This window comes from Oppia nitens, unplaced genomic scaffold, assembly GCF_028296485.1.
Source record: "Oppia nitens isolate AA-2021 unplaced genomic scaffold, nextdenovo-longstitch-racon4-pilon3 scaffold18_pilon_pilon_pilon, whole genome shotgun sequence".
Taxonomy (NCBI): domain Eukaryota; kingdom Metazoa; phylum Arthropoda; class Arachnida; order Sarcoptiformes; family Oppiidae; genus Oppia; species Oppia nitens.
Window position 1 is genome coordinate 1,076,681 of NW_026533197.1, and position 231,984 is coordinate 1,308,664.

At 25.2% G+C, this 231,984-nt stretch overlaps 25 protein-coding genes across 27 annotated transcripts; 14 read left to right on the plus strand and 11 right to left on the minus strand.

The window, feature by feature from the left end:
- Window positions 1-2,107: 2,107 nt before the first annotated feature.
- LOC128965822 (potassium voltage-gated channel subfamily H member 7-like) lies at window positions 2,108-23,974 on the plus strand. Its single transcript, XM_054312598.1, has 21 exons — window positions 2,108-2,149; window positions 7,226-7,742; window positions 17,937-18,207; window positions 19,276-19,389; window positions 19,602-19,651; window positions 19,715-19,828; window positions 19,902-20,030; window positions 20,123-20,148; window positions 20,330-20,357; window positions 20,431-20,491; window positions 20,590-20,680; window positions 20,926-20,987; window positions 21,053-21,252; window positions 21,337-21,424; window positions 21,708-21,745; window positions 21,819-21,945; window positions 22,006-22,302; window positions 22,365-22,634; window positions 22,686-22,730; window positions 22,802-23,078; window positions 23,216-23,974. Exons 2-21 carry the CDS (start codon window positions 7,290-7,292, stop codon window positions 23,949-23,951), a joined length of 3,477 nt encoding a protein of 1,158 aa, XP_054168573.1. The 5' UTR covers window positions 2,108-2,149; window positions 7,226-7,289; the 3' UTR covers window positions 23,952-23,974.
- A 2,844-nt stretch (window positions 23,975-26,818) lies between these two features.
- Window positions 26,819-30,568, minus strand: LOC128965858 (transient receptor potential cation channel subfamily V member 1-like). Its single transcript, XM_054312636.1, has 15 exons — window positions 30,531-30,568; window positions 30,102-30,318; window positions 29,840-30,011; window positions 29,204-29,356; window positions 28,978-29,132; window positions 28,768-28,911; window positions 28,613-28,697; window positions 28,434-28,549; window positions 28,242-28,361; window positions 27,978-28,085; window positions 27,762-27,913; window positions 27,595-27,704; window positions 27,406-27,515; window positions 26,971-27,321; window positions 26,819-26,890 (listed from the first exon to the last, which is right to left on the minus strand). The coding sequence occupies exons 1-15, from the start codon at window positions 30,566-30,568 to the stop codon at window positions 26,819-26,821; spliced, it is 2,103 nt and encodes a 700-aa protein (XP_054168611.1).
- Window positions 30,569-30,899: 331 nt separating this feature from the next.
- LOC128965859 (zinc finger protein 436-like) lies at window positions 30,900-32,549 on the minus strand. Its single transcript, XM_054312637.1, has one exon. The coding sequence runs from the start codon at window positions 32,433-32,435 to the stop codon at window positions 30,900-30,902; it is 1,536 nt and encodes a 511-aa protein (XP_054168612.1). The 5' UTR covers window positions 32,436-32,549.
- A 1,387-nt stretch (window positions 32,550-33,936) lies between these two features.
- Window positions 33,937-41,184, plus strand: LOC128965860 (voltage-dependent calcium channel subunit alpha-2/delta-3-like). The gene is made up of 12 exons (XM_054312638.1): window positions 33,937-34,503; window positions 34,562-34,891; window positions 36,126-36,207; window positions 36,272-37,980; window positions 38,050-38,146; window positions 38,883-39,023; window positions 39,176-39,342; window positions 39,412-39,861; window positions 40,175-40,304; window positions 40,394-40,589; window positions 40,659-40,717; window positions 41,166-41,184. Exons 1-12 carry the CDS (start codon window positions 34,164-34,166, stop codon window positions 41,182-41,184), a joined length of 3,720 nt encoding a protein of 1,239 aa, XP_054168613.1. The 5' UTR covers window positions 33,937-34,163.
- A 2,096-nt stretch (window positions 41,185-43,280) lies between these two features.
- Window positions 43,281-49,055, plus strand: LOC128965932 (mediator of RNA polymerase II transcription subunit 14-like). Its single transcript, XM_054312713.1, has 9 exons — window positions 43,281-45,763; window positions 45,834-46,141; window positions 46,202-47,351; window positions 47,413-47,505; window positions 47,585-47,677; window positions 47,752-47,859; window positions 47,934-48,056; window positions 48,604-48,796; window positions 48,860-49,055. The coding sequence occupies exons 1-9, from the start codon at window positions 43,379-43,381 to the stop codon at window positions 48,919-48,921; spliced, it is 4,515 nt and encodes a 1,504-aa protein (XP_054168688.1). The 5' UTR covers window positions 43,281-43,378; the 3' UTR covers window positions 48,922-49,055.
- A 986-nt stretch (window positions 49,056-50,041) lies between these two features.
- Window positions 50,042-52,817, plus strand: LOC128965985 (serine/threonine-protein kinase 26-like). Its single transcript, XM_054312780.1, has 9 exons — window positions 50,042-50,439; window positions 50,525-50,749; window positions 50,852-51,017; window positions 51,071-51,228; window positions 51,284-51,469; window positions 51,523-51,668; window positions 51,721-52,030; window positions 52,093-52,353; window positions 52,418-52,817. Exons 1-9 carry the CDS (start codon window positions 50,425-50,427, stop codon window positions 52,724-52,726), a joined length of 1,776 nt encoding a protein of 591 aa, XP_054168755.1. The 5' UTR covers window positions 50,042-50,424; the 3' UTR covers window positions 52,727-52,817.
- Window positions 52,818-53,299: 482 nt separating this feature from the next.
- Window positions 53,300-55,215, minus strand: LOC128965986 (methanethiol oxidase-like). Its single transcript, XM_054312781.1, has 3 exons — window positions 54,731-55,215; window positions 53,871-54,672; window positions 53,300-53,497 (listed from the first exon to the last, which is right to left on the minus strand). Exons 1-3 carry the CDS (start codon window positions 55,205-55,207, stop codon window positions 53,346-53,348), a joined length of 1,431 nt encoding a protein of 476 aa, XP_054168756.1. The 5' UTR covers window positions 55,208-55,215; the 3' UTR covers window positions 53,300-53,345.
- A 3,215-nt stretch (window positions 55,216-58,430) lies between these two features.
- On the plus strand, window positions 58,431-61,475 carry LOC128965861 (5-aminolevulinate synthase, erythroid-specific, mitochondrial-like). Its single transcript, XM_054312639.1, has 8 exons — window positions 58,431-58,672; window positions 58,841-59,037; window positions 59,102-59,218; window positions 59,284-59,494; window positions 59,841-60,025; window positions 60,104-60,283; window positions 60,648-60,952; window positions 61,023-61,475. The coding sequence occupies exons 2-8, from the start codon at window positions 58,851-58,853 to the stop codon at window positions 61,473-61,475; spliced, it is 1,638 nt and encodes a 545-aa protein (XP_054168614.1). The 5' UTR covers window positions 58,431-58,672; window positions 58,841-58,850.
- A 79-nt stretch (window positions 61,476-61,554) lies between these two features.
- LOC128965783 (inactive selenide, water dikinase-like protein) lies at window positions 61,555-66,356 on the minus strand. The gene is made up of 8 exons (XM_054312553.1): window positions 66,280-66,356; window positions 65,584-65,938; window positions 65,425-65,528; window positions 64,490-64,639; window positions 64,319-64,431; window positions 63,846-64,036; window positions 63,578-63,790; window positions 61,555-61,859 (listed from the first exon to the last, which is right to left on the minus strand). Exons 2-8 carry the CDS (start codon window positions 65,918-65,920, stop codon window positions 61,675-61,677), a joined length of 1,293 nt encoding a protein of 430 aa, XP_054168528.1. The 5' UTR covers window positions 65,921-65,938; window positions 66,280-66,356; the 3' UTR covers window positions 61,555-61,674.
- A 90-nt stretch (window positions 66,357-66,446) lies between these two features.
- Window positions 66,447-79,208, plus strand: LOC128965862 (histone demethylase UTY-like). The gene is given in 26 exon segments (XM_054312640.1): window positions 66,447-66,767; window positions 68,062-68,255; window positions 68,321-68,435; window positions 68,495-68,621; window positions 68,685-68,993; window positions 69,057-69,302; window positions 69,650-69,811; window positions 69,881-70,088; window positions 70,151-70,405; window positions 71,564-71,616; window positions 71,690-71,808; window positions 71,870-71,936; window positions 71,990-72,170; window positions 73,058-73,107; window positions 73,431-73,489; window positions 74,983-75,103; window positions 75,167-75,221; window positions 75,285-75,639; window positions 75,708-75,962; window positions 76,023-76,260; window positions 76,322-77,146; window positions 77,218-77,317; window positions 77,374-77,650; window positions 77,719-78,060; window positions 78,113-78,629; window positions 78,696-79,208. Coding segments are annotated over 25 exon segments (5,382 nt in total). The 5' UTR covers window positions 66,447-66,767; window positions 68,062-68,098; the 3' UTR covers window positions 78,885-79,208.
- Window positions 79,209-80,795: 1,587 nt separating this feature from the next.
- LOC128965746 (mitochondrial tRNA-specific 2-thiouridylase 1-like) lies at window positions 80,796-82,501 on the plus strand. 2 transcript variants are annotated; one of them, XM_054312504.1, is made up of 7 exons: window positions 80,796-80,931; window positions 80,988-81,153; window positions 81,216-81,573; window positions 81,720-81,840; window positions 81,931-82,031; window positions 82,099-82,320; window positions 82,381-82,501. In XM_054312504.1, exons 1-7 carry the CDS (start codon window positions 80,862-80,864, stop codon window positions 82,441-82,443), a joined length of 1,101 nt encoding a protein of 366 aa, XP_054168479.1. In that variant the 5' UTR covers window positions 80,796-80,861; the 3' UTR covers window positions 82,444-82,501. The 2 variants fall into 2 exon arrangements, with proteins under 2 accessions (XP_054168479.1, XP_054168480.1); XM_054312505.1 differs by having other exon boundaries at window positions 81,003-81,153.
- Window positions 82,502-82,621: 120 nt separating this feature from the next.
- On the plus strand, window positions 82,622-84,955 carry LOC128965863 (DNA polymerase kappa-like). Its single transcript, XM_054312641.1, has 2 exons — window positions 82,622-83,222; window positions 83,293-84,955. The coding sequence occupies exons 1-2, from the start codon at window positions 82,744-82,746 to the stop codon at window positions 84,953-84,955; spliced, it is 2,142 nt and encodes a 713-aa protein (XP_054168616.1). The 5' UTR covers window positions 82,622-82,743.
- Window positions 84,956-85,879: 924 nt separating this feature from the next.
- On the plus strand, window positions 85,880-94,862 carry LOC128965994 (cAMP-dependent protein kinase type II regulatory subunit-like). The gene is made up of 12 exons (XM_054312793.1): window positions 85,880-86,308; window positions 87,318-87,356; window positions 87,422-87,474; window positions 87,540-87,623; window positions 87,705-87,746; window positions 93,100-93,164; window positions 93,228-93,384; window positions 93,462-93,563; window positions 94,050-94,124; window positions 94,266-94,331; window positions 94,426-94,549; window positions 94,620-94,862. Exons 1-12 carry the CDS (start codon window positions 86,065-86,067, stop codon window positions 94,748-94,750), a joined length of 1,182 nt encoding a protein of 393 aa, XP_054168768.1. The 5' UTR covers window positions 85,880-86,064; the 3' UTR covers window positions 94,751-94,862.
- A 3,102-nt stretch (window positions 94,863-97,964) lies between these two features.
- On the plus strand, window positions 97,965-98,927 carry LOC128965679 (profilin-A-like). The gene is made up of 3 exons (XM_054312422.1): window positions 97,965-98,292; window positions 98,361-98,535; window positions 98,605-98,927. Exons 1-3 carry the CDS (start codon window positions 98,170-98,172, stop codon window positions 98,700-98,702), a joined length of 396 nt encoding a protein of 131 aa, XP_054168397.1. The 5' UTR covers window positions 97,965-98,169; the 3' UTR covers window positions 98,703-98,927.
- A 1,530-nt stretch (window positions 98,928-100,457) lies between these two features.
- Window positions 100,458-103,240, plus strand: LOC128965677 (myotubularin-related protein 14-like). The gene has a single exon (XM_054312419.1). The coding sequence runs from the start codon at window positions 100,659-100,661 to the stop codon at window positions 102,870-102,872; it is 2,214 nt and encodes a 737-aa protein (XP_054168394.1). The 5' UTR covers window positions 100,458-100,658; the 3' UTR covers window positions 102,873-103,240.
- A 720-nt stretch (window positions 103,241-103,960) lies between these two features.
- Window positions 103,961-112,434, plus strand: LOC128965670 (filamin-C-like). The gene is made up of 26 exons (XM_054312410.1): window positions 103,961-104,365; window positions 104,423-104,644; window positions 104,741-105,304; window positions 105,386-105,553; window positions 105,613-106,299; window positions 106,362-106,448; window positions 106,515-106,655; window positions 106,740-106,907; window positions 106,992-107,360; window positions 107,457-107,630; window positions 107,702-107,848; window positions 108,312-108,392; window positions 108,477-108,614; window positions 108,672-108,845; window positions 108,907-109,086; window positions 109,164-109,385; window positions 109,455-109,865; window positions 109,928-110,071; window positions 110,138-110,584; window positions 110,649-110,795; window positions 110,864-110,971; window positions 111,052-111,342; window positions 111,405-111,581; window positions 111,647-111,796; window positions 111,896-112,063; window positions 112,121-112,434. The coding sequence occupies exons 1-26, from the start codon at window positions 104,170-104,172 to the stop codon at window positions 112,432-112,434; spliced, it is 6,075 nt and encodes a 2,024-aa protein (XP_054168385.1). The 5' UTR covers window positions 103,961-104,169.
- Window positions 112,435-112,674: 240 nt separating this feature from the next.
- LOC128965865 (protein O-mannosyl-transferase TMTC4-like) lies at window positions 112,675-116,103 on the minus strand (the record flags this gene model as incomplete). Its single annotated transcript, XM_054312642.1, has 9 exons — window positions 115,483-116,103; window positions 115,318-115,423; window positions 115,164-115,255; window positions 114,692-115,098; window positions 114,453-114,630; window positions 113,718-113,777; window positions 113,420-113,651; window positions 113,241-113,350; window positions 112,675-113,067 (listed from the first exon to the last, which is right to left on the minus strand). Coding segments are annotated over exons 1-9 (2,046 nt in total), but the record flags the coding sequence as incomplete, so codon positions are not given.
- A 430-nt stretch (window positions 116,104-116,533) lies between these two features.
- LOC128965788 (eukaryotic initiation factor 4A-I-like) lies at window positions 116,534-119,212 on the plus strand. The gene is made up of 8 exons (XM_054312557.1): window positions 116,534-116,669; window positions 117,146-117,329; window positions 117,398-117,530; window positions 117,584-117,889; window positions 117,944-118,053; window positions 118,105-118,386; window positions 118,640-118,809; window positions 118,875-119,212. Exons 1-8 carry the CDS (start codon window positions 116,635-116,637, stop codon window positions 119,017-119,019), a joined length of 1,365 nt encoding a protein of 454 aa, XP_054168532.1. The 5' UTR covers window positions 116,534-116,634; the 3' UTR covers window positions 119,020-119,212.
- Window positions 119,213-120,563: 1,351 nt separating this feature from the next.
- On the minus strand, window positions 120,564-132,016 carry LOC128965773 (myosin-VIIa-like). Of its 2 annotated transcripts, XM_054312541.1 has the most exons (30): window positions 131,896-132,016; window positions 131,300-131,768; window positions 130,799-130,878; window positions 130,625-130,738; window positions 130,424-130,570; window positions 130,055-130,361; window positions 129,580-129,990; window positions 128,825-129,508; window positions 128,649-128,755; window positions 128,433-128,570; window positions 128,120-128,368; window positions 127,850-128,029; window positions 126,971-127,714; window positions 126,752-126,829; window positions 126,573-126,671; window positions 126,285-126,508; window positions 125,150-125,267; window positions 124,044-124,748; window positions 122,786-123,677; window positions 122,504-122,595; window positions 122,387-122,448; window positions 122,169-122,321; window positions 121,985-122,090; window positions 121,713-121,914; window positions 121,500-121,606; window positions 121,324-121,442; window positions 121,190-121,256; window positions 120,992-121,108; window positions 120,722-120,925; window positions 120,564-120,656 (listed from the first exon to the last, which is right to left on the minus strand). In XM_054312541.1, the coding sequence occupies exons 3-30, from the start codon at window positions 130,814-130,816 to the stop codon at window positions 120,564-120,566; spliced, it is 6,537 nt and encodes a 2,178-aa protein (XP_054168516.1). In that variant the 5' UTR covers window positions 130,817-130,878; window positions 131,300-131,768; window positions 131,896-132,016. The 2 variants fall into 2 exon arrangements, with proteins under 2 accessions (XP_054168516.1, XP_054168517.1); XM_054312542.1 differs by lacking the exons at window positions 131,300-131,768; window positions 131,896-132,016 and adding an exon at window positions 130,956-130,986.
- An 810-nt stretch (window positions 132,017-132,826) lies between these two features.
- LOC128965774 (WD repeat and FYVE domain-containing protein 2-like) lies at window positions 132,827-135,094 on the minus strand. Its single transcript, XM_054312543.1, has 10 exons — window positions 134,889-135,094; window positions 134,545-134,741; window positions 134,429-134,496; window positions 134,086-134,365; window positions 133,782-134,021; window positions 133,595-133,700; window positions 133,416-133,517; window positions 133,217-133,347; window positions 133,046-133,154; window positions 132,827-132,977 (listed from the first exon to the last, which is right to left on the minus strand). Exons 2-10 carry the CDS (start codon window positions 134,691-134,693, stop codon window positions 132,942-132,944), a joined length of 1,221 nt encoding a protein of 406 aa, XP_054168518.1. The 5' UTR covers window positions 134,694-134,741; window positions 134,889-135,094; the 3' UTR covers window positions 132,827-132,941.
- Window positions 135,095-140,441: 5,347 nt separating this feature from the next.
- LOC128965866 (calcium-dependent secretion activator 1-like) lies at window positions 140,442-149,418 on the minus strand. Its single transcript, XM_054312643.1, has 21 exons — window positions 148,352-149,418; window positions 148,204-148,284; window positions 147,955-148,124; window positions 147,755-147,778; window positions 147,107-147,201; window positions 146,930-147,050; window positions 146,244-146,863; window positions 145,849-146,173; window positions 145,541-145,582; window positions 145,254-145,355; window positions 144,984-145,171; window positions 144,795-144,904; window positions 143,529-143,685; window positions 143,284-143,425; window positions 142,189-142,504; window positions 142,039-142,113; window positions 141,310-141,393; window positions 141,096-141,221; window positions 140,937-141,041; window positions 140,725-140,870; window positions 140,442-140,652 (listed from the first exon to the last, which is right to left on the minus strand). Exons 1-21 carry the CDS (start codon window positions 149,408-149,410, stop codon window positions 140,442-140,444), a joined length of 4,299 nt encoding a protein of 1,432 aa, XP_054168618.1. The 5' UTR covers window positions 149,411-149,418.
- A 6,986-nt stretch (window positions 149,419-156,404) lies between these two features.
- LOC128965947 (GPALPP motifs-containing protein 1-like) lies at window positions 156,405-157,581 on the plus strand. Its single transcript, XM_054312734.1, has 3 exons — window positions 156,405-157,112; window positions 157,173-157,229; window positions 157,345-157,581. Exons 1-3 carry the CDS (start codon window positions 156,453-156,455, stop codon window positions 157,507-157,509), a joined length of 882 nt encoding a protein of 293 aa, XP_054168709.1. The 5' UTR covers window positions 156,405-156,452; the 3' UTR covers window positions 157,510-157,581.
- A 270-nt stretch (window positions 157,582-157,851) lies between these two features.
- LOC128965946 (GTPase-activating protein-like) lies at window positions 157,852-163,885 on the minus strand. Its single transcript, XM_054312733.1, has 15 exons — window positions 163,379-163,885; window positions 162,448-162,577; window positions 161,751-162,192; window positions 161,585-161,673; window positions 161,313-161,414; window positions 161,097-161,256; window positions 160,886-161,034; window positions 160,108-160,222; window positions 159,630-159,935; window positions 159,462-159,539; window positions 159,248-159,331; window positions 159,101-159,177; window positions 158,686-158,884; window positions 158,466-158,626; window positions 157,852-158,404 (listed from the first exon to the last, which is right to left on the minus strand). Exons 1-15 carry the CDS (start codon window positions 163,452-163,454, stop codon window positions 157,972-157,974), a joined length of 2,601 nt encoding a protein of 866 aa, XP_054168708.1. The 5' UTR covers window positions 163,455-163,885; the 3' UTR covers window positions 157,852-157,971.
- A 9,645-nt stretch (window positions 163,886-173,530) lies between these two features.
- LOC128965867 (tyrosine-protein kinase transmembrane receptor Ror-like) lies at window positions 173,531-180,689 on the minus strand (the record flags this gene model as incomplete). The annotated part of the gene is made up of 9 exons (XM_054312644.1): window positions 180,628-180,689; window positions 178,657-178,766; window positions 177,418-177,719; window positions 177,307-177,343; window positions 177,108-177,244; window positions 176,006-176,047; window positions 174,754-174,797; window positions 173,808-173,880; window positions 173,531-173,671 (listed from the first exon to the last, which is right to left on the minus strand). Coding segments are annotated over exons 1-9 (948 nt in total), but the record flags the coding sequence as incomplete, so codon positions are not given.
- Window positions 180,690-202,339: 21,650 nt separating this feature from the next.
- Window positions 202,340-220,713, minus strand: LOC128965868 (dachshund homolog 2-like). The gene is made up of 10 exons (XM_054312647.1): window positions 220,596-220,713; window positions 220,084-220,370; window positions 218,995-219,140; window positions 209,196-209,344; window positions 208,831-209,041; window positions 205,148-205,421; window positions 204,934-205,078; window positions 204,655-204,867; window positions 202,678-202,773; window positions 202,340-202,536 (listed from the first exon to the last, which is right to left on the minus strand). The coding sequence occupies exons 1-10, from the start codon at window positions 220,711-220,713 to the stop codon at window positions 202,340-202,342; spliced, it is 1,836 nt and encodes a 611-aa protein (XP_054168622.1).
- Between the last annotated feature and the right edge of the window lie 11,271 nt (window positions 220,714-231,984).

The window sequence follows — 231,984 nt, forward strand, 5'->3', positions numbered from 1 at the left end:
TGATGATACCGATCAAGTCATCGCATTTGGTTATTGTAATGTTTGATCCCTTTCCAAATCAACAACATTTATCGGATTGTCATAAATGTAAGCATAAAACTATATATTGAATATATTCAGAGTTAAGTAAAGGGTAGGGATATGGCGAAAATACCGCCTAAGATTGAGATTTTGGGATATGACCCCGCACACTTTTTGACCAAACCGGAAAAAATTTCGCTTAAAAACAAGAAATTAACCCCTTCTAAAATTTCGGAGCCGATTTTTTTTAATTTATAAAAATTAAAATTTTAACTAAAATTTATCACTTAAATGTTTTTAGGTTTTAAAAACATATTAAAATTGAATTATTTAATAAAAATTAGTAAAATAGTTTAAACTACGTTGAAATTGAGCCAAAAATAACATAATTTTACTAAAATTATGTAATTAAAGACTTAAAAATAAATTGCTTGTTCAATAAAGTAATAATTTTACAATTAGGATATTATTTTAAGATGATTAAAATAATTCTAATTATATATATATTATTATAATGTTTTTTATAAATTAATTTTATTTCTTTACATTTTAAATGTAAAATAATTATATTTATAGCTTTTTGAAATTTTAATCAAAATAAATTAATTATTTACATTTTAAGAATTAGTCGAGTTTAAAATTAAAAGAAAAAAATAGTATTAAGTTAATACTACAATATATTTATCTAAATATAACATTATTGTAATAAAAAAATGTTTAACAAAAAACTTAAAAAATGATTTATTTGTACAAAAAAAAGTAATTGAATTACAATTAAAATAATATTTAAGATAATTAAGATGATAATAATAATAAATTATACCATAATATTTAGTAATTTTGTTACTTTAAATTTTGCATTTTAAAGGCAAAATTATTTTTTTATTTATATAATTTTAATTAAAATTTAATTTTTTATTAATATTATGAAAATTTAAGGAATTTATGTGAAATATATTCTTACTTTCCTGGGAATTTACTCCCATTTAAATGGGAATTTCGAGAATTTGGGGAATTTTTAAGGAATTATTTTTTGATCTTCCCTGTATTTTAAAATTTTTAATAAATTGTCGTTTAAAAATGCAATAAAAAGGACCCTATACCCCAAGATTTTTCGAAATTTTTTCGATTTTAACCCACTTATACCCCCTTAAATCCAAAATCTCGCTTAACATTGATAATATATATATTGTTTTATTATTTATAAAAACAAACAATTTAGTACACTAAGTTACTACAGTATATTTTTAGTTATAATATAATAACTTTAAATACTGTACATTTCAATGTACAACTATGTATACAAATAATGTTATACACTATTTATATTTAATATTATAGATTTGTAAAGCATTATTGTTAATGAGAAATATAATTTAATAATTCAAAACATATAGTATTTTCAATTAATTAATAATTGATTAATAGGGCAATCAATCGATAATATATTAAAGAGTATATATTCAAGTAAAGCATTGTGTGATCCCATTGAAAGAAGTCAATCATTGGATATAAATGAAACTGTTATTCAAATGACAAGACATGAAAATATTGAAAAGACGGCAAAAATGGCCAAAATTATACCAAACAAACATCTCGTGTCAACTAATTGTGTTTTACAGACTAAACTAAAAGCGAGTAAGAAATTATTATATCGTTTATTATAATTGTTTGAATTTTATTGGTAATTGTAATTAAGTTATAAAATCAATATCTGAATAAATTGTAACATTGCAACAATCATTTTTCAAATATATATTTTCATAAATTATAGCATTTCATTAATACATTTATTATATGTTTATTGAGTTTGCGTTTTATTCAGATTTACTACACATAAGCTCTGATATAGTAATATAAAAAATAATTACTTTCTTAGAAAATTTAAATACCGTATAAACTTTATAAGAAATGTATTAATATAATTGAAAACTAAATATTACTTAAATTATATTATTATATAATAGTATCAATGGTTGACGTATCTAAAGATTGTGAACTCAAATCACTTAAATGTGATTTAAAGGGAAACCACAGAGTTTTAAGAGTACATCAAAAACCTAATACTAAACTTATATTAAAGGAAATATCAAAACCTCATCACAACGTTGGAGAGAAAGTGGCTCAGGTATGCTATTATTATTATTACCATTACTATAGTACTGTATACTGTATTTAATACTATTACTCATAATAATAGCAATAATATAGATTTATTTTTACGTGATCTGCAATTTGTATGAATTTATATCATTTTTACATTCTATGAGACCATCAAAGTCTAAATTTTTAAAAATAGTAAATGTGTTTGTAATCTAATTTACTTAAAATATAATACAGTGTTAGTGTTTGGTCTAATAAAATAAAGATTATTTATTAATTATCATAGAAATTGTATTTGAAAATAATATTTTAAAATACACCAAAAAATACAATTTAAATTTTATTATTTATTATAGTAATAAATTAATTAGTATTTTAAAATAAAGATTTCAATGCCTTTATGTGACCTTTCCGGGGGCCCAATGCTACTAATCAATGCTCGTATATATCGATATCAGTGTCTCGGAAGCATTTACACGATCTTCAGGTAACTTATCCGTGTAAACAAAATTATGCGACACTTTATTACGCTTACGCTTACACTTACTGTTCAAATAATGCGAATAATAAATAGATATAAAATAAATAGACTTATTATACGTTAGGCATATTAAACCAGATCAAGGGTACGGCTAGAAAAGTCAATTGTCTGGATTGTTGAATATAATGCATGGGTTTAGACTCTAAGTAACTTAGTTAAGTAACATTGTTAAAGTATGAGAGTTAATCCCTTAAATAAACAAAAGTATTAATACAAACAAATACAAATCTTATAACAAATAAGTGAACTAATTTTTCTATAGAGCCATTAGTTATAAAAATCATATTATACATCACATTTATTATTGAATATTTTAATAAGTGATAGATAATAGATTAAATATTGTTGACAGGAATCAATGGATTTGTTAGACACAACAATTATATATTTTTAGTACTACTAGAGTATTAAAATTTAATGTAAACTTAGTTATTTTATAAGTGTATATTTTATAATAATATTTTTTTATATAACTTTTCCTATTTCTACCATGTACATAATACATAAGTACAGTATAATACTCTATATTATAGCTTATAATAATAATTAAACATCTGTAAAAACTATTTACTATTAACATTATACTACACATATACACATATTAATTATAAAAGCTTATAAAATACTTTAATCAGATATTAATATAAAAAGATAATTAAACATAAAACAGTACAATTGAAGTAAGGTAAATTATTATAATTAATAAATATGATAGATTGAATAAATACTGTATAGTAAATTTGTCTTTAAACATATAAACCATTTAGTATGTATTTCATCACAATATTATTATATAATAAATTGATGCAATTTCTATTAAAAAATAATATAGAGAAATAAACTATTCTTGTTTTTATTATATTATTTGTTACTTTATTTAAATCAATTTAAAGAATAAAAATTATCTATTAGTACTTATTAACTTATCAATCATATTTTAAATAATATATTAGTTTAATAAGTTAGTAGTGTAAAATAAATAGTTTGTTTTTCAACAATTATTATACAATACAGTCGCACCCAATTTGAAATTTACTTTCAAATAATTTGATAGAAAGGGGTTTGGGTGGGGTTAGGGTTACCTGTAGACCAAATGTTTAGTAGTCATTTGATTTTTTTTGCCAAAAACGCCATTTAGACTTAAATAATATATTTTTATTATTTTTAAATATAAAATATTCTGCATTATAAATAGTTATTTTAAATAATAATAGATTTTAATATAATAAAACGACAATGATAACAAATGATATATACTAAGTTATAATTTAATTTATAATTAATAAACTAAATTTTATAACAAAAAAAAGCTAAATTATAGTGCAGAATATTTCTACTTGTACATTTTTAGTGGTAAATTATTTTATTTATTTATTTAATTAATTGAAAACATTTTAATATATTTTATTTATCTCATTATCTTCTCTATTAACTCCTCAATTGATATTATAATTTATTATATTTTATTTTAATAACAAAAATTGCATATACAAATATATTGATAATAAAATAACATTATATAACATTAGAGTGCAGTAAAACTATTAGTTATTTATAGCAAAGTTATAAAGAATGCAATTGTTTTGAGATATAATAAATGAGCAAAAAATAATATATTTACATATATTATATATACATAATATTAAATATGTAATTAAATTGTATGTAATAATGTAAAAATCAAAACAAAATATAATATCATTGCAATAATAGTATATAAAGAACTCTAAATAACATTCATTTTATGTTTTTTTGCAAACAATATATTTTAGTGAATAAACTTATTATTCTGGTATTGCTTTAATTAAACTAAAAATTCAAAATAATAAGTATTTTAATTATTAAAAAATTATAATATAAATTATTTTTAATGATTATTAATGCATTATATATTAAATACTATACTGTTTGCTTTGAAACGTTTACTATTAAAATAGTTATCTTGACTTTAAAATAATTAAATTTGTTATTGAAATGAGATTGTTCAATTGAAATATATATATATATATATATATATTGAGGATTCTATAATTTAAATACATTAATTTAAAATTAAATGGTTAAACACTGTTTAATATTAAATATTAAACTGGATTTAAAAGTGATAGCCAATAGATAGACTCATAAATAACACCCATTTAATCGCTTTTTTATAAATATATAAATAACAATATAATATAAAATACATAATATGTCCCCAAATAGCGTTATTACTATTACTACTCTCATTATTACAATCGCCAACTTTTATAAACTTAATTAATATATGTAAACAATTTTGGTTACAATATGTATCTAATAAACATTGTCTACAATGTATTGTCGATAATATGTTAACATATTTTTAATATTGTTATAATCAGTAGTAGTATTAGTGTTACTCACAATCAGTATTATACGACATTCTGTAAGTTAAACATTAATAAACTTAAATTTAATTTTAACAACACTTAATTATTTTATTATTCATTTTATAACTTTTCTATTTTTGAAGAAAATTTTTTTAAATAAAATTTTAATAAAGAAATGATTATATAATATCAAAATTTTGAAAAATATTGTGGAAATGTATTGTGTTATTTATAACACATATCAAAATATTTCTAAAATTTTTAAAATTATATACATTGAAAAATATCTTGAATAATTTTAAGTTAAATTGAATTAATTTAAAATAAAATTATTGCAAACATTTGTTTTATTATGTTTAGAGGATAACAACGTATTCGGAAAAATTGAAAAAATTAAATCCAATTCTATTCAAAATAACATTATTTTAATCACATTTAAAGGTTTATATTGATATAAAATATAGTGTAACGGGAAGTGATATATTGCACAAAATGTAAATTTATATAACTTTTGAATAATACATATTAGAAAATTGTTTTCAGATAAATATTGATAATATATTTTTAATGTATTGATATTGAGTTTACAAAAGTTTTATTAACTATTATAAAATAGTATAAACAAATGTATATAAATCAATCCAAAAAAATTGTAAACTCAATGCCAATACATTAAAAATTGACATTAAATGTATTTTTATGAAATTTTTCTTTGAAAATAATTTTCTAATGAATATAATCAGCATTCATATTAAGAATCTTTGTTTTATCTATATTTATCTGAAAATAATTTTATAAAATTTTATTCAAAAGTGATATCAATTTAAAATAAATTTACATTTGCTTATAAAATTTCCATTCAAACCTATAATGGGGACATTCCTACTCCTAATGGGCTTTTTTAGATTAAAGGTTTAACATAAAAAATAATTTACAAAAGTGTAATGCAATGGTTTACTTATTAACGTATTATCAACTAAATAACACATGAAATACTCAATGTTTATTTGCAAATAAAGATTATAACTTTATTTTAAAAACAAAGATTTAAAAATAGTGGTATTTTGAATTATTTTGAATAATAAGTTTTGATTTTTTAATGATATTTTAATGATTAAGTTATTGTTTCAGTATTAGAATTTTAATAATATTTTAATAATTTATTATAAATGACTGAAATATTAAATACTGTTAATCTTAACCAATCATTATTATTAATAATATACAAACACTGAACTTAACGGACTGTTTTTATTATTGTTTTATATAGTATTTAATAAGTATAATAATAAGATTTAATATTTTTTGCGAAAAAATTATTTAAAGATAATATTAAATAATTGCATAAATTTATGTTTTTTTCTAATAAACTAGATATAGATTACAATTTCTTATAAATTATCAAGGTAAACGATACCATTAAGCACTTTAAAACTTTAAAAAACCTAAAGCATGTATAATGCAAATAAAAATTTTATAATAAAGTCCAAGATTTGGTCAAAACATATTTAAGTTTATGCACTGTATTTTGTTGTATGTTTTTCTATAATTTTTTAAAAACTGCGTTAGATTTTTTAGTGTATATCCTGTAAATTGTCAACTGTATTTTTTTTGTTGGTTTATTGTATTTAAATAATTTTAGTATTTCATAGTATTTTAATTCATACATGATTTACATAATTATAATTTTGTTTGATATACAATAAATTGTTTTAATGTAGACTTTTATTTATTTACAGAAAGATATGAAAAATATAAATAATTAGTTTTTAAGCAAACATTTGATTTGATTTAAATTGAGTAAAAATGAATGTTTTACCGTAAAATTCATGTCTAGTTATGAGCGCCTGCTCTGAAACAATATATGGCCCGTTATGTGAATCAATAGCTGTGAGCATTGCCTCCTTTGACGCACAGCTTTTAGTCTCAAGTTTTTCATATGAATTATAGACATATTATAGACATTATAGATATCAAGATTTATGTGAAGTTATTTTAACTATAAGTCATATTTCTGTGATTTAAGTGAACTTTTTTTCATAACATATACATTGCCTTTATTTATATTAATACTAATGAATATGCAATTACTTGCCTAATAAAAGCCAAAATGTAATAATTATATATTATTATAATTTTTGGTGATTTTTAATATATAATGAATTTGTCTAACTTTACACTAAATTAATAAAAAAAATATTATGTAAAGACATTGCCTTCAAGTTAAAGTTGCCTTTAATTTGAATTACAAGATTTTATAAGAAATATAAGAAATGTCACCACAAATCTCGAATTTACACGAAGAGTACCAAAGATGTATTGGTAATAACAGAAGTGATGAAATTGCAATCAGTATCCGAGTTCCGTACCAACAGCACAATCAAAGACATCTTCTCAAGAGTTCACCTCATATGAGGCAGAACTCGACGCCTCAGATGAGACGTCAACAGGCCTTTGATGTGCCGACCACTCAAACACCACTGACCCGTACAGCTATGTCCACCGTTTGGCTCTCACCTAACAATTCATTTGAGTCAAACACTACAACATCTCATTCAATGCAAAAGTTAAGACAACAGCAGTGGACTAAACAACAGTCTAGTGTTAACTCTTCCAACCATTCAAACGGTGATATCCGTAGTCATCCAACAAATAATAGGTCCCGAAAAAGCTCTATATTTGAACTCAAAGAAAATGCCAGAAGAAAATTCAGTTTAATTCCTCAAGTGAGTCAACTTTACATACCTGTCCTCTCATACATTCATTAAACAAATACAAATAGTCATAAGAGTTATGCAAGTTTTATACCGTATATCTAATTAATCATATAATAAATTTCAAATAAATTATTTATTTATTGTAAGTCTTATTCTTATATTTTTATATGCATTTATATATTATACTTTGTAATTGCATTTTAAGTAACATTTAGACTTTTATAGTAATTCTAAGTAAGAAAATTATATTTTTTATTAAAATTTTAAAAATCAAAAGCAATTTTAATTAATTTTTTGAATGCTATTTAATATTACATTAATTATTTCTTAATCTGTTTGAGATAAAATTATTGAGAAAAATTTTAAATTAAATAAAAATAAATATTATTTAGTAAACTTAATATTTTTTACTTAGAAATTATAGTAAGTGTAATAAATTCTTATTGTTAAAAATGTCTAGAAATGATATTTTTATGTCATATGAATTGATATTTTAAGTGGAAGTTATACCCTATTGTTTTGCAATAAATAATAAATTTTAATATGAATTAAAATAAGAAAAGATTTGATCTCAAGATTTAATAAAGAGTTTGATATGAATACACACCTGCTTTTGACATACCTTTTCTCTTAATGTTTATATAATCCTATTGTTTCTATAGAAACGTTCCCTTTATTTAATGCCAAAGGTTTAAACAATAAATTTAAAATTGAAGTATTTATCACCTATTTTGTTGATTTATATACAGTATATATAAATATATATAAAAATTATTTGTTTTGTTTAATTACTTTATTTTATATATAAAAATATCAATCAATTTTTTCTACTAAAATTTATATTATTGAATATTTAATTAATACATAATACCGGTTAATATATATTAATGAATGAATATGAACAGTACGAATATATTAATACTACTGTATTTTATTATAATAAATACCATATATATCACTAAAACTATTTGATAACAATAAATTGTATTAATTTTTGAGATTACCTATTATTTCATCATTAAAATAATTAAAAAATAATTTGTATAAATAGACATACTTACTATTAGTATTATGATATCTGTAAAAATAAATAAATACTGTAATACTTATTTTGCACAAAAAGTTATTAATTTAACTTTTTACTTAAAATGTAATTTTTTAATTTTTGTTGTCAATTTGATAAACTTTTCGACACTAATCAGTATTTAATATATAATATATAAACTTACTATAACTTAAAAAATTGGTTGTAATTGATCCCAAGGACAGGCGTTTTTCTTCAGTCAAATTATCAAATTATAAGTAAATTTGATTTATTTGAATAACTTTTATAATTTATGTCAAATTAATTTGTTTTAAGTTAAATTAAAATCGGAGAACTTTTGCAAAGTATATAAAAACTTTTTTGTTTGTCAATAACAACTAATTACAAAATGTTATACATTTGCAAAAATATAAATAATTCTTTAAATGAGAGAAATATTAACTTTTTGAACAACAAATAAATTTTTTTAGTGATTATGGCTTTTAAATTAATTAGTTTTATAATTTTTTTACTTATTTTATAGTATAAATATAAATTTATTAAATATTTGAATTTTTAGATTATTAATTTTTATAAATATAGAATTTTGAAAACTATATACTAATACTAATAATTATATACGGTTAGAAATGGGCAAATAAAAAGTTTCTAGAAAATTTCTCATGAATAAATTTCTATAGAAATTTAACTTTTTTGTTATACTATGGGATCCCCATATCTATCTATAAATATATTAAAGAGACAATACTGTAAATTAAAATGTAATAAACTATTATATAAATGGGATACCTATATAAATAATTATAATTATTTAATAATTATCAGTTTTGTAAAATTTTATTCATATTTTTATTAATTAATAATTAAAAAACTAATAATAATATTTAATTATTACTTGTAAAAAATGTTACAAGATAATAAATATTAAGAGAACAAAATTAACCATGGAGATCCCATAGATAGAAATTTCTTTTAGAAACTTTCTAGAAATTTCTTTTAGAAACTTTCTATAAAATTCTTTTAGAAACTTTCTAGAAATTTCTTTTAGAAACTTTCTAGAAATTTCTTTTAGAAACTTTCTAGAAATTTCTCTTTTTTGCCAACACTATATACGGTATATATATTAATGGTTAATTAGTTAGCCAATTAATTAGTCAATTTTTTATTTGTTGATTTGAAAACAATGAATTAAATTTCAGTATTTAAAACTAAATACAATGTGTATTAATATTAATTTATGTAAAACCTGATAATTTTATAGAAATGTTTCGTTATTTATTCATTAAACCAATTTGTTTTGAATATTTAAAAAATTATTTTTTATTTAAGAGTTTTTTGTTAACAAACAATTTACTATTTAATAAAAATGAATTTAGCAATATACATTTTATTATTTACAAATGTTCAATTATTAACAGGTTATTAAAGTATAATTAATTACTGTTAGAATGCAAAAGTATTTTCGTTTTTTGGTATTCTTAAAAGTAACTAAGTTTTTCTGTGACTTATTGCTATATTTAAAAAATAATTTTTTGCCTATTATAAACTTTGATATCTAGTCTTAAAATGTATAATTAAATATTTGTTATATATGTTCAAATGTATCAGTAATAATGCCTGACATCACATGACATCACAGTAACTATTATAAAGTGTCAGTAAAATACTGTATAATTAAATATTTATTATTATTTCGAATATTTGAATTGTTTTTATCTTTTTATTAATGTAATCGATGTAATATCCTATAAATGGTATTTTAATTATAATTATTATAAATACATTTATAAAAAAATTATATGTAAATAATATTCAAAAGATTCGGTTTATGTCTATCATAGAGACCCAACGTTTTTACTTTGTATTACTATTGTTATGTATTAATAAATTCATATATGATTCAAAAAACATTTAAATATTTATATTTCTGTTGTTTATATTTTGTTAATTAAATCATGCATTTGTCGTGTATTACTGTATACCATATTAGACATTATATTGTTTTTCAAAAAATTCAATCACATTCTTATTATTGATTTACAATTTCTTTGTGTATAAACATAATTCTGTACATTATATTAAAAGATTTGAATTATTTAAAAAATCATATGAATGTAATTCATGTCTAAAATCTGATTCATTTAATTATATTGTTTCGTTTCAAACACACTGTACTGTATTATACCTGTTATGATTATATAACTATTGAATATATTAAATAATTTTAAGTAAAAACCTATTTTATTTGTAAAACAATTTGAAATTACAAAATGCTAGTAAATTAGTTTATAATATCAATACTGTACTCAATAACTACAAAATGATCAATAAATCTAATTATTATATTAATAAATTTATATACAGTATATTTAGCTAATGAATATTATTTGTTTAAATATAATTAATTTATGAGAAGCTATATAATTTGTTTAATAAATAGATATATAATTTATATTTAAATAATTGAAAAAAATATTGAAATAGATTACACAAGTAATATAAGAATATGTCATTTTTTATTTTATGTATTGAATGCCAAAATACTTTAAGATCTGTGATATATAAGTAAACTAAACTTATTTTAAGACTTTATATATCTTATATACTTTAGTACATTAATATACTGTAAACTTTATATAGATTATTAATATTTAACAATTGTAATACTGTATCATAAGTAAACTATTCAAATAAAAATCAAGCAAAATATTTAATGTAGATAAAATATTTGCAATGTGTTTATAAAATATAATAAGAAATTTTTTAAATTAGTGTAACAAATATTTCTGTGTAATTTATATTGAATAACAGATTATTAAATTTTTATTATGTTTTTATTTAGTCATTAGTATTGAATAACAAATAAAGTTTTTATCTCTCCTGCAATTTGAGAATTTTTCCTGAAATTTTCAACTCTACATAACTTACTTAAAATACTTATTTTGATTGTCGTTCAAACATTTTTAACAAATATTTTAAGTCAAAATTTGAATAAACAAATTTTATCAAAAATATTATAAATGACAAATAAAATTTAACTATTATATTTTATTTAATAATTTTTTTGAGTATTTTTTCACAATACATAATATTATAGATGTGTGCTATAAAAATATTTTTATTGGATTTTTTGTTAATATAATTATAAACTATCAAATATTTTTTAAAAATTGCATCATAATCTTAATGTAAAAATAGTAATAAAATTTACAAAACATACTCAATCATTGAATGTTTTTATTAGATTTACTTAAAAAATTAAAATCACGTATAATATAAATATTTTCTAAATAAAATCCTTATTATATAAAATATTGTACAAAGAGATATCTCTGTCTAAAATATCATTTTTTATTAATATATTTTATTATACATTAATAATTTTTTTTAATTAATTTATTACATAAACATTTTTAATTAATTCATTTTTAATAAAAGTAAAACAATTTTTGTAAAAATATGTATTTTTAATTTTAAAACAAATAGTTATTATTTGTATAAATCTGGGGTTTTTAATACTTAAAGCGTTTAAAGAATACAGTAATAAACTAAATATTGTTAAACATTTACATATTGTTTATATTGATAAAAAAACTCAATGAATAAATTCACGGCTAATAAATTGCCAAATATTTTCATTTGTTTAATTTAAAAATATTTCTTAAATATCAATTAATAAATGTATTTTTGAAAGTCAATTATTAATATACTGTACATTAATATATACTGTATATGCAATTGTGTGAAACTGTGTGTAATACATAAATTTATATAATATTACATATATTTTGTATACAGTATGTGTGCAATGCATCCATTGATGAATCAAGTTTTTGGTTATACACCTGTATTACTGTTACAATACATTGTAAGCTATGACATGTCTGCATAAAACGTCAATTATACATGTATTATATACTTTTACCGTATGATAATGTTATTTTTCATATTTTTATCATTTTCATATGGACTAAAATGCAAGAATATACGGTATTGTATACAGTGTATAGTAATTTATGTAAAATACTATATTTTTACTGTGGGGAGCGCTATAGGGATACAAACCTTTCTCCGATTATAATATAATAATTTTATTTATTAGAAATATTTAAAATCAAAAGTATTTATTTTTATTTATTTACTTACAGTCTTTTAACATAAATAACTAATACTATTAATAGATAGTCTATGTATTTATATAATAAAAGGTAAATACAATATATCTTTAAAGCATTTTGTAAATTTAATTATAATTTATTATGGCATTTATATAAATTAGTTAAAACAATTTATTTTAAATAATTTTTTGCAATCTTACCAAATAAGGATAAATAGTTTTAACATTTGTAAAAATATAAGATTTGATTATTAAAATATTAGTTAATATTACTGACATTTCAATGCGTGAACATCATTGGAAAAGTCAATCAAAATCAGTAAATATAACAAACAAATAGCTATTCATAATTGCATATAACTATTGTATTGGAAATGTCAATTTGAAAAGTTTTTATTGATTTTTTTTCAAAACAAAATGTTTAATATTATTATTAGTAGTAATGTATTATTAAAGCAATTGTTTATATTGATTATATTTCATTGATTAATATGTAGTCGATTATATTTAATCAAATTTTCTTTACATTAAATATTGTATAAATTGTATCGTTATTTAAATCATATACTTTTATGACTCAAATATCATTGCAAAAGATTATTGATATTTGTTTACTATTGTATTTTTATTGTAAAACTACTTTTATATTACTTATTTTTCCAATGATTTTTATAATAACAATTTATTAATATACACAACATTAGTCAATAATATGATATATTTAGTTTCGCTAATATTAGTTAATAATGTAACTGAAGTTTATCTAATATTAAGTTACAACTATTAATTTATTAAAATTGATATATTTTTTTATTAATTTAACTTTACTATTTTTAGATAATTTTAGATTTATAAATATGAAAAAATGATAAAATATTATTTAGAATTTTTACATAATTAATTCTTGTCATTATTATATAACATTTTACTGTATTGACGTCATCCAGATAAGGCGTCCAAATAAGTTGGGGAGGGGTTAATGGAATTTGGACATGCATGTAATTAATATTTCGAAAATTGTGTATACATATTATTAAAAATAAAAAAATAAACAATACTTTTAATTTAGTTAATAATATATATATATTAAATTTAAAAATTAAATATTTTGTTTCCAAACTACTGGCCATTAATATAATATACTAAATACTGTATTATACTTCGATTGCGCTATTTTTTTAGACCTTAGGCGGAAAATCTCATCAGTAGATACCGCCGAACATAGATTTTAGTACTGTATTTGTTAGGAAATTTTTTACAGTTACAGTAAAACAAATTATATTATTTTAATTAAAATCTAGTGGTTTCATAATTTTTATTTCTATCTAATAATAATAATAATAAAAAGTAAATTATCAAATATGATACAACAATATAAGTTATCAATTAATAACTTAATTTAAATAAATTCATATATTTTGCTAAAATTACAGTCAAGTTTATTAGCAGTTTTTTATTTGCTTTGTCAGCAAATTTTATGTTAAAATTATAATTACATAATTTAAAAATAAGATTATATTATTATATAAAAGTATTAATACTTTTTTTTGTAATTTATATTAATCAGATATTAGTATAGGATATATCAAATTGTTGATAATATTATTGTAACCAATTTTTATATACCATACTTTTATATTGTTTACTAAACGTGTATATTATATAAATAAAAGAAATCTTGATTAAACGTATGAGAAAATATATACAAAATAAAACAATGATATTATAATATAAATAAAAGTCATTAGTGTTGAAATAAATGCTTATTTGTTATGTCATGCAATCACTGGACGTGACATCAAATATGAAACCTTTTTTCTATTGATTGCGTGTTTATATAAATATAATATAACGTCCAGTCATTCATTATCTTATGGCAAACACTGAGAGTTATGAAAATATTACACATCTCTTATAAAATAATATAACTTTTATTAATATAATTTGACTATAAGTTACTAATGTTATATTTACAGTAATACTAAAGACAAATTTATAAATATAAAACCAGTTGAGAATGCTAGAAAGCATTTCCACACGAATTCCTAATCATAATTAAAAATTAAATTCACTATGATAAAATAAAATCAACTTTAGTTATGTAGGTTATCAAACGATTTAGTATGACAAAATAAACAACTACAGTCATTTGGAGTATCAAATGATTCAGTATTACAAAATAAACTACTATTTTCCTAAAAAATAAACTTAAAAACGAAAAAAATCAAAAAATATTCAAAAAATATTCAAAAAAATCAAAAAAAATTCAAAAAAATCAAAAAATATTCAAAATTTTTTTAATTAATTTTTGGACACCATTTTCTTCAATTTCCTAAAAAATAAACTTAAATAAGAAAAAAAGCAAAAAAAAAATTCAAAAAAAAAATTTGTAGCTGATAGTGGATTCGAACCTATGTCCTCGTGGGACAGACAGACCGACAGACAGACAGACCGACAGACAGACAGACCGACAGACAGACAGACTTATAGAATGCATATACGTATTCCTTTCAGGAATTCGTGAATATATTTATTTATATTTGGTTTAATTAATTATATTTACTATAATTTCTAATTATTGAAATACATTATTTTAATGTAAATTTTTAAATCAAAACAAAATGTTTGATATATTAGACAATTTATAAAATGAATAACGAAGCCAACTATAAATAGACAATTCTATATGCAATTGATAAACACTTATACATTAATTAATATTTAAATTAGATGTTATGACAATTTAATTATTTGTTTATAATTAATGTATTAAACATTTTTGGCAATGCTTTTAATATACGTCAATATTATATAATATGTTACTTTGAATTAATTTATATGTAATGTTATATACTGTATATATCTGTATATATATACTGTATATATCTGTATATATATACTGTATATATCTGTATATATATATACTGTATATATCTGTATATATATACTGTATATATCTGTATATATATACTGTATATATCTGTATATATATATACTGTATATATCTGTATATATATACTGTATATATCTGTAAATATATATATATACTGTATATATCTGTATATATATACTGTATATATCTGTAAATTATATATATACTGTATATATCTGTATATATATACTGTATATATCTGTAAATTATATATATACTGTATATATCTGTATATATATACTGTATATATCTGTATATATATATATATACTGTATATATATCTGTATATATCTGTATATATATACTGTATATATCTGTATATATATACTGTATATATCTGTATATATATATACTGTATATATCTGTATATATATACTGTATATATCTGTATATATATACTGTATATATCTGTATATATATACTGTATATATCTGTATATATATACTGTATATATTAAATTTATAATTATATTTGTTCTAATAAATATAGCTTTTATAGTGTTTAATATTAACTCATAAAAGATTTAAATCATAAACATTAATAATGTGTGGATATGTTGTCTATAATAAGGTGTGTATTTAGGGTAATGGTTTCACTTTAGGGTTCACTTCATTTTTAGTAGATTTGAAAATCACAGATTTTATCAAACTTTTGTCATATACTGTATATTATGAATATATAATGTAAAGGATGTGACCAAACGGTACTTATATTTAGTAACTTATTATCTAAAACAAAGATATTTATATTTAAAAAATAGGATTTTGTCTATTGAATTGATATATTAATTTTATTATCTTAATTTTTGGTAACTTGTATTAATATAATTATATTGCTAATTATTAAATATTATTTTTAATATTTTATTAATATTTAAAGTTAACAAAATTATTACATTTTATAATATATTTATTTTATTTAAAAAATTATTTTTAAGATTCGAAAATAATTAAATTATAAATATTATTTTTTTTTAAATTTAAGTTTAATTTAGAATAACAATAATTTATATTAATTGTTCCCAATTGTGTATTAATTAATACTAATAAGTAATGTATTGATTAATACCTATTTATATTGTATCAAATAGATGTTATAATAGTTGCTAAAAAGCCATATAGTTATTTAAATAGTTATGTATTAAAAAAATATTTACAAATAATTACATTAATTTTGATTATATTGAATAATAAAATAATATTTGATTTTTTCTCATACGTTCTTTACTTAAAATATTTCTAAATTTAGAAAAACTTCCCAATAGTTGTATATTAGTTACCAAAATAAATCAAATAGCTATTGAAATATTTATTTATTTTTTAATATTTGCAAATAATATGTGATTCACTTATTTTCAGTATATTTACAAGAATGATGTACAGTATTATAAATATACTAATTATTTCTATTGTTCACAAAAAATATAAATTAAAAACATTTTACAGTTTTTATATAATTTTTATTATTAATATTTTGTATTTTTACATATATTTGTGCAATATTTTACAGTTTAATGCTTATATTTTTCAAAATTATTAGAAATCAAAAGTTATTTATAAGTTATTATAGTTGCTAACTCACCAAATAGTTATTTATAGTTATAATGAAATTTTCGGGAATAGCGTCCACTGGTTAGTTCGGTTGACATATTATGTATCAGATATAAGCGTTAAACTCAGAAAATAGTTTTTTAGTTGCAAATCAAGACACTTTAATAATAAATTTAAAAAATATATATTTATTTTTCAGAGTAAGTTTCTAAAAATATTTTTAGGGAAATTTATTAGAAATTTCTATTTGTTGACTAATTATTATAATAAACTTTTTTTTAAAGTTAAAAAAATTAATAATTAAAAATTATTTTGATATTACTATTGTATATACTGTATAATAGAGTATATTAAGAATTATTGTCTATTGTATCTAATAGTCTTGTTTTTATAATAATTGAAAAATATCTTCACATAAAAATATGTTATAAGATTAACATAGAGATTATAGTTTATGATTTATAAACTATTAATTAATATTAACAATAATAGGATCTCAGATTATTAATATTATTTTTGAAAATGTTTTTATTACTATTAAATGTTTATTACTGTTTAGGTACTATCATTGGGTGCCGATATATTACCAGATTATAAGTTTGAATCGGGAGACGCATCACCAACTATTGGCCATCATTTGAACGGTCAAAATGTGTTATCTCAGCAAAAGTGGACAATTTTACATTACTCTCCCTTTAAGGCCATATGGGACTGGGTCATTTTAYTACTTGTCATATATACAGCTATATTTACTCCATATTCAGCCGCATTTCTCTTAAATAATAAGACTGTTGTTACTGATAACAGAATCATTAATAATCAAAATTCAGGTCAGTTTATACTATTATTGTTTATCAAATTTAATGCAATATATTGACTCTTAAATTCTTAGAAATTTTTTATATAATCCAACACAAAAAAAATTAGAATAATTAAATGAAATTTATTGCAAACTATTAATATATACTAAAATAACAAAATGGAAATAAATGACACAATAATTATGGAGATTAGAAACACCTATATATTGCTAAATAAATGAGTTTTAAATGACTCTACATTTACATCAACTAAAAGTAGTTATTAAACATAAAATACAAAAAAAATCATTTGGATATATAATTAAAGAGATATTTATTGAAATCACCGGATATTTAGGCAATTTTAAATTTTTTAAATAATCAGAAAAAATATTTTTGATATATAATGTATAATTTATAGCAAACTGATTTAAAGTTTGTTAATATAAGTTTTACAATCAATATAGGTGTGTCCTAAATGGGCATTGCCCTATATATTGTCAGATTAGTTGATAACTCAAAATTAGACGATTTTAATGGTTATATTTATTATAATATAAAATCATTTTGTTAAATAATAATTTTATTTATACTCTCACTACTGATTCATTTGATCTAATATTTAGTTTTTTGTTTATTTTGAATTACAAGAGTTTTTATTTTAATATTTTTGTTATTAAATACATATATTGAAAATACGGTATTTTTAATTATATCAATTATAAATATACAGTTTTATTAATTATATCAATTATAAATATATATGTATACAGTATATTGATATGATTCTAATAATAATATCACTTATAATTGCAAAAATTAATTATACATTTATATTTATTTAAAATTGTTTATATAGTATCAATATTAATAATATACAATATATTATTATATTTAATTACATAATTTATTGTTATTATTTTATGTAACATAAACAATCTTAAAATAATAATAAATTTTAAATATATAAAAATATAAAACAAAAATTATATATATATTTATGTAATAATTTATTTTTGAAAGAATGTTTGGCAATTTTAAATAAAAAAAATGATAATAAATTTTAAATATTTATAAATATTTTAATAATTATAACAGTTAAGGACCAAAACAATAGTAATAAAGAGGAAACCTTTTGGGTTAAGGAGGATAAGCAATACGGCGACGACCCTCTTATGGTTGTCGACCTCCTCGTCGATGTAATGTTTATTGGTTCGCATACTTTCACTTAATATCGTTTTACAATATTTTTGATTTTCTTTATTTATATTACTTTATTTTGTTTATTTGTCTTTTAATAAATTATTACTATTTAAAAGAATAAACTATAATATAATATATAAGTTAATTTTAAAAATTATTTTATTTACTAACCTATTAACAACTGAAATATAAAAATTAAAATTGACTAAAAATTTTTTTAGTTGACATTCTCATCAATTTTAGGACAACTTTTGTTAATAAAAATGATGAGGTAATCAAATGAAAAATTAAATTGAATTATAATAATTGTATTGAAATTGTATTGTATATATAGATTGTGTCACATCCAGGAAAGATAGCATTGAATTATCTGAAGGGATGGTTCCTCATAGATGTTGTCGCTGCCATTCCCTTTGATCTTTTGCTCTTTGGTTCTCAAAACGATGAGGTAATTCATTAATTATAAAAGATGTCAAACAAACACTTAGTAAAATATCAAACAATTAAAAAATATATTATAGACCACAACATTGATAGGTTTGCTCAAAACGGCGCGTTTATTGCGTTTGGTTCGTGTGGCCCGAAAAATAGATAGATATTCTGAATACGGGGCAGCGGTTCTCATATTACTTGTCGCTGCTTTTGCATTGGTATCACATTATTTATAATTTAATTATTTAATAGTTATTATTTGTATTAATTATTACTAATTATATATCTAATTAATGTTTGATTCTTTTAGGTAGCGCATTGGTTAGCTTGCATTTGGTATGTATTATAAAACATTTTATTTATATTAATTTAATTAAATGAAATTAATTAGATTGGTATACTAAGTTTTGAGTTATTTTTATATATTTTATTATTTTTTAAGTAAAATTAATTAGTGATTTTGATAATTAATTAATTGATTGTTATTCAATTTAAAATCAAACTTTTTATTTTATAGGTATGCAATAGGAAATGCTGAGAGACCGGTATATTTGATTATATAATTATAATTTTGATTATTACAATATTACAATTTACCGTTTTTTATGTTAAACTTAGGTATTAGATTCAAAGATAGGTTGGTTGGATCACTTAGCAAACTCAACATATCAATACTACAGTATGTTTATATAAATTGTTTTTTAAAAATTCATAAAACAACCATTAATTAATTTTTTATTTAAATAATAAATTTGTTGTGTATTAATATATCAATAGATTCAGATGGTTCTGGAGGACCAACAATAAAATCTCGATACATAACAGCCTTATATTTTACATTTTCGTCGCTCACTTCTGTAGGATTTGGGTAACAATAAATTGATATAATAAGTAAACAATTAATGAATGCATTTTTCATATTTTTATAAAAGAAATCAATTTTTAATTATTGTATTTATTTTAAAAATACTAAATTTGAATTGAATTTGTAAATTTTCAAAATTATTACTCTTTCATATAATAAAAAGTATAATAATTGCATATTAATTCACTATTTATTAGTAATTTATTTTTAAAAATAAAACTTTTCACTAAATTATTGATTATGTTTAGAAATGTGTCGCCGACGACAAACACTGAAAAGATATTTTGTATATTAGTTATGTTAACCGGATGTGAGTTTACAAACATTTAAATATTTATGTAAATAATTTTATTTATTGAAGTCATTTATCAAAAGCTTTAATGTATGCATCAATATTTGGAAACGTGTCGGCAATAATCCAAAGACTATATTCAGGGACAGCAAGATATCACACACAACTACTACGGGTTCGGGAATTCATACGTTTTCATCAAATCCCGGATCCTTTAAGACAACGACTTGAAGAATACTTTCAACACGCGTGGGCTTACAGTAATGGCATTGACATGAATATGGTTATCATTTTTATTTATATATTAATAACTTATATATATATATACTTATATTATATACTTATTAAATGTCGTTTTTTACATTAGGTGTTAAAAGGATTTCCTGAATGTCTTCAGGCAGACATCTGTTTGCATTTGAATAGAAATCTATTGGAAAATTGTTCGGCTTTTAAAGGTTTTTAAATTTTTATTTATAACATAATATATTAAATTTTAATAATTCAGATGGTTTTATGATTATAACAATTGTTTCAGTGATAATACTGTGTAAATATAAGATTTGTTGGTTGTCTTAATATTAAATTTATAGTATAGTATATAATTGCACATAAATTTATTGAGACAATTGTTGTGAAGTGTATGTTAAACATGTAATTATATAATGTATTTAGTGCTCTCATAACAACATAGACTTCAATCATAAAACTAATAAATATTATAAATTTTGTATATAACAGACGCATCTCAGGGATGTTTAAGAGCTCTATCAATGAAAGTTAGTTAAAATATTTATAAACATTTATATTGAAGTCTTTTTTAAATAAACATCAAAATTAAATAATTGATAGTTTAAAACAACTCACGCGCCTCCGGGGGATACTCTCGTTCATAAAGGAGATGTTTTGGTCTCTTTATATTTCATAGCTCGGGGAACAATTGAAATATTAAATGGAGATAATGTGGTAGCAATTTTAGGTATATTTTGCATTATTAATAGAAAACAGTTTATCAATAAAAACTGGTAAATATTTATAGGAAAAGATGATATATTTGGTGAAAACCCATTAGAGAACCCGACAATCGGTAAATCAATGGCCAATGTTAGGGCACTGACATATTGTGATCTCCATAAGATAACGCGATCCGATTTACTTCATGTACTGGAAATGTATCCCGAATTCATTGCTTCATTTAATGGTAATTTAGTTTTGACATTCAATTTAAGAGATGAGAACCAACAGGGATTGCCAGACATCTCAATCAAGAAGCCATCGAAACGCAAATTTCAGGACTGCTTCTCATCGCCGCCTAATGAAGAACTTTCTGAAGAAGGTTTGTCTCATAATAACAAATATAAGCATTTGTTACTAATATTTATTTTAATTATAATTTAGTTTCGGCACAAACTGATGACAATAGATTAGGTCAGTCATCATTTGTGACTCCACTGGTGTTTAATTCATTTGACGGCGACGATGATGATGACGATTGCGCCCAACTTTACTACAAAAATATTAAAGAAAATAATTGTAAGCGAAGATATTCAGGAACTGGTATTCTTGAGTTTTCACCACAAAAAGCAGGACTCGATGTGACGCCCGCTAACTATGACTTCTTGACTAAACCAGTCAGAGCCAGAAGCGAGACATTAAATTCATTGTCAGGTATTGTTTAAAAAAGATATCAATTAATTTTAATATATTATTTAATTTAAGGAGTGGTCGATCAATTAAAAAGAAGTTTTACTGATTTAACATTTGGTATTTGCTTTTTAATTTTGAATTATAACTCATAATAAAATCAAATAACTATATGTGTGGTCAATGTTCAGGTGCTTTGTCAACGATATCATCGAAACAAAACAAAATCAGTTCATCACATGAAAGACTTCGTCGAAACCGAAATCCTTTGAAACATCAATATTGCAGTCAAATCAACGATCCGTTGGAAACAATGGATACGAGTATTTCGGAAACAGTTCTTCAAAATACTGTCTATAAAATGGAGTCAATTAATGAATTGGTCAGAGAGTCTGCAAATACAGATAATAACTCCAATGATATAAATAATGATAATTCAATCGATAAGAAGATCGATAACTTATCAAAGTATGTCTTTATATACATATATATATATATATATATAATGCAACTAAAATAGTAAATTATTATAAGAATACTGTATATATAATGTAATAATAATTATAATTAGTTAAAATATAATTGCAATTATTTAATCGTTTCAGACGTATTGATATATTTGAAGAGAGATTAAATCATTGTCTAAATGAAGTAATGGATTGTATGAAAGTCATAACAATTCAAAGTCAAATGAGTGCTAAACGTGCGGATCAAATGACATCAAAGAGTTGTTGCGACGAATATTTGTGTTTATGCTGTGATAATAACTCAAAGTCAGACAAAGACAAATGCAATCAAAACTTTGTCTCTCCTTTGAGTCGAACCCAAAGTCTTCAGTCGACAACATTTCCGATACCTATTAATAGAACTCTTTTAAGAAATACCAAAAGCCTTATGGAAACCATGTATGAAGTGTCCGGTCCTAACATTATCATTGATACTAATGTCGACACATTTGATAATTCAGTTGATTTTGATAATACATTAGAATATGTGTCAAGTCTTGAAAACACACTTGATGTCGACCAAGACATTGATCCATCGCAAGTGATTTGCAGCAATCAGTCAGAACCGGTACAACCATTACAACAGCCACTACAACCCCAACTAAATCGTGCTCTTAGTCTTCAAAATTGTTTGACTCTTACTAAAGTAAACATATGTAGCGATACTTACGAGTCGTGTTCATCGGCACCACTTCACGACATCAATCCTTATATCGATTCAAATACATTACAAACTACACACAAATCGTTTCCTAATCTCAAGCAAAGTAATACAAATAAAGATAAACAGCGATCCTCTCAAAGTGATAACAATATTGTTTGGATGCAATCATAAACCAAAACTCATTCACTCAAATAACCACTAAATAGATTATAACTATTGCTATTATTCTCCATAATATTTATTTTAAAATTATTTATTTATACTTATTTATATTTATTTCTTCATTTAAATAACCATTTATGCAAAGTTCATAATACGACTAATTTAAACAAACACTTCAGATAACTATAAATATATAAATTCATGAGCTTTTAACATAAAATATATAATATATCAATCAAATAATATTATTATATAAAATAATGATATTCTATAATACATTTATATACAATTTTTAATATTTTAAATAGTAAATTTTATTTTTGTTGATCAAATCCCATAAACTAAATAGGTTAGTTTTAAAATAAGTGCCTAAAATATTATATTTATCATTTCATATTAATCACAAATTAATAATTTTTAAAATTTTTACACAAAATATATTAATCTAAATCGGATAATTGATTCATCTTTTAAAATAGTGTCTTAATTTAAAAATCACACATTGATATTTTAAATAATGCACAAATTTTTTACATATTTACATTTTACACAATAAATAATTTCTAAAATACTTATTTTAATAACATTTCAATAGTATTAATAAAATCATTTTTATTAGTTAATTAATATAATTTAGCTATCAATACAGTATTTTTATTATAATAGTAATTTTGTAGAAATATCTATTTATTAGAGATATTTCATCTCAAAATCAATATTTTATAAATTAAATATACAAAATACCGGTATATTTATAACTTATAGGATTAATTATAGTTCAGATAATTCAGGAATTCCCAAATATTTAGTTATTTTTATTTTGTCAAAAAATTTAACAGTAAAAATATTATGCAAACTATTATAAATTTAATAGTATTTAAAGTGTTTTTCCCCATTTTTTTATTTTCATTGTTTTTTTAATTTCCGAAAACAGAAAATAATTGCATAAAAATATATATTTGCTTAGTTTAAGCAATTTATACATAACTGAATAACTTAATTATGTTTACATCACTATTATATAGCAAATAAATAAAAATTTTCTATTGATTTAGACCATCATAACTCACTATTATCTGATCTATAGTTTATATTTTATAATTTCTAAACAAACAAATCATTTTGTGCTAAAAACTTTGAGTACTATTGAATACATTATTCACATTTATATTCAAATATATCAGTAAAACTCATTTTAATAAAATGTAATTTATTTAAATGTAAAATATTGTTTCCAAAGAAATATTAAATTTATTAATACAATAATATATTTGACCAAAATAAATAATAAGTATTAACTAAATTGACTTAAATTATACGATTTAACATATTTATATATTATTATATTAATATATTGTATAAAAAATGAAATGTTGTTATTTATTGTTAAATAATAATATTATTGAAAATATTTCTACATCTATTAAAATATAATTTATAATGTATTCATTTGTTACAAATGTTTAACTTTAACAAACTTTAAGATAATTTTTTCCATATTAATTAATTTTAACGATTTTAATCAGTTGTCTAAAAAATCACAAATATTTTTAACAAAATGTTCAATTAATTTTTAATTTTTACTAAAATTGTTATGTGATAATTTTAATTTAAGCGGAGAAATACATATGTTTAGACATTAAAAATGATTTTATGCAATATTTTGGTAAAAATGGAATATATAATTAATTATTAAACTAATGTTATATTTAATAAACATTTTAAAATTTTTATTAATCTATGCAATAATTATTTATATCAATAACAAAGTATTGTTTTAATACTTACATAATTGTTAAACTTATTCATAATATATCTATTAAAACTTATTTATAAAAATAATACTCATGATGTGATATCATTAAATTAATTTTTAAAAATCTTATTTACAGTATGAAAATGTTTTTTTTTTAATTTTAATATATAATAAAGTTTAAATTAATTTAACAATTTTTTAAATTAAATTAAAATGTGTAAATTATGTTTTTAAATTATTTAAATAAAATAAAACTATAGTATATTGTAGTAAATATTGTACATTAATATAATATCTATTGAAAAAATCATAAATTACTGTATATTAAATAATTATTGTCATTTAATATAACAAATTTTTTGAAGATTGAGATCAATTATACTAAAAAAACATAATTTATAATTTTTGTTTTATTATTTTATAATTAATATAAATAAGGGTAAAACAGAGTGTAAGGAGGGGGTAAATAATTTCACCTCCACATTTTACCTTCAATTTGTTTACCCAAACCTTTTTAGAAAATAAAATAAAATTCAAAATAAATTAACCCCCTCTTCAAAATTGGCTGCTGAAGTCCTGGTATAGATATACATAAAACCAATCTCTAATATAACATTATATATTAATTATTACAATTACTTGTTATACAATTTGTATTAATTTGATGTATATGTGACTTATTACTAATGAAATTTTTAAAAATTAATATTAACATCAATTGTGCATTTGTGTAAAAAACTGTTCTCAATAATCACTACTTATTATTATTCATTGCAATTAAATTATAAGTTATTCTTATAACAATATCCAACATACTTAAGTGTATACAGTATTATAAATATTAATTAAATAAAAATTTACTAAAAAACATTTAGATTATAAACTATATATACAATACAAACAAAAAATTATATTAATTATATACATGTTTTGTAAAAATTTAATTATTAACATTCAGATATAATTTTAAAATTTATTAATATTCATATATTCAATAAATCAATTTTATACGATATAAGTTTATATTCGATAATATATCTATATCTATATTATTAATCATAAATATATATTTATTATAAGTAAATGAATATTTTCACAAACAATAAGTGGTTATTTGATATCAATTGTTGATAACTTGCAAATCGTTGATATCTTTATTACAAAATAGTATTTTAACTTTTCTGTTTAATCTCTGGCAAATTAATAAATATTGAATATATAATGACAAATAAAATAATATAATATAAAATATATAATAATAATAATAAATACCTTCCAGTTATCAATGGCTTGTTTTCTCTTTTTTGCCTTAGAAATAGACATTTTTTTGATAACCATTAAAGCAGTTATCGGATCATCAGTTTGTGATTTAGCAGCAATTGTAAGAGTGTATTGACTCAAAAATAGTTTCGATTCATTAAAAGAAAGTGCTTTTTCTAATTCAAGCAAAATCTTTGCCCATTGCATAGTCCACTCCCTCTCAGATTCAGATATTACTAATGAATATGTGTTACCCATCATTGCTATTAACATATTTAGCAATAAAATTGGCATTAATATCATAAATAACACAAAAAACAATTGAGTCAACCATTGATAATATGAATTTCGCAATTCTTCATACTGTAAATCAATAAATTAATATATTATTAATTGAAAAAATAAAGTAATTATTAAATTAAATAAGAAATCTATCAAATTGTTAACCTCATGGGCACCTAAAGTCATACGAAACAGTTCCATCCAAGAGCTGTAATAAAAACTATGGTGTGATTGTCTCCACGTCTTTGTTGGAGATTTTAATAAAAAGTGAAATGCTTTAAAAAAAATATTAATTCAATTATTTGTTTATGAAATCAGTTTTGTTAATCAATATGTAATATAAATACTAAATACTTTGTGAAAATCCATAAAGAAATACTAAATAAATTATACTAAATTGACGCATGTCTTCAATTATCATAAACCTGACCATTGCTACAAAAGGACCGGTTATACGTACAGCACTAAAGTATTGATAATCATTTAATAATAGATTTAAATATAAATCATATATGACTTACGCGGCAAAAAACATTAGAAAAAACCAGGAAGAAGGCAATGCTATTATTAGTAAAACTTCTTCAATATATAAAATACCAAACAATCGACAAAACATACAACAAGTTATAAGAATATTTGATATCAAAAATATTATTTGAGGTAATGTTGAGTTCTATTAATTATAAACATTAAATCAATTATTTTACTTATATAATGAAAAAATTTGTAAATATTACCAAATTTTTTAAAATGTTTAGCTTTTTCTTATTAGAAAATTCTTTAATTTGAAAAAATACATATCGACCACAACTTAATATTGAAGATATTTCCGCAATTATTCTAAACTTTTTTTTTAAAAAATTATTAAAACAGTTTAAAATTTTAACAATAGATAAGTTCATATATTAATTTAAATAAAGTATTAAGTTATTAATAAAACTGAGTAACATATAAATAGTTAATAAGTAAAAGTTATTTTTGATTTAAATTAATAAACTCACAATTTTATTAACTTGTGGTTCACAGATAGACAACTCTTTGTTTGATTGTCTCAAATAAATAGCAACACTAAGAATGACTAAATGAAATAATGTCTGAAAAATCCTTTTCATAAATAGACGCTAAATAAGTTAAAATTATATTATTATATAAATAATTAATGGATTTATAAAAAAAAATCAAATGTCATTTACGTGTCCAAAAGTTTTCCACTTTTCTTCTAATAGTTTTTGAATGACCCCTCCCTGTAACATATCCAAGTGCTCACTATTATTACCTTCAAGTATAATATTAAGAGCAGATCGACTGTCTAATTGATATTTTTAAGATTATTTTATTTAAATAATTTAAATAATAATTATTTTTTATAAACCTGTTTCTTTATTTTCAATTTGCATTGAGTCGACAACATTCAATGGATATCCACAACAGGTGACTATATTGTATGTCCAAAATTCCTAAAATGTTATATTAACTGATATTATAATATAATTTATATTTATGTTATAATAATGGATGAGTACTTACCTGACAACTTAATTCAATTATTTCTCTAAAAATGATAGATTTTCCTAAAACACAGGCCAATGCTAATGGAGTTAAACCATAATTGTTGGTCATATCGTTATGAGCCGGTCTTTCTGAATGTCTTAATACAAATCCAAAGATATTCTTTAAATAACAAATATTTTATTTTAATTAATTGACACTTTTTGTTAGCAGTAGAAGATATGTTACTAATTTTTCTCGGGCAACAATCACATGTAAAACCATATTTCCAAACGTGTCCATTAAATTAGGATCAGCTCCATAGCTTATCAATGAATTGTATATTATTTTATTGTCAATACTTGCGGCCCATGAAAGAGGATATTCACCAAAATATAGTTCTTCTAAAAAATGATTGATTAAACACTTAATTTAATAAATACATTATATATATAAATGATAATATATTTGAAACCATTGAAAGCGGGTATTTTCTTAGAGTTGTTATACTGTTTGGGAACAAAAAAGTTGCCCAAAGCTCGTACATTCACATCACACCCACTTTCCAATAAAATATTAACTAATGATTCATTTCCATAGATTATTGCTAAATGAAGAGCTGATACACCTATTAATTTTACAATTAATCAAAATATTAATCAACTTTTGTATTATAAATTATACAATATTAATATTGTTATAATAGCATATACAGTATATTATATTATAGATAGTATAATAATTTATAATATAAAATCGGTTACAAATTAAATTAAATAAAAATAATTATATTTCCAGCTATGAATTTTTGTGACCAATTTATTGAATTTATTAATTTTAATTTATATGGTCACTGATATGTTAGTTAAATGAGATATAATATCATAAACTATATAATTAAAAATACCAATGTATTCAATTATACAGTATTTAATATAAATTAAATAATATGACATTTTTCAGTATTAGTCAAAACCCCATAATTGCAAATAATATTTTTTCTTTAATTTCATTACAAAGTTATAGTTGAAAAAAGAGTCATGAATTTTGCATATAATTTTAAATTTACAGTAAAATAATTATTAAATAATAATAATCATAAAATAATTACCAAAATAGTCGAGTTCTTCAAACACATCATTAACTAAATTAGGATATAAAAGAAGCATTTGTTTGGCAATAATAGTATGTATTTTTGTATTGTTTATAATAAGAATATGTATTAATGATTCTCCATATAATCCTCGTATATGTAATTTCCAACAAACTTTTCGCATATTTTGCTTCAATTTAGTTATAAATAAGAAACAATTAAAATTGTTTTCAGTAAATAATTAAAAATGTTTAATAATTAATGGTTTATTGAAACTGACCTGGTTTAATTTTGGATCAAAATTATCAGATAATTGACACAAAATATTAGATGACTTGGAAGTATCAAATTCTTTGCCCAAACCATTTTGATACATATTATTCCTAAATTCTTGACTATTAAAAACATCAATCAATGCCGACATCCCTTCCCTATTATATATATTAATGAGAAGACCTCCACTTTCGTAATTAACTAACGAATAGATATATAAATTTCTGAAAAAATAATTATCATTTTGTGACAGAATATTCATATTTAAAGCCATATTTGATAATTTTAATTCATTATATTAATGATATTATTGATTGCATAAGATTTTGACCGGAATTGTAGATATTTTTATTTATTTATATCATTTGATAAACAAATCTTTAAACGTATTTCTCTTTACAACATAATTGAAGTCCTGTTAACACAAATATAATACTTCTTGAGAAGACATTGACAAACACCTGTCGTTGCCATAGATTCACTAATAAAATAATTATTGATCTGTTTTAACATACAATTCATTCAACTAATTAATAAAAATATTATACTCTATTTACTGAAATTATCATATATTTTCTATTTACCGTAATATAGAAATACATTAAACATATTGTTTGATAATTATAGAATAACTTAAAATTTTTAATAATTTAATTTATTTTAATTTAAAACTTTTTTAATAAATGTTTTGACAATATATATATATATATACCATATGTAAAATAAATGGTATTAAATAAAAATATAATTGAGAGCATCAATCAATTTAGAAAGTATTATGACATTTGATAAAATGTATAATTTATTAGAAAAGAGCCATAAAAGCACTGAGACCTCCAATTTCTGATGAATTATTGTTTGAGTTGGCGTTAGGACTGCCTTTGCTCTGATCTGTTACAATACAATTAGATGAAGGAATAGATTGGATAACAACACGAGTCGGAGAGTTATTATTTTGTTTCTGGTGTTCAACTATAAGATCCACAACTGATTGATCCACTGATTCATAGGTTACGGTTGGTATTCCTGATTGTATGACAACTCTGGCGGGAGAAACAGTCAATTCACCGGAAGAATTGTATTCATATATAAGACTGGTTGTTGCGGCACATAATTCTTGTTCAGACAATTGTGATTGAGTTATCTGTATTTCTTGTGGCGAACCAACAATTACTTGTGATTGTGAGTCATCTTGAGATTGGAAAGTAATAATAGTGTCTTCTTGTGATTCGTCGACAGTGTCGTTGGCGTTAATGGTTTGTCGCCGCGATTTACGCGGTCTATAAGTGTTTTTTATCGGTTGGTCTCCGCTGTGATGTTTAATAATGTGTTCTTTAAGTTTATCTCTTCGAGTACTTCCATATTCGCATTGTTGACATTTAAAAGGTTTTTCATCCAAATGGATCCTTTCATGTCTTATTAAATGGCTTTTCTCGATGAAAGCTCTGCCACATGTTGAGCATATATGCGACCGAATGGAGAGATGGCTTCTGATATGTGCGGCTAACTGTGACCTCCGTGGAGATGAATACGTACAGTTGGGCTCTTCACAGTGAAACACATTCCCTGTGTGAATGCGTTTATGTGATAATAGATGTGATTGATATTTGGTGGTAAATCCACAACTATCACACAGAAAAGGTCGGTCCTCCTTATGAGTGGCCAAATGCTGGTCTAAAGTATTCTTCATAGCAAAAGCACGTCCACAGAGATCACAACTGAAAGGTTTCTCTCCGGTATGTATTCTCATGTGAACTATAAGATTACCTTTTGTTCGTGTCTTAAACGGACACAATTCACACTCAAACGGTCGTTCATCTGTATGTCTCATACGATGTGATAAAATGAATTGAATCCGATCACAGCTATACTCACAGTCTGAACACTTATAGGGCGGACCAGAAAAATGTGATTTCATGTGTTTATAATACTCGCGATTCCAATGGCAGACAAAAGAGCACAATTGACACGAATAGGTCGTGTCCTCCACTTTTACTCTCAACTTCTTTCTGTGCACTCCTTTCTTGCGATTTATTGATTTAGTCGTCTTTCTGGTCGATCGACGTCTCGGAGTGTTTTTAATGTCTTCGACTTCATTGTCATTGTTATCACTGATATTATCTTCATTGATATCCTCATTATCTTCATCAGCATTGGAGTCATTGTTGATGTCTAAGAGTCCGTTACGTGACTTAAACTCTTGGATAAGTTGAGTGCAGTTGAGTTGATCCTCTGCCTCCCAGGTCTGCGCCCAACGAACCAAATACTCTCTTTTATTATCCTTTGTTCGCGAATCGAGAATCTCTTCGACTTCTTTGGTGTCTTTGATTGACATCTTCATTGCATTTGATAATCAAATGATTTGTTTACAAAACGAGTCAATCGATCACTGATTCAAACCATTCATCAAATGTTTCTTTTGCTGAAACAGAGTCACAAAAGAGACATCAATGACGACAATAATGTCAGATGTAATACAAACACAACAAATGACGTTCTTTTCATAAAATTTAATATTATATGATATCTCAAGATTTGATGACCAAATCTCAAGATTTAATGACCAAATCTGAGGATTCAATGGTTGTATTCATTGATTATTAATATGTTTCCGCCGTTTATGACATGAAAATCACTTTTTAATAAATATTTTTGTCATTTATTTAATACATTTCTCACACTTTTTATATTAAACTACAGTTATATAACCAGTCGTTTGATTTATAATTTAATAATTATTTAACATTTCTGTCAAATTTAATCAAACTATTTAAATAAAAAATTTTATTAAAAATATATATAGGATTCAAATACAAACAACTAATTTTAAATTTTACATCAAATATTAAATGCACTTTTAAGTCCATTTAACCTAATGTTAAAACATGTAATTTTTATGAGCGATTTGTTTCGGGTAATTAATCTCTGATTAATCAGGATTTATGATTGATTAGGGAATCAAATCTATTGTTTCCAATTCAACATATGGGACATGGCTTAAGAGCCTCAAAACAAATGTAACATATATTAAAATTACCATGAACATTTTAAATTAACTGTTAACAATTGTTAAAAATTGACCAGTGTTAATTATTATTTATATATTCATAACATACTAGTATTAAATATTCCTAAATAAATAAGTTGTCTTAAAATTTATAATATTAATATAGATACAAGAGTAATTATAGATTAATTATAAGATAATTATAATTAAATTATAGATTTTATAATAATTATATTATATACATACAAAATATGTAAAATATGCATAAAAGATTGATATTATCATATCATATAATAATAATAATACTGTTTATGCAATTATAAATTATTTTAGCTAAGATTATATTAATACTACAATTTTTAGCCCATGTCTAACTGGTATTTAACAGCATATACTGTATTAGAATTTTAACATACGATTAATCAATAGCCCGATTATGTCTATACTATTCTAAAAATTAGTATTAAATTTCAAATAAAATTTTTAATTTTTACTTATAATGTTTATGTGTTTTGAAAAGGACTACTATTTGCAATTTTTAACGTATACCGTAAATACAGTAGTTTACTATACTTACTATATAACTATAGTTACTATAGCATAGTATGTACCATATAGTGTACTGACTGTAAATTTATAGCTACATTACTGTAGTACTGTAGTACAGTATAACTATATATATATTATTTTATACTACTGTATATACTATACTCTCTATATAGAAGCTTAATATTCTTGAATACACAGAATCCCTGTACAGTAGTGAGCAATGCTTTTGATTACATTTTCACTAATATATTACTATTGTATATAATAGTATAAATTGCATTAAAATTTATTAAATATTTTGATTATTTGTATTTAAAATAAGTAATGAGAATATGGATTATAAAATATATGCTGATTGTAGTATAAATTGATGAGTGAAGCTTATATAGTCATTTAGATTATCTATTATTAACACATTTGCGTTAACAGTGTTTTTCATGTGAGACTCGGTATTGACTTTTGGATCGATATATGAGAGGATTGACAAAAACGTTACTAAATTGAGAGCAAAAGATGGCTGCAATCAATATATGGCCACTAATTGCTTTAATTATAACATCGGCATTGGTTCCCGTCTTAAATCAATCGACATTCATAACCGTAGATCCATATGAAGTACGGAATCTTGCGCTCAGATTCGGCAAAGATATCTATGAGGGCAGCTCTGAGTCGACGTGTGTCCGAAAAATTACACAAAATTTCAAAGATATGAACGCAAAAGTCATTTGGTTTGACTCAAACAAAATGATGGAAGATATGAGAAACGATGTCATCAATACACTTAACTGGAAGAAACAGGCCGTCGATAGGATAGCCAATGAAAGCCAAAGATTGGCTGCTAATCACACTTATGGTTAGTTTTATATCAATTGATATTTCAATTATATACCAATTGTTTATTAATTAAATAGACAAAAATGTTTTGGTTGAGTATTTAAATATGAAGAGATTATATAATGAGAGAGAAGGAGAGCCACCGTCACATCATAATGAGGATCAGGACGTTGAGTGGAAAGCCGTCAAATTGAGTCTTCATCCAAACTTCGAGACCTCTAACGTCAATCTGGACTTAAGTGCCGTTCACGTGCCTATCAATGTCTATGAGAAGGCACCCGATATTTTAAATGATATCAAATGGTCCGATGCATTGACCCCTTACTTCAAGAACAACCTGGCCTTTGATCCCGGCCTTTCGTGGCAATTCTTCGGCTCGAGTAAAGGCTTCCTTAGATTATATCCAGGTTTGCCATTCATTTATTATCTTATAATATAACAATTGTCATAATTTGTCATAATTTGACATAATTTGACATAATTTGACATAATTATATCATAAATTTAATTTAATATATATTTAAATTAGTTGTATTTTTATAATTTTATTTTTAGATATATTTATAAAATTTATTATTTACCTTAAATTCATGTTTAAATTACTGCCAGTAAAAATTTACATTATAATTTTGTTGAGTTATTATAGCTTTCTATTTATTTATTTAGTCAAAATTTTGTTATTTAAATATCTTAATGTCTAAATAAAACAATATTTATCTTATTTTAATATTATTTTTAATAATTTCAAAAGTAATAAGCAATGTAGTAATAGTAATGTATGAATTTAGACTTTTTTGTTTGTCTCTAAAACTAATTAAATTCATTAGATTCAGAGTTAAATCAAATTCTCGCTATTTTATAATAATTATAAATAATTAATTTAATAATTTTCTAAAAAGTTATGTTATCACAGTTTAACCTTTGCATTAAATATGATAAATAAGATATAAAAATATCATTTGGAAACTACTATATAATACCGGTATTGATATACTACTGAATATGCGTTGAAACAATTTATATGCAATAAATATTTGATTCAATAGTTAGAATATTTTTAAAATACTGTTTCATTGATAAAACTTTTATTGAAATGTGTTTTTCTAAATTAAATAATTTTTATATAACATTAAATTGATTAGTTTTAAAATTAATTAATATATTATAATCATCTAATTAGATTAGTCAGATAAGTCAATTTAGAAAACTGAAATTTAATAACATTTATTTAAAAGTATTCATTTATTATAATTAAAAGTTAATACAGTAGTATTACAGTATGATTTACTATAGATTACTACTAAAATTATTAATTTAAAAGTAATTAATTAGTATTTCTCATTAATTACATAATTTATATAAACAACATTTTAACTTTAAAATAAAGTACCGTAAATATTAATGCTTTATTTTATTAAGATATTTCATTAATTAATATTATAAATACTATTTATGATAGAATAACACTTACTTTAACTGTTTTGAATTTATAAAATATATTATAAAATTTTATATAAGTTAATATCATATAAAAATATCATACAATAGAAATATATTATTTTTATATTTATTGTTAAAAATGTGTTAAATAAAAATCAAAGATAATTTTATATGAAAATACTGTTAAACATTTGCGTTCAGCCACTCAATGGAAAACAGATGTGGATTTTCTTGGTTGGGAAACACCTCCACCAGATCTATATGATTGTCGAATGAGACCTTGGTACTATTTTTAATATTATTAACCACTAAATTATTAAGACATTAATAATTGTATTGATAAACAGGTACATCCAAGGAGCCGCTTCACCTAAAGATATAGTCATTCTTCTCGATACCAGCGGATCAATGACTGGATTGCGAAATAAAATTGCAAAGAATGTCGTTTCAACCATTTTGGACACACTTACCGATGATGACTACGTGGCTATTCTTAAGTTTTCAGATAACGTCACATTTATAAACAACTGCTTTGATAACTTGGTTTTGGCTAATGAAAAGAATGTGAGACAACTTAAAGATGATGTCGACAAAGTCAGACCAACAGAAGTGGCAAACTTTACGTCTGCACTCATGAAGGCCTTTGATTTATTACAGGTCTTAAATCGTACGAAAATGGGCTGTCAGTGTAATCAAGCAATTATGTTGATAACTGACGGTGCTCCTCTAACATTTGAAGTAGTCTTTAAAACATATAATTGGCCAAATATACCGGTTCGGGTATTTACATATCTTATTGGACGTGAAGTAACCGATAGTCAAGAAGTCTATTGGATGGCTTGTCATAACAGAGGTTATTATACACATGTGGCTAATTTGGCCGAAGTTAGAGAACAGGTTCAACAATATATACCAGTTATGAGTCGTCCCATTGTATTATCGGGAGAAAGAATATTCTCGTGGACTCCAGTTTATGCACACGTGTCGGAAGTGCCTCTCAGTGATTGGGTTTGGGAAGAAAAAGAAAAACAAATAAAATATAAAATATTACAACAACAACAACAACAACAAAATAAACAAGAAATGGTTAGCGATAGTCAAACCAAAGAAGATTTTGAAGATTCAGATTTAAATAATAATAAAGATATAGAAGAAGGTAGCACTGAAACGGATGGTTTTCTACCCATTCCTACTATTATTGATAATGAGGACACTCCTATTAATACGGAATCTGAATTTCCAAAAAAATCTACAAAACCTAAAAGAAATTTACAATTAATGACAACATTATCAACTCCTGTATTTGATACTCGAAACTATACGAATATTACGCGAAAAATTCTCGTCAAAAATGTCTATCAAGACTCTGAACCGGAGACCATCAGAATCGCCAACTTATTAGGTGTGGCCGGAGTTGATGTTCCCATTAAAGAGATTGTCAAACTAACGCCAGCATTTAAGTTGGGCGTCAATGGCTATTCATTTATGATAACTAATAATGGCTATCTTTTATATCACCCGGATCTTCGTCCATTATATCAAGAAATGCTTAAACCTTATTACAGTTCTGTTGATATATCCGAAGTAGAGTTGGCTGACACTGATTCCCGTTCTCGAGAAATGGATGAAAATATAAATGAAATTAGAGGTAATATGATTAATAGGACAGTTGGGTGGAAAAAAGTTAAAGTTAAAATACATTTGGATTCAATGAAACGTGTTGTAACTCGTGTTAATCATTATATATACGGCAAAATCGATTTCACACCATTTAGTTTAGCTATAGTATTGCCAGAACCGTACGGTTCTTATAGAGTCGAGGGTCAGATTGAAGTGAAAGTCAGACGAGAAGAAAACTTTACGCATTATTTCCGCGAAAACAATTGGAAAGTCCATCCGGATTGGGTTTACTGCGAATCTCCGCATAAAATGTCTGCTATTTTACCCGAAAATGCTGAAGAAGCTATCACTCAATTTCTTAAAACTGTAGTAAATGGACATAACTTTAGATGGAAGACAAGTAGTACAAGACCTCAAGTTTATGAAACCATTTCATGTATTTATTGTCATAATCTTAATATTTGTTTATTTTTTAAATATATTATTACTTACGACTTATAAATAGGTGACAAATACTTAACACAAAGTTTAGTGTTTGATGCAAAAGCCACTGATATCGATACGTCTAAATGTGGAACCAACTCATACTCTACCAAAATTGAGTATGGTCATTTACTTTTAATTATATTATATATTATATTATAATATACAGTATTAAAATTGCGTTATATTATTAATATATTACTTTTATACAGTAATTTTATAGTATTATAGTTTTATAGTATTATAATATTATGCTCATTATATTTCACTAAAAATATTATATTTTTAGTAGAATTGTTAAATTATTAATTAATATATGATTATATATTATAATTGATGTCAGAAAAAATTTGCACAAACTAACTTAAATTTTAGTTATAATTTTAATCAATATTATTCAGTAAAAGTTAACAATTACGGTAAGTAATATACTGTATCTACTTGTAATGTTAATAAAGTTTATATCGATGATTTTATTAGATAACGTATAATAATATTTAAGTGATCAAATTTAAAAGTAAATTATCTTTATTTATAATATTATATAAAAATTTGATGCTTATGTTAGCCCACTGGCACTATTGTTGGCATTATATCCGAGGTAATGTTTGTTACAAATAGCACAAAGTTGAGGTCGAGCGGGTCTAACAGTTAGGCCCTTACAGTACATTGTAGTACTGTTATAACGGTGGTAGCAAACGGACTAACAGGTGTCCGGACACCCTGTGCTCCCTTACTGTGAACTATAATTTTATTTATCAAATTATATAGTATTGAATTATTTTGCAATTGTTGTAATTGTAATTTAATAAAAAGCATTTATTTTAATCGATATTTTGATAATTTACAAAACAGAGATCAAAAACTAAAAATGTTTGGAATAGTGACAACATTTGTGGCCACACGTAGTGGACTCACGCGCTTTGAAGACCATCGAAGTAAAGAAGAAAAGAAAAATAATACATTTGAACGACCATTCTTTGATCAGTTCACTCGGTATTGATTTTAAGTCAAGTTTTATGATTAAAGTTATTATATATATATATATATATATATATATATATATATATATATATATATATATATATATATATATATATATATATATATATATATCTTATAATTATTTTTTTCTTTTTAAAAATCAGAGCAACTGAAGAGTTATATTATAGACGTGCCGTAGATTTTCATGCTATCAATGACTCTGCGTTTGTATTTTCTGTACCCTTTGACTCTCATCAGATGAATAGGGATGAAGTATTGGTTACTGGAAGTCATGCTATATTTTTAGGGACCGGGAAGTCAAGTGCTCCGGGTAATTATTGTTGAAATTTTAAAAATACGATAAGATTTAATTTGATTTTTATTATAATTTATAAATTAGTTGCTGTCGTTGGACTTCAATTCAAACATTCAGTATTTGTCGAGCGATTCCTTAACATAACTAACAAATATTCTAAGTCTTTATGTTCTTCCGATGAGATCGACTGCTATTTATTAGATAACAACGCTTTCATTATATATAGTAAAGAATTTAGTCATACGGGGAAGTTCTTCGGCGAAATTGATAACAATATTCTGGAGAAATTGGTGGACAAAAGCATATACCGAAAAGTCCATATGTATGACTATCAGGCCATTTGTTTCAAAATTATTACACCTCCCAGTCCCGCATCAATACTATTGACTCCATTCAATCATTTGAAAAGTTTACTTCTCTGGACGTGGTCTCACATTTTAAGTCTTTATATTAACATTTGGTATAATTCATGGGTAATCAGCTCTCAAAGTGATTATGATTATGGATCGGATTCTGATGATTATAATGATAAAAGTAAGTTGTTTTTAAATATTTATATATTTTTTAGTTAATTATAAATTTTAAATAAATCTACTGTAATATTGAATACTATTTTATATTATATAATACGTTTTTTAAAAGTCCAATAATTGTTTTTTATATTAATGAATTATTAATTTTCTGATATAAAATTATTTTAATTAATAATAATAATAAAATATTTACTTTTTTAATGTAAAAATTATTATATAAACTTAGTTAAATGCAAACAACATTAGTTTAGACATATAATAATCTGATTGATAACTAATATTGAAATTGAAAATATATTGTTAATTTGATCTAGGTGATAATCAACCTGGTAATAAGAGCCTACCCTACCCTTGTGATAAAGAGTTTGACTTATATGAAATTGTAAGTCCATTGTCTGAAGAACCCATTCAAGGCGATGATAATTGTGGACAAAACTGTGGCCGGTATGTCATTATACTTATAATATTTAGTAATTACTATATTAACATTAATTAAATATAAAATTAACAAAATTTATTTGAATGTAAAATAGTCAATACACTGTACAATGGATTCCTTATACAAATATGATAATGGTTGTCATACATAAAACTTGTAACTGCGATCCCATATCAACCATCAAATTTGAACTCAAAGAAGTTGTATATAATGTTAGTTATAGTTGTCATCTATTGAAGACAGAGTTGCCTCGTAAAAGACCCGTCAGTTGTCATAACTATCACCCACAGGTCTCATACAAAACTAATTTTTATTTATTTAATTTAATTTTAAAATTTATTAATTAATTAATTATTTAGGAAAAAGAAATCAAGCAATGCGGCAAAGGATCACATTTATATCCATCGTTTATATTTATGTTAATAATGTTTTTATCAAAAATATTAGTTAATCATAAATTGTAGTTTAAAGTTTTTTTTAACTAAATTTTACTTTCATTTTTATAAGTGATTAACTTGAAAATTGCCTAAAATTTATATCTATTTTTCTGAAATTTTTTATTGAAAAATGTTATTAATTTTTTCTATTATCACATTTCATCTATAAATATTGTTTATAATTAAAGCTAAATGTTTTAAGTGACATTAATGGATATTATTAATATTAAGGCCTGAAATGTTGCTGTAAATTTAAAGCAATAAAAATATGAATTCAATTGTTATAATAATAATAGTAGAAAAGTTATCAACTGTTATGATGAAAAATCATATCATATAGAATACACAGTATATAAATTGTATTATATAATAATGTATAGTAGAAAAACTAAATTACATCAAATACTATACATTTATTACATATGACAGATATAGGAGTGATTTATAGGAATAAAATTCACTAAATGTTTATATCATTTGAATTATAAATTTAAAGATTATTAGAAAATGTTTTTGATTTGGATCCGAACAAAGGGTTTTGTTTGTATTATTTATAATTAAATTTTTCATATGAAATAAATGAAAATAAAAGTATTGTAAATATTATACAATGCTATGCATTGATATTTAACTAATTTTTGTAAATATAATGTAATATAATGTTTTATTGAATAAATTATGATTTTTCTCATTAATTCTGTTTAAACAGTGTATATGTTTAATTTTATGAGCAAATTTATTTAAATGGTTATAAATAAAAATTGATTATTATTTAATGTTATGGCTAATAGTGTGGGTAAGTGTGGGTATTGCTAAAATATCAAATTTCACAATTAATTTGAGACAATAAATTGTTTTAACACCTGATTTTCATTGATTGGTTGGTTTTGCAAATAAAATTATAAGGAAATAACTTGTTGTCTCAGTTATATAAGTATAGCTATAACTTAAATACTCGTCTATTATTATATTATTCTTTGAGTAACATATTAAGCCAAAACAATTTTGATACAATTAACTCTAAACATGTAAGTATTTGATTATTTTTTAATTAATTAAATTATATTAAACAAACTAAGCATAACTTTAAAAATTATTAAATATTTTAAGACTATTTTATACAGTATTATACAGTTTATCTTACACAACTTTTAAATACTGTATAAACTACAGTATACTGTAAACTAAAAATTTGGAAATAATTTTATAATTAATTTATAGGTATACAAGCAATCGTAGTGTTTATAAGTTAATAGTATGTATTGCTTTGGTTTTAATATCAAACATAACATTTGCTGATTTGTTATGTTATCAAAATAACTGCGATATCCATTCAAATGAGGAACAAATAACACAAAGAAATAAAGAAAAGTATTAATTACTTCTAATATATTTTAAGATAAATATATTTTATTATAAATTATATCATTAATTAATATGAAATTAGACGCGAAACACCTGAAGTGATGCCATTAATAGACATTATACCGACAAATACACAAATGAAAGTTTCGGGAATTTTTAGGGAATTAACACAAAATCCGTTTGAATCCGATTTTGGAGACAATTCTCAAATACAATCAAATTCTGAATTCAACATTAATTCTATGCCTTTTCCGCCAATTTTTGAAAAAATGTCTAAAAATGCAAAACATAAATGGATTCAAACTTATAGAGATTTTAAGCGAACCGAACCCAACAGGAACTTCCAAACACAGGGATGGAAATGATTGATTCAAATGAATTTAAGTCACATATATTTCCATTAATTATTACCACTATATTTAATTCAAATACAGTATATTGCTATTTATGATTTAGTTAATTTAAATTAATTTTCAGTCAAGACTATAGTATTAAGACTATATATAGTTTTATCATTTATAGCAATTTTGGTTGTAATATAAAAATTGTTAAATTAAATAGATATAAAATTTTATATTTAAAATATATAGTTAAAAAATAAACTTGTAAAAATCAATTTTTAATTTATGTAAACTATAAGCTTTAATAATAAATTATTAAAAAAATAATACTCCTATAAAATATTTACCATGTTGATTTTTAATTTATATGTACGATACTAATAATCTGGATAAATTCTAATTATWAATTCTACATATTTACCCTATATATACAAATTTATGCTATATTTTATTTTTATTTTATTTCAAAATATGGTTATTTTTAAAAATATATTTAACAAATTCATTTGTTTCATTTATTAATTATACTAATTAATTAAATAATTAATTATAACATATAATACCGTACAGTACTGTATAATATCCCATATAAAGCATCGTATAATACGGTATACCAAACAAACTATACTCTTGTTATAACTTATAGTCATATAAATTGGTTTTATTTGACTTTAATTTTGATAATTGACTTAAATATGAGTTTTACAGACAATTAAAAATAGATTTTGTTATTATTATAGAAATATAATATTTTAATTTAATTAATTTAATGATAAAAATTCAATTTAATAATAATTTAAATGATATTAATATTATAATCAAAGTGTGAGTGAGTATAGTATTGGTCGCCATCTGACGGTTTGATCAATTGATGGTATGTTTGGATGAATTGATTGCAAGAGTTGATCGTTGAATGTGTTATGTGTTATGTGAACGATGGCAGCAATGAATGCAATGTCAATGACTTCATCGGCGGTCACACCGATGAATGGCTTTCAATCGACACCAACGGTGTCAATGAGCCGACTCATAGAGTTTGCCATTCAGAAGACTTACCACGAATTGACAGTTTTGGCCGATTTGTTACCGCGAAAGACAGATATGGAGAGAAAGATAGAGATCGTTCAGTTTGCGAGTCGGACGCGACAACTATTTGTCCGATTGCTAGCTCTGGTCAAATGGGCCGGTAGTGCGTCCAAAGTAGACAAGTGCGCCAATATTGTCCAATTTCTCGATAGACAATCGGATCTGTTTATAGAGACGGCTGACATACTGGCAAAGGCGTCGCGGGAAACGTTAGTTTCTGCACGACTTCCGAGCTTTCAGTTGCCGTCAGCCGTAGAAGTGCTTACTTTAGGTACGTATTCACGATTGCCGGCCATTATTCGTGACCGCATAGTACCGCCGGACCCCATCTCAAATGTCGATAGAAAGACAACTTTACTTCGTTTGAATCATATTATTCAACAAAGACTTGTGTCGACAGCACTTCCATTACAAATGAAGAGTTTTAAGATAGAGTTTGGAAGAGTAGTCTTTCATGTCGATCATGAATTTGAACTCTCGATCACACTTATGGGTGATATACCATCTCTTCCGTGGAGAGTATTGAATATAAAGATATTGGTTGAAGACAAGGAAACCGGTGGAGGCAAAGATCTGGTTCACCCAATGCAAGTCATGTATTTACTTCATTTGGTTCAATCAAGACTTACTGACAACTCAAATCCATTAGTTGACGCCTACAATACATTACATTCATTTTGTCTAAGTCTTCAACTGGAAGTGCTTCACGCACAGGCTATACGATTATGTTTTGAAAGATTAGATGACTTCATCCGTATTGAAGGATATTCTCCGGGAAATTGTTTAGTACTATCCTATTGGAGGGAACATAAAGATGATAAAGGATTCAAATTGTGTGTCCAAATCGATTCAATACATCCATCACGACCTCTTCAAGTGATTCATTGTCCCGAATTAGAAATGAAAGACGAAAGTTTAAAATCGGATTATTTTTCAATTGAGAAGAAATTGCTTCAAACAACTTATGAGAGATCAAAACAAAAGTTGTCTCAATTGAGGAAAGAGTTGGATGAACTAAATGTGGGAAAATCGGTGATTTCAGGCGCACCCGCTGTTCTTCATATTTCATTTCTTCAGCCGTGTATGATATCAGAACGTCTCTTAATATCAGTTGATTCGCTGACCGGATATTATTTGGTACACATTCCTCAGTTTGAAGACTGTAGTATTGTTGAAGAAATCCAAACTGTTATCAACAAAAATATTGCAAAAGTTGTGCCACTTTTTCGCCAATTAAAGATTTGGTTGACTCGTGAAAGATGTAAGAAAACAGTTGAATCACTTCCTGTTTATGTAATGGAAAATCTTCCGTTTCATCCAACATATTCTCATCCATTTTTGGCAATAAAATCGCAAAAATTGTTTTATCGATTTGGAAAAAATTACAACAATTGTTTGGTTACTGTTTTTAATGAAAATGAATCAAATGATGAAATTGAAATCTATTATTATTTATTATATTTATCACAAACAACAGGAACTGGTAGTGATTCAAACAATCAGTTTGATATTGAAATTCCCAAATTATATGTCCAAATAAACAAAGCACTAAAATTGGATATTTCTAATATATTAAGAGAAACATTTTCATCTGAAGACAATTGTGACAAAAATGGTAAAAGAAAGTTATGTACAAACAATCTGTGCGAACCCAATAAGACTGTCCGGACAGCCACTACTGGCTATTATATACCACAGTTGGCACATGTGGTCAGCTTTTGCGAAGAGAAATTAGCCTATAGTTTACTATCTCTTGAACTACAGAAGCGATCAATATGTCATCAGGTGTTACAAGATTCTGATGGTTACACCCATTATATAGATATCGTCAAGTTTTCACCCGCTAACCAACAAAACAATTCCGATAATTATTTCGATAAATTACAGACGGATACTCTAAGTGCTATAATAAGACTTCATGGAAAGGGATCTAAAATGTGGAATATTCTGTTGGCATTTTGTAATCCACCCGTTCAGACATTATCAGCTAAAGAACAGGGTTCCAGACGTATTCTTACTCTTCCTTACGATTACAACAGTGGTTCTCAGACTCAGATTACCAAAATGGTTGACGAATTGTTAAATGATTGGACAGCTATTGCAAGACTTTATGATATTATTAAAAAGTTTGCCACATCTTTACAAACAACTAATCAATTGACCACTTCTTTTGATATTAAATCGTTTACATATAAGAAAATAATAATTGGTTACGGAATTTATAAGACATATATAGTAAATATATTTTGATTTATTTCGTATATATTTTATATATAAATAATATTAATATTTTGCTAATATTTAGGTTACAATATATTGGAAAACAACTGAAAAGCGATTTCAGTTATTTTTTGGGTGTATAGGTTCTGCACCGTCCGATTCAAACCCACACGTTATCATTAGCTCTCAATTGCAACATGAGTTCAATCAACACCTATCCATAATTCAATTGATTCAAATTCTTAATTATACTATAAATCCATTGCTAACAATACAATCGTTGAGTGGAATACCTTTACTTGGAGTTATTAATAGCAGACCTCAACTACCTGTTCAATCATTTTGTGCGATACCTCAATCATCGACTCATATCCGCATTGTCTATAGAAATATGTAATTATTCTTAAATAACATATTATTTTGAATTAACATTAATTTTTCATTTATATTTAGATATTGTTTGGATATTACAATAAACTCAGACAACACTATTGCCATACGTGACGGTGCTCTCAGTTTATTTGATAAAATGAAAGTTATGGAAGAACTGATTCCAATTCAAGGATTAAAAGCATTTTTAAGCAAATTTGTTGATAAAACAACACAAATGAGACGTTTGTCACAAACAGAGGATGACAACCCACCGTCACCTATAGAATCTGTTGAATCTTATTTATATTCTACCACTCAAATAAAAGCGTCTAACTCGCCCTCGAAGAATATCAATGATGGTAACCTTAACACTTCAGCCCGACAGTTATCGCACACTATTGCCTCTTCAGCTCATGGCTCTAATCCACACACGCCTTCATCACCGCATACTTCGATACTTTCTCAATCAGCATATGTTTCATCTCCTGGTGCTTTCCCTATGACTTCCCCTCCATCTCATGGTATTCAAACACATGGGATTCAAACTTTATCATCTAATCAAGTGGTCCCTTCACCATCAATGCCTGTTCCCGATCAATCGCCAGCTAATATATTTAATGTAAACTCGCCAATGAATCCATTGCACGCACCGTCGCCTTCATTTCTTGCGGCTCCGTCTCCATCCGCATCGAATCAATTTCATTCTCAATCACCTGTTTCTCAATATCATGCAACTAATACCCCACAAACAGGAATTGAAAATTCTATTGGTTCTCCATTTACTACACCAAATATGCCCGCATCTAATATATCGATGCCTTCTCCGGCACCTAATGTATGGCCTGGAAGTCCATCACTTCCTCGTCCATCTCCGCGATCAATTGGTCCATCGCAAAGTCCTGGTATAAGTCAAGTTTATCATATGTCTAACATTGCTAGCCCTCAAAGTATTGGAGGGCCTCAACATTTAAATACGATGCACAGCAATATTACTTCAGCACTGATTCCTTCTAATCGGATGTTACCACAGAGGCCGTGGGCCGCAGCCATTCCCACTTTACTAACTCATCAGGGATTTGATATAATGTGTAAACCTAATGCAAACATGGATAATATGTCAATGCCTGCAATTAACAATAATGTTTATTATTTGTTATCACAACTCGAAAGATTTCTTGGATGTGTTTATGTCAGGCGTAATATTCAAAGGGCCGTTACTCAGGATGAGAAGGTATTACATGTTTTGTAAGTATTATTGTCTTCAATTAAACCTATTTTACTATTTTTTTTAGTTTAATTTTATTATGACACCTGAACCCGGAGTTATTCAATTTAAAAACGACACTATGGTATTCAAATTAAGTTTAGACACCATTTCAATGCAGGTAAATGATAATATATAAATTGATTAAATTATTTTAAAATAGTTTGAAACTAATATATTATGCAAATTACGGGTAATAGTCGTTACATCTAAAGATCGCTCCTTTATCTGATGTAAGCCATACCTGGTCTCGCGATGATCTGGAAATTTTACAACAATTCTTTGAAAACAAAGTAATGATTTGATTGTTATATTATAAACGTTAAATATTTAAATAATAATTATTATTATCATTAATCACTTATAGGTAGTGTGCGCTCCCTTTAAACCCAATGCTTTTCTTACTTATAGTCGTATACTTAACGCTCCAATGAAAATATTAAAAGATTGCATTCAATTGATGCGATTAGAATTGGTATTATTTATTTATTTATAATTTTTTAAATGAATTTTCAAAACTGATTATATGAATGAATTGAAATGAATTAGTCACCCGACCGATCACTTAAATGGACACTTCATTGGTGTTTGACTATACCTCCCGCGTCCGCTACTATAGGATTGCCAGGGATGTCAGCGTGTCTTATGGTTAAAAATAAAATGCTTATATTTGTAAGTATAGGTTAATAATTCAAATAGTTATAGCTTTTGTCACCGTCAGTACGCGCATATAGCCCCCCTGGCCATCAGGATCTATATACAAAACTATGGGGCTATATGTTAGTTACAGCCCATACCAAAAGTTTGATTTAATGAATTCACAAATAGCCCCACTATTGAAATTATTGAAGTTTTTTTAATGTCTATAATTACCCCCCCCCTATAAAAAAAATTCTCCAGTGGGCTATATGCGCATACATACGGTATTTGTGTAAAGAATAGTCTAACTTTGAAAACTGATCCATTCAAATATATTACAAACCTTTTTTTAATTACCGGTATATAATTTTAGAAATAAAAGTATTGATAATTTATAGATTAATATACAGTACATATTGTAAAGACTAGTTTTGTTAATATGATGTTTAGAATTATTACTTAAAATCTAGTTTTTTTTTGTAAATTTTTAAACAAAAAACTATTGAAAAATTTTATACATTTATAAATACATTTTTAATGCATGATTTGAACAAATATTAATACTATTGTAAATTAATAGATACAATTGACTCGTATACCAATGGCCGGTCATAACCTGAATGCCGAACCATTTTCCATAATCGTTCCGTTTGTTTACGATATAAACACTCACTCTATACAAGTGGCAGGTTTTGGTCGCGACTCTCAATACTCGCAATCATCGGTACTTAATGTTATCAATAATATGTTGAAACGATTTGCTGACTACGGAGGTATATTCATTAATATAAATATATAAAGTTTTTAAAAATAAAGCTTTAAATTTGCTTTTGTAGCCACTGACGGATTATTATATTTGGCAATTAAAGACATTATGGCTAATTTGAATGTCCCGTAATTTATAAACTTAATTTAAATTACATGAGAGTTAATTATTTAAAATGTTTATACTATATATAATTGCACTGTATAATTATCTTATTTAAAACTGCAAATATTTAAATATTAATTTAATAGCGTATGAAATATATTGCCGGTAAGTTTTTATAATGAATAAATTAAATTTGTTATAATAATGTAACGTTATTAATATTATGTGATTTATGTTTAATAAACTTACTTTATTAATAATGTATTGTAAGCTATATTTAAAATAAATATTAAAATCATGATTTCATAAGGTTTCAAGTCATGGGTCGGTATATAAGGCAATAGAGTTCAGGTCATTGAACTAAATGTTGAAATACTGTTTATGTATAGAAAATTAATGCAATGATATAACTATAACTATAACTTAAAATTAATAATACTATAATAACTTAATAACTTAATATATACCGGTATAGTAATATTTATATACATGTAGTATATGAAATATTTACTAAAATTTTAATTATAATCTTAAAATAATGATTTTATTAACCTTTTAAATTTAGATTAATTAATAATTAAATTAAAATTACTTAATAAACTAAATAAAAATGTGTAAAAGTTTATAAATACTGTAGTAATAAATATAATGGTAATATAGAGTATATAAGAGTAATAAAGTATAGTATTTGATATATTTATTAATAAAAATAATAATTTAAAAAATATATAATCAAATATTTTTTAAATTATCACTAAATTGTTTCAAATAAATACAAAAAATAAAAACAAGTCAATTAACAATCAAGTTGTCATTTTATGTATTATTTATACAAACATTTTATACAGTATTACATTATAAACACTAGAATATTATTGTATTTGATATTTAAACGTTTGTATCGCTATATATTGTACACTATGTACTGTACAGTATATATAGTATAGTATAGTATTATAGTATTTAAAGGGCAACTCATTGTATTATATTATTTACGGTAAGAAAATATGTATTATATTATATGGTATTAAATAATAAAATTTATGTTGAAATGTGTGGTTGAGACCTATGGAGAGCACTACAGTATTTGCCAACAGTATTAAAGTCATGTCATAAATAAATATTAAAGGTTTATATTTAAGTGAAAATCATAATAAAATAATTACAGTATTTAATGAATGCTATTGTGAGGCGTTATTAAGCAATAGGTTATGAATTTGTTAATGAAATCAATGAATGTATGACTCGAAAGACACTTATGATTGCATTGAATACTGTATTCAATATTATAGTCAATTGAATGACATTTCAATACAAACTCTATTTATTTGGTTTATAATATTGTTGTAAATATATGTCAAATCAATGCAATCAATGAGTTAATACATAAGACATCTAAATATATATTGATTTAATGCATTTAATTATGATTTGTCAATAATCACTACATTTATAATACTAAACATTAAGACAAACCACTTGTTATACCATTAAGTGATTAATTGATTGATTTGTCATCACTTATAAACAATGGCTTACAATGAGGTATGTCTTGTGTCTCATATTGTTGTTGATATCGATGGCCAATATTGTTGATAATTGATAACAATTATTGATTTTTCTTTACCAGAGAGTGGATCCCGAATTGATATTTACAAAACAAGAGCGCATAGGAAAAGGATCTTTTGGTGAAGTGTTTAAAGGAGTGGACAATCGGACACAACAAGTGGTGGCCATTAAGATAATAGATTTAGAAGAAGCCGAGGATGAAATAGAAGACATTCAACAAGAAATAATGGTTTTGTCACAATGTGACAGTCTTTATGTCACCAAATACTTTGGATCTTATCTTAAGGTATGCCATAATATCAATGATTAACACCATATCATATGATAAGTTAAGCTAATCTTGAAAATTAATTTTAAAATAATGTTTTCTTGTATTTGATTATAATAGGGAACTAAACTATGGATAATAATGGAATATTTGGGCGGCGGATCAGCTCTGGATCTGATGAAAGCCGGACACTTCGAGGAAATGCATATTGCAGTCATTCTTCGAGAAGTACTTAAAGGATTGGATTATTTACACTCCGAACGCAAACTTCATCGAGACATCAAAGGTTTGACTGAATTATTATTAGTATTATTAATACCAACGATAAATCATAATTAGCTGCCAATGTGTTGTTGTCTGAAATGGGTGATGTGAAGTTAGCTGACTTTGGAGTGGCCGGTCAACTAACCAATACAACCAGCAAAAGAAGTACTTTTGTAGGAACACCCTTCTGGATGGCCCCCGAAGTCATCAAACAGTCAGCTTATGATTCAAAGGTTATTGTTTGATAATTGCATCAATGATTGCTAATAATCTTGTTGTCAATATTAGGCCGATATTTGGTCACTCGGAATAACAGCCATTGAGTTGGCCAAAGGAGAGCCTCCAAACTCTGATTTACATCCAATGCGTGTCTTATTTTTAATACCGAAGAATAATCCGCCACAACTTACAGGCAATTATAGCAAACAATTCAAAGAATTTGTTGAATCGTGTCTTAACAAAGATCCTGAAAATGTAAGTTATTTTTTATAATAGTATTAATATTAATGAAAATTTGTATTTATTAGCGACCGTCGGCTAAGGAGTTATTAAAATTTCCTTTTATTCGGAAGGCAAAGAAAAATTCATATTTAGTTGATTTAATTGAGAGATATAAACGTTGGAAAGCAGCCGGTGGTGGACACAGTGATAGTGACTCTGAAGCTTCAGATTCGTAAGTTATATTAATTTAATATTTAATTATCTAATTTGTATTATTTTTTAAGTGATGAGTCAAAAGGGACGTCTAGTGTTGATAGTTTAATATGGGATTTAACGATTAGACCACAACATAATCCACAGGCTCTCAACAAATTATATGGAGAACCAAATGCTGATAATAAACCCAAACAAAGTGATGAAATTGTGTTAACATGTGATACAAACAAATTGTCTACAATTCCTAAAAAAACAGGTCATACTAACGGTGATTATAAGATTGTATCAGACGTGACAACATCTAAAACATCCCAATTGAAAGGTTCGGGAGATAAACAAATGAACAATGAATCGAAAACTTCAAAAACTTCATATAATGTAAGATATATACCATATATTAAGATATATAAGATATACTCTATAAAACATATATTTCTTAGAATAATAATCGTCCGGAAAATGATAGTTTAGAAAGCAATCAGATTAACGATTACAAGAGTAAAACAAATTCCTCTGAATTAAGAGATCGTGACATAAGGTTATCGAGTCATACGAATAATTCTGCAAATGCTTCTCGAATACCGAAGAGTCGTAACAATAGTGATAAAGAAAGTTCAATCAGTAGTACCGGTAAATCGGTTCCCAATTCAATGCCAAACTCACACTTAACTCAAAGCACTATTATTCCGGTTCTTAATGAGGTATCATTTGATTTATATTTGTTTATAATATACTACTAAATACTAATTAACAATAAATTAAAAGATTGCTCAGCGCTATAAGCGAAAGAGTGTCGATTATCACAACTCACGAGTTAATGCCATTGAAGATGTAAAGCATGCGTTTGAGAGCGCAGAGAGTTTGTGTCCCGGAATCAGCGACTATTTCATCAAAGAGATTGTGGTTAACCTGACTGGTCGGTCACTGGTGAGTCAAGTGCCTCAACAGCATCATCATCATCACCATCACTATCAGCAACATTCACAACACTCATCACATTATCACCAAAGCCAGAACCAGAGGAATAGCGCGAATCCTGTATTTACTCGTCACACGCGACACCCAATTGAGTGAATAATAATTTTAGAAAAACTGATTGATTTACTTCTAATTAATGATTAAATATATGGCAACTATTTTTGATGAATTTGTTTGCCGCTATTTCTTATGTCGCCTTTAATATTATACTATATATTATAATTAAGTATATATTTTAAAAGAGACTTAAATTTATTTTAATTATTAAAACGTTATTTTAATATAACGTCAGATTTATAAATTAGTTATATATTTGTTTTGTATTTTTATGAAGAATAACACATATAACAAAATATTAGTAATATTTATTTCATTTATTTAAAAATTTAAAATTATTATAAATATAGTTTTTATTAAATTACTAAATTTACCACTAATGGTTTAAGGGTTTAATAAAAATACACTATTTTGAGATGTTAAATATATTTGTATTTATTGATAATATTAGTTAAATTTTATAACTATATTTTAATAAAAAATACAGTATTAAACTACATGTACTTATGAAAAATTTGACCACAAAAATAACAACAAATACTGTACATATAATAATTGTTATACAGATATATTGTAGTGTAACTTATTATTTATGAACATTTGAAAATATCATATAATAAATATTTATTATTATTAATTGTTATTATAATTAGTTAATTTAGATCCAAATATCTGAAGTACAGTCACCTCCTGGGTATCGCATTTCATGTGCCAAAACTGGTCCAAACTCTTCTTTACCAAAATCAACCAAAAAATTTTTGTTCAAATTTAAACCTCCCTTTTGTGTGTCGACATCAATCATAAGCATTGCTATATATTTGAATTATAAATACAAAATTTATTTAAAGTTTTAGTAATATATATCACAATCAATTGACATGAAGTATGAAAATCTATTAAAAATTCTTCAAATGAATATAAATTGTATTAATACTGTACGACATAGTAGTCATCAATTATATTATGTCTAACTATCACTACTTATTCTCAACTCAACTAATGTTGTCCTTTGCTTGTCTTTTGCATTAATTTGAAATACAATATATCAGTATTTTTATATTAATAAACTTATTTTTTAAAAATATTTATAAGATTTATGAGATATCATATATATATACAAATTAACATATTTCTCTATATATTAAAATGATATACAATATATTTCTAAGATATGATTATCTACCTGATCCTTGATCAACCATATCGGGATAAAATTGTTTGTCCCAAACACTATATAAAGAGTTTGTTATATAAAGTCGATGTCCATCGAGACTCAACTGAAGCATTTGTGGTCCGCCTTTGATTACTTTATTTTTAACTAAAACCCTTTCCCTTTGACCATTGGGTTCTACTTCTGGTTCTTGACTATTGATGACAAAAACTAGTCCATCATTACATAAACTGCCACCAAATAGACATTTTCCTACTAAAACAGGTTTAGATGTCACAGATATATCATATTGTCTGACTTCACCAAAAAGCCATAAACTTATGTATAGATAGCGATCATCCAATGACACCAATATATCTGTGATAAGGGCCGGCATCTCAGGTAATAACCAATTATTTACTTTCTTAGTGGCTATACTTATAACTTTTTGTGTCAGCCATTTGTCATTTGACTTAAAAAATCTAAATACTGTTGAACTAAGAGCACAGCCAACAAATCCCTCACAAGATATGGGATTATGTAAAAAGCGGATTTCCAAAGGCATCACTCCATCGCTTCCCAAATCAATGGTTTGAATACATTGTTTGGTAGTCCAGTTCCACACATGAATTGAATGTCCATAAAGATTATTACTTACATCTTCTAATTTAAATCCTTTATTGAAAGTATTAGGTGATCCCCATTCACTACTAATCATCACATTATGTCTGGTCTGATACCAAAAATCATAACCAAATTGTGAACTATTATTATCCCCTAAATTCCAGTTTCCTTTTATATTAAATGAATTTCCATCCAATAATATAAACGATCCCTATTTCAACAATTGATTAATTAGTATTAAATATTTAGCAATTTGTTAATAATATTACTTTATTATTGCGTTTCTCATCTCCCATACAACTGATCATAATTTCATTTGAAGGCAAACAATGAGATGTATGTCCAGAACTAACTCTATTTCTATGCATTTCTTGTGATTGAATAACTTTAAAAAGTTTTGGTTGTTTAAGTGATGTCATATCAAATACATAGATGCGATCACTATTAAGAGTGGCACATATCAGACGATTTCTGCATTTAGTCATATCATTGAAACAACTGCTACAAGAATTCCAACCCGAATGGTGTAACTCATCACCAAAATAGGGAACAAGTGTTCTGCATATCACTTGACAGAACTGTGAAGAGTTCGGGTCGACATCAATGGTGGCCAAGTAATCACTTTTACAATCGCGGGTACCGTTAGGTTGAATGCAAGTTACATACATCAGCGTTTCTCGCGGCCCTCTCATAGCATCAAATGGACTCCTATATCCTGGACCTGTCTCACGGCAACTCATTTTCATAAATTTTTAAAGTAATTTAATGTTTAATTGTAATGTATTTTTAATTTATATTATATTTACTAATTTATATTGATATTAATATCATATAACACAACCGTATAAATACTAAAATTTCTAAATTATACAAACATTATGTAATACACAATAACAACAACACGACTGACAAAGACTTGTTTTATTTATTAAATTTTTATTAAAAATCATTAAAATATAAACTCTATGACAGAATCTATATGTTATAAATTGTTATCTCTGAAAATTAGGTGAATCTATAGATAAAAAGTTTAAAAATTAATTGCTTTTAATTAATTATTACTCTTAAATGACTATAAAATAGGTCTATATATAAAAACTATATATAAAAACAAATAATTATATAATTATATCTAAATTAAATTATTCTTATTATTATTTAGTTGTATTTTATTTTGTTAGACAGACAGTATATATTTATGGTTAATGTTAATACAGTGTTAATGTTAATACAGTGTTAATGTTAATACAGTGTTAATGTTAATACAGTGTTAATGTTAATACAGTGTTAATGTTAATACAGTGTTAATGTTAATACAGTGTTAATGTTAATAGAGTAAAATAAACATTTCAACAATAAATTTTCATATAATTTTGTTTAATAATTATTATGAACTGCTATTCACATAACTATATATTTTTACTGTTACATTGAGTCTATGTTATGATTAATTAAATATAGGATTTAGATTTAAGTCATTTTTATAAATTTAACAAAAACTCTGAAATATTATTAATCATTAAAACTTTTTTAATATACAGTATCATTGATAAGTATTTACAACAATGTAAAAAACATTTTACTACTGTATACTAATGATAAGCATAATATTAATGTCATATTAACATAAAGTTTTAACAAAATTATTAAAATTTTTATTATTAATATAAATAATCAAACGTATTAATATATTCGTCTAAAAATATAATTTAAAAATAATTTATAATTATTATAATTTTAATTTTCTATAATAATTTTAAATAATTTATTATATAAATAATGTTTTACATTTTTATATGTAATTAGTTTTAGTTAGCATTTCTAAATACTGTACATTTATGTTTAATTTTTATAAACTATTTCTGCAATGTAATAGTAATACAATGCAGTAAATTATATATATAATTATGATTATAATTGATAAAGATTAACATTTGTATATTTTCATTTATCATATTGATTTATTATTAAAAAATAATATTTTTATATACTAAACATTTGTCGTCCAAAATAATTTATAATTATTTTAAAGTTATTGTACATTAAAATGAGATATTAGTGAGTTATCAATGATTGTAAAACATTGTATTTTAAATAATTTGCAAAAATTAAAAAAAATAGAACACTTTTAATATTTTTTATCAAATAGTGTTTATATATAATTACAACATAATTACTGTTAATTTTAGTACAATTAGGATATATTTTTATAATAATAATAACAAAATTTAGTACAAATTAGTAAATTGAGTACAATTTGTACGTAAAGTCCTTGGGATTGTTCATGTAATCGAAAATTATATTTTAAATATTAATTTATTCAAAACATTTGACCGAAACTAATAACATATAAATTCAGTTGTTCTATAAATCAATTCCTATTTATTACAATTAATTTATTTTGGGAAATCATATTAATACAAATTATATAATAAATTAAATATCATGAAAAAATCTTTTATATATTATTTATATAAACATTTGGATGTTATTTTTCAATTACATTTAAAAAAATAAATATTACTTTTATTTTTAATACTTTGTAAATAAAATAATTTTAAATTAAAAAATAATTTTTATAAAAAATTAAGTTTTATGTTATTGAAAATTTGAATTTCAAAATGAGTTTAAATTAAGTTATTGGCTGAAATGAATAAACATATTTTTGATAAAATGATTTTAGACTAAATAAGTTGTATTTTTATAAATTATATGATATATAATTTCGATCCAAAGTACTTAAAATGTTGTCCTATATTGTAGTTAAAGTACTGATACAAAAAGTTTCTGTTTTTAATCAAAAACGATATTTTTTTGTACCAATTTATCGGTGCTATTATAAGAGTTAGTAAAAACATTAATCAATCATTAAATATGATAACTAAATAATAAATTATGCAATTATATATTATTATTATTATTATTATTAAGATACTAAAAGAGTTTGAAATGTTTGTTATGTATTTATATTATATGTGCTTTTTTATATTTTAAGTTAATTTATTTTTAAAAACTTTATATTGATTTTATTTTTATAAAATATAAGTCAAATTACTGTATTTTAAAATTATTAAAATAACAAAAAATTTATTTAGTAATCTGTATGTATGTGTGTGTATGTCTGTGTGTGTGACTATAATTTATAAATTACTTAATACTAAAAATCCACTTATATTTAGATACTCTGTTACTCATTCGCATACATACCCACTTCTACCCACTTCTACCCACTTCTACCCACTTCTACCCACTTCTACCCACTTCTACCCACTTCTACCCACTTCTACCCACTTCTACCCACTTCTACCCACTTCTACCCACTTCTACCCACTTCTACCCACTACTACCCACTTCTACCCACTTCGACCCACTTCTACCCACTTCTACCCACTTCTACCCACTTCTACCCACTTCTACCCACTTCTACCCACTTCTACCCACTTCTACCCACTTCTACCAACTTCTACCCACTTCTACCCACTTTCACTTCACATACATATTTAATATAGTATTATTTATAACCAGATTTTAACCAAATTAGACAACTACTTTAATTTTAATAATTTAATGCCAATATATTAATATATTGAATATTATTACGTAATCTTTTTTTTTGTAATATTAGATAAGCTTTATATTAAGTTTTAATCATTTTTTCCAAATGTATGCTATTTGATATTAATGGTATAAAAATAATCAATTACAAATTATAATTTACAAGCAAATAATCAATAAATTAAACATATGTTTTATTAAGAGTTTCTTTATTGTAGTCTACAATATAATGTAAAAAACAGTTATTAAATGTAATAATGAATTTTAATTATTATTTTTTTATAAACCACAAGTTATGACATCAATATAAATATTTGAAAAATTGTTTAAAAGTGTTTGTCATTAGCTTACGTGGCAATTAAGCCAATATTAATGAAAATAACATAAAATAAAATTAGTTATTTATTGGCAATTAGTTATCTATCATTTGTGAAACCATTAACAGATAAATGCAATCATAGCTTAAGGGCTGTTTTACAGAGACATACTGTGATAGTGTAGTACACTGTAGGCAATACTGTCGTCAAAACCAGCTTTTATTAATCTGCAATTGAGTTGCACTTAGTTTTAGCATTACTTACGATACCTTAGATCAGTGAGGACTCAAATATTTTAATAAGTATTTTATTATTATTATTGATTAACCTGTCATTTGGGTCAGTATTGTCTTATTTAAAATAATTCTCAATAATATTTTGTTAATTGACTGAAGTTAAATAAAAGTCAATTATTGTATTACTTATTGTTAAACTTTTTTACACTTTTAAAAAAACTATTGATTAATAGTTAAAAATTATAAAAAATATCAATATTTTGTATAATAGTATATTGAAGATGCCGTGTCCTTTCATAAGTCAATTGTCGACACCATTTCTATTAAGGAATTCCGCAACATTGGTGCGGACATACCTACCCGTATGCCCCGTAATGTCTAACATATCAACAAACTTTACGCGAAAATATTCAGACTTTACTATAAATTCAACTGAAAATATTGAGAGTGAATTGATATCCAATACGAGTAAGTTTCATATGATTAGTATTTTTATAAATTTATAATTTAAAAATTATAACACTTTCTATAGTAAACAACAATTATAATTCAGTTGAATCAACTAATTGTCCATTTTTGGAGGCAATTAAACCCACTTTAAAAGAAGCCGATCCTGAAGTAGTCAGAGATATCATCGATGAGAGCAAAAGTTTGTTAAATTTATGATATTATTATACAAGTAATACAATATATTAATGAATTTTGTTTAATTAGATAATGGTTTCAAATACGAACAATTCTTTCGTCATTTGATCCATAAGAAGAAGTCTGACCACAGCTATAGAATCTTTAAGAAAGTTTTGCGTTTTGCTGATAGAGTTCCCTTCGCTAATGAGTTTACCAATGGTTGCAAACCTATAACAGTTTGGTGTAGTAATGACTACTTAGGAATGACATCTCATCCGGCGGTTAAACAATCCGTAATGTAATTATTGAATTGTTTTACTATTTTATTAATATTTTCAAAACTTTATTTATTAAAAATGATAATTATATCGTAAATAATATACAGTGTATAGTATTGTTAGACTAGCAATGTCAATTATGCAAATTGACTAAAGAAGCTATCATTAAGTTTATAATATTTAAACCACTTATTTGTTGATGTTTCCCTAATTCTGTAAAAATAATTATAAATTTTAAAATTAACAAATTTTTAACTTTATATTTATATTAAAATTAAATATAGATTTTATTATATTATTTCAAATTGTGTGTGTGTTTGTGGTTATTAAATGATTTATTGTAATGATTTTATAATAAATAATTAGAGAAGCGGTTGAAAAACATGGTTCAGGAAGTGGTGGCACTCGTAATATATCAGGCAATACACCACTTCATGAGGAATTAGAGAAAGAATTAGCAGAACTTCATCTCAAAGAATCTGCACTTTTGTTTACTTCTTGTTTTGTGGCAAACGATTCCACATTATATACATTGGCTAAAGCATTGCCCGGTAAACATATACTGGATTTAGTATTATTATAATTATAATTATGATAAACAGTTAAAAATAAAATTATAATTTAAACAGATTGTCATATATTCTCTGACGCCGGTAATCACGCGTCTATGATTCAGGGGATCCGTAACAGTCAAGTGCCTAAACATATCTTTAGGACATGTGATGCACAACATCTCAGAAGTCTATTACAATCAGTTGACTATTCTTTGCCTAAGATTGTTGCGTTTGAAACGGTCCACTCTATGACAGGTATTTATATAACATTTTATTCAATTTTATTATCGTTGTAATAATAATAATAATTCTCAAATATAAATGTTTTATTTTGTGGAAATAATATATATTTAAATTTTTACATGAAATTTATAATTGTTATCCTCTCTTACTTTACCAACTGATGAGTACTAAATAGGAGACAAAATAGATCTTTCTATGTATTAGTGGTTTAGCAGTTTGTGACCCACTTGTCAAACAAATTTTATAATTTGCAATAATATATAGGATATTGTATTGTTATTATATTAATAAAATAATTAAAATAGAATTTCATTTATTTAATTATATTTTACTTTGAAGACAAATTTAAAGTGAAAACAAAATGTATATATTTTAGGTGCCATTAGTCCTATTGAAGAGTTATGTGATATCGCACACGAATATAATGCCATCACATTTGTGGATGAAGTTCATGCAGTGGGTCTCTATGGAAAAAATGGAGCGGGAATTGGACAGAGAGATAATGTGATGGATAAAATTGATATTGTGTCCGGCACTTTGGGAAAGGCATTTGGCAATGTTGGCGGTTATATAGCAGCAAATGCATCACTAGTTGATATGATCCGTAGTTATGCCGCCGGCTTTATATTTACCACATCATTGCCTCCAATTGTATTATCCGGTGCTCTCACATCTGTGCGGGTAATTGCTTGATATATACGGTGTTTGCAATTTATAACTTTAATATTAATATATTAATAATTATTAAAAGATATTGAAAGGATTGGAAGGAAAGAAATTGCGGGATAAACACCAGGAAAATGTCAGTTATATGAAGAAAACTCTTTCTAAGGCAGGTCTGCCACAGATGTCGAGTCCAAGTCATATAATTCCAATACTTGTTAGAAACCCGTGGATGTGCTCCTGGATTAGCAATGAAATGCTCTCCAAATATGGTCATTATGTTCAAGCAATTAACTATCCGACAGTTGCTAAGGGACAGGAAAGACTGCGTATAGCGCCGACACCTTTTCACGAGAAGCATATGATTGATAAGTTTGTCGATGATATGCTTCATGTCTGGAAAGATACAGGTCTTCCCTTAAATCAAGATTTATGTGATTCCAAAAATTGTTTCTATTGTAATAAACCGCTTGACATCTCTTTTGATGGACTTCCTTGTGGTGCACAACAAGGATGTCCTCAATTGGCCGTCAATGCATAATATCAAATAAATTGTTTGTTTAATATATATTGAAATATTTATTATAAAAATAAGTACAATTGATATAAACTCGATTCTAACTGTTTCATCATTCTAAGTGAACCTCTAAAGAGGGCTATCACTTAAAAATCATATTTTAAAACGATATTTAATATCAATTTTCATGAAATTATGAAATGATGTGATAATAAAACAAATGCTACCAAAGGTCGCCTTCTTTGTCTTTTGCCGGCACTTCTATAACTCGTGGTTTGTCTATAATCCTTGCGGTTCGGTTGCCTTTCTCGACAATACCAATAATCCAGGCCTGATATCCCTCTTGTTTCTCAATATCTTTACAAAAGGCAGCGGCTTGTTCTCGAGGCAGACATATCAGTAAACCACCTGTTGATTACATTATTTATATAAACTAATTAATTAAATTATAGTTAGAGCTCATTACTAAAGTATGCAAATTAAATAACTATCTGTCCCAATATCGGACAATAAGTTTAATTATAATTATTGGCTCAAAACAATCATAAAATATCAAATATAAATTACTAATTTATTTACAATAAAACAAATAAATAACTTTTTGTCTATCAATAAATTGTAATTTCAAGTTATAAATATAATTTTAATTGTCAACTCAAAAAACAAAAGTATAGCATTAAAAGCAATGCTATCTCAATAATCTTTTGTTAATTTAATAATAATTAAACCCCAAAAGTTACTGAACCGCATATAATATAACAAATACTGAACATTGAAATATTAAACATAATAATAATAATAAATGTTTGCTTATTTTTATTGATTTATTCTACACTATGTATTTATATTAGAAATTAGATATAAAATTATTTAAAGTATAAAATATAATTAAATATATTAAAAAACAAATAAATTCATCAGAAATGTCTTTGAAAGAAAAGATTTATTGTTATTAATAAATGTTAAATTCTTAATTACCTAATATAACAATAAACTTTAAATTATACTTTATATTAAAATAAAATTATTAGTGTATTATAACTACTTTATTATAATTTATTATATAGTAATTCATTCAAATCACTTAAATAAAAAAGTAAAAATTCATTTATTTTTACTTATACTGATTATAAATATTTGTAAATTAATTTGCACAAATTATATCAATTGATAAAAAATCAAATATATAAACTAATATTATATTTTTACTATTAATATATGAATAATAAAAATTCATTAAAAATTTTAATTTAATTATAAAATTATTTTATTTACTATTTTATAATTAAATTATTTTTTGTAATAATTGCAATTTCCTCTATTTTTTGTTGATGATATTTACAGTATACTGCATAACTTCAAAAAATTTTTGGGACAGAGTATTGAATCATGTTTTAAAATTTTTGAAGTTAAATATCTAATTAGTAAAATAAATAAAAATCATAAACGCATAGCTCTCTCTCTCTCTATCTCTCTCTCTCTCTCTCTCTCTCTCTCTCTCGTCATATAGTATTGAGATTACAGTAATCTCATCAATAAGTAGTTATAGGTTAAGTGTTTTCCATTTTATTATAACCCGCAGTACTTTCTAACGTAACAATAGACAAAATAGCGCTATCAATGCTATAAATTGTGTTTCATTTTGTGACCAAATGTTGCAAAAGTTTGCCGCTTAGACAACAAACAAATAGAGGAAATTACAATCATTAGTAAAATTTTATAATTAAATTTGATTCCTCTAACTAAATCATTATATACAGTAATATAATTTACGATAATTATTTTGTGTTTACATTCGATATCCAAAGTTTTTATTTAAACAAATTTATTTAACACTAAAATTGTTAAATTAAAGATAAAACTAAATAAGAAATAAAATGATAAAAATTCAACTAGTTCGTTTTTTAAATATTTATATTAAAAGTAATTTATTAGTTAATCATTATTTAAATTTGAATATGAATTTAATTTATGATAACTATCTGATACCAAATTTATAAATTTAGAACAATGTTATAATACAACACAATTATAACATATTAAACTATTATTTAAAAAATAAAAAGGAATTTTAATAGTTATAGATTTAAGCAAATTATGAATCAAAACAAACAAAAGTAAATTACCTGAAGTTTCGGGAGAGTGTCCCTGAAGTAGTTGAAACATATTACCACAAGCTTTAGCCACGGCTGCCATCTTGGAAATGACGGGAAGATTGTGTATAACAAAAGAGACTTCATTTTTCTGAACTGTGGCTAAGTTGTGTGCGTGACCTAATAGGCCAAATCCGGTCACATCAGTGGCTCCGTGAGCGTTGTACTTATGCATCAAACGCGATGCTAACAAGTGTTACATTATTAAAAATTCAAAAGTAAAGTAACTGACATAACATACCGACACGATTTAAACGACTCATACTATCCATACCTCGTAGGTATGCTTTACGGACATCATCTTCGGTAACGACTAATTTAACTCTAGCCCATCTGTCGGGCTGTTCCAGCCATTGATATGCAATACACGAAACTTGTGTTCCCAATGGTTTTGTCAATACAAGTACATCTCCAACCACTGCGTTGTCAGGACTTTATAATACAAAATAAATTATTATAAATATCCACTAAAACTGTACATTTAGTTAACAAAAATAAAATAAAAACTAAAACATGCAATTTGTAAATTATATTTTCATTTATAGATTTTGCTACTAATTATTGTTTCTGTATTTTTTTGTAATCATAAATATTATAATGAATGCAATCATTTAATTAACATATTTGTATTGTCTTTTGTTGTTTAGATAAATTACTGTTTAAGTATATAATACTGCGGCAAATATATCATTAATAATAATAATAAAATATTACATAATGTATTCAGTTGGCTGACAAATACTGGTGGCGACACCACCTATAGTAAGCCATGGATTTTGAATGGTTTGTCCGCCAGTAATTTGAGTACCGGCTTCAAAGGCACAGTCCTATAAATAGTAGAAATCAATGTAAAGTGTGATTAAATACATTGTCACTATTGGGTACCCGAAAGCCTTTGATGATAATGGGAACGACAACATCCCTTTCCTTGTCAGTCATCTTCTGGCTCACAGCTAATATCATTAACATATTATCACAATCCGTGACTCCCATTGCATACAAATCACTCAATACATTAGCGCACGTTATTTTACCCTTTAATTAAATCAAATGCATTTTAATAACAATAATCTTTAATTAATTACTCAATTCTATGTTTATTACTGTCTTACTAATGACTGTAATTATTTTACTAATTTTTAAATACTAACTTTAAATTTGGATAGAATTTGATAAAATACAATTCAATTATATTATGGTAGTATTTCTAGAAGTTCGTTCTGGTAATGCTATCTAGCATTGTTAACTTAGTTTAATGTAAATTTTTAATACAACATTTTGGCAAATACTGGTAAAATCATAAACTAATTCTAATATTGTATATATTATACCTTTAGTATTTCTAACCAATTTTACATTTATTTGATTTACTTTAGATATCAGTTATTATTTTTATAATGTACTGTATTTAAAATTTATTTATTTAACTTAACTACTAAATACTTAGTTTTTAATGATTTTATATTACCGGTAATTTAATATTATAATTTGAATTATTTGATCTCATAACAAATTATATATTACTTACTGGTAATCAATTTATCTTAACTTTCATTATAAACACATAGTATACAATATATAGTTGTATTAAAGTTAAATAAATTAAAATTTTAAACTCAAATTAGTAAATTATACTATTGATTAAATATGTAACTAAAAAATGAATATATGATATGTTTATAGCAAACTTATATTATAATTATTAATTTGTAAGAATTTAAACAGATTTAAATGTAAAATACAAATAAATTATTACCGATACTACTAATTACTGATAGATTCAATATATTACTGATTAACATAAATATTATGTCAAATACCATAAGATATGGGTCATCGACGAGTGGATAAAAGTAATCAACAGTTTGAATGAGTACAAGTCCTCCGTGTCGTATCGGTATTACCGCACAGTCCATACCAATGCCTAAAAATATTAATTATTAAACAATTAAAGCAATAAAATATGTCTTTTATTAGACCAATCTTCGGAAGTCCCATCTCTTGATGAAAGTATGAAGGAATATGTGAATCATTAGATGAATGGTTTATATTATTATGATGTTGTTGTAAGTGCTGGTGTCCGTCATGACCACTATTGGCCGCTTTAAGTCCCTCTAAGAGCCGACTGAGCAGGTCTTGAGGGACTTTACACCCTCATCCTCTAAGTTCGGCAAATGTGGTCAATCGGAACCCGGCATCCAAGTCATGTTCTATTGGATCAAATGGTCGATGCATTGTCACTGAATGTCCACTCGGTCCACACACTTCCAGTTGAACCGATTCAAGAGCTGCTGAAGATTGTGACGACGTCTCCATTGACCACAAGTTATATCTCTATTATATGTCAACAAATGTGTCAATCATTACAACTAATTGCTATCAAATCAAACAAAATGGCGACAAATGAGAGGCGGAGTTATTAGCTTTCAATTAATCAATTGGTTAACCAATCATTCAATGTTTGATTCAATTGATTATTGCTTTCATTGACTATTGATTAACACTAAAACATATGACATAACATATGATATACTCGACAACTATTAGCATATATTAGGCCATCAATGATAACATCACTTTGACATCACTTGACTTGATTTAAGTCACCATTTCATCCAATTATTAATTATAATCAAAACAATAGCAAAATTAGTTATAATTATATAAATACTAACCGATAAACAAACTGTTATTCAATGTATATAATGATTGATATATTAATAAAGGCATCAATTGTTTGGCCGAAAGTTTGAATGTATTGTTGCAATGGTTTAACATTGAAAGCAATACATCGTAAACAACCAATCAGTGAACACATTGATTGGATTGACAGTTATGATGACAGTTGTCATGACTACATGTTAGATGTGTTACGGTATTAATGGTATTAATATTTAGTTTGAAATGTGTTTTGTATGACATTTGTATAACATTTAAATAACAGTACAATTGGTTTGTCTTTAAGTTAACCACTCATATGGTGTCAGATATGTTATTACAGTAACTGATGGTCGCATTGATCCACACTTTCGGGTAATAGTATTATAGTGTTAAGTGAAGGCAATGCCCTCTACTGGTGCCCAATATCTCAGTGATCGTCCATTTTGTTGATTGACGTATTGGTGGTATAGTAGTGATAGTGATGTTGTTCAGCAAATGACAGGTAAGACCAGATTTGTTGGTTTTAATTGTTTTGGATGTGATTTAGTGATAATTTGGGTTTAATTATATGTGAGTAGTGGTAGTGAGTAGTCGTCAAATGACAGTTAGTTTGAATTTGGTTTGTCGTCATTAGCGCAGTCTCCACACGGCATGTGCTATGTCTGGGCCTGTGCTCATCAACCACTATCACAGCACATATGCCCAACCAAACAGCCCAACCATACAACCCAACCATACATCCCAACCGATACCAACATATAATCAGTATTTATTACACCTGATCGACACAGTTAGCCGCTAACCATAGCTTGTCTTTGATGGTAACATGAAAGGCGTAGGCCATCACTTGCTGCACAACCATACCATCCATAGCTTAGCTCTCTATCACTCACTCACTCACTCACTGCTAATTCAAATCCCTATAAAAACATTTAAATCTTGATAATACATATCATATCCTTAAATATATGTGTTTTAAATTATTATTATATATATGTTAACAAATTGATGATTGTATGCATGCATTTGTATTAATGTTAAATCAATTGTCTTAACGTATCAATCAATGGATATAATGTTTTCTAATGTTTGGTGTATTAATAGGAAATACATTTGCAGTCAATCGATATCTAATGACATTACTTGAGACCGATCTCCACCCCAAACATTATCACAATATAATAAATACTCTTTAAATCTATTTTATCATTGATTTTATACAAATCATGAATTACTATTAATATAATGACTTTAGAAAATAGTAATTTTTAATAAAAGTAAATTCATTACATAACATTAAATTTATTATTTAAGTCAATTTTTTCTATATGTTTATGACATACATATACAGTAAAGTAATAAACTAAACAATTCATTTCTATTACTTTTATAATATACATATGATATATATATCATATAAAAAACACAATTAAAAATTATTATATAATTAGCAATTTAATATTTTCATATTTTAGGGTTAGTGTCAGTGTTAATATAATTAATATTAAAACTATATTTAAATAATTATTGTTGAGCCAAATAATATATCTGCCATATTATCATTTGGACTATACTTAAGAAATGATGTCTAATATGATTAATAGAGATTTGGTAAAATATAAGTTAATATAGTATATCATATACATATCATACATACCGTATATATATATATAAATAAAAATAATAATTAAATGTCTGTACAAAATATATGGTTATGTTTGTGTGCGACCAACAAATTAAAAGTATTACTCCAATCGTGTATCCAAAAAGACTTTATTTATTATTTTATTTAATAGACCATTGATGTGGTAATCGACATTACGAGTGGTTTTAATGAAACCCAAAGAGGAGGCGATGAATCATTCAGATGGCGGTGATGTCGATGATCTCAGTGACGACCCTTCATCTCCCGAAAGTGCATCCTTTGACGACGCAGACCTCCTTTCAGGTGATGGACACGACGATATCACAGCACAGTTGGCTGCTGCAGGTAATATAATATTATTATTGTCGGCTATTATGTCTTAATAATTGTGATATAATGTCAAACATTAGGTCCAATCGGTGTTGCGGCTGCCGCTGCTATCGCCACTGCAAAAAAACGAAAGAGACCTCATTCTTTTGAAACCAACCCATCCATTAGAAAACGACAACAAACACGACTTCTCAGGTTTGACTTATTATAAATTTATAGATTTGTATTGATATTGAAATATTGTTGATATACAGAAAGCTAAAAGCGACAATAGATGAATATACAACACGTGTTGGACAACAAGCAGTTGTCCTAATAGTCACTCCCGGGAAACCTCAGAATAATTTCAAAGTGTTCGGTGCGCGACCTCTTGAAAATGTGGTACGTATTAGCTATATATTAATAATAGAGAAAAATTAATAAATGTTTTAAATGTTATTTTAGGTGAGACATTGTCGGTCACTGATAATGCAGGAGTTGGAGACAGCACTGGCACAACAGGCACCCCCTCAAGTGAAAGAGGACCCCTCTTTGCATGAATTGCCTCCTCTAGTCGTTGATGGAATCCCAACGCCGGTCGAGAAGATGACTCAGGCACAGCTCAGGGCTTTCATTCCTTTAATGTTAAAGTACTCAACCGGTAGAGGTAAACCTGGATGGGGTAAAGAGTCAACACGACCCCCCTGGTGGCCTAAAGACCTTCCCTGGGCTAATGTTAGAAGTGATGCTCGAACTGAGGAAGACAAACAAAAAGTATTGACTTATCGGCAGATTTTTATATAACTTTTACTAAATTATAATAATTTATTTGAATAGGTTTCGTGGACTCATGCGTTGCGACAGATTGTCATTAATTGTTATAAATTTCACGGAAGGGAAGACTTATTGCCAACATTTAGTGAAGACGACGACAAGTCTGGAAATCATACCAAAGAGAAGGTGAAAAATCGAAGCACCCATAGCAGCATCAATGTAACCAATGTTACCAACGCTAGCGGTGTGGCCACTGTTTCCACATTAACCGCTGACAATACCCTCGCAGCGGCCGCTCAGGGGGTCAACGTATGTCTGATAATAGTTTCCCATTCAAAACCAATTGGATTTTGAACTAAAATTGCATTAAATGCATGATTTTAATCATGCAATCCTTATTTATTTATTTTTTAACATTGAAAAGATTGCATAATGTGATTATATGATGATTTATTTGCTGTTTTGTAAAAGTTTTGTTTACCCAAATTTTATTATTTTGCATTTTAATTATTATTTTGACATATTGTTCATTTGAGTTACGTTTGATGCTATGGTTTTGCTTTGCATTATATTTGTTTGCTGTTTAATTGAATATCAAAATTGTTTTATTATATATTTATGCAATTATTAATGCAATAATATTATTGTGATGATAGGCTCTTTATGCGCAACCAATAGCACATTACGCGCCAACAATGTTACAAACAATTAGTAATCCCGACGGAACCGTATCTATCATTCATATGGATCCCAACAGTGCTGTCGTTACACTACCTGATGGAACTCAAGCACAAGTTCGAGCAGTTAGTGCTTTAAGGGTAAGATTTATACAATTTATAATATAATATAACAATATTTGAAATTAATTTTTCATATCTATATTATAGATACAAAACACTGGTAGTGAAGCCACACAAGCTGTACAAACATTAGCAGACATAGCTACTGGTCAGGAACATGACAGAGTCACTCAAATTGGAACTGTTAATGTAGATCTCAGCGGTGATGGTACCACACAAACAGTATCACTTGCCGAGGCTACCATCAGTCCCGATGGTCAGATCATCTTAACTGGAGAGGATGGAACTCAAAGCAGTATGAAATGAATTATTTATAGTATAGTATTGTTATCAAATGATTATATCTATTTTTAACAGCATTTCCAGTCTCTGGAATGGTTACAATTCCGGTGTCAATGTATCAAACTGTTGTAACAAATATTCAGAATCTAACTGAAGCTGGTCTACCATTGACTATGAGTGCTATAACAGGTTCGGCACAAATCGCTGAATTGACTGATTGTTCAGATGAGATGAATGACCCGAACGCTACAACAGCCGTTTCCATATCAGAAGACGTCAAGACTGTTCTCAATGGAACACAAACTTCAGTTGTTGTCACTGAAGAAGAAAGTTAATTAATTGTAAATTATAAACCAATGAATTTATTCATTTGAAACGCCAGTATTGGTATTATCTCAATCTACAGATTTGCCAATTAGTCTCAAGTGGTGTCATATTTAGTTCATTACCGCAATCACTACTTTCCAGGATTAGAGTCATCCCAACAATGCTTGTTATTTGAATTAGTGAATTGATTTCCTTCTAGTGTTTGTTATTTTTATTTACACAACAATTAATTTTGTTTTAATTTAAATGTTAACGATTAAGACTTGTGTACTTTTGTGTACTTAAATATCACGGTTACCCCTATATCTGGAAAATCGTTGAAAACCCCGAAAACAGACGCACTAATGATGTAATCATTATTCATATATTAAGTTATAACATAAATTTATGTACTATATATAAATTATACAGTATATATATATATATAAATATTTGAAGTGATATATTATTATTATTATTAAGCTTTTAATAAGTTTCCTTGATTTTGCAATTTAGTGTATTGCATGTGCTATATATATCAAAAAATAATATATATATATATATATAACTTATTATATATAAATTGTATATTATTTAGTATTTTCAGTTATGATTCTATTTAACTAATGTTTGACAAATCGTGAGATTTTAGATTTTCAAATTATCCATCAATTTATTAGATTTTGTTGATATTAATTTTGGCTATTAGTCTTTAAAAATTATTGATTTATATATATTATGAGTTTTTAGATTTTTTTTCAATTTGTATTAAAATATCAATTATTATTGTATTTAAGTATAATGTATTGTATTGTTTGCCAAATCTCTGACGAGTCTTAATGTAAAACATATTTAATATTTGTTTGTCTTTTGAACAAAAATTAATATTTATTCAAAAAATGATTGATAGAAGAGCACACATATAATAATTATAATGTAATTTTAAAATGATTTGTGTCTCATATTTGGACCATATTTTTAAAAGCTCTCATTCAAACAAATTCTTTATATCTCATATTAACTTAATTACATATTTATTGATATTGTTATCAATAAATTAATAAAAATAATCATTGATTAAAATAATTTATTAAAATAAATGACTATCATTTACTATAATTATGATATCAAATAAAATTATATGTTTAATATGTTTATAATTTAATATTTTTCATAACATAGTATATGTGGCGTTAGTGTCGATAAATAATGTGAATGTTTTGAACGCCATTAAAGTTTGAAAAGTATTTGAAATAAATGATTGAATTAAATGATTGAAATGATGTCATACTTATTGATAATATTATTATTGATTACTTGTATCAACTAATCGCTAAACAAATGGTTACTTCAGAGGAACCGTCGTCTGGCAATAGTTGGCCACTTTTGACATCACAAGAGTTGCTACAACTCGCAGATATCGATAGGTATGTTGTGTTACAGATAGTCATCGACGGTATCTCATTATTGTCATACTCTTTGAATCAGTCGCTTGTTTGGAGTGCTTCGTCTCGAAGATCCCGTCAACAATCAAACCAAGTCATTGATTGTTAAGGTATTGACCATTAATTGCTTCAACAGTTAATTAATGATATGTTGAATGATTAGGCCATCAAAGCTTTGGAGACATCGTTACTTCAAAGACATCTCTTGCTTGAAAAGCACAACAAAAATGGCAATCAAGTCAATGATGACAAGGCTTTAAGTGAACTCAAGTGTAAACCAATTGATCCTAAGATTTATTGCAAAATCGGTGACTTTAACTTATTATTAGGCAATTATGCTAAAGGTTTGTCATAAAAGATACACTACTTTGCAATATTACCCTCTATTTTGTGCATTAATATCGTGATTGGCATCAAAACACATCAAATTTGTTTTCAAATTATTTAAAATTACAGATTTAATCAAAAATTTTAATAATAACTATTAGTTTTTAGTTAAAACAAATTTCTGGTAATATTAAAAATAAATTATTACAATAATTACATTTATTAATCAGTAATTAGAAAACAACTTTGATATCATTTGATGAATTCATTTACCAAATATTAACACACAAAGAGTTTTGTAAAGTATTGTAAATTTTTAATTAATAGTAATTTTTAATATAAAAATTGAAAACTATGTGATATTATGACATATACTTAATATTTCGATAACTATTGATCAAATTTCATGTCATTTGTTTTAAATGATAAATATTTAACAAATTGTTTGTTTTAATAAAATAGATAAAATCACTTGTGGTAAGTAATAACCATAATATACTGATAAAATTTAGTAAATATGTGGTTTTCAGTATTAAGTTGAATTGAATAAAAATAAATATCAATTATAATATTATACTTAACGATAATTATTATACTGTATTTTAATTTTGTAATATTTATGAATCAATAATTTTTTCTAACCACTATATAATTTATTATAATTAGAGTTAATTAATAAAGACAACATAATTTTTTATTTAATCAATTAACACAAATACTTTTAAAATACAAATTGTGTATAAAATAATTGTTACGGTAATAATTTATCTATCAATTGGAGTTTATATAAAATTTAAAATAATTGGCATATAATTGGATTAAATGTTATCGATATATATTATATATTATCTGTTTTATAATTTTGAAACCAATAAATTTAGTTTGTTTTCAATTGTTATAATAGCACTGTCAGCCTATCAACGATTTATTGCATTAAGTGAAGAACACTGGAAAGTGAGTTATTATAACATTTACTAACTATTTGTCATAAATACCTTTCTTCACATATTTTCATAAAACTACAAATATATTACTAAATATAAATTAATATATGATTAATGATTAATGATTTATTTGATTATTTTATTTACGAAAGTTTAATATTTAAATACAGTTACTATAGTTAGAAAATATAGATAGTTTTTATAAATATTAGTATTCAATATTATTTGAAATGTGTTAAAAGGTATTTAATTATAATATAACTAATTATATATTAATATTTATATATACTTTATATTATGTTATATATTAATTGAATGGATATAATGGTAAAGGATGTGCCCTTCGTCTTCAGTCTTGGTCTCGTATACTTTCACTTCAATGCCTATCATTGGTAAGTGATTTAGTAATTTGTAAAATAAAAATGAAATGAAATGACTTCCTGAAGAGTAAGTCACAAGTGATGCTAATAATGAAGTTGATGTCAGTGTTAACCATTTGGTGCCAACTTTTTAAAAGTCAAAAATACAATCACTGAGTCAGACAGTCAGTGAAATTATAGTTTAAATTTAGGGAAAGCCTGTTATGTGTTTGCAAACAGAGATCTCTTTTATCGGTTAGTGATTTGACTGTCAGTGCACTCACTCTTGTACTGAGTTTGTGTCTATGAGTTGCTTAGAGGGGAACGGCAACTATAGGGCGGCGTTAAGGGCAATGGTTTGCTTATTGTATTGTAGGATCTGATAGTAGGCACTGGTATGAGGCACTGGTATGAGCTGCTGTTCTCACTCTTTGTGTTTATACAGTATATGATAGTTTGTATTAAAGAGAAAGAGAGCACTAGTAGTGTTGTGAACGAGCAAAGGATGTGGTGTTTGTGTTGAATGTATACGTGATTTGATCCCATCTCATGTCGTGTCTGTCTCTGGCCTTAATCTATATGTTTGTTGTGATCACCATTTTTATCCAAATTTGACACAATATTTAAACTGATATTAAAGGTAAAGACATTAATTGATACAATGTTTTATTCAAGTGATTATAAGTGCTGTGTTAGGGGTGACTGCTGTGACTGACTTGTAGTTAGTGAGAGGTTAGTCGCCTTAACCAATATATAAGTTATACAGTATATACAGTGTATATAATATATCTTAAGGCTCTTTAATGCCCTTCAATTGTCATATCATGGTATCAACTGAGCTAACTGTGCTCTTATACTGTATATACCAACACATGTAATGATGACAAGACATCTGCCAAGTGGTCAATATATAGCCGACAAATATTTTTAATAAATTAATATTATTATTATTTGATATAATTAGCGCATTAATTATATACTGTGTGATGAAAATGAGCTTTTAATGAGATTTCTATACTTTTATGGGACAACTATAGCCTTAAACAGCAGTTTTGAGTCACGTATGCCTTCATACTGTATGAAGGAGTGTTAGGATAGGGCAGACCTGTCATAAAGACATCTGCAGCTGCTATCAAATAAAGAGACCAACAAAAGCAAAGGGTCTGAATTGTGGGCCCTGTCCTCACTGTCCCCACTGTCCTCTCTCTCTCTCTCTCTCTCTCTCTACTTATGATTTTTATTGAGAAAGTGTTCACATTTGCACTGTTTGTCTGCAAAGTTATTTTGAAAACAAGTGCCATATATTTAATATATTATACCTTATGGGCCACACTTGTCATTGTTTAACAAATATATTATCTCTACAATTGATGGCTTTCTCTTAGTGCCAAAACATGTCCTTTACTGCCCTAAAGCTAACATTAGACGTAAATATATGGCATTTTGAGTTGTTTTTAGCTTTTATTGCCAGTTATTGTCTATTAGTTGATATATGTTTTATAATGTATTAAATAATTGTATTTTAGGTCGATTTGTGCATTTCGTCAGGTCTTATACTTGGATCCATCCTTTGCACGTGCAAATGAAGCTCACGTGAGACTCGCACTCATATTTAAAGTGCTTAATGATTACAACTTATCACTAAAGGTAAGCAAACTAATGAAATATATGATGAATTGATTAAACAATATTTTGTTGTATATCTTATAGCACTTTCACTTAGCACTAAACGACTCTAATGTTTGCTCGATATCTAAATTAGAGAGTGAGTTATCATATGATATAATATTAAATAAATTAATGATTTAATATATAATTAAAATGATAGTTCACTTCCATATCGCACACCTGTTTGAGATTCAGGACAAACACAAGTTGGCCAAAGAAGCCTACGAGAAGTTACTTCAAGAGAAAGATCTTTCAGTCAAGTTAAGGGCAGACATATATAAGCACTTGGGTTGGATGCACCACATCGTTGACTCTTTAGGTGATAAACAGCACAGACAAACTCAAGCCTTGAATTACTTGAAGAGCTCTATAGAAGCAGATCCTGATTCTGGTCAGAGCTTGTATTTCTTGGGCCGATTTTATGCAAGTTTAACCAAAGTTCACGATGCCTTCATTTCTTATCGAAATTCTGTGGACAAAGCAGAGGCTAACGCAGACACCTGGTGTTCAATAGGGTTAGTCATTATTATAACTTAAATGATTTAATTTTTATTTAATTATAATTTGATTTATACTTTGATAGTGTATTGTATCAGCAGCAAAACCAGCCTATGGACGCACTTCAAGCTTATATATGTTCAGTTCAGTTAGACAAGAGTCACTGCGCCGCGTGGACTAATCTGGGAATACTTTATGAGAATTGCAATCAACCTCAAGACGCTTTAAAGTGCTATTTGAACGCATCCCGAGGCAAACCAACTCAAAGCAGTGGTCTTTCAGAAAGAGTTAAATTCTTGCAAAGCCAACTCTCAACTGCTCCTCATAATAGCTCTCAGAGGTATTGATTGTCTGTTTAATTGATTTAATAAATAAATTAATTTGAAAGTGTATCCAAAAGCAGTAAGACGTTGCCGTGTATAGAGGATGCCTGGAATTTTCCCATCTCTCAAGAGATGGCTTCCCGACAAAATGCATTCCAACGACAAAACGATGACACCGTCGGTGGTGGCGTTAAACGTCAAAAAACGGAGGGCCCGTCCAGATTACCCGTTCATATGAACAGTTCGGCCCCACAATCCCCTCACTACCTCAACCAACAACAGATGCAAATTATGAATTATTTGCATCAAAATCAGGTATTTATTAAAGCAATATATTAAGTATAAGACATTTATTACCGCTAATTATACTCTTTAGGCAAATTTGACTTCTCAGCAAAAGAGTCTTCTTCAGCAACAATGTCGTTATTTGGGACAACAAAAGCAAATGTCTTTATTAAAGCAACAGGCAATGCAAGGCCAGACAACAGCAGGCTGTCCTACAACACCACCTTTTTTATCGGATATATCTATAAAGTCTGATTCAATTGGTGCACAATTTAGATCACCAATTAGTCAAAGCATTCCTCACTTACAGTCGTCTGCAAAAATGTCACCACAAAGTGTTCAGCAAAAATTGGGTCCGTCCAGCACTAGTAGCGACTCAAACAATGTCTTATTGAACGACCAGGACTTACAATCATTACTTTCAAACAAACAGTTAAATACATCGACTGAAGACCTTGTGTTCAACTTTGAGTCGGACTCTAATATAACTCAAACAACTCAATCAACTAATTCTAGTCATAATGACATCACTGCCAACTCCAGTAGTGCCCAAAACAGTGCTGTTAATAGTATTAGTTATAAAAGTAATAATAATAATAATACTAATAATATTAATAATGAACAAACAATAACTCAAATGATGTGTTCAGATAATTCAAAGCTTTTACAATTAAAATCTATTGATAACTCGTTGACTACAATGACATCGCTTTTATCGACTTCTAGTCTCAATCAACCGCAGCTCAATATTAAGATGACGGCAAAAGAGATTATCAATTCTTGTAAAAAACTGCCAAAAAATACACGTATAGTATCGAGTCTTATCTCGGATGAGGGTCGACCACCTGTACCACCCGATCCACCATATCCTCCACTTTCTAATGATAAACTACATCCAGCAGCACCCAGTGTTTTTGTGAGTTTGTTTTTTGTTAGTAATATTAATTATTGTTTATTGAATAATCATTTATTTATTTGTAATAATAGCTTGAAAACAAAAAGGAGGCCTTTTCTGCACAATTACATGAATTTTGTTTAGCACATCCTATTGCTGTTATTAGAGGGTTAGCCAGTGTTCTCAAACTAGGTTTGTAATACTTATAAAATATTATAATTTCAACAAAATGCTAATTAAAAGTTTAGATTTAGGATTATTTTCAACCAAAACTCTTGTTGAGGCAAATCCTGAACACTTAATTGAGGTCAGGACACAATTACTTCAACCTTCAGATGAAAATTGGGATCCCGAGAGAAGACAACAAGTGTGGAGATGTGAGAGCCATCGGTCACATACGACAATCGCACGATATGCTCATTATCAGGCCTCCTCTTTCCAAGAATCTCTTAGAGAGGAACAGGACAAAGCTTTAGGCTTATCCAGAGATTCAGATACTGACTCTAATTCTTCTGCTCCGTCCAAGTATAATGAATTGAGTGTTTATTATTCATAAAAAAATATTTATATATTATATGATTATATTATAATAGAGGAAAGAAAACTAAAAGGAACGGTACCTTTAAAACTGTAAAGTTTGGTACAAACGTTGATCTATCAGATGAAAAGAAATGGAAAACACAGTTACAAGAGTTAACAAAATTGCCATCTTTTGCACGGGTAGTGTCAGCCGGTAATATGTTGAGTCATGTGGGACATGTTATTTTGGGTATGAATACAGTTCAGCTATACATGAAAGTACCCGGTTGTCGAACTCCTGGTCATCAAGAAAACAACAATTACTGTTCAGTTAATATAAATATAGGACCGGGAGATTGTGAATGGTTTGGTGTTCCCGATGAATATTGGGGAGTCATTCAGAGAATGTGTGAAAAGTATGTTAACAATGATTTAGTAAACAAGTATTAAGAGTTGTTTTTTAATTAGGAATAATATAAATTATTTGCACGGCTCGTGGTGGCCAACTCTCGATGATTTAATAGCCGACAATATACCGGTTTATAGATTTTTGCAGCGACCGGGAGATCTAGTATGGGTTAATGCCGGTACAGTTCATTGGGTTCAGGCTGTTGGCTGGTGTAATAACATTGCTTGGAATGTCGGTCCTCTCACTGCCAAACAATATATATTAGCTGTTGATAGATATGAATGGAATAAATTAGAGAATTTCAAATCAATTGTTCCGTTAAAGCACTTGACCTGGAATTTGGCCCGAAATATAAAAGTATCGGAACCGCAACTCTTCAATATGATTAAGTATGTTTTCAAACACTTTAATTTTAATTATAGTATTTAATATTTATTTTATTAATAAAGACATTCATTGATGAGAAGCTTAAAATTATGTCAAATGACACTACAATACATTGAGAGTGTTGGTCGCGAAACTCGATGGCACGGCCGCGGAAAGAATGAGGCCGCACACTATTGCGTCAATTGTGAAGTATTGCATTTCATTTACTCATATTTATATCGATAATGATTAATGAAATTTTTTTATTATTATTAGTTGGAAGTGTTTAATATGCTTTTTGTTAAAGAAGTGGACAAAAAACATGTCGTCCATTGTTTAGACTGCGCTCGTAAAGCAAGTGCACAGTTAGAGGAATTTGTAATACTTGAAGAATATACTATGGATGAGCTGATGGAAGTATACGACAATTTCACACTCCATGCCATCAGTTCTTCCTTCACGTGATTTTAACATTTTTGAGATATATTTACAATAGTTTTGAATAATATTTATTATGAATTATTTACTTAAAATTTAATATTAAAATAAATTGTAAACTGAAGAGAACTTTTTGTGATAGAAATACTATTCTAAAGACTAGTGGTCTTCAGTTAAATGTATTGACGACTGAATCCAAAGTACAATATTTAGCGATCGTTTAGTGCTTATTATACAATGTCGACAATACTAACTATTATTGTATTATAATCTGAGGTAAAGGTTTACAAAATAGTTAATTATTGCGTTATATTTATATAACCAATTATATTATACTTAATATATATAATATACAGTATATTTATATATATATATAAAGTATATTTATGAATCGGTATAAAGATATGTTAAATATATTATTAACAAAGTTTTCTTTGTTCTCAAAATACAAATTATATGTCACTCTCATCGCTAACAACTACTGCCATGTAATATACAAGTTATACAATTTTATAGTTAATTTATTTATACAATTTTGTCATTGTATTTAAATTACATAACATCAATGCACTAACTATTAATTTTTTTAAATAATTTTTCTATTTGTCAAATCTTAATTAAATATTATAGTTAATGGTTATAATTATTATTTAAATTTATTATTTATATTCATTAATAAATACATTATATGATTATATAATATAATTATAAAATTTTATGTTGATCTCAAATAGATTTTATTTGTTTCTATAAATCTTATAATCATTTTTTTTTTAAATCATGACTGTAATTAATCTTGTATTTACGATTATAAATAGTGTATTATTTATATGATATAAAATTGTTTTAAATATTACATGTATGAAAATTTATTTCTAATTATTTGTTATATATATAATTATTAATTATCGGTACTTTTAAATTACGGTTACTAAAAACTTACGTAAGTAAATATTATATGAATTGATTATATTTAATTAAATATTGCAATTTACAAATAAATATAAATTGCGGTACAATTATCCGTAGTTTTTGATATATTGCAAAAATGGATAAAATTTCAATTTTAATTGTTTGGTTTATTATTGCAAATTCAATATACAATAAAAGAATTTATTGATCCACTGACTGAAATATTTCGTATAACTGTTTTGTGTGTAAATTATAATAATTATTGTTATGTTATTCTCGTATAAATCATAAAAATTTAAAAATCCAAAGTTTATAAATTATTTGAATTGAATATTTGAAAAATTTTTAGCATAAATTTTTGTTAAAAATATTGATTTCTAGTTTTTAATTCAAAATTCTAATAGAAATTTCAATTAATTCATAGTAAATGAGACTTTAATAATATTTGTTGATTATATCATTTAGAGTTCAAATAATGTTTAATGTTTTTATTGGAAAAGTTTTGTTGTATTCATGTATTCAATGTTAAGCAATGGTTTAGATTATTAGAAGATTGAATAAAATGGCATAAAATTTAAGGAAATTCCTATAAAAATAATAAATTTACTATTATTTCGAAAACTATTTTCTTAAATTAATATAAAATATTTATTGTTTACTAAAATTTAAAAACTATAGTAACTAAAAAATTAAAATCTAAAATATTCAATATTCAATTATTGAATCATTAAATTTATACATTGTTTAACATTTATCTTTAAGTCGATCATATGTCCAGTATTTCCTTTATAACCTAATAATTGGTGTTAGTTTGCGAATACTACCAGTGCTCGACTTAATGAAAAACAAATGTAATTTTTTAACTTTAATTCAATAAAAACACAATTAAATTAGTTTTTCGGTCAAAAAATTAAATCCAAAATTGATAGTTAATATAGTATTGTACTTGAATTGTAGGGCAAAACTGGACTTTTATCAACTCTACTGCACATAAATTATATGTTTTATTGTATAGACTATACAATCTGTACAGTAATTGAAGTATAAGTTAGTGTAATGTTGTGTTTGTTTAAGTCATATGAATGATAAGCCATGAGAGTGGCGGTCGCCCTCTCGGGAGGCGTTGACAGCGCTGTCACTGCACTTCTGCTTCAAAGAAGAGGTCATTTCAATTGATTTCATATTTTTCAATATTTATTGACTTTATTTTGATTAAAGGTTTTAATATAATAGGTATTTATATGAATAATTGGATTGAAGATAACTATCACACCATTTGTCCCAATGATGACCACAAAGAGTCAGCTCAAGAAGTCTGTTATAAACTTAATATTGAATTCAAAGAAATTAGTTTTGCTAAGACTTATTGGCACAAAGTGTTTAGGTTTGATGACAGTATCACTAATAGACTAACTTATTAAGAAATTATCACTTATTATACTGTAGTTATCTTGTGGACAGTTATATATCAGGAAAGACACCAAATCCAGATGTTTTATGTAATAAATTTGTCAAATTTGGGTCATTTCTTAACTATTGCGTCGATAAGTTGGAAATGGATGCCATCGCAACCGGTCATTACGCGGGAACCAGTTATGGTAACTTCTGGCAACACTATAATTGCCACAATGCTGTCCGTCTCTTAAGACCAACCGATAAAGTCAAAGATCAAACACTATTTTTGGCACAAATCAGTCAAATGGCACTCAAGAAAGTTATGTTTCCGTTACAACATTTGCTTAAATCAGAAGTTAAGTCAATCGCCAAACGAAATGGTTTGCAAAGAATCGCTAACAAACCAGAAGTATTTCTACTAATTATCATAATTTTTATTATATTATTTTATTGCTATTTACATGACTTAAATGTCAATTAAGTGTTCAATTAAATTAATTTAGCAAAAAAAAAAATTTTAAACTCTTTTATTTTAACATTGATTTCTATTATTAGAGTCAAGGAATCTGTTTTATTGGTAAAAGAAATTTTAATAAATTTATTGAACAATATATCGAACCAAAAGTGGGCTCTTTTGTTGACATTCACACCAAACAAGTTGTGGGAAGTCATAAAGGTTTGTCCCATTTTAGGTATATCCTAATCAGTTGACATTTTCATCACATCATATATATTATTATTATTATTATTACTGGTATTTGTATAGGAATTCATTATTGGACTTTAGGACAGAATTGTCGCATCGGAGGAATGAAACACAAGTACTTTGTCGTTAAAAAGGATCCGCAAAACAATATTATATATGTTGTATGAAATGTCATATTCAATATAATATATTGATTGCAATTATTTATTAAATTTTTGTTTTTATTAGACCAATCATACAAATGATATCTCACTTTATAGCAATCAAATGTTAGTAAAAGACATAAATTGGATCACTTGTCAACCGAAATCCCTGTCACATCGCTTACCATTTGAATGTGAAATGAAGTGTCAGCACAAGGATCAGCCACAACAGTGTCGTCTCATTAAAACTGATGATCATTACAGTGTTCACTTAAATTTACCGATACGTGCCTTAACTGAAGGGCAGGTATGTTAATGTCATTATAAGTTGATGTAATGATTGACTTTAATTTATTTAATCAAATAGTTTGTAGTCTTTTATCAAAACGATGAATGTCTTGGAAGCGCTCCAATTGTTAATGTAATCTAATTGTCATTACATTATATACTTTATTTTACTTTTATATAAAAATTATTATAATATTGTAATACATATTACAGTAATATATAAGAAATATTGAATAAATAAATATAGTTTTAATCGTACTTTAGTTTGATTTAAATTTTACATTCAATTATAAATTACAATAAAACTCGTAATTAATGGCATTTCAAGTGATGAATGGATCACATGTTTTGTCTGAATGTTTGGCAAACGTTTGAAACAATCAGTGATTGAATTAATTTATTGAATATTTTTAGCAATGATTTAAATAATTAAAGAAAACAAATGGATAATAATAATAGACAAGAGATTGAGACCAATTTAGGTGACAATGGGGTGCAAATTAGTGGTAGTGATGGCGTACCAACCATTATGAATATAAATGACAATAAGGCGGGAATGACAGGTCTGGACACGGATCGGATCAATAAGATTATACACGAGTGGAGCAATGGATCCCATTTTCACTCATTTCAAACACGAAGACAACAACGTATCGATGGCCACATCAATGATATGAAAAAACATTTGTCAACAATAACTGTATGGCAACGACAACAATGTCTTAAAGAAGCAGACGTTTATGTGAAGAATATTGAATCTGAACGAGACATGAGTCGTATCATTGGTCTCATAGATTTGGATATGTTTTTCGCCGCCGTTGAGATCAAATACAATCCACTTCTCAAAGATAAACCCATTGCTGTGGGAAGTGAACAGATGTTGGGAACCAGTAATTACATCGCAAGAAAATATGGCATTAGGTTTGAGAAATATGATAATAACTACAGTATTATATCATAAGATTTATAAAATTTGTGTCCATTGTTTCAGACCTGGAATGCCCGGAGCTCTTGCTAAGCGTTTGTGTCCACAATTGATAATAATTAAAGGCAACTATTCATCGTATTCTGTGGAAAGCAAAGCAGTGATGAAAATAATCAGTGAATTTGATCCAAATTATATGAAAATGAGTTTAGATGAGGCATACATTGATTTAACTGAATATGTGATTGATATTTACTGTCAACAAAATGTAAACTTTGATAGATATTGTTTGAAAGACTGTCGCCAATTACCAGATGACATATGGGATACGGCATCTCTAGTGATGTCAAAAATTAGACAAAGAATCTTAGATGAAACACAATTGAGTGCCAGCGCTGGTATTGCTTGCAATAAAATGATTGCCAAAGTTTGTTCTGATATTAACAAACCTAATGGACAGCATATGGTTCGCGGCAATAGACAAGAAATTGAAGAGTTCTTAGTCGACACTCCTATTAGAAAAGTTTGTGGTATCGGACCAGTTAGTGGACAATATTTGACAGCACTTGATATCAAAACTTGCAAAGACTTGTATCACAAACGAGATATTATACGGTTTGCTTTAAGTCAACATAACTCTGATTATTACTTGAGAGTCGGTTTAGGAATTGGCAGTCATATAATCAGTGGCGACAATGAACCTCAAAAAAGTATGAGTTGTGAGCGCACTGTACGAGAGATTAGCTCTTTTGATGCCATATCTGATTTGATGAAAGAGTTGAGTGAAGATTTGGCGTCAGATCTCATTAAGCGAAATCAGAGCTGTAAAACAATTACTATTAAATTAAAGAAAATTACTTTTGAAGTAACACTTAAATCACATACACTTCCTTATTATACATGTGATTCAGAAACTATTCTTAATGTGGCAAAGAATCTGTTGGAAACAGAACTGAGTAATACTTCAGCAAATTGTCGCAAATATAGACTAATTGGACTCAAAGTGTCAAATCTTAAGTCAGATGATTGCGACAAAAGATCCACATCTCAGATGACTTTATCACAAATTTTTAAAGCTTTAAAAAGCAATAAAAACACAGAAACAAAAGTGATTAATTCAAATGAAACCACCGGTGATAATGAATTAACATTCAATGACATAAATGGTGATAATGAAGACATTTATACAAATGGATTAGATAATGATTTAAATTGTATTTCAAATGTATTTGAGTGTTCCGTTTGTTTTCAAGAATTTCATGATAAAGAAAATCTTGAAATGCATGAAAACGATTGTATCGATAAAATACTTAACATTACAATTGATAAATCAAATGTAAGTGAGACTCAAAATGATGAAAAAGATGACAAAAATGATAACAACGATGTCGAAGAATTGTGGCCAACGCTCAACATTGATAACAATGACAGCAATAAGTCTTACTTATGTCCCATATGTGCGAATCAATTGTCATTTAAAGATAACGTTGAGCTCAATGCACACATTGATGTTTGTCTTAACAAAAATATGTGTTTAGAGTTAACTAAAGTACCCACTCGTGCCTCCACTTCTAATTCAACGCCCAAACCGGTTAAGACAACTAAACGGATGCACAGCTCGGATACAAAACTGAACACAAAAAATAGTCGAAATTCTGAGTCAAACAATAAGAAAGTAGAGTCAAAAAAGTTGCAAAAAACTATCGATTATTTCTTTCATTCGCAATAATTAATTTTATACTTAATTGTTTCCAATTATAATAATTATTGTTGTTTCTGATTACATAATTTTATAAACTTCTTTAAAAATCTCCTTATAAACATTGTTAATATATTTTATATATATATATATATATATATATATATATATATATATGTATATAACTAAATTATTAAATCATAAAATATTAATAACATAATTTGCATTCAAAATGAATATTTATTATTTTTTAATTATGAAAATGTGTTACAAAAATAAATTGTTTAAAATATATAACAAGTGTTTAATTTAGTTGTTTAACAATGAGATATAAAATCGATTTGTATTTTACTTTGCATTATATATGATATGATGGGCGCAGTCGTCGATCACATCAATGGTTAATACAAAACATGAGTCACTTTAACACAGAAGTGGAGCCAACAGTTGTGCGAATCGTTTCAATCAATAGACAATCTATTCTTCGCAACGCATCCCCGGACTTCTCTCTCTCTCTCTCTCTCTCTCTCTCTCTCTCTCTCTCTCTCTCTCTCTCTCTTTCATTCAGTCTCACTCTCACTCACTACTCATATACAGTATGTTTTCATCTCTTGGTTTTTAATTTGTCTGATTCTGTACTCTAGTTTCTCTTCTATAGCCACGACTAGTAAGAGAAGCAATGATTTATATTTTGAGTGATTCTTTGTTTTATAATTAATGCATTCAATAATTATATTGATATAATATTTTTGAAATCAATTATTTGATAATTAATAAGATATGGTTTTATAGAAATTAAGATATAATAGTCAAACAGTGATAGACTATCTAAAATGAATGTGTGACCAAATAGGTGTGAGAGTAGATAAATATATATATTGTATATATTTCTAACTAAAAGTAATAGATTTTCAAACTCATATATAGCAAGTGTTGATGTGATCTCACGGATGATATCTGTTTTGATTATCTCACGTATGCTTAGAATATAGCGATAGAGAGGAAGTCTAACTCTATTTGATTTCAAGTGTCTGTCTCTCTCTCTCTCTCTTTCTCTCTCTCTTTCTATCTCTATCTCTAAGTGACGTTTCGCTTACCAGCGACTTGTGCTCAACACTAATGGTATTGTCTTAAGACATATGGTGGACATGAGTTTAAACCGAAGCAGATATGAAGTACCGGCAGAACTCACTAATCTTCTGCTAGACTTTACTGTAAGTGTTTTAGTGAACAAACCAACGGATCTCTTGGAATACGCGACCATTTATTTCAATCGACTTCTTGACGAAAGACAACATTCTGCACATCACTTGACTAATGTTAACGACAATGAAAACAACCATTTGATAGACGACGACAACGATTCCACTTCAAGTGATATTAGTATGAAATTTAGTATTTTTCATTTATTTAACAAATAATATGATATAAATTATAATTTAATTTAATTTAATTAATTAAAATAATTCTGTGTTTTTAATATAACAATTAATAAATGATTATAACTAATGTTAATAATATAAGTTATTAATTATAATTTAAATTTATTTTCATCGACTAAAGTTTCAACTAAAATTTGATTTAAAACTGCAATCAATTTACAAAATATACATTTATAAAATGTTATTTAATATTAGTTATAACAAATTATCTAAATTTTGATATTTTCATTTTATTTAATAGATATAAATTAAAATAAATTGAATTAATGATGTTTTTTTGTTTAAATAATTTATTGAATTAAGTAAAATTAATTTACTGTAAACATATCGTATATATATATATATATATATTAATATAGTTTAAACAATAATATAAATAAATATAATAATTATTATTGATAATATTAAATATACAATCTTACGAAAAAGATTAAAACAAATAAATATATCAATATATATACTGTATATTATGTTACAATAGGTATATTTATTATTGAAAACTATTACATTTCTATTTTTTTTAATTTTCAATTTTTAGTCATTTCTATTAACATTAAATTAGTTCATTAATTGAAATAATTTTATGTGCAGTAATTTGCAATATAAAAGTTTTAATTAGATTTTAAATAAAATATCACAAGTAGACTTTGAAATTGTATCATTAAATTTTAGTTAGAAATTAAGTTTTAAATAATATTTAACATATTTAAATGGTGCCATTTGTTATAAATAGAAAAAACAAATTTTACAATAGTTTATCTATATTTAATTTTTTATTTTAAAATAATAATAAATTTTTATATTTTGTTAATATATTTGGGAATTAAAATGTGTCCTAGACTTTTTCTAATTATTAATTAAAAACATAATATTAATTATTATAAGTTTTATAAATTATTAAGTACTGGTAAAATAATAATTTAAAAATTTAATTTATTTAAATATTTTAGAGCCACCGGTCAGACTGTCGTTTACACGAAGAAAGTCGGGTATAATGTTATAAATTAAAAAATATTATGCATTTAAATAATAATTAAAAATTAATTATATTTAGTATTTGCCGAACACTACGATCCGGAAGAGGACGAAGACGATGACAATGAAAAAGTCTTATAATTTAAATTGATTTAAACAATAATTAAAATTATAAAACATTTTTATTCATTTTACAGATTATTTATCCTAAAAGTGATGAACAGCGCCAACGATTAGGAGAAGCCGTTAAAAATATACTCCTTTTTCGTTCATTAGATCCGGTTAGTGATGAACTCAATAATTATTACTAATTATTAACTTTTTAATCATTTGTTTTATTTTCATTTATTTATGTCTTACAGTTAGAAATGTCTGAAGTAATCGATGCTATGTTTGAAAAGAAAGTAAGATTTGTTTAATTAAATTATATTTTTATGTAATAACTAATTAATATTAATAACGATTATTTGTATTAAAAATTCCAACAAAATTATATTTTTTATAAATATGTATTTGTGATAATATTATAATTTTACAATAGTATAATGTTATAATAATATTCAAAAACAGTTTTGATGGTCTATATAAAAAATATATATTTTAAATATATATTATTAATATATGGATTAATCTACAGTATATTTTACAAAAGTAATTATATACTCTATTAGATATATAATTAATAATATTGTATATAAAACTTTTTAAAAACATTTTGTTGATTTCAGAGCTCATACTTATAATTTTAAAAAATAATTTTATAATTAATATGAGTTATCACATGAAATCAAGTCTAAAGAAATATAAGTGTTTTACATTCAAATCTTATACAAGTTTTTTAGTCTATTCTTTGATCATAATATTATTCTTTTAAGAAGACCTAAAATATTAAAGAATTTATATTATATATAGGGTTTGTAATGATTCCCAAGTGAGGGAAGTTCCCTAATAAAATCCCTCCAATTTTTACGGAAAATAATTAAAATATTTAAGTTAGGCTAATAATTATATTTGTATATATTTTAAATACCTGTTATATTTTTTTAGATCTATACTAATGATACTGTATTAGAATTATTTATATAAACATTACATTACGAGATATTCAACAGGTTTTTAAATTTTTAAAATTTTATAAATCTTAAATTTATAAATCTTCTATAATATATAAATCTGTTAAATTGACTTCAGATTCGGATAAACCATAAAATATAAGATTAAGTGATGAATGTGTATACAAAATAACTCATCTCTTCGACAACAATAACAAAATATCAGTGATGAACAAAATATTAGAAAAATCGAGTTATAATTATGTATTTGATTGCATTTATTTGTGTTTTGTAATATAAAGTTTATAAAAATGAACATTTCAGACAATTATAAGTTTGTTTTGGCAATGCTATGCACTCTCAACTCGTTTATAATTGTTAGTTTATGTAATTTGAAATCATATAATATAAAATTATTTTTAAAAAATAAAATAATTGATGAAAAGTATAGTTTAAAATGTAGTTTTGTCTATTAAATGAAATAATCCTTAGAAACACTTTATTGAATCATTTCATTATAAATTAATTATTTATTTCTACAATAATTAAACCATTAAATTAATTTTATTTAACTTTTATTGATATTGGAGAATGAGTTAAAATAAAATAATATGAAAGCAGACATTTGGTATAATTTTATTTTAAAAATTATAAAAAATTATTTTAAAGATAAAGAAATGAATAAATATTGTAATAAATTATGTTATTTTGTGATAAAACAAGTTATAACTTTACTTTTACTCATAAATAAAATTTATATTTACTGTTAATAAACATATTAACTCATTTTCCTATTATCCGATAATATCGACTCTGATATAAATTATTATCAATTGTTTTTATATAATTTAGACAAATTATTAATTTAATAATTAATAAAAATCTTATAATTTATTAATTCATAATAGACTATTTAATGCTATTTTAACAATTGACTGCAATTTCTAAAAAACAATTCCTATCAAACTATTAAATTTATTGAACTTAATACAAAAAAATTATAATATTTTGAAATGTATTTTTATACATATACTGCATACAGATTGTATGTAATATACATATACAGGTATAAAGTAGTTTCAAAAGTTTATTCAATAAGAACTTGTCTTAAGGATACATCAAATAAAATATTTATATTTATTAATACCGAAATGAGTTTTTATTAAAAATTTATTATAAAAATCTAAACTTAATATTTATATTAGTAAAATTATAATAAAATATAGATTTTTATGAAACAAATTATATAGAAATATTTGTGTTATTGGTTACAAACTTTAATTTAATAAAAACAACAATAAATATTAATTAATGTGCACTAAATGTCGAGACACATATTAAGAGTTAATACAATTGTAGTCGCGTTAATATAAAACTTAATTTTATACGGCTATTAAAAATTTTTATTATTTTTGTTAAAAATTAAATATAAGTTATTTGATAAATTATAAAATATCAAAAATTTTCTTTATATTTACTTCATATTATATTTAATCTATTATATATATATATATATATATATATATATATTCGTAATTCTACAGTATTAGGAATTACTTATTTTTATTAAAATTACGAATATTCATTACAAAATAAAACGTATTATAATAATTAAGGCATTTTAATATTTATTATGAAATTTTTTTTAATTAGTATATTTTTTAAATTATTTCTTATAATTTAATTTTTAAAATGTTTATTTAATTATTATATACAATTGGTACATATTAAGATTTATATATTTATAAGTTATTATAATTTATTTATAATAATATTATTGTATTATACATTTAATTTACTGATATAAATATAAATTTATTAAATAATTAATTTTGGTATACATTGAATGAGAAAAATGACATGAGATTTATTTGAATCAATCATTTTTCGATTTGAATTATATAATAAAACAAATACTTTATTCAATAATTTTCATTTTATTTAATCGTTTATATTTATAATATTTTTGCCAATTTTCTGTTTTATGTTTTAAAGTAAAGTCATGCTAAATGAGATTTCATGGAATAATATATATAATAATACATTAGTAATAATCATGTTTTGAATTAATAACTTTTTAATATATAAATTGTTTAATTTAATGGTTTTTTGGTTTTTGGTTTAAACTCTATATAATAAAATTTTAAAAATATTTTTTAATTACAACTATGGTTTTCTATCACCAATACAATGAGTTTACTATTTCAATTCTATTTGGGCACCGGTATGCTAGCTCAGGGAGGGTACGATATCAGAAACTAAAGGAGATTTAAAAATTTTGTGAATTCTAAATAAGACTTAATAATAAATAATTAGACACGTCTTTTAGCATTTTTAGTTATAATATATAGTTTTTAAGAAAAATAAGCTTGATAATTAAAAAAGTAAAATTTAAATTTTAAATAACTTGTGAAAACATTGTATATCATCATGCACTTTTTTCTAATTAATACTATATTAGTAATAGAATATTTTACCAATTTAGTTTAATTAGCTAGCTCATGTAGTTTTGAGATATTTACAAAAGTAATATTTTCCATTATAATTGTTTATTAGATAAAATTGAATATTTATTAATTGAGATATTAATTATTGGTAATAATTTTAATGGGAAATACAGGTATTACTTTTGTAATTATATCAAAAACTACATGAGTTAGCTAATTAAACTAAATTTGTATAATATTCTATTACTAATTTAGTATTTATTAGAAAAAATTGCATGATGATATACAATGTGGTCCACAAGTAGTGTTGGCAAAAAAGAGAAATTTATAAAATAATAGAGAAATTTCTAGAAAGTTTCTAAAAGAAATTTCTATCTATGGGATCCCCATTTTAATTTTGTTATCTCGATATTTGCTATCATATAACAATACATTACCGTAAATATTATTATTAGTATTTTAATTATTAATTAGAGTAAAAAATTAATTAATTAAACTACAGTATGATATATATAATAAAATGATGAATACAATTTTACAAAATTAATTAATTAAATGTTTAAATAATTAAATTAATCACATTTGTATAGTACTGTACTATACTGTATAGTATAATATTATATCTATAATATTACAATAACTATAAATATGGGGATCCCATAGTATAACAGTAAAGTAAAATTTCTATAGAAATTTATTCCTGAGAAATTTTCTAGAAACTTTCTATTTGCTCATCTCTATCCACAAGTTATTTAAAGTTGAAATTTTAGTTTATTTACCAGAGCTATAATGCATAGAAAGATAATGAATTATATTATTATTTTAATGATACCTTAAATAGAGTTAAATTTATTTTTATTTATATCAAATTTTATGAAAATTATTTAAGATAAAGTTGTTCACAATCTTGTATATTACTGCTATAATATACTGTATATAATTTTAACACAAGAATTAGTAACTATTATAAATAATTTTTATATTATTAAATAAATATATAAAATAAGAAAATGTTTAAATTAATGTTTAGTAAACATTATCTAAAATCAATTTTACAAATCATATTATAATTTAATACAATTATAGACTTGTAATGAAAAAGTATTTATTCTTTATTTTTCAGGTGTTTTTCTGATATTCATTTAACTTATTAGTTGTACTTTTATTACATATATAATTAAATTTAAACTTAAATTGAAAAATATCATATTTCCTAAACTATATAAAATTTGGTATACATTCTTATTTAACATTAAAACAAAAATTAAGTTCTAAATACTGATTATTATTTATATAAAAAAACCTTGTTTTTAGTTATAAATTTTATTTTATAAATGTATAAAACGATAATGACTTGTGACTCACATTTACACTCACAAGTTGTGAGTAAATACAAAAATATATTAATAACCAGTTGAGAATGCTAGAAAGCATTTTCAGACGAACTCCAGGCGGACATAATAAACAACATTAATCATCTAACAACAACATAATTAAACACTAATTATCAAATTACTAAGTATGACATAATAAAGTCAACTTTTGTCATGTAAGATATCAAATGACAATATGACAAAAATAAACTAAACAATAAGCACTTAAGGTAACATATGATTTAGTATAACAAAAACTTTTTTATTCAATATGTTTTTATAATAATCATAATGAAAAATCCATATTAAGTATAATCATATGGGTGTCATAATTTAAAATAACGCCAATATAAATAATAATTGTTGTCTATTTTAATTTTTCAATATTCTTAATTATATTTTGATAATTATTTGCAAATCAAGTTTTAATTTTTTGACTGCTATTTTGCTTTTAAGGTATAGTTAAAAAAAACTTTTATAACAACATTCAATATTTACAACATTAAGATGTTTTATCCAAATCTAAACTTTGTCCGCCATATTCTTTATGTTCCTTAAGAAATAAGACAATTTCAATGCTGATCCCATATAACTTATTTTTGATGCTTTATCCAAATCTGAAGTCAAAACTTAAAAATTTTAAAAATCTGATAAAAGGATAAAAATATAGAATTTAGATTCTGTATTCATTTCAGTAGTTTATGACAATAGATAATGAAGTATTTGTAGTTTTATTTTGATATTTTGATATTTTATTTAAATTGAGTATTAAATGTCGTTTATAATACTTGAATCTATATAATAATAATAATGTAATGAAACTAATTATTATATACTGTACTGTAAATTAAGTTATATTATATTAATGTTATTTTTTATTTATAGGTAAAGGAGGGAGAGATTGTGATCCGACAGGGAGACGATGGCGACTACTTTTATGTCATATCAGAGTATATTATTTATTACTTTAAATGTTATATAAATTTAAATCATTGTTAATATCGATAAATTAGCGGTACATTCAAAATTGTGGTCACAACTGATGATGGAAATGAGCGAGAAGTGGGACAATACACCGATTCTGGAAGTTTTGGCGAATTGGCGCTCATGTATAACATGCCCCGAGCGGCCACTGTTAAAGCCATGACTTCAGGCTCACTCTGGGCAATGGTATAACATATATATATATATATATATTTATTTATTTATTTTGAAATCATTTCATAGAAATTTAATATATTGTTTAGAGTCGACATATATTCCGAAAAATAGTTCTCAAAAGAGCTTTTAAGAAGAGAAAAGAGTACGAGTCGTTAATAGAAAAAGTGGACATGCTCAGGTCACTAGAGGTTAGACCTACAAAACACCCACCTATCTATCTACCTATCTATCTACCTATCTATCTACCTATCTATCTACCTATCTATCTACCTATCTATCTACCTATCTATCTACCTATCTATCTACCTATCTATCTACCTATCTATCTACCTATCTATCTACCTATCTATCTACCTATCTATCTACCTATCTATCTACCTATCTATCTACCTATCTATCTACCTATCTATCTACCTATCTATCTATCTACCTATCTATCTACCTATCTATCTATCTACCTATCTATCTACCTATCTATCTATCTACCTATCTATCTACCTATCTATCTACCTATCTATCTACCTATCTATCTACCTATCTATCTACCTATCTATCTACCTATCTATCTATCTACCTATCTATCTACCTATCTATCTACCTATCTATCTACCTATCTATCTACATACCTATATATCTACATACCTGTTCTAACTATTTATTCATTCAATCTCTAGCACTACGAAAAAATGTCTTTAAGTGATGCTTTATTGCCGCGTAGATATATCGCCGGAGACCTCATTATAAAACAAGTGATTATAAAATAAATCTTAATTTATTTTATTTATATTTAATTATAATAATTAATTGATTGATTTATATATAGTAAATATACAAATATTATTATAGATAAAAATATTTATAATTATAGATAAATATATTATTGTTTATAGGATGATAAGGCAGACGGTATGTATTTCGTTCAGGAGGGTATCGTTAGGATTACCAGAATCACAGAAGTATATTAATTTATTTAATATTTTTAATTAACATTTTATAAATAATGAAATCAAATGAAAGATATAGTAATACTTATAAAATATGATCTGAAAGGAGGGTCACGAACAAGAATTGTCACGACTTGAAAAGGGCGGTTATTTCGGTGAATTAGCACTCATTACTCACCGACCACGAGCTGCATCTGCATATGCCCTGAGCCCGGAAGTCAAGTTGGCCTGTATTGTCATTATGTCATTATGTGATAATTACATTGATTTAATATAATTGTAATATTGATTGTATTATAGTTCTGGATGTACACGCATTTGAGCGTCTATTAGGTCCTTGTATGGACATAATGAAGCGCAACTTTAACCACTATGAGGACCAATTGGTCAAAATATTTGGCTCCAAATCAAATGTCGGAGACTTGCGATGACTGCCATCAAAAAGTTGTTGAGTTTAAGGACAAACAGCTTTAGGGCTGAATTATTGCACAATTAAATTGAATTCTTCTCCCAATTTCTGAATTTCCAGTTAACGGTGTTTTGCAGTCTAAACAATCCTTTTTATATTTCGTAAAAATATCAAATTGTATGGACAAACATATTAGTCATTGTTTTATATTCAAATAAATGTTATATCATTTTAATAAACAATTAGACAAAATATCAATTTTTAATTAGGTATTATTTTAATTGATTTTTTAATAGACAAATAATTTTTGCAATAGTCATCGGAGCTTTTTAATTAAAAATATTTATATTAATAACAAACAATATATTAATTAACTTAATTATAAATTTAATAAGTTTGTAGAAAATAGATAAAAAATTGTGTTCCCATTAATATAAATAAGTTTAGTTTTGGATTAACAAATTAAAATAATATAGAAAAAATATTTTCAATTTCCAAAACACCAGTAATTGTCTAAAAATAAATATTAAGTAATAAATAAAATACAATTCAAAGCAATATTAAATAATATCTAAAAAAATAATTGACAACAAATTAATTATTAAATGTAAAATTAAATGAATAAAACAAATTGTTTTTAGAGCAAAACATATTCATAATGAAAGACTCGTTAAAAAACAAATTCATGTGTCGGTCATATTTAAAACATAAATCCATTTGTTAAATATTAATACAGTATTTGTATCAAATTAATGAAATTAATGTGTATTTCAAATTAATAAACCCATTAGTAAATTAATAAAATCAATTTTCAAAGTTTTTACAAATGTCTTTAAATAATTATTGATATATTAAATATATAAATTACATATATAACTATAAAATATATTTTAATATTAAATATGTAATTAAATTTCATAATTATTTATACTGTATTTGATATTATGTTAATAGGAAATTGAGATGATTTATTTATTTGCAAATGTTTAAATGTGGTAAATAAATATATAAATTAAATAATAAATATAGTGTAACATATCGTACAAAAAGTTTGTGTAACAAAAATGTTGACAAAAATACAAACACGGATTCAAAATTAAAGACACATTTCATATAAGCGATGTTCAAAAATAGGTCGTCTTTCAAAAAAAAAATCAAATATAGTTTAAAGAATATTTGATAAATATTTCACATAACTAACTATATTTTGCAACACAACTATGATTTCTATTTTTCCTAAAATAACATTTTTTGTGAATTTTAAAACTTTCTTAATTATAAGTATACCGTATTTCAATCACTTTTAACACATTTTAACACCAAATTTAAAATTCTTAAACATAAGTAACTTATTTATTCTTTTAAAAATTTAAAACCAATTATTTTAATTTAAATTATATTCAATCAATACTTAAAACTAATATCATTAGAATAATAATTATTAAAAATATTATTTTTCTGAACATATTTTTTTATTATATGACATTTTATTTATTCTTTTAATTAATTATATTTTTTATATAAATGATTTTAATTAGTGTTAGAAATTAATAAATTAAAACATTTATTTAAATAAATAAAACATAATAGAATATAATATAATGCATACTTGTATACTAAACAAGATTTTTTTGCTTTTTTTGCAAAAAATATAAAAGTAGTTGTCATCATAAAAACAATTGCAGCAAAAAATATTTACATTAAAATTTTTAAAAACATTTAAAAAAAAAGATTTGGTCTTAAAAATTTTGTATACAAAAAATCATATTTTATATTTAGAAAATATTATTTGTCAATGAATTCAATAATATTATAATTAAGAATATAATTATTATAGTTTAGATTTAAATACTTTTTTTAATGAAATAAATTATATTTTAATTTCAATAAAATATTTTGCATTACTTTCTCACAAAACTTGAAAACTAAATCATTCACAAAATATTATTTTTTTGTAATGTTTCAAGAAATTCAATTTTTAGTTAAAAATTTTGTTAATAATACTATTAACATAAATATTCCAAATTTTTAAAATTAAAATTATATATACATTAATATATCATAAATTACTATAAATTACATTAATAATTGTTATATTAAGAAATTTATTAAATCGTTACAATTCATAAAAACATCGGACAATCAATATATAAACTTACATACAGTACACAAAAATAATTGATTGAGATATTAATTACATTTGTCTTATTATGACAACTACTTAATTTAAATATAATTAAGTAATTAGTAAACCCTAGTTATACTTAAACTTACAGTTAGTTTATAGTCCAAAATATGTTATAATAACTGTAAACACATTTTTGTATCATAACGTCAATAGAAAGCACTAATAAATACGTGAGTAATGAATGATTCAATCATATGATTAATAAATTTATTTATTTATTGAATTTTTACTATTGTTTAACAACTATTAACACAATCAATAAGTTATTAAACTTTACAATAAATATAATTAAATAAATAATAAAATTTATGTTTGAATTTATTTAATAATTTTTTAATGTTTTTCAAAATTGAAAATTCAAACAATTTTTCAAATTTAATATTATTTATTACAACTCCCGATGTAATGAAGTTTATGAATGATTTCTACCGGTGTTCACACCAGTCTATTAGCATAACATTACCGAATGTCAAGTAATATACTGTAGATTCTAATTACAAACTATTAATTTAGGAATAACTTTGTTATCTGTGTAATCGATTTTTGCTTAATTTCACGCAATATTCAAATAATAGATTATTACAAATTTTATCACACCTTTCCTAACCCACATCACCCAATCTAACCAATTAATATACAGTAGATATAAAGTAATGAAAAAAATTTGATGCTACAGATAACCAAAGTATATGTTAATTTAATTTTATCATTTTTAAGATTATACAATCAAAATTAATTATTATTCATTAAAACTTATTAGTATTTACTATTATCATTTTTTATTTTCATTTTATTGAATATTATTTATATTTATTTTAAACAAATTTATTAAAACCAAGCTTTATATAGATCTAATATATTATATAGTTTAAACAGATATGAGAATTTATCTAAAGTAAAAATTGAAATGAATTTGATTTAATAAATTTTGATATTAATAATAATTATTAGTCAATTACAGTATATATATATAAATGTGTTGGTAATGCTATAATATGGTTGTATAGACTATAGACTGTATAGTGTTTGAGCCAATGTGTGATCGGTAGCCATATTTGGGTGTTGTGTGTGATTAGTGTGTGTTTAGTGTGTCGTCAATGCCGTCAAAGTGTTGTAGTGTTGTATGTGTTGTAAGTGTTGTTCAATCAGTCAATGCATTGCTTTGTCTGAGTTGTGGTTACGTCTGAATCACTGAATCACTGAATTGAGTATCGATTGAGTGATTGATTGAATTGTATTAAATAGTGCTGAAGATGTCGTGGCAGACATATGTGGACAATCAGATCTGTGCTCAGGTGTCGTGTAAATTAGCGGTGATCGCAGGTCTGGCCGACGGTCAGATTTGGGCCAAATTCGAGAAGGATGTCTCACAACCGGTTTGTCACCAATACTAACCACTTTTTATTTGATTGGATTCACTTCTTGATTATAATTGTCACAACAGGTATCACAACAAGAACTGAAAGCAATAGCCGACGCTTTGAAAGATAATCCCAATTCATTTCAAGAACACGGCATACATTTGGCCGGAGAGAAGTACTTCTGTCTTCAAGCGGACAATACTTTAATTCGCGGCCGAAAGGGTAGTTCGGCGCTGTGTATTGTGGCCACCAATACATGTATGTATTATATGATGACTTATGGGTGTGTCTGTCATACAAATGTTTACATTTATATTGAAATGACAGGTCTATTATGTGCGGCCACTACCGATGGCTTCCCGCCGGGACAACTGAATACAGTGGTCGAGAAATTAGGAGATTATTTGCGGGCAAACAACTACTGATTGATTAATTAATTAATGCATTGTTTTATTAAAATTTTATTAAAAAAGCGATTTTCAAATAATGTAAATTTTCGTCGTTTGGATCCAAATATTACTCTTTTTATGTTTTAATTAATTAAATGAGTCATAAATTATTGCTTTTTATTGTAAAACAGTCGGTCGGACTCACAATTATGTAAAAGTTTTGAAGATATGTTGGATTAAAGTTTTATTCATTAATTAATTTTATATTAATTGAATAACTTATTGTGTAATAATTTTTAGTAAATTTATATCTAAGTAATTATTTATTGCTTTAAATAATTATTTATTTACTACTATTAGTTTATTTAAGTCAATGGTCTACATATAAAGTAAAGCGACAAAAATAGCGACAAATATGAGAGACCGGCATATTATAACACCGACAAACTTATTGACGACAATTATATGAGATATACATTACATACAATTGCAATGAGATATGAAATACCAGTTATATTATTATCATTTAATTCATTTAATCTATAATTGATTGACAATTGTAATGATATGAGTACTGGTAAGGGATATGATCTGTATTTTGTAAATCATGTTAACCACTAATTTTATAATATGCACATCACTACATATAATTTATATGGATATTTTTAGGCATTCCTCGGCTAACAAATCATAAGTAATAAAATATATGATTATTATTTATAAAATACTTCAAATGTTAACTCAAGGATTTCAATGCTATTCATAAAAATAAGTGATTTGTTAGACAAGAATACTAAATATTAATAGTAAAATATAGTATAACTTATTTTAATATTATAGTTATTATATAAACTATAAAGTTAATACTGTACTTCATTTTAAAATTATTATTTAAAATAAGTGGCTATTGTATAAAAATTGTGATAAAAAGTTTCAAAAATATCAAAATGATAATTTACATATTATTATTATTATTATATAATTTAACTGATCATTGGTTGCTGTCATTGTTATCATTATTTTTCATGTTTTTATCTAATATTTTTTCAATGAATTTCTGTCAAAATTAACACCCTTTTAATATAATGAACTTCAACTGCAGTTAAATGTAAATTACAGTAACTTTTAAACAAATAATTTGATAAGCAATACAATTGAAATACAATTTTTAATGTTTTATTATTAGATACTAATTTACAGTATATTATAATTTTTTAAAAACTTTACTGTTATGTGCATTAATTGATACACTTTTGAATTTATCAAATAATGTATTGAGTTTATAATTAATGTCAATTTTATTTAATAATCGGTATAATTAAATTGAAAATTTATTATTTGGTTGAATGACTAAATAAAACATTAATGGATAATTTATCAAATTTATTTGATCATTAATTATAAATTTTTGATAAGTTTTAGCAAATAACACATAAAACACAAAATAGATTTAACTAATAGTTGTGTTATAATTAATAGCAATTATAATAATCAAATCAATGAATATATAATGACATTAATTATTAAATTGTATCATTTATTGTAATATTTATGAGTAAATTAGGGAAAATATTAAATATATTAAAAATTTAATATTATAATACAGTATAATAATATAAATTACAACAAATACTGTATAAATTTATTAAACTAATATTATATTAAATAGCGTTATATTAAATAGCGTTATATTAATGGATAGTATGACAGTGTAGTAGTCATACAAATACAGTATTACAGTATAATGTAATGTAAACTACAGTACAATATAGTGTATAATACACTACAGTATATGATATGACTATTAATTGATTCGTTTATTTAGTATTTGTCGCCAAAAATGGAGTCAATGTGTGATTGAATTGATGTTAATATTTATGTTAAGCTATGAGTTGTAAATCAATTAATATTATTAATAATATTAATAACACTTTGATTACAATCAATGCAATGATTATTTGATTAGACATCACATGTGTTGACACCGCAGTCATGGATGGACTCAAAGACATTGAGTTGACCTCAGATGACTTGCGACGACTTCTCGATTTATTCTCCATTTGTCACTATAAGACCAAAGATAGTGATAAAAGAAGTGATTTTATTGAAACCATTTGTGTAAAACTGTTTGCTAAAGACTATGACGATCTCGAGATCATCAACAATGATAACGGAGAGTTGGCCTCAAGTTATCCGTCAAAGATTATTATACCACACATCTATGACATGAACAATGCTAACAGTGATAATTGGGATGAAGTGGATTCACACGTATCACCCATCAAGAGATGCAATACTTTGACTAATGATACTAATGGTCACACAATTGCTATGCCATCGAGTAATGGCACAAATGGCACATCACATGCCAACAGACGATTAGATGTTAATAAATTAAAAGACTTGATTAGTAGGGCTCGAGTGGCCCGATGTAGGGCTCGATTCCCGATTCCAGTTATACTTTGTAACAATAAGTATATTTGCCGATCGGCCACATTGTCCGGCGGACCAGAAATATATGGGCGATCAGGTCTTGACTTTTTATTTAGTGATTACCGAAATAATAGTGATGTGGACAGTGATGTGACACATAATTTGAAAACTCATTTATCTGATGTCGAAACTACTTCCACATCAAATGCCGGCTTATCTTTAAATATCAGTGATAGCAGTCATCTGTTCTCTAAAGTCAGAAACAGAGATATTGAACTTCTTAAATATCTGTCAGTTGGATATATCTGTGATCTAATGGTGGAGAAGAAAAAAGTAAAGTTTGGGATGAATGTGACTTCCAGTGAAAAGGCCGATAAAGAGAGTCGATATCAAGAGTTCACTATAATGTCTTTGCCATACCCTGGATGTGAATTCTTCAAAGACTATCGTGACAATGGATATTCAGCTGAAGGTTTAATATACGACTGGAAACAGCATTTTGTTGACGCAAATCTCATTGTTCCCAACAATGACGGCATATGTGAAGGTCTTAACATTGATTGGAATCAATACCGTAATTGGGATGTCATTAAACTGACACAAAACTATTTAAAACTTTTGTTATTATATTTCAATTTAAGTGACTCTTCAATACTGATCCACTGTATCTCTGGTTGGGACAGAACTCCATTGTTTACTTCATTATTACGACTATCCTTATGGGCCGATGGAAAGATTCATCAAAATCTTAGTCCAATAGAGATGACATTTTTAACCATTTCTTATGACTGGTTTTTATTTGGCCATAACCTCAATGACAGACTCAATAAGGGCGAAGAAATTCTATTCTTTTGTTTCTATTTTCTTAAATATATAATAAGTGAAGAATTTTCTATTGATTTTCTTACTAATAATTGTTGTAAAGAACGCAAACATAGTGTCGACCATTTGGTTAATACCGATGTCTCACAAATACTTCTCGATGGACATAATAATTGTGGTAATTATAGAGGAAGTTCGACCAGTTTGAACAGCAACTGTAGTTCAACCAGCACTAGGAGTCAAGATAACTGTCCGCCTTTATATTTTCCTATTTGTAATACTGAAGATGCGTTTCTCATCAAATCAGACAGAGATAATGGTTACGGAAAAACACCACCGACTTTGACTAATAGTGAAGAAGGATATGCTATGTTTGCCACTCCTGTTAATTCAATTATAAATAAATTGGATGAATCAATGCTTAAGAAGAGTACTTCAAGTACTAATAGTACTGTTACTTCATCCGGATATAACACTAATATAACACAACCCGTTGCTATTCCTGCAAATGCTTCTCATAAATCACATAAAATAGATAATGACTTATCATCTTTAAGTCGGAGTGACAGTTGGCAACTGGTCTCCGATACGGGTAGTATTCGTGAGACATCATTGCGTTATTCATCTCCCGATTCATTATCATCACCCAAAACAAATGGCAATTCAATAGATACGTCTTCGAGTAGTAATTCAGATAATTGTGATTTTAAAAATTCATTTTTAAACAATAATAAAAAGGATCGCATAAATAGTAATAATGGTAAAGACTTGTCTAAGACAACTCAGAGACGAGAGAGACTTCAAGCAGTCCGAAGTATTTTCTATAACTCATATTCTTCGGCCATTGGATTCAAATTCAAAAACGGATTGAACGACAATTCGGCCCGATTTTCCACATTACTCGACCAGTTCGCCGGTCTCTACTCGACCCGAGTCACTGCTCCTCATTAGTGTTGGTGACTATCACTGCCTAATGTCAACTAAATTACTGCCAAAATTGAGTTAAATATTTTTTAATGGGTTTTAATCACTTTTTAATATATAAGAAATGCAAATAATTAGGTTTTAAATATAATATTAATTATTGTTAAGAAATGCCGTTTTATTAACTGACATGAGTTTGCATTAAGAATTAGCCGATAAACAAAATATTAACAAATCTATTACTGTATAAGTTTAATGAAAATATTGACACAATTTTTATATTATATTATACAGTATCTAATATTTATGTCAATTGATATACAGTGTGGTAACTGAGTTGCATAATTATTTTTGATAAATTTTATAAATATTAGTTAATGATCTTGCAACATTTTATCAGTTAATGCGGTATTTATAATAATAATAATATATATATATATATATATACTGTATAAAACAAAATATATATAAAATTTTTAAGATTATATATTAACAAATTTTTAATTATTACCATCATTAATGTATGGAGCTTATTTTTTAATAATCGTACGGTAATTATTTTTAACTATTGTTTTTATTATTAGTAATAAAATTAAAATCATTTTTAATTAAATTAATATTATTTTAAAAATTTGTTCGCATTGCTCAAATATGACATAATCAACAAACTAACAGAGGTTTGTATACAATACAATACAATTAGTTATACAACAGTATAATAATTTGTAAAAATAAATGTCATGTTATGTCCCGTCCTGTCGTATGTATGTTACAGTATTATATAACTGTATAAATGGTTATTTAAAAATGTATGATTTTTATACTTTAATTATAAAAATAAAGTATAAATATTTTGTATGCATTATTATATATAATTACAATAGATTAGAGAAACTAAAATTTCAATTTTACCCCATGTTATTTATATTTATAAAAATTTCATATATATTTTTTATATAAAACTTATTATATTAATGCTTAATATTTGTTTGTTATATAACATTAACTAAACAAGTATGATTATTTGCAATATGTAAATATTAGGGGTATATCCCAAAGTGAAATAGGGGTTGGGAGGACAGGTAGTAGAAAATAATAATATAAGAAATAGTGTGAAGAACTTGTTTGACAAGTGAGTTGAGGTGAGTTTCAGAGCACAGGACGTATGGCTCATGTATTTTGATGTGAAACCCCATTCCTTTGATGGAATGCAGTTGGAGATGATTTTGAAGACATTTGTGCCACGTTTGACATGTCATGCCTTTGATAAGTCATAATTTGACATAAAATTGATATCAATTGATTGTAATAGTATTTATCAAATATGTCTAAAGTATTTTCTACAGAAGATTGCATCCAAACAGCGAACTCAACGGCTGTAAAGTCGCAAAAACTTTTAAATCTTCACAGAGTAACGGCTAATGGAAATGGATTAAAGTTTGTGGCCGTTAAGAGACCCGTTGTTTTTATTATAAATGCACCGGGATTTCAACAAGATGACATTTCCATAGTTGTCACTGGTTGGTCATCATTGGCTCAATTTGTCTTATAATTAATTAAAATAATTACTTTGACAGCACCTTCCAGTCGAGAGATCCCTTTCCGAATGGATACCATTAAAGCGGGTCACTATGAGGTGGAGTACATAACTCCAGAAATAGGCGAACATCTAATTGAAGTGAAGGCGTTGGGCAAAGCAATTACTGGCAATCCGTTTCGTAGTTTTGCATACGATTCCAGCAAAATAAAAGTGGGAACTATACCTAATGGCATTATAGGCAAACCCATCCAATTTAACAGTGAGTCATCCTTTATATTTAACTAATTGTTTAATTAATTTTTTTATACCGTATTGTCAATTAAATTTAAAAAATTGTTTTGTATTTAATTAATAGTCGATTGCAGTGAAGCTGGTTCTGGAAATTTGGAAATTCTTGTAAACAACGGACGAGTTTGTAGTGAAGTTAAAAACTTAGGAAATCATCACTTCTTGGCTTCATTTGTAGCAAATTCTGTGTCATTACATACCATTGAAATGAAGTTTAATGGAGAACATGTGTCGGGATCTCCATTTAAGTGCCAAATATTTGCGCCAAATATTGCATCAAATTGTTTATCAAAATCTGATTTATTAAAAGTCCAGACTCTTGAGTCTTTCCCTGTGGGACAGACACATTCATTTGATATCAGTGCTTCTGGATTCAAAAAAGAAGATATCATTGTTTCCATAGTTGGACCTTCAAAAACAATTATTCAAAACCGTATATTAGATCTACAAAACGATACTTTTCGTGTATATTTTAGTGTCTCAATAGTTGGCACCTATTTGTTTGAGATCAATATTAGCGGTCAACCAATGATGACAAATGCATTTTCAGCAAAAGCTTATGATATTTCCAGAATAACAGTTAGCGAAACACCTAAAACTTGTCTAATCGGACATAAGTTTGAATTTCAAGGTATTGTATAAGTTTTTTTGATTTGTTTTATATAACAAACTAATAGTTGGTTACTTTTAACTATTACCGGTATTTTTATAGTGGATGCCTCTCAAGCAGGAGAGGGACAGTTAGAGATTGCAGTGAATGATGGAGAGGTTCCTAATCAGGTACAAGTGTTGGGTAATGGCAAATGTTTGGTTAACTTTACACCAGAATCACTCATCTCTCATATTGTTGACATTAAATTTAATGGAGAAAATGTACCAGGTAACTATTTGAATGAAATTATTGAAAATTATTTTATATTAATATAATTATTTAAATAGGCTGTCCATTTGTTTGTGAAATATCCGATGCCACACAATTTAATGTAGATGTCAGCCATATTGAACTAATCCCAGTCGGACTATCTGCCAGATTCAACATAACATCAAATACTATTATTCAGAACCAATCAATGCATGTATTCATTACATCCCCAAATGGCAAACAATTACCAGTGAATGTCGAGTATATCGATGGATGTGTTTGTGAATTCACACCATTAGAAGTGGGACCTCATATAATAACCATTGAACACTGCAATCGAGCCATCAATACATCACCATTTGTTATCAAAGCTTATGACTCAAAAAAAGTTTTGGTGACTCCTGTTTCATCGGGAAGTATAGGAAAACCCATTCAATTTATAGTGGATGCCAGCAATTCTGGTGAAGGAAACTTAGAAATAGCAGTCAATGCAAAGGGAGAAAACATTATAACACAAGTGCACCCCATGGGAGGCGCAAAGTTTGGCGTCTCATTTGTTGCTAATGATAATATCGATCACATTGTTTCCATTACTTTTAATGGACAACCAGTTCTGGGAAGTCCTTTCGTTGTTCATATTAATCCGGATATGAATAAAGTTTCAGTTAGTGGTTCAGCTCTTCATTTTGCACCTATTGATAGCATAGCTGTCCTTACAATTCATAATATATTATCAGAAAGTGACTTATTTGTCATAATAGCCGGTTTGTCATAATATTCATTTATTAAATATATAAACAAAACTAATTAAAACATATATTCATAGACCCAACTGGTCAGCCCATTGCCACTACAATTAAAAAAGATACTCATTCTGATCTGACATTTCTGGAATTTATGCCAACTGTCCCCGGTATAAATTGTTTATATTTGTTTTATATTTTATATTTATTTTTATAATTAATTTACAAATAAATAGGCGAATATGCAATTCAACTGAAGTACAAAGGAATAGCAATCATGGGTTCGCCCTTTTCATCAAAAGTTTATGACATAAAAAGAATTTGTGTCAAAGAAATTCCTCGAGAGATTGTTATTGGAAAAGCTGTCACTTTTATAGGTGATTAACAACTATATATATATATATATAGTAAATGCAATGTTAAATACTTATATATATAATAAATATTTTTTATTTTGTTAGTCGAGGCGACAAATGCAGGTCCGGGTAATTTGGAAGTGATAGTCAACAATGGAAAAGTTCCGTCAACTCCAAAGGCTTTGGGATCAAGTCTTTATGCCATTACTTTTGTCCCCAAAGATAGAGAGGATCACAATATTGATATTAAATTTAATGGAGAACCAGTTCCCGGTAAATAACATTTTGTTATATTTAGAATTGATTTTATTTCTATATTTATAATTGAATATAAATTGATTTCAATTCAAATAATAGGTTCTCCATTTACATGTACTGTATTGGATGCCTCTAAAGTTTCCATCAATAAGGAGGGCTTAGAGAAATCAGCTGTTTTGACCACTGCTTCCTTTACTATTGACACCAATGGAACCACTCTTTCTGAAAATAACATTATAATTCTTGGTCCGACACATAAAACTTTAAAAGCAAATCTGACGGGTGATCCTCAAAACGGTTATAAAATAGAGTTCACGCCGACAGAAGTTGGAGACCATGCGATTGATATCAAAATCGGTGGTTCATCAGTAACCAGCTGTCCATTTCTGGTTAAGGCTTATGATTCAAAAAATGTCAGAATTTCAGAAATAACGAGTGGAACTGTTGGCAAACCTATATATTTTTCGAGTATGTCATCAGATTAACATATATTAACTTTCATATGATTTTATGAATGCATTACACAGTATATTGTATTATTATTAACAATTTTTTTCATTTAAGTTGATGCCAGTGCTGCCGGTGCGGGAAACTTGGAGATAATAGTATCGGCCAATGGAAGGAATGTTCCCAATTACGTGCAATCTGAAGGTAACGCCAAGTTTCGCGTTAATTTCAAGCCAACTGAGCCGAGCACTCATGTGTTAAGTGTTAAATTCAATGGAGAACCCGTTCCTGGTATTGATAGACATTATTTTTAATTGTTTTGTCGTATATTGTAATGGATTTAATTATTTGATTATAAATAGGAAGTCCTTATTTAGTAAAAGTTGTGGACAGCACTCAATCTATAGTCTCGGGACAAGCATTAAGGATGGCTTCGTTAGCTAAAGGGGTTGAATTCATTGTCGAAAACAGAAACGATGAGTGCTCTGAATGCAAGACTGTTGTCACCAGTAAGTGATTGTTTGCTTTTCAATCAATTATTACTCATTTCGGATATAATTTAATGTATTTCTTTAGTATCATTAATAGTTTTTATAAAAATTAAATAATAATATAAGTATTAGTGATAGTATAAAATTATTTTAAAACAACTTTCAATCAATACTAAACAATTTAAATTATTTCTACTAAAATTTAAATAAACTTTGAATAATTGTTTTTCATATTTAATCTAATTTTATTACAATACAAAAAAAATCTGATATACAAAATTGAGCATTACTTTAATGAAATATATTTATTTATTATACAATATAGTGAAATAACTATTAAGTATAACAATAACTATAAGTCTTTAATTGATTATTATTATTATTAAATTGTTTTTATTGATTTAATATTAATTATTCAAATTATTAAATATAATAAGCATAAATTCATTATTGAAATTGATAATATAAAATATAACTATAGGTCCAACTGGTAAAAAAATTGACACTTCAAGTATACCCCAATCTAATGGATTTTTGGTTCAATTTAAACCTTTTGAAGTCGGTATGTATTTATTTATTGATTCATATATATGTATACTTTATAAACATTAAAACACATTTTATAAAAATACAAATAAAAATTTAGGACCACATCAAGTGCTCGTCCTTTTGGATGGAGTAACAGTTCCCGGCTGTCCATTCAGTTGTAATATATATGATGTGAATAAAGTGAATATATCGGGTTTGAATACATGTGTTGTGGGTAAACCTATGACATTTCAGGGTAAACTATTATAATATACATTGAATTAACAATTTAAGCTAAATTCTGGTTATTTAGTGGACGCATCACATGCTGGTGAGGGCACACTTGAATTAGTGGTCACTACTAAAAAATCTTCAGTTAGAGCTGAAGTCCTGATGAAAAGTCGAGGTCTATATAATGTAACGTTTATACCACAAGAGATTGTTTCACATTTTATTAATATAACTTTCAATGAAGAAGATGTTCCCGGTTTGTCATACTTGATGTCATAATTTTAGTAAAATTATTAACAATATCTTTATATAAATAGGAAGTCCTTTCAAAATCGATGTATTGGAAGATATTAAGGACGAGATTGAAGACAATACAAGTTTCATAACAAATGAGGATAAAACTGATAAACAAACAACTGCTGGATTAGTCGGTACTTTAAATGTTATGGAGTTTGAAGTAAATAATTGTAACGATAAGATTGAGGCCGTTGTTATAGGTATTTATACTGTAATTATATATATAATTGTTTAATAATTAATTTAATTGTATATATCGTTAAATTACTTATGAAAGGACCGAATCAGTCTGTTGTTAGCACAACGGCTGTCAAAACCGGTGACAATAAAATAAGATTAGAGTATTCACCGAAAGAAATAGGATTACATAAAATGGAGTTATTCTCCAATTCTAAGTCCGTCTTTAAAAAACCACTATTTATAGCAGTTTGTGATCCTTCAAGAGTTAAAGTCAATGATTTATACGATGGAGTCATTGACAGAGAAAATCAATTTAAAGGTAAAGTATTCAACACTTTGTTAAATTGTTTTGTAATATTTATTATAATTATTGCATAATATTTAATAGTTGACACTTCAAAGGCCGGTTGGGGAGTACTATCAGTTAATATAAAAAGTAACGAAAAAGATATACCATATAATATTAAAGAATTGTCTTCAAATATATTTATGGTATCGTTTATACCACGAATTGATATATCACATCAAATTGATATCAGATATAATGGACACCTAATTCCAGGTTTCCCTCAAACTATAGATATTAGGGATCCTTCACAGGCTATTATAGTTCACGGGAATGGAATTAAATCATCGGTTCCCGGAGAAAATACTACATTTATTATAGAAACCGGATGTTTTGCATCTGCCAAAGATTTTGATATAATAGTTACTGATCCCAATGGATCACCCCTTCCAGTTAAATGCTATCAGCAGAAAAATGGTAGTTTACTTGTTGAATGGACACCAATTCAAACGGGTATTATTTTAGTTATGGATTATTTTGATTTTATTAATATGGATACCCTTTAACACTATTAGGTCATCATAAGGTCGATGTTTTGCATTTGGATAAACCAATAATGGGTTCGCCGTTCAAATGCGAAATATTTGATGCATCAAAAGTCAAACTCGAAAAAATCAAATTAAATAATTTGGTGGTCAACAAAAAAGTTGTTTTTTCACGTAAATTAATTTTATATTTTATAGAAAATGATTGCAAATTAATTAATTGAAATTTAATACTTTTAGTGACCCGATTAGGGGCCGGTTATGCAGAACTTGATGTAACAATTACGAGTCCATTGGGTAGACATTTACCTATTGAAGTAAAAAGTATGTCTGATAGTGAGGGAGAGCTGATAGAGTTTGTGCCAACTGTTGCCGGAAAATATAAAATAGCCATAACTTATGGAGGCTTTGAAATACCCAACAGTCCAATAACTTTTATAGCACAGGAAGGACTGTCGCCAAAAGTTGAAGGAAATGGTTTATATTGTGGTATAATAAATGAACCGACCAGTTTCACCATCAATGCAACCGGTATTTATGGTACACCCGAAGTTAGGATCGATGGACCCGACAGTGAGGCCGCCTGTAATATAGAGAAAGAGAATGACTTATTTCATGTGACATACGTTCCCCTCGAAATCGGTGTCTTTGATATCAGAGTTCTCTGGAATGGCAAAGATATTCCCGGTTTGTATGCAAATAAATGGTTAATATTTGAGTCAATAATTTAGATAATATATTATATATCTAGAAAGTCCATTTCATCCACGTATAGTAAACCTGCAAAAGATTCGCATAATAGGCGGTTGGGATAATGTCTTGGACTCTAACAATCAAATCAATATCTGTGTTGCAGAAGAAAGAAAAATATCTTTTGATATTAGCGAAGGCGGACCAGGTCTGCAATTCAATAATTATATATCACTTTATCATATGTGTTATTAACTGCTATTTTGTTATTAACAGCTAAATTGACGGCAAAAGTAAAAAATCCTGATTTAACTTTTGATGAAATACCTGTTGAACAAACTGCTGGACATAAATACAGACTATGTTTTAGACCTAAAGTCGAAGGTATCTATTATTATGTTTTAAATATAATTTACATTATAACTTATATTTTAATTTCGTAAAATTTTTTTAATGATTTGCAGGCGAACATCAAATATATATATATTTTGCTGATTTATTATTACCGCAAACACCAATTCAAGCCATAGTTAGCGAAAACCCACAAACATCTGAATGCGCTACTGTTGTACTTAGAGGACATGGATTAGCCGGTGCTCGTGTCGGTGAAGAGTCGGAATTTACAATTGATGGAACAGATGCAGGAAATGGACAGCCAGAAGTTACTTTGACTGGTGTTAAGACAGACATTCCCGTTAAAGTAACACAAATCAGTTCAAAAGTTTTCAAAGCTGTTTATATGCCATCAATTCAAGGTTTAGAAAATCATTCAATTTATTTATTTATTTTTAATTATTACTCTATTTATTATTATTAGGCACTTATTTATTAAATGTAATTTGGGGTCAAAAACAAGTTAAAGGTTGTCCACTAAAAGTATCAATCCTTCCGAGTTGTGACGCAAAGAGAGTTATTTGTTCGGGTGATGGACTTAAATATGGATCCATTGGAAAACAGATTAAAGCATTTATCGATACTCGAAGAGCTGGTCCAGGTCTGTCCCAACTAATTATTATGATTTAATTATTTGTTACATTAATATCTTTTTCATAAAATTAGGTGAACTTACAGCCCATTGTGTTGGTCCTCATAAGATAGCCCACTGTGAACTATATGATCAAATGGACGGGACATTCACTTTATTAATTAAGCCACAAGAAGGGGGTAAACATGTATTGACCATTAAATATGGCGGCGAACATGTGTCGGGTAATATACAATCAAAATAAAGTTTATCATAAATTTATATTACATCTTATAATTAGTTATTTATAATAAAATGATGTTTTTCGACGTTTATTATAAAAGGTTCTGCATTTACAATACGAATTGCTGGAGCACCGGATGCTTCAAAAGTTAGAGTACTTGGTCCGGGTATAGAGCACGGGGTTCTACCACTATATCAAAGTAGATTCATATGTGATACAAGAGGTGCCGGTGCCGGACAATTAACTGTTAGAATTCGTGGTCCAAAAGGTATTTACAATTATTTACAATTATTTATAAATTTTACAAAATTATTCATATTTTTAGGCGCTTTTCGAGTTGAGATGCAAAGGGAGAGTCAAAAGGATAGAACAATATTATGTAAATACGATCCGACAGAACCGGGAGATTACAGAATTGAAGTCAAGTGGTCGGGAGTACACGTTCCCGGATCACCATTTGTTGTACTTATTTTTGATACTCAAGAGGAACTCAGTCGATATTTGGCCGGACATTATGGCACTCCAAGTGGTGCATCATCTTTGCCACCACTTAATGCTATTGAATATCTTAATAATGGTATAACTTATGGAACAGCTTTGGGGCGCATGTCTTGGAGAGGATCCACTGCTGAACTTTAGTCAACATTAATATATATTAATATTTTAATAATAATAATATATAATATTGTTATTTAATATACTTTTATTGATATAAAAATTATAATTATTTTTTTTTTGTAAATTTTGAATAGTATTCATTACATGTAAAATCGCATAACAAATTAATAACATAACATTATTTTTTTATTAAATAAAATAAATTTTATACAACTTTAAATAAAATTATTTATTGTTTAATTTATTAACAATTATTAAATTTTTTTGAACACTTTCAAACTTTGGATTCAATTGAAGAGCTATTTTATAATTAGTAATAGCTTTGGTATAATCATTAAATCGGTGATAAAGGACTCCTAAATTAGCAAAATATTGTGCGTTATTTGGATTTAAAGCAATTGCTTTCATAAAATAAGTCTCGGATTCATTAAACATATTTAGTTTGCCTAAAACATTGGCAATATTAAAAAGTAATGAACTTTCATTTGTGTGATATACCAGTGCCTGCAAACCGATGTCAAGTGCTTTGTGGTAATCTTGTGTATTGTCGAGCATAATAATCAAATTGTTCCATGGTGATAATAATGTTGGATTCATTTCAATGGCAGTCATCCACATCTTGTATGCCTCAGAATAACGATTTTGTTTCACATACTGTCAATCAATCAATCATTCATTCATTTATTATATATCAAGATTAATGTACCATAAATTTGTTATAAATAGACAAAGTTAAAAACCGCTCAAATTTATACTAAAGTAGGTTATAATAAAAAAAATTATTAAAATATTAAAACTATAAATATTTGGTAATAACTAAAACTGACCAAATTTCCTAAATTATAGAGACATTGTGGGTATCGATTTCTGTGTTTAATAGCATTCAAGTAACTGACTTCAGCCTCAATATATTGTTTAAGTGTTGTTTGAACTATACCTGATTTAGATAAACAAATTAAAATTATTCAAATAAATATTAATAGCAAAATGTAAATGTATGTCAAACCGAGGTTCATCCACGCGGCTGCAAATGTGGGCCTAATTTTAACTGCTTTTATAAGCAATTCAGAGGATTCGTGTAAATATCCGGAATCCTTAAGAATATTCGCCAAATTATTGAAAGCCTGTTCATAGACTGGATTCAAACGAATCGCTTCTCTATATTCTTCAATAGCTTTATTTTTATCTCCAAAATCGGCCGCATTTTTAGCAATGTTATAATGAACTTTTGCGTTTAACTTAATAATTTTTAAAATATATAAATTAGTAATTCAATAAAAATTATTAATTAAACTGACACTAACCGGACAAACACGAAGGCCTGAACTAAACAATCGTTTTTCAGTAGTCCACTCAAAATTGCGCTAAATTACAATTATGTTAATTAATAACAATTAAAAGTAATTGACAATAACGGTAATTAAAGTTTCTTACACAAAATGCACGTATTGTAAATATAATTACCAAATATATTGTCATACAATGAATTATCTGTTTGCATACAATGATAAAATAAAGCAATAGAAATCAAATAAACAATTTATAAATATCAATCATTGTTACGGTATATACAATATAACTTAGAGAATATAAATTTAAGTTATTAATAATACGATAGTTATAACTAACTTATGGAATAATAATACAATTATTATATACGACTAGTAGATGATATTAATATAATTGATTTAAAAGTCAATATCATAGTTACAAAAACTAAATAATATCTAAAGTTATTAAAATTATATATTTAGGAAACATAAATGTTGTTTAATTAAAATTCATAATAATGTAGAAAAGCATTCTAACTGTATTAATGTAATACTAATACTCTATATAAATGTTCAAAAATGTCACATTATATCATTAGTAACCATATTTAATACCATTTACCGGTAATATCTACGATATCGATACATATTAATAATATACAATAATATAATTAAAAAAAGTTTAGAATCTATGGCATAATAATGATTTTATTTTATTATAATACTTTTAGTTGTAAATCAATCATTTATTTAAGGAAATATTATTACCTTTGAATAGTTGGAAAATCGATTAGAAATAATATTAATACCAATTATAATAATCAAAACAAATCCAATACTGGGAAGAAAGAGAGCTCTTTCAGCGACAACAAAACCAACTCTAAAAAATATATTAGAAGACGGAATAAATGGCACCAAACATAATGACAATGATATCTGCAATTGACTGCAAACCAAATATTAATTATTAACTTTTATTATTTAAATCTCTGTTTAATTTAAAATACCGACGAATTTGTTCATCTTTATGAAGAAGTGCTGATTTGAAAACAAGAAGTAAAGTCATCCAAAAAATTATAATAAAAACATTGCGAAAGTCATAAAAACTTTTGATGAGTGGGATGCAAGACATGGACCAATCAAAGCACAACCAGTCGGGAAATATCAGTATCCATGCATTGATGGCATAAATATAATTATAATTAATAATTCTTATATAAAGTGTTTCTTCAAATGACGAAGGATTGTCTCCTCTTTGAAATTTAGGTCCTCTGAAGTCCATTACTTTGAATCTCATAAAAATTGCAAAAATAGTACCAATAGTTAAACATATTATCCGATAAATTAATAGTTTTGTTTTATATTTGTATCTTAAATCAGTCATCAAAATCAAGTCAAACACTATACATAAGCCCTAAATAATTATATAATTAATTTTAAAAAATAAACCATTGAATCAACAAATCATAATAAACTAACGATAAAAGTGATGCCCAGCTCTTTGAAAAGCATAGCAATTGTCGACATCGATATAATAAACAAACAATTGATACCATAGTTTGACAGATTCACTAAAAACAAATTCAAAGTTATCTTGACTTTAGTTAAGTTTTTTATATCATTCAACATTTACCACAATTATTATCATATAATTGACGACTAGATTTGAGATAAATTAAGAGAGAAATCAATGCAAACATTGAAGACAATAGATCAGCGGCACCGACACAAGCGCTTACCTAAAACAACACAATTATACTGTAGTTTCAACTAATTATTGTGTCATTCATTGTCTTACACTTTCGGTATGAATCGGATGACTTGTAAACAAAAGAGTCGCCAAAAAGGCATTCCTCTTAATCTTATTGTTGTCATTATATAAGCGATATGTCATCAATAGATTGTTTAATACAATCAATAGTAAGACATTCAATATGGTATACATTAAGACATTAAACAAGTGATATACAAATGCATTCATTTCTCCAATCATAGGATACCATGGATTTGTCGACAATACAAAAGTATGACTTAAGAACCGAAGTAAACGAAAGACGAGAACAGTTAGCGGTCGGTATGACTTATGACTCATTTTGTCACTCATAGCAGTTCCCCAAAAATCATTAACAAATAATTGTCCAATACTTGTATCATTCATTACATCCCTATTGTTTAGTATGGCTTCTGTGTCATCAAATACAAAGTCACCCATCAGTGACACACTATAGATGATAATCGACACTAAAGACACTACCATTGCATACATATTGATAGCTAAGTATTACCAATAATATCAATCATTATTCAATTATCAACCAATTTATACGACAAGTAATCATTAAATCAGTCAAAATGTCTTAAGATGTCAATCATATGCATAACAATTGACACTTCAATTATATCAATAGAGTCTATACTACTGTACAGTATATACAATACAATACAATACAGTAGTATTACATTACAATACAGTATAGAATCTATAGTATAGTACTGTATATACTGTACTGTACTATAAGTACCGGTAAAGTGTAAAACAAGTTTACATTTCAATGCAATTCAGTCACTGATTGGTCACTCAATTGATGCCAAATGAAGGAAGTATTGGTCGACACACCGGCAATACATGACTCACACTAACCATTAATTACGACATTAAATACAACTTTATATTTGCATTAAATAACAATTATTTGATTACAATTAACTAATTTTTTCAATTGATTTGCATTAGAATTAAATTAAATATTAATTAATTAATGATTGTTTGTATTGAACTGATTGTTGTATTAATGTATAGTTTTATTGTTGAATATAATATAATAGTCGTAATGTATGTAAGGTATGAATGCCGTCAATGTATGTGTGAGTGTTTGTGCATTCTATCAGTCAATTAGTTGTCTCTCATAGCCATTGAATAGTTGATTGAATCAGTAATAGCTGTGAAAACATGTCTAATAACAGTAACAGTGCTTTTGATGATCGGTAGGTCCACTGATTTATATTGATTTTCATTAAATATATCATATATTACATTATTATTAACAAATTATTGGTCAAAGTGTGTCATATAAGTGATAATTATGAGTAAAAGTTAGTAAAAAGTTAATAATTAGATGATTAACATTTGGCACACATTGCCAACCATTGCTAACAATTGCCAACCATTGCCAACATGGCGTTCCCTATATATGCACACTTGACACACACTACTGGCCCCACAATTGCCGACAATAGACCTTGATTTGGGTCAATACATGTCATTGTCTTACCATTGATAATGATCTTTGATATGACTTTACATTTATGGTTATTATAAACGATAAATGATTTATCGGTGCCATAAGTGAATGGCACGTGTTTTCCCATTTTGTATGCACTCTAATGTCAAGCGTTTTAATTAACACAAAACATATTTTTAAATGTTAAGCCATTATTACAATGTTATCATTGAATTATAGTAACGGACCCGATAGTAGGCCGCGTGACGGACCCGATAGTAGACCGCGTGACGGACCCGACAGATCGCGTGATGGACCCGAGAGGTCTCATGACGGACCCGATAATAGGTCTCGTGATGGCGATGACAATCGTGATTATGGTGATGATCGCCCGACTGGAATGGATCCCGATGGTGTCATTGAGGTATTAATTGCTATTAAATGATGAATCAATATAGTTTACTATCAATTTGTTGATATCATTGATTTTAGTCCAATTGGGATGAAATTGTGTCAAATTTTGATGACATGAATTTACGAGAAGAACTCTTAAGAGGAATCTATGCCTATGGTTTTGAAAAACCTTCGGCTATTCAACAGAGAGCTATCATTCCCTGCATTAAAGGTTTGATTATAATAAACTGTTATGAGATGGGCTAATATAATGTATGTGCACAGGTATGGATGTGATAGCACAGGCACAATCGGGAACTGGTAAAACGGCCACATTTTCAATTGCTATATTGCAACAAATTGATACTTCACTTAATGAATGTCAAGCCCTAATCCTCGCCCCAACTCGAGAGTTGGCGCAACAGATTCAGAAAGTAGTGTTAGCCTTAGGTGACTATATGAATGCTCAGTGTCACGCATGTATTGGTGGCACTAATGTTCGTGAAGACATTCGTAAGCTTGAAATGGGTGTCCATATTGTTGTGGGAACTCCCGGACGTGTTTTTGATATGATTACTCGACGCGCTTTACGTAAGTCTTAGCTATCTTTAGTTATAAAACTTAATTAAATTGGTTGACAATCAGGTCCCGATCACATCAAGATTTTTGTGTTGGACGAGGCCGACGAAATGCTTTCCCGTGGGTTTAAGGATCAGATTTACGATGTTTTCAAAACATTGAATCAGAACATTCAGGTTTGAGTCTAATTTATTAAGAAAGTGTTTTATAGTAATTGTTATTTTTAGGTTATCTTATTGTCGGCCACAATGCCCGCTGAGGTGTTGGAAGTTACCAAAAGGTTTATGAGAGATCCCATTAGAATTTTGGTTAAGAAGGAAGAGCTAACCCTCGAGGGTATTAAGCAGTTCTATGTACTGATTGAGCGCGAAGAATGGAAGTTTGACACGTTATGCGATTTGTATGAAACGCTTACCATTACTCAAGCCGTGATTTTCTGTAATACGCGTCGGAAAGTTGATTGGCTGACAGAGAAGATGCAACAAAGAGACTTCACTGTCTCACATATGGTTTGTTTCTTTGATTTCCATCTAATATATGTTTATCTTCACAATAAAGCACTTGATATTTAAATATTACAATTAAATATTGAGTTCGTCGTTATGAAGAATAGTATTAGTAAAGCTTTGGGTGAGAATTTGTTTTATTCAATGGACTCTTTCTCAATGGCTTTTACAACAGTTTAGCATTTATATTGAAAACATTATTTTACTATTTAATTGATTGAATTGAAGACTAATAATGTATATGTATTTCTCAAAGCACGGCGATATGGAGCAGAAGCAGCGCGAAGTTATAATGCGTGAGTTTAGGTCGGGTTCGAGTCGGGTGTTGATCACCACTGACCTCTTGGCCCGAGGCATTGATGTACAACAAGTATCACTTGTTATTAATTATGATTTACCCACAAATCGTGAGAATTATATACATAGGTTTGTACTGATATTAATTGATTTAGTTGTTTGTCATTAATTTGATATAATTTTTGTTACTAAAGAATCGGAAGAGGCGGTCGGTTTGGTCGTAAAGGAGCTGCCATTAACTTTGTGACGGCTGAAGACACCCGATCTTTACGAGATATTGAGACATTCTATAACACACAGATAGAGGAGATGCCATTGAATGTGGCGGATTTAATCTAATTTAATATAATTAATTCGTGTCACTCATAGCAAGTGTTTATATACTTTATTTTAATTAACGAAACGCTATAACCAGTCGCTCATGAGTTTATAAAACTGTTAACATAATGACAATTTGTTTTTTAAATTTCACGATCGGTTATGCGATTTCATTAAAATCAATAAAAATGGGAAAATTAACTAAAATGAAACTTTTTTATCCAAAAAAATATGTTTATATTACTTAATATTGTTTGTGGTATTTGATATCATTTGCTATTAGTAATCATTAATCTGTATTTATATATATTTTGGTATAAATACCAACATTTCTTAGTATTTCTAATCATTTTTCAAAATTATTAATAAATCAATTAGTTTTAAGTGATTAACCTTTTATTAGTTTATATTTAATATCCAATTTATAAATATTACTTATTGTAAAATTTATATTAACCTAAATCCATTTTTGTCTAAGTAAACGAAATTATTTTATTTGAGTTATTAATACTTTATTTAAATACTTTTCCGTATTATATAATTTCGATAATACATGTATGACTAAAATTATTGATGATTTAAATTTCAATTGTGTATTATTTCTACATTTCATGATTGGATGCAACCGTCGTATAAACAAATATTCAAATSATATTTAATGTTTTTTGTTGATAAACTGACAATTATATCAACTATATTACGATACTTTAAAAAAATATAATTAAATAGTGTAATAATTGTAATATAAATACCTTACCGGTATATTATTTTACATTGACTTGTTTTCAATTTATTACATAATTAATTTATAGAAATTATTCTAATAATTGATATTTCATTTTAAATATAAAATATTGATATATTTAATGTAAATCTTAAAACATTTAAAATTGATTTACATAACTCCGAGGAAAACATTTAAAAGTAGAAATTATAGTCAGGTTTTTTAGTATTGTATATATTTGCAGAATTTTGATTTTTTTTTAAGAATTATATAATTTTATGGCTTAATTTGATATACACGTTATAAATTATATAATTTTGTAATAAATACTGTATATATTTTAAATGTTTTTTGAAAATTGTTTAAAAATTTGTTGTTATTCCTTATGAATTCCTAATCCAATGATACGACAAAAACTCTTAGAAAACTCACAAAAATTTTAGTTTCTATAGATTTTATGTTCATATTTGCAAATATTTAGAAAACAACATAATTGTCAGTCAATTATTATTTTATCATTAATATTAAAATATTGATGTTTTGCCCTTTTAAACATTACAGGTAATTTTTTATCATATAATTATATAAAATATTTTTGTTTATCAAATTAATAATTATCACAATTTCCAATATTAAATGCTCTTGAAATTATTTTTTAATATTTTTTATTTCAAAATCAGTCTAGAGTTTGAAAACTCTTTATTCAATAAATAAATATGAAATTGTTATATAAAGTATTATCATTTACTAGTTTAGAATATAATAAATACAATATAAGTATTAATTGTAAAATATATCACTTTGTGAATAGAATTCATTTAACACATTAATGATTATATAATTATTTAATCCTATTTGTCATAATTTTTTGTTTGTTAATATTGCTTAGCATTAGACTTATATATGAAGTCAATAAATCATCCATTTTATAGCCCTATAAAAATAAATGAGATTTATTTTAATTTAATTATTAAAAATATATGCATTTTAAAAACATACGAGTGGTGTTTCACATAACAGTTTACTTCCGCGAACCAGATTACCGATAGTCATATGAAAATAGGTGTTACCACTACTCCAATTGGATATTCTGGTGAATGGATGTGTCACCAGTATATCTTTGCTAACCGGATCTATAAGACTAACACCATTCTTGTTGATTGCTATAAGAAGGTGTTCCGGAAAATTTGTGTCACCGTTTTGCTGGACATAAAACAAATTATTCTTTAGATTTCTTTTTAATAATTATATTTAATAATTGAAACACACCTTAACTTCAAAAAAAGCTGATCCAAATGTAGGCCACTTATAGACATATTTAAGAAAAGATATTTTTGCATTTTCACAGTTAACACCATTCTCTTGACTATGTGCTGTCATTATTGCCTATATTTTCATTAAATACAGTAATAAACATAGATTTTCAAACAAACTAATCACACATTTGTAAAAATTTGTTATAAAAACCTTTTTCCATTCATTAGGATTCTGGGTTTTGATTAAATCAATCGGTATGAGCTCGTGTAGGATTGTACTTAAATAAAACAATTTCCACATTAATTGGATATTTTCCAGTATTTTTAGTATCAATTAAGTCTTACGGGATGGCCTGTAGTTCAGCTTTACTTTCCCCAAATCTTACACGTAGTATAAGTGCGGCTAATTTTGCGGCATCTTCTTTGGTACACTTATGATATCCTCGTAATAATTTTGGTAATTCCTTAAATAATCAATTTGTTTATATAATTAATCTGTAATTAATGATAATTTAGTAAACCTGATGATAATGGAAGATAAGGTCTGCATTTCTATCTTTTCCGGGAACTGTATTCGTCCACAACTTTTTCATAAAGAAGACTTGGTATGTAAACTGAGGTACAGATCCTATATATTAAATACATTTCTAATTAGTTAATATCACATTTCATTCAACTCACAAGTGTTTGACTATAAATAATTCAAATAAAAAATCATTTTCTTATTATATTACCATCTCTTGAAGGTCTGGCTTTCCTAATCCAATCGGTCAGATGTCTAACAAAATCAAAGAAAAAATCTGCTTCGGGAACACTGATTACTTTGTCGGCTATTTTGACAAAAAGACTAAATCCTTCGGCAGTCCTTAAGTTAAGACGTTGTGATATATCGAGACAAAAATCTTTAGCTCTGGTACTTGAGTCCACTTCAAAGGCCTTTATAATTAATAAAAATAAAACTTAAATAATTAAAATCTTTTGAAATATATAAATAATAATTTATCACTTCATCGGTATCGTCGGGAAAGTAAACTTTATGGAAGATTTGTGTAGTTTTGTGTTGAATGGCTTCTACTTCTACCAAATGCGGCGGATATTTTCGCTGACCATTTCTTTAGAGTTTTAAATTAATAAATAAAATAAAATATATTGATTAACATTTGAAGTATAATTAAATAACACTGTAATACCTGAGAGTTTTATGTAATCTTTGCAGTGAATCAATAGCTATAGGGTGTCGACGAGTTCTTAAGAAAAGTGTTAACTCCCTGAGCAATGTCTGACTCGGAGCAAACAGTCCACTGGATAACCACATCAACTCCCAACCCCTTTCTTCGCTTAGTCTTAATATGAAAATAGTTTAATAAATTTTTTAAAAAATATTACAATAAACTGAAAAATAAAATACCTATTCTTGTTATCAGTCAATTGTTTCATAATTTGACAATAAATTTCATCTCTCAAAATATCCTAAAAAATAGATTTTATTCAATTAATGAATATATTTTAAATATAAAAATCATACAAATTTTAGGGGTCCTTCAAATATCTGATCCGTTAAATCGTTGCCACTTCTGGTACGTCGTGATGGAAGATCTCCCATATATTTAAGAATTGGTGCAAAGAAGTTAAGGAATATTGTATTTAAGTCAAAACATATACTTTAAAAAAAAAACATTTACTACTTCTAACTCTTCAAAATACAGTTTATATACTATAAGTAATAGCTATAAAATGCTGATAATATAATATATATTAAATTAAGATAAATAAATTTTAAATAAAAATTTTTTAAAGAAAAGGATATCATTAAATGCAAAACAACTTTCTTGTATTAGATCTTCTTTGTTCAACAATTTTTTAAGTAACGGTTGTTTAATGGGTTCCCTCGAGTGCCTCCATAATTGATCGACATTTCGTTTTCGAGCCGAAGAAAATGTTAGTGTCCGCGGAAGGGTATACTTAGGCGGGGGTCTAAAGTGATCGATTGAATACTCCTCTAATGTATGTGGCTTTTCGTGTGCATCAAAACCATTGATCTGTGGATAACTAAAAAGATGTCTACTATTCTCATCGAGATTGTCGTGAGTAAAGACCGATAAAATATTAGGGGACGGCTTTGTTGTGGTCGGCAATACATAAACACATTCAGTGGGAATATCTCCCTTTTCTCCTGTTTTATCTAACTTAGCCGTAACCCATGCATTATTAAGAGCATAGTCGCCAGTGTAAGAGCCGTCTAATATCATAAGGTCTCCCTGACTGAAGGACAATACTGACGGTCCTTCTTCTCTATAATCTTGTAATGCAATCACATATTTAGATCGTTCTTTGAGACCGTTTAAGAAAAATGAAATCAATTCACAAATATCTTCAGAGTTTGGCGATTGAAATATAAATTCTTCTCCTCTAATGGTATTTAAAGTAAAATTTTGCATAAAAGGTCTGTTTGTCTTCTGACTCACAGCTGATGTAATTTCTGCAAATGACAGTTCCAGCAGAACCTGTTCCTGATCGTCGACCATATATATTCCCGTCCAATTGATAGCAATAATCACATCATTTTTAGGTAGAATAGGTCCGTTCACACGGAATGCTTCGTAAAATCGGGAGAAAAGTAGCGGCCATTTGTATTTGGCGTACTCTACGATGTCTTCTTTAATCTTCAAATACGATACCTTCTCCTTATAGAAATAACTCTAAGGGTTATACAAAATCATTGCATTAAATAATTACTAAAAAACACTTAATTCACATTTTTATTATTTATCGCTTAATTCTACTAATTATACTAGAATTGATTATCAATATAAATATCAATAATTAACAAAATTTATTAATACTAAAGTATTTTTAAGCTGAGCTCAATATAATGTATTTTAGTGACAGAAAATTACTTAATGAGAATTTTTAGTTACCGGTAAACAAATTAATATACAGTATTTAACAAATAAATAAATATGAAATATTAACTATTATAATAAATTTAAAAAAACTGTCAAATATGTATACAACATGTATATTAAAATATATAAATGATAATTACAATAATAATAGAAATATACCTTTTTGTTGGCAACAATGATCAAATTGGCCCACTTTTCCATACTTTTATCATTTGTTTGAAGGCAGTGGTCGGGTATATAATTAGTCAAAACAGATAATAATTTTTCAGTTTTAATATCTTCTCCAAACTCAATATAGTACTGTTGCGCTGAAATCATAGCCAACTCTTCCTCCTTTTCGCACCGGTATTCACCAAATTTGACACCTCTTACTACCTGTTGGTATATAAGATTAGTAGCGACGGCATCATCAGTGGGGTCGTGCCAGGGGGCGAAAATCTCTTTACGAAAGAACAGTCTCCAGGGAGCATTGCGCTCTTGAGCTCCCTGTTCTTTGGCATACTGTTCACATTGAGAAATGGCATCCATTACATGTTCGCCACCACTTCCAAGTGATGACACTTTATCGAAGAGTGCGATATATAATGAAAAGCCAAACTGATCTTTCAAATTGATTTTCTCAGACAATTGAGCGCATAATTCGCGAGCAGTTGTGGCCGAGTCTGCTAACAATGTTTTGGTGTTTCCGTCCATAAAAGTAATCGGAAGCATCAATGGCTTCTTGGATTTAGTTGCTTGAAGTTCCAGCCACGACGGGGGCTGACCTCGAGTCCCATTCCTAAATGTTCGTCTCAACCTATCCTCACAATAGGGTGCATAACCTGGTGGGCCCTCTCTTATAAAGTTCAATAAGTATTTAACAAACTGTAAATCAATAAAATTTATTAATTATTCACAATTACTCACATTATCATCATTTCATTATAAACTATCACTAATATTGTAATTCATAAGTTATATCATAAGTTGTGAAGAAATGTTTCATATTATACTAAATTCATAAGAAATACCAAAATATAAACTAAATTAAAACAAAATAATTTGTAGAAAAAGTCTAAAAACTTTGAAACACGAAATAAGTTCAAGTTTAAGACAACTTGAATAGAGTTTGCAAATAATATGATAATTATTATAATGCTAGCAAAGCAACCATACGATCAATAATTAATTAATTGTTTGCAACAGTTGTTTGTATGGGTCATTGATTTACTATATTTTTAAGTATTATAAGCTTAGTGTTAAAAGTATAGTATTTAGTAAAATACCTTTTCTGACGGCGCAAAACATCCGACACAGAGTGATAATAATATCCATCCCCTCGCGTGAGAACTTTTACTCGTATTGTTTGTCAATTGTTTACATATTTGACAATATATTTCATCTCTAATATTAAACAATAATATAAAAAATGATTTAATAGTATTATATTCTAATTTCATTATTTTATGTATTCATTTACTTATTTGAATTATAGTATTATTTACTATAATTATCTTAACTTTGATTTCTAATTGAAACAAAAAAAACTATAAAAAATGATTTTTCTTATTTAGTATATACTGTATTTGCAAATTATGTAAAAATATATTTATAAAACAATTTGAATTATCATTATTGAGTATTTTTATAAACTCAGCACTTATTATACCTAAATAAACTGTACTGATATATAGCATAATACAGTATAGTTTGAACACATCGATCAAAGTTTACTCATCACTGATCATAAGTGCTATACTTTTCTTTAAACATTTCCTAGTTTTATAAAATTTAAAATTATTAAAACACTATAATTTATGTGTATTATACTGTATGCAAACTATTGTTTAAATATTTTTTAAAAATATATACAGTATTATACTTATATCAAGCAAATAGAAATTTCCCGTTAAAAAGTTTGCCGTGTTTTTATTAATTAGTAACACAAAACCGATGACATGTATGACTTGAATGTATAGTATAAGGTGTTATTTATTACCTATTAATAATATGTTAATTTATTATTATTTGTTGAATATATTTTTACATGTAAATACAGTATATAAATTTATATATATATATATATATATATATACCGTATATGATATTACTTAATATGTGAGTATTTTGTTCAAAATTGTTAATTTTGTTAGCAAATATCTAATGTTAAAGTAAGAGAAATACTAGTTATACAAAATTTTGTATAAGTTTTTACTAAATAATTTTTAACATCGATATTAGGATAGATTTTATAATTAAATCTAAATCTAAAAGTAAAAATGAATATATTCTTATATTATATTGTTTTAAAAAATCTATTTGCTTTAATAAAATTAACTTTTTGAATAACATTTTAAACACTTTAAATTTAAGAGAATTTGACATATAGTTTGAAGGAAAGGTATGATTGTGTGAACTGACCTCAATTCGTCTCTGAGTATTCCGTGTCCAATAATGAAATGCAATTTTTCGAGATTAGATGTCGGTCTCGACTCAAGCCATGAACTATAAGTGTCGGCAGCGATGTCATCGTCCTGTAGACGACGTCTCACGTCTTCACTCAACTTATTCTTCTTTTTAAGTGTCAGTGAAACCAATTTATTACGGATTGAACGCGATTTGGTTGGTTTACTCTCTGCCATCTCCTGTTTACAGTATATTCAATATGTTTTAATAATATAAAAATTATATAAACTCTAATATATATACCAATTCAAGACCCAATAGTTGTGATTCTTGAAATTCTTTACTCTTTATAAAATTTCTGCCTAAAGTTGCCGTTACTTTACTCATCACTGATGTGTTATCCTATGTTAAGTTAATTTAATTTTTATAAAGTTATGTAATCATAAATCCTATGAATCATAATATTAACAAATATAACATACTCTTCCCATTGTATGAAACTTTGGTTCAGTTAGGTCTCCCATAAAACGTAAAACTGTAATCCAAAGAGCTATTGAGGCCTATTATCCAAATAAAGTTCATTACTTTACTAATAGAAAATATATTTAATTAATCTACAATTTATAGATTATAATAGTTTTTTAAAAGTAATTAACAAAATTTTAAATAAAAAGTAATAAATATTATTTTGTAAGCCATACCATGCAATCTCCTTGAGTCTGAAGAGGTATAAGTGGTTGTTTAAGTGGTTTCCGTTGATACTGATGTCCGACATTTCCCTGAAAATAAGTTGTGGCAAATTTCTGAAACTTATATTCAGATAAATCTTCCAATTCTTCATCAGGAACTGGAGGAACCATTTCTTCGCTTTCGATTAAATCAATATTTAGGTCACCGTTAGGTCTCTCAAGATCTCTAAAAGCTGAGGGACCGTTATGTTCGGTAATGTTATCAGTTCGCGGAAGAAAATCAAACATCGCGTCAACAAGTTTTGAGTCGTCTAACACTTCGTCCTGTCGGTGGACGGCATCAGTAATGACAGCCTTTTTCTCTTCAATTTGACGTTTTTCTTCAATTTCTTCTTCTATTTTCTTAGACTCGAATTCTTTCATTCTTTCGAAATATTTTTGTTCAGCAATTTCTTTGGCCTTTTTTGGGTTCATTTGTTTTCTAAGAAGAGATTCTTCTTGATCTTTAAGACGAAGTGCTTCCAAATAACTTTTGTTTTCATTTCGAAGTTTAATATACTTTTTGCGAGCAATGGCTCCTCTAATAAAAGCTTGTATCTTAAGAGCCGCGCGATGTCTTCGTTGATATTCTCTACGGACGAGAAATCCGCGACAAACTGCTTGTAAAGACACGATATGACGGCGAAGATGTTTGAATCGATGGGTCAAAACTCGAGACCGAATGAATGCTTGAAGTCTTAGATAACCCAAACGCATCTGTCGTCACATAAAATTATAATATCAATGCAAATAAGGTATTCATAGCACAGGTATGTATAATATATAACAATAGAATGGAATGTTATTATATCGACTCTCCCTCGACTCTGTCATATATAAGTCAAGACTTACCGCTTTATATTTTTTTCGTTGGATATATCCCTTCCAATATCGTTGGATAATAATTGTGTTATTTCTCATTCTTAAGAAACGTCTTCTATAATACCAGCCTTTTATAGCTCTCTGAAGAGTCAATATTTTTTTGGTCAAAACTCTATCCCTTTCCTGTTCAAGAAACAAGTCGTGTGCATCCTATATAGATATATAAGAAAATATATTTAAAAATTTATTAATAGTTAAATTTTTAACTATAAAAATAATAAACTTTTAAATTATACAAACTTTTAGAAAAACTTTAGATTTTCCTAATTGATAGTCAACTTTGCCGAGAACTGTGGCACAGATTCGTTGTGTTAAAGCCCTACAATCTGGTACTTTATGTGACGGTCCGATACCAGACAATAAAAATCGGTAGCGATCTATGAATTCCATAAATGTATGTCTAATGGGATAACCAGCTCTTCGGATACGAATTGTTTCCATCATTCCTGAATATCGTAGTTGTTTACAACACAAATACCGATCAAACATCTGATAAATAAATATATATTTTAAAATGTTTGTATCGATAGTGTATATCAATTACTGTACATACCATAGGTTTTTTAGTTTCATTTGGTTTAATACATCTAATAAAGAAAGGGTGGCATTGACTTAATTGTTTCATAAGTGAATCTAATGACTTCTTGAACTGTGCACTCAGTGTCGGTGCTTTCTTTCTGGTGTCGTTACCCTAAAAGTTTAATAATTCATAATTATAAGTAAATATTATAAATTGTAAAATAAATTAAATTAAAGAAGTAATACAAACCATTCCGAAATCGTGAGCAAAAAGATTCTGAAGGAACTTATTTTTGCTGACTTGAATCAATTGAATCAAATCAGCGTTAAATGTATCTCTATTTTTCTCAAGAAAACCTAAATATTATAAACCATTTAATTATAAATTATTAAAAAATTTATTGAAAAATGTAATTATAAACACACCTCTTGTATCATAGAAAACAATTCCTGCGAAATGATTTAATCCAAATGATTGGTTAATATCTGACTTTGGCTTTAAATAGTTGCCATTAGAGCCGTGAGTTTTATGAAGTTTATTAAGTAATGTAGTATCGGTTCCTTTCGGGAATTTGCTCTCTTCATCAATCAATGCCATTATATTCATAGGTTTAGCGGCAATCAAGTCGAGTGCCTCCTGATTGTCAACAAACTCTATGTGTTGCCAATTGATTGTCTCAATATTATACTCTTCCTGTTCCAGTTTGAATATATGTCTCACAAAAAATTGTTGTAAGTTTTCATTTGCATAGTTTATGCAAAATTGTTCAAAACTATTAATATTAAAATTTTCAAAACCAAATATATCGAGTACTCCTATTGATGACCGAAAGTGACTGACAGAACCTTTTGGCTTATAAATGGCTGAATTAATCTTATTTACAATCCATACAAACATTCGGCCATAAATTCCTTTGACAAAAGCATCCCTTACATCAAGTGATTGTTCAGAACTCATAGTCGACACAACAGTATCTCCGTGTGCAAAGATGGTACGGGTGGTCAGGGCATCAATCAAGTGCTGCTGATTTACTTCTAATAATTTTGATGAACTGCCAGCACTTCCTGTGTTAGTAATTTCAGTGGCGTCTAAATTATCGATTACAGTTGCTATTAAAGATAGTATTCAACAATTAGTTAATCATTTTAATAAACTTAATATAATATAAATTATATAATACCTCTAAACTTGATATTTCCTAAATGCAAGAGTGCGCTCAATATCTTTAATATTTCCCAAATTTCCGGATCGGAAAACATTAGTACTTTCATAGCTGATCTGATATCAGCAAACTCTGCGGCATCATTCCTGCCTTCACAGGTGATGGTCCCCCCCTGAGTGAGATAATAAAATTTTGAGGCATCCTGTAGTTCAAGCTTTAATTTCTCTTCTTTGCCCATTCCGGCCAATAGACAGTAAAAGATGTGGTAATTTCGTTCATCATTTGCCTGACCAACGATTCTTGATTTCTCGAGTAAGTACTGATCAATTTTTGCCCCTTCAATCACTCCCTGTTTGTTGAAATGAATGTCTATATATTTACCAAAACGACTGGAGTTGTCATTTCTGATAGTCTTTGCATTTCCAAATGCTATTTATATAAAACAAATTAACAATTAATTGTTGATTGTCTTATAAAATCATAACATCCTTACCTTCTAATATAGGGTTGGCCTCAAGTATCTGTTGTTCAATCCAAGAATGCTGACCACTAATAGCGGCTAAAAATTGGAGAATTAATTTTGTCGATTCTGTTTTTCCGGCGCCACTCTCGCCACTTATGATAATACACTGGTCCTGTCGATAACGTTTCATATTGTTGTAGGCATTGTCTCCGATGGCAAAGATATGTGGCGGTAATTCACCGATTTTGCGGTCTTTGTAAAGTTTAATCTGTTCCACTGTATATATGGGAAGTATTTGGTACGGATTAACCGCAACCAATATAGATCCCGTATAAGTCTATATATAAAAAATATGACACTTTTTAGTAATAATTTAGTGATAAAACAATAAAGACTAACATAAATGACATTTTCATTATATCTAATCAATAGATTTCTAAGTATTCCGGCCTCATGTAAGTCACCCAATGATATCATATCTTCGACGCCTTGGATGGACGTCGGATGCATGGCTTTTATGCGACGCTCTGGAGTTAGCCATTGTTCCTGATAACCGGTATATCAATAATATTATAAACATTTATAACATATGATGTCTACCTTTCCGTCGTCGTCCTTCACTTGAATACGTCTTCCTTCTGCAGCAATAACTCGGGCGCCGATCGCGACGTCAAACTCACGTTTGGATTGCGGTTCAATCCATATGTAATCTCCCTATAAATGTCAATCATTTTTAAATATTAATACAAATATTTGTTAACACTTAAGACATACTCGAGTGACGATAACCATAGCTTATCAATTGATTCAGATCTTCTTATTTGAACTCATTTATGTGTTATTTGTTTGAAAATCTGTAAAATTTAATTTATTTAATTATAAATTATGACTTATTGTATACTAATATTAGTTTAGTATAACTAATTTATACTGCATTTAATTGCTTTAACAGCGATAGATATTCATTCAAATTAGTTTAGATGATATTAAAGATGAAAAAGTAATAAAGTTTTATATTTGTGTCAAATAAGTAGTTTCAATAAAATATGACTAAAAGTGTCGGTCATGTCTTGATTGGTAACTTTGAAGGTCAAAGAGGTGTAGATGTGATGTCTGCAAGTAGTGGTCACTCAACTTATCTTAACCCAAATATTACACAATATTATCGATTTTTGGCGATCTTTTTAATGCAAATAAAACTTTTGAAACTTTTATAAACATAAATCGTGACAAATAATAAAGTTATTGAAAATTAGTAATTATCATAAAACTTACCAAAACTTGCAAATGAAATGGCGATCAACTCTTGAGTACAAACCTTATTCAATGTATTAACTGAATGTAAAATTAGTATAAAGTTTGCGACACTTGAAACAAATTTGCAGATATTATAAATTGTTTTTTAAATAAATATTAGTTTAAATCATTTAATGATTTAAATTAAATTTATTTAAGACATTTTTAGAGAGATTGTTGGCAAACATTAAGTGAGTCGAGTCAGTAATGTTGTGACAAATGTATGAGTGGTGAGAGACACACAATACTTTGATATACCTATTGGTTACCTGTATTGGTGTACTGTATATACCCTCTAATATACAACTTTACAAAGTTATTCAATGTATTCAATGTATTCAATGTATTCAATGTATTCAATGCATTCAACAGGTAAATGGTGTGTTCAACTGTCACTGCAATACAGGCATAAGTGCTGCTACTATACACCCCATTCCCGCACAAATAACTACTCATGAATCATATAAATATATTATAAAATCATTAAAATATATAGTAAATTAATATCAAATTTATTTTTAAATATCAAAATATCATATATATATAGCAATATTAAACTTATTAAAAATACTAACTTAATATACAGTGTACCGTAGATTGGATAGCTTTGGCCTAAACATATCAATACATCATTGGTTTGTCATTAGTTACCTATGAAAACGTCCTCAAAGATGTAAATACATTACAAAATGTTTACCACTTGATAATCAAATGCTGATTGATATTATATAAGAAATAATAATTATTTTTAACAACAATTACAAATCTAAGTGTTTGAATTATTTTGTGACATTATATCAATTTATATAATATTAAAACAATTGATTACCGGTATTGGACTCAATTATCTATAATAACATGATCTGCTATATTGAATAAAATATACTGTAGTCTACTTAATAATTATCTAAACTTTAGTAAATATTTATCAATACTTTAAGGTTTCAACCAATTGAAAACAATAGCAATTATATCAAAATTAATTAGTAAAGAAATTTGTATAATTATAAACAATTTCAATAGATTTGATCCAACCATTAAAACATAATTTTACAAAATTAAATATTATTAATATATAAAATAAAATGGCAATTAAAGTATATATATATTATAATTATTTAGTTAATTAATTATTGATATAAGATGTGAGGACTTAAAAACATTAGATTTTTTGATGACAGACACGGCTGTAGACATAGAGATCGGTGAGCCCTATATCCTCTCGGGAAACGACTATTGTAAGAGTGGCACCTGTTTTGCATCCATAATGTTATCATTTGTATCTCAATCTCATAGTTTATATACTGCAGTAAATAATGTATAATATAAAAATTTATATAACAATAAAATCTATCGTTTGTATTGACAATTATTTTTTTGACAAAATGTAATATAAAGAGAAATCTTTTAATAATTAAACATTAATCTCATAATTTATGCATTCAAATAACGTAATAAATATTTGTAAATAGAATATATTTAATTATAAAATAAGATTTAGGACAAAATTAGAAAATCTATTTTAAAAGAAAAATCTTTTTAAAAAGTGTAGGATTTAACAAATGTTAAATAATTGGTTTAAAACATTTGTGCCAATAAGTTAAGGCAATAATACTTTATTTCACAATGAATTCAAAATCTTTGATACGTCCCATAACTTGTTGTTTAAAAAATAAAAAAAAAACTCAATTAATATATGATTAAAATCAACATTTGTTGTATTACTTTAATAACACGATCTGCTCCTGAAGTAAGTGCCTGTCCTCGAGATTCGTCGACATCCATATGCATTATACAATGTTTGGAGTCATGATATGATGCAAGAGAACTACGACTTTAAAAAAATAATATTAAATATAATTAATTAAAATTTAAAATGTAATCATAATGTCATACTCGGCATCAGTGATAACACTATGGCACTCATCACAAACACGAACACGGAATTCATATCCCATAATAGGAATGACACTTCTGTTGGAACTGCAGGTATCGCAGACAGCTTTTCCACAACGACGACAGTGATGCTTATTATTAATTAATTAAAATATATTTTATTTATTATTATCGGTAATAATATATTTTTAATCAAAACCTGTCGCAATCCAATTGTCTTCTGGTCGTACATGGATTTGATATTCCAGAAGAATGGTCTCTGACATCGCTGACAATTATCATTTTCGGCCCATTCAGGAGTCTATTAAATTTCATCAAATTTTAGCAAATATTTGGTTAAGTATTAAATTTTCAATAATATCATTATTATAAACTAACTTCACATCTCTTTTTAGTCATATTCCATGCAATTATCATATTATCTTCTCCTGAAGATAACAATAGTTGTGATGTGTTTGAGTGAACCAAAGAAGTTACTTTATTACTATAAATTATAAATCATAAAAACATTATTAATCTAATTAAAAATTAAATCAAAACAATTAAAAATATAATGAAGACTAACTGATGTCCTTGTAATTCATAAGCGGTTCCTTTTTTGCCTCCAATGTCCCAACAGATGACAATTTTGTCGAAACCTCCAGAATATAGCATTTGTTTACTAGAATCCCAGGCAAGACATCTAATAGCTGCTGAGTGTCCCTTCAAACTGGTAATTGGTTTAAAAGAGTTCTCTTCAATCTTCAACATTGTAATGCTTCCGTTATAATCACCAATAAAAGCGTGTTTAGATTGCATATCAAATCTATAGTTATGATAAATCAATTTCATTAACAATAGTATTATTTTAGTTTTTAATAATAACTCACTGAAGAGCTGTGATCCAACTGTTGCAAAGATATCCACAGAGTCTTCGGCCAGTTTCAGAGCAGTGCCAAACAAAATATTTGTCGCGACCAACACTTAAGACCCATTCAGTGACCAATGAAAAGATAACAGATGTAACTCTGTTTTGATGCGCCAAATAATTGCGTTTGTGGTCAATACGGTTATAATCAGAAGCCACTGTAAACTCAGAAATGGATCCATTGTCGAGACCAACAAACAAACGTTTTGTTTCATTATTAAAATCCATACAAATGGCCGGCGCTATCATCACAAGTAAGTCATACAATCAGTCCATTAATTGCTTTAAATTAAGACTTGAAATACCTGGAAGAATGTGACAAATAGATGGCCAGTAATTGCCGACATCTCTCTTAAGCCAAATACGAATTGATCTAAAAGATGTCAATATTATTAATTTGTTTATTGAGTTGTAATCATACTTATCGTCACTAATGCTGATCACTCCATCCTCTGCGGGCAAAATCAGTGCCATATTGACCACATCCTGATGACCCTCTAGTTTAGACAATAACTCCATTTTGTTGGTCACAGACATTGAGTCACTGAACGGTCGAATTTCAGCGGACATCGCGGCTATCAATTGGTTTGTCGATCACCCGATTGATCCAACTTTGGTCTAATGGTATGAATACAATAATATTACATTAGTAGTCATATCATGTAATAATCAATACATCAATACATCAATTGTCTCATTGTTTGTCAATTGATTTAATAATTCATTGTTTATATTATTTACTCAAATAATCAATCAATTGTTTACCTTTTAATTGCTATTTATTGGCAATCAATGTGTCAAATGTTAAGTAAATTTCAGTAATGATTACTAAATGAATCACTCAAATAGTGATTTAACAATTAAAACATAAATATTGATAAAATTGTAGCAAAGTTTTCATGTTTTCACTGAATCATTGAATCAGTAGTTATAATACCATATGATTTCAATTATGTCAGTAATACCTGTATTATAATAACAATGTATAACACATAACACATAACACATACAATCATTGGTCACATCTATACAGTTATTATATGGTTTAACATCAGATCTAATGTACTCTAACACCAAATGCTTTAATTTAATTAATTAACAATAAATTAACAATTAATATATCATTTTTACTGTTTATAATTTACTAACTATTAATTCATTCAAGTAATAGTTATTTGATATTAAATGTCATTAATATAAGTTACAAGTACTGTAAATATGATAAAATGATAAATTTATACAGTATTGAAATATTATATAAAATATACTATAATTTATTTGTATATGAATTGATATATCATATGATATATCAAATTGTTGTTAATATTAATACCAGTATATTATAGTTTAGTAATATTTGTTGAAATACCTGTTTAATTGGTTAACTATAATATTTGAAGTAATAATTTTGCAAATCTTAGATTAATTGTTTCATAAAATTATTGTAAATATGAAAGTTATTTCTAATTTCTAAACAAATTATTGATAATTAAAATTTATATTAATAACAATACTGTAGTAATTTGTGAAATAATTATTTTATTTTATTTGCATTAAATTGTTATATCTTTACTGTATTAATAGTGCATTAAATATTATTAAGGACTATTAAACTACGAAATATGATTAATATTATGGAAATAACATGAATTTTGGTTTAACAAGGTTTTGCATTTTAGGGGGAGTCTAGAGGGGGATCAACTTACAAAAATCAGGGGGTATAGGGTGGATATAGACTTTTATTGCATTTTTTTAAATGGCAATTTTTTAAAAAATCCAAGATTATGGGGGGTAAAATTCCTTAAATTTACGAATATTCCCTATAAATTTCCAGAAAAATAGGTAATATTCCCAATAAATTACATTATTTTTCAAAATATTTTTTAACTTAATAAAAACAAATTTTAACTATAATCTGTATTTAAAATTTAGAAATAATTGATAAAACATTAATAATACAACTACACATTAATATTAAACAAAAAATAAATATTGCGTTAGTTTTAAAATAAATAAATAAAAACTAATTAAGGCAACGCTTACCTTAGAGGGCTTCGTTTTTTATATTGTTTGCGCGTGCATTACAACACTGTATTAAATGTATTAATAATACTATTTGCACGTGAAATCACTTAATTGTATTCACATTAGAAATAAAAAAAAATATAAATCATAATATGACTCCACACCACCCCTACTTAACACACTACTATCTAACTTCACCCACCCCACCACCACTTCCTAACCTCCCACACCCTACCCAACTCACCCCCACAAACTAACCCAAATGTAAAGATAAGTTTAATGCTTTTATATTATACTTTAAAAACAATATAAAAAACGAAGCCCTCTAAGGTAAGTAATGCCCTAATTAATTACAGAAAAATAATTATTTTCATCAATATAACACTATTTACAGTAAATATCAGGGTTGGAAAAATACAAGGTTTTCAATTTTGGCTATGTAAAATACAATGTACTGGATGTATTTTACAATAATAGATAAATTACATTAACAATGATAAAATATTTATTTTTATTAAAATTATTATTATTATTACATAATTTTAATATCGTTATTAGAATCGTTGTTTTCTAAAACTATTAAAATTAATATTAATTATTTTATTAATATATTTCAATAACAGAATTAAATTGAATAGCTAATTTCAAATGTTTTCAATATAAAAAAATAATTATTATTACAAAACACGTGTTTGTTTGTGAATTTTAGTATTTTTATTACTAGGTGGCGCTAAATTTTTTTTGTAAGCCAAAATTGTCATGTAATTTACATTGTATTATACTGTATAATACGCTTTGTATTATACATACACTTTGTCTCTGCCAACACTGGTAAATATAGGTAACAAAACAATAAGTTTAATAATTATTTTTTTTATTAATTAACGCAAAATATGCTTTTAAAATAATAATAATCAAGTTATTAAAGAAATATTACATATGTAGAGTTAGGGCATCTCTAAGGAGAAAGTTCCCTAATATGTTCCCTTCAATTTTCCTGTAAACTAATGCAAATATTTAATTTTTTAGTTATAAAAGAAACCAGTTGAGAATGCTAGTAAGCATTACCAAAAACAAATTTTTAACGCATAAATTACTTGTTTTTGTCATATTATAAACAAAATATTTATTGATTTTCTGATGATGCAATATTTCTGATGATGCAATATATCTGATGATGCAATATTTCTGATGATGCAATATTTCTGATGATGCAATATTTCTGTAGATGCAATATATCAGATGATGCAATATTTCTGATGATGCAATATTTCTGATGATGCAATATTTCTGATGATGCATTATTTCTGATGATGCAATATTTCTGTAGATGAAATATATCTGATGATGCAATATTTCTGATGATGCAATATTTCTGTAGATGCAATATATCTGATGATGCAATATTTCTGAATGCAATTTCTGATGATGCAATATATCTGATGATGCAATATTTCTGATGATGCAATATTTCTGATGATGCAATATTTCTGTAGATGCAATATATCTGATGATGCAATATTTCTGATGATGTAATATTTCTCTAGATGCAATATATCTGATGATGCAATATTTCTGATGATGCAATATTTCTGTAGATGCAATATATCTGATGATGCAATATTTCTGATGATGCAATAATTCTGATGATGCAATATTTCTGATGATGCAATATTTGTGGTGATGAAATTGTATTTTTATAATGATTTCTAGATCATTTTATAATATATTAATTTATCCGCAATTTTCTCTGTTCTTGATGAGGTAAAAATTTTAATTCTGATTCCTATACTTTATTTTTGATGCTTAATAAAATCTAAACCAAAAGTTTCAACCTAAATTTTTTATACTTTGGCCGCCATTTTCTATGTATCGGAAAATATATTAAAATTTTAATTCTGATTTCTATACCTTACTTATAATGGTTTGTTCAAATCTTATCTTTAAAATTGTTAACTAAAATTTTTTGTACTTTGGTCGCCATTTTCTCTATGTTCCTGAAGAGATAACAAAATTTTAATGCTGATCCCCTATACCTTATTTTTGATGATCTAACCGAATCTGAAATCATAATTTCAAAATTCACAAAACACACACACATATAGAATTCATTAAACAAATTTGAAAAAAATTTGTTTGAATATGTTATATTTATATTTATCAAAATAAAATTTAAATTTCAGATTACAAATATTGTAATTTTTAGTACTAAATGTTTATTATATATTTAATTAATTATTATATCTTTAAGTTATTGTATTTTTATGTCTTTTATGCCAAACTATTTTGATAAATCTATTATAAAATTTATTTTAAACTAACTTACTTTTAGTTGATTTATCAATGCATTAGTAATTCATTGTTTATAATATGTTAATTTAAATTTTCAAAATTGATTGTAGAGTTGGGTCAGTTTGCACGCAAAATACTTATAAAAGGAGTACTCTTTATATTATAATAATTGAAAAAATATTTCTTAAATTAATAACATAATTACAAACCTTATAATTTAATATAATAAATTCACATCTAATTAATGTAATAATCAATTATATTTGTATAATTAATTATAAATTGTTTATTTAGATAAACTTTAGTAATATAATAATTATTATTATTGATAGCATAGATAAACTTTTAAAAAGTAGATGACATTTACTTTTATTTTATATAATTTATAAGATTTAATTATTATTTAAATATTTATTAAAATTAATAATAATATCTAACGGAGGGTATGATATACTACGATAATATCAATAAAAGAAAATGATCTAGTTAATAATTCGTTGTTCTAATGGATTCTAAGTATTATTATAATCAAAATTAAAATTATAATAAATTTCAATAATATGTATTAAAACGTTTATAAACAATATAAATATAAATTATAGATTTTAACAAATTTGTAAACAATTATACATTATATAAACCACTTTACATAAAGGCATTTATATGACACAATTGGTAGATAGAGATCAAAAATAATATATGTGTATGAGTGTATCAAGGTAATTTTTGGTGTTAATCATTATTGTATATTAAATGACCAAATATTTGTATTTCTTGTTAAATAACCGCCATCTCAATCAATATAACATAACATAATTATACATATATATACTGTATATACCCTGATATTAATTGTTTTAAAAATAACAGCTTATAATTTACAGTAATAATTATTATATATCTATTTTAAAAGTTAATTAAATATATATTTAACAATATTTTATTAAAAATTCTGTAGTATATAATAGATTGAATTGATTTTGTATATATATGATATTTTCAAAAAAAAGTTGCCAGGGTAGTTTTATAAATTTTGATGAATACTTGATTGAGAGGCAATTTTTTCAAAAATACAAATAGAGGACAATAATAATAATAATAAAAATATTATAAAAAATTTGAATAGGTTTAACATTAATAATCATTTCACACTTAAACAATACAATAAATATATGAATGTGTGCTAACAGTAAACATTAATTTACAATTTGTTTAGTTATCTTAATCTCTAAATTGATATAAACATATTTAGACAATATATAAATATATTAATATATAACATAAAATGCATTAATGAAATAATGAATTAATTAAATGCATAGTCAAGACTGAGAAATGCCAGCAAATCATAAGATATTATTAAATAAAACAAAAATTTATATTAAATTATAATTTTATTTGTATTATATCTCATATTATTAAATGTATTATTGATTTGTTTGTTATAAATGCTTTGCATTGTTAAAGTTAATGCAATTTTTATATTAACTAAATTGTTATAATGAGACAATTGTTTGGGTTCTTTTTTTTGTGAATTAACTTATATTATAATCAAGGTTTAAACCACCCCCACTATAACCATTAGGTATAAACATACGATAATACTGTTTCAATATATTCAAAATTTGAATTTCAAATAAATAATCAATTAATAATAATTTCAGTGTTTTATGACTATAATTGTTGAGTGCATTCAAAGGCAATACCATAGCATTTCAAGTCAATTTTAATTTAATAAATTAGATGTTTTTGTGTTTATTTTAATATGAATTTACTGTACATATCTTATATTAATCTCTGTGTGAGCAATAAACATAAGGAAAACATATTGTATATAAAGGTTTCATTTTACGATATTCTGATATATTTGCAAATAATTAGATAAAAATCAATTATATTTCTTATGTTTAAATGTTAACAAATTATGTATTGATTGATATTTCATATCAATAAATATCAAATATGAGAATTTCGGAAGAGATCACAAATTCATTTGTTTGACTAAAACTTGTTATTCAAAAATTTATTGGCAAAACCACCGATTCCTCCACCAATGGTTCCGACACCTCTACCGATACCAGATATCCTTCCCATTACATTTTGGGTTGCATTTTGCAATCGATTAACCATTCCTTCTCCAGACTCCGAATCAGCTCTATTAAGACCCGGTGTCTTACCCTTAGCTGATGTTTCAGTTACTTCGGGATATTCTCTATAAAGTATAAATAAATTTAGAAAAATATATTAATAAGAATCCAATAATAAATTAAAAATCAATGAATACTCTGAATCTTCATTTTCTCGATTTAGTCCATTAGTGACGGAAGCGGCGGCTTCTTCGAGTTGGATCCGACTCATTATGGTTTGATATACTTTGCTATTTAGTTTCTCCTCTTCAATACCATTCAACTCAAAGTCTGAATAGATTTTCTAATAAATTATATAAAATATTAACTATTAATACAACAATGAGAAAACAATTGAATGTATACTTACTCTAACAATTAAGGAAAGAGCAGACAATTGAAATAAATGCAATCCGTGGTCAATGCGCTCCGATAGCCAATTGCATATAAGGTTCATTTGTGATGAATACCATTGCTATAAAAAATGATTTTGATTTAATAATAATTTTTTAAATAAATTATTTAATACCTCAAACAAACTAATGACCCACAATTCGTCGCTAACTTTTTGTCTCAATTGTTCAGTACTATTGCGTACAAAATTGACATATGCTTTGCCAACCTCTCGACCAGAACTAGACATACCTTTGTTATACTAATTATTTTATAAAATATATTACATTAATTCAAAAATTTATTTTAAAAAATTAATATAAATTTATTTAAGCTTAAAAATAACTTACAGTTAATGATAAAATTGGAGCTAATAGACTGCCCTCATCATAACGGGATAATTTGGCAATACTGGCCTCCAATATACTAAGCATCTAAATATTTTTAAAATTATAATAAAAATCAAATATAATATTTAATAAAATCGGTTTCAAAAATTATTTTTAGTGATTACACAACATTTTTTGAAACTAATAGAATTTTTATAAATTTATTAATCAATTAAATGCATCAATCGAATGCATTAGATTCTATATTTTTAGGAATAAATAATCAAATTCTAATAATAAAAATAATTAATTATATAATATTAAATATATAATATATAATTAATTATTTTTATTATTAGAATTTGATTATTTATTCCTAAAAATATAGAATCTAATGCATTCGATTTAGATTCGACTTGTTCTACAAATTAACCAATCATCAAGGTAATTAATTATGAAACATGTAACTAATTATTATTTATTTATTTAATTATTTTGTCTTATTTCATGTCTTTCATTTATTCAGTATTAAAAATTTGTTTAAAAAGTAATTTTAAATAAAAATTGTATTATTTTATTTTTTAAAAATTAATATATATATACGATATATATATAAAGTTATATTTACTATATAGTTAAGGTTTGGTTATTATTTGTACATTTTAAGCTTTACTTTTGATATATCAGAGATTATTATAATATTATTTATTATTTAATTCAAACTTATTATATGTTATAATTAATACAAACCTTTGCTATTAATCCGGTTTGCATATCAACTAATGCTTTATCAACTAAATTGTCAATTTTGCTGTGGTATTGATGCTATTGAATTAATTTTAAATAATAACTGAAATATTAATATATTGAAACAAATGATTGTGTAAAATGAGGACATACTGTGTCGACGCCATCGAAAGTACATAACTTAAGCGATTGTGACTTAGCTTCGAGTATGACATTAATCATAGCACACATCTCTGAGGGCACGATATAGTCAGTACTGTTCCATCGGGTACTACCCTTACGTTCCCACGTTTGAAATGCTTGTAGTGTCCGATTAATACAGGCGTCCATCATATCACAGGCCATTAATTTGAGTCTTTGCTCTAAATGTTTGGCAAACACTTCGTCCGGCCAGAAGAGGTCATGAATAAAGGTCTGCAACGCATCCAACTTCCAGAACAAGTCTTCAGAAGCCGCACAACCAACAGGTCTGACAATTATTTTTCATAATTAATTAAAATTTATAATTTACTTTCAATTTAATTTGCAAACAAATTTAGTAATCACTTTAAGTAGACATTATTAAAGAAAATTTATAAATATTTTTTAATTATTAATATTCACAATGAGATAAATTCATAATTATTTTTTAAAAATATTGCAAATACTGTACAATTTATTGCCATATCTTATGTTATATAYATAGCAATAAAATTAAGGATAAATAAGAATAATATTAAATAAATTACATTATTGTATAATCAACTTAAAGTAAAGATCATAATTAATAGATTTTCTTATTACATATATTGTACAGTAAACTATATTTTTAATACATTTAATAATAGTTGAATTTTTAAAATAAAATATTATATATAAAATATAAGCAAGATCTATTTTAATATATTCAAATCAGTCATTAAATCTATTATTTATGTAGAAATGCTAAATAAAAAAGCCTACTTATAATATTATTAATGTGTTGTATATATAAAACTTATAAAATATAAGATTGTCAAACATGTACAGTATTATAATGTTAGTATTGGTGAAAAAAATGTATTACAAGTTTTTATTATTTTCAATATAACTAGTATTTGATTAATAAGATTGATAACATTAATATTATATACTGTAGATTCATCACTAGTTTTGTTAGTATTATATGATTTACTTAAAATCATATTTTTATAAACTATTGTATAATAGTTTTTTAAAAAATAATTATGATTTGAATAAAGCAAATATATTTAAAGTAATACTAAATACCCTTTTAATTCCCATTTTTCTTTTTCATAACTTTTATGTAATGACTGTGCAACTGATGACTCCATTAAATCAACATATCTGACCACTTGTGGAGCAAATGTGTCTCTCAATTGAGTATGAAATCGACCCCCACATAGATTTTCTATTTTTAATTAAATATAACAAAATGTTTATATAATTTTTTATATTTATATTATAATATTGTTATAAAAATCATTTTAGATGAATATTAATATAGTATTTACCGTCAAGTCTGAGGTAATTATTGAAGACTTGAAATAACGGGAAACTCTCCCACGTGTCGGGCGGCTGTTCATTGAGTATGACATCCATATCGACGGCAAACAACGAGAAGAATATCTCGCAATGTTCTACCAATAGGTCGGAAAACCAGGCAAATGCCTAACAAATAATATAATGGTTTATATATTTTATTTCCAATTAATTTAATCAATTAATTTAGACTTTTTTTCATTTTATAATTATATAATTTAAAACATGAATTACTTATAGGCACTTACTCTGTCCTTCTTTTAGTTTTAATGTTAATCACATCCAATACATGATGCATAACATAGGATTATTATTTAGGTAAGAGATTAGCATTAAATTAAATGTTTAGACATAAGTGAATCAATCAAAACACTCACCCCTCTAAAGGCCTGTACATCACATTACAGACAACACAGACAGTACAACAAGAGAAGACAAAGAAAGAAATAGATATCAATTGGTGGCAATGGTTTACACAAAATATTTTAATAAAATAGATATAATAGATAATCAAATGGTCACTTGGCTAGGATTGATACACTTGTTATCAAATATTCTATAATATCCATCACACGTTGWATCAATAATTAACTAATAATTAATAATCAATTATAAGTTAATATTGTAAAATTTATATTTGGTATTTCATTAATATTATAATACATATAATGTGTATATAAATTATATGCGAAAATACAAATTATCAAAACTTACCATTATTTTTACTAATTTATAATAAGAGATTGTATTTTTTTAAACTTTAAAATACAATTTTATCATAATATCAATAGTTTCCACAAAAATTAATATTTTACAATTTATTATTTATATTTATATATTATATCTGATTCTTTTTTTCGATAATACATTTTAATAATATTATTTTAGTAAAAGCTATTAGTTTAGTATAACAAATATCTCAGACCTAACCTAAAGACCATTTGAATAATAAACAAAACTACAGTAATTTTAATGTGTGTTTAAAATACAATATAAGTTGTAACTATCGGTAATTAATATTTAGTGAATGTGGTGATGAATAGCAAATAATACAAACAAATCAGGTAAATGCAAAACATTGCATGCATTGAATAATATTAAACATTTTTATATTAAAAAAAATCTGATAACATAAAATAACAAATAAAGTAAAATTGTCTATTATATGAATATTTTTTATCAATATATATATATATATAGTTTAAATTATAAACTAAAATATCAATAATAAAACTTACTTCAGCGTAGTGTTCATTATTTTCTTGGATGAGATCAACACAAAGTTCTGCTAAATGAACCAAATGTTGGAGTTTAACACTTGGATGTAATGTCTTGTCCGCTGCTATTTCTGTTAATTACATAAAAATTTATAATAATGTTATCTTTGAGCTTAGCTATAGTATAAATGTCATATTGTTAGACAATACCTTCAATTCTGGCCACTTCTGAAATGCGGGTATAGTTGACGAGAGCGGCATTTTCGAGGCACTTCTTGATTACACCTCTAACCTCTTCAGGAGGTGCAGGCGTTAGTATATCTTTCATTAATACTCTCTCTAATAAAGAGAGAGTAGCTTTTAATGAGCCTTCGGGTCGACCAAAAGGAAAACAATATCTAAATATATAACAATAAATTTAATTTACGAAATATTATTGAATTATCAATTTTATTCAACAGTGCCAATAGGTAATCATACCTATAGTTTGTTATTTGATATTCTAATAAGCATTTGAGTCTTTCCTTAATACCGGCATACATGTCCCTCTCCTCAACGGTGACGGTTCCAATACCATCAGGTCTACCACATATAGTCATTAGTAATTAATTGTATTAAAGTTGATCCAAAAGCAAATAATAATCAATGCAATATATGAAATAATATTTTTAAATAACAACTATATAACACTATTTGAGGTTTGGGTGCATAGAAATGTGTGGTTAGTGTGAGGTTAACATGAAATTCATGCCATATCTGAGACATACCTTATGTCGAATGCGATTTGTCCGATCGGGGGTGCAGTTGTACTGTCCAAAGGGGGTTAGAGACAATATATTAAGGACTTATATATGGACTTATATTGGTGTGCGATTACAATAAATGCTTAACTATTATGTCATTGTTTATAATTAATTTTTAGTTTATTTATTTAGGGAATTTGATTAGTCAAAGTAATTGCAATTATTAAAATGCAATTTATTGTTATTTTATTTAACGTTTAAAGGATTTAAATGATAAATACTGTATCAGTAAGCAATAAAACATATGATTAGTAAAAAATGATTATACATACCTGTTTCCGTGAACATGTGATGAACAAAATGCAAAACTATAATGAATTAATGTCGGATCAATGAGAGTACCCTTTTCGGCAAATTCAAGTAAATCACATAAGTATGACAGGTGTCGGTAACAACTTCTAACTCCATATCGAGCGCAGTATTCGTCCAAAACAAATACCTGTCCCGGACTGAACCACCCGAGAGAACAATAAAAATCGTTTAGTCTAAATAAAAGTGATTCTCTCTGTAATAATCTAAATAATTGGTGATGACTGAAACGACACGGATCTGATAATATAAATTCATCCATTCCATGCTTTCGGGCCCTATCGGCATCTGAAAAGTTAAATAAAAATAAAAGTATTATTAAATAAGTGAAATGTAAATAATTATCTAAAAATAATACCTCCTTGTAATCGAGATATCGTTGAATTTTTATTAAATAAAGTTTGCATTAGAGGTGTTGGTTTGTGTGCCTGACCCGTTGCCCTATACATAGCCATAACCCATAAATGACACTCATTTTCATCATCACAAGCAAACACAACACTATCTCCTTCTTTGACGGCATTAAAGAAGTGTTTGCCTTCTTCTAACTCAGGGATGGGTTCAATATAATCAACAGTATATCCATCTAATTGTAACATTTCTGTCGGTTCGGACTTCTTTTCCCGATAACTACACATTGCGAACGTGTATTGCGAGACCTGAACTAATATGTAATACCGTTGTTTCCATTTTTTCCAGACCTGCTTTCCCTGAGCAAACAAATACCCACAATGTTTCATATTTTGTGGTCTATCGACTCGGATAATGATTTTGATGGTCAAGTCCTGGTCGGAAGCATTCTTAGAAACTGTCATTTTATACCACTCAGGAGTCTTTGATGTCAAAGGCGTTGGTTTTATTATAACTTTACCCAATTCTTTGTCATCAAGACTTAAAATACCCGGACTTTCGGCATATAATTTAACTTTGACTATAGAAAGTGGATATGTTGTTGTAAAATCTCCCTGAGTATCCCACCTAACAAATTACAATAAACAAAAGTTAATAAGTTTATTACTATTAATAAATTAATGTTTTTAATACATAGGTTTGGAAGCCTCAGCATGGTCAGTTTGTAATTTCTCACTGCCCTCCAACTCCATTGTGCAATAAACTACACGATTTGGTGCCAATGATTTTAACCCCCGCACCTCCATTACAACAACTGTGGTATAAAATAATATATAATTTAAATTATAAAACGATTAAAATTACTAATACCTTCAATAGTAAACGAAAGTAAAACATCAAATTTAGATAATGTAATCACTTCTGTATCCTCTACCAGTCCGTCCCGTGCAAGTGATGCTTGACTTCTATAGTTTTTTTATATAATTATGTTAATTAATGTTTATTTTATATTATAATTAATCCTACAGTATATTACATGCATTAATCAAATAATTTTAAAATTTATGTTAAATTCTATAATTATGACAAATATATTAATGTTATCATACATGTAAGCAATAGAAAAAACGATTAAATCATAAAAAATAGTCCAAAGAGGAGACCGTAGATAAGTTATAATTTTATTGATGTTTATTATAGTAAAACATTGGGCTTTTAGGGTGGAGTTTTGCTGCAAACTGAAAACCAAAAAAAAATAAATAATAAAATAAAAATAAATAAAATAATTTCAATAAGTGTTATAATGACATTCAGTGAATTTATTGCAAAACACTTGCAATTACATTAAATTTGCTGACAATTACATGAAACAGTTTTTGACATAAAATTGAAAAGCATTTGTTTTTGACTGAAGATATGAAGTGACCAAATGGTCAAATGCATGACATATCAGTGCAAAAGTTTAGTGCATTGGAAGTGCATTAATAAGAAATAAGACGAAAGCCAAGTCTACCTGACCTTAGGATTGATGCTCGACGACGGCTTTACAATCGACATATAAATACCACATCATAAAGATTGGTAAGCATTGGAGATAACAATGATATTAAGGTTAAGAAAAACTCAATTTACACAATAATCAACAATAAGCTAAATACTCAGTTATTATAGTTAACACAGTATTCAAGTTAACGCAGAAAATAATAACAAAAACATACCTATGATTATAACGTTTTAGTTTTTGAAGACCATATCGACTGTCTGCACCTCCTTTAGACACAGGAAGGCTCTCGAGGTTTACCATTAATTGGTTTATTGAAGACCGAACTTCTTCTAAAAACAAACACTCCATCTCTTTGAGCACAAACTTTGGCATAAGTTTACGATTCTTTAAATTAATTAGAAAACATTCATTTAATTATTAGATATTTAAATGATTTTAATAATCATTTAAATAAATGTCAAACCCTTTCCATTTCATTAGACTTTTGTATCCTTCCATCCAATTCCCTTCTAATGGCAGCCGCCTGTTCATCGGCTGAATCTAACTATAATATCAATAGTAATCGATATTAAACACAAACAATGATCGGTTAATATTGAAAACAAAGTCACCTGAAGAGCATTATAAAGAAGTTGGTGTTCAAACTTCTTAATATTGAGCACATTCTGGAACATATCGTAGAGCTGTTCTTTGCTAAGGATCAGCTCTGCGGCCAGATTTTGTTGTTGTTGTTGTTGGTATTGTTGCATCTTAGTTCCGGTCAACTTCTTGACGTCGTCATCACAACCTTTGAATATAGTATCAAACTTTTGAAGCCATGAACTCACAACTGTCTCTTTGCTTAATCCATCGATTTCGGGCAAACTTCGGACACGTTTTACAATATTGTTTCGAAAAACTTCCCTAAAGTCATGTGAAGAACAGGCGCCGCTCTGAACCATAAGCATCAGTCTATCGCTTTGAAGAAAGGCTTCAAAATAGTTTTGTATAGCATTTTGAAACGCTTCGTCTGCCGGTATCTGTAGATCTCCCTTAAGAAATGCTTGAAATCTTGTGATAATTTGCTCCAAATGTGGACCACTTATCTTATTAGCCCTTCTTGTCATATCTGTTGGTTGTTTGGCATTGAATGGATAAGCAATACATCTTAAAACAAATACATATAATTGCAATTTAGTCTTTCTTTCTGCTTCTTCACGTTCAACCCTTTCAATGTCATCCAATTGTTTTTGAGCCAATGCTTCCTTATTATCACTAGCTGTTGACGGACAGGGACTCACAGACCTATTGGACGATGTGTTGCTCTTTGTCTGTGGCACCAGTAGTTTGTCACTAGTGTTAACTTGAGGCTGACATACAGGGATGGACTCACTTCCTGATGAACCTGAGGCTGGACTAACACTTCGCTGCACTTGAGGACTTGCCTGAAGATATTGAGTATGTTGTTGYTGTTGTTGTTGCTGCTGCTGCTGCTGTTGATGTTGTTGCTGTTGTTGTTGTTGTKGTTGTTGTGGTGGTGGTGGTGCTTGTTGTTGATATTGATGTTGTGTTTGCGGTATTTGTGATGAAATTTCATTACGACTGGTGGTCGATGTGGACAGAGATCCCGAAGTATCGTCTTCTGGCAGCACATCTTCATTCTCGTCTTCAGAAGACGAAGGCTCTAACATTTTGACTAAAATCTACAACGATTTCTACAATAATTAAAATATTTGTTAAATATAAAATTAAATTTTTTTAAATTTATTACTTTATGTGAATAATAATTACAATTTTATGTTTAACGTTATATTTTTAAAAATTTTTTAAATTCCATAAATATTATATTACAATTGATACACATGTATTAAACACCAAAAAATAAAAAATATACAAAATTAATGAAATTCTTGTAAAACTGAAAATTCTTAGCTTATGATAGCAATAGTTTAATAACAAAAATATTCATTTATATTAAACTACTGATKTATGCGATTTTGACCCATTTTTTCAATGTTTCCCAAATAAATTAGGCTAAAAATTAAACGATTTAATAAAAAAAAATTATTACTATTAATATAAAGAAGTTTATTGTAATTAATATTATAAATAAATTTTTGAAACCACATAAAAACCATGAAAATATTTTTGTTTATATGTTTCATTAAATCTATTATAATTTCTTTCGGTGATATTTGTATATAAATTTATTATATTTATACACTATTTAGTAATTTATAATATGAAAACATTGAGTTAATAAAATAGTAATCCTGTTTTGTCTTTTAATATTAATGTTAATGTAAAAATAACTTAGTATTGCATTACAATACATTAATCTCATTAACCATAAATCAAATGTTATCTCATTAAAACAAAACTTATTTCAAAAATATAAACTAAATATTGAATCTAGATTTGATTTATAGCAGATATATAAAATTTATATATATTATATACAGTATATATACACTGATGTGATTTCATTTATACATTAATTATCAAATTAAAAGCATGAATGCATTACAACAGACATTCAATTTATGATCAAAATTATTTGTAATTTGTATCATTAAAATAAGATAAATAGATTATTTCAATTATTATAATAATTTTTTATTTATTATATAAATATGTATATTCAATTTCATACTTATAAAATATTAATTAAATTATAGAGTTGTTGACATATATTTGGATAAATAATTTAGAAAAAAGTCTATGTTTTATATATTCAAATATTAAGGTTATAAGTGTTAGGAATATTCTAAATTCTATACAAAATAATTCACTTTCAATATATGTGTAAATACTTATATACTCTATGAGGTCGTATAAAAATATATTATATAGTGAATAGTTTCACATAAGTATATGTTATAATTAAATGAATTAAATATTCAAGTAATAATAACAATAATATAATAAAAATGTAAATTAATAAAACAATAACAAAACAGCTGCTGTTATGTTATTATTATCATTGTTTGATTACATATTTGAAATATAAAATTATAAACAATATAATTATATATTATTAACATATTTTAAATAGCAATTAAATAAAATGCATAAAATGTTTAGATAAAAATAATAAAATAATTTGACCCAATCATTTTACAATACCACATATTATCACTAATTTTAGCATTATATTTTGTATAAGCATATTTTATTATGATAAAATAAATATATAATTTATATACAGATAAATTTATATTAAAATATTAAACTAACCCTTAATATAATGGTTAGATAGTCTACAGTATTATAATTATTTGATCACCAATTCCTTATGATACAGGTGTCAATAATATACAATTATTATGATATTATGGGTCAGTTTATACAATATATATATATATTTGTTTAAATAAACTGATATAATATACTTTGTTGACATAGATTTAGTTAAACATAAATAAAATCAATACTTACATAAAAATATAGAATGAATAGAAATATATGATTTATAATTGAAGTAAATTCAAAGTAATTGTAATACTAGTCTAAGTAATGTTAAAAATATCAAATGAAGTCAATGTAGTCAATGTAGTGGAGCTCTGAAATGACACTTTTCCTTCACATTTGTCTCCCATTTTGCCATCAAATCAATGAATGGTTGCAAACATTCATTACGTAATGTCGTTGTGAGGATTGAGAGCCACAGTTGAACACAACTACTAATACGCCAACGCTTTAACACATTTTCATATATTATATAATATTATATATTTTATTAATACCAATAAATGTATGTTTTCTTCTCTATAAACATAAATTTATATAAAATACTTATTTATACATAAATTGTTATTACAGTCATCTCTATTGTCTCACTTATATTATTCATATTATTTATATTATTATTTATACAAAATATATTAATACATTATATTAATAAATATGTGTATTTGTGTATCAATTATATAAATATTGTTTTATATTTTGTGAAAAATATACATTTTTCATATACAATACTTGTATATATAATTACTTAAATATATGAATTAACTTTAATGATATTTTCAAAAATTATTTTTCAAAAATTATAAAATAAMAGTAATAAACAAAAATTATAGTTTATTACTACAGTATTGTATTCTATAATTTTAACCATATTATTATATAATATATATTAAACAATTGGATAAATATTTATGAATATGTATATATATATAGTGTATATATATATAAATCTACAATCAAATAATATATAATATGTAAAGTTGGGGAAAATTCTCTCTCGATTTATTTTTAAAAATTCCATATTTTATCATTCCCTGGAACTTCCCAGAGAATCTATTTAATGTGTTCAACCCTAAGTCACACTTCTTTTTAAAAACACATGTTATATTCAATTATATAGTTAGTGAGTATCAACAAATAGTGTACTTAAATTTATTATATATATATTAAAATATTTCAATAAAATTTTGGTACTTTTATTGTAATTTTATTAAATATAATCTAATGGCTAAGGAGAGAAAAATAAAATATTTGAGGAAATTTATTCGGGAACTTCTTTTTTTGAAAAATTGACGGAACTCTAAATATATGCAATGATAAATAAAAATCATTATTATAGATAATGTAAATAAAAATTATGATAATGTAACTACAATATAATTATAGTCATATTTTAAACATATGATTATTTATAAATCTATGAACGTATTTTATAAAGAAATTCAAATAATACATATATATAGTATTTACTGTATGCACTGTATAATAAACAGAATTTTTCAAAATCATTAATTTTTATGAAAAATATTTGTTTTAATTTGGTATGAATTGCTATATAACCAAAACTAATGTAAAATGCATTTAATATATGCTAAAACTACTCAAATTTGTGTTTTATAATAATTATATTTAACAAAAATGTCTATATATATATATACTGTATATAAAACACTGTATCCGCAATTAGTGCACTTACAGTAAGCTAACAAACAATTTCCCATTAATTACAATTTATTGCAATTGCCTTTTATTTTATTAAATACTAGTTTCTTCATTTATTACAATTATTACAAATAAGTCAATAAATACAATACTATTTTATTATATTAATCAATAAAAATAATTTTATAAAATCTTATGTACACATAATATAACAATTAAACTTTTAAACACTATTAACTCCTACGTACTGTAAATAATTTATAAAAAATTCTAAAAAGTTTAAAATAATTAAATGTATTTAAARAACTATAATTATAATAAAATAATTATATTTATTTTATATATCCATTTTTAAATTATAGTAATGTGTATATTATGTATTCAAATTACAATATATCTGTATGTGAATCCATAAAGATAATAATGAAAATGAAATTTCTTAAAAATTTTATTACTTAAAAAATTTCATAAAGAAAATTATTAGTAATTTTTATTTTCTCTAACTGTCTAACATAAAGTCTATAAATACTGTATAAATATACWGTACTTATTATCAATTAACGTAGGAGTTAATATACTCCGATAACAATTTTTATTTACAATTTATTAAAATTTATTTTAACATATTTTAATGGCACTCCTACCAATCCCCTATTGGGAACCTTCTATATGCCTACCAGTGCMCTACTATATAAGCCCCAGAAAAGTATATAATCGGGGTCTTTAAGTGTACTACTTTTTACTGTATACTTGTATGTAATTTACAGTATAAATTCAATAAAAAATATTTATATATATATTGTGTGTCAATTATTTTAAACTAAATTGTGTCTACTACTACCCAACCTGCCGGCTCCGGGAGTAAATTTCCGTTACATTATCTATACAGTATTTTTCTATAAATTATATATCTTATTGATTGAATATTGTTATAAATTGAAATTTTTAATCATAATAGATATAATTATTGACTTTACTAAAACAATAATATGTAGTACATTGTAGTATTGAAAAACTATTAAAATATTAATTAATATTATATAAGATTATATACTGTAAGAAAGGTCCATAAATTTTTAAAATTCATAATATAGTTGTAATAGAAAACAGTGATAATATTTTTAACCATTTTGTAGTAAATGTTAGATATATTAGAATAATAGTTATATTAAATTCAAATTACTATAAAATACAATTACTATATAATACTAAAAGTATTATCAATGTTTTCCATCAATATGTTTACTATAAAAATCTATAAACTTTTCGTAGTGTAACTACAAAAATAATTACCATTTTTACTTTAGATTAATTATTTAAAAACAAATTATGTTAATATTTATAATTTAATGTTTAGAAAATTTAATTTTTTTATATACAAAAAATATGTAAATAAAAATAATTGTAAAACAAGTGCTCTAAATGAAGTTAAGCTTTATTTTTATAAAAAACTAGATTCAAACCAATAAACCGAATGAAAAATAACTTATTGTAATAACGAATAATAAGTATTTTAAAAACAAAACCAAAACCGTATGAACAGAACTTTAATATATTATAAAGTAATATACAATTAGTAAAATTATATTTACATTCAATTATTAAATATTTAGTATTTATGTGGATATAAAAATAAAATAATAAAATAATTATTTATATTAAATAATATATAATAAATTATACTTTTAGTCATTTTATTAAATGTTTTTCACTTTTTGTTATATATTGTACATTACAGTAGTTATATTCTATAACATCAATAAAAAAATTTATTTACTATATAAATAAATTTTATTTTACATTAAATTATTTATCTTACATTATTTATAATTACACATTACTAAATTGTTTAATAAATTTTCAAAAGTTTTTAAATGATGTAAAGCTAATAAATAATTTGATTTATTTTATAGAATTAAGTTTAAAACATTAATTTTCACGAACTTCTGAAAGTTGTTTTTGAATTTGATATTTCTGTCAGTTTGTGTCCGTCAGTGTTATTAAAATTATTAGATTTACAAAAAAAAATCTATAAGAAAATGAACACAACTTTAAAACTATATTATCTAATCATATAATAGTACAATAAATCAAATTATATTATTTATTTATGTTTAAATTATTATTAATTACAGTATTAACTAATATAAACTTTTTTATTATACCTGTATAAAATATTTTATATGCAAATATGATTTAGTATATAAAGTTAGTTTTGTAACTTAATGTTATTTAATTACCTAATTTAATTTAATGAAAAAGTTGTTTAAAATCAAATGTTGATATACATTATAATACTGTATTGTATAGTCTAATATTGTATAATATTCAATATTAATATATATAAAGGACAGTAAGCGACCCCCATTACCGACCCCCGCATAGGAGTGGTTTTACGTGTGTATTAATATATATAAAAGACAGTATACGACACTCATTAACGACACCCACATAGGAGTAGATTTGTGTGTATACTGTATAGCACTAGCACTGTGTGTGTGACTGTGAACTACAGTAAGCTATACAATACATCTACAGTACATGTATTAACATAACACAGTTAAACACATTATAAACATTGATATCATATGTGAGACATACAGTAGGCAACACTTTTACAGAGAGTCTTAAATAGTGGCGGCGGAGATGATATTAATTACAATTATATGGTCATCAACACATTTAATTAAAAAGTGACCAAGGGCAATGTTGTAGATGATTTTAAACTAAATAAAATTGTAATTGGTCATTTTTAAATTAATTGTATGATTTGCCAGATAAATGCAGTCGACTATCATTTATAAATTTTTTAAACAGTCGACTGTAAATTATTTAGCATATAATACAATTAATTAAAAAATGACCAATTACAATTTTATTTATTTTAAATTTATCTACAACATTGCCCTTGGTCACTTATTAATTCAACGTATTGTTCACCAGATAATTGTAAAATCAAATGTTGATATGACACTTTCACAAAGTTTTCATAACATTCAAAACTAATATTTCAAATTATTTATCGCTATTGTCAATAAATACTATAGAATTAAAATATATTTATAATAAAAATTTAAATTAAAACGGGCCGTAATTACGGGCTTTAATGTATAAAGCATTACCAATACTGTAAATTTTACAACAGTAAAAGTTATACTGTATAACAAATTAAACTTTGTATATTTAAAACTGTATAAAAAATTTAGATCATTAATACATTATAATAAGCATACTTTATGTACATATGTACTACAATATGTACATTATACAAAATTCCCACCTAATTTTTATTATCAAAAATTTTCATATTTTTTATTGTCTTAAAAGTTACAGTTGACTTACAATTAGTTAAGTTATATTAATGTGAGACCATCTATTGAATTCAAACAATACATTTTAATATTAATAGCATATTTGAAAACACATGTTATGTGTTAATTAACAGTATATTGAATTGTATGAATGAATTTATCAATATTTAATATACTGTATATATTTTTATAAATATTTCAATATTATTCAATTATTATTGTCATGTTTAGTAATTAAGTTTTTTATGCCTTTAATTATAATATTATAAATTATATGTTTATTTTAAACTGAATATGGGTTAGAAATATTTTTGAAAAATAGGGAATTTGAATCTTAAAGGGAATTTATTTGGGAACTTTGATCGGTTTGAAAGTTGTCTGAACTCTATGTAATGATAACAATATAACGATTGAATATTAAACACATAAATATATAAATATATAAATCTATAGAAATATATGTTTATTAATGTAATACTGTTTACAATCAGTTGTCCAGTCGTTGTCAAAGATGTCAAATCCAATGATCGGACCAACACTTCCTCCACATTTGAGACCAAATGCTAACAAACAAAGTGAAGACATTGATGATGACAATGACAATCAAGTGTACGGACCATCACTTGTTTCAGATGTCAAACCATGTATCGGACCCACACTTCCTCCTGGATTTCAGATAAGACATAATGAAGACGACGATAGTAATGATGGTAAAGACGAAAGTGCTGTAATTGGTCCAACACTTCCACAGCATTTAAAGTATTTAGAAAATGCTATCAATGAAAGTAATGACGATTCATATGACAAAATGGCTATAAGTGGTCCATCACTTGAATGTGACGATAGTGATAGTGATAGTGATTCCGATGATATGATTGGACCAGTTCTGCCATCACATTATAATTACGATAAATTAAACAAAAAGTTTGGCGATTCGTCACAAATATTATCAAAAATTAATGCAAACAAAGACATCAAAAAACAACGCGAAGAATGGATGACTGAAATACCCACTTCTTTGGCACCGAAGTTACCCACGAAATCAGTGACTCAATTCAGCCAAAGACCTGTCAATTCGGTTAAAAGTGATGACAATATTAGAGATAAATGTCTCAAAAGAGACCAAAAGGAAGAACAAGAGTTAACAGAAATGATGGACTCTTTCAATAAGGTTTCAAATATATCTATATCTTAATTATATGACAAATACTAATGTCTTGATTATATAAAGGCTCAAAACAGAGACATATCTCTTATAGATGTCCACCAAAACAAGTCTAAGAAAATGGTATTTTATTTTATTAACTGTTATACTTATGTTTACTAAACAACATTTACTACAATATATTACTATAATTGTAATCTCAAATGATTTGCTAATATATTTGGTTTAATAAATACAGAAAAAAGAAATGAAATCAAATCCAGAACTCGAAGAAAGGGTTGAATTTGATCGGGAAAAGGATCTGTCGGTTAGGAAAATGAATTCACGGCAAACAAAATCAATATTAAACAAAGCGAAGACATTTAATGACCGTTTCTCACTTGGAGTCAATAAATTTTTATAAATTTAATTCATGAAAATTCATTATTAGTAAAATTGATAAAATGTACAAAATATAATTTATAAATAATAATAATAATGAAAAATAGTGTTAAAATGTATAAAATAATAAGTATCTTATATACATGTTTTTAAAATAATGTTTTATATTACAAAAATATTAGTTAGTCTTCAAACGGAATGTAATGTAAAAATATTTATATAATTCATCAAATATATGCTAATTATTGTATTAAATGCTATTTTCATTGTTTTAAAGATCACAGAAAAAGTTTTAAAATTTAAACAAACATTTTAAAAGTTTTATATAAATATAYAAATATATATATATATATATATATATATATATATATATATWATGGTTATAAGAGATCCAATTTCGATGATAATATATTATAAAATGTTATGCATATTTGTAATTGATATTTGCAATGATTTTTGGTGAGTATAAAAATAAATTAAGTGATTAAGTGGTACAATGTTTGGCTAACATGAGTAGGTAGTTGTCATCACCTATAGGTGCCTGTTCTGACCCATAGATAGTTCGCACGCAAACACTTCTCATGTATTGTTTATGGTTTTGTTCGAGTCTTATAACACATTGTCTCAACTCTTTCAGAGTTTCCCATAAGGAATGTCTATCTTCTATAAAAAAGTGAGACATTCGGGTATTATTGAATGCATTCAAATTGGAGTTCGGGTTAATTCGTGGTGAATGACATAAGTGCTGTTTTTCACACATTTCTATCAAAGTTTCTAAATTATCCATATTTTGGAAGAATATCGTATGAATTCGTTCAATCTCTCGATCGGCATCTATATGGACGCCCAGATCTGGAGGTAGCGATGTTACCGATACTGGACAACAACCCGGAGTGTTCTCATTGGTTGCTTTACAACTATTCAAAAAATTACAAATAAATATATTTAACATAAATTTTATGTTTTTAAGTCACTTACCAAAGCCATTGGCCACTAATGAATGCCGACGGATGATACTCTTTAAGACGATTGCGATTTGTTTGACATACTTTTGTCAACATATCTATCCATTCCTTCTCTTCGACGCAATTACTCGCCTGAATATAGAGAGCTCTGTCTTTGCGAACCACTTGAAACATCTAATAAACAAATAATGAGAAAACATTAATTAGTAAATCAAAGTTTAAAACATAAATACATTTTTCATTTTGAAGCTCTGCTCCTGTAGTTTCTCAACGGCCAGTATTTCATTTATAGGTATTCTACACAACGGCCTCTTGTTTTTGGCTTTTGAATAGAAAAAGTGTTGAGTGTTTAGACAAAAGTATCTCTTCTTGAAATTTCTGAATCCAATGCCAATTCTTCTTCGTCTTCCTTGAGCTCGTTTAGTCATTACACTAACAAATAATATTAAACAATAATTAAATCAATTTTTATTTCTAACACATTATAAATTACATTATTATAATTATTACTTATTATTAAATGTATTTCTTTCAATTACAGTATAAGGAAAGCATAAGAATAAAGAAAATGTAAGCAAATTATTAGTAATTTAAGTAATGTATAAAAAGACATATTTATTATATTTGTAATAATTTATATTAAAATACCTTTCTTTTAGAATAACCGGCGGTTCATTCACGCGGGGAACCGATAAAGTCGTTGATGAAGATATCAACTCTAAAAACTATACAATATATACAAACAATTATTTACACAAATAATTAACTAATTGTTATAAAACTTATAAAACAAACCACTTTTGTTGACTCAATGTGTTGTTCGGTTAAGAATTCTTTGTAAAGAGTTATCATATATTCTTCTTTTATTACTTGAGAACTCTGTTAATGTTTCAAACATTTAATTAAAAATAAATTAATTAATAATTAATAATTAATAATTAATAATTAATAATTAATAATTAATAATTAATAATTAATAATTAATAATTAATAATTAATAATAACGTACACATTTAGAACTAACAAGATTTCCAATACTTTGTATAGTTTTTGATATCAAAGTTAGCGTACGATTTGTTTGTGAATCCTATTTTGTGTTTATAATATAAAATTATTAGTCATTATATACAATACAATAAATGAAATATTTTAATCAATAAAAATAACAAAATCATACAATTTGTTGATCAGTTATTTCAAAAAGTTTGGGATTCAAAATGGCCGGTGCGAAGAATCGTAAGAATACAAAACCAGAGATTACATAATAACAAACTTCTCGACTCTCGGGAAAGTATTTTATGGCTAAGTCTTTAAGTACTGAAAACACTTCACACATAAGTTGTGGACATCTAAGAGCTGATGATGTTATGGCTCGAAATGTATTTGATATGTATATCTTAAGATTTGCCATATTTGTAGCCAAAGATTGGCTATCCTTGAACCGACTCGGATCCACTTCACAGGACTTATGTTCATTTAATACCTGAATTCAATACAAATATAAACACTGTATTAAGTCATCAATGATAATTAAAAGCCATAAATAATTTTAATTAGATTTTTGAGAAACTTAAATTTAAATAATAAAAATCGATAAAATACATCACTTATATAATATTGTAATACTAAAGTATAATATTAAATAAAAACTGTACTTGTTCAATTGGTGTACGAAGTGTTTCGTGAAGATATTGAATACCAACCAATTTCATTAACTCATCCATACATTTAGACACTAATGAATTTCCCCGAAAAATCGTATTTACGTCTCTATTAGAAAATAATTAAACAATTTTAATAAAATAAACAAAATTATTAATCTCTTAATCTATTGTTTATTTAAATTATCTAAATTGTTATAAACTTATAATCATATCACAAATAAATAAAAATTATTATAAAGTATAAAATGTAAATCAATAAAATAACTTATTGATTATTGAACTCAAATAATTATTTATTTTAATATAAAGATATTTTAGTTAATTATCTTTCGATTTCTTAAGATAACATAATTAATTCATAAATAATTTACTATATCTTTATTATAAATTAAATATTATACATTACAACAGAGATAATATTTACTACATATTTAAATATATCAATATAACATTTTGTTGAATTTAACTTTTTTAAACCTTTTTAAACTTTTTTCTATTCATTATTTTTAATTATTTACGTAATGTATTATTAGCTTACATTTCATCAAAATATCTTTTAATATTCTAATGTTGTAAACAATTCTAGTTTTATGTTAAAAAATCCAAACAACTTAAGACATTATATGTCAAAAAAATATGTCCAATTGAAGTATAGTTTGCATAGTTAGCAAACATTTTTAATAATTATAAGTCAGTTAACAAATTGGAATAATAAATGTAATTAAAAACTAAAAAATAAATATTTGGTAATAATTTTTATAAGACTTACGTGACTTTTGATATTTCATTTTCAGCCAATGCTTTAATTAATGGTATAATTTTCTTGTAGTGCATAAATATTTTGACCACTGGTTGTGCCGCATCTATCTTATTAGTAACCAATTCACCCAATATGTAAACAGTACTCGAACTTATAGGCTATGAATATAATTATATTATAATACAATACATTCATTAATTATCGGTAAGAAAAATAATACTTTAATTTCTGGAGATATAAGTAATGATTTTCTGATGGATTCATAGAAACGACTAGAAAATACATAATCAGATGTATAATGAATTTTAAGGCGAAGTGAACCCAATTCACTGGTTGTCCGATCATCGGTACGCCCCGTGTCTCGCGGTTGCAATAAATACCTATTTATATATTTTTTATTAAAATTTTATATTATGTCTTTGAAATCAATAAATACCATGCATTATGTCCGTTAAGATGAATATCATTAAGTGATATCTTAACTTCTCCAAGAAAGGCACTTCCAAACATACCATTCCCGTCGTGCATAACAGATATCCTATTAAATACATTATAAACTATTGATTAAAATTCATTTCTAAATATTACAATTATATTTCTATTGAAAAACAACTTATTTTATTAATGTTATCTATTATTGTTACGGAAAGTTTATTATAATATAACCACCATTTAAAATATAATCCATAATTGGTATAAAACAATTACCTTAACTCTAAGCCATTACTATTGATTACATTTAAATTATTCAAACTTCTCAATGAACTCCTGTCATGATTTTGGCCTCTAATGGGAATCTAAAACAAAACAACAAAAACAATTAAAAACATAAATACTATAAAAAATCAAAGATTGATATATAATGAAGACATACATCAAAGTAAAAGTTTTCATCAAAGTGTGGATTTACAGTCTTTTTCCTAATTTTAGTTCTTTTAATTTCATGTCTTATGGGACCGTTATATAGAGAAACCACTACATAGGGATCACAACAACCATTGATGACTCCGAGATCATTACAGTCGAGCACACAAACAGACACTTTAGGCACAGTTTGATGAGCACCGGGTTTAAGGCAATGGTCTAATTTGATATCCAAATGAATCTTTCCCTGAACTTCAGAGTCTGCATCCACTGGTGTTATGGGAAACCACGACTCTTTGTTGTGGTGTTTGTAGAGATCATCCTTTTTAATGGACACTTTTCCAATCACTTTATCTTTATTATTGACAGACCTTTCCCTGTCGTATAAATAAATGGCTAAATTGCGGAAACGGCGGGGAATCTCAAATTGAAACTCTTCACCGAAAAATGGACTGCAAAATGTTGATAACGTTGATGTCATTAAAATATAACAAAAACTATTGTTAATAATTATAAAAATGAGGACACAATTTGTTATTTAAGACTATAGTAGACTATAAAAAGTCAACTTTAAGGTCAATATTATAAATGTCATTATAATAACGCAATTAAAAAATGTATACAATTGTATAACTCATTGTATAACTTATTTGTTAGTTTAGCTGTCATTAAACAGTGTTTAACTAAAAGCAAAGCCAATGTCTTACTTGAGTGTCCTCTCGATTGTACTACAGGTGCGATATATTTGTTCCCTATCGAGGCTAATGACACAATAACAGTCCCGCAAACCACTTGAGCCATTGGATCCATTTCTTGGATGTAAGTTCTTGGCCTCACCTTTCATATGTTCACATCATTACATTATATAATTACATCATATATTATATATAGTATATACTTATAATAATAACTACTTCATTGTTTCACTAGTATAATAGTTTTAATATTTTATACACCATTTTATATATAATAATCTATTATAATAATCACATAAATATAACAATTAAATTTTAACTATTATATCATATGTATTATAATATATAAATATATTATTATTCAAAAGTCTAAATAAGGATTATAAGGATAATACTTAAAAATAAACGTAAGTGCGCTTAAAATAAATATTTAATTTTTAAAAATAAATTAACTATAATAAATAATTTGTGGGACTTATTGTTTGATATATAATAAAAATATATTGTAAATAAATTAATCAATATATCATAATATTATCAATATATCAATTTATAATAAAATATTTATTTAATTAATTAATTCAATGATAAGATTAAATTTAATTAATAAAATATAAAAATATTCAATACTAATAAAATCAAATAAACTAAAATATAATATTTGATATTTGCTTAAAACAAATTAATTGTATCAATCAATAGGTCTAAACATGTGTTTGTGAATCAAATTGATAGTAAAGAGTAGTAAAATGATAATTCATTCATATATTTATAGACAAAACAATTTATACGACAAACTAATGAATCAGTGAAACACTCAATGACTCTGTGAATGACTGAATGTATGAATGCCTATACTATAGAGTAATAAGTATACTATAAGTGCATTAATAATAGTGATTATAAATAGTAGTAAATATAAACAAAAACATTGATTTCATACCGATTTTGATCCGCAATTGTTGTTCAATCCTAACATCACATTCACTGTTGTCTACACTTTTGTCCAGATTATCCATAATATGGTGTTTTTGGTCACAAATTCACTACATGTTAGTCAACGGAAAAGGTTTGCTATTCAATACATTTAATGTGTACTACAATCAAGTCATTCAATTCATAGTCTATTGCTATTCAATGTTTTCAATGTGTGCTCACACTTGCACTTCACTACACACACAACAGTCCCACAACACTAAACACAACTACCTCTACCTCTACGAGCACTTCCCCACCAACACAACCAACACTACCAACACTTCTACCATTACAACCATTGCTCTGCCATTGCATTGCTTTAAAGTATAGGATATGATAATACTGTGTAATACTGTAATCTTAGGTTAATACTATTGGCTGTTAAATCACAATTGTTGTACAATATTAACATTACTTATACAGCTATGGGGCAGCACTGGTAGTACTCGTGTTGGTGTCCCAAATGGGAATACCATTCATATTTAATATACCCAAACTAATAATTATTTTTAATAAACAATAATATTGTAAATTTAAATATAAAATGTTTTTAATTTATTGTATATTTTTGTATTAAAAGTATTATTTTCTAATATACTACTGTATAATACAGTATAAATACAGTATAAATACAGTATAAATACAGTATAATAGATACAAATATTTTAAAGTGAAGCACATATACTAATTTATACCATATAATACTGTATAAGTTAATACATTATATCAAATATAAGTAGATAAATATAAATTTATATAACTGCTATATAAATATAACAAAATTAAATACAAATATAAACATACTGTAGTAAAAATTGTCAGATAATATACAATTAAGTAATTATGGACAGTGTTTAGCAAACTTTGTTAATTGTGTCCAATATATTACATTAATTAAACAACACATTTATTATAGTACAGTATTTAGTATTTATTAATACAATATATTAAAATTTTATCTTAAATATACATATTTTCAATTAACATAAAAACTTTGTTACTGTCTCTCTCTCTCTCTCTCTCTCTCTCTCTCTCTCTCTCTCTACTCTCTCTCTCTCTCTCTCTCTCTCTCTCTCTCTCTCTCTCTCTCTGTGTGTGTGTGTGTGTGTGTGTGTGTGTGTGTGTGTGTGTGTGTGTGTGTGAGCGAGTGAGTGAGTGAGTGAGTGAGTGAGTGAGTGAGTAAGTGAGTGAGTGAGTAAGTTGGTATATAATGATTGGTATATAAGTGAGTTGAATGTGTGACAAATTGTTGATTAGATGTGTAAAGTAAATGATAAAACAAATTCATACAAAACAATTAGACATACATTTTACAAGTTTGTTCTGGAAATGCTATTTTATACATTATATTCTGGTTTAATAAATAATTTTATGTCATAAAATTCATATTCAAAAATAAATGTCTATAATTTATTTAATATAATGTGTGAATTTTTTAGTAGTTAATGTTGTGAAATGTAAGTTTTATTAAATGAGTTGAGTTTACATTAATAGTTATTACTATAGCTATGTTTTTTCGGAAGTTAAAATGGCCAAAATCGGTCGGGAAATCGGGAAATTAAATTTTATTTTTTTCTTATAGTAATAGTAATAGTTTTATCACAAAATCGGTTATATTTGATAATATATTTGATATAATTTATTTTCAGTTTTTAATTGATTATAATGTAACGGGAATGGTATTAGGGTTATATAAAGGTTGGTCCCGTTAACACGGTCCGAATAACCGGATACCGTGAATATATAAAATAATGGATATCACTGCAAAGGTAATGCGCGTAAATTATGGAAGGGTAGCTTATAGGACACTACGGGTGTCACGTAATCTCTGTGTGACCCTCTCGGGGCTCACTGGCCACTGGTCAATGCTTATAGTATGTCGGAAACCTATATCGGATCTCTGGGGGGCTCTCCGCAGATACGGAACACCTTCCCCTTTAATACTCCTAGGCTTTAATAATAGTAGACGTTATTTGTTCCCTGTGTAGGCCCGTAGGCCCACAACTTAACTTAATTTTATTATAACATAATGTAAGGGTATCGATAATTCATAAGTATTACATGTGTGAGTTTTTAACAATAATTAATTAACATTTAACTAACTTATAATAATAATAACTAATATTTAACTTTACATAATTAATTAACACAATATTCTTAATTATAATAATTATAAATATCTATAATTAAATATAACATAAATTAGTTATTTAAGATAATCATATTTAGTAATTACATATATAATTTAACATAGGATTTAACATTACATACAGTATAGCAATAAATACAGTATAGCTAATTTATAATAAACATAATAATAAAGATATTTTTATTATTTTCTCTGGAGGCGCCCACCATTCTATCACATTCTTCCACGTTTGAAAAAGAACTTTTGACGTAGGAGAAAGTTCTATATATGTGATGGTGATTTTTACGGTACTTTTGCGGCGCGATGTTAATCGTGTAATCGTAGAATTAATATATTGAAGAAGTAATAATTGATAAATAATATAACATAATAATAGTTTAAATAAAGAAATATAATAAATTTTTAAATAGTAATTAAATAGAAGAATAATATTAAAGAAATGTTAAATATGTTTTTAAACCGAATGTGTCGGTAGTTAACTTGTAATATTAAATAGACAATGTATTGAAAGATATAATAAATTAAGGACATAATGATTTTAATTGTGTTAAGTGTACAATAGATAGTATTGTCCTGTGTATATACATTGCTATTATGTGACATTAGATATGAATATATTTTAAATAGTAAGGACATAACAATATTGATTAATGTATAGCGGTATTTGAAATAGTTATGTATGTCCAGTGGTTGCCTAATGGGAACTTTATTTAAGCGGTTATATGTTGTTTCTATGGGCGGCTGTGATGGCGTAGACGAGCTATATTTCTTTATGTGACTTACGGCAGGAATTCGCATATTTGTGTCGGAGATTTGACTACAGCGATCTCCGTTATCTTTAATTTCATATAGCGTTGATTGTGATTGATTAAGTAGCTGATGAGTGAGCGGTACTTTAGTATGTAACTGTTTGGAGAGGTCGAGAACTTTTAGCGGATTATAATCCATGATCGGATTATTGCTTTGTCTGACGTCCGGCATTACAGAAAACTTTTGCAGAGGCTCGGAAGTGTTACCGTCGTAGACTTTATTAGTCTTTATATGTGTTGAGCGACCGGAGAATGTATGTGAAGGGCACGACCTATCGTAACATAATTCTTTCTTTTCGGTGCGATTATTAGAGACAACCGATGGCTTAAGTGAAGGGCACGACCTATCGTAACTTATATTATGTTTGTCGGTGTCGAAAATATGTAAGACGGGTTTAGATTTAATTTTATTAATGGCTACTGGTTTGTGTATAGACTCTCTCTTTGAGTCGGCTGTTAAATGTTTATGTTTGCCGCTGTTATGGTTAAGTTGTTTACCGCGTGTATTTGTTGGTTGCATCATGTATGTATGGCTTGTATTATAAAATGTTTGTGATGCTATGTTCCCGTATCTATTAGTAATTTTATTAGTATTTTGTTGCCTTGAATTGTGTGCACGAGTGTTGGCAACATTAGATGTAAAATAACTTTTACGCTGAATTTGTGTGCCATTTGATCGGCAGCTATTATTAGCATAGGGTCGGCTTATATTATTGCGACTAWCATTATAAAAGTTATTAAAATTACTAATATTATTATTAGACTTAATAGGAAAGATATCGGCAGCTGACGGTGCTGTTAATTGACTGAATTGTTTAGTCATTAAATCTTTTACGATATCCCAATTGGTGTAGTTATGGTCGGCTATAGCGTTACCGTACCATTGAAAAGCTTTTGATTTTAAATTGTATTTTAAATGGTTAATGCGTTCAATAGGTGTCATGAACTGTGTATGGATCTCATATAGTTTAAGCCAGGTCTGGATTTTAATATCTTTAGTGAGACCGTCATATTTGGCTATGGTTCGAGTAGTCATAATTGATTGATTATAAAGTATCTTATAATATATAGATTAACCCTTGTGATTAAATTGTCGGCGCTTTAAATATGTGTGTACGCTTTAGTTGAGTTGGGCTTTGAATGCTAGATGTATTAGCGGCTTATTGATGCGCGGCTTACTATACGGCTTACTAATTGCGTGAGTTTAATACGGCTTATTTTGCGTTTGGTTACACGGCTTATGTTGCGTCTATTGCACGGCTTATATATGCGCTATGTGTACTAGTCGTCCACCGCTCGGTCAGGCTACGTAGACTAGATATGTATGTATGAAAATGCTGACTGTCCACCTGTTTGTCGGCTGCGTAAGTCAGGCTTAGAGTAATTGCCCCTAAATATATATTTAGCGTTTAGAAATTGTTTGCGCGACTTGTGTTTGTCGAAAATAATATAGGGTTAGATATAGTGTAATGTAATGTACAATATTGTGTACGTATAGTATAACATGTAATATAAATATTAAATAATTTTTAAATAGTTTTTAAATGTGTACTATTGTTCAGTACATTATTTTAAGAGGAAGATTTATTTTGAATTGTTTGTTTAATTTTTTTTTACAATTAGTGTGTAATATTATTTTAAATATATTTTTTTAATTGTATTTATAATTATAGATAAGGCTATAATGTGTTTTGTACGGCCGATATGTATAGTATATAATAAATAGTTTAATTAAGGCCGCAATATGTGTGTACAGTATTTGTACGATAGATATATAAAATGTATTATAAAATGTGTTTAATAATTATAGGAAATGCAGTACATTGAATAGTACGGTAATTATGTTTTAAATAAATGTGTGATTTAATTATAGTGTCACTTATAAATGTAATTTTTAATTGTAATATAATTAATTATTTAAATAGGATTTTACAATACTTTGGTTTCTATTAAATTGTGTATTTTTAAATATTAATGTTTGTACCGATAGTAGTCGGCAATTGATTTGTATTTAGTTATAGGTAAGTAATTATACAGTAAATTGTTTAGCTTATATTGGTAGCGGTCGATAATAATATATTTTTAATACTGTATATATATTAGATATGCGGTACTAGTATTGGGTATAATTAGAAATTAATTGTATATCTAAATAGGTATCGCATTTATAGATAGCGGACAAGTATTTAGTATAATGTATAGCATTATTGATAAATTGTATTTAATTGAATTGTTTTAATTATTTTGCAAAGCATTGCATAATTCTATAGAGATATAGGTATTGATATATGAATTGAATTATATTATTTTTCAAAAAGATTTCTTTTTGGTGATTGTATAGTGTGAGTACTATATTGAGTTTACGGTAATTGTATTATAATATTGACTATAGGTTTAAATTAAATAACGGAATTTAATAATGCTTTAAATATGCATATATAGTGATAATAATTAAATGTTATTTATAGGGTTTGATTATAAAGTATCTTATAATATATAGATTAACCCTTGTGATTAAATTGTCGGCGCTTTAAATATGTGTGTACGCTTTAGTTGAGTTGGGCTTTGAATGCTAGATGTATTAGCGGCTTATTGATGCGCGGCTTACTATACGGCTTACTAATTGCGTGAGTTTAATACGGCTTATTTTGCGTTTGGTTACACGGCTTATGTTGCGTCTATTGCACGGCTTATATATGCGCTATGTGTACTAGTCGTCCACCGCTCGGTCAGGCTACGTAGACTAGATATGTATGTATGAAAATGCTGACTGTCCACCTGTTTGTCGGCTGCGTAAGTCAGGCTTAGAGTAATTGCCCCTAAATATATATTTAGCGTTTAGAAATTGTTTGCGCGACTTGTGTTTGTCGAAAATAATATAGGGTTAGATATAGTGTAATGTAATGTACAATATTGTGTACGTATAGTATAACATGTAATATAAATATTAAATAATTTTTAAATAGTTTTTAAATGTGTACTATTGTTCAGTACATTATTTTAAGAGGAAGATTTATTTTGAATTGTTTGTTTAATTTTTTTTACAATTAGTGTGTAATATTATTTTAAATATATTTTTTTAATTGTATTTATAATTATAGATAAGGCTATAATGTGTTTTGTACGGCCGATATGTATAGTATATAATAAATAGTTTAATTAAGGCCGCAATATGTGTGTACAGTATTTGTACGATAGATATATAAAATGTATTATAAAATGTGTTTAATAATTATAGGAAATGCAGTACATTGAATAGTACGGTAATTATGTTTTAAATAAATGTGTGATTTAATTATAGTGTCACTTATAAATGTAATTTTTAATTGTAATATAATTAATTATTTAAATAGGATTTTACAATACTTTGGTTTCTATTAAATTGTGTATTTTTAAATATTAATGTTTGTACCGATAGTAGTCGGCAATTGATTTGTATTTAGTTATAGGTAAGTAATTATACAGTAAATTGTTTAGCTTATATTGGTAGCGGTCGATAATAATATATTTTTAATACTGTATATATATTAGATATGCGGTACTAGTATTGGGTATAATTAGAAATTAATTGTATATCTAAATAGGTATCGCATTTATAGATAGCGGACAAGTATTTAGTATAATGTATAGCATTATTGATAAATTGTATTTAATTGAATTGTTTTAATTATTTTGCAAAGCATTGCATAATTCTATAGAGATATAGGTATTGATATATGAATTGAATTATATTATTTTTCAAAAAGATTTCTTTTTGGTGATTGTATAGTGTGAGTACTATATTGAGTTTACGGTAATTGTATTATAATATTGACTATAGGTTTAAATTAAATAACGGAATTTAATAATGCTTTAAATATGCATATATAGTGATAATAATTAAATGTTATTTATAGGGTATAGTCAGTGGCTAATGTATGATATAATGCGTGGCGATAATAGCGATAGGCGGGATAGGTAGGTATGGGCAGTGATATCCTACCGACTGCGCCACTGTAACGGGAATGGTATTAGGGTTATATAAAGGTTGGTCCCGTTAACACGGTCCGAATAACCGGATACCGTGAATATATAAAATAATGGATATCACTGCAAAGGTAATGCGCGTAAATTATGGAAGGGTAGCTTATAGGACACTACGGGTGTCACGTAATCTCTGTGTGACCCTCTCGGGGCTCACTGGCCACTGGTCAATGCTTATAGTATGTCGGAAACCTATATCGGATCTCTGGGGGGCTCTCCGCAGATACGGAACACCTTCCCCTTTAATACTCCTAGGCTTTAATAATAGTAGACGTTATTTGTTCCCTGTGTAGGCCCGTAGGCCCACAACTTAACTTAATTTTATTATAACATAATGTAAGGGTATCGATAATTCATAAGTATTACATGTGTGAGTTTTTAACAATAATTAATTAACATTTAACTAACTTATAATAATAATAACTAATATTTAACTTTACATAATTAATTAACACAATATTCTTAATTATAATAATTATAAATATCTATAATTAAATATAACATAAATTAGTTATTTAAGATAATCATATTTAGTAATTACATATATAATTTAACATAGGATTTAACATTACATACAGTATAGCAATAAATACAGTATAGCTAATTTATAATAAACATAATAATAAAGATATTTTTATTATTTTCTCTGGAGGCGCCCACCATTCTATCACAATAAAAATGCATTTAGTTTTTATTTATAAACTACTGTATACTTTGTTAGTAAACTACAATTATTGTAAACATAAAATACATTAATTTATTACAGTATTACAGTAAATATGTTTACAATACATACAAAACTACAATTTTTATAGCAAAATATTGTCTAAAGTGTGTTTTCTTATACATATCGTCCCATTCATTGATATTGAGTTAATATTGTATTAGATTTGCCGCTAATATAGTAATCAATATGTATTAGTAATTGTTACGGTAAGTGTTATGTCAATCAATATTTAGCGAATTTTGGGAACAAACACTTAAATAGTGTTTTTCGGGATTTTGTCAAAAAACACCAAAAATCGGGAAAATCGGGAAAAACAATAGGCGTTAATTTCATTCAAAATATTGCCATATTTATATAAATATTAAATTCCCGACGATTTAATAAATAATAAAGTTTTGGGAATTCCCGAAGAAACGTGGCTTTAGTTATTACACAGAAACACAAATATATAATACAATTTGATTTTTTATATAACAATTGTTTGAATTAATTTTTTATTCAAATTATAATATTAAGACCTAAGGGTGATGTTTGAGCTCAAGAGCTCACTTAAGTTAACTTAAATAAGTGCAATATTTGTGGGAATATATCTAAATTTTTTCAGACAAACATGTTTAACAAATATTTAATTATATTAAATATACAAATTACCAGACATTAACTTATTTAAAAAATAATTTTTAAATATTTTGTTTTATTACAGTATAGTAATAATAATTTAAATCAAATAAAGACTTAAACTTTAAAAAAACGACATTTAATGACATTTTTGTCCAGTTTTCCATATTTTACAATAATTGTAATTATATTATATGTGATTTATGAAAATATAGTAAATAATAAAAATAAAATAACTCAATATTTTTAATATAATGTTTAATTTGTAAAATTGTAATATTATTTATTTGAATGATTTAAGATATATGTTAAAATATTTATTATTAATTAAAAATTATTTATTACAAAATTTTTAATATCTTTTGTATTTACAGAGATGTTTTTATGTATTAAGTAAACATTAATAATTAAAACAATGTTTATATATAATAAACCTCTTAATGATTTACAAATAGCGTAATATTAATTAAAATAGAAGAAAATTAAAACTTATTAAAGTTTAGTCAAATTCATATATATATATATTATTTTCACAATTATAATTAAATGAATTATTATCTTATATTTTATAAATGTTATTATAATTTAATCGACAATATTTTCTATTAAAAATTAATTTTTTTTGTAATGCTTTAATTTGTAATGTAATGATATCTTAAAATATATATACAAATAAAACAAAAATGACATATTTTAATTTATATAATAATATTTAATATCTCTTTAAATTTAGTTATAAACTATTTTTAAAAATTTTATATTTAAATAAGATTATAGTTTTTGGATGAATAACTTATTGAATATAAATTGTTTTCAAATGTATGATATAATTATCAATTATGTCATTATTATTAATAATAGAAATTTATTTTTACAAATAAATTATGTACAGAATATGATTAATTTCAAACATTCTGTATAACAATGTTATTATTAAATATAAATTATTATTTTAATATAGTATGATAACATACTATTATTATTATGTACTTGAAATATTTTTTTATTTTTTTAGTTTTAGTAACTTATACCCATATTAATATTTATAATTAATATTTATAATTAATATTTATAATTAATAAATAATATCAGAGTTTCTTGAGAATTTAATTTTATATTATATATTAAATTTAGGTTTATATGTATATTTTATATATACATAAAAGATCTAAATAATAATGAAAAATAGTCTAACTTTGATTTTTAAATGTGAATTCCACTAAAAAGCTATCTTTGTTTAATAAACAATATTAATATTAATTTTGGGTACACCAACTTCTTGATTGGGGGGGCGGGAGCTACTGAACACCTACAACTCAACATCGGGTACACTACTGACTGACCAACATTATGGCTTTACATATTGTTAAAATTAAATTTAGTTATTTTAGTTAATTTTTATTTTATAATCTTTAGCATTAAGAGATTACAACTGATAATTTATGTAAAATAGATTTAGTTTAGGTGTGATTCACATATTAGGTTTGCATTTTTGCAGATTTTATATTATACTATTTAGTATCACTAATTTGGATCTTTATTATATCTAATATAAAACACATAAGAATCAGTTTCTTAGACTCTCTGATATATAATATAATTATAATACTGGGTTTGGGTTTAGTATAAATTTATCATTAATTACAATGTTATAATAATACTGTGTTTAAAAAATGATTATTTTCTAACAATATCAGGCACTATGTAATTGTCATAACAAATAACATCATTATTCTCTTTAAATTCAATTTCAGATAACAATAATTTTTGTTTATCTTTTGTACAATTTTTGTATAATTTATGAAAAATTGTTTGAAAATTTATTCTATGAATGGGTTCAGTCTTCCAACAGTTAGCCATCAATTCATAGATAATTTGTGGACAGTCTTCCGGTGGAATCAATAGTATTCCCTGAAGTATTAGTTTGACAACCTTTTCAGTATTTAAAACAATTATTTTTATTATTTTTATCATTTCTACAGTTTGTTATAATAATCAATATTAGCAATAATGAAACAGTTTTAGCTAATAAGTTAATGAATGAATGAATAAATAAATAAATACAAACCTCTTCGTTATTATGACCAAAATATGGCTGTTTTGCTAAAGTAAACACTTCCCAGAGGACAACACCAAATGACCTATTCATATGAATTATTCAAAAGTCGTCAAAATATACATTTTATACATTATGTGGTTTTGTAACTATTAATAAATAATAAAATATTATATATCAGACACAAATCGTTTTTATTAACTTTAATTATATGATAATTACTTATTTTAAAATAAATATAAATAATTATTAGTTAACCAAATGAACATTAATTGTTGGGGTAATACATATTGACTGACTTATGAAAGAGTTATCTAAAGAAGTACACATCTGAGAGTAAACTGAGTTATATATACTGTAAATATTATAATTTGTAATATTGTTTAAAAATATTTTTATGATAAGAAAAATATTATATTTAAGCATTAAATAAGAAATTTTAGAGTCAACTGACTATTAATTTTCACTAAGTTTTATCACTTAATATTTAAACACGATTTTCGTTGTTATATAAGCTTATAAGTCTTGAGATATTAGTTATATTAAATTATTTATGTTTCTATAATATTGTATAGGGATTAACAAAAATGTTATACAGTTTAATTATAATAGTTGTATACAGTATATACTTGAAAATCAACTGCTGGACAGCATATTAGTATAATAAAAGACATATATTTATATTGTTATATATATTAATGAATGACTACATTAATTAAGTATATTTTAGTTAAAAATAGATACATTATTATTCATATAAGTTTAGATACTATATTACATTTGCATAAGAATTTATTATTCTTATTGAGTATTATGTTAATGATATCATTTTATTTTTATATTAAAATTTAAAATTATTTATATAATATATCAATAGTTTATACTTATATTATATTTAGATTGTACTTAAATTCTCGGTAGGAGTGGAAAAGAAAATAAATTTTAGTCAATAACATACCAAACGTCGGATTCAAGAGTAAACTTTCCGTAGAGAATGCTTTCCTGAATAAAAATATAATTTATTTTATGTGTAATGAATTTATAAATATTTTATTAACATTTCATATAACACATTGAAAGAGTAGTGATTTAATACTATAAAGATTTAAAAATAATAAAACAATTCGATAAATATTTTTAAATAAAAGTAACTAACAGAAACATTTGATTTTTTGATAATTAATTTTAGATAATATTTGTTTATTGAAAATTTACAAAACATAAAAATTATATAGATTTTTTTGTTTTATAAATAATTAAAATGTTATGATATATTTTATGTAATAATTTTGATATTTTATAAATGAAAATTATTATTTTAATATTATTTAAATTAATATTTTTTAAATTTAAATAAATATATATATACCGGTATATTTAATTTAGGTCTGTAATGTGATATTAATAATAAAATAATTTATTAGAAAATTCTTTAAAGTCATTGAATTTCCACAAAAACTTTGTCGTAAAACTTTAAAATTCACTAATTTGATCATTATTTTTATAATAAGTGTATTTTAAAACAGTCAAATTTCTAATCTGTTTTAAGCTATACTTAAGTACAATTTTATTATTATTGTTTTAAAAATACAATTTATAACTTAAATAAATGTATAATAATTTTTTATTTACCTTATTATGTAATATATAATTATAAAAATTTTATGTAATTTAGATTTTTTAAATATATGAATTTAAATTAATGTAAATTATAGAAATTTATTAAATATGATTAAATCTTAAGCTATAAATAAAAATTTTATGAAATGAAAGTAAAAACTAAAGTCAGATTCAAATGTTGACTACAAAATCAATAAATTCAAGTGTTGTTTATTTTATTGACAAAATAAATATTTGGTGTAATATATGTCCGGAAATTGAACATATAATCAAATTTGACTTAATTTAATCTATACTCTCAATGAGTAAATTGAAATCAAGTAATGTACGGTAATCATAAATTATTAAAATGTAATATTTTGATATTTACTTGAAATATCAAATCAATGATAAATTAAATATTTATGATTGAAAAATATTTTGATTTGATATATGATTTGAAAGATATTATATTTTAATATAATACTACATATATATTAAAATACATGAAGTATAAGTTATAAAAGACAATTTTCGCAACCAATAATTATATAGATATGATACAGAAAATTATAATATTATAGAAATATAATAAAACAACCGATACTTACTGGACTCATCCAACGGACTGGTAATAGTTTAGATCCGCCCACCTATTCATAAATAATTTATATATAACTCATCAATGGTTTTATCTATTTATTATTTAGAAATTATAATTTTTGATTTTATATTATAAATATTGACAATAAAATTTTAGTGATGCATATGTGGAGTAATATAATATTTATAGGAAGTAATTTACGCCATTAAAGTTTGTTTCTGGTCAATGCTTTCTAGCATTATCAACTGGTTTATATTATAATTTTAAAACTAAATTTAACATTTGTTATTAAATAAATTATTTTTAAAAATTATTTATGTGTTATTTTAAATGTTTATTTTATCTAATATATACATTATTTAATAGTTATAAACTAACTGAATAGTAAACAATAAATATATACGAACTTTATAAAAAATATATTATAAAATTATGACTTAATTTATTAAATAGATAACTTGAATTAATCAAAAATAGTATTTTAATGTTATTAGTGCTTAATTATAATGCAAAACCTTTTTAAGTAAAACTACAAATATAACCAAAAAAATTATTTTTTTCACAGATAATGACACACACTTTAGTACATTGTTTTATGGGATGCATATACAGTATTTGTAATGATTATCAAAACATAAATTTTAAACACTTAAATAAATTATATTAATTTGATTGTTACTCCACCCCTACCGACAATCCATATTGTCTACAGTACTGGTATGTCATAAATAATAAATTATTACATTTTACTGACCATTAGCTCATTAGCGTATTAGCCAATCTTTCAGCCTATTAAGTAGCCTAAGTATCGGTAGACCATAAAATTTTTTGATTAATTTTTATCTAGCTTTCAATGTTAAAAACGAATATAGAATTTAAATGATTTTAAGTCAAACTTGAAAAGTAATGAAAACTAAATTACATTTTATATTAGATTTTAATATTAAAAAATAAATATAAATTGAGTTTAATATATTGGCATTTTCCTCAACAGTATTATCATTACTAAAATATAGACAATTAATTGTAGTTTTTATTTAAATATAGGTTAAGCATTTATAATTTTTACTTTAATTAAGAAAATATAGAAAGTATTAAATATACTGTACCTTATAATAATCACAAGTGTATATATCCCGAGACATACCAAAATCGGATATCTTGACAGTCAAGTCATGTCCAACTAAACAGTTTCTTGTGGCTAAATCCCGGTGCACGAAATGGTTGTCTGCTAAATACTTGCAGCCTATTTTGTATGATATTATGTATCATCAAATTACTTAAGTCTATTTATAATTAATTTGTTACCATTAGCTATTTGCGTTGAAATCCAAATTAATAAATCCTATAGGATTATAATATAACAAATAAAATCATTGTTATTTATAAATAAAATATAAAGTAATGAAAATACAGTACATGTGTTATAAGTATAGGATCTTTGTTAGGTTGGTCATCAATGGTTTGACAATGTGATGGTTGTATCACTTTTTTAGTCCTCAACAATTCAGCCAAGTCTCCAAACATCATATATTCAAACACCATATATGGTATTAAATCGGAATCAGTGACCACAACACCAATTAATTTGATTATATTTTTGTGATTGAATGTCGAAATTATTTCAATTTCTCTCTCAAAATCATCTTTTGATTCTTTCTTGTCTTTTAGCACTTTGATGGCCACCTGTGTTATAGTAGAGTCTGATTGTCGATATGTACCTAAATTATGTAATTATATAAATAAAACATTTTAGTAACTCATATCTCTATTAAAGCTAAAGTTTATTTACAAAATTATTAAATTATGATAAGAGTATTATATCATATAATAAGAAATACTACACATTATATAATTTGACAGCTTTTAAATTGTGATCAATAAAGTGTATAATATTTTTTCAATGTATTTACACAAAATAATTTGTTATTAGATTATATTTATATAAAAGATCAATGTTTTGATAAAATTAATTTCAAGAAAAACTATTAAATTGAATAATAATAAAATACTATTAGATTATAATGTGAAACATTTGTTAAGTTCAAAAATCACTTACAAAATGAATCTTATATAAAAACTGTATTTAATTAATAAGTACTTACAACTTATGTAATATCTATATAATACAAGTAGTATTATATTAAGTCTACAAACATTTAAAACGTGAACATGTTTTTAATGTAAAATGGTATCCAAACATTAAAAACACTATAAACCCATTTAAAGAATCAATTGTAAGATTTAGTCCATTAAAAGATTAGTATAAAATTTCAGACAGAATTTCATACTAAATATTTTATATAACATATACTCTATCGGTATAAAACATTACAGAATCTATACAAATACACGATTACAACATTTAAAGGCAATCAATATTCTTTACATTATATGTTCAGAGTATCACTATTACTTACAACTATTATATGAAATTTTATGAACTTAAAGATTTTAATTTTACAATAAATATAAAAATATATCCTTTATATCTTATTTTATCACAACATATAATCATAAATTTTATGTTTTTAAGTCTGAATAAGTCTGAATATGCATATTCAATAAAAAAATGATTAGTTTTATTAATTATTTTTAAACAAAATTATTTATATAATTAATATAATAATAAATGTTTGGATAAAAATTGAACAAAACCTTTATAAACGGTTCCAAAACATCCCTCTCCTATAACTTCTCCAAATGTAATGTCTTCTTCAAGAAGTTCAATGTCTTGAATTAACTTAAACAATGGTGTGTCCGGAGAACTATATCAATAAATTATTTTAATTATATTATAATTCTGTAAACTATAATATATAAAAGTTTATTTAAATTGTAATAATTGTAAAAAGATAGAAAATATAAATTAATTTTTACAACATTTTTAAATGAGTTATAACTATTTTAGTTTATTTAACATCATATAATTTCAATATTTTTATTCTCACTTAAAACTTTGTTTAGTATATGTTTTATTTGATTTACAATATTTTAAAAAATAAATAAATTCTGTAATATTTAAAAAACTGAATAATGTAAACAATGATGTTGTTATACAACACATTTTATGCAATTTTTTTCAAACAAACTATAAAAAGTTTATTTTCTGAAATGTGTTTCGCTTTAAAACTTTAAAATTCTGAATTCAAATTCGGTTATGACATTAAAACTAAGATATAAGGGATTTATTCAAAAATGACATCTCTTAAGAAACATCGACAAAATGGCTGCCAAAATAGAAAAAATTGAAATTTTTAATTTTTGATACATAATGTACATCAGACTGTAAAATAATTTTGTGATCAATTTGGTCAATAAATTTGATTTTTGCAAATATTAACTAATTTAATTTAAATGCATATTTGGAATATAATGACTAAATTTAGTTGTAATTAATTTTTTGGACTAATAATTATTAGCAATAAATATTTTAATTATAATATGATTCATAGATACTAATTGTTATCAGCGATAAATATTTTGAATCTTTTATAATAAATTAATATAATATATAAAAAATATTGAATATAATATAATAAATATATACAGAACAGTATAAGCAAACAATATTTTAAATATTATATAATTTATATAGACTTTATAATGTTAGTAATTCATATGTGGGATATTTTATTATTTATAAGGAGTAATTAAAGTTTGTTTATGGCAATGCTACCTAGCATTCTCAACTTGTTTATTTTGTTTTTTATGTTTGGTTATTAAATTAATTTAGTTGTTATATTGTTTTTATATAAAATCATAATTTAGAATAAATTAAAATACTTTTTAAAAAAATCTATCCATAAAAAACTGAATAATTAGAAATGTATGGTATATACGGGGCAAGAGGTCAGGGATGGCATTGTATATCAAAATTTATAACTTTCTAAACTCTGTCTTAATGTACAGCAATTACATTATGTTTTAATATATATATAAGATATGTACAAATCATTAATTTTAGTGAAACGTTTTATTGATTATATTTTTTAGATATACAACGAAATGAGTTATTAATGAAACAATACTTATATATATATAAGTACTGTATATTAATTAATTAATTAAACTAAATTAAATTAGTTATATTTTTTATTATTATAGATTAATACTCTTAGAATTCCTTTTAAATCTAACTTTATTTTTAAAATAATTTTAAAAGTATAAAATAATGATAAGAATGAAAAATTAGCCGACAATTTATAAATATCTAAAAGTGAAAATATAAATAATAATTTTTCATAAGAATCTATTTTGTCTAATAGTAGAGTATTGATATTTTTATATAAATAAATTTATTATATATAATTTTTAACAAACTTCAAAAATTTGTTATTGAAAACAAAATGTATGGATGCATGTATATGTGACAGTTTATTTTGCAAATTTTAATAAATATTATTTTTAAATCATTATAATTATATTATAAATTTAAAATAATAAACTGAATTTACAAAAAATTATAAAAATGTATTTTTTATAGTAAATGCTTTTCTATTTATATTTATTAATGTAATTATTATTGTTTAATCAAAAACGTTTTAAATTAAAAATTTAAAATGAGTTTATCGTTTATTTAAATAAATATATTATAGTTGTATGAATAAGACAAATATGATGTCAAACCTGGTATAATAATTAGGATTTGTTACGTACTGTTGCATACGTTTGCTGAATGTACCGGACATTGCTATATGACTGGTCTCACGTTTCCTATGTTTTCTGACTTTTTTATGTACACAAAATCCAATGAAACTTAAAAGTAGTATAAATAAAATGATTGAAATAAAAGCCACTAAAGTATTGAATGTCCAAAATTGTGTAATTTTAGACAATTCCAGGTCGTGTCTTGAAATCTTGGATTTATTACTAGAATTTGTTGACTTTTGTATAAAATTATAGTTATATTAATTAATTGATTATTATTATTATTATTATTACAATATAATAATTATTAATACATTCACATGTGTTGGCAATATTATTGGCGGAGCATTGAGTGCATCCAATGGAGGCTCATATTTATCGTTTGTCGCTATAATATAAATGATATATTTTAATCAATTTAAATTTTATTATAAATAAAAATCAATAACAATAATATTTGTTAAAAATAAAATATATAAATAGTGTTATTATATAAGTATGTAATAAGATATTGCACTTTACATTTATTAAAATTTATTTTTTATAACAAACCTATAATACTAATAATATAATATTTTTTAAAAATAATCTCACTTATGTAAAATGTATATAAAATTTATGTATTTTTAAATGTTTATTCATATAAATTTTAAATTCAATAGTTTCTATAGAAATTAATCCATTTTATTAAAAAGATGACCATTTAGTGTATATAATAACAAATCAAATGCAATCAAATACAGTATACAATACTGTTTGTCATAAATAAAAATATAATGTAAATAAAAAATTTAATTTACAGTAATACTAGATTAACATTAACTTAAATAGATTTAAAACAAGAATATTGTGTATAGTGTAAAAACAACTTATATTATATTAAATTATACTAAAAAAATTAAAAATAATATAACAATTAATTACATAAAAATTGAGATATAATTTTTTGTTAATCACTTTAATAATATAAATTATAAACCAATTATAAGCTTAAAGCTTAAATAATAATACTGAAAGCTATCAATACATTTTTATGAATTAACATTATTTTTTAAAATATATATAATATTTTTATCATATTTTTATCATAATTTGATCTTTAATTAATTAAAATTAAATAGTATATTAATATTATATATATAATTTATAAATAGTTTTGTTTTTAATTGTCAATTTCATTAAAATAATTGACTCAACAGAAATATTAATAATATAAGTCTAAATAATATAATAAAATTACTAATTTTAAAAATAAAGGTTTTCATAAATTAAATTTTTGTTTGATTATGAATTTTAATAAATAAATTTTTACTATAAAAATATTATAATTACATTGAAATATATTACAGAGATTTTAATTATTTAAAGTTTTTATCAAACGGACAAATATTTTGTCAATTGCTTAACTGTGTTGTACTGCGGGTCAGCCCAACAATCAAAACACAATTATATTATATATAATTATAGTTTAATCAAATTTCCTCTCTTTTTTATATTCAAAAAATTCCTTAAGTTTTGTGTTGACCGGGAATTCCTAGGATTTCTATTTCCTTGTGTTACCACTTATTAAACCCTAAGCAACACATTTTATTATGATATTTAAAAAACAAATATTATATTAAAATGTATTTTGATTGCTATTTATAAATAGTATCATTAAATTTATTGATTTGAAAATGAATTGTTTTTTGTAAAATATTTGCAAAGTTTTGGTTATAACTATTTATTGTAAAAATATAAAATATAATTTCTCGTTGTAACAATTAAGGGAGAAAAAATTTGAGACATTTTATTAGAGAACTTCCCTCCCAGAGAAAGTTACTCCAACTCTATATGTAATATAAATATACAATATATAAAACTTTAATTACTCACAATTTATGACATATTATTGTCTTCGGTCTTAATTGCGGACAAATTATTGCAATATTGTTTCGGACAGTAATTGTCTCTATTCTTCATCACCGCAATTGCCGTACATTACTGACAGCACTGTTGGTCTTTAGAACTTACGGTGAGAGAGATTGACCACAAAAAATGATAACATGTTTAGTGCTATAAAACTTATTTGACTAGTTTTAAACATAAGTTTTTATATCATATATAATAATATAAAAACTAATTGTAAAACTAAATAGTCTATACATAGCTCCCACTGAATTACTGTCCGAAACATTATTGCATTAATTTGTCCGCAATTAAGGCTGAAGACAATAATAAGCTAAATATATGTCACAAATTGTGAGTAATTAAAGTTTTATATATTATATAATGTGTGATAACATAAACCTAAATAAACTTATAAATATACAACTTTTATATGTAGTGCTCATTAGCCAACATCATAGCAACTATTGCAGTAAAGTTGGAACTCTGGCGTAACTATACTCTAATATTGATAGTTGCAATGTATGACACTTTAAGCAATTGATTCATATGACTTCATAATTAATTTCTAATTATTAATTATTTCTATGTTCTACAGTATATACAGTATTGAAATTTTGATATTTTGTCACATAGAGAACATAGAGAACATAGAGAAAATGGCGGCCAAAGTAAAAAAATTAGGTAAACATTTTTGAGTATAGATTTGAATAAAACATCAAAACAGGCGTAAGGAATCAGCATTAAAATTTTGATATCTCTTCGATAACAGAAAAAATGGCCCCAAAGTAAAAAAAATTAGGTAAAAATTTTAACGTTTAGAAATGTATAGAGCATCAAAAATAATATATAATAGATCAGCATTATTTAAAAAATGGCGGCAAAAGTATAAAAAATTTAATGTTGGGTAATGTATGATTTTCTAAGATTTATCATATATTATGAATATAGAAGTAATTCAGCAATTATTTATAAATCTAATTATAAATTTTAATAATATGGAATCGTTTGATACCCTTCATGACTATAGTTGAGTTTATTTTGTTATACTGAATCACTTAATACCCCATATGTCTAAAGTTTATATTGTAATATTCTGTCATTTGATAATATAAATTTTCTTTTATAAATTGCGTTAATATTAGACAATAAAATTTTATTTTATGAAAGTTTGTTTCTGGCAATGCTTTATAGCATTTTTACTGGTTTAAATATGTATTTTAATCAATATTTTTTAAATATCTGTTTTTTAACCAATAAAGTAAAAATGATTTATGTTAATAATTTGTTTGTAATTACAGTATTTATATACATAAAACTTTACATACAGTATGATATTTCTTAATATTTTCATCTAAAATAAAGTTCATACTGTATTATGTGAGATATAATTGTTTTAAAAAATATAATTATAAATTTTTTAAAATATTATATCATTTGTAAAATATCAAAATAAAAATATATTTTATGCAATAAATAATAGCTCAAAATAATACTTAATTTTTATATATGAATAAATGTAATAACTATACTGTATTTTAGTGAATTTTTTGTGACTCATTAAGAAAAATTGAATGAATAATATATATGATGTCAAAGTCATATATAAATGTGATTCATATTTCATATGATTTTTAATGCTTGAAAAGATACCAAATGTTATTTTAATGTTAAAACAAATACATTAAAACTAGTGTAAAGAATGTATCACTGAATTGAATAGAACTGTGCAAATGTAACGATCCTTATCTGACAGCACTTGTACTGAAATTCTGATGGCATTAAAATAAAATGAAATAATAAAATAAAATAATAAAATATCATATCATTTGAAAGAGCATTACGATGTGAAATAAGTTGCATATAAAATAATACTAAACATATAAATCTTAATAAAAAAGTTTTGCTATTCAATCAATAGAAAAAACAAAACAACAAACAAAAACATTGATATTAAATTGAGACTATGTTTAGTTGAATGAATAGTTTTGAGAGATTGAACCAAAAGTAATATGACATTATGTGAGTGTATTGTAGGTTATATTTTGAGTGATATTGTGAGTTATTGTCTCAGTGGTGAACCAAACAGTCGTTTATCAAACAACCGGCAAAGCATTGACTACTGCACTGTATATGTGATTTCAACACAAGTAGAGAATATAGTATATCGTCAAAGAATATCATAAATAAGTGCTTCCCGTCTGACATATATTCTGTATATTCTGTATATTCTGTATATTCTGTATATTCTGTATATTCTGTATATTCTGTATATTCTGTATATTCTGTATATTCTGTATATTCTGTATATTCTGTATATTCTGTATATTCTGTATATTCTGTATATTCTGTATATTCTATAAACAAGTATAACTAAGTTGTCCGAAACAACTCATGTTTTCACGCATTTCCAAAATAAAAGGTTTTCTTCAAGTATAGAAAAATCTATTTTTAGTCAAATAAAGCATTTTTATGTTCAATGTATTCATTGACATTGCGGTCAATTTTTATTATTTTTTACTTTAGTATTATTTAGAAGATAATTTGAAAACAATTATCTTTAAGATTATTTTGTAATATTAGTTGTATTATTATTTTTGTTGTATTAGTTTTTTAAGTTTACATTTAATTATATAACACTATACAATAAATACAACATATAATTATATTTGATTAAAAGATTTTTAACTAACGGAAGCAAACAATAGTTAATGTAAAATTATTTACATTTTATTAGAGTTAATAACATTGAAATCAAACACTGTGATCAAATTGAAATTAATGCAAAATTAATTGATTTAAATTTAAAAAGATACTTGACTAATAATAATCAATAAGTTAACTTAATTTTTAAATAGATCCATATTATTTATAAAATGCATTTTAGACTAAATCATTACTAAACTATATTATGTAATAAAGCTTAAAGATTACTATTATATTATATATTTTTAAGTGACTAACTTTTAGTGTTTAAATGAAAATACATTATCGATTAATGTGTAAATAATATTAGAGTTCGTTTTGTTACAATAAATCAATAATCGCAAACAAATTGATAAAAAATTAGTTGTTTGAAATAGCCCCAGGTGGTTTTTAATACATTATTATTAACTTAATACATTAAAATGGTTGTGACCAATAGATGCATACATTTTATCTTACAAATATTTTTTTAAATTTAATTTTAATAAATTCAAGTATATAAAAATTTGTAATAAAATGTTAATTATTAACAATAAAATTACTGACCGTTTTTAAATTCACAAGACTTAGTATACGGATCAACAGGTTTTAGTTTATCGCCACAAATACATTGATAGCCATCACTAGTGTCCAAACAACCGGACTCTTCGTCCTCACATATCTTTGCATTTAATATATTAGACAAATGGCACTCATCTATCTCTATAATCAATTAAATTTAACATTTATTTAATCAATTTCTTAAAATTAWAGTAATTTTTTTAATTTAAATATTTTAGTAATTAAACAAATTAAATAGTATATTCATTACGTATTAAAAATTGTGTTAATCACAAAAATTAATTATTTATTTAAAAGTAAACTTTTAATTAATATTAATTTTTCAAAAATTGTTTTATAAATATAAAATTTATTAGTTATATATAGAGTTAGATATCTTCGGGAATTCCCGAAACATTATTATTTATTAAATCGTCGGGAATTTAATATTTATAGAAGTATAGTAACATTTTAAATGGAATTAACGCCTAATGTTTTTCACGATTTTTGGTGTTTTTTGAGAAAATTCCGAAAAATACCAAAAAGAGTATTTAAGTGTGTTTTCCCCGAAATTAGCTAAATATTGATTGACATAACACTTAAATACATATTGAATACAATATTAGCGGCACATCTAATACAATATTAACTCAATATCAATAAATGGGACGATATGTATAAGAAAAAACACACTTTAGACAATATTTTGTTATAAAAATTGTAGTTTTGTATGTATTGTAAACATATTTACTGTAATACTTAAATTAATTAATGTATTTTTAAAAATGGATAATACAAAGTGTAGTTTATAAACTAAAACTAAATGCATTTTTATAATCACTTAATCAATTAAAAACTGAAAATTTTATTGATTATTATTACTATTATAAGAAAAGAACAAAATTTAATTTCCCGATTTTATCATTTTTTACTCCCGATTTTCCGACTGATTTTGGCCATTTAAACTCCCGAAGATGCATAACTCTAGTTATATAGTAGAAAATATTTAATTTTTTGTTTTATACAATTATATTTTGTTTTTAACCTTRTTAATTGAATTATTATTTTGTTATATTAATTCTAATAACAGGTAAGCATTAATTAATTAAATATATTCTTATTTTATTTATATTTATAATAACAAATAATAACGAATTTGTAACTAATAATCAAATCATTAGTTTAGATTAATTAACAAATTTAATGCAAGCATTACTAATAACTATTAAAATAATACAATTTAATTGCTAATTATCTGATTATTTTGAATTTATACGAATCAATTGAGATCTAATAAAGTCTAAGGATTTAAAAAGTAGTAATCATTGAATTATATAATAATCTCTTGTAATTTTCCCAATTTGTTTAGATTATAGTATTGATTGCTATCAAATCGGGTGTAATTATATGTATTTTGCAATTATAATTAGGTAAAATGTAGATCATTAAAATGTTATTATGTCATCTAAAATTAAAATAAAAAGTATAAGAAAAAATTTGCATAAATTTTGAAAATACAATATGTAATTAAAAAATTTATTAATTTTTTATCTAATTCACTTTATAAGATATTACTTAAAATTAAATTAATATAATTTACTAGTATTTAATTCTTTTAAATTTTGTCAATTAACATAAAGTACTTTTACTCGATTTTTTTTGTTATTTTTGAAAGATTTTTAATCTATAAGTATTTTATTAGGTATTTATAATGATTTACTTGTATAGACTTAATATATAATTTAATTAAGTTTAAGATTTAAAAAAATTGTTATTTTAATATTGTTATTTAGCAATATTGATGAAATATTAAAAAAAGATAATTACTTATTTTATTATTTTATTAAATTTATTATTTATTAATTAAAAAATTGTGACATATTTGAATATCACAAYAAAGTTTATTTAATTTAAAAATTTTAAAGGCAACAAAATGTTAAAAATTTTTAATGATCTACATTAGTATATAAATTATAAAATAAAAATTAAGAAGTTATAATCATTAGATAGTTTTTTAGTTATATATTAATATAATATAATTTAATTTAACATATTAAACTAAAATATACACAATATTTTTAATACACTTTATACAGTAAAACTAATTCAATCCTAAATTCAACAAATATTATCGTTTTTGGTTAAATAAATATTTCAAACTCAAACCGAAATTATATTGAGTTATAGTCTTTTTCGGATAACTAACAAAAGACCAATTTTTAGAGATTAATAAATTATTTTTTAGTATCGATTTAGAAGAGTAAACATTGATAAAAGTAAAAGTAAAAGTTTATATCATATATTAAATCTCATTTTAAAWCAGGCGTTTTAAAAAAGTCAAGTACTGTATAAATCATATAAAAGCATAAGTTTTATATAAATTATTGACAAAATAGCGAGAAGTCCAATGTATTTATATTATGTCAAAATTTATTTATTACTTTCAAACCAAAACGTTATATCAATAGTATATTTAATCAAATGTAAAGTTGACTATAATTTTGAATGAATTTAGTCAAAGAGTAATCCATATATAGTTATAAATTAGTGTTTTTGTCCCCATATGATAGTCAGTGATATGATATACCCATATATACTATTCATATAAATTATAATTAACTCATATAAATAAATTGTTTTGATTTTTGAACATTTGACTATAATATTTATATTTTGACATTTGACTGGAAATGTAATTTAAACGCCATTTTATTTTTAATAAATAGACAAAAAATCTTGACTGCTTTTTTTGTTTAACCCATTTCTTAACTTAATAATTGAAAAACAATTTATTGTATTTTGTTCGCCATTTTCTTCATTTTACTGAAGAGATATCAAAATTTTAATGTTAATTCTCTTTACATTATTTTTGATGATTAATCCAAATCCAAAATTTCAAAATTGAAGGAAAAAAAGAATTATTAAGAATTTGAATTCAAATAAGTATTCCTTTAAGAAGTTCGTGAATATATAAAAATATAATTTTACTTATTTATAAAATAACATTATTATATAACAAATTTTATAATTAATTTTTTACTATTAAATATTTAAGTTAAATGATTAATAATAATCCAGTTGAGAATGCTATAAAGCATTTACAGACGAACTCCATATAAATTAATTTAAATATATTAATTAATTTTTAACTATTCTCTGATTTTACAAATTTCTTAATTATTAATATATTATATTAAAAATAAATCAATTAACAACTTTAGTTATGTATTTTTTCAAAAATATTATTGAATTTTGATTCTTAACCCACATCGTAATTTATTTTTTTTTATTTAGGCCATTATGTTATTTGATTTTTAAGAAATGTCAAAACTTCAATTCTGATTTTCTATACTTTATTTTTTTATTTCATATATAATTTCTAAATTAGAAAAATTTTATGTCACACACAGACATATAGAAGTCAAATACGTATTTTTTCTTGAGTTTGTGAAAATGATTACATATTAAATAAAGTAGTTATTAATTTAGAAATGAATAACATTATTTTTATTATAACAAAATAATTAAAATATATTAATTTTATTTTTAGAAAATTTTCTATTTCCTTAACACTAATTATAAATACACCTGAAATGCAAATATTTGTAATATTTGTTGATTAAAGTTTTACGTGACAAATGATTTTTTATCATTAATTTATCTTCAATTAAAATATAGATTGCAATCTAAATATTATAAAAGTAGAATAAATTGYAAATATTGACTATAGTTAGATAAGTCACAAAATATTATATAATAGTTAAACAAAATATGAATTTTTATTAGAATAATTGTCAATAAATAAAATAAAAAACTAGTATTATTAATATATATCATATTTTCATTAAAATATCAGGAAATTAATTTTAAATTAAACTAAACATTATTATTGGAATTAACTATTAAGAAATGCTTACATTATTATTTTGTTATGTTATATAAAAATATATTTTAAGTATTTATATATTTTTAAATAATATATGAAAAAATAGTTTACTTATAATCTAAAACTATATTTTTTACATTTGTAATTTGTACTTACAATTAAATCTATTTTGTGTGGATCTATGTCTAAAACGTGAATATCATCGACAAATCGATGTAAACATTGGTTATATAAAAACAATAAAATAATTTTGTAAAAATAACAAAAAATTAAAGAATTGTTTGTAATTTCATAATAGAATAATATTTTTTTTGTATATAATTATATTTAAATGTTGTATGTTTTAATATTTAATACATTTAATAAATTTTATATTGCAAAATTTTATTTAGATATATATCTTAAAATATATTAAACTACATTTGAGACAATGAATTTTGGAAAATAAAATTTTTGCATTTTAACTTTATTAAAACTAAAAAAATTATGAWAATTACAAAACACGTATAGAATATAATTCTATTAAATGGTGTATCAAATTGACTATAAGTCAAATATTTTTGCAAACTTAACACAAAACTAAGTTGAGGTAAATAAAAAAATATAGTACATTATATTTGTTTTTTTATTTTAACAGAATTCAAATTTCAACTAATATTTTTGTGAGTTTCGAAATTTCATGATTAAGTTTTATAACAAAAACAAGTTACAACTATTTTGACAGTTATATTTTAACAATATAAATACAATAATATATACAATATAATTAATTGTTTGTAACAAATCAGTATTATAAATGGAAATTAAATTATTGTATAATATATAGTAATAAATGATTTAAATTCAACATATGTTATAAATATTTTAAATAGACGTCATATGTTTAAGAGATATTTATAAATAATTATAAACGAAATTCTTTAAGAATATATGTAATCATTTTATAAAATCTAATTATTTCTTATTATAATTTCTATTGATTATTATTCAACAAAATATAAAGCATATATTTATTAAAGCATAATATTTATATTACACAAACTATACTCACGATTAATAAAAATAAATTCTTGATTTCCGTAGATATTTTGRATGACTTGAGAATCGTATCGTTCATTAAATAGATTGTGAAGATATGCCGATATATTAACTGAAATTTGTTTCATTTTTGTAAGTCTTGATAAAACTGCTATTTTTCTTAATCTTATAGCAACTAAAGTGAGTCTACTATTGAAGTAACTCTTGTAGTGATAGCAGTCAATGCTTACTAGACATACACCACAGCGAATAAATTGATGGCAAGTATATACACATTTGATAACTACATGTTTTATACATTATAATTATTTTGTTTTGATATCTTTACAACTAATATATAAGATTAATATAAAGTGTGTATTATTAATTAATAAATATTTTATTTAAAAAATTACATATCTAAATAAATTGTTTAAAAATTATAATTTTTATAAAAACTAAAGTATTTTTGAGCGCATTGTATATTGATTATGTCTACAACTACTGTACTATATTGCAAATGCGTGTTTCAATTGGTATATGAAAACAAAAATGTCAATGAATTTGTTTTTATATTAACAAACAAATGTTTAATAATTTCAATAATATATTAATTTACAATTTATTACCAATTATTTTTTATATCTTTATATTTTTTAAATAAAATATATTGTTAAGATTATTAAGTATATGATATTTAAAGAAAATATAATAAAGTTTACAGTATATGTATACAGTTATTGAAATATTTTATTTAAACAGTTATACAATATTAATTTATCTATAACAAATATTTAAAAATTAAGTTAGTAATCAAATTTTTAAATTATATATTAAAATGAATATTTACATATTATTTTATTTGTTTTTAAATAAGTTTGTGATGTATAAATCTTTTTAAAAATCAGATTTTATCAAATTAAAGTTTTATTAATAATTAAAATTATTTATCGTATTATCACTGAATATATTATTTAATTAGATAAACCTAAAAATAATAGTAATGTTTTATATGTGTAAATTAAACAAAAATATTATATAGGAATAAAAATATAAAATTAATAGAAATTTAGAAAATTATAAAATATAATGAATTTTAACAAAGATTTGACTTTTCATATTTATTTTATTGTAAAAAATTATAAACTAAAAAATAAATCTTTTTTATTATTTAGTGTAAATAATAATGATTTATATTTTTCATTCGTCACAAAATAATATTTTTAATTTACAAAATCTATATTACAGACAATTCTTTCAGTATTTGTAATTAAAAAAAACATTAATGCTTTTAGTTATATTTGTATTATATTTATATTATAATAATATAAAGTATAGACTGACAAAACAAGTTTTTAGAAACCCTGTATTATACTGCAAAACTACATAAATATTATCTGCATTTTTTCTGTATATTAACTTTTACATTCCCGTATGTTAACCTGTATTTAAATAACTGTATATTCCTTTATATTTTTCAAATAAATTAAGTAATTTTAAATTAAATTAAAAATGTAATTAAAATCCAAATATGAACAAATTTATAATTTTTAAAATTAATTTTTATTATATTATTTTATATATTCATACTGTATATTTTTAAAATACTATTAAATATTAGAAACATAGAAAATGTAACTCATAATTATTTTATACTTTTATTAAATCAATTAGTTATACATATTTTTAAAGTGTAGATTACATTAAACATGTCAACACATTTCCTGACGTTTGTATCCGACCCTCCATTCCTGTATAATACAGGCGGCACCTGTATGGGTGGTTAGTCTAAAAAGTAGTATTTTATCTAAATGTATTTATAAATATAATATTAAAAATAATAATAAAAGAAAAGATTATCAAATAAACATATTTATTATTATTATTATTTGACGTAAGAAACAAACATTTCAATTGTAATTTCAAATAATATTTATGTAAACCTCAAGAGATCTGAAGATTTATCATAAATCAGTCGTTTGGAAACAATAATAATGAATATGTCATTCAAAACAGTGTTTAAATTAATCATTTTATGTAAAAACTTTTCTAAAAAAACTATAATATTGAATAATAAAATAAAATTAATATATTAAATATATTTTTATTGTCTTTTATGTTAAAATTAAAAATAATTAATTTATGTTATTATCACTTATTACAGTTATAACTTATAAGTAATTAATTTATAAACATTTTTAAATAATTAATTTATTTTAATAAAATATACATTTCTCTTACTAAATTTACTGAATATTATAATGTACTGTAATAACTAAAATTAACAGTATAAATAATAAACATCATGTAAACTATTTTCTATATGTTATATATGATAAAAATTAAATTTTTTACATATCTTTGAAAAATTTCTAATTAAAAAATTCAATAAAAAAAGATTTATCAGTTTTGTATAAATTGAATTTTCTGTAGTAATTAAGATCTCATTTTATTAAATAATTTATATTAAAGTTTTTAAATAATTAAAAATTCTATTTACAATTGATATTATTGCTATTGTTTTATTATCTATAGTAAATATTAATGAAAATACTAAACAGAAATTTAATTTTAAAAGTTATTTATTAAATATATATTTTTTAAATTGTTAAAAAAATTTAATTAAGAAATACATTTATTAAATAAAATATGAAGTTTATATTAAATATCTTATTGCGATATTTATCTCAGCAAATATGCAATATTAACATTTGTTACTATAATTTAATTCAAAGTTATTGAAAACTCAATTATTTTTATTAAATAAGTGTCAAAATTCATTGCACTCAAGAATTATAAGTATTAGTTTAGTATTAAGTATTTTATTAATAACATTATAATATTATATCAATGTTAGACAACTACATAAACAAATCAATTAATATCAGTTTATTATTATTATTATTAATTTTAAAAATACAATTAAATTAAAAAATTAAAATTATGATAAGACTGTGTATATGAGTTACTAATGATAGGATAAAAAAGAGAAAAAATTATAATATACTGTATGTCTGTATGTATGTCTGTGTGTGTATAAGTGAGAGTGACATCTGTTGTGACAGTAATATAGATATAGGTTTTATATTAATTATATACTGATTTTTATATATATTCACAGTTAGTTAGTTAGTATAATAAATATACTATAGATATACTGTACTATAGTTGCTTAAAAACTGAATAAAATAATAAAAATTTGTAAATTATATAATTGACTTTATGTTAATTCTCAAAAAATTATACGAATCAATAATACGAATTCATTAGAATTTTAGTTATTAAATATCAAAACAGTATTTTATTATTATATAACATAATTTGATTATCAATTTGATAATCATGGGTATTGTATAGTATAGCTGCCACTTGTTGTTCACGCGATTAATATTTAATACAATTTTAAAGATAAATATATGAATGTCTCGTGAATTACTATTAATTTTATTGTAAATTAGAGAATATTTTCTTTGTTAATCTTGAAAGTTATGTTTCTTTTGAAAGCTATGACTTAAATTTAGTGAACAAAATGATTAATCTAAAGACATTATTTAGACTAATACTTGTCTCACAGGACAATGATTAACTGGTGTATAACAATGGGTTTATTATTAGCAACTAAAAAGTGTCCCATTTGTGACAACGAAATGGTAAATAATTAATTTGCAAAAAAATACATTAAAAAATTATTTTCGTAGAAGATAATTGTCAAACAATTATCGTACCGGTATGGACAACCTCATGATTATAGACTAAGTGCTTTGAATAATACGTGGTTTTCTGGATCAAAGTTTAGCATTGAAAACATAATAATCTTGACGTTCGGCACAACAAAATATGAGGACATTAAACGAGAAACAAGTGATTTAACTAAAACAACATCTCATAACACTATAAGTGATTGGCTTAACTTTTGTCGAGAAGTGGTATTTGATTGGGTCGAAAAATATCAATAGTTGATCTCTTAGGAGGAGAAGGTAGTATATGATACATATTTAATTATGCACGTTACCTAAACCTAATTATAATGGTAATACCAAACTGATAGTGTATTAGTGTTCTCTGTTACCTAACCTGGAGTTCCGACCGCAACCTAAACCTAATTATAATGGTAATACCAAACTGATAGTGTATTAGTGTTTGCTCTGTTACCTAACCTGGAGTTCCGACCGCAACCTAAACCTAATTATAATGGTAATACCAAACTGATAATTATGTTACCTAACCTGGAGTTCCGACCGCAACCTAAACCTAATTATAATGGTAATACCAAACTCATAGTGTATTAATACCTGGAGTTCCGACCGCAACCTAAACCTAATTATAATGGAAATACCAAACTGATAGTGTATTAGTGTTTGCTCTGTTACCTAACCTGGAGTTCCGACCGCAACCTAAACCTAATTATAATGGTAATACCAAACTGATAGTGTATTAGTGTTTGCTCTGTTACCTAACCTGGAGTTCCGACCGCAACCTAAACCTAATTATAATGATAATATTTTGATAACTTTTAATTCAGGAGTTGTCGTGAGAAATTATACAATAGGTCGACTAGTTGATGGGACGTGGATTTTAGGTTTAGTTGAGATTCAAATAGGAGCTAATTGTCGACGTGGAGGTAGATTTCGTTTAGAAATATAAATAAAAGAGATGCCGACACTCTTTTACCTTTGATACGTAAGCATGTAAAAATTGGGACAACTATTGTGTCTGATGTTGGGCTGGTAGACTAACAGACAATGGTATAAATGATAGATAAAACATATTATTAAGTTAATTAATTTTTTAATTTTTAGGTTTTGTCCATTTTACTTATCATTAGTTTGTCAATTCACATACCGGTGCAAACACACAGACCATTGAATCTATTATGAAACGCAATCTTTTAAATATACCACAAGATAACCTTTATCTACATTTAGCCGAATATCTTTGGCGCCGACACGTATTCACAACAATTTAGATAATTTTATTTTTTTATTGATTGTATAAAACAATTATACAACCCTTTAATGTAATTTTAATTACAGTATATACAGGTATATATATATTAATTTGCAATGTAAAATATTATTTCATAATAATATATTTATATTTAATAAAATCTATTGTAATATTCGTATATTTAACTTTAAAATTGTATTAAATATTAATCGCGTGAACAACAAATACTATACAACAGCCAAATATATAATTAACGCAATTTTTATATAAATGACAGTAAATGATTTGAGTACTTAATTATTTAAGTATTTAATTGATGAATGCATTGCATTGTACAGTTCAAAGTTATATTTATTTTTTTTATTGCAATTATTACATTACATTAGTATAATACATTAATCTAATGTTATATTTGATTTAATAAGTATTTTAATATATTATTTTTATTATAATACACCTATTAATTATGTATTATGTATTAATTATTAATTATTAATTATTTATTATTTATTATTTATATAAATTATAATAACAATAATAATTATTATGAAAATTTTAAGAATATCAGTAAATAGGTATTAAATATTATATTTTGTTTATATTATAACTTAATAGATGTCTCTCTATTTACAAATTGTGCTATTTTTACAATGTTATACAATAATTGTTACTATATTTAAAAATACTGTATTATATAATACTATACAACAATGCAATCATATATCATACAAAATGTATCTATAGTATCATATAAAAAATCTTATTAATATAATATATAATAATTATTTTAATTATTCAACGGTAATGATATATTTAAATATTAAATATATTTAAAATAAAATGAGCTAAAATTCAAATACTATAAGTTTACACTTTTGTTTATTCATTTTTTCTACGTATCTCTTAGACAGACAGAGAGAGAGAGAGAGAGAGAGAGAGAGAGAGAGAGAGAGAGAGAGAGAGAGAGAGAGAGAGAGAGAGAGAGAGAGAGAGAGAGAAAGAGAGAGAGAGAGAGATTTATATAAAACAAAATATTAAAATACTTTTATTGTATATGAATTTATAGTAAAAAATTGTACAGTAATTGAAAACGATTTATCAAAAAAATTGAAAGAAAGAGAGAGAGAGAGAGAGAGAGAGAGAGAGAGAGAGAGAGCTAGAAATCAAATAAACGGATCGATACAATCAGTCATGTTATAGATGTGATGGTAGTGCCGGTGCTTTCACTCTCTATTCCCCACATTATCGTTGATTTCTTTTGTTAAAATGTCTGAATTTATTGCATAACTATTCACCGATTCTTTACTTTTCAATGAATATATCAAAATAAAAACAATGAATTTATATCATAACATAAAATGTCAAATCTATTTATTTCGAGTTTTATTTCAATTACTATCTATTTTAAAAACATTTTAATTAGTGTTTAATTCATTAATAAATATTATAATCATAGCTAGAAATAGTAATGCATTTATTGAGTAAAAATAGTTAACAATTAACTGATGGATACGCGTGAAGAGCAACAATGAGATCGCAAATTGCTGTCTAAGCAGTTAATGTTGTTTTAAAATCACTATAAAAAGCCATTTATTTTGATTTCTGTTCGCATGTTTTGTCAATATTTCCGGTTCACAGCAACTGATTTGTGACTGCATTTTATCAATGATTTTAAAACAAAATAAACTCAATTTAAAACAGTTTAAACTTAGTTTACATGGATTTACAACTTATATCGATTTAATATTATTTATGTTTTAGTTTATGCTTTTAAAGCATACGACAAATTCATGAAGTGCTGGGGTATAACAGGTCATAGGTTAGCATTTCAGGTATGGTATGTTATGTAGAGTATAGTTTAAGTAATGGTAGGTGTATTGGTTGGGTGTATTGGTTGGGTGTATGTGTGAGCGTCAAGCAGTCTCGAGTATCACTGTTTGATCCATTAATTTCTTAAATATTTTTGTAGCTTAAAGCAAGAAATAGTTGAACATTGAATAACATATAATTTGCTTCAATAACTCTGTTTTTACAAACATTTTAACTATTTGTAACTATTTATTGTTTGTGCCGTTTGTTTGGATGTAGGGAAGGGAAGGGCATTCTTACAGTGTTGGAGTGCTATGGGAAGGGAATGTTGTGAAATGGTTGGTCTGATGTGATAATGTGATAGATTGAGCTATTAATTGGGTGTGAGATGACTATTGTCAGACAATTATTCAGAAGATACTATCGATGCTATTAATACACTCTATTCAATAAGTTTATGTTCACAAGGCTTGTAATAATAATTATAAGAGTCTATAAGTTATATGATATATAATATAATATAATATAATAGATTGATTTGTGAAAAATAGCAATTAGTTCAATATTATTATTGTTTTGTTGCCTCACAACACAGGGATGCCATTCAGTGAGAGAGAGAGAGAGAGAGAGAGAGAGAGAGAGAGAGAGAGAGAGAGAGAGAGAGAGAGAGAGAGATTCAGTTATGAGTTTGGGTTGAGTCGACTGATGAAAGCCCAGAGACATAGCATAGAGTACTATAGAGTATATGCAATAACTAAGAGTTGCTTTTATTGTTTTGCACTTATGCTTGAATTACAAGCACTGGTAATAATAAATTGCTCAATAAATTAAGTATTGCATTACTATTGCTAGAAAATAAACTGGAAAAAAGTGCACTTATATTACAAATTAATATTTATTATACGCTTTTATTACTGTAATTCACACAACTTTTATCGCTCCCTTGAAATGCTAGAAACGACTGTAACTTGCAATACAAGTGCTATTTCTACAAATGAGACGATAACTATTGAAACATTCAATCAATAAAAGATAAGCTCTATATCTATGATACCTTAGAAATGACTTTTAATAAGTTATTTAACTTTTACTGTTAACTTCAAGATTCAGATACCAGAGTATTATTCAATTGAATGACCATCTGTTGCAATCATACTATAAAACATTGACATATATTCTCTTGTATTATAAGCTTATCTTGTATTCAATCATATAATTTGAGTTAAATTACTATAACAATCAAAAACTTGTCATAAATGTAAAGTTTGGACACATTTGTCATAACATTTAGTTGATTTCATTATAACATTTAGGAAAAGTACTGTTTATTGAGTTAATTGAGTTTAAAAAAGTGAGATCTTTTGTCATTGTGTTGAGTAATGCTATCATCACAGAGACATCAATAATGACTGACTGGACAAGTGGTCCAGTGTTTGGACAAGGATTCAGATGAACGCCACTATTAAACAGAGGACAGTCATAGCTAGTGATGGCTATGATGTGAGAGGGGATGCAATTGTGCTATTGTTGTGCCAGTTATGTGACATACTGTTAGTTCTCAATTGATTGATATGGACTAAACCCCGGTGTATAGCTCTGGTGTATAGCACTGGAGTATAGCAGTGATGCAAACAAGTAAATGGTTTTGTGGATCGCTTTACTCTCAAATCAGTCTCCCTTTTCTGTGTCTGTCTGTGTATTACATTAAAGCTATTTTGTCTTTTTTGACACAAACATGACATTTGTAGTCAAACAGTAACCCCATAAGCAAATCACTTACCAGTGCTAACTGTGAGCTCAGGTTTATCATTACTATGACATTAATATTAAATTTACATCCGATCTATATTACACTACAAATTTAAAATTTTATTTTTTTATTTGACAATCAATCAAACATTAAATACAAAAAAACAATATCAGACATTAATCTAATAAACATTTCAAACATGAATGCAGTCATAAACGAACCAAACATTATATGTTTTATATTTTGTATAAAATATTACTTAATTTTATTTTAACTTTGAAAAGTAACAGAAACACACAATACTGTAATATATGTTTACTGCAGATAAAGTAAATGTAGTAATATATAAACTTAATTATAGGTATATATCAATGAAATTAGTTAATAATAATAAATCAATAATATAATAATAATATTATTATTAAAATGCATATGCAATATGTAATTTAAAATCAGCAATGATTTGTTGTGTGCATCCTTTTATCTATAATTTCAGATATAAATTTATTACTAAAAACTATAAAAAAAAAGTTTATATTTGCATTGCATTTAATATATAATGGGTTGAACAGTGAATATAATACAGGAAAACGGAAGTTTTATCACAATAAATAAAAAGTGAGGAAAAAGGTATAGAAAAATGAATGTAAGAGAGAGAGAGAGAGAGAGAGAGAGAGAGAGAGAGAGAGAGAGAGAGAGAGAGAGAGAGAGAGAGCAATGCATTAGTTGGTGAACTAAATTCAACATAATTTTCAAAGCATATACTATTGAGTGGTGTGTTTGGCGATTCTCTTAAAATCTGGCAATAAATTACTTTTTTGCATAATCCATCAATGTCAACTTGAATAAATAAATGCTATGTGATATCTACTCTATTTCTCTCTCTCTCTCTCTCTCTCTCTCTCTCTCTCTCTCTCTCTCTCTCTCTCAAATGCCTCACTCACTCACACATTAAAGTAATATTCTATGCAAAGCTCTTATTGTGGCATTTTTTGAGATAAATAAAGTTATATTATATTGGAATAAATACTATATATATAATGCTATATATATATAGTATATATTTATAAATATATATACATATATAGAATTATATGTATAGTAGAAATAATGGTAAAGCCACAAAGACACACAATAAATGTAATCAATCACTGGTATGTTTGAGAGACAGTCAGATAAATTACGAGTGCGAACATTATAAGTATGGCCTCCATATAGCCAGGTGTTAGCAATGCTATCAAAATCAAGATATCGTTGGTATATCTACTGACTATATGTCTATTTTATGTTCTTTATATGTCTACACAATTACACACATGTGTGCAAACGTTATGTTCATTATATTGCATATGTCTTACATTATATTGAATTGTATTATAAATTGAATAGCCATAAGAAGTCGGTATATATAATGGATTTATATAATTTCATAACTTATTTGTGTTTCTCTTTAATCAAATGTTTTGAAACTTTTTATTTTGCTAAACATTAGATAGCCTTCATTTGCAGTATTTCTAGTTAATAATTAGAGGCAATGTTAACGATATAAAATTAATCTGACGTTTGAAATAAATGTAAATGAGATCATGCATTGAAAGGTTTAGTTTAGGCCAAAAGTTTGCAGTTGTGATCATCATTTCAATAGTGAACACACTTTTTCCAAAGCAATCTCTCTCTCTCTCTCAACAAATAAAGTGAAAAGCATATGATATTATATACAATAAGTATATCGATATACGGTTTATATTTATAAAACATTTCAGTTTCAGTTCTAAAGACAAATGAATAACTTTAAACAATGACATAAGTTTAGCAGTTATTGCAGTTATTGTTTAGTAAAAACAAAAGACAAGTTATAACAAAGCTGTCAAAAATATGTTTATTTGCACTAATGGGGGCAATAAGGGAGGGGTCGACAAACAAAATAATTGAACGCAAGAATCGAGAGAATAAAGAGTGAGAACAGAGAAAGAGAGAGAAAAAACATTTTTGGCACAAATTTAATTAATTTCATGACAATAGCAGTCGTTTAATTAATTAAACACACTATACATTGGCTATAGTTTGAGCACAAGTATATCGTATGTGTCGACACAATGTTTAAAATAAGCTCTGCTTTTTCAATCTTTTGCTTTTGCTTTTGCTGTTAATTCCCAGCTATTTGTTGCCTTTCCCTCCCTTTCAATAGCCTAGTCTTGTGGTTAACTATGCCTCTGCTCTCCCCCACCTCTTTCTCTATCAATATTTTATGTAAAAACGCTTTTATATTATCAAAATACTTGTCTCTCATCTCTACTGTTGATAATAACAATACAATATATATATATTATATAATGAAATGAATACAAAACATTTTGTGAATAACAATCCTTTGAATCGGCAAAAATCCAAAATCCATTTGTTTGACAATCAGAAAACTTTCAAAATACTTGTATTGAAAACACATTATTATCAAAATTTATCACTTTTTCCAATTGAATGACTCATTTGGCTTAAGACTTAATTTAAATTAAAAATAAACATTGAATGGCATTTGTTTTATAAAAACATTGAACTTTGTATTATTTTTAATTAGTTTATATTTAATATAGAATTCCTTAATAATATTGATATAATATTTGTATTATTCATTCATTATTAATAATAGGACTAACAAACAATTATATTATATTACAGAAATGTTGAGAAAAAACAAGAAATTCAAATGTAATTACTATAACACAGAAGTAAACAGTGATGTGATATGATATGTCGTTTTGATAAATAACTTATCAGTAATTATATATTTATATCAATTCTAAAATTCAATATTCATATAATAATGTTTTATGAAAATTAATAATAATATTAATAATAATTACAGTATAATTATTAATTATACACTAATGTTATCTATTGTTTTGTATATTAATTTATATCAATGTAAGTGTTACTTATTTGTATGTTTTATAATATATTTGGCCTTTCAATAATACATACTAATAATAAATAGCTCAAATAAATGATAAAATTATTTTTTAATAATGATAATAATAATAATAATAATTTAAATGCATTATAATTTTATGCAAAGACTATTGTTATATAAATTAGTGAAAAGTTTTCAAAGAGTTTGTAAAGCAATGAAATATTTTCGATAATATTAACTACTAATCGATGACTTCTGTCAGTTGTTTTGGTGTTTGTGGCGGAGGAGTGGGTGAAGACTTAAGTGAAACTTGTTGTGTGTTTTGTTTGTTTTGATTCATCTGTTGCTGGTTTTGATGGTTTAAATGTTTTGATTGCAACTCCTGTTCCAGTTTTCGACGAAATCGACGCTCTTTTTTGAAGCGCTTCTGATATAACACTAAGACATTAGAGATAACAGACATTTAAATTAATGAGAATTTGAGTTAACATTATATAAAGCAAATAATATTAATGATATTAATAATATTAAATATAAAATTTGTAGCGACTATTGATTAAATGATTTATCAACTCTTACTTCTGATTTTTTGTTCTTCATTTAATTGTTTTTCCAAATGTTCTCTCATCTCCCGTTCCCTTTCCAGTTGAACCGCCAGTTCAGCCCTCAGCTCAGCTATGCGTCAAAAAAGGAGACAAAAAAGAGTTGAAAGTATATAACTATATACTGTTGCGTTAATACAATAGTCGTTTAATATATAAATATATACAACAGTTTCCCAACGTTTCCATTTAAATTGTGTTTATATATACACATATCTGACAGTAAGCATTGAATAAAAAATTAATTAAATTTAAAATACATTAAAAAGTGACTACTTTAATGTAACGGGTAATAAACGAAAAATATTTTACCAAAAATATACTTAAAATAAATTTGTATGTCTTTTGGGGGTTTCTTAAATTATTATGTTTTGTTAAAAAATTCATTTCAAATATTTAACAACTAATTGTGTATAAAATAGCACATATTTTTCGATAGATTTTAATGCAAATGTGATTTACATTAAATCAAAATTATATATTTATATTATTATACAAATGACTACTTATAGTAATATACTGTATGAATATTATGAAGACTAGCAAACATTTAAAAGCAATATAAATTATATCATACAGATATTATTGCTGATCATTCAACTCATTATATTTGTTTAAATAAAAAACAGAAAGAGAGTAAAGGGGTTTTTTATAATGACTTTAAATAAAATGATTTTAAAGTTAAATATATCACAAAAACTTTTTTAATATTTCTTTAGAAAAATTGTTTAAAAATATATAGAAAAATGTATGAAAAGAACTGATTATTATTGCGTTAATTTTTAAGTTGAACTTAATTTTTAAAATACCGAGAATTAAAGTCATAAATGCGTGAAAAAAGTAATTTAATCCTTTAGTTAGTGAGAGTGAGACCAATGAGAGAGAGGGACGATGAGAGGCGGTTGTATAGCTGAGGGAGGGATGGAGTGAAGTTGGAGTACATTTTACGGTTGTAATTACAAAAGCTGTAATTTTTAGACTCTTTTTATAAAAATAAAAAGCGTTTTTATCGCATTTCAACAGAGACTGCACTGGCATTAGTCCATTGCTTAATGTTTTAATGAGTTTATAAAGCAATGCAAAGTAGGGGATGTTAGCCATAATAAGGGGTAAAACACACATTCATTGCATTACTTTACAAAAGCAAAGAAGTTAGCATTGCATCTGTTATGGCATAGACTGAAGCATTGATGCAAATAAATAGAGATAAGAGTGGCTTCAATACTAAATAACTTGTATATATTGGTATATATACTTAAAAAATTAAAACCAAAATTAACTCCAGTTTTGTGTATACTTTATTTAAATATATGATCAAGAATTGTGAATAATATAGTGAAAAAACAGAGCAAACATTAAAGAGTACATTACTTTTTTGCATATACTTTACATCGCTTTACTACTAACTCACTATTAGTAACTCATTTTTATTTCATTTCATTAATTCATTTAACAGTGTATATGTATGTATGTGTATGTGCTTTGAATCAACCCATAGGTTAATTGTTATGTAGCAATCATTTTATTGACCAAAAAAAAGTTGATTAATAAAAAACTACTACATTTCCCCACTAAAAACTTTATTTGATTACATGAAGTTGAATATAATTAGCAAATAAAACTTTTCTGATTAATTATCTAATTGTTAGCTACGGTGTAAATTCAATGTTTTAGTATTTTTATAAATTATACTTTATTTCTATAATATACACTATTTATATTTTTTAAAACAATATTAGTAATTTATTAATGGAAAATATTGTATATTATGTTTAATATGAAATTCTTACATTTAAGTTAACCACACTTTTATTTAAATAATTATCGGTTACTTATTATTTAATTATAATATTTTCTGAGATATTATTTAAAAATATATTAAAAGTTTTTATTGATGTCATGGATGTCTAGTAAGTTTGAGATTAGTTAAGTGATTGTATGCAATAATTGATACCTTTTTGTAAATGCAATTGTGTTTGTTGTTGTCTAGCATTATGTGCAGCAATGGCAAGAAGTCCCTCAATATTTCTTAACAAAGTTTCCAAACAATGTTCCGGTTGTTGGCTTTGTTGCTGTTGTTGTTGTTGTTGTTGTGTATGTGGAGGTGTTGTCGAGCTATTCCTATTGCTTGCCGTTTCACTGGCTGTTCCTCTGCCACAACTTATACCTGATGTAAGAAAAATTAGATAATAATGATGTTGTCATATGTATGGGTCTATTGTATGGGTCCTACCATTAAAACCAGAACTGCTGACAGGATTGTTGCTGTGGTTACTGCTGTTATTGCTCTCGACATCGTCTTCATCGTCGTCATCATCGGTAGAGTCGTCATTGTTTGCAATATTATTATTATTATTGTTGGATATATTTGCTGATATATTATTTGCATTATTATTAGTGCTGCTATTGTTAGCATTGTTGTTATTATTATTATTATTATTATTATTATTATTATTATTATTATTAATTGAGGTATTGTTGTTATTAATTAGATTGTTGTTAATGTTATTATTGCCGGTACTGTTGGCACTAGTGTTACGAGAGCTTAGGTTAAGTGCGGCCGAGTTTGGCAACTGTTGCTGTTGTTGTGACAGAAGCCATAAATAAGCGGCCGTCGGATTAAAGTCAGAACCGACACCACCACTGGTGCCGTCCGACGTAGAGTTACCATTGTTTCCGTGATGTGATGCTATAGCCGGAGGGGAACTTGAATTGGAAAATCTGTATTTAAAAAGTTTAGATATTTAATATTTAATTAAATAATTAATGTTTTTTTAAGGAAAAATGCCGACAATTTATAAGTAAAAAAATGACTTTATTTTAAACAAATTCACGACTTGTTTGCAATTAACAAATACTTATAATATGTAACTGTCTTTCTTAACTAAAAATAAGTACAAATATTTTTGACAATTTGCAGATTGATATCACTTACTTCATAGCCATTACAAGAATTGCAACTATTTTTAAAGGTTTTATCTAAAAAACATTAAGATATCTGGAAATCTTAATTAACTTAATATATATGCTTATTATAAAAACTAATTTATTATGATCTTATTATAAATAAACATATTTTAGATATAAGTTTCAATTTTAATGTTATTTTTTTGCCTATTAAATGATTATTTTATTATTATTAATATTAATTTATTTGTCATATATATAAAAGAAAAGCTCTTAAAGAAAATGTTTATTATAGTCTTATTCATAAACTAGTTATAAATCAATACGATTTGTGAAACATAGGAAACGTTTGATAGAAATGCCATTTACTATATATATTGAAATATATATCTAAATGTGTGACAAATAAGAAGTGTTTTTCATATGAAATAGTGAAGTGAATGGAGAATAAGTTCGACAAACAATTGAATAAAAAGTTAAGAATGACTTCGAAAAGTTGTTGAGAGCAGAGTTGGATCTATTGGTCTGAATAGTGAACTGTCTCTACATTACAATATTGGTTTGAGAAAAAAGTTTTGTTGATCGGAGTTAATTTAGTCAGACATTGTGAGACAGTATGATTGATGACGGCTTTAACGCATACAACTTATATAACCATTACTCTATACACACACACATACACACATACAACCATCACCTCACAGAATAACACAATCACAAAGTATGGGAGAGCTATGGGAGAGAGAGAGAGAGCTCACAGAGAACTTGCGACACCCAATGCTGAGAGTACATAGCATTGCCATATCATATGAGAGAGAGAGAGCTAGTAATTAATCATTCTCTAGTGACAGGGAGGGAAAGAGAGAAATAAATTTTGAATTTGAGTTTTTGAGATCATAGCATAATCTTTGCATTTTGTGCTATATATATATCAATATATATATATATATATATATATATATATATAAAGCATACTCTTTTCATGAGTCGGATCTACTTTGACTCGAATTTACTGTACTTTTCCTATTGCGTTAAGCTTTGAATTTACCTAAAAAGTTGAGTTCACTTGGGTTTGAGTTTTAAAATTTAATTCAATCGATCGCTTTGATTACACCAATGCTTTTAATATGAATTGCATTTTTAATATTTTATATGTTTTAAAAATTGCTTTTTAAGACCTAATATGGAATAATATATAGAAAAAGAAACTTATTGTTTAAGGGATCCCAAAAAATATCTGTTGCTTTCACTAACTTTATATAATATTTTGAATTTTGTGATAAAAACTCAATATTTTATTAGTTATAATTAAAAATTAAAACAAAAATAGATTTAAGTTTTGATATTTAACAAAAATTGTTAAAATAATTAATTTTGTTTAGTTTATCCCGTCTAAGTGGTGACCGGTTAGTGATATGTTAAATGTAGTAAATGGTTGATAATATTATATCTTTAGAATCTTTATCCAAAAAATCTAATGTTGTTTACTGAATGAGCGATGAGATGGTCACAAATTGGTCCAAATAAAAGAAATAGTGTTTTGTTTGACTGTTATATAGTTTCAGTTTGCAATGTTTGTAGTGTGTTATGTATGTAAGCATAGCAAACATAGCAAACATATAATGTAATATAAGTGCTCATCAATTACTGGTCGTGACAAAGACGCGGCACTACATCGACAACTCAGTTGTCACAGTAGTAGTGGTACAGTGTTTACTGTATTTGTAATACAATTGAATCGAGTCATTGATAAGATTTGCACATTTTGTTTGAGAGAAACACAGTTTGTGAGCAAAAAATTTCTTCATTGCTTTTTAATTATATTAACGAGTGTTTGAATGAGATAACAAAAAAGTTTTTACTCAAACTATACTCAACTTCGCGACAGACAAAATGATTAATGACTTTGCATATTAAGACTCAATGAGAGCAATGAGACCAATGAGCACATTGTGTTATATGAAAAGCACATATACTTTATACAGTATATACAGTCAAAGGCACGCCATTTCTCGCATTCATCCCTCACTCCAACTCTTCTCTCATAGCCATCCTATCCCTTGTACTCTCTCATAATAGTTATATAGTGGGCACTGCGTCTCTCTCTCTCTCTCTCTCWCTCACTCACTCACTCACTCACTCACTCACTCACTCACACACACACACACACACACACACACACACACACACACACACACACATCCCAAACATCTCACTCACTAACATCTCTTAAATATGCAAAATATTTTCATTTCATATCATATTTGTGGGTAATATATATGGCATTTTCAATATTCAAATACTCTTATGTTTCCATAAAATCATTCAAATATATATTTATTTTTTTAAGTGTCAGCAATGAGTACCAATGAATGTCATAAATATTAACTTAAATATATACCAATAGAAATATATATTATTTTATATATAAAATAGTTAACTTAAAAATAACATATATTTCATTATTTCTATTAATGACTTCGTATAAATACTGTATAATATAGTATAATATAAATACTATTATATATAAATATGCTTTTCAACAGCACTTACACTAAATTTCACTTAAAAGAACTTTCAAGTCTTATTCACAAAATATCATATAATTTATTTATAATTTTTTTAGTTTTCACTCATTTTAAAATTTATATAAATTTATTGAATATATATTCTTAAATAGTTGAAAGCAATTCCTAAACAAATAGAAATTTTATATTTAAATATTAATAAAATAAAATATAATATATCAATATTATTCTATATGAAATAAATATACATTTTTTATAATAGATTATGTAATTTGTAGATAAATCTTAATTATTAACAAAATTATAAATTGAATGCAACTATTTTTATTTTTATTAAAAAAAATTAATTAATTTATCTTTTTTTACTAAAAGATATTTAAATAGAAAAATATGAGTTTGTATTAATACTATAAAATATCTATTTATATATTTATTTTAAAATAAGTTTTGGTCATATATTTAGAGTAAGTATTTATGATTCAATATTTTCACAGAAATCAAATTGACTTTATTAGCATCACATTTAACAATTGCTGATACCATTAAAACCATTGCATATTAAAAACCATTAAAAAGTATAAGTTATGTTTTTCTGTGTTAATTATGAGATCTTAAATACAATTGGATTGAGAATAAAGTGGTTTAGAAAAATAATATAAATATTGTATAAATAATAATAGAAAAAGATGTCAGACCTATGTGGAAGTCCAGGCAGTCCCAGAGCTGCAGCTGCGGCCACAAGTTGTTGTTGTTGTTGTGGTGTTGGCGTTGAGCCGGTTGTAAAATGTTGTAATAACGGGAAGGCAGCCGAATAGCCGTTTGCGGCCAACATAGCAGCAGCCGTGGCAGCGGTTGAGTTACCATTTGTGTTAGCACTGACTGAATTGTGTTGCTTTAAGTCTAAATCTTTATAAGAAAACATTATATCAGTCTTAGTGTGTATCAGTGCTATAGAGTGATAAGTATATCATATAACTTATACTTGATATAAGCGTGCATTCAATACATGTAATGTATAAAGTGATTTCAAATTGAAGGCCTAATGATGTGTTTCACTTACTTTCACTGCCATAATCGGTATCATCAGAGAAACGAGGCTTTTTAGCAGTTGGATAGCCCAGGAATGGCATAGCATTATGTTGTGTGTTTGAGTGTAAAGATGCGGGCACTGGGCTTACAATGCCTGTTCGTTTGGGTGGACGTCCCGGCCTTTTAAATGAAATCATAGCCAATAAGATAACGTAATAGTGTTATCATTTTGTCAACTAATTGTAGGGATAGGTATGTCTACATGTATTAAAATTCAAATTGCAAGTCATAAGTATATTAATGTAAAGCTTGACGTATTAAAGAATAAATTCAACAATTGAATAATTGGTGAGAAATTGACTTAAGTTAACATATAATTTAGATAAAACTTAATTTTCATAATGATTGCCATATAATGATTGCCATATAATGATTGTGTTTAAATGATTGCTTCTGAACTGTAAGCAAATATCAATCAAAATATATGTTTAAAGAAGTTGTAGTGAAATTGCTTCTTAAGACCCTTAAGACCCCATTCAGTTTGGCTGACGGCCGCACAGCAGGATAGCTGTGTTGCCAGTTGTTAGTCACTATTAGCCGACTCCATGAGCACACAGGACTACCATTCATATCAACACAACACTACTTATAGTTCACAACTCTGTCAATGAGAGGCCAACAAAAACTAATCTCTTTTTCACTCAATTGACCGTAAAATGAGTGTCACATTTGGGCTGAAGTTCAACCAAATATTTGTCACTTTTTTATAAATACCATTTTTTCAAGCATTACTCAATCATTATGTCTTAACTTCAAAATTGTTTAACTTTTAAATGTTTTAAACAATAAATTAATGAATCCATGAAATCGTTAAATATATTATTTAATTATTCTGACGTTTTTCTTAAAATAAAGTATTTTGAGTTTTAATTTAATCCAGTCTTATTTGAATCGATTTTTTATAATTAGTTTTAATAGTTTACATATAATATACAAATAATATTTCAATGCCACTCAAAAAGATTTTACAGATTTTATTAATTAATGTCCAATTAATGCTTAAGTTGAAAAAGCTATCCACTATAAACACAATAAATTCAATTTAATATAATGTAATATATATATACAATATATACTATTGTGTATATATAGCTAATAAATTGGTAATTAGTAATAAGTAATAAAGAATTATTTAAAATAGTTTGTTGTTTTAATAATATTTACTGAAAAAATAGTTTAATTCAAGCTAAACAGTATAAATTTATTTATAAAACATAATTAATTTGTTATTATAATATGATGTATATAGTATAAATTATTAATGTAATTATTTAATGTCAATTAAAATTGTTAAAGAAAAATATTAATATTGCACAAACTGATGATATAAACAAAATAACATTTATAATATTTCATTGAAAATATAATATTTATAATTATGAATTAATGATAAATACAATATAATAAAAATTACTAGTGTTTTATATCTATGTCTAAATATAATGGATTTTAGAAAATAGATGAGAAAGAATAATAAGTTTTTGATTAAATTCAACGATAAAATAGTTGTTTTCTGACAAATTATCTAATATTTCATTTGCTTTTTGAAGTAATAATAATAATAGCATTTTTAATAGAAAAACTAGAAATTATAACATTGGGTTTGAAGTCAATTAATTGAAACAACAAAGAGTCTAATTCTCAACAATAACTCTCATATAATAATAACTGGTGTGTGTGTGTGTGTGTGTGTGTGTGTGTGTGTGTGTGTGTGTATGGTTGGCAAACAATGATTGTTGTTATGAGAAGGGAGTGGTATTAGATGTGACGCACAGCCAAACATATATCCATTGGATCGACGAGTCCTGGACTGAGTCGTTGTGCACAACAAACATAAACACCGATTACTGGTATTACCATTAACTGAGAGTCATATTTATATTATATTCATTTATATATCATTTATACTTTTTATTCTTTAATGTACTGTATATTGACTTTAATATAACAAAAGTTTCATTTAATATCATTTTATACTGTTTTTAATCAATATTTTCCATTAATTATCACATTTGATTTAAATCATATTAATTTAATTACAATGTTATTAAAACAATAACAAAATTAAAAATATATTTAAAAAATGATTTTGTATTAAATTGAATGTTTCATATATCAATATTAAAAGATATATAATATAAAAACGTGTGTAATATTTGCAGTAAAAAGCTATGTATCATATTTGATGTATTATATAAAATAAGATTCATATAAATAGTAATAAATCTTATAAACCTATCATTTTTGTTATATACATAACAAATATAACATAATTTTATAGTAAAACCATATCATCCTTAATCTCTCATTTTCTCCCATTCCCTGCAATTCCGGATAAACTTAGAATTAAGGCGTTTATTGTTTTGCAACAATAAGTCATATAATGTTAAAACATCCAAAACTTTAAATCATATAATTTATTAAATTGTTTCATATGATATAAATTTAATGAAAAACTATCTTAAAAATACATTCATTTAATATTATACGAGCAAAGAAAAAACATTTTTCATTTGTAAATTATTTATACATGTTTGGGATATAAAAATATACATTTTATTTTATATTAATTTTTTGTTGTTCAATAAAATCACATTAATTTAATATGTTTTCTGCATTGAATGAAATTATAGTGTGTTTTATAGAAATTATACATTTTATTTTCTATAAAACAATATATCAAAAGTCATTTCAAATTATTATTATTGTTCACTAAAAGGGAATCTTATTATAGCTATTATTATAGTTTGAAGTGATTTATTCATTTTATGACCAGATATAGTGTTGTCTCAAATATAATTTAAATGAGTACCAAAATAAAAAAATTTTGGCAATAAATGGCATAAAAGTTAATATAATAATATATAATATAATAATATGCAAATGTGATGACTTGCAAACAAAGATTATTGCCAACAAAAGTCAGTTTAACTCACTTTAACTTATTTTTGCTAACTTTGCTTTGCTCGACAAGTGTTGCATCCATTCATTCATTTAAAACTTCAATTTCATCAAAACTCTCTCTCTCTCTCTCTCTCTCTCTCTCTCTCTCTCTCTCTCTCTCTCTCTCTCTTTCACTCATTCTTTCTAATAATGTGTGAGACATATCTATAAAACTATAGATTTGTTATTTTAGAGCTTAAGTTTTAAGTGAAAAATATTTTGAGATTATCATTGATGATGAATGTTTAAAAATATATGTATGATAGGCAATGATTTAAATATGCTTATAAGTCGATCCAATCACATAATCACATATCATTTGCCTTATTGCCGGTCACGTCCTGGCAATAAGGGGGGAGCCATAGCTAGATATACAGGAATCCTATACTTAATTCTATCTGCATATACAATATAAATATCTTATAAAAGTTAGTTTAAAAAATAGCAACGAATGAGTGAGGCATCAGTAGAGGGGAAGACAACAAATTGAAAGCATTTATTTGAGAAATACTAATATTTAGTGATATTATAAGCAATTTGTTATCTCGAGACCATTCGTTGCTTCTCTTAGACAACAAACGGAAATTAAACTTTTGTGAGACTATAATAAATCTGAAATACTATAAAATAACTCTATATTGTATATATTTTATATACAATGTATATATTATTTGTGTGTATAAATATATCGAAAAACTTTAAAATATATTATTTCTTTCATTTTTTATATTTTCTTTTATATATTTTTTATATTTATATGTTTAGCAAACTATTGAAAGCAATTCTTCCCTTAAGGCAAAAGTAGACGTTTAAAATGTATACATTTTCTACACTTTTGTCCGTTTTGTAGAAATAATAGAAATTTTTACAATTTTATTATTGTATTTCATGCGACAGATGTGGTGTTCATGTAAACCACAATTGCGATCCCTTATCGCTAACTCCGACTTCAATATACCATTACATCAATGAGAGAGACACTTCTTTTTCCACTTTTTTAGCATTTTTTTATTTTCCAATAAAATAAGTGAGAGAAGAGAGTCAAAAAAGAGAAATCATGCATTAGTTCCCAACTGAATATATCAAATAATGCTCTCTCTCTCTCTCTCTCTCTCTCTCTCTCTCTCACACACACACACACACACACACACACACACTAACTCACTCACTCACTCACTCTCTGACTGACTGACTGTAGCCCCATTTGGGCCCATATATTAGTGAGCAATATGTAAGCGAACCATTAATAGCCGGGTTGTCTCAGCGGGTGCTAAACTTTGTTGTCCAAAATTAAGGCAACAGGTATTTGCAAAGAAGACGTCGAGACGGGAGACGGGATCTGTGGTATCGATGAAATGTAATTCAAGTGAATTACATAATATAGCAACTCGTTTATGTACTATAAGACCCCCCACTCTCTATTGATTGCTATTTTCAATGTATTTCCTATTCTTTACTTACTTATGACCCAATTCTTTGTTTATAATAAAAATGATATTATATTATATTCATATAAATTAATGCATAACTTATTGAAGTGTAAAATAGTTTTATAAACCTTTATAATATATATTCGCAAATTATATTCAATTTTTTGCAATGACTACTGTTTTAATTATTTTAAAATAATATATTCTATAATTAAATGAAATGATTGACACAACTAATTGTATAAAAAGAAGAAAATAAAAATAATTTGTCAGTTATATTAGTGATAAAATGTCAGAGATTTAGACACTATTTTAACTTTGTTTAACACACACACACACACACACAATAAAATTTAAATACTAACAAAAAAGCTTAACGCTTAAGATTTAAAGAAACATTTTATGAGAAATTAGTTATGTTTGGGATATGATTCCTCCCAATTGTTTTAAACTACTTTTATTATATGTTTGTGTAAAAGTTTGTGCTTTAAATGAGGTGCAAACCCTATTATCAAGTGATGAATTGATTTGATTGAATGAGTCAAGTAATACAAATTGGTTTCACTGATAGTCCGAAATGACTGTCGTTGAGAGTAATGAAATTGAATAAAACAAAAAAAAATAATACCATTTATATATTTAATAGTATTTTATGTAATGCCATATAACAACTCAAATAGTGAGAGTGTAAGGCCTGAGAGAGAAGTGCAATAAAAACAAGAGAAAAGCTTAAAGTCAAACATAAGTAGGAATTGCATTATCACTATTGAAACAGCTGTCACACAAACTATCATACACTATGGTTGACTCCATGTGTCTAATGTATTATTATTATTAATACAATTGACAATTCATATTATATACACTTATATCTAGCAAATCGCTATTCACTTTATAGTACTCTATAAAATACCATTGATTTTTTAGTAAACAATCAGAAATCAACAAATGTTTATATTATATTTTTTCTTTATTTATATAATCAAACTTTAATGTTATCATATCATTGATTAATAATACTTACTTACAAATTAATAAATTGTTTAATATATAGTAATTTTGAAAACCAATAGATTATCAAAACATATGGCATTAGAAATGAATGTAATTGTAATACAGGAATGGATGAGGAATGTGATGTAGTGATGCTACCAGTGCTGTCAATGTATACAACAGTGCTATATAGCGCAAACACGATTGCAGTCGTCTCTACAAATGAACCTATAGTTCAATTCAATGCACACATACGTACATACAGTACATACAGAGAAAGAGATACATATATTTAGAAAGACGTAAAAGCAATGAGAAAAAGAGCAAAATATATATATAGTTGAGAGTCGACTGCACTGTAAAGCTGTTTGTAARTGATTGCAGTCATTGCACACAATTGCAGACTTGAGTTACTAAACAGTGAGAGTGTAGTCAATGCAGCACTCAATCGATTGCATTGCGGCCACACATCACACACACACAGATACATACATACACACACATACACACACATACACACACACACACACACACACACACACACACACACACACACACACTACATACATACATACATACATACATACATACATACATACATACAGTAGTATTTACAACATAGCACTGATAGATATGCACTGAGAGATGCAGTCAACTAAATGTCACACATTTGTTGCATTTATATATTTCCCTCTTTTTCAATGAGATCACTGCAACACTTATATAACTGCATCTCATCTTTGTTTCTCATTGTCTAACATTTTGCTCATAAATCTATCGGATTTTCCGCTTTATAGTTATTGTGTATTATTAGCTATGTTTGAGCCTCAAAGCATTCATAACTAAATGTTTTTATTGCAAAATGTTTTACAACTGATAATAATATATTTTACAAAGATTGGGTTAATTTTAGCTTAATTTGCCTAAAATGACAATTTAGTAGCATTTGATATGATGTGAATGAGATGAATACGATTACCAGATTAACAGATAAGACCATAAATTCATAGTGTGGTCACATAACACACAATACATTGAATTATAACAATACACGCGTCATACAAATGTATAACATTTTATATCATATCCTAATAGAGCACCAAATATATGAAACCCAACGAGAGTTAGTCAATGAATGAGAGAAGGAATGGGAGGTAGACTTAGATATTGTTAAGCAGTAGTGTAGACCATAGTTGTATTGCTTATACTAACAAACATATTTATATTTGCAAACTTTTAAAAAAAATTACATTATATGAGTGTAGTGTAGATATTATTGTTTGTTTCGATAATAAAGCAAACGAAATGCAATTTACTGGAATATTGTTGACTGGGATAGCACCGGGACCATAGCACCGGGACCATAGTACTGGTGCATCAATAGTACAGCTGCCAATTAAAACAAAAAATAGAAATATTTTCATTTCTCATTTCACTTATATTTCTCTTATTTTCTGTACATTTCATATATACTTCACTTATGGACAGAGAGGTCGAAAGGGGAACAACAGTGAGATGTATGTGAGTTGTGGGGATCATTGATGTATGTTTGTATGTATGTATGTATATATGTATGTATATATGTATGTATATATGTATGTATATATGTATGTATATATGTATGTATATATRTATGTATATATGTATGTATATATGTATGTATATATATGTATATATATATATGTATATACTGTATGTTAGGACCTGTTAATGTCTAGTGATGACTGGGATGGGGGAGTGGTTGCAATTGTCAGTTCACAACACGAAGTTTGAAATAAAAATACTAAAAACAAATGAAATGAAATGAAACTCGTTTCGAGTCTTTTCTTCATTTCTTCATTTAATTGGAAATTCTTTTCAAAAAACATATATATATTGAAAAGAGAAACAAATGAAAGCACAGGCAAACTATGCCATACCATAGCTATACCATAGATATATCATAGCTATACTATAGCCATAGTATTGCCATTTCGACTCTATCTCTCATTGCAATGTATATATTGTATACCTTTTTGTGTCTCCCCTGTACTCCACCTTAAAACTAAAGGGGGAGTGATATAGCCGTTAGCGAGTCGGGGATCATAACTCAAAAAATGCCGGTACGGGCTATACAATGCTTATAAATCTATGAGCATTTAGGCCTTGAATACTATTTCCAATTATTGAAACATATTTTTATTGCTCCGTTTAGTTTCATTTCATTTTCATTTTAATTAATAGATATAAATCAAAACCATTTAAATTGACTCAAATTTTATTTGTATTGCTTTTAAATGACACTTAGACTTGTTTTTTGCGGTCAATTTATGTTTTCTTTTGATATATATTGGACTTTAAGTACATCTCACACAACACATAACTAACTTTTTTAGTTAACATTTAAAGTTCTAAACTTTGATTGAAAAATATTTCATATATTTGAAACATAGAGAGAAAAAAGCATTTGGAATATCATTTGTTTTACTGTTATTACAAACAAATTTATTTTCAAGTTATGAACTCGTCATGAGTTGTTTTTCACTCAATAATTTCTGCAATTTATTTGTTTCTTAAATTTAAAGAAACTTAATGTAATGTAAATTTTTAAAAAATTATAAAGTAGATGTGAATTTTTGATAAAATATAAACATTTAAAATAAAAACATTGGTTTTATAAAAAAAATACTATAAATAAGTAAATGATTTAGAGAGAGAGAGAGAGAGAGAGAGAGAGAGAGAGAGAGAGAGTAAGAGTAAGTGAGGGTTAAGGGGGTGATAGGGGCAATAAAGGCTCACAATTTGTTGTGTAAGTGTTGGCTTTTGGAAACAACGATATCAAACACAACAATAATTATAAATTGCATCCAAAACCGGTACTTACATATCAAAAGTGATACAACAAAGGTTCACATTTTTTTCAAGAGTCAGTCCAATCATACATAAGATATAAGTTATAAGCAAAATATATATACAATATAAAAGAGATTGTATGAAATCATTGCTTCTAAAACTTATATGATTGCCATTGATATACAATATGATATGATATGTTGTTTTCTATATAAAATGGCTCACGTTTTATAATAAACTACGAGTACTGCTGTGAACAATAGGAAAGCAGATTATAAAGTTTGATCTATAATATCATATAATGGTATATAATATGATAACATTTTATGAAATTTACTCAACTGTTTTGCTATACTGTACTGCTATTCTATATAACATAATATAGAATTTACAGATTCTGTGACTATATAACAACATTTTGCACAAATGCAATATAAACTATTCAATAAATGCATACAATATATATTTTATATGCACTTTTATACTAATCATATAATATTTAAAATATTTATTATTTAAAACTAGTAACATAATGTAATGTAATATAATATAATAGCAAATTGTATTAATTGTAAAGCAAATCCCAAAAAAGTGTCAAAATAAGCTGTATGTATGAGATCTACATTTGCTAGTGTTTTGCTATTTATTATTTAATAATACTGTAATAATAAGGTAGAATTTAGCCACAAAATAGCATTTAAAGGAGCGATTGGGTTGAATGTAGTGGTTGTAGCACTGGTGTAGTACTGGTGCCACTGTAATACAGTCTGTGCCATACGAGTCAAGCGCGAGATTCATGTTTGCCATACTATAGCCCAGTATTGGCTATAACTTAGAAATAAAGTGTATTTATATTAAGTTATTGAGTGCTAACATCAACACAACAACTCAACTTAAGGGTAGTTTTATTACACACTTTCAATACCCCATTGTGTGGCCTTAGCTTCACTTTTGTTGGTATTTTTTATCGCATGAAACAACAAAAATACTTTAAAATACAATAATATCTTATTGTTTATTATACTATATTTATAATATACAATCATTATATTTACCTAAATTCTCTATTTGTATTTAAAATTAAAACAGATTTATCTAGGTTATATTTTAATTTTATTAAGTCAATTTATTTAAATCCTTTATTATGCAATTTTTTGTATTTACTTCACATACTGTATAAACAAAATTTAAAAAGTCTAATGAAATAAATAAAAATATATTTTTATTTTATTTTTACAGCAAATTTATATGTGATATCAATCTATTTAAATTTAGATTTTGTGTAATCAATATAATCAATCACAACATGTCTATCATTTAAAGAGTTGATTTGGCATTTAAAATGATGTTTAGTTCAAAACATGATCTAACTGTTTGTCAATATTAATGTTACACTTGTGTATTAATTTAGTTGTTAAGTCAGAAAACATAACTTAATTTAACAAAAAACTAATTTAAACAAAAATTTGATTATTTATTATAATAAAGTTGTTAAGTTTGTTTGTTTGTTTGTTTGGGTGATATTTTTTGATGTAAAAATGATGTGAAAAAGTGATAAATATTGAGACATACCGTGCAGTCGTACAGTCCTTAAAAAGTACGTCAAAGTCTTGAGTTGACAGTAGTTTACATCTGTTGACTCCGGGCTGTATTGCACCCAATCCTCTCAGGATTCTCACCTGTTCTACATTGCATACAATCGGCACTATATCTAAACGCTGTCAACATTTTTAACAAAGTTTTTATTCAATTAGATTTTATATGCTATATAGTGTTAATTATTTACATAAGTATTCATAAAAATTAAATTATATAACTATAAAATATATTATTTAATTTAGATAAAGCTATAGAATATAAAATTATATTTTTCTTAATGCATTTATTAATTTAACTTATTGTTAATTTATTATCTAATAACTTGACATAATTTACAAGTAAATATGTTTTCTATAAATTATATATTAATAACTAGTTTTATAAAAATCATATATAATAAAAAAATATATGACTTAATTTATACATAATTTACACATATTTTAGAAATTATTAATATTTATTAAAAAAAACTATATTCTAGCATAGTCAAATATTTAAAAAATATATTTTTTTAATAAATTATTAATTTAAGTATATATATATATATATATATATATATATATATATATATATGCATATATATACTGTTTACTATTTAATATATGTATAATGTCTCAAATTAAATATAACTATAATTTCTCCTTATTATAAAACTATTATTTCAATGTATTGTTATGGTTTAAACTAATATATAGACTACCATATCATATGTTGAATATACTGTATGTTCTAATATGTTTTATACTAATATAATATTGTCTAAATATGTTTAAAAATCTACCTTGACACCTTAGGCCAATTCCTAAGAGGGTGTATACAATACTTTATTGTAATTTTTAAAATAATAGTAATCTATATTAATTTGTTTTTAAGTTTAACTTGAAACTAAATTTTAAATATTTTATATACGTCATAATTATGATAAATAACATATTATTAAAATAAATCAATTATATATTTAAATGTTGAAAAATAATTTATAAACTATAGATAGTCAATTAATTAATATAATGACATGTATATTATATTTTTTATATAACAAATAATTATTTTAAAACTTACTTTAAGTTTAGTATAAACTGTATGAAGACCTCCAACCAAATGCTTGAGAAAGAGTTCAAAAGCTTGTGGTAAACATAAGAGATATTCAGATTGTGATCGATTTGCACTAAGAAATGCTGCGATACGCGCCCCTCGGTATTCAATGAGACGACACTCATTAGTGGCCACATATGGCTGTCCTCCAGAACCGTGCTGTGAGTTATGTGATGGTATTGAACCAGAATTGTGTTGAGGAGAGAAAAAAGGATAACCAGGAAATGTGGCCGAAGAGTGGTGACGAATCTTTTCTGTTTAGATATAACAATATATTTTTAAAAACTATCATTTATTGTCATTTAATAATTTTTTTAATATAATTTTTATATCTATAATCTATATTTTAAAATAACTATTAAAAATTAAATTATTTAACTATTAACATATAAACTACGAACGTATAGTTAAATAAATCAATGATAATAATAATTCAAAGTCAAAACAAATGACATATTAAGGACTGTTAGTTGACTTACGGGAAGTTCTGAGATCATTGGGTTCTGAATTGCTATCGTCTTCACTCAATGTTGTGGTCGGACTGTTGTTGTGGTAGTTATGATGTGATGAGCGGTGATGAGGTGATTGCGATGACATCTTCATGTATTTTATAAATAATATACAATAAATGTATTGCACAAAAAATTATTGTTTATATTAACTAATAAAAAATTGTAATATGTCTTAATTAACTGATTTATCAATTAATTAAATGACATCATTTTATAATAAAAATTATTGTCAATGTATATTTTTATAAAACTTGATGATTTTTAAAAAGTTTTAAAAGTTTTCTAATACACAGTTTATAAATGCTGTACAATTATAATATTAGCATATTATATATAAATTATTATTAAAACAATTGAAGAGTTGTCTTATATCAAAATTAGACCCTATATTATATATTTTGCATGAGAGGCAAGCCTTTAATGTGATGTCATATGAGTAATAGGAGATCAACACAACTAATACAATGCTAAACAATTGACAATAAGTTTATGTTTGCAATTCAAATGCAAAACTGTTATACAAGTAATAAAACACTAAAAAAATGTTTATTTAATTAACTGATGTCTATTAAGTGTTCAATTTTAGGCCCGAAAAGAGTCCGAAAAGTGATGACAACATTTAGAACATTGCGGACAATGAGGTGAAAGTGATAAGTGCTGTGAGTTTTGATGACTTTGACCACAATTGGCATCACTTCACACACTCTACCACTTACTGAATGATTCACTTTTTTACGATTCCTATTCATCTCGTTTTGCATTACATCTCTCTCTGCGCACTCTCTTCTCTCCCCTCTCTATATCTCTCCCTCTCTTTCTCTCACATACTATAGCTATGAGTGAGTGTTTCTTTCTTTCTCTCTCTCTCTCTCTCTCTCTCTCTTTATATAAATATATGTCTCACTATTTTGCTGATTCTCTTCACTGATTCTCCAGACCTGATCCATGGTATGTATGTCTGTATATATGTATTCAATGCAATGATATAGTGTGTGTGCGCCTGTGCTCTACACCAGTGCTAACACACTGTTTCATAGTTACTTCAGATTCATAACATTGGACTCTAAAACACTAACTATTGCTATATTTGTATATAATATATACAATATATGTATGTATGTATGTATAAGTGCTTTTCAAATCTGTTTTGCCAAATGATTATACGTTGTGTTGATTAATGACTAACTTTGATGTTATTACAGGTTAAACATTTGTCCGACAATTATATATTACAGCCAATCATTGATAGCTTCTCTCCCATTAAATTATAAAAAAGTTGCAAAAAAGTTGTCCCAAAACTAAGTTTTGAATAAAGAAAAAAGTTTTCATTTTTATTATTTTGTTGTTTTCATTTTGAAAAAGTCTTCATATAATAATTGCTGTATTGAATGAACTTTTAATAGTTAATCACTGGAGGGCTGGCTGTTTAAGTACGTTGACAATGCATACGGTATGCCATTAGAAATGGGGTATTTAATCAATAAAAAATCATAGTATTCTTAGCTAAACTGCTTTAAACTAAATATATTCAAATAAGTAAACATTTTATTAGTCATTTAATTATAACTTTTAAAATTAATTAATGTAACAAATATTTTATAATTGCTATTTATTTAAATTTTTATTTGGTTTAACAAAATAATTGAGTTGCTGTACATTTGTCAAAAGATTTTATCTAAATATAAGCTATTGATAATAATTTTTACTTAATTAATTAATATTCATAAAAAATTTTATTTTGCTTTAGTTTTAAATAATTAAGTAAAAAAATAAGGTAAAACTAAATTGAAATTAGAGAATATTGGTATAAATAAATTAGAATAATTAAATATAATAATAATTATTAATAATATTTTTAATTTTCCTAATGATATACAAATACTCTATTCATATTTGAATGACTCGAGCCTTAAAAAGTATTATTTTTTTGTTATACATTAATTGTATTTTTGTAGTTTTGATGTGCTTTGGGATCACATATCAATTTAAGAGATGTATTTTTAGCATCCATTTGCAGCTCAGTTTACTTTACAATAATAAGTTTTGAGCCAATTATTTGAGTGCAATATATTCATAAAAATATGCAAATCAATTGATATCAAATTTCATTGTGTTGTCAACTCTTGATATCATTGTATTAAAGCCTTTCAATCGGTATTATCTTCATAAAGTAAATTACATCATCACTGATGCACTTAATTATAGAGATTTATTTATTTCAAATACTAAAACAACAATTTTTTCAAATATTTTTAACTCATGATCATTTATTTTACAAATATTTATTTTACAAAAATTTGATACTAAAATTGATCAAAAAGTATCGCATGAGTAAAATTGTTTTATTTTATTAAAATTTTTAGTGATTTTTTTAAAGTTTTATATTTTTATAATATTATAAAATAATAAGTTCATATTGGTAAAAATTATAAATATAAAAGTTAAATATTATAAAATGTCAAAGTTGATATATAGTAGAATGCAGTTTTTAATGCAGTATCTATAAAAACACAAATAAAATATTAATAACATAATACAAATATATTAATATAATTTTTATATTGAAATTATTATATTATTTGCTTATGTKTTGTAGTTTTAATTTAAAATCCTAGTTTTTATATTGTTATATTTACGTTTTTAATAATAAATATTATTTATTTTATATATTAAATTAATTGTTAACTACAAAACACAAAATTTTTAATTAGTTTTAGTATTTGTATACAATGTTAAAAWTTTTTTGTTTATACACTATTATTATTATTATGTGTTATATTGTATTAGAGTAGAAGAATGTATATAAACTGTATATATTAAGTTAGTCATCATTTTTTTAAATTATTAAGATTTTCTTTACTTTCACTATTAATCTATAAAAGTTGTAATTCTAGTAAAATTATGAAACAGTAAACACACAAACATTATGTTAGTGTAATAATAATAATAATTTTATAACATAATCACAATAATTGGATCCAATTATCTAAAACACAATTATTGAACGGTAAGTGAATGAGTTATCGCTTCATTTATAATATATATACTTAATATAAAATTATAGTCTTTAATCAAATATTTATTGAATATTTTTATTTATACTTAAAATTATGATTGTATGTTTAAATAATAACATATTTTAAAATAAATTAATTATATGAATTTAATATAAATAATTTTTGAGAAATTAATTAAAAACAAGACTTAATTTGAAAAATCTTAATATAAAAATAAATACATTAAATTAATTTTTAAAATCTATAATAATATTTTAGAATACACATGATTTAATTTAATGAAAATTGTATCAAATTTAAATTATCTGCAAATAAAAGATTAAGTATTTTCTAAAATAAATAATAATGTTTAAAAAATAATTACATAATCATACCAACAAAAACTTCACTGGAAAATATAACCAAAGTTTTTTGTGTTCAATCTATTTTTTAGACATTATCTTTGATGTCAAATACAAACTATTATCACACATTTTCTTTGCTATCTTTTTAAAATACATATCTAAAACTTATTTTAAATTTTTAAAAAACAATTGCATCGCAAAGTTTTCAATCTTAACCTAAAATCTAATTTAATTACATTCTGCTAATGGAAATTGAATACTATATTTCATGAATTACATTATTTTGTAAATTATATAATTTTGATAAATGATAACTAAAGTTTACAAAATATTAATTTACTCAAATAGTAATAACAAATTAAAAGATTTTTTGCAATTTTTCAATACTATGAATATATACTGTATAATTTATATCTGAATTCATTAAGTTGTAAAATGTTAGGTAATGTTATTTGTTTTTTACTTTACTAAATTTTTACATTAATATAAGTATAAAATTATTATAAAAACAATACATTTTTAATAATATTTATACTTATTTAAACTAACGATAAATATTTTTATACTATATAAATCATTTTTAAATGTAATAATACAGTAATATCTTATTTTAATAGATTAATAACAAATTTTGACAACAATTATAAATATGTTAGATTAAATATATTATTAACTTTAAAATAAGTATATATAAGTAAAATAAAATATTGGAATTAAGATTCAAATATTTTTATTAGTTTCAATAATTCTTTAGATTCATTAAAATTTATTTTTATTTTATGTCCCGATTTTATAATAAATAAGTGAATAACATTAACTATAGGTAAGTTAATAAAAAGTTATTTTTACATTTATCTAATAGTAATCATTCAAACTATGCAATTCAATTCAATTCAATTAACTAATCAGTCACTAAAGTTAACACACAATGTTATAAACTTCATTGTATTCTAATATTGAAGTCAATGCAGTATATTATAAATATATATCAGAGTATTAAACAATATTTAGTGCTATACAGTAAAAATAAATTTTTATTACACCAGCACTGGTCTGTCAATTATATGACTTACAAGGGCTCAAATAAATGGGAATCAAACATTCAATCATAACATTATTACTATAACTTATAATTTTGGATGAAACAAAAATGGTTTTTTTCCTAAAAAAAATATTTAGTTGAGCTCCAGGGGTAGAATACATTTAATCTATTGCTATATATTTAATAATATTATGTGATATTCCGTAAGGCTCTGTAACTGAAACTATACCACACCTGCATATCTGCCTAAATGAGTAGTGTATGTGTGTGTGTGTGAAAGAGAGAGAGAGAGAGAGAGAGAGAGAGAGAGAGAGAGAGAGAGAGAGCTATAAATGAAAAGAGAAGAGTTTTGTTTAATTATAGGTTTATTTTAGAAATAAACAGTTTCTCTTTAAAAACTGTTTGTATAAAACTAATTAAAAACTTTTCTCTGAGAGTTTGGTCTCACAAATACAACAAACTATATCTGTTTTATGCAATTTATCAAATATTTTACAGTATCTCTCAGTCACTAACACTCTTGCAATTAGTTGAGACCCGACTCTCGTTTTTCAACAAATGATGCGATGAATTGAGTGGACGACGAAAGACTATATATACGTTTCAGTCAAAACATAGTTTATGTAATTATTCACTCACTTGAATGATATAAATCTTTTATTGTTTAAAACAAACTTTAAACTTAATCTCCCATTTATTTTCAATGTAGTTTCATAATTACAATCACTTAAATAGAAAAAGTTTAAAATGAGTATCAATTTTTTGATTTTATCTTATTGCACAATATATATATAACATTAGCATAAAAATAATATTAATTAATTACAAAACAATATAATCACAAATTTAAATTTTACGTTCAATAATGTGAATTAATTAATATAAATAACCATGATTTTAATTAATATTAAAAATTTTAATTTTTGTAAATAACATAAACATATTTATAAATTTTAAGCTGTTTTACAGTCTTACATATACTGACATAATGTAAAGTACTGTAGTTTTGTTTTACGTTTGTGTCGAAAACTAAATAAAAGTAAGTTTGTAAAGAGTGTTATCTTTATTAATAAATGAAAGTTTTCTTAACAATGATTAGGTGTTTATTGTTTGGTTTAACCATCAACTCATGTGGGAGTGAGTTATTGAATGATCCACTTCTTAACCATCGCTCATATTTTACTTTAGATGACTTGTTTTGTAACAAATAAGTTATAATAACAACTATAATATATGATGTAATATCATATAAATGTGTGTATTATATGTGTTGTGTTCTCAAATATTTTATATAACCGGAAGAAATGCAATGTGCAATAAATTGTGGATAATATTAGAGTTTATTATATGGAGTTTTGTAATATATTGTTATATCAATATGTGTTTCACTAATATATTAGTATAGGAATTGTTAAATCAATTGTGAAAATAATAGATGAATAAAGAGTGGGAGCGGTGTTTGTGTCAATGCTTTCACTGGTATTGTCATGTATTTAGTGGTATTGAGGAGTATTGGGCATTGAATGGTATGGTATGGTATAGTATAGTAAGGTTTGTGTGGCAAACAAGTCAATTGATTTATGTGGTTGTCGTTGTCTCACTTTTCCCGGATTATTGTCATAACACACATCACATAACATCAAACATTGAGCCCAAGCGCACAACCATTGCTTTCAATTGCTTTCAATGTTTAATGCTTTTGCTTTGACTCAATTGCACAGTCAGTCTACAGGAATTACAAACAGAATTTATATAGTAATCTATGAAAACCAATATATTTTGTCTTTAAGCAAAATTGATATAAATGAGCCATAGTTTGCCTTTCATAACACTCTATGTCTTACTCATAATAGCCATATCAGTAATACTTGACCTAACCATACCATCCCTACCAACAATATGGTCATCCAGTAAAACGACACCAAACCATAACTGGAGTCACAACTGAAATAAATGTTATGAACACTGGTCTGCAATCTAATACTTATTTATGATCTCATTTTGTCATATATTTTAACTGACACTACAATAAGGCATTATTTTCACCAAATTATTATTTCCAACGGCTTTGGTGTCATATTTAAGGTTTTTATCATTAATTTAGTCATTTAATTAAACAATGTTTCTCACATTTTTTAATTTATTTATTTTATCACTTTTTTATTTATTCAAAATGCTATTTTATGTATATTTCTCATTTTTTATTTAAATGTAAAATCATATACCGTATAATCAAATATTTATATAATTTAATTGATATAATTTACATTTAAAATTAAATTAAATAATTTATACTTTAATTTTATATTATTGTAATTTACATGTCGAAATATAAATTATAAATCTATAGAATAAATATTAAATTAAATAATTTGTTTTAAAAATAAATTAAAATTGAATATAATAAGCATAAAATTGAGATCATTTAACAAAAATAATAATACATGAAAATGTTTAAATATAAAATGATTAATTCAATCATTTTATGTTATGTTTATAACAATTGTTTATAATGTTTTTAATGATTGACATCACAAACACTGCTTGTTTTGCAAATGTATTGCGAGTTGTGTTGAGGCCACATAAAGTTAGTACATAAGTCCATACATATGCCAGTCCTACAAATCACATTCAAAGCCACTTAATTATATATACTGTATATGATATGTGTTATACAAATGTATATATATATCAACAAAACATTTTAAATAGTAAATTTAAAATCAATTTATCTCTCACAGTGAAATAAAGTAACATTGATTATAAATATCTATATTTTAATTAAAAAAAAGTTTAGTAGAGTCTAATTGTCTAACTGTGCATTTGATGGACTTTGTGAGTGACTGACTGACTGATTCGGGACTGTTTGCCAAACAAAGCCCTAACCTGTCATTCCCTTTGATGTCACTTAAAGCTATTGAAAGCAAAAAATCGTGAAATAAATAATTTGTTGCTTTCATTTGGCTTTCAGAGTATAATTTCTTTTATTTAGTGATGATTTTGAGTTAAAGAGTCAATCACTCAAGTGTTAGCTTATATTGGCGTTGAAATAGCACTTTGATTGACAGTTCACGATAACTTGTTTTCTACATTTTCAGTCTATTTCATTACAATACTAAACAACTGTTCACTCAATTTCAGGTATTGTTTGCACTTATTTATGCATAACTTGTTATTAATAGTATTGCTTTCATATACAGTATACTATAATGAAATGAAAAGCTGTATAAGAAAATACATGAAAATAATAGATATTTCTTCAAATTGAAAATCTCTTTAAATGTTTTGATGTTTCAAATGAAAAATATGCTAATCTTGTAGAAGCCGTCAATTAAAATGTTGACTTCACTCACAAATTGTTTTCTAAATTTAATCAAATATATAAATATATTATATATTATATATAGATAAATATATACAATAATTTTATTACAACCTGAGAGAACGAGAGAGAGAGAGAGAGAGAGAGAGAGAGAGAGAGAGAGAGAGAGAGAGAGAGAGAGAGAGAGAGAGAGAGAGAGAGAGAGAGAGAGAGAGAGAGAGAGAGAGAGAGAGAGAGAGAGAGAGAGAGAGAGAGAGAGAGAGAGAGAAGAGAGAGAGAGAGAGAGAGAGATTTAAGAAATTTTATATAATATTTAAAAAGTTATGGAATTGTATGCAAAAATTAATTTAAAATAAAATAAATTTAAATTGTAAATAACACTAAATATTAAGATAATATCCAAATGCATAACAACAGAAATTACATTAAAATATTTCTAATAATTTTGTTTTTTAAGTGAATTATTGAATAATATAATTAATGTTAATAAAAACCACATTTCACACGATAAAAGACAATAAAGTAATATTTAATAAAAATTAAATGTTTTAATAAAAGCTGTGTTATTAAATATGGTGCTAACATATAGATTGTATTGTTATATATCATGATATGATGTATGTTAGGTCCTATAATATGATGGACAATCACGATTGGTAGAAGTGTGGTTCACCTCAATTGGTTGTCCAACTCATCTAATATAATATAAAACATATAATTTTTGTAAAAAAGAAATTCATTAAAAGGGGTCGGAAGGGGAACAAAGTGTATATAGACTTATGTATGAACACTGTATGTATAGACTTGTTTATGTAAGACAGTGTATGTATGTATGGGCGACGCCCTGCTATCGGTTACATTAATTACATTAATTGTAATCCGAAACTCGTAATATAACTCCACCTCAACGGCACGATTCACCTCACATTCAATATCAATGGTCTCACACTCACAATATATGTATGTTTCCATACCTTTACCAACACATATGATACCCATATACACACATATCCATATCATATGTAATTTATATACAGAGCATCTTTGACTTAGTACAGGTACCGCTTCAATGCCCTTTACTAATGGTCTGCCGTCTGTGCCCTCACTGTACGGTCGCTTTCATTTAATTTGCCAACAAATTTGCCTCTATTTATATCCCTATATCACTAAACATTACTTTTATGTATATTTAACTTATATGTAACTAACGCTTTATGTCTGTCCCCCAGAATCGTCACGACTCGTATAAAAAATAAAAAGTTATATCACATAATAAGTTATGTAATAAACATTTAATTCATATTTTACTAAATTATTATTTTCTATTTTTTTACATTAATTTCTATGCATTTATTGCCTCAAACTATTCAATAAAGAGATTCAAATGAAATGATAGGCAATGCATTCACGAGAAATGAAAGATTAAAGCATTTCTAATAATTACTTTTCTCCTCTATATAAATATATTTCATGATTTGTTCAATAATGTGAACCTTTAATTGGCATACAAATACATTTTTGTGAGAAAGAGAGAGAGAGAGAACATTAATGTTTTTTCGATGCAATCCATAGTTTATAATAAAAGTAATTTTTAGTAAAAAATCAGAAAATTTTTTGTATACATTTGTGTATAAATTTATTTAGCTAAGCAATAGTTATATATAATAGTTAAAAATGTGAGCAAAAGTAATCTATTTATTTTTGACAGTTATTTAATTGTGATTCCGCCTTAATTATACGTTTGTTTTCAACTTGATATTTGGTGCAACACTAACTCACATAGTTAAGCTCAAGTATATTATATGATATATACAGTATATACAGTATTTTATAAACAATATATGGACACTATTATATATATATATATATKSCTTTAAAATTAGATAAATTCTAATATTTTGTTTTCAGACTTATGCTTATAATATAATTTACTGGAAATTATTTGATTTAAAATATTGCCAAAATACTAAATATTTCAACATATTTTTTAGTATATACTGGAAATGTTTTATAAATATTATAGGATTTATTTGGAAAAAAACTGAATTTATAATAACTCGAATATATCTTTAATAACTAAGATTATATCAAACAATAAAAATATTTTTAACTTTTTTTTTAACATAATTATAAAAATAATTTGTTTCATATTATGACAAATGTAAGACAAATAAAGTTTTATTCAGTAACCTTCAAGCTGTTGGAAACTACTGTACATTTTATTGAAAAAGTTTGTAAATACTTAAAATTAACAACTAAATAATTTAATTTATATTTTATTATGAATATAACTTTAATAATTATAAACAAAAAGGTTATAAACAAGAAATATATAATTTATAAATTATTAGCATAAAAATGAATACTAATGTGTCTAATAAATAACTAATTAAATAAAACTAATAATCAAAATTTATCTTTATTAAAATTTTATAAAAGTTTTTAAAAATACTGATACATTATAATTTTTAAAAAATTGTTTTATCTTTGATAATTAAATTATAAATGTTATACTTTTAAACTAATAAGTATAATAAAAATTAAAATATAAGTCTATTTAAGAATAAAACAAATAATACATACATACAGTATATAATATTACAATTAATAAAATAATTACAAAAATTAGAGTTTATATACATTTAGAGAAATTATAATTATTTCTTATTTATAGAAATTTCGATTTCTGTAAAAAAACATTATATTTTAATAATAATTTTTGGTACAGTTAATAAAAATTAATATTATATTTCTAATGTTTTACATGGTCTAAATATTCAAATGTAAAAAATAATCTACAAATAATTATAAAGGAATTCTTATAAAAAAATTAAATTATTGTACACTTACTTTTAAAATTAATTTTTGCAACAAATTATTAATATTACAATAAAAATACTTGATAAAAAATTAAATAAATTTATTAAAATGTTAAAAATTATTGAATACTAATTAAATTAATATAATACAGAATTTTTTGAATTTTATTTATTTTGCACACATTAAAAATAGTTAATACAACAAAATAGAATTTATTTTAATGTTTTATAAGATTATTAAAGTATGTAGTAAAACTGTATAAAAAATACATAAACTATAACTTTTATCATTTAAAAATAAAATTTATTGTTATTTAAACATATAATGTATTCAATTTTTAGTTTATATTGCATGTAAATGCTTAGTGACCAAAACGTAGGGTTTGTTTTGAACAAACAAAAAAGTAAACAACTATTGCAAAGTTGGGATTTAGTTTCATTATATCCAATGTTTATAAATTTCCAGTTGAAAAATAAAAAAGTTTTATAATAAATAGACAATACAAGTAATTTATAATTTTGTCAATTATTATGATCTATTTTAAACATATTTCTATATCTTATAAGTAATCAATATATGAGTTATAGTATTAGAATAATTAGTTAAATAATCTCTATTTAGTAAATATGGTTGAAATATAAAATGTCCAGGTTACATTATATATTTTTTGGTCACTTTATAATGTAATTATAATAAAAATGTTTTAAAAATATTTTTACGCTTTTAAGAATTTAATTGATTGTATTTACATATATTTTAATTTTAAATTCATTATTTTTAAAAGTATATTGTATTATATATTATATATAAA

Coding starts and splice junctions, on each gene's coding strand:
- LOC128965858 (XM_054312636.1), bottom strand. CDS start 30,568: ATGGCAACGACAGGTGTTTGTCAATGTCTTCTCAAGAA. Junction 28,912..28,977: donor TTGTTGCCCGAGAAAAATTA/GTAACATATCTT, acceptor TGTTATTTAAAG/AATATCTTTGGATTTGTATT. Junction 28,550..28,612: donor AATTGAAAATAAAGAAACAG/GTTTATAAAAAA, acceptor AATATCAATTAG/ACAGTCGATCTGCTCTTAAT.
- LOC128965859 (XM_054312637.1), bottom strand. CDS start 32,435: ATGAAGATGTCAATCAAAGACACCAAAGAAGTCGAAGAGATTCTCGAT.
- LOC128965860 (XM_054312638.1), top strand. CDS start 34,164: ATGGCTGCAATCAATATATGGCCACTAATTGCTTTAATTATAACATCG. Junction 37,981..38,049: donor AGTTTATGAAACCATTTCAT/GTATTTATTGTC, acceptor ACTTATAAATAG/GTGACAAATACTTAACACAA. Junction 38,147..38,882: donor TCATACTCTACCAAAATTGA/GTATGGTCATTT, acceptor TTTACAAAACAG/AGATCAAAAACTAAAAATGT.
- LOC128965932 (XM_054312713.1), top strand. CDS start 43,379: ATGGCAGCAATGAATGCAATGTCAATGACTTCATCGGCGGTCACACCG. Junction 45,764..45,833: donor GAATTTATAAGACATATATA/GTAAATATATTT, acceptor GCTAATATTTAG/GTTACAATATATTGGAAAAC. Junction 47,678..47,751: donor AACAATTCTTTGAAAACAAA/GTAATGATTTGA, acceptor AATCACTTATAG/GTAGTGTGCGCTCCCTTTAA.
- LOC128965985 (XM_054312780.1), top strand. Junction 50,750..50,851: donor ACTTTGGATCTTATCTTAAG/GTATGCCATAAT, acceptor TGATTATAATAG/GGAACTAAACTATGGATAAT. Junction 51,669..51,720: donor GACTCTGAAGCTTCAGATTC/GTAAGTTATATT, acceptor TTATTTTTTAAG/TGATGAGTCAAAAGGGACGT.
- LOC128965986 (XM_054312781.1), bottom strand. CDS start 55,207: ATGAAAATGAGTTGCCGTGAGACAGGTCCAGGATATAGGAGTCCATTT. Junction 54,673..54,730: donor ATGAGAAACGCAATAATAAA/GTAATATTATTA, acceptor TTGTTGAAATAG/GGATCGTTTATATTATTGGA. Junction 53,498..53,870: donor TATGGTTGATCAAGGATCAG/GTAGATAATCAT, acceptor TCAAATATATAG/CAATGCTTATGATTGATGTC.
- LOC128965861 (XM_054312639.1), top strand. CDS start 58,851: ATGCCGTGTCCTTTCATAAGTCAATTGTCGACACCATTTCTATTAAGG. Junction 59,495..59,840: donor GCGGTTAAACAATCCGTAAT/GTAATTATTGAA, acceptor ATAAATAATTAG/AGAAGCGGTTGAAAAACATG. Junction 60,953..61,022: donor GTGCTCTCACATCTGTGCGG/GTAATTGCTTGA, acceptor AATTATTAAAAG/ATATTGAAAGGATTGGAAGG.
- LOC128965746 (XM_054312504.1), top strand. CDS start 80,862: ATGAGAGTGGCGGTCGCCCTCTCGGGAGGCGTTGACAGCGCTGTCACT. Junction 80,932..80,987: donor ACTTCTGCTTCAAAGAAGAG/GTCATTTCAATT, acceptor TTTTGATTAAAG/GTTTTAATATAATAGGTATT. Junction 82,321..82,380: donor GTGCCTTAACTGAAGGGCAG/GTATGTTAATGT, acceptor TTAATCAAATAG/TTTGTAGTCTTTTATCAAAA.
- LOC128965863 (XM_054312641.1), top strand. CDS start 82,744: ATGGATAATAATAATAGACAAGAGATTGAGACCAATTTAGGTGACAAT. Junction 83,223..83,292: donor GCAAGAAAATATGGCATTAG/GTTTGAGAAATA, acceptor CCATTGTTTCAG/ACCTGGAATGCCCGGAGCTC.
- LOC128965994 (XM_054312793.1), top strand. CDS start 86,065: ATGGTGGACATGAGTTTAAACCGAAGCAGATATGAAGTACCGGCAGAA. Junction 87,357..87,421: donor GTTTACACGAAGAAAGTCGG/GTATAATGTTAT, acceptor AATTATATTTAG/TATTTGCCGAACACTACGAT. Junction 94,332..94,425: donor GGATTACCAGAATCACAGAA/GTATATTAATTT, acceptor ATGATCTGAAAG/GAGGGTCACGAACAAGAATT.
- LOC128965679 (XM_054312422.1), top strand. CDS start 98,170: ATGTCGTGGCAGACATATGTGGACAATCAGATCTGTGCTCAGGTGTCG. Junction 98,293..98,360: donor AGAAGGATGTCTCACAACCG/GTTTGTCACCAA, acceptor TTGTCACAACAG/GTATCACAACAAGAACTGAA. Junction 98,536..98,604: donor TATTGTGGCCACCAATACAT/GTATGTATTATA, acceptor TTGAAATGACAG/GTCTATTATGTGCGGCCACT.
- LOC128965677 (XM_054312419.1), top strand. CDS start 100,659: ATGGATGGACTCAAAGACATTGAGTTGACCTCAGATGACTTGCGACGA.
- LOC128965670 (XM_054312410.1), top strand. CDS start 104,170: ATGTCTAAAGTATTTTCTACAGAAGATTGCATCCAAACAGCGAACTCA. Junction 105,554..105,612: donor TAATGGAGAAAATGTACCAG/GTAACTATTTGA, acceptor TTATTTAAATAG/GCTGTCCATTTGTTTGTGAA. Junction 107,849..108,311: donor ATGCAAGACTGTTGTCACCA/GTAAGTGATTGT, acceptor ATATAACTATAG/GTCCAACTGGTAAAAAAATT.
- LOC128965788 (XM_054312557.1), top strand. CDS start 116,635: ATGTCTAATAACAGTAACAGTGCTTTTGATGATCG. Junction 117,330..117,397: donor ATCCCGATGGTGTCATTGAG/GTATTAATTGCT, acceptor CATTGATTTTAG/TCCAATTGGGATGAAATTGT. Junction 118,054..118,104: donor CATTGAATCAGAACATTCAG/GTTTGAGTCTAA, acceptor TGTTATTTTTAG/GTTATCTTATTGTCGGCCAC.
- LOC128965773 (XM_054312541.1), bottom strand. Junction 122,322..122,386: donor TTGACTGATAACAAGAATAG/GTATTTTATTTT, acceptor TTTCATATTAAG/ACTAAGCGAAGAAAGGGGTT. Junction 121,607..121,712: donor AGCCAGACCTTCAAGAGATG/GTAATATAATAA, acceptor TTTAATATATAG/GATCTGTACCTCAGTTTACA.
- LOC128965774 (XM_054312543.1), bottom strand. CDS start 134,693: ATGTCCGCTGAAATTCGACCGTTCAGTGACTCAATGTCTGTGACCAAC. Junction 133,701..133,781: donor TATGAATTACAAGGACATCA/GTTAGTCTTCAT, acceptor TATAATTTATAG/TAATAAAGTAACTTCTTTGG. Junction 133,348..133,415: donor AGACAATTGGATTGCGACAG/GTTTTGATTAAA, acceptor ATTAATAATAAG/CATCACTGTCGTCGTTGTGG.
- LOC128965947 (XM_054312734.1), top strand. CDS start 156,453: ATGTCAAATCCAATGATCGGACCAACACTTCCTCCACATTTGAGACCA. Junction 157,113..157,172: donor TGATGGACTCTTTCAATAAG/GTTTCAAATATA, acceptor GATTATATAAAG/GCTCAAAACAGAGACATATC. Junction 157,230..157,344: donor AAAACAAGTCTAAGAAAATG/GTATTTTATTTT, acceptor TAATAAATACAG/AAAAAAGAAATGAAATCAAA.
- LOC128965946 (XM_054312733.1), bottom strand. CDS start 163,454: ATGGATAATCTGGACAAAAGTGTAGACAACAGTGAATGTGATGTTAGG. Junction 159,540..159,629: donor AAATAACTGATCAACAAATT/GTATGATTTTGT, acceptor AACACAAAATAG/GATTCACAAACAAATCGTAC. Junction 158,627..158,685: donor AGAGCTTCAAAATGAAAAAT/GTATTTATGTTT, acceptor TTTGTTTATTAG/ATGTTTCAAGTGGTTCGCAA.
- LOC128965868 (XM_054312647.1), bottom strand. CDS start 220,713: ATGTCATCGCAATCACCTCATCACCGCTCATCACATCATAACTACCAC. Junction 205,422..208,830: donor CTGCCTGGACTTCCACATAG/GTCTGACATCTT, acceptor TTTTAAATACAG/ATTTTCCAATTCAAGTTCCC. Junction 205,079..205,147: donor TTAATAATAATAATAATAAT/AATAATAATAAT, acceptor AATGCAAATAAT/ATATCAGCAAATATATCCAA.